The 278,544-nt window shown below is 47.6% G+C and overlaps 2 protein-coding genes and 1 long non-coding RNA gene across 9 annotated transcripts; 2 read left to right on the top strand and 1 right to left on the bottom strand.

Annotated features, from left to right (window-relative positions):
• The first annotated feature begins 12,498 nt into the window (after positions 1–12,498).
• DDX20 (DEAD-box helicase 20) lies at positions 12,499–29,414 on the top strand. 2 transcript variants are annotated; one of them, XM_073234416.1, is made up of 12 exons: positions 12,521–12,664; positions 12,871–13,199; positions 13,637–13,731; positions 15,386–15,554; positions 16,150–16,264; positions 16,393–16,535; positions 16,682–16,820; positions 16,914–16,972; positions 17,869–17,951; positions 18,289–18,394; positions 19,534–19,635; positions 27,933–29,414. In XM_073234416.1, the coding sequence occupies exons 2-12, from the start codon at positions 12,899–12,901 to the stop codon at positions 29,072–29,074; spliced, it is 2,454 nt and encodes an 817-aa protein (XP_073090517.1). In that variant the 5' UTR covers positions 12,521–12,664; positions 12,871–12,898; the 3' UTR covers positions 29,075–29,414. The 2 variants fall into 2 exon arrangements, with proteins under 2 accessions (XP_073090518.1, XP_073090517.1); XM_073234417.1 differs by having other exon boundaries at positions 12,499–13,199.
• Positions 29,415–35,492: 6,078 nt separating this feature from the next.
• On the bottom strand, positions 35,493–235,791 carry KCND3 (potassium voltage-gated channel subfamily D member 3). Of its 2 annotated transcripts, XM_017657907.3 has the most exons (8): positions 235,552–235,791; positions 227,734–228,910; positions 48,446–48,608; positions 42,349–42,450; positions 41,899–41,988; positions 40,253–40,309; positions 38,828–39,075; positions 35,493–38,096 (listed from the first exon to the last, which is right to left on the bottom strand). In XM_017657907.3, exons 2-8 carry the CDS (start codon positions 228,837–228,839, stop codon positions 37,895–37,897), a joined length of 1,968 nt encoding a protein of 655 aa, XP_017513396.2. In that variant the 5' UTR covers positions 228,840–228,910; positions 235,552–235,791; the 3' UTR covers positions 35,493–37,894. The 2 variants fall into 2 exon arrangements, with proteins under 2 accessions (XP_017513396.2, XP_017513401.2); XM_017657912.3 differs by lacking the exon at positions 40,253–40,309 and having other exon boundaries at positions 235,552–235,788.
• Positions 235,792–235,950: 159 nt separating this feature from the next.
• Positions 235,951–266,273, top strand: LOC108395543 (uncharacterized). 5 transcript variants are annotated; one of them, XR_005057848.2, is made up of 5 exons: positions 235,951–236,438; positions 254,797–255,087; positions 261,222–261,346; positions 262,422–262,598; positions 265,698–266,273. It is a non-coding gene; the product is annotated as an uncharacterized lncRNA (long non-coding RNA). The 5 variants fall into 5 exon arrangements; XR_005057851.2 differs by lacking the exon at positions 254,797–255,087 and having other exon boundaries at positions 236,292–236,438; positions 265,885–266,273; XR_005057847.2 differs by lacking the exon at positions 254,797–255,087 and having other exon boundaries at positions 236,292–236,438; positions 265,701–266,273.
• The last annotated feature ends 12,271 nt before the right edge of the window (positions 266,274–278,544 follow it).

Here is a 278,544-nt window from a genome sequence, read left to right as displayed (position 1 = left end):
CTCCCAGCCCACCCCTCACCCGTGGAGCCCAGGAGCTGCTGGGTCCGTTATTTTACATAGAGCAATGGAGGCTCTACCGAATCCCGACAAGGCTGTAGGTCCCCTGAATCAGACAGGGTCCTTGAGCTCAAGAACGTATATGGCGGGAGGGGATGAGACAAACACGTGAAAAAAGTAAAAAATAAAATAAACACGGCAATGTCAGGTAGTTTTTCTTTTTGTAAACATCAAACAGAGTAATGGGAAGGGGCCTGCTTTCAGCAGGGTGGGCAGGAAGTCGGGGAGCAGGCCTTTCCCTTCCCCAATCCTCTGGCGGTGTCAGTTTTCCTAGCGCTTGCTCTAGCTTCTTGCCAAGCTATTTGAAGTTGGGGCAACAAGGGAGGACTCAAAGATGCTCCGATTCTATTCAACACACATTGCCTGAGTACCTGAGGTGTGACAGCCCCAGCCAGGCCCTGAGCGACGGGGTTACGACGGATGGACAGAAGAGCGGCCCGTAGGCAGCGCGGCAGCAAATCCCAAGAGAGCTCGGGACCCACCACGCCGGCATTCGCGCGCGTCCGCTTTGGGGATGCGGTCCCCTCCCCGTGCCTAGGCGCCTCGGAGCCTCAGTTGCAGGGCCTGAGAATAATAAAGGCAATTAGCGACCTGTTGTTTCAGGGTAACTAACGGCGGAAAGTTTGTCGGAGGCAGAATCTGGGGTCTCAGAATCGTGAGGGCGCAGAGAGAGGAGGGCGCGGCTGTCATTCCGATGCTGTTCAGCATAGGGCGCCGCTTGTGTCCACCAATGAAAGGTGGGAGGGAGGGAGCGGGGCGTAGAAATGAACTTCAGACGTGAGGACTTTTCATAGTCCGGTCGTATGGCCTCCACCTAACCCCAGGTCCTCAACTATAGGGGATCCTGCCCACATCCTTCGGCCTAGCTCTGAGTGCCTCATTGGGCCCAAGCTGGGGCAGCGGTTGACGATGCATACATAGGGAAAAGAGAGAAAATGCGCAGGTGCGCCAGACCCCAGTGGGAAGCCTGAGTCTTCGAACCTGCTCGCCAAGCCCAGGTGCTAGCCCTCCCTTCGCAGTCTCTGTTCAAATCCTGCGTGGGTCAGAAAATGCGACCGCCAAGGGATGGGATTGAGAATCTGCTCAGGCGTTTCCAAAAACCCCTGGGGTGCCCGAAATCACATTTCCTTCTGCTGTTCTGACCGGCCATTGAGAGGAGTTGGGACCAAGGTCCGCCCATCATCCCCACACCCAACCCTCTGGCTCTTGCAGTTGTGAAAGGAGAACCCCAAGGAGAAGCCCAAGGGACTTGAGGAGTGTTCAGAGTGGGCACCACCCCCAACATCGGAGCTGCAGTCTCCAACCCAGCTGAACCAGTTACCGGAGTTGAATCATAGGGGACTGGGATAGAAAGGGATCCTGGCCATTAACATACAGTTCATGGAGAAAGACTTACATGGGGAGAAACACCACACAAGTGTTCCCCAGCCCAGAGGGCCTTGTTGTTCCAGGACCCAGCACAGTGGCAGCAGTAGGAGGCATTGGGTAAACGTTTGTAAGTCTGTGGTTGAAATAGTCTTTAAAGTCAAGTTTAAGCCCTGGTATTCCTGGAAGTTTGCGGGGTGTCTATGGTTAAAACTCCAAGAGATGCAGAATGATTTCTTGATAAGAATTTAGGACTGGGTGGATAGGTTATTGACAACACAGTATGACCTTGCCCAAATGATTTCCTTTTACTGGGCTCAGTGTGCCTTGATTACAGTTTAAACCTATGTGAATCTAACACTTTTATACTCCTTACAAAACTCTATTTTGACAATGATCTGTAGTCAGGACTGGAGGCATTTATCTTAGAGATAAAGAACATATTGTTGACAAAACCAGATTGCACTCCGTCCACTTTTAAAGTCAAGCAGATGGCAAGAAAAAGATTGATGCCATAATTCCAGTGTGGTCCTCAAAAGCAAGGTCCCAGACAAGTCAGCGGTGCTATGACTATGTGGTTCTCATAGGACTTTGGAAGATAACTACTGACAAACTCTGAAGTCCTTCCATGATGCTGGGCCACGGCAACTTTGCTCCCTTGCCCCTGAGAAAGCCAGTATTACGCTGGGGAGTGTGGAGCTCTCACTTGTTTCTAAAGGGATCGCTCTGTCATCTGGGGAGAATCGGCAGAGGAGGAAGGAGCAGGAAAGAGGTCTGTCTTCCACTTTTTTTTAAAAGGGTGTAAGTGGTAGAGGATAAAGCCTGTTGCCATGGTAATATAAACATGGGTAAATATTCCTGGGTTGAGGATGGGGGAGGGGGGACATGATTCATTTTTGCTGAAGAGGAATCAAATGTTTCAGCCTCCTTCCTTCTGCCCCCTGAAACTCAGCCTGGAGGGAGCATGAAATTATCTTGAAAATAATAAGCCAAAGGTCTTGAGGTTGGTTGTGAACATATTTTCTCAAAGTCATCCAGAGCTAGAATGGAACCCTCAGAAGGCATCTCAGCATTTGCCCCTGCTGGTGGGGTTAAGTCTATATTGGTTATGCTTCCTGAGGGAGAGGGTGCAGCTCCTGAAAATGGTGTCTAAGGGTGTCAGACTCTTGGGGTTCGCCCAGCCTAGTCAGGGAGGGTGGCCCCCTCTGTCCCACTGCCAGAGCCTGAAGGTCTTGGCACCCAAGACTGAGCATAAAGGAAGAGGCAGAACCAGTTGTGTCCCAATAGAGCTCAGATCCTCCATTAAACAATGGAAACACTGCCATGCTCCTGGCTCCAGATCCTATGGCCCCCACCTGGAGGCTCCCACCCATCAAGTCCCAGCCAACTCTGGAAGACACACCCCTGGGTGAGGCAGTGTCCATCTAATCTCCACGTTCAACAGAAAAGCTGGGGAGCTCATCCTGATATGAGGAAAGCAATATGTGACCACATAGTTTGGAAACTTCATCATAAAATCACCCTCCCAAGGGTGGGGGCCATGTCCCCAGTGCTGCCATGCTTTACCCCTTGTGACTGGCAACAGCCCTTATCCCAACCCCCTCCCCACTGCCCCCCTCAGCTCCTGAGCATCAACAGGAAAGGCTGACCCTAGATAAACATATGCTGCTGGAATGTGTTCAGATACCACTGCGGAATGGTTTCTCTCCAGGCAGAAGACCTTGCCTAGCATGCAGGCCGAGAGGTGCTGAGCAGTGATTATGAGTCTGAGTGTGAACACATTGGGATGAACGGTGGGGGATACACTGGAATGAGGCCTAGCTATTCTTGAGAGAATCTGCACTCCTAGCTTTTGTGACATCTTCCTCTTCCACCTTAGGCAGAGGACTGGGCTCCTCTGCCTCTTACAATCCCAACACCAGAGGAGACAGCAAAGGGACCAGGTGGCCTCTGTGTTGGGAGGCCTCTCAGTTCCAAAAGAAAGACTCACTTTGGGTTTTAATTGAAAACTCTTTTGGCTGGGTGGAGGAATCAAAGACTCTAGTCATAAAAAGCTCCTGGCTTTCAGTGTCTTCAAACACAGTGTCATTCTCCCTACTGTACACAGAGCAACTGAGACCCAAAGAGATTGGTCTGTATGGTGATGGAATAAGGTTTCCCTGTTTCCTCTTTCTACTGTCCTCCTCTGCAGAAAGCAGGAGGGATGTGCCATGAGGTGGATTACTGAGATGACTAGAGCCGTTGAGGAGTAAATCCTAGTAGTTCCCCATCCATGGAATCACCACCACTTTTACATGGGGGGCGAAGTTAGACACCACACTCATAACCTTCATTTCTTTACAAAGTTGCTAGGCTGAAACATCAGGCTGTCAGTTATGCAGTTGCTAAAGCTTTCTGGAAGGGCACACAAGGAGGGTGTTGAAGGAGGGAAAAGCAATAAAAAAAAATTTTTTTTGAGAAAACTCTATGTATGAATGGGCTATCTCACCTGAAAAATTCACAGGGAATTTTAAGTGTGAAGTTAGACTAGTCCAAATAATGAACAGTTAATCTATGGGCTGCTATTGAACCCTATTTGGAATAATTTGCATCTATGGGTCTGGTGTTTATGGTATCTAAGCAATAGTCTCATTGCTAATTGGGAAGCAAATATTTCCATTTTGCAAACATTTGCTGGAAAAGCAAATATTTTTCAACCACAAAGAACACCTGAAGAATGTCAAGGTACAGTAAGGGAAATGTTTATGGAATTTGTGCAGAGTACTGCTGGGAGAAGAAGCTGCACTGAAAAGGAAAGTAACTCACTGCCAGTACTCTCCTGGGGACAGTGTGCAACATCCCACTCCCCGGAGGCCCAGCATTGGCTTCCCTGTTGTAACCTTACCATGGCCTGCAACTTAGAGCACAAGCTCATTTGATTACACACTACCTGGCCATTTCCACTAAGGCTTCTGGTAGCTGTGAGCAAGGATGAGGCATTGGCAGCCTGCTAGGGAGAGACTTGCTAGTAAGAGAGAAATAAGGTTCCTTCCCTGCTTCTTCTCTTGAGGCCATGGGGTAAGCAAAAAAAGAGGTCATGTCTCAAGTTTGGCTTGCTGCATATTTGCTTCCATCAGGCTGGCTCCTAACCCTCTTCTGGCCTTTCTCAGAGGCCAGATATTTGCCCTAGCCCTGATCAGACGTCAGCCTGGAGACCCTGAGGGGAGCCAATGCTGAGAGTGACAGCTGCTTCTAAGAGGGCTTCTGCTTGACCAGAGAGGCAGGAGCCTCTGCCTGGGACTTTGTGGGGGCTGGGGTGGGGGTGGGGTGAGCTGTGTCTCCCAGCAGCTATAGTCTATACCAAGAGAGAGCCTCAAGTTCCCAGAATGGAAGGCAATGAGGTCGAAAACAATGTCATCTCTTAATAAATGAAGATACATATTGAAGAAGAGGAGCTGAACATGAAAAGGAGGTTCCGTTTGTGGTGCCCTCCCTCCCCACTGCCTTTGGACAGGTTTTCTTTGCTGTGATTATTCCCCATGAATCATATCCATAGAAAGTGACTGAGGCAATGGAGAGTGAATAATGAATCCCCCAAATGGTCTTTTGTGTCTCTGCCTGGAGGGTTTGGAAATAACTTGCATTTCAATCTTTCTGACTTAGAATCATAGAATTTTGCAGCTGAAAAGGACCTCATAGATAATCAGGGAATTGTGATCTCATGGAAAGACCAGAAGTCAAGATCTGTGGGTCTGACTGCCAGTCTGTCACCAGAAGTAATGCTAGCTAACATTTATTGAAGGCTTTCCTTGTGTCAGGCACTCATTTGTTCTCCCCAAGCTCTTGGAGGCAGGGGTGCCTTAGGCCTCTATTCTGCAGATGAGGACGGGTGACAGGAGCCAGAACTCCCCTTAGGTCACCCAGAGGCTCTGGCTCTGACTCCAGAACCTATTCCCTCTCAGTCACTCTACTGCCTCACCGCATGGCCCCGGACAAGTAATTTAATCTCTTTGGGACTCAGTTTTCTTCTCTGTGATCACTAAAGCTTTAAAACTCTAACGGTCTGCATATCCTGCCCAAGGATATGATTTTACAAGTCAGGAAAGTGCAGAAATGTTAAGTGATCTGCCCTGTCACCCGGGTTGCTAGTGGCAGAACCAGCATAGGAGCTCAAATCCAATGATCTTTCCTCCCCCACTTAGGCAAGGCCTCCTTCCCCTCCATGTAACTTTGGCAGGTGTTTCTAGAGGAATCCAACTTCTTACCTTAGAGGAGATCTATTCTATGATTTCAGATGACAAACTGGGGATGCTGAGTTTAGGTGTGGCCAAACACAACCCCCAACGATGAGTTTAGGAGGCTGGTGATATTTGGCTAAGTGTCTTCAACCTGTCTATCTGCTCTTTGCTATCTTTTTCAGGTCAAGAGTGGTGATCAAAATCATTCAGTAACCACAGGGAAAGAGCATGGTGACCCTATGTCTGCTGTGGCACATGTGCACTGTTCCCCGGTTGATAGTGCTGACAGTTGTTTGTCCTCATCAAGCAAATGCTACTGCCTTGTGGCAGCTATCTCACCCAGCACCCCTCGTCATGGGTGACAGCAGCTCAAAGTCTGCTCCTCTCTCCTCTCTTCCCTGTCCTCTGTTTCCTATGTCCCAGGATCTGATCATTAATTGGTGTGTGATGGCAGGGTCCAACACTGTGCTCTGATAATCAGTATGCACCTTTTACTAGCATCCCCATGCCAGTGTCCTTCCCTTCCGAAAAAGAGATTGGAAAGGGGTGGAGGTGTCAATACACAAATCACTGGAGTGCATCTGAAGTGAGAACAAGGGCATCCTGGGTGAGGTGAGGCATTAGTCTATTCACAGTGGTGTTCTGTATCCATACACATGAGTGAGTGTGTGTGCGTGCGTGCGTGCGTGCGTGCGTGTGTGTGTGTGTGTGTGTGTGTGACTTAGACACTCTGAAATGAGCTCTCACCCACTGGTGAGTGGAAAATTAGCTTTGGCAGGTGAGGAACTGGGTGACAGGTGAGGAAGCCAGCAGGGTGTTGGTGTTATCCTACAATTGCTATTTGATGGTTTAGCTGACTATATCTCTCCCCCTGCCCCTGAGTTGTAATTAGGTAGAGTAGAAATGACTTGGAAGGGCTTGGGCATGTGGGAGAGTGATATGAGTGTGTCAGAGTGGCCTCGTGACCTTTGGAAGCTAGCCTCTTTCTTTGCAGGCAGGCTGCACTAAGCTGGTTGGGAATTAGCATTTTCCTGATGACTCCCAAAGCAAGCTGTGCAGTTTACATTTCTCTGGTGGGTGGGAAAAGAGATGGCAGTCCAGGGACTAAATCCTGGGAAATTCTGCCATATGGCATAATGTTGGAGGAGATGTGGGCCAGGACTGGCAGGCAGGAGACTTGGGGTCTTGGTCTGGCTCTGCTGCCTGACTTCAGTTGGCCCTCTTATGTCTCTGTGCCTTAGTTTCTCTAACTGCAAAGTGGGGCAAATAATCCCATGGCTACCTGCCTGTTGTGAAGGTAGAGTGTGTATAAAGGCTCTCTGAAATGTCAAGAACACTGTTCCAAATGTGAGGTCTGACTGCCGTGGGAATTTACAGCTCATAGGGGAGGCAATAGTCTGCCTCTGCTTCGGTTTCACAGCCTGTGCTCAGACAGGTACTTAAGCATCTCACATGCATAAATCTCATCTCCTATCTATAGTCAGTAAATAGGGGAAAGGGCAGGCTGCCACTCTGCTACCATCTGATCTTACCAGCTTCAGCTCTGGACCTCCCCTGCCCCAACCCGAGGTGATGATTCCTCTGCTCTCCCTCATCTGCTCCCACCTGTCAGTTTAATTTAACAAGGTTGCTGGAGGAGTTTGACTTAATCAAACCAGTTGCTGTATCCATTCTGTTCAGAGGTCCCTCAGTATCACCACAGAGGCTCAGGTTAGACAGTGACAATTACTTCTTTCCTGGCTATTGCTTCCCTGCCCTTTCTCTCCCTGGAGGGAACGAGGAGGCAGACCAATCTCCTGGTACCCAGGAATAGATGCAGGAGGATCAAAGGAGGGAAACAAACTTGCCTGAGAGAGCTCCACTTTGCCTTAAAAGGCCTTGTTTAAGGCTGAGCAACAGCTTGAGAGAAGGGGGAATAGAAAATGTGAGCAGAGCTGCCATGGAAAGGCTCGAGGCTGTCTGAGGACAGAGCTGTGACATCACCGCTGGACCTCAGAGATAAAAGCAATCTACCTTATTGTCAGGAAACTGGTTGGAGGGCAGGCCAAGGGGGGGAAGGTAGTTGGGTGACCTGCACACTCCAGACCATAAGTATTTCCAGGTTCTCAGTCTGAATTTTAGGGTCTCTGGAGAGGGGAGACAACAAAGAAGAAAAGGTGAGACTCCATCCATCTGAGTTTCTGTGGCTCTGTTCTTGGCATGAAAGCAGCAGTGACAGAAGCAGCTTCCACCTGAACCAGGGGTTCAAAGAAGGCTCTGTGGATGTGGGGTAACTATGGTGTATGTGGGAGGGTGGAAGTAACCATGGCATGTGGGTGTGGGTGCTGTGTATGTGAGTGTCAGTGAACAACAAGGCGGGGTCTCTGGTGCAGAAACCTCAGGGTTTAGGAAGTTTAAAATTCCAGAACAAATCTCTCTTTTTGCCATTTAACTCCTCCATTTCCTTCCTTTTCCAGGACTTGGGTGCTCAGCACCTCCTTCTCTCTTGAGCAGCTCACAGAAGAGAGACAAAGACCTCTTGAAGGGGAGCCCTCAGGGTGATAGATAGTTTCCTTTTGCTCATGTGTGTCACATTCTTCCATCAGGCTGGGCAATGACAGGTGCACCCCTCCCCAGGCCCCTTTCAGAGTCTCCTCCCTGCCATTTGTCTCTCATCCAGATATCCAGCAGACACCACCATACGCAGGGGCTGAATATGATTAGCAGAAACTCTTACTGACAGCTCCAAAGAGAATCCCTCAAATGCATATTCTATTGAGTGCATCTCATTGCTGCTGGCAGCCGCTTTATCAATTAAATTCCACATTCCCAGTCTTTGGAGACGCCACACACCTCCCTACCTAATAAATCACAGGCCCCCAGTTATTGTTAAATGTCCCATCAGTCTCTAATAAACTCCCTGCCAGCAGGGGCAGGTTATTTATTATGCTGCTGGGACAAGAATGAATTAGGCCCCATTCTCACAAGGAGAAGAACAAACATGATGCCTTCCTCTCTAAAGACTGAGGCCATGGCATTAAGTGCGGCAATTAATCAACATGGGCTTTGGGCAGAGGGGTTCTGATTTAGAGAGAGGGAGGTATGTCTGGGTTTTTTCCCCCAAAACTAACTAAGCAAACCCCCATTGCCAGAGGTGGCTGAGCAGAGTGCTGGGGCCAAGGCCTTTGCTGCTTCTGCCTCGGCCTGATTCTTCCTGTCTGAAAAGGTACTGGAGATCTGATCACCCTATCAATCAGGCGGGTACATGTAACAACGGTCGTTCTCCATGCTAGGAGGTACCAACATAGGATTGAGCAGGGTCATGAAATAATAAATTTTGTCCAAAAGACCAGATATTGTTACTTGATACATTTGATGTCACTCAAGTCTAATGATGGTACTAGTCCATGAGCAGATGCACTGAAGAATATAGAAGGAAAGGAGAGAGAGAGAGAACTAGGAAACACATGCTCAGCCACGGTTTGGGGGATTAGCAGCATGCAGATGAGCTCCAGCCCCTGGAAAGCAGGGTACTGACATCTAAGAGACCCAGTTGCCTTAAGGTGTAAGGAATGGTGTGTAAAGTCGACCCTGCAGTTCACCTGCCTCAGATTAGATCCCAAATTTAGGTAATGCTCCATGATCTGCAAGTTAAAATCCAAACTCCTCAGCTTTACCATTAATCAAGCCCCCAGTCTACATTTCCCACTGCAATTTTTCTTCTTTGCTACATAACACTATGCCCTTGGAGAGAGCACAGCACACTCATTTTATGTTCCCTGTGATGGCAGACAAAGTCCTTCATGATGTGGGACCAATATAGCTCTGCAGCCTCATTTCCTGGCAGTTCTGCCATTCTTGCTTCCGTTCACACTGAAGCTTGTACCTTCCCCAAACTACTATGGTTTCTCATACTTCCACGCCTTTGCACAAACTGTTTCCTTTGCCCAGAATATCTTTGTAACTTGTTGGCCTGGTGAGCTCCCCTTCCACCCCCACTGCCTAAGAAAGTCCTTATCCATCCTTCAGGATCTGCTTAGAAAATCAGCGGACAGTGCTTCATGGGACTTGGGCTGTTTCCTGGTACCATTGTCTTGGCAGAAATACTAGGGATTAGGGAAGGAATGATCTGTGCATGGAGTTTTTCTCATAGTCCAACATGTGATTTTGGGTGGGGATGAGAAGGGAATAGAGAAGAAAGCTATTGCTCCCTGAATACCAAACACTGTTTTCCTCAATTTCTCAGAAGTTCGCACTCTCTCCCACAAGACAGCCACACTGAGCAACTAACGCCCTGAAAAATGTCAGTACTGCATATTTTACACCACTTTGAGCTTTTTGCATATTTCCTCCTTAGGCAGTGCCACTTGTTCACGTGTCTCCTTCTCCTTGAGGGCAAAGGCTTTGTTTATTTTGTCCCATTTTTGTATCTCTAGCATTTGGCTGATTCATACTAGGTGCTCAGAAAATTTTTGTTGAGTGACTAGAGAGATGTTTGCAGATTGAATTGCTGGCTAGCAATGTTGCTTATCCTGTTGCTTTGAGAGTCAAATGAGAATAAGAGGCTTGGCTATAAGAACTTTAGTTCTTTCTCTCCACATTCTCCCATGGAACCTCACACTCAGGCTGGGCCACCTCATATCCATGCTTTTATTTATACTGTTTTCCTTTCCTCTGGATGCAGAAACCTTCAGTGTGAAATAATTGCATGGGGTTATATGAACCTCATCATCCATTCTGTTCTACATCCTATTCCCACTTCTTTAGTTCACCAGAATCTCTCTTTCTCCTCTAGCTTCCAGGTACAAAAGGTGAGGAAAGGCTTTCCAGGTAGACAGAACAGCATAAAAAGAGGCTGGGTTCTCATTATTTTCTTTTCCTGGGGTAAGTCAGGAGGCAGACAACAGTCCAACTGGTTTCTGTGTATGTTACTCTTACACCATACCTGGTTATAAAATGGTCTCTTACCTCTGTTTTTATCTTTGCAGCACTAAAAACTATGGTCAACAATATTATTATGATTTTTGACCACTGAGATAAAAATTTTGATTTGTGCTTTTAGCTATAGCAATAAAATTTATTCCTAGCTATGTATTCCTCATAATATTTGTGTCCATAAAACATGGTAAACAACAAATACAAGAACAGAATGCCTATGAAACTATAAATGTCCTTTTCTGGAAAAGTAGTGTGTTTCTTGTGGTTTGAGAGCTTGATTACTGCTGTGGGCATGGAGATCTGGCAGAGATTTTTCAGTGAGGAAGTATCAGCCATTCAGTGTTTATTAGGTCCACCAAAGGCCTGGTGTTGGGCTGCAGAGCTTGGTGTGACAAAATTCCCATCTTTGAAATGCTCATAGTTTATTTAACGCGAGGGACAGACATGTAAACAAGTACATAGAATGTGGTAAGAGCTAGACTGGAATTATTTATAGCCTGAAGTAGAATCCTGACATGGGAAATAAAAAGGATGTCAAAAGGAGCAGGATCTGAAGCTGGACACCAACAACCTAAAGATATCCACTTCAGAAAGATCACTCCAGTGCCTGTAGGGTGGGTGGCTAAGAGAGAAGAAACTCTGGGCAGGAGGACCATTCAGGTTGTTGCAACAGGATAATAAGCGGGCCTAAAATAGGACAGATGTTATGGAGACTGGAGAAGAATAATGAATGGAATATTTGGAGGCAAAATTACCTGCCTTCAGGTAATTGTTAGGAAAAGGAGAGGGATAGCAGAAGGTGGAGTCAAGAATAATTCCCAGGTTTGGGACTTGGGGATTAGGTGGATGAAAGAGGTGGGGTACTAGGAGGGAGCCTGCAACCTTTAGTGCTGGCTCCCAGCAGTCTCCTTTCTTTCACATGGTAGGGCATTTTCTTAGTGTTTTGTGTGTTTCTAGCAAAAGGCATCTTCAGGACCCCTTTTTGATGGGATTATCATACTAAAGCCCCTGCTACATCATTTGGAATCTGTATCATTACTGTTTGTGTGTGTGTGTGTGTGTGTGTGAGTGTGTGTGTGTGTGTGTGTGTGTGTGTGTGCGCGCACGCACGTGCGTGCAGGGGGTTGAGAGAGAATGACTAAAATTTTAAGGACAAAGGAAAAAGTTGGATTTGGTTGCAGAACATCTTTGAATTGTAAGAACAGATTTCAGAAATACTTAAATTTGGAATTATGACTTACTTTGTTACAGAAACTCATTTATTTAATAAATATTGAGCGTTTAAACTATGTGTCAGATTTTTTTTTCTTTCCCCATTAGCAGAGAACAAGACAGAATAGCTTCCTGTCCTCAGACAGTATGGGAGACAGACCATAAACACACATCATTTCAGGTAGTGGTAAGTACCGCGAAGAAAAATACAACAGAACAAGGGAATAGAAAGAAGTGAGAAAGGGGAGCGGACAGGACAGGGGAAGCTGTCTTAGTGTGTTCTGGAAAGACCTCTTTGGAAAGGTGATAATTGAGCAGAGACGTAAGTGACAGAAGATGATAAAGAGTGTCGTCACCCATGAGATGGTGATTTGGGAGGAATAGGAGCATCACATAGAAGACATGTCTGAGATAATCAGGCATCTAAGTGGATATGCTGGGAAGGCAGATGAATGTACAAGTCTAGCGTTCAGTGGAGTCTCAGGTAGATATGAATTTGGGAGTTGTCAGTCTGGTTCCTGGTTCAAATCGATTTATTGGGGCTCACCGTGTGCCAGGCACAGTGCTGACGGATGGGGACACGCAGATGAATAAAGCGGTACAGCAGGTAGGCGTATACCAGATAATCCTGTCTCGGTGTACGCCGGCTCCTCTGCGAGGGCAGAGCGAGCGGCGAGCAAGGGCGGGACCGCTTAGGCCTCAGGAGGTGGAGACCGCAGCGCCCAGGCTTCGAGGCCGGTAGTGTGACGCTGGGACGCATCACAAAGGCAGCGTTGTGAGGGTGGTGACGCGAGGGGCGGAGGGCTGGGCAGGCGGCCCGAAGAGCCGGGAGGCGGGGTGGCACCCCCACCGTGAGCGCGAGGCGCTCTCTGTAGGCGGCAGGCGGCAACACACAGGTAGCCCGTTTTCCTCTCCTCCCTCTTCTCGCCTTCCTTAGGCCACATTTTGTGTGTGTTATCGCTGTTCTGAGTCTTTCCAAGCCCCCTATTTCCGCCCCTTCTCCCGCCAAACCCTGTCCAGGCCAGGCGTGTCAGTGTCTTCGCGGAAGGCTGTCCATAAAGTTTTTCTTCTTCTCGTTTTCGGCGCCCTTCCTTCCCTCAAGTACCGCGAGATCTGGCGGCGTGGCTACCATGGCGCAGGCGTTTGAAGGCCCTGAGGCGGTAGCGACGTTGGAGACAGCTATGCCGGCGGAGCGTGCGGCCGCTCAGCACTCGGTCCCGGCGCCAAACCCCGGGGCCGTGCGGAGCCTGCAGACCGCTCACGACGTCGGCGGCCCGCGAACCCGCACGGGGGACGTGCTGCTGGCGGAACCGGCGGACTTCGAGTCGCTGCTGCTGTCGCGGCCGGTGCTGGAGGGGCTACGGGCGGCCGGCTTCGAGCGGCCCTCGCCCGTGCAGCTCAAGGCCATCCCGCTGGGGCGCTGTGGGCTTGGTGAGGGCGGGGATTCCCGGAGAGGCCGCGGGGTGGGCGGCGGTGGCAAGGAAGGGGTGCTGAGGAGCGGCGCTAGCGGCTCGGCCCGCGGCTTTGACGGGAAGAGCGCCGGGTCGAAGGCTCGGCCTGGCCCAGCGCTGCACGCCCACGGGCCTCAGTGTCCTCTTTTGTACAACAGAGGCTCAGTATTGAATTGAGAGAGAGTTAAGACCTTAACAGACTGACGAACGGTTGTAAGTTTGAGAAGATAGAAGGTAGGGAGATTCAGGGTCGAGGCATGTTTCCGAGTATGGCCTCATGTGATTTGATAGTTAACTAAAAATGGAAGTGCCGACTAGTTGATCTTTGGAGACCCTTTTAGTTCTGTGATTTCATGGTGGTACTCAAGCTTCTTGAGTCAGTAGTATCTGGTGATGTATATATTTTTTTCTTCTCAGATTTAATTGTTCAAGCTAAGTCTGGCACTGGGAAAACCTGTGTATTCTCCACCATTGCTTTGGACTCTCTTGTTCTTGAAAACTTAAGTACCCAGGTGAGTTTAGCTCAGAGGCCCCAGAGGAGGGTGTATATGTGGATTTTACCACAGGTCAAATGAAATACCAGTAGTTCTTTGGAGATAGAAATGAATTTGATGAATGACTGAGTTACACCATATGAAAAGTATAAAAGTAAAGTAGACATTAAGGCCACTGAGTGGTGGTGTAGATGGTGACCGAAGACACATTATTAGTGTTAGAAGTTTGGAAATATTACTACACGTCTTAAATAGAGTGTCATGTCTGTTCATATTGTCATTACCTGAGCATACAGATAGACATTCTTTATTCTTTTACTTGCTGACCAGATTGTGGTGAGATTTAGCATTTGATCTGATTGATGGTAATGTGGAGCTCTGGGTATTGCTGGTAACTTGCAGCTCTATGAATGCATCATATTGATTGCCTGCCTATCTTTTGGGTTCTTTTCTAGTAGGTCTAAGATGGCTTTACCCAAATTAACAGATTTGGGTTTGGAGACCATTTCTTCAACAAAGATTTGTTGAGCCCACATTATGCAAAGATGAATCAGATATGATCCCCATAATCTTACTTTGTGGTTTAGTAGTTAGGACAGACTGTATTTCAAGTTCTCAGTTATGTATATTTGATAATGACTCTTCAACAGTGGTTTTTAACCCAGATACCCATATTAGGTGTCTGTAAAGCTTGAGTCTTACCTTATACCTGCTAAGTCCTCAGTGATGCTGCACATGGGAAATCCTTCTACTTCCAAGTACCTGGGCTCTTCTACTTGAATTGAGGTGTATTTGAGAATTTGGCTTCTATTTGGCAGCAGGTCAAATGGCAAAACCCTGAATAAATTCTATAAATAAAATTTTGCTTTTTAAATTTAATATCTTTCTGCTATCAAATTAATACATAATCATTTTTAAAAATTGGGAAAACTCGGGAAAAAAAGAAAAAGTGCCAGAAAACAAAATCTTTGCTACCCGGAAATTGCTAGTAACAGTTTTAGCATGCTTTCTCCTAATCCTTTTTTAAGCAGTTTTTTCTTCTCAGAGTTGAGAACTTCTAGTTTCACTCTCCTCCTCCAGTAGTTATATTCTAAAGTTCTCACCTTGACTCTCAAGGTCTTTCATGACCTAGACCCTGGATCTAGATCTCTGACCCTAATTTTGTCCAACCACATGGACTGCCTTACTGTTCCCTCTTCCTGAAAGTAATCCCCAGGTGTTACACAGCTAGCTCTACTTGGGGGTGTACACTTAGGTCTCTGCTCAAATGTTACCTCTTTAGGTGCCATTCTTGATTGCTCCATTTAAAATAGAGTCCTTTCCTTTTGTCTCTTCATTCTCCTTTCCCTATTTGATTTTTCTTCACAATGGGTTTCATTACCTGCCATTATTCATGTTTGTTTATTGTGTATCTCATCCTCCAAGAATGAAAGTGCTATGAGAGCAAGGAGTTAGTATCAACTATTGACTACACAGCAACTTGTTGCCTAGCATGTAGTAGGTTCTTATTTAATATTTGGGTAATAGTAATGAATGAATGAATGGAATAATTTCCCTCCTCATCATTTAAAATGATCGTTTAAATGAAAAATAGTCTACCGTGTTATAAATGTGCCAGTCATAGGTTTTTATTCCACTGACTCTAAAGAGTTTTTATTTTATGATTTTTTAGATTCTGATCTTGGCTCCTACAAGAGAAATTGCTGTACAGATACATTCTGTTATCACAGCCATTGGAATAAAAATGGAAGGCCTAGAGTGTCATGTCTTTATTGGAGGGACTCCATTATCACAAGACAAAACTAGACTTAAAAAGTGTCATATTGCTGTTGGATCTCCTGGTAAGATACCAATGTCTGTTCATAACTGGGGCTTTTAAGGACCTAAACACTTTTAATGTAACAATAAGAAAATGGGAATCTTTGAAAACTACGATAGTTATTTTGAGATTAGAAATTAAGAGCTTTAAACCAGTGAGGTATAGACAGGTGACTGGATTACCAACAGAATTTATGAAATCTCCACTCCTAAGAATGTTTAAGAACATGTATGAGGTAGGCCTCTAAGATGAGGGGTGAGATGCCTTTCAGGAATCCCTCCTTAGCCGTGGACTGGGATTATTCTTTGCTTCTCTATTAATCAGTCAGCAATCAGAATTAGAATCTAGCATTCAGTGCTTTACCATCCAAGTCTTTTGATAGGAATAGTGTTTATTTTCCATATTTATTGGTGATAGAATATGAGGGACAAATAATGGATTCAGGCATTAAAATTCAAGATTTCTAATTTGTGGTTTGGGATGTGAATGCATACTAACGAGGGTTGGGTTAGGAAAGTTAGCAGTGTACAATGATTAAGTAGAGTAACAACATTGACTGAGATTTGCATAAGTTCAGTTCATCATAAATATTTCATTATGTTTTTTCTGGAATTTAGGCAGAATTAAACAACTGATAGAACTTGACTACTTGAACCCAGGCAGTATACGTCTCTTTATTCTTGATGAAGCAGATAAGCTTTTAGAAGAAGGCAGCTTCCAGGAGCAAATAAAGTAAGAAAAATAACTAACTTGACTATTAAAATGTGCCTTAAAGCTCAAAGTACCTATCTTTAGCTTTTCCGGTTTGTGATTACTGTCTGAATTTGTTCCATGGTGTGTTTTTTCCTTCTATTCTGCAGTTGGATTTATTCTTCTTTGCCTGCCAGTAAACAGATGTTGGCCGTATCAGCTACTTACCCTGAATTTTTGGCTAATGCTTTGACAAAGTACATGAGAGAGCCCACTTTTGTAAGACTAAATTCCAGTGACCCAAGTCTCATAGGTGTGTATGGAGATGCTGATTTACCTACATTACTGGTTTGTTGGTGATATTCTGGAGCTTTCCCTTGCTCAGTTGGCAGTTGCTTTCATATTTGCTATTAGGGTATAGCAGATATGTTTGTTTTAACAGAAGACTGTTCTTTGTAGGTTTGAAGCAGTATTACAAAGTTGTCAATTCATACCCTTTGGCACATAAGATTTTTGAGGAGAAGGTTCAGCATTTACAGGAACTGTTCAGCAGAATTCCATTTAATCAAGCCTTAGTCTTTTCTAATTTGCACAGCAGGTAATGTACCTTAAGGGCCATCTGGGGAACTTTTGAGGATAGGTGTGGGGCAATATTTGTAAAATTTATAACCCTCCATGTTATTTTTCATAGAGCACAGCATTTGGCTGATGTCCTTTCTTCTAAAGGCTTTCCTGCTGAGTGCATTTCAGGTAAGTTCATCTCTTTAATCTTTTGTTTAGTATCCTGACTTGAAGCCTTTCTAAATCAGAAGGAAGCAATATACTTCATGAGTTGTCTTAAGAGTGAGGTTATAATGAGTCTTAAAAGTAATGGAAATTTCAGGTTTATTTTTCACTGGGATTTGAAATATTAATATCCTTGTGTTTTAAGAAGTAACTTGGTATATAATAAAATAGAAAACAGGAGTTAGATCCATGAAGAATTCAACAATTTTATAAAACAAAGTTTGTCTTTGTCATCTTAAGAAAAAAATATTTTGCTTTTTTACACAATCATTGTAAAAATGATGAGAATTTCTAACTGAACTGACTCTTTTATGGTCTTCTGGTCATTTTTGACACAAAGCTAAATAATTATTGCTGGCCTAATAGGAATGAAAGAGTTAAAGGAATTTTTGATCAGCTGAGATCCTTTTTTGAACTTTGATTCATACCACAGCTTAGTTTTTAACCTATTGTTTAGTCACAGTTATCATGAGATACTAGGGAGGCTATTTTCTAATGGACTAATATTTTGACTGTAGATCACACTTAACCACCCGATTTACAAACAGCTGATTGAAGCACTCTTATCTTGCTAAGACCTGTTATACCTCATCTGTAATTTTGCAGATACAATGTTATATCTGCAGGTATAGCCTAGTTGCCATTTAAAGTTGGTTTTTGAATTTCAAGTTGATTGCCTAAACCATATTTTAAAAGGTTCTGACTCTAGGTCTTAACCTACATTTGCATATAAGGACAATTCACTTAAGTTGGTCTATTTTTAAAGTGTTAAGACTGGGAGTTATGATTCCTGCTTTTTGTGGATTTGATAAATGTGTATTAGCTTGTTTTTGTATGACTTCCGTTTTGGGTCTTTTTAGGCAACATGAATCAGAGTCAGCGTCTTGATGCTATAGCTAAACTGAAGCAGTTTCACTGCAGAGTCCTCATTTCCACAGATTTGGTAAATTTCCTGTTCAGTTTGGGTGACTAATCCATCTTGACATATGTTCTGTTAAGATGTACAGATTTCATCTATTATTTTTTGTGGGTGTATCCGACAAGAGTACCAGAAGATATTTGTCTTTTCAGTGCTGCGGGTTATGCTTTGTTAAAAGTCTTTTATATTTTTATGTTTATTCTTAAAATTAGTCATTAGAAATGAATTTCCTTTTCCTTTGTTCCTAAATATCAGCTTGTTCTTATTCTTAATTTGGCTCTTTTGGTTATACTAGAATAATATAGTGTGCATTGGTACCCATTTACAGTTTAATGCAAACAGTTGCTCTCTCCTTTTCAAGACTTCCCGTGGAATTGATGCAGAGAGGGTGAATCTGGTTGTAAATCTGGACGTACCATTGGATTGGGAGACCTATATGCATCGGATTGGCAGAGCTGGCCGTTTTGGTAAAAAAACTTGCTTCTTTTTCTTTTTATTATTTTTATTATTTTATTTTTATTTTTGCTATCATTAATCTACAATTACATGAAGAACACTATGTTTACCAGGCTCCCCCCTCTCACCAAGTCCCCCCCACACACCCCACTACAGTCACTGTCCATCAGCGTAGCAAAAAACTTGCTTTCTTTTTTTTTTACAGGCAAGCTATATTTTATTGAACTTCACAGATGTTTTTTACAAATTGAAGGTTTTGAGCATTGAGGAAGTCTATTGGCACCATTTTTCCACTTTGCATTTTCTCACTTTGCATCTCTGTATTACACTTTGGTGATTCTTACAATATTTCTTACAATATTTCAAACTTTTAAATTATTATTATATTTGATATGGTGATCTGTGATCAGTGATTACAACTCAGTAAAAGCTCAGATGATGGTTAGTATTTCTTTTAAAAAAATTTTTTTTTTTTATTATTTTGGCATCATTAATCTATGATTACATGAAGAACATGATGTTTACTAGGCTCCCCCCTTCATCAAGTCCCCCCCCCCCCCACATACCCCTTCACAATCACTGTCCATCTGCATTGTAAGATGCTGTAAAATCACTACTTGTCTTCTCTGTGTTGCACAGCCCTCCCCGTGCCCCCCACACACTATACATGCTAATCGTAATGCCCTCTTTCTTTTTCCCCGCCCTTATCCCTCCCTTCCCGCCCATCCTCCCCAGTCCCTTTCCCTTTGGTAAGTATTAGTCCATTCTTGGGTTCTATGATTCTGCTGCTGTTTTGTTCCTTCAGTTTTCCTTTGTTCTTATACTCCACATATGAGTAAAATCATTTGGTACTTGTCTTTCTCCACCTGGCTTATTTCACTGAGCATAATACCCTCTAGCTCCATCCATGTTGTTGCAAATGGTAGGATCTGTTTTTTTCTTATGGCTGTGTAATATTCCATTGTGTATATGTACCACATTGTCTTTATCCATTCATCTACTGATGGACACTTAGGTTGCTTCCATATCTTGGCTATTGTAAATAGTGAAAACTTGCTTTCTTTAAGGGGAACAATCTGTAATGTGACAGGTGGACTTGGAGTGTCATTTATGTGAAAATTTACTACTGAACATTCCCTCTGTGCTTTAGGTACTTTGGGACTGACAGTGACCTACTGTTGTCGGGGAGAAGAAGAAAATATGATGATGAAAATTGCCCAGAAATGTAATGTCAACCTTCTTTCTTTACCAGGTATATCTTGTCTGTTCATTTTGTAGTCAAGGTAATAGTGATATTGATGTGAGACCTAATAAAAATGATAACTAACAGATGTGTTGGGTACTGTTCCAAGTACTGTATGTATGTTAACTCATTTACTTCTCACCATAATCCTATTAGGTTTCTGCTACTTTTTGTAGATAAGGATAGTGAGGCATAAAGAGGTTAAGTAATTTGTGTAAGGGCTTAGACCTAGTAACTACCAGGGAGAGAATTACAAGCTCACTATTGACACATGAAAAGTGAAGAATATTCTACTGTTGTATTAGCTTCATATTTTAGTTTGTAGCTGTGAAATTTGCTTGTATTCATATATATAAGGGAGCATATACTTCATCTGTAATGTCACTGTGAAGGTAATTCTTGCCATATTCTCTTTTGTCACCATGGGAAAGGAATAGTTTCCTTTAATTTTGAAGTATTTTGATTTCGGTGAATCATTTTTCAAGCTGTGTTTTTTCAAGTGCTATCTTGGAAGCAATGCAATTTTGAAACTATTAAAGTTTCTCTTGAAATTAAAAAAAAAATCCTAAAAAGCTCTTGTATGGAAATATGGTTTATTTATTTATTTATTTTTATTTCTTATTTATTTATTTTTTTAAGGTATCATTGATATTCACTCTTTTTTTTTTTTTTTTTGATATTCACTCTTATGGAGGTTTCACATGAAAAATATTATGGTTGCTACGTTCACCCATATTATTAAGTCCCTCCCATACCCCATTGGAGTCACTGTCCATCAGTGTAGTAAGATGTTAGAGTCACTACTTGTCTTCTCTGTGCTATACTGTCTTCCCTGTGACCCCCTCTACACCATGTGTACTAATCATGATATCCTTCAATCCCCTCTCCCACCCCTCCCCTTTGGTAACCACTAATCCTTTCTTGGAGTCTCTGAGTCTGCTGCTGATTCGTTCCTCAGTTTTGCTTTGTTACATTCCATAAATGAGGGAAATTATTTGGTACTTGTCTTTCTCCATCTGACTTACTTCATTAAGCATAATATCCTCTAGCTCCATCCATGTTGTTACAAATGGTAGGATTTGTTTTCTTCTTATGGCTGAATAGTACTCCATTTTGTATATGTACCACCTCTTTATCCATTCATCTACTGATGGACACTTAGGTTGCTACCATATCTTGGCTATTGTAAATAGTGCTGCAATAAACATAGGGGTATATATGTCTTTTTGAATCTGAGAACTTGTTTTCTTTGGGTAAATCCCACCAGCAGTGTAGGAGGGTTCCCCTTTCTCCACATCCTTGCCAGAATTTGTTGTTCCTAGTCTTTTCGATATTGGCCATTCTAACTGGTGTCAGGTGATATCTCATTATGGTTTTAATTTGCATTTCCCTGATAATTAGTGATGTGGAGCATCTTTTCATGTGTCTGTTGGCCATCTGAATTTCTTTGGAGAATTGTTCATATCCTCTGCCCATTTTTTAATAGGGTTGTTTGCTTTTTGAGTGTTGAGGTGTGTGAGTTCTTTATATATTTTGGATGTTAACCCCTTGTTGGATATGTCATTTACAGATATATTCTCCCATGCTGTAGGATGCCTTTTTGTTTTACTGATGGTGTCCTTTGCTGTACAGAAGCCTTTTATCTTGATATAGTCCCATTTGTTCATTTTTGCTTTTGTTTCCCTTGCCCGAGGAGATGTGTTCAGGAAAAAGTTGCTCGTGTTTATTTATATTCAAGAGATTTTTGCCGTGTTTTCTTCTAAGAGTTTTATGGTTTCATGGCTTACATTCAGGTCTTCGATCCATTTTGAGTTTACTTTTGTGTATGGAGTTAAGACAGTAATCCAGTTTCATTCTCTTGGATGTAGCTGTCCAATTTTGCCAACATCAGTTGTTGAAGAGGCTGTCATTCCTCCATTGTATATACATGGCTCCTTTATCATATGTTAATTGACCATATATGCTTGGGTTTATAGCTGGGCTCTCTCTTCTGTTCCATTGATCTATGGGTCTGTTCTTGTGCTAGTACCAAATTGTCTTGATTACTGTGGCTTTGTAGTAGAGCTTGAAGTCGGGAAGCATAATTCCCCCAGCTTTATTCTTTCTTCTCAGGATTACTTTGGCTATTTGGAGTCTTTTGTGGTTCCATATGAATTTTAGAACTATTTGCTCTAGTTCATTGAAGAATGCTGTTGGTATTTTGGTAGGGCTTGCATTGAATCTGTAGATTCCTTTAGGCAGGATGGCCATTTTTACTTAATTTTTCCTATCCATGTGCATGGGATGTATTTCCATTTATTGGTATCTTCTTTATTTCTCTCATGAGTGTTTTGTAGTTTTCACGGTACAGGTCTTTCACTTCCTTGGTTAGGTTTATTCCTAGGTGTTTTATTCTTTTTGATGCAATTGTGAATGTAATTGTTTTCTTAATTTCTCTTCCTGCTAATTCATCATTAGTATATAGGAATGCAACAGATTTCTGTGTATTGATTTTGTATCCTGTGACTTTGCTGAATTCAGTTATTAGTTCTAGTAGTTTTGGGGTCTTCAGGTTTTTTTATGTACAGTATATCATGTCATCTGCAAACAGCAACAGTTTAACTTCTTCCTTGAAAATCTGGATGCCTTTTATTTCTTTGTGTTGTCTGATGGCCAGGACCTCCAGAACTATGTTGAATAAAAGTGGGGAGAGTGGGCATCCTTGTCTTGTTCCTGATCTTAAAGGAAAAGCTTTCAGCTTCTCACTGTATGATGTTGGCTATGGGTTTGTCATATATGGCCTTTATTATGTTGAGGTACTTGCCCTCTATACCTGTTTTGTTGAGAGTGTTTATCATGAATGGATGTTGAATTTTGTCAAATGCTTTTTCAGCATCTATGGAGATCATCATGTGGTTTTTGTCCTTATTTTTATTGATATGGTATATAATGATGATGGATTTTCCAGTGTTGTACCATCCTTGCATCCCTGGAATAAATCCTACTTGATCGTGATAGATGATCTTTTTGATGTAGTTTGGAATTTTATTTGCTGGTGTTTTATTGAGTATTTTTGCGTCTATGTTCATCAGGGTAATTGGTCTGTAATTTTCTTTTTTTGTGGAGTCTGCCTGGTTTTAGTATTAGAGTGATGCTGGCCTCATAGAATGAGTTTGGAAGTATTCCCTCTTCTACTTTTTGGAAAACTTTGAGGAGGATGAGTATTAGGTCTTCACTAAATGTTTGATAAAATTCAGCAGTGAAGCCATCTGGACCAGGCATTTTGTTCTTAGGTAGCTTTTTGATTACCAGTTCAATTTCGTTGCTAGTAATTGGTCTGTTCAGATTTTCTGTTTCTTTCTGGGTCAGCCTTGGAAGGTTCTATTTTTCTAGAAAATATTCCATTTCTTCTAGGTTATCCACTTTGTTAGCGTATAATTTTCATAGAGTTCTCTAATAGCTCTTTGTATTTCTATGGTGTCCATAGTGATTTTTCCTTTCTCATTTCTGGTTCTGTTTATGTGTATAGATTCTCTTTTTTTCTTGATAGGTCTGGCTAGGGGTTTATCTGTTTTGTTTATTTTCTTGAAGAACCAGCTCTTGCTTTCAATGATTCTTTTTGTTGGTTTATTCTTCTTGATTTTATTTATTTCTGCTCTAATCTTTATTATGTCCTTTGTTCTACTGACTTTGGGCCTCATTTGTTCTTCTTTTTCTAGTTTCATTAATTGTGAGTTTAGACTATTCATACGGGATTGTTCTTCTTTCCTGAGGAAAGCCTGTATTGCATTATCCTTCCCTCTTAGCATGTCCTTCATGGCATCCCACAGATTTTGCGGAGCTGAGTTATTATTGTCATTTGTTTCCATTTATTGCTTGATCTCTGTTTTTGTTTGGTCATTGATCCTTTGATTATTTAGGAGCATGTTGTTAAGTAGTGTTGGGGCTTTTTGTTTTCTTTGCATAATTTATTTCTAGTTTCATACCTTTGTGGTCTGAGAAGCTGGTTGGTAAAATGTCGGTCGATTTGTATTTACTGAGGTTCTTTTTGTGGCCTGGTATATGATCTATTCTTGAAAATGTTCCATGGGCACTTGAGAAGAATGTGTATCCTGCTGCTTTTTGGTGGAGAGTTCTGCAGATGTCTGTTAGGTCTGTCTGTTCTAATGTGTTGTTTAATGCTTCTGTTTCCTTATATTCTGTCTGGTTGATCTGTCCTTTGGAGTGAGTGGTGTGTTGAAGTCTCCTAAAATGAGTGCATTGCATTCTATTTCCCCTTTAATTGTTAGTTTCACATATGTAGGTGCTTCTGTGTTGGGTGCATAGATGTTTATAATGGTTATATCCTCTTGTTGGATTGACCCTTTTATCATTATGTAATGTCCTTTGTGTCTTGTTACTTTCTTTGTTTTGATGTCTATTTAGTCTAACAAAAGTACTGTTACTCCTGTTCTTTTGTCCCTATTATTTGCAAGAAATATCTTTTTCCATCACTTCACTTTCAGTCTGTCTATGTCTTTGGGTTTGAAGTGAGTCTTTTGTTGGCAGCATATAGATGGGTCTTGTTTTTTTATCCATTCAGTGGCTCTATGTCTTTTGATTGGTGCATTCAGACTGTTTACATTTAGGGTGATTATCGATAGGTATGTACTTATTGCCATTGCAGGCTTCAGATTCGTGGCTACCAAAGTTTCAAGGGTAAGTTCCTTACTATTTAACAATCTAATTTAACTCACTTAGTATACTATTGCAAACACAATCTAGAGGTTCTTTTTTTTTTCCTCCTTTTTCTTCCTCCTCCATTCTTTATATATTAGGTATCATATTCTGTTTTCTTTGTCTATCCCATGACTGACTTTGGGGTGGTTGATTTGATTTTGCATCTGCTTAGTAATTAATTGGTCTACTTTCTCTACTGTGGTTTTATTCTTCTGGTGATAGCTATTTAGCCTTAGCAGTCCCTCTATAGCAGTCCCTCTGAAGGGCACTGTAGAAACGGTTTGTGGGAGGTAAATTAATCTGGAAATTGTTTAATCCCTCCTTCAGATTTAAATGATAGTCTTGCTGGGTCTAGTATTCTTAATTTGAAGCCCTTCTCCTTCAGTGCAGTCAATATATCATGCCACTCCCGTCTGGCGTGTAAGGTTTCTGTTGAGAAGTCTGATGATAGCCTGATGGGTTTTCCTTTGTATGTGATCTTATTTCTCTCTCTGTCTGTTTTTAATAGTCTTTCCTTATCCTTGATCTTTGCCATTTCAATTATTATATGTCTTGATGTTGTCTTCCTTTGGTCCCTTGTTTTGGGAGATCTGTGCACCTCCATGGCCTGAGAGACTATCTCCTTCCCCAGATTGGGGAAGTTTTCAGCATTTAACTCCTCAAAGACAATTTCTATTCTTTTTCTCTCTCTTCTTCTGGTACCCCATAATGCAAATATTGTTCTGTTTGGATTGGCCACAGTTCTCTCAATATTCTTTCATTCCTAGAGGTCCTTTTTTCTCTCCCTGCCTCAGCTTCTTTGTATTCCTCCTCTCTAATTTCTGTTTCATTTACTTCATCTATTTCATTTACTTCATCTAATCTGCTTTTAAATCCCTCCATTGTATGTTTCATTTCAGGTACTGTATTTTTGAACATCTGTATCTCATTCCTGAATTCCTTCCTGAGTTACTGAATATTTTTCTGTATCTCTGTGAGCATGTTCATGATTTTTATTTTGAAATCTCTTTCAAGAATATTGATGAGTTCAGTTTCACTTGGCCCTCTTTCTGGTGTTTGTGAGATTTTGGTTTGAACCAGGTTCCTTTGACCTTTCATATTTGTAGCTGGCACCCTCTATTGCCCAGAAGCTCTACTCTCTGGAGCTGCTCAGGCCCTGGAGTGATGGTGGGGATTGCAGGAGAGTGGTGTTGGTGCCTTTTGGGAGTAAAGAGGTCCTTTCTGCTTCCCAGCTGCAGTGCCTGGCTCTACTGCCAGGGCCAGTGGGGAAGCCTGTATGCTTCTGCACTTGTAGCTGCCTGTAGGCAGGGCTGCCCTCTGGCTGGCCTGGTGCAATGGCGGGGGCAACTGATTTGCAAGCTGCTGCCGGCTGGGAGGAAGGTGCAGCAGGCTGTGTATCATGGTGGGGGGCCTTGGAGCTGCATAGCCAGCCAGGGGAATGGAGTGCCTGAAGCTCCTAGAAGTTTCCAACCTGCTGGGCAGTGTGCGCCTGGACAGTTTTGTCCACCTGTCCTTTCTCCTGAGCAGCAAGCTCTATGCAATCCTTGCCCTTTTAGCAGCCCTCCTCCTGTTAGGAAGTCTGTCAGACTGCCCGCCTTTCTTTTATCTCAGAGTGGCTGGGTGTGGATCCCTGTTTTCCACAAGCTGCTGGAATCTCAGTCTCTCCAAGTATTCTGTCTTAGCTTTCCAACCCCACTAATCTCCAGAGCACCATGTAATGTAGGTTCGTGCTTCCAGAGCAGATCTCCAGGGGTGGGTGTTCAGCAGTCCTAGGCCTCCACCCCCTCCTCACTCCATTTCTCTTCCTCCCTCCAGTGAGCTGAGGTGGGGGAAGGGCTTGGGTCCCTCCAGATCACGGCTTTGGTACTTTACCCTTTTCCTTGATGTCTGCTGGTTTCCCCAGGTGTAGATGGTGTGCCGCAGCCTTCTTTCCTGTTGCTCTTTCAGGATTTGATGTATTTGTTTTATTTTCATATTTTATGTGGCTCTAGGGGGAGGTTTCTGTCTCACCTCTCACACTGCCATCTTTAGTCTATATCCAGTTTATTTGCTATATATGTTAATCTATGTATTTTAGTGTGTGTTTATATGTATATGAATATTTTTATAGTGCATACATGACCTTTCAGAACATGGGGTGTGTAGTTACTGAATAAATATAACAGTGAATATTATTAATTTAACTCCTTCAGGGATTTTTACAAAGCTAGATAAAAGCACAAGTCTTGGAGTCTTGTGGATTTCAGTAGTTCTGATTTTGTATTACCTCATTTTGTATTCTTTTTATAGGTATCTTTAATTGCTCTAAGCTTATGTCCTGATTGACAAAATACTTGTTTTTAGAGTAGATGGTCTGTAGGTACTCTTACCATTTCTAAGACTATATTGTGTTAATTCTATGTATGAGTCTGTTGGTGATCTGTCAGATGATTATAATGTGGAAAAAAAATTGAAAATAGGTGGAAGAGGATTAAGACTTCTGGTAGGATTCTGTGTCATAGCATTTAGTGATAAAAATGAAATTTGCCTTTGGATACTGGAAAATGGCATATTTGGATCTTTATGTTTGCAGAGCCTTGAAATAATGGGAAAATGGGAAATAACCGGAAAAATTCATGGTGTTAAGATATTGGACTGGGAACTTGTGTGACACAGACTGTTCAGATGAGTTGCCTAGGGCAGGGTAGGAAGGAAATGGGCCTGTACCATACGTCTAGGTAAGCAAGTGGGATCTCCTTAATAGGAATCAAATTTTTAGTCAGAGGGTCTGTTCAGCAGAGAATCACAAGCCCAGCTGCAGAGAGTGGATCCAATGGATGAGTAGAGGGGTGCATATCTGTGGAGTGCCAATGCAACACAGGCGAGATGTTTGTAAAGCAAGGGTCAGTATGCTTTGTCTGCCTGAGGGGAAAACTGACTACGGTTAGAAAAGGTGTGAGTGTGAGGTGGAAGCAAATTGTCAAGACCTGGATAGAATTGGAAATTTGGAGAGTTAGAGGCGGCAACATTTTTAAAACTTACAAGTGCCATTGCTACCACAAATCTTTTCAGCCCTCTAGCTTTTTCCCCTGAAGAAAGTTTTTTTCTTCACTGTTGAGGACAGTGGTTTCTTTCTGTTGGGGTGTATGGTGGCAGATTTACTTGGGTACAGGGTTACAGTTATAATATTTTCAGTTGATAAGCTGTGGAGAGCACAGTCCATTTTCAAATGTCTTGTTTTGCTGTCTCTAATAGTGAGATAAAGGGGAGGGATTGGGGAAAGGGAGAGGAGAGAAGGTGGGAGAATATTTGCAGACTTGGACCTTGTCTCTAGTTCACTCTTTCCCAGTCAGGCTAGAGGAGAGGGGTCGGGTGGGGGGATATTGCTTGTGAGTATGGGATCAGTCTTGAGTATTTTTGGTCAAATTTCTTTGCTGCAAGGATTACTTAGGTCTTTTTTTTCCTTTTTGCTTAGGTTTCTTAAAATGTTTCTTAAGCTTCTCAGTATATTATTAGTATATATTTTGTTTCTTGACCTTATTTGACCATGGAAACTTCATGAAATCACTCAGAAAATGCTGGTCTAGAGCAGCTCAAGAATTCTAATACTTTTTATTCCTTTTATGTAGATCCCATTCCTCCTGGTCTGATGGAAGAATGTTTGGACTGGGATGTGGAAGTTAAAGCTGCTATGCATTCATTTGGCTTAGCAAGTGTACCTACCCAGCCCCAAATTCAAAAAATAGAGAGAACCTTTCAAAATCAGAAAGCTCATGGTAACCACATGGCTTCATCTGGAAATACTTCTGTATCTGCACTATCAGTCAAATCAAAGCATAATACCAAACAGAAGCTTCCTGTGAAAAGTCACTCAGAGTGTGGAGTCACAGAAAAAATACCACCAAAAGAACTGAGCTCTGCCATACAATTGGAAGAGCAAATGAAGAATCCTGTTCAGACTTCGGTTGAAAACTCTACCAACAGTCATCACCAGGTCAAAGAAGCTTTACCTGTGTCACTCCCCAAAATTCCTTGTCTGTCTTCCTTTAAATTCCATCTGCCTTGCACTTTGACTTTTGCGGAATTGGTAGAAGACTATGAACACTATATTAAGGAGGGGTTAGAGAAACCTGTGGAAATTATCAGGCACTACATAGGTGCGGGGGAGCAGACTGTGAACCCTCAAAACGGTTTTGTGAGAAATAGAGTTACTGAAGAGAGTGTGCAGATATTGGCAAGTAGTCAGTCTGGCGACTCTGAGAGTGACAGTGATTCTTATAGCTCAAGGACTTCCTCCCAGAACAAAGGAAATAAGTCATACTTGGAGGGTTCTTCTGACACTCAGCCGAAAGACTCGGTATCGGCTCTTATGGATGGCCATATTTCTCTGGAACAGCCTCTGAATGGAAATGACACCCCTAATCTTGAGTATCAGGAATCAACTGAAATCCAAATAAAGGCAAGGCATGAAGAGGGCGCTAGCCAGAGAGCTAAGCAGAGCCGGAGAAACCTTCCCAGGCGAGCTTCTTATCAATTGCAGTCAGAACCCCAGGAGGATGGTTGGTATGACTGCCATAGGGAAACACACCCAAGTTTTTCTGATACCTATCAGAATTATGAGTACTGGAGAGCTTACTACAGGGCATGGCAGGAAAACTATGCTGCTGCCTCTCAGTCGTATTATTGCAATGCTCAGAGGCATCCAAGTTGGATGGCGGCCTATCACATGAATACCATTTATCTACAAGAAATGATGCGTGGCAACCAGTGATTGTAGGCTGTTTCACAGACCATCCGGAAATACCAGCAAGTGATGCCTTTGTATAATATCCTCCTTGACTTCTAGTGGAATGACATGGAGTGGCATTTTTGAGGACCTTGAATGTTCTTGAGGCTTTCCACTGGGACACATTTTTCAGATTGTTTTGACAACCTGATTTAGGTCAGGTACAGTATCTTTTTTTAAGAGACTACATGAATCAGATTCTTGAAAGAAAATATTGGAGATACAGAGCTAAAGGTCCCAGAATGCCATTTTTGTAAGCCATTCCCCAAAAAAAGGCTATGCCACTGCTTGCTTAAAAAAAATAAAACAGCTGACATTTGAAAAATACTGTTTATTCTGTGGAGTTCTTTACAAAAGGCTTGGATTGTATTTCCATAGACGGTGTTCCTGTAGAAATTTGTAGCCTGGTTTTCCTTTTAGGTTTAGGCAGGAAGGAATAAATATTGCTTTAGACTTTAAAGCATTGGTTCGATGCTATATGCTACCAGTAAAAATACAAAGAGCAAAATGTGTTGACATGTTTATTTTTCATCATTGAATGCCTTTTATTTTTAACATTGTGAAAGTCTTCCATATTTTTTTCTGCGCTTTAAATAGCTAAGGATCAGTACAGGCTGTCTTAATTTTGTCTCAGGAAAAGGAGCAGCTCCTAAACTTTGTTGGTTCTTGGATCATTTTATAAACCTAATCAATCTGCAGATCCATCCTAGAAAATTGCTTTTTCTGTAAACAGGAATTGTATATATAAATTTAAGGGGTTCATAGACCCTCTGAAGTCCATCTATGGAGCCCAGGTTAAGAACTGCCCTACTCTGCTGGTAGGTTAAGGTAAGGTTGTCACTCGTTTTAAATCTTTTGCAGAAGCTGGAACTTCTGTTCAAACTCTTCCCACATTGTATCCTTGTTTTCTAGAAAATTTCCCCCAGTTTTAACCTCTAGTGCTAGGATCCAAGGGGAGTAGTCATTTTTCTGAGAGGGAAAATCTATAAATTATCATTTAGAAAAATAACTGGTAGTTGACAGCAGTGCCTCCATATCCTCAGTTTGTTACAATGGTCAACCATGGTCTGGAAGCAGATAATCTGTCTTCTAACATAGCAGGTCAGTAATAGCCAAACAACTACATCCCATTGCATATGTTATTCACCTCCCTTCATCTCATAATGTAGGCATTTTATCATCTCACATCATCACAAGAAGGGTGAGTACAGTACTTTACCTAATTTATAAATTTGTCATAGGTATGTATAGGAAAAAACAAATTTAGTACCATCTGTGGTTTTAGGCATCCACTGAATGAGGGAGGTTCTTGAAATGTATCCCCCATGGAAAAGGGGGACTACCGTGCACATTCTTTCATCTCTGTGGCAGTCTCTCATGGTTATGTGTTTGGTTCCCAAACCTTTCTGTGAACTGGATTTGTATTGAGAGAACTCCTTATGTATAGTGATGTATACTTTTTAAAAGGAAAGCCCTTTACAAGTATGTGCACATAGTTGTCTAGGCAGTATAAACATTTTCCTCCTGGGCTGTGAACAAACATCCACATCCATTGTTTACTGTCCAAGACTCACAGAACACTATCCTAAACTCCAGTTTAACTTGGATTCCTGTCATTTGAGTCGGGCAATGGGAGACTTTATACATATCAGTACTGTACATGTACTGCCAGGTTAGAATGAATTAACACTGTTAATAACAAATCCATAATTAGGTCCAGTATGTCATTAAGAAGTAGAGACTTCAACACATTTAAATAAGGTCTGTCATTGCTACATAACTGAACTTAACTCTTTTTTTTTCTCTATCCTTTCCCCAACAATACAGCCAAGTTCACAATTGGCCATTGCTAGGGGATTTTATTGAGGATACTGCTGCATTAGGTTACCCATTAATCTTGGAATTAATTGGATTTCCGCCTAGGTTTGTCTTATTTTCTGTTTGCTTTTTTTTAAATATAAAAGCTGGAGATGTACACACACATAACATAAAAATACTAATTTGTGCATTTTCCATTTTTGTTTGCTAGGAAAATTTCACCCATTGTTTTCCCAAATAAGGGATGCAGTTAGAGTGAGGCTATGAAAAGAAACTTCTGTTCTTTGTGTGTGATTATCTTTGTGTGGAAAGGACTTTTAGTTGGAATTGTCAGTCTAAGTGCATTGTCCCCATAATCTGTTAGGAACCACAGATAGTTTTTAGGCACATTCACTTGGAAATGCTTTGTGGTATAGTGGAAAGGGCGCCTGTCTTCTTGTGACTGCGACTACCCACTTTTTTACTTTGTACCAGTCAATCAGGCTCTCAGGGTCCAGTTTTCACAATAAAATAAGGGAGTTGGACTAGATGATTTTAAATGTCCCAGTTGTAAGATTTAATTAATATATGACTAATAAGAGAATACTTCCTAGTTAGAGAAAATCATTTTATGAATTCAGAGAGCCTTTATAAATTCAGATAATTTGGATGAGAGCTAGTGTGAGTTGGTTTAATGTCAATTCTAGAACACTAAATCAATACTTTTAACTGTTCAAGTTAAGCTTTAACTTATATTAGACTGACAGTATTAATGTTGAGAAATCCTTGGGAAACCTGTTGCTTTGGTTAAGTCTGATTTAGAATATGTTATTTTTGAGTAGTTAATATTTTTTAAAGTAGCTTCAGTTTTACAGTAATACCTACTAACCTTTTAAAAACATGTTTTAAATGTAAACTTCAGCCCCTGAATACTAAAAATAATTGAACAGTAATTATAGTACTTGTTGATTAGCTCATGAGACAAGGGAGTAGTTGGAAGTTTTAGAGTATTTTTCCTCCTAAATGTAGATAAACCTATGTTACTCTTGAAAATGGAAATTATATTTTCAAAAGTTGTATCTGACAATGGAACTCCATCACAAGGTTATTTTCTTGTTGTAGCAGAATATGTTGTTTTATGCCTCTGCACAAGCACAGTTACATCCCAGTTAACATCTAGCGCTTTTTAATGAAAAAGCATGTTTTGCTCAATGCATATCTGGTTTCCGGGTACTTGTCCCCAGATTATTTGAGCTATGAATCAGTAGTGACACCTAGTGGTTAAGGATATGAGCATCGTGGTTGAATTGAATTTCATAGCCAACTTCTAGAGCCTTTTGGGCATCATGCATTGTCCTTAATGTTCTATTTTTATTACAGTTTTCATTGATTGGAATCTGGTTGTGGGGAAATTTAAAGGATTTCCATTACTGTTGCCACATTATGGTGAAATATGAAAATGGCTGTTGCTGTCATTACCTATACAAGAATTATTAAGGGTAGAGTGGATTTTTAAGATACCTAATACGATTCCCCCTGTTTTTAATATGAGGACAAATTGAAGCCAAAGAAAAGTGACTGAGGTGAAGTCATACAGGTAAGTAGTAGAACTTAACTTGAGCCTCCATCATCTAGGTCCCAAGCTTTCTGCTATACCCTATCCAGCATTTAATTTTGAGTTTTCTTTTTAGTTTGAGAACTTGGTTTAGATGAAGAAGTAGATACTCAGTGTATCCTCAGCAGAACCAGTACTGATACATAAAGGCAGATTTTCTTTGAGTAATACAGGGCTGGTCCTCAAAATAGAGCTGTCGACAAAGGCAGTCAAATGCCTTCCCTGTTGGTGAAAATATCTGATTAAAGCACACTGGCAGGCACAGACTGTCCTCGATGTCACAGAGGAGTTGCTTCCACTGAGAGAATGTGGTGGGGGAAGATCACATTAAACCTTTAAGCACCCTTCTGAGGTAGTGACTTTTCTCTGGCAAGCTGGAAAGCCTCTCTTCGTTCCAGTAACCTTAATTTGTAGCAGGAGGATAGGTTTTAAAGTAATCATTCATAATTATTTTAGGGTTTGTCGCACATGGTTGTTTAATCCAGATCGGATACATCAGGTACAGCAGTGGCACATGACTCAATACCGTAAATGATATACAATTTAACATTCACTACAGTTTCAAAAGAAGACAACAGGAAACCCAGAGGTTTTTTTTTTCCATAGAAAGTTTTTTCACATGTTTATCTTCCTGCAGTTTTATACAGTATTTCTTCTTTGCCATTGTGATGTTAGTAAGCAAAGCCAATTATTAAACGAAAATAGAACACACTTGATGTTTTTCACAATAACATTAATTGGGGGCGGGTTTGACCTCTAAGGAAAACAGTACATTGGAATGTTTGATTATCAAAAATATCATCCCTCCCACCTCCCAGGTTTGTAAAATAGTCTATTGGTCCAAGGAGGCCCCCAGGACTTGAGTCAGTAGTGCCCTATGCTGGTTAGTGACATCATCCAATGTAGTCAAGTAACCTCTTAAGATGTCATTTCCACACTTAATGAGAAAAACAGAACATTCCTAATAGAAAACAAGACTCCAAAGGAATTCCTTTAAAGCTGTTTCTTTTTCTGATAGCCACTTTCTCTTAATTCTAATGACGCTTTTTATGATGCTGTTTGGGTTCTAAGAGTCACAGGTCCTAACAATCTTCCTTCATCCAGTCATTTTAAAGCTATGCAAATGTGACATTTCATAAAGAAATTGGAAAGGGGAAACAAAAATATTTCAGGTTACTTTTCATCTGGTTACCATGCCACTTAGTTTAGAAGGGAAACTAATAATTGCCTTGGATTAAAAACATTGGGATCTTTCTGTCTTGTAGGTATGTGGTAATTTAAGTGAGGGAGTCTGGACCACTAGAATTGATTAATAACCTCAAAATCTAGGTTTAAGTCAATTTCAACCACTACCTCTGCAAAGTTAAAAGACAAGGAAAGAAATCTAGGTACATGTTTCAATGTACACTTTCCCTGCTTATGTTGTAACAAGTGATACGATCCTGAACTTCAGGAATCATAATGTGGAAATCCATGAGTTGACTTTTTGTTAATCATGGATTGGCATTAACTGTCCACTTTCTGTTCAAATTCTGTTTTTCCTAATTTCACTTTTCTGCTTGCTGGACTTATACTCCTGTGTGATTATAAACTAATGTTTCCACTGTTACTGAGAATATCTGGTCTTTCGAACAGGATTCTGTGCAGTTGGTCCTGGGCTTGACAATAATTACGAAAATTGTCTATGAAGAAGAAATAGTTCAGAGTTTGCTTCTATAGGTCCTAGTTCAGGGTGGTTCTGAATGGAATACTTTTTCCCCTTAACCACCCCGAAATCCAGGTATTAAAGATATAAGCAACATTTAGAGTAATGTAACATCACGTGGAGGAAAATGTCCGGGACGAGATGTCTTAAGTCCTAGATTGTAGTTATAGTTCTGCCACTAACTTGCCATGTGATAAGTCATTCAGCTGCTGCTTGCCTGTTTCGTCTCTGTAAATCAAGGGTTTAGTTACTTGACTTACTATCGTTAAAGGTTGCAGTAAGGATCAAAAGGACTATAGAAGGTATGCTTTGAAATGTCATCCTAACCCTGTCTTTATTAAGAGAGCATTTGCTGAAAAAAACCTGACTTCACTTGTTTACCTAATTTTGACAGAATTGGTAGTCCATAGCTGGTTCTACCCAGGGAGTGATGGTCTGTATTAGTACAGTCAGGTGGTTTCCAAGGGCTGTGTCCAAGTAGTATTGACATCAAGACTATGTCTCTGGTTATAGCATGTATTCTTTGATGGGTCTTTTCTGAACCATCATTGCTCTGAGAGGCAGTGGGTATAGTGGAAAAAGCATTAGAATAATAATGAAGGGACTTGTGTTCTGGTCCCAGCTCTCATTAAATGACTGAATGACCCTGAGCAAGTCATATAATTTCTGGGCTTCCACTTTCTATACTGTAAAATGAATTAGATATTCTTTAATCTCTTCTAGTTCTGATATACTCTTAATACTAAGTTTTCTAAGTTTTAATTCATTTGAATGTAGCCTGTTAGTTTTTTTTTTTAGCCCTCCCTAATGCTGAGTGGGACTGAATGGGATAGGTGGTTTTGGGAATCTTCTGTTTCACTGAAGTGGTTCATGAACTATGAAAGCTCAAGAGTTGTTGCGCTAGAAAGTCACTGCCCTTGGAAAGCCCTGATATCCTGGTTCTTATATCCCTGGCCAATGAATTACACTTATTAAACTGATTCAACACACTTTGGCCCTTTTATTTACATACAAATGCCTTTTAGCAGTGTCATTTGGCTGTATTCTGATGTGTAGATGAGCCATTTCCCTGGACTGAAATCTTCCTTTGGACCAGAGGTAAGTGAAGTCTCTTATCCCTGGCTAGGGCTGTATTATAGGGTGAAGATGAAGGGGATAGTTTAACAGTCTTTTGGGAACTGGCATAATGTGGTATTTGGAAATGAAATTGAAGGAATATAAAACATTCAGTTCATCAGTGTAAAAAAAAATTATTTGGGACATAATTTTTATAATCTGTTCATTAATTTTTGTGGGAGCCACTAGTATTCTCCCTTGGTACACTATCAAAGAGGTCCTGGGTTAGATCAGTCATTATTCTAATCCTGTGAAGCCCTGTTCTTAACACAGGCAGTTTGCATATATATTCAACCCTGTTTCTATTTGCCTCTTTATCCCTTACCCTGCTCAGTTCTTATGTTGTAAACTTTAGGTGCTTAGACATTCCTGTGTTCCATTACCTACTCTTACAAAAGAAAAATTCCTTTTCTAGTCATTTGCCTGCCCTCTAATGGAGTCCAGCCCAGTCTTCTGCTTGCCCTCCAGAGATAAGTCTATGAAATGAATTGATTTAAGTACTTACTCTCTGGAGTGTTGCAGTCTTCCTCTGTAGTTGTAAAGCTTTTCTGCCTACTCATACCATAAGCTCAGAGGGCCAGAACCACCTCCTTCTCATGTTAAAGGGAAATCCTGAGGCCAGACCCAAGAGAAAGGACTCAGACAGTGGTCAATGAGGATAGCGTAAGGAGAATAGCATAAAGGTAAAGGCTCTCTCTCCTCTGCCCTTCTGCTCACCTTTAGATTAGGTGCCACCTCATAGCCCTATGACTTTCCTTTCTACAGAATCAATAGAGCTGGGGTCACAGGGAAGCCCACTGAAGGTGTTTTAGGTTCCTGGCTAGTAAAACTTGACTAGATGGCTTTGGTGGGCAGACAAATTCTTGGGCTACAATTAAACAGCTAACTGCTAAGCAGTAGACTGGATAAGGAGCTCCTGAGTTGCTCTTGTATCTCAGAGCCTAGGCTAGAGAGATTGCAATAGGGAGCTGGGGATTGCGGAGGGCAGGATGGGGCTTATCACTGACCCTGAGGCCCACCTGCTCTGCTATAAGTAGTGAAAATGGATAGGATTCCAGAAATGCTGTTCTCAGCCGGACTAGGGTGCAAACCACTTGAACAGAGATGCTGTCCAGGTTCTCTATAAATAATACTAAGTCCCTCACTTGCACGGAGATGATCAGGTTTCTTCGCCATTTCAGTTATCTTAAGGGATATCAGGCCGGAAGACACTCCAGACCTCAATGCATCTTTCAGACCAGGTAAGAATAATCTAGAATCTCTTACTTGCTTTCACACTCTGGAGCATCCTTGTGAGGCACAGAAGTTTAACCTTCTGCAGCCTCAGGCATGACATAAGTCAGAAGCTTGGTCCCCATACCGCTGCCCTCTCTGCAGGAAGCTGCTCCTGGGGCCCCTTGGCAGAGCTCTGGATGGGCTCTATGCTGGATCCTGCCAGCCCGGGGTTCTTCAGTTCTCTCCTTGCTGGCACACACCACAGTTACTGCATCTCTCAGGTATTGGCAATTTCCTTTTTCAAGATCCCAGGATGATAAATCTGACCACTCCCTTTCTTTCCCAGAAATGGAAACTGCAAACACTAGTGCTTCCAACCACAAGGTAAGCACTTGGTTCTATCAAGTATGCTTCCCGCATCCCCGAGGTCTCACGTTTTTGCTTCATTGTTTCTCTTCTGCATCCACCCAAATGTAATTCTCAGGCACAAGTCTGCAGGTGCTTGGTAGTGGAGGAGGTTTTACTAACATGTTTCAGGATCACTGGGGTCCATGTAGAGACAGATGGCTAGACACAGAAAAAACAGGCAGGGGGTGAAGCAGAGAGGTACAGACACAAAGGAGACAGGGACAGACAGAGGGTAAGTGCTGCTGTGTGACCGCCTGGCAGCTCTGTGCAGGTCAGCTGGGCAGTGGGAGCCCAGGCTCAGTTGACCTCACCCACTTGGGGACATGTTAAGAGAACTCAGCAATAACTGACAGCCTAAAAGCTTGCTATAAAAGAAAAAAAACTTCACAAAATGCATTGTTTTGGTTCAAAGGTACTGGGTCCATGGAGAAAAACATTTCACAAAAATCCATTGGTGTTTTTGTTTTCCACCTTTTCCCATGAATAAATATTATCCATTAAGAGCCTTGAAAAAGGTGCTTAAATACACAGTGTTATATTTTCTTCCTGTTTTTCATGTGACAACTCGTCCTCTGTGCTGCTCTTGGTCTTGTATTTTCCTCACTGGGACCTCCAGAAACAACTGGTATTTGGTCTGAGGCTCCCCTCTCCAGGCCTGTGCTGACTCTTAGCCCTACCCCCACTGCCCCAGACCCTGCCCTGCCCACCCTCCCTTCCTCTGGCCCCAGTGCAATGCAGTGTCACAGGGCTATGTCCATGCGAGCAGCAGTGAGCCCAGGTGCCCCTTGGCTGCCTCTTTCTCCCTCCAGGCACAAGTCTCAGTGCTAGGGATATACAGGGGCAGGCAGAAATAGTGGGGAAAAGGGGAGGGGGTGGTTGCAGGGGCCACCCTCCAACATGCCAGCCCCCTTCACTCCCACTACCCACACTGGCCCTCTGTCCAGTGGTTTTACAAGGCGGAGACCTTGACAACATTGCTGGCTATGGAAGGAATGTTCGTGTTGGGGCCTGGGCTGGCAGGGGCTGGCTGATTCTCCCCCTCTGGGGTTAGCGCTGGGGGATTGGGGATGCTGATGATAGCCGTGGTAATCTGGGATGTTCTGCAGTTTGGTCTCAGTCCGTCGTCTGCTTTCAAGTTAAGGCTGGAGCGACTGGGACAAAAAAAAGAGTGAGTTGATGACGGTTCCTCTTGCTAGTGTTCCGAAGTTTCCGTGAGCCCCTGTATTTCTAGCTCATAGTAACTAGGAGGAGTTGTGGTTTCCCTCTGTTTCTGCTTTTGGTAATCAGCCTGTAATTATCCATTCTAACTATTATTCCTAAACTACTAACAGTTTTGCCAAGCCATGTGTATTGGTCTTTAGAATTCAGGGGACACATTTTTCCCTCCAGTGGATTGTTTACCTATCATTTGTGGCATTTGACTTTTGCTTTCCCTGAATTCTTTGCAACTCACTGAAAGTAGTGGAAAGTGGCCGAAATATAAGCAGAGAAAGGAGGGAAAAGTCAGTCTGTGGTTCAGAATCAGCCTGGAATAAGCTACGTCTAACACAATTGTGAAAATTATTCCCTTGAGAAATCAGTCCATTCTTTTCATTGGAGTAGGTCATTTTTGGATTTGTTTTAGCTATTTTTCTGGTATCTAACCCCACATTGGCCTAAACCTACCATAGTATCCATTAAGACACAGGAAGGGCCTTTGGGTTAACTTGCAAGGAGGAGAAGGAAGGTGGTTGGAAGGGAAGGTGGAGGGACTCATATTCATGCATTAGATAAGAAGGTGCGGGGGCTAGAGAACTCTCGAGGTTCTTGTATGCTGAGGTTGTTTCCTTCTGTGAATGGACCACTCCAGCCTCTGGGAGTGATGGTGTTGGAAGCCACCCACCTGGTAGTGAGGGAGGGCTGCTCACTGCCCTGGATGTGGATCGTGCTGAGCTCTTGCATGCTGCGCAGGCGAGTGGCTGGCAGGTTGGAATTGGGCAGATGTGTGGTTTTCTTACTACGACGGGAGCAGCAGGTGGTGGTGAGGCCCGGGTGGCTGGACAGGGAGGGACTTCTTGTGGATGGGTAGTTCTGCATTGAACTCTCCATGCAGTTCTGCTCAAACATCTGCTCATCTATAAACTCATGGTTCTGTGGGAAGCAGAAGGAGAAGTGGTAGGGAAAGGAGCTAGGCAGTGGGGGATGAGCCCCAATGCTCAGTATGGCTGCCTGTCTCTGTTCTGGGTCTTGAGAGAAAGGCTCCCAGCTGCCTGGAGCACAGATAAGCATCCAGGAGGGGTGATGGCCCACAGGTACCAAATGAAGGAAGAAAGAGATTCCTACTGGCAGCCCTGGCCATCAGATCAAAGAGAGGGAACTGCAGGTGTGCAATCGTGGTGTGGCATCCACTCCATCGAAAGCTTTGAGCTGAAGGGACGCAGAGAACACGGAGAGATTTAGTGGCATCATCAGAGCTAAAAGCAAAGACTTCACTTACTTTGCAGGCTTTGCACAGGACCTCCTGGGGGTGGCAGATAAGGAATTACTGACTACAGGTCATGGGTGTGCTAGGTTGTCTCTTCCCGATGTAACGGGGGGCATCCTTATGAGCCTTGGGTAAGCATTAGACATAAGCTTTAAAAGGCACTGAATTAATCTCAGCATTGGGAAAGCTTTGTTCTTGAAGGCCAATGGAGTCCAACTGTTAGGGTTATGATTCCTTTTAATTATTATTATTTTTTTAACCTGATTATGGGACATAGATCCTTAATATATCTGGAGGCACAGGATTCCCTGAGGCAAGTGTAAGCTAACAGCCTCCTGACTGGAGGCCATCAAGATGGGGTAAAGTTGAATGCGGGATAACTAAAAAAGGGCTGTTTGACCAAGGTGACTAAACATCTATGGCAGTAATGGTCCGGCCAAGGCTGCCAGGGTGAGGTGAAAGTCTGCGGAGAAGTGGCATGAGAACAGAGTTCAGAGAGAGGCCAGCCCTGACAGCCAATGCCAGGGTCCCCATGGAGCTGGGGAGGTGGCACCAACGGATGTGGCGCACGGACACTCACAGGATACAAACATCGGTGCCATGTTCCACCACCCCCTCCAAGCCCCTAGGGAGGTCAGGAGAGGCAATCAGAAAGGCAGTTGGATAGTTCAGCACAGAAAACTGAGCCTGAGCTGGTACTGGGTATGGCAGCAGAGGTAGGATAAGCCCCAAAAGAATCAACAGCACATGCAGAGAACCAGACTAGGGGGTAAAAAGAGGAGGATCCACAGACTCAGAGGAATCAGAGAGAGAAACATCAATTGAATTTGTAAAAAGTTATACCTTGATGGTGGAGGTTCGTACAGATAACAGGGGATCATCCACAAGATAGGACAACCCCTACAAGACAACATGCCAACAGAAGATAGAAACACCATTGATTGTACAGTCCAGCATTCCCAAGCTCAGTTTTGACATTCACACTCAATCCCAGCATTCCCCGCTTTGAGTCCAACATTCCATCCCTTGCTCCCAGCATTCTCCCTCCTTTGCTCCAACACATTCCTGCTCAAACCCAACATTCATTCCTTCCACCCTGACACCTGCCTCTTCTATCCCAACATTCCACCCTTGAGTACAACATTCCTCCCCTGAAATTCAGCATTCCATCTAATAGCAATACCCCACCCCCACAATCCAACATTCTTTCCCTCAAATTCAGCATTCCGCCCCTTTAGTGCCAGCATTCCATTCCTTGATCCCAAAGTCTCATTTTTTCAATGCCAACATTCCAGCACTTCAAACCCAAACATTCTCACCCATATCCTTTCAATTTACACATTCCACCTCGCACATGCAACTTGGAAAGGGCAGTTAGGTCCAGGCCTATCCCTTTGGCAAGCTCTGAGTCTTTAAGACAAATTCTAGGTACACATACGTAGTTCTTGACACTAAGAAATATTTGCTAGCTCCTGGAAACTAGGGCTTCCGGGGTACCTTTCCATTTTGGAAGTCCTCATTGGGTTCTGCTACCATCCACAGTATCCACTTTTGGCTTATATTAAGGGTCATGTAACATCTATTCTCCTGCATCTGGGAGGCTGGGATATGGAATAATATCAGAATTGGAAAGCTCCTTCCTTAGTGTGCTGAGTCCTGACTGTAGGCTCTTTGGGGAGGGAGGGCCGAGAAAGGGTTTTATGTTGTCTCTCTGGTTGTCTATCCTGCCTATCCCCCAGACCCCTGCCCCCACACTATTCCTAACACTTTCTGCCAAGGGTCTAGGGATGGCCCCACTGCCCTTCCTTTTGGTCTGCTGGTGAGGCACAAGCATCATTCCACATTCCAGCTATGGCACCCTAAACTATTTCAATAATAAGCCTTTCAGAATCTGAGCTCCCTGGGAATTGCTGAGTGACTAAGGTGGGGGAGGGGGTGGTACTGATAAAATCCTGGCTAGACAAATATATGCACAGCCTCCTTCATTTACTGTCTCCTGTTCTAAAAGGAATGTAGGGACAAAGGGACCCACAAATTCATCAACTGAAGCCCAGGGATCAGACAAAACCTGCCATTCTTCTCTACTGTCTTAGAGCAATCTAATATAAATTCAGCCCTAGTTTGGAAGAGTGATGCCTATCAGGACTGAGATACTGATAGGCAGAGCCCTTAGCCCTCATAACCAATCAGTGGGTCATGGGGACTGGTGTAGAGGTGTGCGGAAAGTCTGGGGATAATTACCACCTTTAGGCTGCTGCAGGACAGAGCTGGCCTCCCCACCCTGGTGGCTTTGCCCCAGTCCTGGGCCTTCCTCCCGAGGTCTGAGAGCGATCTAATCACTCCTTTTTTGATCCAAAGGGGACAGACATCAGTGCCTGAAGCATGGGCCCAGGTGAGGATGAAAGCACAGTGTTTTCACTGTGAGTTCTGACCCTCCAAAAGGGTTGGGGGGTCAGGGATGAGAAAGGTGGCAGCGGGCTAGGACTCACAGTGGTTTTTTCCAGGCAGTGCAGCAGGTGGTGGTGCTGGCTCTCAATTAGTGAGGAGGTCTTGCCCATGTGCTCCTCTTCTGGGGTGCCCTAGTAAGGAAAAAAGGGAGACTGAGTATAAAGCTAGTGGCTCTTCCTCTTGGTCTTTTCTGTTTCTCCACAGAAGCTAGTAGGGCACCAGAAAAGTCTGGATGAACCAAATTTTAGGGTCACTGTAGAACATGCTAGTGTTTGCACTGGGGGCCCTTTGTCTAAAGCTGGTTGAGGTGTAGCGGTGATAATCCCACAGGAGAGGTATGTGGAGCAGGCAGCACCTAGGGAGAGTCTAGAACTGCATCCTTCTCAGGGTTTACACTAGGGCTTTGGTGTGGGAGTGCTGGACCCCTAGTAAGAGGAAGCCAGCCTAACTCCCTCTCCATCTTCCCCAGCCGGGGGCCTCTGTGCACTTACCATCAGCTCCAGCGCCTCATTGAGGAGTCCATTGCGCTTGCTGTGCAGATAGGCGTTAGAGCTGCCTGTTTTGGCCACGCGGATCCTGGCGAGGCGGGCCTTCTGTGATAGGCAGAGATAATAACAGTGAGGGGTCAGAGACAAAAGGACAGGAAGCCAGGCAAAGCCAGTGGCAGCAGGCTATCCCAGTGAGGCTGGTTCCTGGGTGATGTAAGGAAGGGGAGGAAACTGCTTCTTTCAGGTCTCACGATCTGCCTACAGGTCTCGGGACCCAGCTGAGATGCTGTGTGCCCACTCTGGGCAGCTTGCTCATGGTCAGAGTTCCTAAGGGTTTCCATTCTCTCTCCAGCCTGGGTATAATCCTGGCAGGAGAAATACCACTGTTAAAGTCTTCCGTCCTTCCAAAAGTTTCATGACCTTTATCTGCTCAGCCTTTCTCATCTCTATCCAGACTGCAAACTCTTTAAAGGTTCCTATATTATAGCTCTCCTGATTCTCCCTAGGGTCGAGTGCAGTTCCCTGCTTAGAGCAGGTGCCAAAGGGTCAGTTAATTAAGAGAAAAGCAAGGAGTGTGCATACCCCCTCAGTACTTCTTAACTCCTTCCCCTTTTTATCCTTAGCACTTATTACTAAAGAAGTACTATGCTTTATATATTTATCTTGCTACTGTCTCTCCCCTAGAATATACACTCTCCCTGAGGGCAGGAGTTTTTGTTTTGTTTATTAATGCATCCCAGTGACTAGTAAATTTTAAATTAATACATGGATTTACAATTGCATGTCTGTAGGAATGTATTCATGCATGGATGTGTCAACATGCATATATTTTGTCACACATGCCCATGGGAATAAGTGCGGTACATGTGCATGTGACAAAGTGGCCTGATGTGAGAGAGGGGAGGGCAGAACACATTTCCATATACCATTTTGGCTTTAAGCAGGGCAACTGAAAATATCCCCAGCTGCAGCCTGGGACGCCTTTGGCTGCCCTCCTGCATGAAGGCTGCATGGTGTCTCAAGGCAAGCTCATCTCTCTTGCTTGTGGAGGCAGCAAGAGAGGCTAGACACACCGCACATGCCAGCTGCTCTTCTCCTCCTAATAACCATAATCAGTGTCACCATGACAGCAGCTCAACCACAGAGGGAGGCCTAAGAGGAAAGAGACTTTGGGAAAGAGGGAGAAGGTACAGGTAGAAAGGTTCCTGCTGGTTTAAAAAACTGCAGCTTGAGATTTGGGTTCTTATAGATCTAGACTCAGCCCTAGGCCCTTGCTACTAGAAGCAGAAGAGGTCACATGGGCTCATAGGTCCATTCTGAGGCAGAGGGGTCCTTCCTCCTGCCACATTTCTGGAAAAGTCCACATATAACTTCAGCATGGACTCTGAGAAGAACAAGAATCCTTGGAAAACTGTGGCAATTTCCATTTTTTGTCACCTCTTCCCAACATGGGGATGTGTCTTCTTTAAGTGTCTTGCTGGGCTGGCACGTCTACTAAAAGGAGGTGAGGGTCTTGAATTCAGGATGTCAACAGAAGCACAAAGGATACCCTTTATCTCTTGTTTCCTGGGAAGTCCCGCAGTGGCCAGCATGCCCTTGCAGGGAGAGTTCAACTCTTTCCTGGCTTCTAAATATGGGGAAGAGGCTGGGACTTGAGCCTGGAATATCTGCTCATAAATCTGAGGAAGAACACCCGTCTAGATGGAGAGAATGAAAAGGGGAAGCTGGGAGGGAATGGAAGGGAAGTAAGCCCTGTCCCCCATCATTCCTCTTCTCTCTGAGCAAACAACATTTATTTAAGGTCCAAGACAATTCTCCTTCCTGGGAACCCTGCTTCAGCACCCCCTCCCCCTCAGCTAGATGTCTAGCTTCAAGCAAGTTCCTCATCATCTGAGGCTATGGCCATCACTTCTTTGGGTGAGTACTGGGTGTTGAGAGACACATATGGAAATCCAGTTGCATCAAGCACCTTATAGCCGTATGTAATTTGATTTTACTGCTTGCAGCCAGAACTTTCTTGTATCTGGGGTGTGTCTTCATTACTTTCTAGAGATGAAAGATTCTCCTGTTTTTCTTTGTGCTGCTTCTTTTAATCTTATCTCATCCTGGGCTCTATTAAAACAGCAGATTGTCACATCCAATGCATGGTATCATTTAATCATATCCAACACAGGGTAAAGAGGTTTGCAATCCATTTACAGAATGTGAAATTAGTGAGGATTTTTAGTTTGACTTTGAACTCCTGAGGGCCAGAGTCTGTGGCTTATGCATATTTTTATCTTCACCTCATAGCACAGAGCTTCACACTGAGCAGGTACTCAAGCAAGGCTTGTGATGGCCCAGGAAAGAAGAAGATCCAACACAGTTGGTCGGAAATCCAGGTTAATAAAGCCATTGTAACGGGCTCAGTCCTTGTGTGGCCTGGTCAGCTTCACTCTCTTCCATGGTCATAAGTAAGTGTGAAAGTTAAGGAGAATGTAGAGATAATCTAGGCTATTTTAAAGACAGGAAATGGGGGACTTACAGGGAAATGACTGATCTAGGGCCAAGAAGTGGACTAATGAGACTTCAACTCAGGTCTTTCAACCTTCAAGCCAAACGCTACCTTCGCTAACATCCCTTCCTCCTTCCCTAAATTTCAACTCCTGTCAAGCAAGTCCCTAAACTTGATCAAAGCCCAGGAAGTCGCATTTCCAACAGGTGTAGAAATTGCAGGGCTGGAGGAGGGGTCTGGAAGGAAGATGCTGCCTGCTCACTCACCCTACCCTGCAGGCCAGGCACAGTCTATTCTCAAGAATTCTGTCATCCCCAGAAAGCCTTTCATGATTAAGCACTTCCTGGCTGTCTGGATAACAAGTGCCCTTGGGCCATGAGTATTGGTATCTCTTGCCCTGGAGTGGCAGAAAAAGAAAATAGGAGAAATGGAAAAGTCAAAAGAGGACATGGGCAATTGCAGTCTTAGGCATTTATCCCAGAAAAATTAAACTTATGTTCACACAAAAACCTGTACATGAAGGCCACAGTAGCTTTATTTATAATAGCAAAAACTGGAATCACCCCAGATGACTCTCAACATGTGAATGGTTAAACAACAGCGATACATCCATACCATGGGGTACTGCTCAGCAAGAAAAAGGAATGACCTATTGATGCATGCAACCCATATAGATCTCCAGGAATTACAGGAAATTAAGAAAGCCGGTCTCCAAGAGTTACCTACTGTGTGAGTCCCTTTATATAACATTTTTGAAATGAAAACATTTTATAAACAGAGGACAGATAAATGGTTGCCAGGGGTTAGGGATGGGTAGGAGGTAGGAGGTAGGGTAGAAAGAGTCCCTGTGGTGTTGGAAGAGTTTAGTACCTGACTGAGGTGGTAGATGCACGCCCCTGCATGGGAATAGAGGTGTGTAACATTCACACTCAGACACATACACACAGTTACAAGTAAAACTGGGCAAGTCTGAAAAGGATTGGTGGATTGTATGTGTCAATACTCTGGTTGTGATTATCTTAAAATTACATGTGAATCTATAATCATCTCAATGAAAATTTCCATTAAAAAATAACCTCCATCCAGATGGTCCCCTATCTCTGTTCACTGCTGAGCTTCCTTACTGGATCTCTAGTTCACTTGTCTCTAAGAACCTAGTCACTGAAGCAAATAGTCATGGAGTCATTTTAAAAATAATCCCAAGCAAACCAGTCATGACCAGAAAGGATGACAACTTTTTGAGCCTTTCCTTCACACCTGAGAAATGAGAACTGGAGCTTCCCCTCATGGCTACACAGCTCCTGAGTATGTGGTCTGGGCTGGACCTGTCCTCACCCTCCCTGTCTCCTTCCTGTCCCACCTCTGTGACCCCCACTGAATCCCTGGACCTGCCTTCCTTGCCTCCCTGTAACAGACTCAGTGCGGGAAGAAGACAGTAATCTTGTATTCCTTTTTTTTTTTTTTTTGCCTCTCACAGGAAGTTCAAGGTGAAAGAGACAGAGCTGAGCAACCTTAAGGAGAGACTGTATCCAGGCGAGGTGAAAACACAGTAAATATTTACTCTGATTTCAAAGGGAGAGTGAAGAGTGAGGCAGAGAGAAGTGGGGAGGGAGTCTCATCGTTAGTGGCTGGAGAGAAGTGGGGAGGGAGTCTTATCATTAGTAGCTGGAATATACCAAAAGCTGAGTCCTGGATTTTAATCACACAGGATGAACTTTGTGAAGTCCCTGGAGGAAATGGCCATTGTTATATTTGCAGGGAAACAGTGGATGGGATGCTCAAAAAAGTAGGGGAGGGTGCGGGCACAGAGGGGCAGGTGGCTGCAGGAGATGGCAGGAGCGCAGCTTCCCTGGGGCAGTTGGGGCACAGCCACAGCAGGTGCGGGAGCTGAGGATTCCCCTGAACCTCACCTGCTCAGCTAGAACCCGGGCCAGCCCTAGCCTCTGGGGGTCCCCTGGTCTTTAGTCTCAGGCTCCTTGATTGAGAAAGGAGACTATCCCAGTTTCTCCCTGCCCCTTTCTTTAGGACTGCATAATGTACTTAGATATTGTTCACATTTGCCAGCAGACTTGAACAGGCAAAAGATAAGACTTCTATTTCTGGGATGGCCAGCAGGGGGTGGGGGTGGGGAAACCCTGACCTTGGGTGAAGAGGTAGGAAATGGGAGCTGGGGGTGTGGAGAGGACAGCACTGGGCCAGGGATCAACCTAAGGCAGGCCGGCAGCATTACAGACCCAGGTCAGGACAGTCATGACCGAAGGGCAAGGTGGGGGTGACCACAAGGACACACAAAGGGGATATGCTGCAGCTAGGAGCCAACTCAATTTATTTTATCATATATATTATATTATAAAGCATAATTATATGTGTATTATTATACACTTCAGAGCTAACTTTCATGAACTTTGTGACTTTGTTTCAGTCAGCACATACCGTACAGATCTGTTCTGAACTTCTGGTTTCCTCTGACATGGAGGAGGTGCTGCTACTTGGGGGTTACCCTGCAAGTGGAAGGCTAGCAGCAGGGGTCATGTGGTGAAGAGACACCCCAGATGCAGTACATAGGGCCTGACAGGTAGTAGCTGCTCCGTAAACATGTGTGAGATGAATGAATGAATGAATGAATGGAAGAAAAAAGGGCACAGAATTCAGGCCTCCACAAATGACTCTCTCAGTGGAGTCCCCCCGTCCCTTATTCCTGGAAAGGCTCTAACCATACCCCCAGAGGTTGAGATGCTGCTAAAGGGGTGCCACAGGTTAGACCAGATCAGAAGAGAAATGAAAAACTCCCTCCTCGGTGCTCCCCTTTCCTGATGGCAATCCAGTAAAAGTCAGGATCCTCACTATCCAAGGACCTTCATTAGCCAGATGTCCTAAAACTGCAGGCAAATGATAGCTGGCTGAGTGGGTGAATTGTTTCAGAGAGAAGGCAGAGGGCCAGGCAGGAAAGGGGGCTTCTGTCTGGGTACCATGGCCTTCAGACCTTTGTGTTCATTCCGTGGGTGACTGAGGGCATGCACCTGGCCCTGATATCTAAGCAGTGAACACTGGACATCATGGCAAACTCTTCTCAGGACCAATGGGGGTTCTCCTGATCCTCCCCTGCAGTTCTGCACCTTAAGCCTACTGTGCCCTGAGATGACTAATGCCTGTTATGCTGTTTGTCACTGAACTCCAGGGCCTCAGAATGTTCTCCTTTTAAAGCAGTTTTTCTTTTCAGCCAATTTATTTTTTGTCAGTGTTTGGCATAGATTACTGAAAAGTGATTATGTTCCCCAGTAAGCGCTTGGCTGGAAGAGGGAGGAGTCCAGGGTACTCAGAGGTCTTGGCTGGGGAGCCAGGGCCTAAGGAAATTACATAGAATATCCAGGAGGAAGATGATCAGCTTATGGACAATTGAGTCTATTCCATATATAGCTGGTGGGCAGGAATGCAAGATCCTGGGAGGTAGGAATGGATATGAAGCTGCTTTACCTCCCAAACCCAGAGGCCATCTGTGCAGTACTTTCCCCAGGAACTTCCGGCAAGGCCTCTGTGACAGCTTTGGGGGCAAAGGGCCAGGCCTCTGCCTTGTGCTGCCACTCTCTGACTGGTTCTGAGGCTTACCTTCTGTGCCCTGCGTTTATCAGCTCTCTGATTCTGGTGGTAAATCCGGCTGAAGTTGGATACGATCACAGGGACTGGCAGGGCAATGACCAGGACACCGCTCAGGGAGCAGATGGAGCCAAATATCTTTCCCGCGATTGTCTTGGGTACCATGTCTCCGTATCTGGGAGAGAAAGAGAATAGGAGTAAGGAAGAGGGGTCATTTGGGAAACCAATCAGGCTTCCCTGCCCAATCATTCACCTATTCATTCAACAATTATTCAGAGTGCCTGCTATGTGCCAGGTACTGTGGAACAACCTGTGAGTGAACAAAACAGACAAGATCCTCCTGTTCATGGTGCCAGCATTCTACAAGGGAAGACCAGAAACAAGTAAGTGAATCCATTGTGACTTGTGATTATTTCTATCAAAGAACAGAGATAGGTGCTGGGCCAGGTAGGGGAGTGTTGCTAGGAAAAGCCTCTCTGAGGAGGTGACATTTAAGCTGAGATATAAAGGTAAGGGATCCAGCCATGCAACACACTTGAGTAACAGTGTCCCAGGCAGAGGGATCAGAAAGTGTGGGGGTCCTGAAATAGGAACATGAAAGAGCCTGCAAGGCTGATATCAGTGGGTTGGTGGCTGGGGAGGTGGGGGTGGGCAGGCAGTGGTGGTATACAAAAGGAGGTCAAGGCAGCAGGCAGGGACCAGAGCATCTAGCCAGGATGTGGGGTATGCACTTGACTTCAAGGGCAAGGAGGAGTCATGGAGGAGTTTTAAGCTGAAGGGCAACACTATCTTATTTACAATAATAAAAATAACAAGTAATAAATCCACCTTCCATTCATGTGGAGTTTCATAATTTATAAAGCAGTTTTACACATTTACTTCACATAAGCTCCATGAACCCCAATGGATTTTTATCCTTACCCTTATTGCACAAATGCAAAAGCTGAGGCTCAGGGACCACAAGTGGCTGCCCATGTTTGGGTACAGCTGGGTTTAAAACCCACTCCTCTTGCTTTCATCTCCTTTCTGCTAATCACACTGTCTTAGAGGGGGATCATGAGCTCTGGAATGCAGCACCTTAAGCCATGACACCACTCTGGGACAGTGCCTGCAACTCAGAGCTCAGGGAAGCTCTCAAGTACTTCACACCCTAGCAGCTGCCCCCTGGGACAGGCTTGGCCTGGTTCCTGCTCAGCCCCAGGCAGGCAGGCCAGATCCTCTCTCCTCCAGTCAATAAGGCACTCTCCAGAGTGGTTAAGTGTTTAGCCTCTTCTTTATTGAGGTAAATTAAAGGTCTTACTAAGAAAAGCTGTGATGACTCCTTTGGCCAAAGCCGGAAACACCAACTCCCCCATCTCTGTGCCCTCTGGCATCTGGAACAGAAACAGGCTTAGGATGACCAGGAATTGTTGCTGCTGAAATGGTGAGGTCAAAGCCGCTCTCCTGAGGGCACCCAGGTGTCCCAGGGATCAGCGAGGATGTGGAAGGATGAGATGACTGTTGCAGATACATGAAGTCCTCACCTCCTCACCAGCAAAGGCTTTGTGGAGGATATACCAGTAGTGAATACGTATTTGGTGGGTGAATGATTTCTGCAAGCTTCTATGAAGTAGGCTCTGTTTAAGAACTCCTCTTCCTTCTCTTTTGGTGTCTAGGCCCTTTGTCCTGGCTCAAGCCATCTCAGTCGTGCCACTTAATGCTCAGACATTAAGGCCTGTGGCAGCTCCTTCTGGGAACTCTGACGCTAGATTTGCTTTCTGTGCCATGACCCTCAGGAGTGGCCTCCTTTGAAGTGGTTGAGAACTTGGCTTCTGGAGTTAGATGACCTGGGTTCAAGACCCACCCAATTCCATCATAAAATAACTGTGTGACTTTGGGGGAATATTATTCTGGGCCTCAGTTTCCTTGTCTATAAAATGAAGATAAAAAGAGTGACCAGCTCATTACCCTACTGTGACATATACAGCTCTATGAATAATAAATACTTTCATAAACTATTTTGGAAACCATGGTCTCTGTTACTGGGAAGCTCTAAAAACACCTCTGATTGTCTCAAATTCAAATAATCCCAAATGATGAAGAAAAGGGTGGTGGCCTAGGGTTAATTATGTTAGTTGGGATTTTCAGATGATATGATTGAAGGGTGGGCATTGGGCACATGACCACATATGACAATGAAGCGTGGCAGCAATAGCTAAGGCCAGAGTAAGGAAGGCTTCATTTCAGAGTGAGTGAGGCTGGTGAAAAATGCTAAGAACAACAGAAAGACTGTTTTATCCACTGGAGGAAAGAACAAGGAGGAGAGGTATGCCCACTGCTGGCGCAGATGATCTGCTGGCAACAGGTGATACAGAGAAAGCAGAACGACTCAGCTCCCATGGGCTCTCTGCCTTCTCCCAGAAGAATAGGCTTTATCTTGGTAAAGCTGGGGCAAATGTGGATAAAAAAGATCCTGAGCTTAAAGTAGGGGAAGTCAAGAGCAGGCAAATGTTTAGCCATCATCAGTGGATTCACATCACACGTCCACCCAGATCCTCTCTTCTCCCCAACCAGGAAAAGGGAGGAAGGTGCAGACAGATTTGTAGAACCACTGCCCATGATCATTGAGAAATCATGGTGCAGCAGAGAAACACCACCAGACTAGAGAGGGAAAACTGTTGAATTGATATTTTTAAATAAGGGGAAATAAAGTCTGAGAAGCCACAGACCAACTGGCTTAGCATCTATCAATTCTGCTATCAAATTGCTGGCAGAATTTGAGAGCATATTATTAAGTGGACAGCTTGCAAACAATTGGAAAATAAGTGGTATTCCGAAGCCCACCTCTTGCCAAATTACACTTATTTCTTGTTTTGAGAGGGTTAACTGGCTGATGGATCAGTAGATTGTTACAGACCTGCTGCGTTGTGATTTCAGCAAGCTGCTTTTGTCCCAGTTCTTTATACCCTTGACAAGCTGGAGGAATGTGGTGTGGATAACAGTGCCGTTAGAAGGGGCTGAACAACCATCTCCAGTCTTTTGGCACTTCTCAAAGCCTACCCACAATGGTCCTGGGCCAGCAAAGGAAGTTCATGGTTTTCATGTTAGAAAGGGGTCTCCTTTACTGACAGAGTAAATAAGTAAAAGACAGAATGGATCTAAAACTAGGTCTCCAGTGCTGTGTTCTAGAATTTTTCAACAACTTCATTACTTCCAGAATTATTCAACAACTTTCAATAAAGCCAGAGGGAGGCAGCATGGCCTAATGATTGAGAAGGGAGACTGGAATGTGGTCTGGAGTTGCACCCTTAGCCCCAGGTCACCTACTAGTTTAGTGACCTTGGGAAAGTTATTTAATCCAAACATGTACTGATATAAAATGGGTTTTACATACTTAACTTACAGGGTTGTTGTGATAATTAATGAGATAGTTCAGAAGAAGCACTTAATGCTCTGTTTGGGTAAATGTAAATTATCTATAAAAGCCAGTATGGTGGGCACTTGTGTCTACTAATACCCTATCCCACCGCCCCATTATGACATAAACTCTGTCCTGAGGAGCTGGTTCTCAGAGGAGCTGCCATATTCTTACAAACCTTCCCCTATGCCCTGTTCCCACTAGTCACAGTAAGTTCAGGATAGGGCATCTGACTCAGGCTGGGTCCCTGAGTCCTTTCCTGAATTCATTTTTTAAGAGCTTCATTGAGATATAATTTATATACCATAAAATTAATCCATTTAAATCACACAAGTCAATGGTTTTTAGTGTATTTACTGACTTGGGCAACCATCACCGTAGTCTAATTTTAAAACATTTTATCACCCCTGAAAGAAACCTTGTACCCATTAGCAGCCAGTGACCAACCCACACTCTATCAGTCAGCCCTAAGCAGCTACTAACCTTTCTGTCTCTATAGATTTCCTTATTTTGGACTTTTCATATAAATGGGATCATACAATATGTGGTCTTTTATGTCTTATATCTTTCACTTAGCATAATGTTCTAAGGTTTTCAAGGTTTTCAAGGTTGATCCATGCTATAGCATGTATCAGTACTTCATTCCTTTTTATGGCTGAATAATATGGCATTGCATGGATAGACCACATTTTGTTTATTCATTCATCAGCTGATAGAATTTGGACTATTTCCACTTTTTGGCTATTAAGGATAAATTCTGCTATGAAAATTTGTGTATGACTTTTGTGTGGACGTATGTTTTCATTTCTCTAGGAATCATATGGTAACTACGTTAAACAGTTTGAGGAGCAAACTGTTTTCTAAAGTAGCTGTGCCATTTTACAATCCCACTAGCAATAAATTATGGTTCCACCTACTCCGTATCTTCACCAACACTTGTTACTATTTGTCTTTTGATTTTAGCTATCCTAGTGGGAGTAAAGTGGTATCTCATTGTGGTTTTGCTGTGCATTTCCCCTGCTGGCTAATGATGTCGGGCAACTTTTTCCATTCTCTGGATTTCAAACCTTGAGACCAGATCAATCTCTTTTAAAGAAGCTGAAGCTGCAACAAGTAAAGCTCTGGAGCTGTTGGCAGCCATGCTTTCTGCCATGGGAAAAAGCCAGAGAGTAGTCAGAGAGAAAGCAGGCTGATAAATAGAAAAAGATGAGAGAGGGATAGGAAATCTGACGGAGTCCAGTTCCTGTCCTAATTCTTACTGAGAACCAGCTTTACTTTTGTCTTAGTTTTTTGGTCCTCCTTCTTACTCTCCTACCAACAAATCATTGCGCTTGTTTAAACTTCTTTCATTTGTATCCCATGAGAATGATGATGGTGATAATGATGGTGATAATAAAGCTAGTGTTGATTATTTTTAAGCAAGCTCTTCCAATTTCTAAATGACAGAGCTACTATGAATTGAGGTCTTCAGGAGTCAAAGGATTTTAACAGTTGTAATCATGGGTGCAGCCAACCAGATTAGTTTTAATAAAGATAAATGACAACACCAGCATTTTGATTCTAATAGTAAGTTGTATAGCTGATGGGAAACACCGGCTTAAAAACCATCCATGTTAAAAAATCGCTGGGGGACTTAACTTCAACACAGCCACCAGTGTAATGCAGCTGCTAAACACCTACTGTCACCTTAGGCTGGATTGATGGGCATCCAGTGTCCAGAAAAAGGCAGTGGTGGTCATACTCTGCTTCTTGATGCAGACCACTTCTAGGCTGCTGTGTGGAGTTCTGGGCATGACATACTCTATAGGGCACTGGTTAACGGGATCATGTCCAGAGAAGGGAGATTGGGTTGGTGAAATGTTGGGAAGTTTCATAGGGGAAACAATCAAAGGAACAGGCACAGGGGGCCTGAAGAAGGGATGCAGAATAGAAGGATGGGAGGGAACTGTGTGCTGGAGCTTGGCCTAGGAACTGCACGTGCATCAGTGGGTCTCACAATAATCCTGTCAGGTGGGGTTAACTCTCCTCAGGAATGAGGAACCAAGCTCCAGAGAGGCAGTGACTTGTTCAAGGACCGCAAGGAGAAGAGACAGAATTGTCGGGGTTCAAGCCCAGGTTAGTCTGTTCCCATTGTGCTGCTCTGTTCCTCACATCCTGCTTCTTGGCCTGGGGTGGGCAGGGTGGGGTGCAGCAGGGGGTGTGGAGAGGGTGGGGGTGGGAAGGGCTCTGAGAAGTGCCCAGGAGCTTTCCCCCTCCTCTGTATCTCTGCACCCTGGTGATGGCAGTACAGGGAGGCAGCTCCAAGTGTGGACATTGAGCGTCAGCCTACCTGGGGCAAATCCTGGCTTCTGCCACTTGTTGGCTGGGTGGCTTTGGGCCTGTTACTTAACTTCTTTGTCCTCAGTTTCCTGGGATTGATAAAATAATAGTACCTACTTCACAGGGTTGTTGTGAAGGATTACGTGAGTACCGTGTGTAAAATGCTCAATTCTGGCATATTCATAGGACAGCAGCCAAACCATAGATCTACAAATGATTACAATGGTGCATAGTAAGAACTTTATCAGTTAATTAAATAAATCCTGGGCAGAGACCACCATTGTTTCTAGACTGGACTCTTGCAAAAGCCTCTTAACCAGACTTCCCACTTCCATTTTTGTTCCCCCTTCAATTCACAAAGAACCATATTCTTAAAATGCAAACCCAAGCATGACATTCTCTGTTGAAGCACTTCAATAAATGTTGGTTGACAGCGTGAGTTAATAAATAAAACATACCTTGCAATGTTGTTGCAAAGACTCCATGGCTGTTACACAGTAAACACTCAGTGAACAGCAGCTAATTATGATGCTAATGACGTGATGGGCAGGGCCCTTTGTCCCAAGGCCCCTCCTGGGCCCACCTGGGCAGGAGCCCTGAGGGGCTGGAGCTGTGATTCTCTAAGTCCTAAAGGTATCTGTGGCCTACTTTCTCTGTAGAATTTTGAGGAAAGAAAGGAGAAAAGAAAAAACAGAAAATGTCATGGCCTAGAAAAAAAATTTTAAGCCCTAGCCTTATTTCCTTTTTTTCTTTCTTCTCTCATGCAAATAAGGACTCTCCTCCCCCTTCCATCCTGGATCTGAGGGTGGAGGAGAGTAAGGGACAAGAAAGCCTCTCCTGGAGGTCACATCCCAGGGACAGATGAGCTGTGGTGCTCACCCAGACCTTAGCCTGGGCCGTCGTGGTGACCGCTGTCTGTCTCTGACCAGCTAGCTGTCCCCTAGTACATCTTGGGTAGTCCACGTGATGTCTTCCTGGGCTGTGGCCAGAGCAAAGAAGCTTACCCTCCTAATGTGGAAGGCTAATTAATTTGTATTAGGGTTTAGGGATAATTAAACTTTTTATCTGAACTTAAGCTGCATAAACCACCTGCCTTGTACAATTAATTGCTGCCTTCATTTCCTCCTCCAGGTGCTAGGTGATAGCGCAAGGCAAGCTCCCCTGTCTGATTCCGCCTACTTCTCAGGCAGGGCAAGGCTGCCCATTGGAAGGGAAGTCTCTTCGGTACTGGAGGCAGGCCCTGCCCCTCGGGCCCCGCTGCTGGGAGCTCAGTCAAGGAGATATGTCCTTGATGAGTTTCTGCAAGGATGGTATCTCAGCCGCACTGCCACACACACTCCTGCACACACCTTCTCCACTGGGGTGCCGCTGAACTTGAGGGTGCAGATGAGAGATGGGAGTTGTCCTGGTGGGTGGGGACAGCGTGAGGGGGAGTCCTCAGTGCAGGCTGGGCACCATGTTGAGTTCCAGGGATTCGGACCCCTGTGGCCGCCACCTTGTCCATGGATGAAGGACAATGGAGGTCACCCTGGAGGACACTTAAAACACCAACCTGGCTGATGAGCCCGTCCCTTGACAAACATCTGATCAGACTCTTTTCAAGTCCAAGTCCCTCCCATGTAGCAGCACCACTGTAACTTTTTATTTTGAGCTCTTATATCACATCAGTTACTACAGATGCATGATCTCATTTGCTCCTCCCAGCAACCCTAAGAAACAAATGCAATTATTATCCTCATTTTACAGATGAGGAAACTGAGGCCTAGCATGCTTAAATGATGTGCTTGAGGTTACTTGGTTAGCCAGCTGCAGAACTGGGACATGGACCAGGTCTCTGAGATTCCAAAGTTCCCCCATACAACTTCTCTTACTAGAGCCCAAAGCCACGGTCCCTGAGGAGCTCACATGGCGGGTGGCAGTCCTATTAAGGCAGCAAGGCAGGGGACTTCAGAGGTGACCAGATAGTGCAGCAGCCAAGCTGGAGTCCTACAAATGATGTTAGCTCTGTGCTGCTGGTTCTCAAGGAGGATGACTTAGGAAATGAAATAAAGACTCCATATCACTTCTCCTTTCTACAACATCTTTCCAAGCCCCCTTGCCACAAAACCCAGCAAGCCACATCTCTGGTCGTCCCTGCGGCCAGGCAGTTTCCTGGGTTCACCTGCAAAGTGAGCCCCAGCAGTGAGCCAGGAGCCAGAAGGATGGGTTGGCATTTGGGACTTTGAAGTTCCTCTGAAGACCCTTTTGGGGGTGAACCCAGAGGGGAGAGCTGAGCTCAGAGCAGGGGAATCTAAGAACAAGCACAGTGACTATGCAGTACTAGTTTGTTTTTATTTAGCACCAATTATGTGCCATTCAATCTTCATAACCACCTTATGAAGTATTATTAGCCCATTTTTGAGATGAGGAAACTGGAGCTCAGAGAGTTTAAATGACAGGCTCAGGATCACCAGCTTATCCAAGCCAGTATTCCAACTTGGGCTTGTCTGGCTTCAGAGCACCCTCTTTCTCCCTATGCCCTACTACAGGAAGAGAGAAATGAGCCAAAGGACTTGGCTAATCCACATGAGAAAGAACAGTGTCAAGAAAATGGAGGAACTTTCAAAGTGGTGTGAGCCCAGAAACCCTGTTGGGAAGCTCCCAGGAGCAAAGGGAGGTGTTTCTGGGTTCTTCCAGCACAGAGTCCTGGGCCAAGGGGATGTGTGACCCTTCCACACCACTGCTGTGGTTGGCATGGCTTGCAAGGTCATAGCTGGTCATATCTGCAGACTCTTGGCCACTGGGAGCCTGTGGCCATAATCTCCTTGGTCTTACCTTATCAATGGCAGTTGTGCTGAGAGGCAAAGCTATTCTTCTAAACCAGTGGTTCTTAAAGGTAAGTGTGCCTCAGAATTACCTGGAAGGCTTGTTAAAACATAGGTTGCTGGGCCCAAATCTCAGACTTCTATTCTCTAGGTCTGGAATGAGACCTGAGAATCTACATTCTAAACAAGCTCCTAAGTGACATTGATGTTGGTGATCTGGGGACACATTTTGAGAACCACTGCTTTAAACTGTCTTCTCTCCAGAGGCTTTAGATTTGCAGGCTCACAGAGTGTTAGCTGAGAAGGGATTTTCAGCCACCAGCCTCAGACCCAGTCATTGCACCTATGAGGAAACGGAGACCTCAAGGTCATAACTCAGGTGGCAGAGCCTGCCTGACGGCCCAGAGGAATGCCCTGCCCATCGTCTACTCCACACACATGCAAACCTGCATCCCCACCACTATCTCTCTGGATTGATTGATTCATCAAACACCTGCTAGGTGTTTGATTTGTGTCTGTCCCTTTTCTAAATGCTGGGGATACAAAGCTAAATAGATAGGCAAGTCCTCTGCCCTCAAGGAACTTATAATGTCAGTGAAGGCAGATAAGGAAATGTGGCGATGCTTCAATGTCATAATGCTGTGAGAAGGATTACACATGGCCCTGCGTGAACACAAGGCCGGGGCCTCCACATCAGGCCAGAGCGCAGTCAGAAGACCTCTCAGAGGCAGCAGCACCGGCTGATCTTCTGAGCTGCAAAGCAGAAGGGCTTGTCCGAGGAACTGTGAGCAATTACCAGAGGGGAGAGAAAGATGGGAGATAAGGCTGGAGACGTGGTCACATGAAGGTCTTTCTAGGTTATCCAAGGAATCAACTTTCTCCTGAAATCTCTGGGAGCCAGGGAAAGAGTTTTAAGCAGTGGAGTGATATGATCAAATACTCATCTTTGAAAGATCACCTAAGAGCAGAGTGGAATACGGACCGGATGGCAATGAAGGTAGAGGCAGAGTTAAGAGGTGACTGTACTAGTACCCATGGGAAAGGAAGATGCCTGAGTCAGGACAGTGGCAGCGGGAATGGCAAGGACGGGACAGATGTGTATTATTAAGGAAGCAGAACCTCCTGGGTTTGGTCAGTGACTCAGCATGAGGGTAGAGGGCAAGGAGGACCTAGGGTGGCACCTGGGCTTCGGGCATAGCGCCTACTGTCTGCACATCTCCATAAACTCCTGCCCTCCCCTCCCTCCTGCTGTCCATGCCCCTGCACACCAAACTTGGCTGGGCTCTCAGATGCACTGGGCTCCTCCATGACTTCAAGCCTTCAGTAAGGCCTTTCTCTCTGCTGTGAATGGCCTTCTCTCTCTCTTTGCCAGGCAACAGCTACTCATCTTTCTAGAAGCTGTTCAAATGTCACCTCTCTCAGGCTCTCCCTGACTCCCCCCACAGAGTGTCACTCGTTCCTGTGTCTTCCACCTCCATCAGAGCTTTACGCCTTTATGCTGTGATATACCAGCTGAAACGGCTGTTTTGCCCACTGGGGTAAATGCCCTCTGAGCATAGCGCTATCTGTTTCTGCACCCCTGGGGCCTGGAGTGTTGCATAAGGCATAGTAGGGACTCAATAGGTCAGAGTGCATAAGAGGTGAAACAGCCCCTCTGGTGTGTGTCCCACAGCCTGGAGTGGCCTCCCAGGAGTGGCTCTTTCCAGAATCAGACTGTAAGCTTCAGGAGGGTGGAAGCATGTACCCTCAGTACCTGGAACCATGCCTGACCAATGGTGTGCACCCAGGATATTTGCTGAATGAGTGAACAGATAAGCAGTGAACTGCTGACTCCAGCAGATCCGATCATCAGGGAGCCCGTCTGCTGCAAGCTTCCAAAGCCCAAGTAACATACACTTTTGGATACATTGCTGGGTTCATTTGAAGCAGAGGAAATATATTTTCCTTCCAAGTAAAAGGAACAAACCACAAGGGTAAATCATAGCTGGGAGGATGGAGCAGTAAGCAGAGGGAGGAACACTGCTGCGCTGAGGGCACGTACCAGCAACGGCCCAGTGATCTGCGACCTGTCACTGGGAAACCGAACCTTAGGCCAATAGCAAAGGGAACTCTTTCAGAATCTTCAAGGGAGGCCTGGCCCCACACACAGGCCGAAGTGATCCCAAGATGGTAGTACTACCTGGTTTATGGGAAAACCAGATTTAAATCCTGTCCAGGCTTACCCCAGGACTTCAGGATTCCCGCAGATTAGGATCAAGTAGATACATGTTTGCTTAAAAAAAAAAAAATCATGAGGAGGCAAGCAATCATGAACGAGAGTAGACAGAAAAAAGAACAAACAACAGACTGAGTGCCCCTCCTCCCACTGCAAGAATTTCAGATACTGGAATTGACAAAGAGTTATGTATGAAATGGTTTTTCAAAAGAAAGGATGGAATCACAGAATGATGAGCTAGCAATAGAACACTATCAGAAACCACCAGGTAGATACGAAAGTGAACCAAATGGAGTTTCTAGAAGTAAAAAAGTTAAGTGCAGAAATTAATTATGACTGAACATAATGCCTTAAATCAACTGATTATCCTTAATGGATTCCGCTTCTGCAGTAGACTTCCTTTTCCCAGTCTAATCCTGGAGGAGCTTCATGTTGTCACTTGTTCCAAAAAGTCCTTGGACCTGAGTCTATTCCTATTATGACTAGTAGGAGGGCAGCAAAGCCCAAGAAGCTGCCTGCAAGCAGCCTTGTCACCCAAGAGACCATTGCTGTAGCCACACCACAGGACTGAATGAAGCTCTTCCTGCAGACACACATTCCCTTTGGCTCACATGACTCCCAGGAAGGACACACTGACATGGACGAGTACTTAGAAGATAGGCAGACAGCAAATTAAAGACAGTAAACCATTGCTATAATTAGACAAGACTAGTGCCAGCCTGCCAGCCACCTTTGTATAACAGCCAGGGAAGGGGATGTAATCACACTCATGAATGGTCTCCTGTCAATGGAAAAATATTCAAATGAAAATTGGGGTTTGTTAATTTCTGGTGGCACTCCCTAAATATTTGGTCAGTTGTTCCCTGTGCCCCGAATGGGCTTGCTCTGAGTATGGTCTGCAAGGACATTTATCCTTTGGAAGGACAAATTGAAGGACTGAGGCTCTGGAGACTGTGAAAGCCCCCAGAGACAACCAGCCTTGGGACGAGCCAAGTCAGGTCAGAGAGGACACATGCCCTGACCTGGGACTTCCATGGGCTGGGAGTCACGACGGCATGTCCAAGTCCTACCCCCAGTCCTGACAGGCTCCCCTGGAAGCTGAGTCTTGCTCAGTCTGTTCTCCCCAGTCTCAGCCCCTAAACACTTGTCCCCATTTACCTCTCCTCACTCTTGGGAGTAGAAGTTAACAATAAAGTGTCATAAGGAACAGCATACATGTCTGGTCAAACCACGGGGCTCCCGCAGAGACCCTGTCCTGCAGGCCTGCGCCGTCTGCTTCCCTTTCTCCATATGCTCATCACAACAGCTCTTCTCCCTGGGGCAGCTTCTCAGCTGCCTGCCACCTGGGGCTACCAAGCATTTCTCAGAGAACGATGAGCTGCCTGACTCTGAAGTGGTGCACTAGCCATGGCAAGACTCTGGTTAGTGCGGGAGCCGTGTGCACTGCAGGAGAGTGGGCTGGATCTGGGGAGAAAGTGGGAAGGGCCCAGAAAGTCTGTATACAGAGGTAGGGATGTGGCCAGGGTCAGACACCAGATGGCACTCCCAAAGGGGCTGGAGCATTCAGGTCAAAGTCCATGGAGGTGACAGGGAACTAGGATGCAGAATCTGGAGCGGGTACGTGGTAAACCCAACAGATTCTTGTGGACAGAGTATTTATTGTTGATGCAGCCCTTCTCTGAAGGTCCTGTCTGGCCCTTGCTAGCACACCTTTCTTCTGTGGCTCCAGCTGGGATGGTAGCAGAAGAGGTGGTAAGCAGAAGGAGAAATAGGCAAGAGGCAGGGATTGGAGGGCTGAGAGGAATCTGAGCTGCAGGCCAGGGCAGATTGGGGTACCAGGCAATATAGCTACTGGACCCTACCAATGGCCACCAGGGGACCCCACTCAGTACAGGACTCTGTGCTCCCTGCCTGCAGGGTAAATGCTCCAACTGGACTTATTTGGCGCTCGTCCCCTCTGCCCTGTACTTTCCACTCCCCCTCCCTCCCCTGGGCTGCTCTCCCTCCCCTGTGCCCCCATGGACCAGGAGACAGTGTGTGTGTGTGTGTGTGTGTGTGTGTGTGTATATATATACACACACACACACACACACACACACTGTAGTTTATATATACTTTATAGCTACTATATAAATATAAACTACAGTTACACATATATATAACTAATTATAATCATATAACTACATATAACTTGTTATACATATAACTACAGTTGACCCCTTGAACAACTCAGGGATTAAGGGTGCTATCATTCCCCATTCCACTCAGTGGAAATCCACGTATAACTTTCGACTCCTCCAGAAGCTTAGCTACAAATGGCTTCCTGCAGAATGGAAACCTTACTGATAACAGAAACAGTTGATCAACACACATTTTGTATGATATATGTATTACATGCTATATTCTTACAATCAATTAAACTAGAGAAAAGAAAAATGTTTTTTCAAATTGTTACAAATCTCCAAAAAAATTTCCAATTATTGATTGAAAAAAATCTGGGTTTAAGTGGATGCATGCAGTTCAAACCTGTGTTGTTCAAGGGTCAACAGTAGTAGTTATAATGATATAATTACATGTTAACTCCTTATAAGCCAGGTACAACTGGGAGATTAGTTATTCATTTGCATGAAACAACTTGGGTCACATGCGGGCTACTCACACTGTCAGTAGCTGTAATTTGTGCCTGTTAGGTCTGGGTTCTAAGCCTGTCTCTCTGCCAGCATGCAGCCCTTCTCAGACCCCCTAAGGCACACCTGCTCTGAGGGCTGTTTCACACCTTCCTGTTCTCTCTTCCCTGGCAGGCCCTAAACTCAGTAGAAGGCAGTGTCTTGCAAAGAACACAGGATTTAGATTTTACAACTGCTTCTTTATCTCTAGTTTGGCAGCTTCAGGCCAGAGACTTGGCTCTCAAAGCCTTAGACCCCTAGGCTTTGTAAAATCAGTAAAACCAGGAAGAACACCTCCTTACCGGAGGATTACAATGCACTCACAAACCCAGGTTTACACAATTGTTTGATTAATGTCTTTCTACCCACTAGATGGGAAGCTCTGTGAGAGCAGGCTTGGCACAGTGCTAGGCACATAGAAGGGCCTCATAAATATACCATCACCATCTTGCAGATGGGGGCTCTCACTTCATGTGCCTTTAGCATTTCTGCCATACCGGACATGTGGTGGGCTGTGCAAAGGTACTTTTGGGATGGTGGGCAAAATTCAGTCATCATTTCTAACACAGGTTTCCCTTTGAGCCTATGGCAGGACTAAATAGTTAAGTGGGTCCCCAGCCCACTTAACTATTACCTCTAACTTCAACTCAGGCATTTAAAATCCCGGTCCAGGGCCTGGAGCCAATTCAATGTTTCTGCTGAGCTGTGGAAAACCCAAAAGAATCCTTTCACATCTCACACACCGCCAAGCCCGGACACAGTGCTTCTGGGTTTGATTTGATTCAGCTCCGAACGTGTGCTGACCCTTGATCATTGCCCTGAAGTGTTTCTTTTGCTTTGGAAGGTGGAAATGAACTGTGGGCTGGACTCTGTTTTGCCTAACCCCACTTGAGGCTGGCTGCAGAAGGAAAGGGTCAGGAGGAGAAGGTCAGGTATCTGACACCTGCTGCAAGGGACAGGAGCCTGGCCTCTTCGGCCTCTACATTCAGCCTCTGGGTGTCTGGGTCCCTGTCCCCTTTCCCTCTGTGTCTTACCCTCTGCTTCTCATGCTACATCTGCTTTTCATGCCTAGCACAGTACTTGCCAGCTAATAGGGTTCCTTGCATATTTTAAGAAGAAATGGACATTTATCTGATACCCTTTTAGTCTCTGCCTCTTTTGGATCCTCATGTCGTGGCTATTGCAGCCAGCCTTGCCTGGGCAGAGACCTGCTAGGATCAGTAAAAATAGTTTTGAGGAGATGAGTGGGGGTCCTCAGGGCTTCTGGGTGTATGTGTGTATGTGTGTACATAAAATAGCACTCCTCGTGCACACTGAACCCCAAAGGGACACATCCTTTCCTCTTCACCCCTCCAGAGCAAAACCCTGACATTCACCATTGCCCATGAACTCATGCCAGATCAGAGCTGGAAGAAACCTAAATTACCGTCTGTTCCTTGCATACAGAAGTATTTTTGGTAAAATGGCACATATCTGGAGTTTGCTTTAAATTACTCCAGGAAAAAAGGGGGAATGAGAGAAACAAGACCAAGCCAGGTGGTAGGTACAGAGGATTCATTAACTACACTCTCCACTTTTCCATAGGCTTGAAATTTTCCATAATAAAAAGCTTAAAATAATCAATTAAGCTAAAAGAAGAACCATCTACTCTGCCTAATTTTCAGAGTGTCTGAAGCAATTGCTCATTTTTCATAAATAAAAGCACTGCAAAATTCCTTATTGCTTATTTAACATTTCCTTTGCGTACAGCTCATATTGCCAACTAGATTCTTGCTTCTTGAGGGCAGAGCTGGATCCTTTGCTATTTTATTTCCTCTTATAGTGCTGAAAATAGGGCTGAGCCCTTTGGATCAACACCTCCTTTCAGGTCCCAGGTCCTTGGCATGTCAGTCCTCCTCCACCCTCACCCATCCCAGCTCCTCTCTGGCTTTTGCCAAGGTGACGCTGGATGCTTTGGTCTGGGATCCCTTGTTCCCTCAGTGATTGGAACCTTCCTTCAGCTCTGGCAGCACGCTTTCCTTGTTAATATTTAGTTTAACTAGGTCCGAAGGGAGGAAGGCAGGTGGGTGTGGAGGTTGCTATGGGAACGGCAGGGCCTGTCACCCAGACTCCTCCAAACCCTGACACAGCTGCCCACACATTACACTGTAACGGAGTCTCTGCCCTCTGAACCCTCCTTTTATAACATTTCAACCCTCTGCCCTTCAAGTAACCTTTGGAGGTATGGGCCCCCTGCAGCTGCAGGCTCAGGGAAGGAAGCATACCAAGCCAGGGCTTCTGTGGTAACATGCAGCCTCCTTGGGAAACATGGCCGCTGCCCGTGGGGAAGGCGGTGGGGGTGCTCTGCTCCAAGGCCGGGAGAAGGTGAGCAGTACTAACATGCGGAGGCTTCCTTGGCACCAGGCATGGGGACAAGCACTTTGTGTTTATTTAGTTCTCCCAGAACCTGGGAGACAGAGTCTAGGATTACCCCCACTTTGCAGATTAGGAAGCTAAGACTCAGAGAGGTTAAGTAATAATCCCTGCATCACACAAATAACAGACACAGAGCTGGAGCTGGAGTCTGAGTGCAGGCAGCCTGCCTCCAGAGCTACCCTTTCAGGGGGACAGACGCTGGGCCCAAGACAGAGATCACACAGGGGATCCAGGCTCTGAGGAGGCCCCCCGCCTCCCTGTCTCCCTGCACTCCACCTCCTTGGCCCTTAGGCACTTGTGCAGGGGGCTGACGGGTGGACAGGACTGCTGCAGGGAGGTGGTGTATCAAATAAAGGGCAGAGGGCTTTTGGGTTACAGAGCAAAACCGGGTGGCATGAGGAAAGGGCGATCTAAGCTGACAGACAGGACTTATTTATGCACTTTCTCTTCACCAAAGGGGCCCTTTAGAAATGACTCAATCAACGATTAATCTTGTTGGAACATCAACCGCGACAGGGAAAAAGAAGAGTTAGAAAATCTGCAAGAGCAGAATGTGTGCAAGTCAGCCTCAGTCTACTGGAGACGGGATGCATGGGGACACTGCAGGGAGGAAATCTTCCAGGGCCTGACAAGCCACAACCTGGGTACACACCCAGTGCCAGGCATGGTCCCCTCGTCCCTTACCCCTGCACTGCCTGGCCCCCGCCTGAGATGGGAAGCCTGAGTAAATACCACTTCTCTCCACTCTGGGTTCCTGAAGGGCTTCCCCCTCAGGGAGCAGGGCTGGGACTGGCTCTGGGCGAGAAAGGGGAGAGAGGCCTAGGAGGCTGGGCGGCTGGGCGGTGCTGAGCCTGAGCGCAGGTGCAAGAGCAGACCGGCAGGGGTCTGGGCTGCAGAAGACGGTGGCGAGGGAAGCTGAGAGGAGAGTTGTGTGAGCAACAAGGAGAAACTTGCCTTTTGATTAGTAAGAGCCTGAGGGGATTACAGAATCCAGTGCTCCAGTCTCACCTGTTCTGTTTCAACAGCAGAAAATTATTTTCCTGGACATAGGAACATAGTCTCCCATTTCCTCTGTGGTGTGTGGGGGTATGTGCATATGCACGGACCTCCTCATCTGATCAAGGGCTCTCCAGGAACAAGGGCCTGGGTCTCAGTGACAACAGTATTGATTGGCGGCCTTTGTGTGTCAGGCGCAGGGCTGAGTGCAGAGGGCTCAAAAAATGATCAAGACAAGGTCAGCACCCTCCCCAGGGGTTGCTCACAGGCTTCGGGGAGACACAAGCACTCTTGATGATGTCTTGCTGGGTCTGGCCTGTGGTAGCACCATTCACTGATTGGTATCTGGCCTGGCCAGAATGGTTTCTCACAGCCCCTCCTGGGCTCCAAAGGGAGCACCGGAAATTTCAAGCAGAAGCCGCTTCCTGGTTCAGCATCGCCCAGTGTGGACAGGATATTACTGAGATGGGGGGTGGATGAGCTGCTCGGGTTCTTATCTGCCCTCTGTGGCCCTGATTGTGGAGCAAGAGATAACCACGGGATCCAGTGGGAGGGTTTGTGACTGTCTTGAATAAACTGGGTGAGTGGTGCGTCTCTCGCTGCTCCTTCCAAGTTTTATTTCCTCCTCTTGACTGGGGGCTGGGTTGGGTGCCTGGACCTAGAGACTGAAAGGCTCTTCCACTTCTTATCCTATAGAATGGGCCTTTGTCATGCTGGAGGAGGGCAGCTGCCTCACACTGAGACAGAACACCTTGAAAGGAGAAGCTCCTCATTGCCCTGGGACCAGGAAGGGACAGAGGAAGGAGCTGGGCTCTTGGCTCCAACTGCCGGCTTTGCCGAAAGGCTGCACCCCATGGTCCACACTGGGCACGGGCCAATACACCCTGACCTTCTCTCCAAGCATTCATCTTGGCAGGAGAGATGGCAGGTGTGTCTGAGAATTGTGCCTTCTTTTTTCATTGATGATCCACAGCCAATTAGCTGAGCTCAGGAAGGTGGAAAATGCCTCTCTCTGGCCCTGGAGCTAACAAACAGCAAATCCAGCATTTCTTGTAGACATCTCTGTGAAGGGCGAGGATGGGGTAATGTCCCAGGACACTGGGAGCTGGTTTGTGGCTGTCAGCCCAAGGCTTTAATAATAGAAAAAACAAAGGAACATTCCACTGAGTAGCTTAAAATAAGAGTAACACTTGGCTATATCTTTTCCAGAGTGTGTCTGTTTTTTTTGTGTGGAGGCTCTCCCTGGGGCCTAACAAATTGGGGTGTTTACTGCTAAGGGCTGTGGCCACTGTAAAAGGAGGCGAGTTGATAACTGGGGGCTAAGATAATTGGTCTTAGTGCACACATTCTCTCTGGCCTCCACCTATCACTCCGTCCAGCTGCATGGGCCCCCGGCAGGCTGACTCTCACGAAGCTGGGCTGTGACACCTTTCTGACACCACAGTCAATACTCAATTTAAGCAGATTTTATCTTTATAAAACTTTCCAGTAAAGGGTGAGGGGATCTGGACAGCATTAGTGACGAGGAGGTCCTGGCTCTCCCACCGCCGTGCATGTGATTTCAGCCAGTGCTCTTCCTCCCTCAATTGCTCAGTAGGGTTGGTGACCCCTGGGTTACTTGTACCCAAGAAGAGAAGACGATTCATGCTCACTGAGTGGGGCAACAAGGTGTCAGATCTGGGGCCAGGTGTTTTGTACACATTGTTCTACCAACAGTGTTATGGTAAGGAACAAATGGGATAAGGGATGTTGGAGAATTTGGGTAAAACCAAAGAACACTATACAAATAGGGAAGTGGATGTATTTTTACTCTTTACTGCCCAAACTCAGGCAACCCCAATGGTATCTGGCATATATGTGAGCTGCTCAGCAAATACGCTGAATGAATGGAGCCTGGGCGATCCGGGAGGTGCCCTTCCTTGTCTTAGCTGGTACTGGGCTCCACGAAGGGGACAAGCTAAGTAAGGGATGGAAGACGAAGGGGTGGGAGGGTGAGCCGATCCACAAGGTCCGTGTGTGCTTCTGGGTCCCCGGGCGAATGTCATCATGGAACTCCCAGCCAGATGCACTCTCAGGGCCTGCCCTGTCCATTGGCACCTAGCAGTCTTGGCTGCCCCAGACTAGGGCTTGATTGTTTTTAGAAATCAATCAGCTCCATTAAGGTGTGACTACTGCTCTACTTGAAGATGTTACTGACCGAGAACAGGTGACTGACACTGGCATGTTTCCTTGAGAGTTTGGGGCCTAGAGAGTTTAGACTTGGACATTTCTTTTCCCCTTTCCACTCCCTGCCTGCCTCCTGGGTCCAGCACAGAGTTGTTTCAGGGACTGAGAGGCAGCGCAGCACAGTGCGGAATTTGAGCACAGGCAGGAATGGCTCTGGCTCTGTAACCTGCAGGGCCACATGGAGCCAGGATCTCTGAGTTGTCAGTGTTCTCATCTAAAAATTGGGGTGATGTTAATTCCTGGGTGAGGGGATGCTCCTCCGGGGCTGCACCTGGCAAATGTTTAGGGAGCGGTAGCTGCTGGGCCAGGGAGGGTCTGCCCAGCGGGCCTTCACCGACAGTGATAACAAGAGGATGTCAGGACAGCTTCTCCACGGGCAGTGCTGGAGGAGCTGGTTTTCACCCGCCTGGGGGCAGGTACCCAGTTGGTTTTGCCCCATGCCAAGTGGCTTTGTGTGCCACACCCTGCTCGCGGTATTTGGGAAAATGCAGAAATGATGATGGAGTCCCTGGGCACCCATCACAGAGCAGCCAGAGGGTTGTATTGCTGAGGGCCAGGGTTTAAGGGGCCACAAGGCTGCAATGTGCCTTTCTTCCAGGGCGAGCCAGGGCAGGATCCTGCACAAAGTAGCAATTGGTACAAGTAAGTGAGTGCTTACTGTATGCCAACTGTGTAAGCACTTTCTTCACTTGGACCTTTTACATTTTAGACTGTGCAAGAGCTCAGTGAAGCAGTTCTCTTATCATCCCCATTTCACAGATGGTGAAAATAGGGCTCTTGTGTTTAATAACTACACCGAGGTCACCCAGCTTGCAAGCAGATAGGGTGAGGGTTAGGATTAGGGTTAGGTTAAGCAATAGAATGAGGTCTCCACCCCATTGTACCTCAGACCAGTATCTGAGCCAACAAATCGGCTGCTGGGCAAAGGCTGTCAGGAGGCAAGCCAGATTCCTGCCCTTGCCGGGCACACGCATTCGCCTACACTCCCATCCCTCAGATTTCTCTTGCTTGACCTGGGGACATTTGGAAAGGTGTTCTCCCAGCATCCTCTGCCCCTTACCCCTGCCAGAACAGAGCCTGACCCCTAGAATGGTAGAGCAGGCCGCTGGTTCAGTGGCCTGGGGCAGGAGTGGGAAGGACTGGGCACCGCCATGTGGGGACAGTGGCCTCAGGCATCTGGGAACCAGTGGAAGATCAGGCAGCCACTCTGCTGAAGGCCCACTGGGTGGTGGCACCCTCCTCTTGGGGCAGGTATCGAGAGGGGGTCACTCAGAGGTCACAGCTCACTCTCTGAACCCTAGCGATGACTGGAAGCCAGCAGTTCTGGTGCCAGCCCTGTCATGCTCCAGTCCCTCAAATTAATGCACAATCCAATTTAATTTCCCTTTAGGAAATTATGTATTTTTTAAAAATACATGAAAAGTCAGAAAGGAGCCATGGCAACGAGGAGGCTGAGCATCAGAGCCAAGGCCAAGCCTTTCTGCCTCATCTGGGGCATCTGGTGTTCCAGGTCAGAGCCTCCTGACTGTCTTCACAACAGAGCACATGAGCAAATCGTGATTTTTGTCCAGGATACTGGGGTCAGGGTGGCCGTCTGTAGCCAGGGGTGAGTGGCCTAGGCTCTAGGTGTCCTAGGCTTGCTTAGCCACAGTGATGCTGGAGAGGCTCATGCCTTGCACACCTGTGCCAGGTAAGCAGGCTCTGCTCTTAGGGTCCCCCCAGCCAGGTGCTGGCTCTCTAGCTGGGCCAAAGGGTGCTGGATGGATTCGGCTGACACTGACTGGTTCTTGTTGGGAGCCAGGCAGACTTCACCCACTAGAATCCTTCGGTAGCTGGGATTCCTCTCCCATCTTATAGAAGAGGAAACTGAGGCTCTGTGGCATTTGGTAACTTGCTTATGGTCATGATAATAGTACCCAGGGAGCACTCACTCTTGGTCAGGCACTGTGCTGAATGCCTTATACACATCATCTGTCTCTGTTGAGGGGCCTGAATCCACCTACACCCTGGTAATGTCTGAGCTTTTATAGAATTTGCTGAATGCACCAGTCACTCATCAAATGAAGAGCATTTGTGATGTGCTGGGCCCTGAGGTAGGCCTCCAGTACCGAGATAAGCCAAGGAAGTGGGCCTGCCCTCAGGGAGCCTGCCATCTGAGGCAGAGATGCAGCCGTGTGACAGGAATAGGCGCTGATGCACCTGTGCCACAGGCCAGGCCTTATCCAGACACTGGGCGCAGAGGGGTAGAGCGGGCTGTCACGGAGCTCACCCTGGGAAGGTGCAGGCTCTTCGGACAGTTACGAGGAAGCATGGTGAGCTCCATAATAGGGGTGGGAACAAAGTCACAGGGGCCCGGGGGAGGTGGCCCCAAGTTTTCTGGAGATGCCTGGGAATGCAGTGCAGACTCCACACTGTGATGAGAGAAAACAACATTTATTGAGCCTCCACTCTGAATATCCATATGAAACAGACAGGGGCATGTCTTGAGCCCCAACTGTGTCTGACTTTACCTAGAGTGAGTTCTGCATCCAGTGGGTGCTGCATGAGGGCTTAGTTGAGCGACGAGTAGTTGGGGTGCCTCTGCCACCTTCTTACTTTCTTTCTCTCAAAGTAATCTGGCTTTAATAGATGCTTAAAGCAGAGAACTTATTACTGGAGAAAGCCCTGGTGCTGGGAAAGGTCTGCTTGGGAAGCCTGCAGGTTACTGGCAGAGAACTGATGCTAACACTCAGTCCCCAGTTTCCCCAGATGTCCTGCCGGTGTAGGGCACAGCCAGGTACCAGATGGGGCCGACTTTCCCTCATGCTCCCGTTCTCCAGCCCGCAGCTTGGATGGCTAAGGCCCATGCTCTTCTGTCTTCTCCGCCTGAGCCCCTAGTATGTGTCTGCTCAGCCATATTAGGAAAGCCCAGTGTCCTCATATTTGATTCAAATAGTGGAATACCGGCTGCATCTGTACCCTGATCTGTGTGCTGCCTTAATCCCAAAGAACACAAGGAACAGAGGCTTTGGGGCTGTTTAGCTTCCTCCTGCCTCTGAGAGGGACAATCACTTCTCTCTGGCGCAGCACCAGCTGAGGCCCAGGGGTGTGTCAGAAGCCTTAGGGCCTTGGTGGTAGAAGCTGGACTAGAATCCAGGGGGTGGGGCACCCAGAGTGCCTTCAGGGAACTGAGTCCCGCTCTCTGTGCCATCTCCAGCTCTCTGTGAGCCCAACTGACTTTTAGACTGGCTGCTTTGCCCCTTGGTGAATGTCAATCATCATCATTAGCACGCTAATGCGCTCCCTCTTCTATCCTTTCCCCACCCCTTCCTCCTTTCCTCTTTGATCCATTATTTCCCTTCATGATGCTTCCAGGTCATGGGCTCTACCCCTCAAAGAGGTCAAGACAGAAGGTGGGAAGAATTTCTGGGCTCTCCTGGATATTCCCATGCAGAAAAACCTCCAACCCTGGGGTGCTGCCTGGCCCCCACCTCTACAGCTTGGAGCCTGGGGAGGAGACAAGGGGAACACAGCTGGGATCTGGGCAGCATGAACAGCTGCAACCTTCCTGAGCACTTTCACTGTGACCAGAAGTGACAGTTTTCCATGAATTACTGCCCTTGCTCCTCATCACAGTTTCTGAGGGAGGTGTTATTAACATGCCCATTTTACAGATGAGGAAGCTGAGGCAGACAGTTTAAATAACCTGCTCCAGCCACACAGCTAGGATGGGTGGGGTCAGGATGCGAACCCAGGCTGCCCGGCCCCAGCGCCCACAGTCAGCGCCCCTGCTTCCCTGGGAGGGTGAGCCTCAGCATGCCAGCCCCTCTCCTTGAGGACTCCTGCCAGCGACTTCCAACATGACCGCCTTTCTCTCAGGCTTACGTGTCTTATTCATGAAAGGTGTGGACAAGTCAGGTTGAGAAGGGTCACCCCAGACTTGTCCCTCCCTCAAGTATCTGAAGAAGATAAGGAGATTGGAGTGGAATTAACTCAGACCCTCTTGTTCCTTCCAATAAAGCCCCACATGCATCATTTAGAGGTCCATTCATTTGTTTCACAAACATCTGCAGAACCTAAAGAATGGGTCGGCTGTTCACCCATGATGTAGGACTGAGAACGGGCTGGCATGGCTCCCTGATGGCCGTCATCTGACGGGTCTTCACCAATGTCCAAACTCGCCCACCTTTACACCCCAAACTGGGGAAAGACAAAGAGAACTCTTATATGGGAGCTTTTGTGGTATCTCTGTTGGTTCATGTAATAGTCCCAATTCTGTGTCATAGGTATTATTATTCCTACTTTACAGATGAGGAAACAAAGACTTAAAGAGAAAGGGCAAGTAACTGGCTCCAACTCGCAGAACTATTACCTTGGCACCCCTGAACCTGAGCCTGACAGATCTCACACCTCACTCTCTTCCCGTTTCTCCTCCCTGTGTCCCGTAGGGAAGTGAAAATTACCAGGCATCACCACTGCACGCACTCACAACTGCACATGTGCAAATGGAAGCAACTGACCTGATCGTATACAGCCTGCAGTCACACACACATGCACACACACACACACACACACACAGCACATTTCCCATACTCACACGCATGTGTCTGTGCACAGGTCAAAGTTATTTTCTAACTTTTGAATGTCTGAACACTATGACTAGTTAACAAGCACATGGAAAAATACCCAACCTCTATACTAAACAAATGTGAATTAAGGCAGCAAGAACTGTCATTTTAGCCAATCAAATTAGCAAATATTATAAAAGGAAAGAGAAAACAGACCCGATGAGGATACACTGAAGTGGGTGCTCGCAGGAGCTGCCGATTGGTACAACTCTTTTGGAAAGTGACTGGCGACAGCCTTCAAGAGATTTAAAAGTGTTCAAGAACATTGGCTCAGTTATTTCACTTCCCTGTCATTCAGAAGTAAATGCAGAAAGATGTTCGACACAGCATTGTTTATTATAGCACAAACTATGTGCACCAGGGGTTAGCCAGTTAAATCAAGCAAAGGGAATAACTGAAGGCAAACATAAAAATGTGAACATGTTAATAGTGGTTGGATCTGGGTGATAAGAAATTGTGGTTAATTTCTTTCCCCTGCCCTATCCATTTTCTTCTGGTGTTCTGTATTTTTCAGTGAAAACAAGCATACCTCACAATTCTAGTCAGACTGAACTTTATGAAGAGAGTAGAGAACACGTCATAACACTACACAAGTGACTGAAAGCAGAGTACATGAACACAGGCTTTAGCGTTGCCATCAGGTGAAACCTGTAACAGAAGTGATCTATCACATCCATGATGAGTGAAGGAACCACTGTGCATGTGTGACTGAATATCAGTAGTGAAGGTGCTCATAAAAAGCTGTAATTAGTTTGGCTTTTACACCACAAAAATAGGTTTCAGTTTTTCTCCTTGTAGGTAGTTCTTCTGCATCTGCTAACCTCATAGGGGCAGTGGGTGTGAGCTGTTTCTACAAGTGTGAACACACACACACACACACACACACACACACACACACACACACACACACACACACATATTATTATGAGGCAACTGTCTTGCCAGTCAGTGTCCAGGGCTGGGCTTCAGGAACCTCTCTCCTGGGTTCCGGGCAGTTGAAGCTGCTGCAACCGATGCCGGTGGGACGGGGAGGAGATTTGGTAGCAGGTGACCTCTGGGTGGAGGTGGGAGGAGGACCAGGGCCGGGAGGACCCAGGAGGACCTACCTGTGCCCTGACCTGAGACCCTGGCGCCTCCTCCCCAGAAGAAGACCAGATTCTCATGGGCTTTGGCCAAATGCACACCAAAGTGTGATGTGACTACTGTTAGGTCAGAGGCTAGAAGCAGATGGGAGTCAGGCAGAGAGCTGGAGAGTCCCCAGGGGCTGAAGGGCTGAGGGAAGGCCAGGGAGCCTGGCATTTTACTGGGGAGGATTTTCCTCCTTTCCAAGAGCCTCCTCTGATTTTCTGTGACTGATTTAATAATTGTGCAATCTCCAGGCTTTTTCATATACCTTTGGGGCTGGGCTATGATGCAGGCTAGGGAATTCTAATGTTCTCCAAACTTCCTGGGTGCAGGTGAGAATGTATATGGCCCCCCTAAGTCTGCCTTCCTGCTCCAAACCCTGGGCTGGCAAGGCCAAGGAGCCTCCTCTCTTTCTCCTCCGGGTCAGCAGGCAGGTCCAGGCTAGGCTTTCTGCAGGCAGGGCTGCAAGCCTCAGCTCTGTCTCACTTGGAGAGACCCTGGAGCAGACCCCTGAGGCCCAGGGCCCAGGGAGGCCCACCCCCGCAGCACAGCTCCTGCAAAGGAGATCCAAGGAAAGGAAGAGGCCACGGCCTTATTTTTTCTCTCACCTCTGGGAATCCCAAGTCATGACAAGCAACTTCGGGTTCACATTTGAACCCAGACGGGCCTTTTTGCTTTCAGGAGAGCTCACTCATCTCCGCGGGTGGCCACATACGCATACCAGCTGCTTGCACACCCCCTCTGCCTCTGTGTGCTTAGATTCTCCTGAGATGGTAGCAGTGAAAAGTGCACAGTTGGCCTCACCTCTGAGGAACCAGGAGGAAAAAAAGGTACAGCGCAGCAGGAATTCAGACTAGAGATAGGAAACGAAAAGAAAAACCAAACCCCTAAGCCCAAGCGAGAAAAAAGCTCATTAATGTCTCTGTTCCCCTCCTCGTTAAGTTTGCTCATAAATATTCACAGAATTCTAAAGTAATATCAGGTGAAAGTTAAGTTAATGGGCAACAATTAAGATTAATCAGCAGTCTGACCGGCTCTGCCTCCCGAAGCCTCTAGGGATCTGGAATGCTCCCAGGGGTGCAGAGGGGGCTGCTGCGGGCAAGGGGTAAGGTTTGAGGGGAGGACTCGCCCGTCCCTCAGGAAGGCAGCCCACAGACCCTGCTGGTGCCTCAGGCTGAGACCACCTCCTTGTGGGAGATGCTGAAAGGTCTCCCAGTGCCCATCACTGGCCACCCCATCTGTTTTTTGTTTTGTTTTGTTTTTAATTTCAGCCTTATTGAGGTATAATTGACAAAACTGTAAGGTATTTAAAGTGTATATCATGATGATTTGATCTACATATTGTGAAAGAATTATTAGTTACTTCTTAGCTAATAACTAGTTAATAGTTAATATATTCACCACCTCACATATTTAATCTTTTTTTTTTTTTAGTGAGAACATTTAAGTTCTACTTTCTTAGCAAATTTCAACTATACAATGCAACATTACCTGATAGACTCTAACTTAGGATTGTTCAACTTGATGATTTTTTGACTTTATGGTGTGCAGAATTAATGATTTTCGGTTTTATGATGGTGTCAAAGCCATATGCATTTAGTAGAAATCATATTTTGAATTTTGAATTTTGATCTTTCCCTGGCCTGGGAATATGCTGTATGATCCACTCTTGTGCTGCCGGGTGGCAGTCACAGCCGCAGCTGCCAGCCGGCCATGTGATCACCAGGGTGAACAACGGATAGCCTTACAACGTCCATACCCACATAACCTCCCTGTCTCTCACTTTCAGTACAGTATTCAATTACAGGAGATATACAACACTTCACTATCAAATAAGGCCTTATGTTGGGTGATTTTGCCCAAGTGTAGGCTAATGTAAATGTTCTGAGCATGTGTAATTTAAGCTAGGCTAAGCCATGACATTCAGCAGGTTAGATGTATTGAATACATTTCAACCTGCAATCTTTTCAACCCCATTGTAAATTAAGGAAGATCTGTATAGTCACTATGTTACAAGTTAGAGCCTCAGACCTCATTCATCATGTAACTGGGAGTTTCTACTTTTTTAACAATCTCTCCCTATTTCCCCCACACTCCATCCACTGGAAGACACTTTTCTACTCTTTTGTTTCTGTAAGTTTAACTTTTAAGTTTAGATTCCATATACATGATACCATGCAGCATTTGTCTTTCTCTGTCTGGCTGGCTTATTTTACTTGGCCACCCATCTTATAATGAGGTGACCGTACCAGAGAGGGTGTGATTCATGCAGGGTGGCCATGCCATGCCGTGACATGACTCAGTCCCAGGGCACCTTCCATAACCTACCTTCAGCCTTCAACCCACCTTTAGCCAGCACCAGGAAAGCTCTTACTTTCCACAGGGATCCCTTCTGGGTCCCAGCCCTGATTTCTACCTGCTCCAGAGCTCTGGGATCCTGCACACTACAGCCAGATTAATTTTCTTAAATGCAGGTTTAATTGTGTCACTCTTTCCAAAAAACATTCATTGGCTCCCCACTGACTATGAATTAAGCTCAAACTCCTCATGTTCTGTGGTCCAAATGCTCCTTTATAACCTTAATTACTACTACTTTTTATTCATATCCCAGTGTTCCAGCCAAATGGAACTTGGAGCTTTTACCCCAAACATGCTTTGTACTTTCCTGCCTCCAAGGCTTGTTTATGTAACTCCCACATCCTAGAATTTCCTTCCGTGCAGGTTCTACCTGTCAAAATCCTATCTATTTTTCCCAGGCCTGTTTCAAAAGTCATCTCTTCCATTAAACTAAACTAATCCAGTTTCCCACAATCTGATGTAATCTCCCTCCAGCGTGTTTAGCTTGAACTTGTCCTATGCTACAGCTGCACACATCCTGGCAGTTTAGCTACTACTAATAAAATTATAATAATAGTTATAACAATCTTAGTTGCTACTTATTGAGTGCCTACTACGTGCCAGTTGCCTTGCCTATTTAGGCCCTACAAGATAGATCCTGTTACCCCATTTTACAGTTGAGTACACTGAGGCTCTGAGGGTAAGAAGACCAACTCTAACTGGCTCTAAAGTTTGCTCTTTCTCCTTTTGTTGCACTCTTGCTTTTGGAAGTTCCCTGGGTTGAACTGTGTCCCCCAGAAAGATACACAGAAGTCCTAACCCCTGGAACCTGTGAATGTGACATGATTTGGAATAGTGTCTTTGTGGATATAATCAAGCTCGGATGGGGGCATTCTGCCTCGTGTGGCTCCTGATTCGATGACTGTGTCCTTGAGAAGAGGAAAACTTGGACACAGCCACACAGCAGGAAGATGGCCAGGTGGGGACAGAGATGGAGACGGGAGTAACGCATCTACAGGTCAAGGCCGGCCAGCAACCCCCTGAGGCTAGGAGAGAGGCTGGGGATGGGTTCTTCCTCAGAGCCTCCAAGAAGGCCTGCCAACGCCTTGATTTCTAACTTCTAGGCTTCAGATCTTTGAGAGAATAACTTCCTGTTGTTCTAAGCTGCCCAATCAGTGGTACTTTGTAACAGCAGACCCGGGAAACTAACTCAGTCCCAAGAGTATCATCTGTTTCTACCCTTCACCTTCTCAGACGGACACACTGCCTCATGTGGCAGGTACCCAGCAAAGGCTGATGAGATGGAATGGAGATTTCCATTCCCAGCCTGCAGAGGTCCCAGGGGCAGGAACAGGTTTAGCATTTTATTGATGAGAGGTCAGCTACCTCAGAGCTTGCTGGCAGTGGCCTTGGTCTGGGACAGGAGTCCAGGTTCTGGGTAGCTCGACCATGTGGCGCCTGCTGTGACCTGTCTCCAAGTTGGAGGTCAGCCCCGTCGAGGGCTATGAAAGTTCATGTGGGTTTCTTTAGTGCCCTCAACTCTTGGCCATTTAAAATGTCCTGGGTCCATGGTGGTGCTGGAGAGGACGTGGGAATGCCTGGTTACCTGCCTGCTCAGGACGCCCATGATGGCCAGCTCTGGTTGTGGGTCTCAAAGTTGCTCTGGGATTTGAGTTTTCCAGGAGGCAGTCTGAAGGATGTGGGGTTCAGGACACCTTCTGGAAGCACCCAATGGTGAGTCTCCCTGACCCCTGGCCTCAGGAGGGCCAGCCGGCGCCTGCTCTTCCTGCAGCACCAGTGGCCAGGCCCTTCCCCTGGGCTCCTGCGATCTCTCTGTCAGCAGCAACTGGCTCCTGCTGCTTCAGGGCCGGGGGCCGGGGAGCAGTCGCTGGGCCCTGGAGCATCCTGGGGCCCCACCGTTGTCTGTCTGAAAGGGGAACGGGGAGCACAGCTGGCCTCACAGTGCACGTTACAGAAGTCAGGGAGTGGGGTTCATCTCCTGTGTTGTTTACCTGGACCCCCAGAATTGTGTGTGGTGGGAGTTCTTTTCAGGAATTATAAGCACCACTCTGAAATTTCCCCCTAAGGCTTGGCTGGGTTCTCTATGCCCTTGACAATGAACCATAATGGACTATATATATATTTTTTGTTACATAAGCAATTTTTCTTATTGTGGTGAAATATATATAACACAAAATTGACCATTTTAGCCATTTTTTTTGTGTATGGTGCAATGGCATTAAGCACATTAACAATGTTGTGCAACCATCACCACCATTCATTTCCAGAACTTTTTCATCTTCCTAAACAAACTCTATAGCCATTAAACAACTTCTCATTCCTTCCCTCTTTACCTCAGCCCCTGACAATTATTCTTTCTCTCTCTATGAATTTGAATACTCCAGGTACGTAATGTAAATGGAACCATACAGTATCTGTCCTTTGTGTCCGACTTATGCCACTGAATGCAATGTCCTCAGGGTTCACCCATGTTGAAGCATGTACCAGAACATCTTTCCTTTTTAAGGCTGAATAATAGTCCACTGTATGTATGTACCACATTTTGTTTATCCATTCATCTGTTGATGGGCATTTGCATCACTTCCACCCTTTGGCTATTGTGAAAAATGTTGCTGTGAACATGGGCATATAAACATCTGTTTGAGTCCCTGTTTTCAATTCTTTAGAGTATAGACCAGAGATGAAATTGCTGGGTCCTATGGGAGTCTCTGTTTAATTTGTGGAGGCAGTTTTCTTTTTATAATCAAAAACTGGGATATGAGAAGTGGAGAAGGGAAAAGAACTGACATCTCTTGAACACATGTATTTTGTGCTGAGAGTTTCATGTTATCTTATTTAAACTTCACAGCAAGTCTATGAATGAGAAATCAGTTCCATTTTATGGGTGGGAAAGCCTCTTGTTCAAGGTCACATGGTTTGTTAGTGTGGGGCTGTGGTTTGGACCCAGAGAGATGGTGCTGAGCTGTGGGGTGGGGGGCATCACAGAAGTGGGGGGTCTTACTGACTGGACTCTTCACTTCCTCCCAGTACCACCAGGCGGGCCGCTGCTAGGGACAGGGTGGGGTTCCCTCAGATATGGAGGAGTATTCCTGGGGCTGGCAGGGCTGGGGGGTGATGTTCCATAGTTTGTGAGGCTCAGAGAAATCCCTAATTCAAAGAAGGCAGTGGTGTGTGCACCATGCTTCAGGTCTTTTCTGATCTAAACTTGCCAGTTTCTTTCAGTGCCTTCTTACACGTGACAGTGGCCAAAGCCCCAGGGTCCTGCTTGTTCTCCCTCCAGTGGACCTGCTCTGGCCCCCAGCACAGCATAGTGGCCTATGTCCCATCACAGCCTACAGTCAGGCCTGACGGTTAGAAGGCACCTAGGGCCTGAGCTTATTTACAGTGAGCTATTGTCTCTTTGCTCCTATTTTGAGTGTTGGATTTCTTTTTAATGGTGCTGGTTGTATGCTTTCCAATCTAAAGAACACTTTCCTTGATGGAAAAGCAAAAGAAGAAGAGGAGCTGAATATGCATTTCACTGTGGGCTGCATTATGCCCGGCAGAGCACTCTGTGATTACCAGCTCATGGGGTTCTCATTGCGCCCCTGAGCACTAAGAAGGGCAGTGCACCTGCCCAGCGAGGTGAATGACTTGCACAAGGTCTCTCAGCTAGTCAACAGCCCAGGTCTGAGGTCTGAAACCAGGGCCAGAGGAAAGTCTGACCACAAGCACAGATAATCCCAGTCAGGAAGCAGCTAAAGAGAATATGGCCATGCTGGGGCCTCTCTGACAGGTCTGCATTTGAAAACCAAACCCCCCGAAAAGAAAGGAAAAAGGCTGCTTTAGTTGCAGACAGACAGAGCCAAAGTGCTCAGGGGCAGTGTGCCCCCCAGAGAAGGGCATGGAAGATGCTTGCTTTTTCGGAAAAGTGCAGAGACAAACTAAAAGCATTTTTAGTTGGGTTGATAGCATCACCCCATGCCCTCTCCAAGGCAAAAAAAAAAAAGCCCAACAGAAAACCATAACAAAGCCAAATAAGAAATAATAATTACAGCAAAGAAGAAGACAGAAATCAGCTGCTTAGAAGAAAGTGGAGAAATACTGACCCAGAGGCGGCAGCTGCAGGCAAGGTGGGATGGCACTGCCGGGCAAGATTCCAGCTGGTGTGGGTGCCCAGCCTTGGTCGGCCCCTGGCCAGCTGGGTTACTCTCAGCAAGCCACCCCCTTTCCTGCCCCCTTACATTCCAGATGCCCAAGGTTTGGGACTGAGTGTTTACCACATTTCAGTTGCCCTTCTCCTGCCCTAGCAACTCTGCCTTATCCACGTGCTGCCCGCACTGCTAAATGCCAGCCAGATGCTTTCGCTTGCTTAAGGTACTGACTCTGAAGCTTGCTCATGCTTTGTCAGAAAGGGAGATTAGCAAGGCTTACAGAGGTGTGCAATGTATGCTAGCATCAAACTAAGCCTTTCTCCTTGGTATAACTGGAAAGTTGAAAGGAAATTGGAAAATACAGAATAAAAAAGTAATTCTGTATCCATATACCACCTCAATTACCTCAAGATTCATAGAATCATCTTGAGGACCACCAGGGCTCCTGGGCCCACAGTTTGGGAAGCAGTGGACTATGCTGGGGCTCACTGATATCTCAACACTCTTATGATTTTTCAACCCATAGGTCTGAGGTCCAGGATTCTCCTTATACCAGCCCAACGACCCATGGAGGGTGAAGCTTCCTCTCAGCTCTGCACACCCACCCCTGCCATGTTCGTGTTCTTGGGAAGGCACAGTGAAGTTCCTCCTAATCATAGCGCTTCCCACAAGCCAGACCCACTTGAGGCTTTAAGGTTCCCGATGTCGGGCCACATGATCTCTCTTGTCTGTTGGATTTGTCTTCAATTATGTGAACACTCTTTTTACTCTTTCCGAATATCCAGTACTTTTAAATAAATAAAGTTTATTCATTCTATAATAAAAGTAATGCATGCTCGTTGCAGAAAATTTGATCATCAAGTAGAAGTGGAGAAAGAACTAATTGTCCACTGTTATTATCCAAAGTTACCACCATTAATATTTTGTTTTCTCCCAGGTTTTTTTTTTTTAAATCATAGTAGTTAACATTACCCATGCAAATTTGCCTCCTGTTTTTGAACTCATCATAGGCATCATTCTACATGGTTGCATTTCTATTATTTCTAATTTTTGCCTCTACAGATAACATTATTATTAACAGTATTTCTGAACTAGCACTCTTTCTCTAGGATAGATCTAAGAAGTGACTCTCCTAGGAACCATATCCCGCAGCAACCATTTCAATGGGACTATTTGCTGCACCCTTATAGATTTGGGTACTCACTAAAAATCAAAGTAGAAATTTTTGCTAACTTACAAAGCAAAAGTAGCTAAATGATTATTTAAATTTTCATTTTGGTTACCAGTAAGATTGAAGAATTTCAATCTTTTGGAAAGCTGGCCTTATTTCTTCTTTAGCGAATAGTGTGTCATATCCTTGGCTCACTTTGCCATTGTAACTTAAGGGTTTTATTATTGATTTGTATGAGCTCTTTATATGTTAAAGATTTATCTAATATTTGCTGTAAATACATTTTTCCCAGTTTGACTTTTAAAATCTAGATTCATTAGCGATATTCTATGTAGCCCATCTTCTTCCTCATTGGAATTATGCATGATTTTTTTGTTACAATTTCATTTTTAGAGTTTCTCATACCTTGAGATCTATGTTTTCTTCTAGAGTTTGCAGCCATGGGACCATAACTTCACTTTCTAACTTCAAGGCCTAAGGATATGTCTGCTGTCATGCAGCATGCCCTCCCTCTGGGTGCACGCACCAACCCCCGCCCCACATCCCCTATCAAGGACAGACAGAGACATTCAGGCCTCAGGCCTTCGCTGTGGTTCAGGGTTTTACTCTCTCTATTATTAATGCTTTTGGAGTCAGAAGGTCTCTCACAGGTGGTTTATTATGTTAACAAATTTGTAGTTTCTGAAAGGTTCCTAAAGCTGAAGAACTGGCTCAGGGTTTTCGTAGGATAGTGGCACCTGAGAGCAAAGCCCCTATTCGTGGGAGACAGGGACCTTCTCTAATAGTCATAACACCTAACATTGACTGATCACTTAAAACAAACCAGTCGTTGTTCTGAGTACTTCACATGAATTACCTGGTTTAATCTCTGATGGCCCTGTGAGGCTGGCACTACTATTATTGCCATCTTGCTGATGAGAAAACGAGGGCACAGAGTGGTTGAGTAATCTGCCCAATTGCATAGCAGTTAGGAGACACGCACACATAATGGGTGCTACCGACATGCACGCATGTGCTTGGCAGAGGAATTTCCCTCCCAGAGTGAGAACTGAGGCAGGAAACAAGAGTGAAAGCCTCAGGAGGAGAGGGCAGGTGCTGGCGGTGGGGGAGAGGCTGAGGGAGCATTCGCCATGCCCTGTGACCCTGCTGGTTCCTGGGCCCTCAGTGGGTCAGACTACACGACCTGTCTTACACAGGAATCGGAGCTCTCCCCAGCAGCCCCAGGACACTGACAAGATGGAATTTTGATACCTGCCTACATTGCAAGTTAAGTCTTAGTATTCCTAGCCCAGTGAGGGCAGGAACAAATAAGCACAGCGGCAAGAGCTAAGGGACAGTGAGCACTTGGTACATTCCAAGCTCTGGGCTAACAGTTCTACGTGCATTGTTTTATGTACTGCTTAGAATAATCCTATGAAGCTAGTACTGTTATTATATCCTTTTTATATATGAGGAATCTGAGGCTCAGGGGTTACACAACTGTGACTGATCAAGCCTTCATGACTCCCAGATCTTAATGCTGCCGCTACCTCCCTGTGCTGCCCCCCAACCCCCATAGATGGTGCTGCTACTGTGCGGCTCCCCTCTCCCCATGGCTCTGGAACATTCTGATGATCAGCCAGGGCTGAGCAGAGGAAAAAGAAATGGGGCTCCAAGGGACCCAGCAGAGGACCCTGCTTTTCTTTCTCTAGAGTCTTGGGATAGAGAACAAGTAAGTATAAGGATTTGAAGTTTCCAGGTTGTTCTATTCTATCTCCTTCCCACTAATGAAAATTGGTACCTGCCAAGGACTCCTGGAAAGGTGGTGCTGAGGGGGGCACCTGCCTTCTGCTCAAGGACTCCTGGGAGCAGCTTCTCCAAAGGAGCATTGTGGAGCCTGAGGCTCAGCCCTGGGCTGCAGGCAGGCATCCTGATGGAGCGTGTCTAGGCATGGGAAGCACCTTCCCCGGTGAAGTGGTTCCAGCTGTGTGCACTGGGCTCAGGGCAGTGGGCAGTGCTGGCAGCATGGTCTGACAAAGGCTCTTTCCTTTCTTCACAGAGCTTGGCATTTGTGAACAAAGATGGGACCCAGCTTTTACTTCCATCTACCTGTGGCTGCCTCATAGTCATTGTCTTGCTTTATGGGTTTCTGTCTCCACTTTCAGCTTGTTACTGCTCTTGTTTGAATAGACAAAGAAGAGTGTATTTAGGCTATTCAGCTCTGTCTCCTACTAGTCACAGCGAACCCTCTGCCTGGGCTGGGCCTGCTCTCTCACTGTCTCCCCAAGCCACAAATACCATCTGTGTGCCTCAGGGGCTGTCAGCTGCTGCCCTGACAAGCTCTCTGGTTGGAAGGCTTTGAGGTATTCATTTTCGGCCACCGCAAAAGGCTCAGTCATCCCCAGTTCCTAGGCCCATCCTGATATCACCATTACCTCAGGTGAGCTCTGGGATCAGCAATGTGCCACAAGCCTGTGGAGGGAGCCCGTCACAAACTGCCCAGCTACCCTCTTCTCTGGACACACAGCTTTGCTTTGTGCTGTTGCCACCCAGCTTCGGTCACATCAGCCACTGCTGGAGCCTTTCCCAGAACAAACGAGATACTGGGGCCAAGCCATGACCTCCTCCTGCCCTTGAGTGTTGTGGTACCTCAAGCCCACGGCAGCTTTGCTCGAGCCTCAAGCAAGTTCCCTTTGGCCTTGGAGCCTGGTAGACAGGCTGGTGGGGCCACCTGAAGACAAATCTACATATTTCCTGCCGGCACACGGCTTTCACTTTGGTAGATGAGAAGGTCATGTGAATAAATGGTGTGACTGCCACATTGAGTGCTCATAGAGTCATGGTGGGGTCTGTGGTAAACTGAGGGAGAAGGGGACCAGCTGGGTCTGATGGTGGGTGGATCTGTGGTGGGAGGTGGGGTGGGGGAAGGCCCATGAAAGGGGATGCTTGAGCAGGTCTTGAGGAATGCATAAGAATTCTCTAGGCAGACAAGTTTCTGAGGAGGGTGGTGGGGAGTCATACAGTCGGGCTTTCCGGACAGAACGGAGGGGAGGAATAAAGCAGCAGGTCAGGGAAGCAGGGGACAAGGGAGGGGAAGCAGACCGTGAAGCTAGGGTAGATGAGGGTTGAGCAATACGGAGCATCTGGGTGGTAACAGTGACATGGGTTTCACTACCACTAACAAAGATGGAGACTAGTCTTCAAGAGTGGGAGGAGAGGGCATATCTGACTCCAGGCATGGTGAATTCGAGGCACGTGGCAGGAACAGGGAAGTGCTGATTTCCCTTGGCCGCCTCCTCTCCTCACTCTGAGCACCACTGCTGGGTGACATTATCCGCTCACACCCTGAATAAGTGTTAACTCTTACATCTCAATCCCCAGTCCAGTCCTCTGTCTGGGAGTCAGACCTGTACAGACCAACAACCTCCCGGACGTCTCCCCCTGCATGGTCCCACTCTCCAGGCACCTCAGACTCAGCATGTTGCTAACTGAGTTGATCAGCCTTCCCGCCAATGCTTCCCCCTGTGGGTGTCCATATCAGAGGACGGTACGTCCACCTGCCTGAGTGAGCAAGCTGGACGCCATCCTAGACTCCCCAGCGGAAACATGGTTCACCACCTCCTTCATGCTGCTCCCGCTCCCGAAGGAACTGCTCATTTCTACAGCTGCTCCCTGGTCACCATCACCCCTTCCTTGGACCATTGTTACAACTGGCGGCACTCTCTCTCCTTGGTCCCATCCCACCAGCAGAATGGGTTTCTATGTCTATACTGATAGTCTGCTTCCCCACTAGAACGTAAGCTCCAGGAAGGCAGAAACCGTCTCTCTTCACTGTTATCCCCAATGCCCAGCACAATAGGAGCTCAATAACTATCAGTGGAACATGCAAATGGATGAATCTTAAAACTCAGATATGATCCCCTCACTCCCCTGCTTCAGACTCTTGCATGACTCCTTACAGCCTTCAAGATACAGGCCAGTTTCTAAATGCAGCATATAAGGCTTGCTTGGGTATGGCCCCGGCTCAGCTCCTATGCATCTTGTGCCTCATTACTCTTTGAACCTCTGCAACTTTCCAGCTATGACAATCTCCTTGCAGTTCCTGGGGCATCTCTTAAGCCAGCAATTTGCCAGGTATGGTCTGTGGTGCCTTGGGAGTCTTGAGAGCCTTTCAAAGGGTCAGGGAATACAGACAAAAAGATTCATTCAAAGTGCAAGAATGACCCATAGATTTTAAAGTAAACAGGGTATGAAAAGCACTCTGGAATGGTTCAGAAGTCACAGTGCAACGAGCCCTCTACTTGTGTTTTGGTGTGTTATCAGAGAAGAAGAGCCACCGCTGGTCAAAGCTATAGGAGTACCCTTGCTTGCTTTTCTAATCCCTTATCTGTGTGGCAGGGCTGGGACTACCTGAGGGAAGCAAGCTCCCTGGAGGGCAAAATTTAAGGAGGCCCTCCATCTCAGGGCTGACCCTGCCCTGGCACAGCCCTGCGAGAGGGTGCCTCCTTAAATTTTGTTTCCTAGGTGCCCAGCTTGTCCCACCCTTGCTGTGTGGGTCTGGGTTTTTTCTTCATATACCTCCACTAAAGCCATACATAACAGATTGAATGCAGATGTAGATGGGAGAATCCAGCTGTCTTCTATTAAGCCAGGCTTTAAAGAGATTTGCAAAAACATAAAACAATGCCACTCTTCTCATTAGTTTTATTTTGGAAAATACAGTTGTGTTTCATAAAATTTATGTTAACATGCAGTGGATTTATTATTCTTAAATGAATTAATAAATACATATTTTTTAATACTTAAGTTCCACGGTTTTAACCTCTAATGCCATATATATCCCACATAAATAAAAACTCTTTGGGATCCTCAATAATTTTTCTGAGACTGGAAAAGTTGAGAACTGTTCTGTTAACCCAGAAGATGTGGGAAAACACTGTTTCTTATATCAAAATAAGCATGGTTGGCATGAATTTTATAATTAAATAGTACTTGAAAGAAATTGTGGTGTGTCACTCAGGAAGTGCCTGCGCTGGGCCTCAGAGGTTTGCGATGCCCCCTTTGCTTTGATGTTGGTTGTGCTAACTCCCCCTTTCATCCTCAGAGAAGGAAAGAGATAGAGGTGAAGTTTCTCACTTCAGGCAGGCTCAAAGCTCCTGCCCCAACGCACTCCTGCTTCCTTATTTTTGCTCATCTTGTCCTTGGCCTGCCCACCCATCCTATTTTTCCCTTCAAGGTACAACTCAGTTCTCACCTACCCCAGGAAATCACGGACTGCCTTAGTCCCAAGGTTCCCAAATATGGATCCACAGATCCTTGATGGGCTGGCCCCATGAGAATCACCTGGGGAGCAATTCAAATATGCAGCCCTCCTGAGACCAGCCCACCCCCAGAGACTCTGACTCACAACCCCCAGGGGTATATTTTTGCAACCCTCTCTAGGAGCCAGGGCTGGGAACCGCTGAGTGCCTAAGGGTCACTGCCTGGGAGTTTTCCCTTCAACAAGGGAACACAGGGTGAGAATGTCTCCTTCTTTAGGTTACCAGAGCAGTGAGCACAGGGCTGTGCACAGGGCTTGAGGTGAGGTCACAGAATCCCACCAAGCTGGCTTGTCAACACAGTCAATACACCCATCTCTCCTCCCCTCCCCTTGCCTCCCCCCCCAGATGCCCACACTGTGGTCTCCCTTTGCTCAAGAAGCACCAGCACCAAAGGCAGATGCAGGGAGCCCTACCTTCATTCACACTGGCTCTGCACAGCCCCGCTCATGGTCGGGAAGGCAGTGACAAGGTCTCCTTCATGGCAGGTGTATGAGTCCCGAGCGCTTGTGTGTGCAAAGCACACAGACATAAAGAGGCTTTTAACTCTGTGACTAGTCTGAGATACTGAGTGACCATATGGATTAGATATGACAGTTCTTTTTGTTTGCTTGTTCGTTCTTTTTCTGGAGACTTTCTAAGTTCCAGAAGATCTTCCAGGGAGGGTTTTGCCAGTCAAAGACACTTTAATAAACATTAATGCAGTTGTCCAATCAGCTCTCCTATAAGTTTATATTTCTTCATTCTCTGAATCCCTTTCCTTTTTTCTGAAAATGTCTCCAACCTCAGCCCCCTTCTCTACAGGATAGGGCAGCTAAAACTATTTCTAAGACCAGTACAGAGAAAGGTGACCATGCAGGGGCCCCAGGTTCTGCTTTTTACTTAGATCCACAACTGCTCCGTTTAAAAACTCAAGCTTTGATTCAGCTGGAGTTTCTCTCTTCTCTTCCCCACCCTCGACTCCAGTGCAGTGGCAGAGTGACAAGTGTGGTGCTGGGGATAACTAGGCCGGAGGGAGGTGTAGTTCTAATGGAATAAATACATCTTTGGTAAATCTTCCCCCCAAGATGTCTTTACAACTAAAAACAGCCACTCTGTTCCCCATGGTTGCTGTGAAGGCTGACAGGCTTTTGTATTTCTATGGAAGCCATCCTTCCTCCCTCGTCCAGCTCACCACCACCACACAGACTTCATACTGGGTCCAGCAGGTTATTAAAGTTTTAGAGGCAAGTGGGAGGCAGAGGGGAGAGAGCCAGGAAAGCAGTAGGACCATGCATTGGCAGTGTCCCAAACTGGCCTTGGTCCCTGGTTCTGGTGACAGCCAAGCATCCACAGTCACTCATTTTTATGGAGATTGAGAAGAAACAGAGGCTTTGCTTTTTACCAGTTTTGACAGCTCTCTGCTTTGCACATTAGCAGGCTCACCACTTGACACCATGTCTGATCCATCCACTCCTCTATGGAGGCGTCAAGCAAACTTGCTAGAGATACAAGGGCCCAATTATGGCACCCAGGTTACACTTGGATCCTGACAGATGCTGGAAACCTTTTATACTCTGAGATGATTACAGCAGACCTTTCCTTGCTTGCAAGCAGCCTGGAACCCTTGCACCTGTTTTGTCGGCATCTAATGTATCCTTAATGAGCGGCCTTTCCAGTGTGGTCCACAGGGGCATCAAAGCCTCGATGACAGGCAGCTTGAGGCCCAGAAAAGAAAGGTGTCTTGCCTGAAATTATATTTCAAGCCTGTAACAGGTCCTCAGTTCCTTAGGAACCATGCTCAAAATAAGAATTTCAGACAGGTCAAGGTAAGAGCAGAGAGGCAGCCAGAACTTGCTGGATAAAGAAGAGAACAAAATAAGGGGAATGCTGTCCTATGTTGGCGGTGCTAATTTCTGCCCAACTACTCTGCCTGCTGCTGCCCATACATGATGGCCAGGGAGTATAAAATAAGCTCTTGATACCACGTTTTAAAAAATCATTTTCTTAATCTAGGGGGGCTTCTCTCCAAATATGCAGCTGATAAATGATACATAGGTATGTATTCAGGGAAGATGGTGGTGGTTGAGAACCTTTGAAAGAGAACAAACTAATCTGAATAAAGAAGCTGAAAAAGAAAGAAGAAAGAAAACCCAACAAGAAGCAGCACTGAACAGGGCTTATTTCAGGAGGGAAATGGATTGGAAGGGGAGCTCTTAGTCATCTGAGATGGCCCCCTGGGGTGGGCCTAATTCCATTTATCTACTCTGCCATCACACATGGGACCCCACCAAGGCTTCAACCCGTGGAGGATCATCCAGCTTCCTCCAGCTCTTTCCCTGTGCCTGTGACCACCTTAAAATTGGAAGAGAGGATAAGGCTCAGGAAATGAAAGTAGCCACTGAGGACCACTGGAATTTGGAGAGAGCTTTCCTGTGATGAGTGGGTATATTTAAACACCCAGACTGAAGACACAACTGGTCTTGGGGTTCAAACTCAAATTTAATGCCCCTTCTGTTAAAAAGAGTTTGAAAAGCAAAACACGAGAGTTTAGAACCAAAATGTAAGACTTACTAAACGTAAGGATTTTCTCCCAGGGCTACCTATTCAAGTCAGTTCTTTCTGGCTAAGCCACAATCCTCAACTGCTGCTCTTTCTACTTACTGAGACCACACAAACCCATATTCTGAAGCTGGGAAAGGAATTTAGAGAGCTTCTCATCCAGTCTTTCATCCAAAGAGGAACCCCTCAACAGCAACCTAGACAGGTAGTCATCCAGTCTTTGAAATCTTGCCGTAATGAAGAACAAATTACTTTTCCATGCAATCAAATCACCAGAGGCACCAACTGTAAGTGTGCTCCTCACGCCTGAGCCAAAACCTGCCTGACGCTCGCTTGCATCCCTGGGTCATAGCTCTGCCTTCTGAGGATACACGGAGGGAGTTTATTACATCTTTCATATGACAGCTTTGCAGGTATTTGAGACAACCAGCAGGCCCCTCTGAGTCTTCCTTTGATTTTTCCAGCAGGCCATGGCCCAGGTTCGCCACCAGCCAGGCTACCTGACTGGGGACACACTTCAGTCTGCCAGTATCTTTCTTAAAATGCGGGGCCCTTTTCTGAGTATAGATAAGCTGACTCATCTGCATCCAGAGGCTTCAGACCAGCCTGGAGGGCAGGCAGCAATCTGGATTCTGGCTGCTTGAAGGGTGCTCAGGTCATCTAAGAGTTAAACTGAGAGTTGTTTCTCAGAGAAACTCTAGACCCATCATCTTCTTGGAACAACCTGCAGAGATAGAGGCAGTGTGGGCAGAGACTCTGGGAGGGAATTAGTCAAACCAAAGGAAAGTTTAACTCTGACCTTTGGGCGCTCAGCATTCACACCTTTGTGCTGGCGCCTGCTGGGAGCTCTACTGTTTGGCAGTAGTTGAGTGGAGGTGGGGGATCCATTTTAGTTGTTGTTGATTTTATCAAAAAATACTCAGAAAATCAGTGCCAGTGTCATTTTATGTAAATCTAGATCCAGCTGTCACTGTCTATTGTAGCTTCAGGCTCTGTAAAATTTTTTGAATACATTGTTATTTTTTTCCAAATGCACGTGGTTGCATCTTCAGAAATCTCTGGTGTGTGGAGATCTGGGCATAATGACACCCTGAATGGTGGTGACATTCACACGGGTGGGCACTGGGTGGGTGGTATGGTCGTCTGATATGTGTGACATGTCAGCGTGAATCCCCAAAGGCCAAGTCACTTGTACTCCCTCTGCTGTGACCCAGTCACCATGCTGCCTCCAGGACAGGGCACTATCAGTTCAGGCCACTCGCCTTCTCCCTGTGTTTCTGCTGAAGCCATAACCACCCCTGGGTAGTTTTGCACTGACTCCTCATCTCTCTCACCAACACAGCTTCTCTCATCCCCTGACATGTGATTCCCTCTGGACTCTGATTTTATCCAGAACTCCTCCCCTGTTAGAGCTCCATAAAGTGTCTGGGATGGATTCTTCTGCGCCACCTGCACTCCATGGGTATGGACTCTGTTTATTGTTCTCTACATTTCCCTGTGCCCTCTAGTTTGTCTCTCATGAGAGTGGGCTTTTCCCTCACTGGTCCCCTGGAACCTCCAGGGGCAGTGACCATGTCACCTGAAGGCCCTGTGGATGGGTACTCAGACCAGCACCATTTCCCCAGAGCTGCTGGAGGGGCACATTACAATAGCAGCCATCACTTCATAAGTGTTTACTCTATGCCACCCGTTCAAGCACGCTGTCCCAAAACAACATCCAGGTTGATACCTGGATCTCCATTTTACAGATGACACTGAACCCTGGTCAGACACAGAAGCTGGGTCAATTTGCAAGGCCCATGCATGCTCTCCAGTCCAGCCCCTACCTCTCCATGAGCTCACTGACACCAAACTCCATCTCTGGAGAGAAGCTTGCGTCCCTGACTTGCCCCTAATGTCTTTGTAGCTAAAATGAGTAAGCATTTCAAATAGTGTTTTCTTGTCCTCTCCCCCACTCCCTGTGAACCTGTACAATAGGAAATATACATTTGAGGTAGTTACAGTAACAACATATACTCATTAACAATAGTTGCTTGTCATTCAGTGTGCTTCCATAACTATTAACTTTTTATAAATAAATAATTCATAAATGTTTATATAAATTTCATAAAAATTCATAAATATAAAAAATACTGAATTAAATTATTAATTAATTTATTATTTTATCCCCTCAGTCACCCTGCAAAATTGACCAAAAGATGCCCTTGCCTGTACTTTGAGGATAAGGAAGCACAGATCCAGACAGGCTTAGGGACATGCTTAAGGTTTCAGTCAATTAATGACCTAGACTGTCACTTCCACCTGCTGGCCCTCATTCTGCACTGAAACAACAGCTCCCGTCCAGTCTTTTCTCCAAGGTAAACGTGAGTTCCCCATCACTCCCTCATCTAATGCTGTTCTCTGAGATACTGAGCACTCTTTTGAAACAAGGCTTACTCTAAAAAACATGGTGCAGGGCCTGCCCTGCACCAGCCAGACCTCTGTTTTCTACAGAAATCCACTCACAGAGTAAATAGTTCTTGTGGGCCTGGGCTGTGTTCTACCCAATGGCTTCATTGAGGTAGTTGTCATTATTTGCCCACTTTGCAGATGAGGAAACAGAATTAGAGAGATTAAGTGACTTGATTAGGTTCCTACAGTCAGTATGTGGCAAAGACTGGGCTTGACCCCAGGAAGTTTGGGCTCCGGAGCTGAGCCTCCTTGTGTGGTTAGAGCAGCAGACTCCTGCATGCTGCCTGACCTGGAGTATGAGGAATTGCTGGAGCCCCAGGGCATCTTCTGTTCACAGCCATATTGCCCAGTGCCACGGACTGAGACTCAGGTCAGTTAAAAGCCATAGAAGTCTTCCCCATAAACTGTATTTAATTTGGATGTCCCCCAAGATGCCCTTACAAAACAAGTCATCTTTTAATGCAAAATGCAGGAGTTACATTTATATCCATTGTTTTTTAAATAAACTTTTAACATTTTAGAGTAGCTTTAGATTTACAGAAGAATTGTGAGGTTAGTACAGAGGTCCCATATAGTCCATGCCTAGTTTCCCCTATTATGGACATATATACCCTGATTATATGTTAATATGGCACGTTTTCCCACAATTAATGAACCATTACCGATAACTTACCATTTGTTATATTCAGATTTCCTTAGTTTTTACTTAGGACCCTATTTGGGATATCACATTATGTCATGTCTTCTTGGGCTCCTCTAGACCCTCAAAGTGTCTTAGAATATCTTTGGTTTTGATGACCTTGACTGTTTTGAAGAGTACTGGCCAGGTGCTTTGTAGAATGTCCCTCAGCTGGAATTTGTCAAATGTTTTTCTCACAGTGAGACTGGGGTTACAGGTTTTGGGGATGAAGGACCACAGAGGAGAAGTGCCATTCTCACTGTGTCATATCAAGTAGTCAGACCACTGTGTCAGCACGACAGCGCCGTTGATGTTGACCTTGAGCACCTGGTGGACGCAGAGTTTGTCAGGTTTCTCTGCTGTAAAGTTAAGGCTTTTCTCTGCCCCACCTCCTTTCCATTCTGTACTCTCTGGAAGAAGTCACTAGGCACCACCAGCAGGTAAGGAGCAGGGAGTTATGCCCCACCTCCCCGTGGGCGGGCTAACTACAAAAATTGCTTGCAATTCTTCTGCAAGTCTACAATACCTTTTATTCCATGTAAAACCATCATTTCTGGTGGTGGAGACCTCTTGGGCCCCTGGTATTCTTTCCGTCTGGTATTTAACTTTCCGACGTGGGTAGCATCTTTGCATCTATTAGCATGACTTCTGTGTCACTTATACAAACATTGAACAGACCACCTTTTAAGAGATTCTCTTGACATCTGGGAAGAAAAATGGACATTTGGAGGGGGGTGCATTTCTTAAGTAATATCATTGTCAGATCACATTTCTCTCTTTTATCCACAGTGTGATAAGGAGCAACTTCATTGAAAGTTTTCCTGAAACTAAACTGTATGTTATTGTCTTTCTCTGATAGTCCAGAAAAAATATCTACAAAAATCATTTTAACTTTGCATGATTTATTTAAGTGATTCCCTCCTAGCTACTGGGTATCTATTTCTTTTCTAAGTGGACACAAGTGACTGCTCTAACTTTTTAGAATTTCATCAGTTTGACATCATCATTAACTGTTCTTTAAAGATATAGAACCTCTATTTGTTCATTTTCCTGCTTCAGGCATTACTTAAAAATAACAAAAACCGCCAAAAGTGAACCTTCATTGAAGGGTTTGATAGTCAGAATAGGAAAGCAAGGGCGTTACAAGCTGAGAATAATGACAACAGTAGTGATGGTGAATATCTGAATTAAATACAGCTTATGGTAAAGACTTCTATGGCTTTTAACTGACCTGAGTCTCAATATGTGGCACTGGGCAATCCTGACCTTCTAGAATTTTGCTTTTTGAAGTGAGATGTTTCTATTCTTTGAGCATCGACTCTGTTTCATGTGGTTTCTCAACAATTACCAGCAATGTTTCCACAACTGTATCTGCAAATTTGTTCATTCCTGGGATATCAAGCATCTGGGTCTGGAACACTGACCTCACTGAAGGATGACTGATACTCTATTTCTGACATGTCAGGTCAAACATGGCTCCCATTGGTGACATAGATGGGAGCCGACCAGGAGGCAGGTTGTCCTGTGCCCGCCATTCTCCAGGGGTGTGGCTCTCCATGCAGGCTCATGTGTTTTCCCTTTCCTGCCCTTCCTTGCTACCCTGACCCCCTTTTCTTAGATATTTCTTTTGAACAAAGTTAATATTACATCATCTTCCCCAAGAAGCAGCCCTTTATCTTGTTCATTTTCCCCTTCAGGCATTACTTAAAAATAACAAAAACTGCTAAAAGCGAACCTTCATTGAAGGGTTTGATAGTTAGAATGGAAATCAAGCATATCACAAGCAGAGAATAATGACAACAGTAATGATGGTGCATATGTACTGAGGCAAATGCAGCAGGCTCCAGGCCAAGCACTTAACAGGCATTATCAAACTTATTATTTACAATAACCCTTTGGGAATAGCTATCACCCCCATTTTATAGATAAGGAAACTGAGGCCTGACAAGGTTCTAGAGCTTGTCCAAAGTCACAGAGCCCAGATTCAAGCCAGGTGGGTCTGATTCCTGCATGCTTGCTCTTACCACCAACAATTACAGAAATACCGAAAGTGCCTTTTTGTTATCTGGATTTTTACAAAAATGGTTTATTCTGAGCTTGGCCTCCCACACTGGTTCTTGCTGGGTTGCTGGCCTGCGGTTTGCCTCCCTGCTGCAGAGTCCTCCCATCTCATGACGCGCCTGCCCCCTTGCAAAGGAGAACTCCTCAGAAGGAGCCTCTGCACTTTCTCTGGTTCCTTTACGTTAGATCTGCTTAGCTCCAGACCTCCATTCCCACCTACAATTATACAAAAAATGTCGCATAAATGTCCATTGCTTTGGGGGAGGGGAGAAAGGGTTTACAGTTTTCATCATATTCACAAAGTGATTTACTATCCACCTTCTCATTCAAAAATGTGCAAGCCATTGCTTTTGGTGTCACTCCTGCTCCTTAGATATGGCTTGTGCTGCCATAGAGACAGTTCATTTCTCACCTCCCGATCCGGATCCGCCGGAGCTGTGTTCCCTTTTGACCTCTGTGGCTGTGGAAGGGCGGCACTTGCTGCTCCACTGCATTCTCCAGACTCTCCCTTTGTAAACCCTCAGGCTGAGGGCCGAACAGGCCTGGGCTCCCTTCCCTGGCTATTAGTTGTGCGCAGACATGTGGCTGTCTCCTCCAGGTTCCCATCCCTGTTCTTTGGGTTCACTGAACGAATAATCACACAACTACAATGTGCCAGCCACTGTTCTAGGCAGAGGGGACTGCACTGAACAGGCAGGCAAAGCCCCTGCCCCGGAGAACCAGCAACAAGGAATTCTTTCTGTGTGGCACAGTTCAGCCTAGACTCAGTTCTTGTATTTGCCTGTTAAACAGTGGGTTGAGTAAAAAATTTATCAGCTCTTCTGCTTCTAGCAGAATATTTGCAGTGGTGTAATCAGTCAGAAGCCCCATCACTATTCCTTTCTGTCCAGAGCTGTTGGGGCATCGTGCCCCACCTGGCAGGCTGTTGGTGGCATATTCCCACACACACCCTCTCACCCCGGGCTAAATGGTGTCAGACACACAGGCACCTTCCTGGCACCGAGTGCCTCCCTCTCCCTGTGTAGGCAGAACTTTCCGTGCTGCACATTCCAGGCGTAGTTCCATCCAACAGGCAGGGGAACACATGAGGTTACAAGTTGTTCTCCACTCTGTCTGTTAGGTAGGTAGGTCTCAGAGAACCTTTGCTCCTGACTGGCTCTTTCACTCCTCCTTCCTGGCTTTCTGGTCATTGCTTTCAGAAAAGGTCTTCTTCCCTTAGATTTGATGTGCTCAACTTATACTCCATGTGACTTTGGGCAAGCTAAAATCCCTGCAGTTTCTTCATTTCTATACAATGAGAACACTACTTCTCTCCTGGGGCTGGTGTGAAGAGTAAATGAGACAGCAGCAAGTGGCGGAAGTGCCAGTGGAAAATGAGGCCCCATGAAAGGGCAGAGCCCATGTCAGCCCCTGTGCTGTTCCTGCCCTGTCAGGCCTGTCTTCCTCCAGGGTCTCTGGCCATTTCGTGGCATTTTACCTCCTCTGCTTCCACTTAAAGTCTCATTTTGGTGTCTGGTGGCTTGGGGCTCTTTAGGAGAGAAGGAAGAACCAAGAAGTATGGCCTGAAATGGCCGGGGGCCATGCCCAGTGTGCCCTGGGAGTAACGCTGGGGAGTTGCCAGGGGAAAACTCTGACCAGATATGCCACTTCCAATTCCTGATGCTCAGCCTTTGCCTCTAGGACAGGGCACACCAGGGCTTGGCAACATGGAAACACATCTGAGGGAGAGGAAGGGCAGCTAGGAAGCCAAACACCTGAGAAGCCATATAGTATTAGTCTGGGTCCCAAATGCCAAACAGGAAGGGCCCAGGTATCCTGGACTCAGAACTGCTGCTAAGCTGGGCATTCACAGGGGACACGGCGCTTGGCAGAATGCCTGGTGGAAGTGCTGTGGGTGAGTGAGTCAGGTCTGAGCTCCAAATAGGCCTCAGGTATCCAGACTCCCCACCTGCCCCAAGTGGCCCTTCCTGGCCAGATGACTGCCTTTCCTTTGGTTCAGTTACCCAATTCTAGAGTCCCTCTTAGAAGCAGCCTTGGGGGCAGGAAGGACCCTTTACACATGACAGGGCCCAACAAGGGGAACTTGGGTACCTCCATCCACGAGGAGGTCCAGCAAGGCTCTGCTCAGGTAGAAAATAACACTGAGAGGTGTTCAGGCTGCAGAGGACCCTGCTGAGTTTGGAAGGACTGGAAAAAAGATTTCATCTGAAGCCTGGGTGTCTAGAGAGCAGGGCAGAAAATGATTCCAAGGATGGTCCCCGCTGTAGACAGCAGCCATCAGGGGCTCCAATTAATGCTGTGAATCTCTGCCAAGGTGAGACACACCCACCTCCATCCATAGCACTGTGTCTGTCAGGCAAGGTGCCCTCCCAGTTCACTTGCGTTTATAAGGGCCGAGAATGTACGGCAGACAGGAGGACCAAAGGGCATTGCCAGAGAAGAGGAAAAATGGGGAGAAACTACAAGCCTGGGGATTTAGCTCAAGAGAAGGAAACCCCAACTCCTCCCTCCTCTGCTTTTGATCCTTGGATCCTGGCAGTCCTTGTAATCAGTTATGGGATAGAAAAGAACTGTATCACTTCTTGGAAAACATTATGTTATATTCCTTTCTGGCACCCTTAGCATGTTTACAGGCATGTGTTCTACCCTTTGCTGAGTGAATGAATAAATGATGCTCTTTATTATATTGTCTGGGTTGAGCTCAGCTGGGAACTTCTTTATTGCTTTCATTGTTCTTTATCCTCTGAGCTATAGATTTGTTCCCAGTCCTATGGGAAGCTCAAGCTGAGTTCAGAAAAATGCTAGCTGGGGTCTGGGAAGGGTACTGCAGAGCTCCGGGTTCCCAGAGCAAGGCCACCAGAAGCCCTGTCAGAGGCAGAGCCCTGGGCATGAGACTGACCACTGTGGTTCCAGTAGACTTCAGCCCCATTGGAAGGCCTGCCACGTGGATTTCCTGGCCTGGAAATGTACACATGGAGAGGAGTGTGTTCCCCTGGCTTTTCATCATGAGTGGCAGGAGAAGGTGAGGCCTGCCCAGTCCCTGCACCATGGCCAGATGGTATGGGACCCACAGGGGAGCTAAAAATAAAGCCAGTCTGTTTCTGTTCCCATGGTGGGAGTCTGGGTGGCCACAGGGGATAGAGGAGCTGTAGTCCTTCTTGCCTGGGTGGACATCTTGTTTCATTTTGCTCTCAGGAGCCTGAGGCACCTTCTGTCCTGCATTTCAGGGTTCTCTGATCAAGCCATTGGTGCCAGGCTGGGGAGTAAGGGATAAGGTAGTGACAGGGACAAAATAAGTCCAGGCAAGAAACTAGAACTGTGTTTGCAAAAAGCATAGGCCCCTCCAGTCGGAGCCTGTATTTCCCCCTCCACCATGTCACCATTGCTCCTGTGGCTGCACACTCCAATGTTATTTAGAGTCACTGAAGCCCCAAGTGCTGCCAGATCATGTAGCAGTCATTCTGTGTTGGCATGAAACAGGGCATGGGGATGGAGCTGGGCAGGCGGGCAGGTCTTGTGCTCTCCCGGACTTTGGCTCCCCCTGAGAGTGACAGCAAACACCCCCTCGTCCCTTCTCCACCTTCCAGTTTGCCATATGGCTCCTGAGAAGAGAAGGCAGCCCGCACACACAGAGGCTCAGCAGGCACTTCTCGGGGATGGGAAGAGGCAAGGTCCATAGCAAGAAGCATGCATACAGGGGGAAGTGTTTTTCAGGATGGAAGCAAGGCATTCATTCACTCATCCATCCACTCACTCTCATTCAGCCAACCTTTCTTTTTCAGGCGAGCTTCTTAAAAGCGGCCCACGCGCATTTCATGTCCCTCCTTCACACTGCAACCCCACCATCCACAGTGAAACGCGCCCACCACCGGTGGTCTCCACAGTGCCGCCTGCAGGCACCCCGCCACCTCTGAATGGCCCGCCCTGGGGCAGCATCCACTGCTGGTCAAAACTCTCTCCTTGGGGAAGGTCAGTCCTCCCTTGGCTTCTGGGAAATAATTCTCTCCTGATTTTCCTCCTTTCAGGGTGCCTTTCTGATCATGCCTCGGATTCCTTCACGGGTTCGTCTCCTCCACTGGCACCCCACAGGCTGGTGCTCCCCGTGTTCTCCAGGGGTTTCTCTCCTACTCCGCCTGCTCCTGGTTCCGTGAGGGTGATGCCGAGGCTGGGATCTTCTGCTCAGACTTGCCGTGAGTGCCAGACCTGGCACAGCCAGCTCCTATCCGGTGTCTCCTCTCACCTCGGACACCTCCAGTCCAGCGTCTCCCAGACGGGCCTTCCCACCTCTGCATCTTCCCTCCCGGCATCTCCTCTTGCTCTCAAGGTCAAGGAATGCTTCTGATCCAGTGACCTATGCCAGAGACTGAGTCATCCCTGGCTTGTTAACTGCTTACATCTGCCTTACATATTAACTCTGTGTAATGCTCAAAACCACCCTGAGAGGTGGTGCTATTATTAGACCTTATTCAGAGACCAAGAAAGTCAGATACAGAGAGATTAAATAATTTATCCAAGGTCATGTAGCTAATAAGGGGCAGACTTGGGATGTGAACCCAGAGAGCCTGGCCCTGGAATCCATGCCTTTACCCACTAACACCAGTGACTCTCTGTAACCGAAGCTTGTGGTTCTACTTCCTTAACAATTCAGCAGCACCATCCCCTTGTATCATTGCATCCCAAAGGTCTGCTTGGTCTCAGCCTTGCTCCCTATAATTCCTTCCTCAAGTGGGTCCCCACGTCCTTCCAGATAAAATAAGAGTCCTCGGGTGGGTTAGCAAAGCCCTGTTTTTACTTCTCCAGTACCAGCACACTAGGATTTTGGTGACCATAAAATTTATCATCTTAACTGGGATTGTTTGAGAGGGAACAAGTTAATATTTATAATTAAGCTGGGCCAATAGGTATAAGTGAGGACAGACCCAGGCAAAATAGGAAATATGGTCACCCTAACTATCATCCACTTAGACTGAAATATGTACTGTTCTTTGAACACACTATGTTCTTTAACCTCTGGGCCTCTGAACACACAGTTCTCTCCACCAAAAAATGTCCATTTATTCTCTTTTAGGAGCTCATCCCTGATGTCACTCCCCCCCAGGCTATGTAAGAGACCTTTCTTCTGTGCACTCTGCTGCTGTTGATAAAAGAATGGGAGTCGGTGCTACCTGGGGGTGAGGGGTGGGGGTGGAGGGTACAATAGCAGAATGGTTAAGCATATCGCAAGGGACCTAGACCACTGGCATTGAATTCAGCTTACTGTGTGACCCCAATTAAGTTATTCAGCCTCTCTGTGCCTCCGTGCCCTGGTAAGTCTATTGTCAGGATTATATGGGGTAGTCTACAAGTAATCTGTCTGCTTTTATTTCTATAGTAAATATGCATTAAGCATAGTTCCTATTAATTACTGAGCATTTGCTACAAGCCAGGCGGGGTTGAACACATCACATATATCATCTCATGTACTGTCTGTCACAACAGTTCCGTGAAGTGGGTATTACCATCACCTTAATTTTACAACTGGGGAAACAAGAGTCCTAAAAAAGTTCCTGCCACTTCTGAATTGACATTTTTCCAAAGAAGACATGCAGATGGTCAAAAGCCACATGAAAAGATGCTCCACATTACTCATCATGAGAAAAATGCAGAACAAAACCACAATGACATATCACCTCACACTTCAGAATGATTAATATCAATAAGACAAGAAATAACAAGGGTTGGTGAGGATGTGGAGTGAAAGGAACACTTATGCACTGTTGGTAGAAGTGTAAATTGGTGCAGCCACTGTGGAGGCTTCTCAAAAAAACTAAATATAGAAATACCATATGACCCAGTAATTCCACTTCAGGGAATTTACTCAGAAAACAAAGTCACTAATTTGAAAAGATATATGTATATAGGACATTTGAAAAGATATCCTATGTTATCATAGCATATTTACAATAGCCAAAATATACAAGCAACCTCAATGTCCATTGCTAGGTGAATGGATAAAGATGTGGCACATATATACAATGGAATATTACTCAGCCATAAAAAAGAATGAACTCTTGACATTTGTGACAACGTGGATGGACCAATAGGGTTTTATATAAAGTAAAATAAGTCAGTCAGAGAAAGATAAATACCATATGATCTAACTTAGATGTGGAATCTAAAAGAACAAACAAAATAGAAATAGACTCATAAACAGAGAGAACAGGTTGGTGCTTGCCATAGGGGAGGGGCTGGGGGGATGGGTGAAATAGGTGAAGAGGATAAAGAGGTACAAAATTCCAATTATAAAATAAATTAGTCACAGGGATAAAAGTACAGCATAGGGAATATAGTCAGCAATACTGTGACATCTTTGTATGTTGACAGATGGTCGCCACACTTACTGTGGTGAGCATTTGGTAATGTAGGTAATTATCAAATCACAATGTTGTACACTGAAGCCAGTATAATATTGTATGTCAACTGTATTTCAACTAAAAAAAAAGTTCCCTGCCCCAGGCAAAAAGCAGCTCTGGAAGGTGCGGGCCCACAGCATGAATGGTGCTTGTGCCTCCCCACTAGGGTCTTCCTCACTCAACATGAACCACCCCAGGGCAGAGAGGCCTCTTTGCCCCCATATCCTCAGCCTAGGCCTGTCTGGCAAATGTTTCCCGAATGAAGGCAGGCACTTCCAACCTGGCGACAAGGAGAAGGTATGCTCACACTCTTGCCAATATAACACACAGGCAGCGAGGAGTGCTGTCAGGGAGGCAGGGTCAAAAGGCCCAAGCAGCTGAGGGTGAAAGATGCCTTCCACCAGGTGCCGGAGGGGCAGGCCCAGCTTCTCACGGGGGCTGGGCTTTTGTATCGCAGAGACACAGAGAAGACACCTCTGCAGTCCCTTTCCTCTGGAATTTATGTTTTAAAAATATATGTTCTGGGGAGAGGGAGGAAATAGTGTATGAATGTCTGTGTGTGTGTGTGTGTGTGTGTCTTGCTATAATTTTGGGGTCTTCTATGCCTCTCACCCAAGATAAAAATAGCCCTAGGAAAATAAATCTTCAACCATTTCCATATTCCTCTTTGGAATAGAAGCTGCAGGAAGGGCACCCCAGAAGGCTGTGGGTCATTGATGAGTGTTTACAGTAAATTAACAGCAATAAAGTTTGCGTGTGTGTGTGTGTGTGTGTGTGTGTGTGTGTGTGTGTGTGTGTGGCAAGATCTGTGTGGAGGCTGGTATATCAGTCCCTACTCCTTAGGCTAAAGCAGCAGCAAATTTACAGTAAACATCCCTACCAGGCCTCATACTGTTGAAGAGTAAATATAATCACCCTTAATCATACAGGCCTTTCAGCGCTGGATAAGGGCTGGCCGTCCTGGGCTTAATTGTTCACAGCAGTAAGGGAGGAGGACAGAGGGAACAGAGTCCTCCAGCTTCCCTCTACCAGGGCAGGGTGTCCTGGAGCTGGGGGCAGGATCCCCAGGACGCAGGAAAGAGAAAGGTGGAGGTAAAGTTAGGCACAGAAGTGCTCACAGGATTTGCCCCAGGTGGACTGCACTGCCCCCTGGCATGGCATCCACACAGCCCCCACTGTGCCTTTGAGAACGCGCATGCCCAGCCCTCTGCCCTCCCGGAGCCCGTCCTCAGGCCCTGGGAGGAGAGGCGCCCCCTGCTGGTGTATTGCACTCTTCAACAGCAGGGTGGGTGTCGTGAGCACCTACTGATTTCAGGGACTCAGATGACAGACTGAGCCCACTCCTCAGTGACTCCATCTCCTGGCAGAGGGGACACTGCCAGGGGGAGGGGGCTGTACCCTGCGGGTCCTTGGCAGACAGCGGCTGCCTGAGTCTCAGTGTTGCAGGGGAGCCTGTTTCTGTGCAGTCTGCTCTGTGGCTCTCTGGGGTTCCTGACCCAGGTGTTCTCAGAAGGCTGTAGCTGTGGGAAGGAGTGGTGGTGGGGATTCTATGGCACCATCTATGTCCCAGAAATTCCAGTGCACACATAATAAGAGCTTTGTGTGTAACCTGCCTCTTCCCCATGCTGGATCCCTTCCTGCCCTCCTCTCCCTGGCTGGGGAGCTCTGCCCTGAGGTAACTCACATGTCTATCAGTAGAGCTGCAAAAAATAGGTTTATACATGTTCTAAACAAACCCAGAGGCCTCAGACGCCCCAGATCCCCTTTTCTTGGCATTGCAGAAGCCCATCCAGGCTGCACCCAAACTGCCACATGGGCTTGGGTCCCACTGCGGCCTCTGGGGCTGGCCTGCCCCACATAGGTTCAGGCCCCGCTTAGTTCTGAGAACTTGGAGAATGACCACTCTTATCCATGCCTAAACAGCTGGCTGTAAGACATGAGAATGGAGTCCCTCTTGGTGGGGCTGGTGTGAGGATGGACTGAGGGAAGCACGTGCAAGCACAGGATGACACCAGGGACCTGGGAGTGTGGCCCCCAGGCCTGGCTTTCTGTACAGAATGGCTGCCGAGGCTCTTTGAGATGCTCCTGCCCCTTTCCCATTTCCCAGCTCCAGTCTCCACCCCTCCCTGGCTCCTTCCCTGTCCTCTACCTTCCCTCCTTTCCCCCAGCCTCTCCTCAAGGACAGCAAGCAGACCTGTGCTCTTGCGCATGTCTCTTCCTAGCCAGGGGCAGGCAGCCCTCAGAGCCTGGCAGTGTATTGATTGGGACTGCACACTGTCCAGACAGGGCGAACCTCCCCAAGTGGGCAGTTTCTACTATACCTCCCAAAAGGCCTCAGTGGTTCTTAGCATTTAGTTCTCCCCTGGGCGGGCCCAGCAACCACAGAAGATAGGCTGGGATCTGGCAAGCTGCCCACCACGCCGTGGCACCCAGCCCAGCACCCAGCCTCCAGCAGCTCAGGATCCCCAGCCCAGCCCATTTTCCTGCCCTCACTCCTGAAGTGGGTTCTGCTCCCTGAGAACTCACAGAACCCCACACCTTGGCAAGGAACACCTGTGGCTTCAGGCCTGGTCACCAGCCCCTCTCCTGTGAGTGGTGCCATTGGTAGGGCCAGTCCAGGCCAAGCTCTGGGGTGGGAAGAGTCCAAGGTAACTATTTAGGAGCTCAGCCTCAAGGTCATGTGCTCCACTGCACAGGCCCTGGCTGAGGGGCTGCAATCGGTGCGCTGCATCTGTGTGGACGGAGTGGGGGGTGCCTTTTCTAATTTGCAGGAAAATGCCACATAGCCTGGCCATGCCTGGCTCAAGCTAGAGTCCCCTGTTTGCTGGTTCTCTTCACAGCCTGGTTCCCTTCTTGGACTCATTTCCTCTGGGACTGGACTCCTTCTATGATCTCTCTGTCCATTTGTTCAGGGGTCAGATTTCCTGTCTGGTGCTTCAGCCTCCTTGTTACAGGATTCCCAGTCTGCGTCCCTCCATCTCTTGAATCAGACTGGCCTTGTAGTTGCCATTCGACCTTCCAGCCTAACTCAGCACTTGCCTTTCTGAAAGCAAAGGGGAATCTACCTTCTCTTCTAGGGAACTGCCAGAAAGCCTAAAATTCATCGGCCATCTAGCTATGTCACTTCCTGCTCGGTCTGAGTACCTTTTCCTTTTGTTTTTTTCTCTGTGGAGCTGGAAAATATCTGATTCTCCTCCAACCACCTCCTGCCCAAGAATATCATCTTTCCTGGTCCAGTCCTAACAGGCTCTGAATAGACTTGAGCCCCTGGCAGCCCAGTTGGCCCACTCCCTGCTCCCTGAGTTGGAGAAGCTCAAGGTGCCTGAGTGCTAAGAAGAGCATCTTCATCAGGGACTAAACGACCTGAAAAATAGCAGCCCCCACCCCCAGGAAGCCTGGGGACACATCTCCTGGGCCTCTGCTCCCCCAGGAATCCTTGGAGGCTGCCGCGCTATCTGGGGACCGCTCACAGCCAACCCACAGGCCCAACTTCCCCTGGGAACATAATCTTCTCGAGATAGGAAGGAACACCAAGGTCAGGGCACATGACCACATGTCTCATCACAGTCACTCTGGCCCTGGGCTCCAGCCTGGGCACCCTGAATGGGAGCGTACCGGAGAACAGCCTGGAACTGCATGCTAACAGGCCCTCAGGGTATTCTGATGTGGCTGGTTCAGTCACTCGCCCAAGGGTGCCACTGCACACGTGACTTTCCCATGTCTGTCTTCAACTAATAGGAAGCTCAGGGATTGGGACAATGATCAGTAACATCACTGAGGACAGAAGATGCCTGGCTTCATATTCAAATGCCCCCACGATGCATCTACATAGGGCTCAAGCCCCAGTAGCTAAGACTGACTGGGTATGTTTGTCACATGCAGAGAAACCTGCATGAAGTTAATTCTTTACGACAGTCATCTGTCACTTAGAAGGTTCAGGATGCCTAGTGTATTCTCATTTGCATTATTGTTGCCTCCTGTATTGCCCAACTGTTTATAATATGGTCATCTTGATACTCATCTGCACTGACCTTAAGACCTTCCAGTTTTGACCTGGAAACTCTGAATCATCCTTCAAAACCCAAATTGGGCATAACCATCCCGAGGACATATTTCCTGAGCTGCTATTCTCTCCACTCCACAGAAGTAATTGTTCTTGCCTTTCTATATCTTGAAAAGGCTCTTCTTGTGATGGACATATTCTGTTGACTTATAATGTATTTTGTCTGTCTTCCCTTTAGACTGGGGCAGTGATCATATCTAATCATCTTTGTATCTTTCAGCCTAACATTGCCTTTGGTATACAGTAGGTGCTTTGTAAATCTTGTTGAATAAATATGTGCACTGTGAGTCCCCCCAGCTACACTGCAGGCTCCTTAAGTCTAGGAACCATATATCTTCTATAAGCCAGCTAATAAAGAAGTGTACCCCGACCTCTGTGGAATGAAGGGAATGTTAATGCTCTGGTTCTGCCCCAAACTCCTCTGTACCCAATGAAAATCTCAACCATCTCACCACCGACTCCTGGCAAATTTAGTCACTCACTTCTCTGTGTTCAAATCCTGTAAACATGCCTACATTATGGCATTTATCCTACTGAATTGCCACTATTTGTTTACATATCTGTCTTCCCCACTAGACATGAGCTCCTTGGGGACCAAGTATGTTTCTCATCTTTTGTATTCCCCATCCCAGCACCTGGCAGGGTGTCTGGCTTAATGTGGGCACTCAGGCCTGCACGTGAAGTAAATCACCGCCACAAGGGGGGCTGTGGCTATGGGGCCAAGCATGACTCACAGCTCGATGGAGACCCAGGAATGAGAATGATGTGGCTCTGGATCCTTATAAAACAGCCTTACCAAGAGCCATTGCCTACTTGCTGAGGGCAGAAAAGTGCTGGGGAAGTTTAGAAAAATGGCAAGGTTTGGCTTGGCGATAGTCTTGGTTTGACTCCCAGTCTCCTCTTGCCCCCATCCCTAGGCCCCAAGAGTTCCAGATCCATCAGTCTTCCAGCTGCTACCATCTGGGTGAGTGAGTGAGTGTGGAGGCTGTGGAACATGTGGGTCACAGGCTTGGGTTTCTATCCCAGAGGATTAATGGGGCGTCCCTTTGTCCTCTTTCATCCAAACCATCTCTTCATCACTATTAATCAGATGCCCACTATGTCTAAGTCCCTGTTCCAGGTGCTGAAAGCACTTTTCTGGAAAGACAGCCTGAGCGGTCAGTGGCCATCAGAGCTGGAGGAAGGCTGGCAGGGAGAAGATGGGGTGGAGGCTGGCCCAGCAAAGCAAGTACAGGAACAACACACTACAGATGCCAGGAAGCAGCTCCAGTACCTTCAGGGCAGCCCAAAGCTCCCTGTGCGATCTGCTCCGCAGCATGCCGGGCAGCAGGGAGCCCTTTCTGGTTGCTGGCAAGGATGGAGCCCATCACGCTCAGCACTGGGTGTCGTCTGTGCGAGCTGGCCCAGCCGGCTTTGGCCTGGGGCTGGGTTCTGTCCTCAGCACCTCGCTTTAAGGTAATCATTTTAATAAATACGAATCGTGGGACTCTTGCCTGCGAGGGAAACTGAATCGAATCCATAATCCAGCCAGAGGGGAGTGCAGCTGCAGCGGGTTAATTATGCACACGCCAAGCATATGGCTGCGCACCTCCAGACCAGCAGGCGGAGAGCGCTCTCCGAGATGCAATTAGCTCCTGTGTATGCATAAAAAATGAGCCAGCGCCTCCAAAGGAAAATAAAATTGCTGAAGTCATAACCTCACACCAGTGTAATTACAATCAGGCAGTCGCACCACTTAGGTGTAAGCAACGGGTACGCATCCGCTCTCCCGTCGCGGGTTTGCCTGAGGTGATCCTCTCTTGCCTTTGTCCTGACGGGGGCGCCTGCATCTCTTCCAGGGCATTCTGTCCTTCCCCAGGCCTGGGCACCGCCCTGCCTAGCCCCTGATCTTCAAGGGGGTGCAATGAGTTGAGCTTTATTTTTAGAATGCTAGTAACAGCATGACTGTGCTCAGTTGGCACTTTACACTTATCATCTACAGCTTACTGTTGCAATGCTGTGAGGTAGGTAATGATATTAACCCCACTTTTCAGATGGGGAAATTGAGGCTTCCAGGGTAAGTAAGCTGTGTAAGGCCACCCAGAGAGTCTGACCCGAGTGCTTCTGTGATGCTCGGTGGACTTGGCAAGGCAGGAAGCAGGCTTGGATGCCAGCACCAGCACTTTAGGCAAGTCATTTCATCTTTCCTCTCTGGAAAAGTGTGATAATAAAACTTACCTCAGGGCTGTTCTGATGTGGGGATTAAATAAAGCGTGTATGCGAAAGGGACAGGCAGGGAGCAGACCCTCAATCAAGGTCTGGTGGGCAGAAATGCATAGTGATTAGGAACCGGCTGCTGCTAGAATCAGAACCACAGGGGCTGGATCTAGTCTCCTTCTGCTTCTTCCTATCCGGTCCCCACTTCCTCCGTGCCTTTGCTCAAGTGTTACGTTGGCAGGGGCCTTCCCTGACCACCCTCATTTGCATTCCAGCTTCCACTGCTGGCACTCCATAGCCTCGTTTGGCTTTTTCTTGTCATGCATCTTTTCATACGCTATCCATTAAACTCAGTATATGCCCACCTCCCCCACCCATACTCCCCACTGGAATGTAAGCTCCACGAAGGCAGGGTTGTTTATCGGTTTTGTTCACTATTGTATTCCCAGCACCAAGAACAGTACCTGGTGCCTATTGGGTGCTCAACAAGTATTGGTGAATAAATCAACAGATGATTAACCTCAAAAAACCTCATTTCCTCATCTGTAAAATACCACCTTCTTGGGTTTTTGTGAGGATTACATGAGATCACTTCTAGAGTGTTAGAGTGCTTATCACAGGGCCTGACATTTGGTACTTGCTCCAAACATGATGGCTGTGGGAGATGGTTAGTAGGGCTGATTCCATCTGGGAGCCCCTTGGCTGGGGGTAGGGTTACCAGATAAAATATAGGACACCCAACGACATTTGAGTTTCAGATGAGCAGGAATAATTCTTTAGTAGAAGTATGTCTCATGCAATATCTGAGACTCACTTAAACTGAAAAATTATTCATTGTCCTGTTTTTTATTTGTCAAATCTGGCATCCCCAGCTGAGAGATGTATTTTCAAGGCACTCGGAGAAGACATAGGCATCAGGAAGATGCACTTGGCCACAACCATATCTCCTCCCCTGCTATGGTGAGCGGCACTTAGGGAGAGGCTTTGGTGAGGCAGAGGCAGAGCGAGTGGAAGGAGAAGGGGTAGGAGGGGCATGGAAAGGGCAAGACACTGACCTCTGCCACTGGGCAAGGCTGGGTGGAGTGAGTGTGAAGAATGAGAATGCAGGTATCTCTGAGTGACAGAGACATCCCTGCCCGTAGTCACGGTCGGCCACCAAAACGCCTCCCCCATCTGCACTTGCCTTGGTCCATTAATCTCAGGGTAGGTGTTGCCTCCACTTCAGAGTTGAGGGAAGTAAGGTCTGAAGTCACCCCAAGCATGCCTGTGTTAGTCAAAGCTTAGCTGCTGAGTTGGGGCTCAGACCCTGGCCTCCTGATGCTGGCCTCCCATTTCCACAGGGTGAGACAGGCCATACTACCCAGCCTGTGCCATGAGTGAACTCTCAACACTTGGAGAATGCCAGTAACACTTCTTGGGGGCCCATTATATTCTTGGCACCACGTCGGAGGCAGAGTTGGGTGCTTGTGCCTCTGTGGCATTGCCAGTCCTGCAGCCTTGATCCCACCCCACTGTGCCCAGTGTCTATACTGGCCTGGCAGGCTGCTCTGGGAGGGAGTGTGTGTGACTGTGTGAAGCTGAGGTCCTTAAGCCCATGGGGGAAGTTAGGCTGAAGTCAAACCTGGGCTGAAACCTTAGCACGGGAGATACAGCCTCCCACCAGGCCTGAGAGTGAGACCACTGCCTCCTCCTTGCCCACCACCTTGTTCTGGGGCTCCATGGCCTGGGCTGCTCAGTCCTGCAGTGTCCCAGGATGTCCAGCTGGGCAACCTCCAGGTCTCCCCTGTCCACTCCATTCCCCTATTGCAGCAAGCCCAACTGTCTCCCTCTTGAAAGTTAGAGTTCTTGGTGCATGTTATGCAAGAGCTAACTAATCTTAACCCCTCATTCCTGCATGGGTCAGAGGCATGTTCCAGCAAGAGAGATCCAGGGGTGACTCTAATCAGCAGTCTATAATTACTTTTCACACCTTAGCTACATCTTGACACACTTCTTTGAGCAAACAATGCATCTTATGCAAATGACCGTATGTATACCAGGCAGGCCTGGGAGGTCTGGGGAGGGATCAAACAACAGCAGGGATATGGCTGTAACATTTTTCCCAACTGCTGGATTTGGGGCTTTGGGGTACATATCCACTTCTCCATCTAGGCCTGGGAGGGCTATACATCTCACCTTAGACCTTTCCCGGAACCTCCTTCTGCAACCCCACTGCTGATAGCACACTCCCCTGAAGGTAACTGGGGAGGCTGATGAAGAGTCTCCCTACAGATGTGTGGACAGGGTCTACCAAAACCACGGGGGGTAGCACAGCAGGTCAGGGCAAGTAATGCAGGGCTGTCACCAACCTTTGGCCAGGAGTGTGAGGGGAAAGTGTGGCACCAGCCCCGGGTAAAGAGAATTGTGTGGAAAGGGCCTCTTGAAAGGAGCTCTGGCCTTCAGCTGTGGGACAGAGCCAGTCCCAGGTGACGAACAGGGGGTAGCCAACGGGACACCTCCATTTTTGTGTCCTTCCTCCCTCCTCACCAGAAAGCCAGCTGTGAGCCAGAGAGCAGAGAGGAGAGGATGGCAGCGGACATGATGGGAACCTTCTGGGTCACCCCCTCTGGAAACCCTCCCTGAGGACGACAATAAGAGGAGGAGGCAGAGGGTGTTTCTGGCCTCCACCAGAGATTCTGTGAGGCACTAATGTGGTGCGCCTAGATGTTCTTAGAAGTTTCAGGAAAAAAGACACACAAATTGGTCTCAGAAACCCTGGGTCCTTGAACTGTGTGTGTGACCTTGAAGTCACTTGCCTCTTAGAGTCCATGTTCTTATCTGTAAAGTGTAATACTTACTACACAGGCCACCAGTGAAGATTACATAGGATAACGTGAGTAAAAATGCTCAGCACAGCATGGCATATAGTAGGTGTGTAATGAGTATGCCCTGAACCTAAATGTCAGGGGAAGGTTGCCTGGTGACCTTCGCTTGCAGGCTTCCTGCCTGCTGTCTCTCCCAGGCTGCCTTGCACATGTGGATCTCCAGCTGCTGCCCAGCCTGGGGTCAGCTCCAGGAAGCCTGCTGCCAGCCCCACCTGCCAATTGCCACGGTAACACTGGCCCCATTGGCCCATTCCAGCATCCCTCCCTGTTTGCTTATGAGTATTCCTCCAGGCCCCAAGTGCTTGCAGCACACTGCGGAGCACCACGGAGAGCAGGAAAGGGCTGGGAGCCAGACTAGGGCAGAGGATGGAGGGGAGACCCACCCTGCAGGGTCCTATCCAGCAGCAGAACAGGGCAGGACCAGAGGGAAGCCAGGGCCATTCCTGCCTGGGAGAAACCAGCAGCTGCCTGTCTACTGCTAACTGGTGCACAGGTAGGCACTTCGGGGTCCGAGGACGTCTCATCTTTATTCCTGCACCTTTCAGACACTGTCTTTCAAGGTGGTCACATTCCCTGGAGTGCTTGGTGGCCACTCCCCCCTATTTAACTTTCTCTGCCGACACCCAGTTCCTGGGCCTGCATCTTGTGCCTTCTCTCATCGACTCATTTACAAATTGTAAATGAACATCTGTATAATGGCTTACAGTTTACAAAGCACTTTTCACATCCATTACTGCGTGTAAGTCTCGCAGCAGGCCTGCGCGGTTTCTGTTATTACCGTCATCCCCATTTTACAGATGCTGCGCTGCGCTGGGGCCTCCGCGCCCCCAGGAGGGGGGTCCGTCTGCCTGCTTAGCCCCGAGCTTCCGCTCCGCGTCTCCGCACGCGGCGGGGACCGCAGGGCCATCTGCGCGATCCCGCCGCTCACCGGGTGCACCGGCCGGGTTTGCGGACTCAGGTAGTAAGGGCCAGAGAGAGTTCCCGTGGGCTGACGCTTCGTGGGCTCCCTTGCCGGCAGTACAGCAGGGAGAAGCGCATACCCATCACTTAGAAGGGGTGCTGGCAGCCCTCTGTTGGGAGAACAGTGCGGCAACGCTTGCTGCCTCTGACGACCGCTTTGCCTGGCGCGAAGCTCCGGGAGTTCCAGCAGCCTTCTCTGCTCTGCTCCCGTGGGGCACCCAGACCCTCCCAGGCATGTCCCTTCTCAGGGGAACGGCCGCCCCAGCTGCAGGCGAGCCCCGCAGCCCACACCTGTCTCCTCTGGGAGGCTCGCTCTGGCCACCCTATCTAAGGAGCCCCTCCGTGACTCTCCATCTTTTCACATGATTTTTCGTAGTCGCACATGTTCACCCTAACAATCTACCACGGTTGTCATTTCTTCACTAGTTGTCCCTCCCACAAGAATACACGTTTCATGAGGGAAGGGAACTGAACTAAATATTTGGTGACTGAAGGAATCAAGTATACTGGACCTTTGGGAAGGTTCAATTCATATTTATGAGCACCCACTATGCACTAAGACACTTTTATTTGGGTTATTTACACAAATCTTCTGATTTTTTACAGTAATGCCAGTTTTGGTGCCCTCATTTTGCAGTTAAGGAACTGGATGCTCAGGAGGGTTATGTGACTTGCCCAAGGTCACACATAGGCTGCTGTGTTCCTCCTCACAGTGAAAGGCGCTGTCAAATGTGTGGCTGCCCAACTTAGTGAACTGAGAGGCACGCCTCCTTCATCCTCCCCCAGCCCCACAACACGTGGAAACAGTCGTGCTAACTCCACCAGGAGAATATTCCTTGACTCTTATCTAATAATCCCTTCTCTCTTGCTATTTTTCTAGGAGAAAATGGCACCATCTCTCAGGGACTGCCTTACCTTGACCCTTCAGGGTCTCAGTTTTCTTCTCTGTAAAGTGGGGGTAAGTTCAACCAACCCTCAGCTGAAGTCCCTCCACAGGCCTGCCAAGTACGGTGACTAATGGTCCTGGTTTGCAGGGCTGCATTATGATTCTTGTGGGTTCTTTGCCTTCATAGTCTTCTCTCTCCATTAAAGAAAATTACAAATGATACTTTATAAACTGCATTGGTAAATTTAATCCAAGCTGGATTTATTATTATATATTCATTATTTTTATATTTATTTTTTTCTCCTGATTTGAAAAAATTAAACTTAAAACATTTTCAGGGCCCTCTAAAAGTATTGGGGGCTCTAAACACTGTGTCCGTTGTGCCTGATGGATAGGTTGCTTCTGTTGGTTTTGGCACTGAAAGTCCCACGTCTCAGGAAGCCCCTCAGTCCCAGGCAAACTGGGACAGTTCTGGTCACCCTATTACAAGGCCTCCTTTGATCTGGTGCCCATCATCTCCCTGACCTCAGTGTCTACTGCCTTCCCTTGGCTAGTTCTACCCCAGGTAACTGGCTCCCCTTCTGGGCCTTAATCAAACTGGGTGCACTCTTGCCTCAGGACCTTTGCACTTACTCCTCCTCTGCCAGACATAAGCACTTGACTAACTTCATTCAGATTTTTGCTCAAATGTCACCTTGTCAGTATAGCCTGCTGTGACCACTAGTGCAGTAGCCCTTTAGCTGCTCTACCTTCCTCTGTCCTACTCACGTCCAGTTCTTTCTCCATGCAGCAGTCAGAGTGACCTTTCAAAAGAGCAAATTGATCACATCTGTGTTCTGTTTAAAAATGTTTCTTGGTTCTCACTGCTTATGGGTCTGTACTCCTGAGCATGACCTATGAGGCCCTGATGAGCCAATGCTGCACTTCAGGCTTCTGCTGGGAGACACTGTGGCAGGGAGAGGGCTGAGGTGCTGACCTTTTGGAGGTTCCTCTTCTCCCAAGGCCCTCCCAGTGCATGGCCTGCACTGATGGCCATGTGAGAAGCTCCTTGGGGCACCTGAGCCTCAGCATTACCTCATCTAAGAAGAGAAGAGACTTCACTGTGCCAAGGGAAGGCTTGGGATTGGTGCTAATGAGAAGGAAATGGATGGATGACTCTGTGAGGCCCTGCAAATGTGGGGTGTTACTCTCTCCCTGAGCCCAGCTGAAACTTCTGGGGAGGCCCTGAAGGACACTGGGCCCCACCTGGCTAAGGAAGCAGTGCTGGAATTTTTCTTGGAAATATTTGCCTTCTTTTACCTCTGGGTATTGTGAGGCCCAGTCCTTGAGACAGTGCCTTCCAGAAGTCACAGTATATGGAGTTTACAGGATACAGTTAGGAAGTACTTCTCTGTGCCTATCCTACAATGTGCATGCTATAATTTCACTCCTTAGTACAAATGGAGAGGCAGAAGATCCTCCCAACACAAAGCTCTTTGTTTCCAGGAGAGCTGGGCCCTGGTGAATCAATAAAAAATGAATATTTATCAACTTTTATCATGTGCCAATCACTGTCTTAGTGTTTCACACTCATGAAGTCATTTATTCCACTCCATTGCCCTAGAAGGTGGGTACTGTTTGATGGGATGAGGGTTTGGCCCTCCTATTTGCCTCACCCTACCATGCCAGGGTGGCAGGAGGGGTGGGAAAGCCTTGCCACCCCTGTCTCCCTTTGGGGAGGAAGCCTCCGCATTCCTCAGGAAAGCCCCTAAGGATGGTCAGAGTCAGCCCCGAGGAGACACCTCATTGCTGATTTTTTGCTTTAGCTACAGCTAGACTTCACACGAGTTCCACAGCACTTACCAGAACAGTGTCTGGAATATAATAGGCACTTAAAAAATATTTGGTGCATAAGTGAATTTATTGAGCATCTACTTAGTGCCACTGCTCTAAAAGATGATTTGCACACATTGTCCCATTTAAGCCACACCACACAAAAACCTGAAGTAGCAGCTATTCCATTTAACAGATGAGGAATAGCAGCTCAGAGACAGTAAGTAGCTTAACTGAGGCCATACAATAATAGATGTTGAAGCTGAGATTTGTCCCCAGGTCCATTTGACTTTCTTCTAACAGTTTAGGTGCTTGATTAATACTTGTTAGATGGCTAATGAAAACTGGGCTGTTGAGCTCTGCCTGGGATAAAAACACAACACTGGGAGTTATGTTTTTTAACACCTCATCTCATCAAACAGAAGGTGCTCTGGGAGTGGGAGGGGAATCTGGAGCATGCTATGGCTTCTCGGTCTCCCCACCTCACCACCCTCGCTCGTGATTTAGCTCCATCCGCACTGCTAATGGATGACCCACACTCCCAAGCACTCTCCCAGCCCTACCTCTCCTTTAGCTGCAGCTGTGAAATCATAGTGACAGATCCAGTTTCGTTCCCAGGATGAGCCTGTGATTATGTCTCCCTCAGCGGGGAGGTGACTTCTTTTCTGTCCTTGCCCTGTGACAAATGTGACAAATGAGCTCTCCTTTCTCATTAGGTAGCCCTGAAATACCACCTCCCCCATCAAGCCTTCCTGGGTTGACTAGGTTGTTGGCTGTCAGCTGATGCAGGTCCTTGTGTCCATCTGAACACAAGCTTTGGGCCTAGATCCCAGCCAGTGTCGGTTCCTGTCTTCTTGGATTGTTGATGAGACATCTCTGCGCAGGTTTAGGCCCAGCAAGGAAGTATCCCTGTTGTTACCAAGAGAAGGCCTCTTTGAACAGCCCATCTTACTATCTCGCATTTCCAAAGGGCCTCACAGGATAAACGCACCAGCTTGTAGATGTTGGCTAGTGGGCGATGCCTTTTGGAAAGCCCGGGGGAGAAGGCACAGGGAAGGAGAGGGAAGTACATGGCACAGATGCCTAGATAACAGCTCAGGGACAGGGAAGCTTCCGTTAAACAGAGAAAGGGAGCATTTTCGAGGGGAGGCTCTGCTGAAGGTCTCTGGGTAAATCCAACATAGCCTGATTTTACTGCATGCTGAGTGCCAATGAAGATTGTCCTAACTCCAGGCTCAGAGATTTGGGCGCATGGAGGCACTTTTTGTTTAGATTTTGGGATCCTTCTAGATTCCTTTCCTTTCCCTCCCTCTCAGAAGCTTGGAATAAGGTTTCTGAGATCATTTTAAAAGCCTTCTCATTCTATAGATAAGGAAACTGAGGCCCTAAGACTTGGCACAGGCCCATAGCAGGACCCTCCTCACGGGCGTCACACCTCCCCATGCTCTAGGAGGGAGCTGGTGGCTGGGAGAGGGCTGCTCTGGATGGGGCAGGTGTTTCATTTCCCTGGTTCCTTCCCTGTCCTCTCCTTCCCCACTTCCTGAGGCAGCTTTTCCAGGCTGGCCAAGCAGGGGTGTGGTGAAGGGAGGGCTCTGCAAGGAAGAGGGGCCTACAGGGCTGGGGCAGACACCAGTGACAAGAGCAATTTATTTCCCAGGCACAGATTAGATGGCAACTGAGAAATTCTCCCTCTGCCATCCATCAGCTGGCCGCCTTCGGCAGACTCACTGGGGTCAGGGAATTTGTCTTGACTGCATGGCTCTGCCTCTTTATTTGGGCTCCTGCGGTTAAAGTCATGCCAGCAACTCCCAAACCAGCAGAAGGAATCAAACCCAAAGATCACCTCCAGAGTTAATACCTTATGAACTGCCCCTGCCCTCTTCCACCCTGGGCTACACAGACACCCTGAAGGAGATGATGGGCTCCTTGTAGTCTGCAGGGGGCCAAGGGGCTTCAGTTAAGAAGCAGCCCCCAGAGACTCTGCCCAGGTGTCTGGGATCATTGGAATTTTCCCAGCCTGCTTTGACAAGAGGGTGTTGTCCAAAAGTATTATGAGCTGAAGGGGTTGGCAAGCTTTTTCCATAAAGGGCCAGATAATAAATATTTTAGTCTTGCAGGCCATGAGGCCTCTGTCACAGTCACTCAGTTCTACCACTGTGGTGCAGAGGCAGCCATAGGTAGTACATAAATGGATGAGAGTAGCCATGTTCTGGTAAAACTTTATTTACAAAAAAATAAGTAAAGGGCTAGATGCCACATGCCAGTGCCCCAAACCTTTGGGGATTGGGAGAGCCTCCACCTTCTTAAGATTTATAATTAATGATGATAATAATTTTTGCAGTGCAAAACTGTAAACCTAGCAATAAGGTCATTGGAGTTTACCCTAAATTTTAATATAGTGAGGCTGTAAAGTTTATCACCATGTCTCAGAAACCAAGGGATCTGATCTTTCAAGATCTGGGGCTATTACCTCTTGCAACATCTTTAATCAGTGTTAGAACTGTGCAGGATTTCAGAGAATAGTTTCTGAATTCATATTAGTTGGGTTCAATCCATACTCTACTACTTACTAGCTGTGTAACTTGAACTTGACTTGTCTCTATTTCCTCATCTGTATAATGGGGACAGTAACAGTTCACTCTCACAGGGTCATTACAGGTATTGAGTCATTACAGGTAAAGCACTTGGAAGAGTGCCTGGCTCATTGCCAGTCCTCACATGTAACTGCTGCCAGACTTCATTCCTGCCAGCTGCGCAGAAGGTGAATGTCCCCATCCAGGTACCTTGGCATTGAGCATTTGGGATTTCTCTTTTGTCTTTACCCATTTTGAGTAGAATAGAATTATGGCAAAGAGAAAAAGGAAGAAAAAGGACATGGAAACTACATTTATTGAGTTGCCATGGTGAGCTGGGCAGGGAAAGGTGCTTTACATATTTTATTTCATAAAATTGACCCAATAACCCTGAGAGGCAGGCATTATTATCCTCATTTTATAAACAAAGAAAATTAAGTCTCGGAAGGTTATGACATGTTCTCAGAAAGACACGTTCAAGGTCACCCAGACTGCCTAATTACAAGTTCATTCTTTCATCCAATACCCCCTTTTCAACAATTATGTGTCAGACACTTACTATCCAAGTCTTTGGGAAATGGAGACAGATAAAAACAGCTCATGGTCTAGGTGGAGGAAATGAGAATTTTAATTAATATTAAGGTGGGATTACAAAGGCAGATTTAGGGAAGCAGGAAGTCTTCACAGAGGAGAAGACACTCAAGCTGAGTCTTGAAGGATGAACTGGAGTCTACTGGAAGCACAAGGGAGTAGGGCATTGCAGGGAGAAGTGACATCATATGCAAATGCACAAAGGCATTAAACAACATTGTGCTTTCAACAACAGTCGTTCATTTGCTCTGGAGGACTGCAAGGGTGAAGCTGGGAAGGCAGGTTGCAGGGGGCTCAGGAAGGCCCTGGTGTGTCATGATGACAAGGTAGAACTTGATTCTGCATGCAACACAGAGACATTTAAAGGGTTTAAAGCAGGGCAGCAACAAAATCAAAGTGTGTTCTAGAAATAGAAAATGGAGATTGAAACTGGAAGGTGAATGAGGTGGGAAGCAGGGAGACCATCTTAAAGACAATGAAATAATCTAGGGGAGAAATGATGAGGGGGCTAACAAAATGAGGGGGTAATGGGGACAGGAAAGAGGAGATAGAGTTGAGAGATTGAGGAGGCAGGGTTAGCTGGGGAGGAAAGAGTGGAGTATAGGGTGACTTGGAGCCTTGGCGATGAGATGAAAGGTGCGACCTTGACTGATATGGGGATAGAGGAGGAGAAGTAGGATTTTACAGAATGAGTTCCATTTTGGCCATGCTGAGGATGGAGTGTCGGGCACATTAAATGTGTAGAGTTTGTGGATGTCTGAATGGCTGGATTGGGGAGAAGAGGACACACATTCTTTTCTCTTTCCCATGTGGCACCCACTGATGAAAACTGAGAAATGGTGCATTTGTCAGACCTAAATAACCACCTCTGGGGGAACAGAGGAGTGAGTATACCCCCAAGGTCTCTGTCTGTGGGGCAGCCTCTATCTTTTGCTCTGGGGAAGAATCTTGGAATGAGTACAACCACAGGTAGGAATCCTTTTTTCTTAAGAACATGGCTTGGTATGGATACTTTCATTTATTTTTCACTTCTGCTTTTGTATTTCAGTAAAATGTACTCCAATGGTTATGCTAGGACATGGCTATCTGGCATTTAAGGGCTCCAGAAAGATAAATAAATGGAATAAATGGAGGCCTTCCTTGTAGTCAACTTTGAAGTAGCTTGAAAATATTTGACTAACTACCCCCATTCTCTCAAGACCCAAGTCATCCCTGGCTGCTGTGTTTGCCCCCACCAGGGCAGCTCCTGGGGCCATGGAAGGCATCTCAGGAGGAACTCCTGACTCAGCAAGGTCAAGCAGGTTCCCAAACTGTGCTTTCCAGAATAACTCCACTGCGGTCCTCAGCCCTGAGCTCAGAAAAGGGCACACTGGGAAGAAGGGCAAGGATTTCCCAAAGAGTAATAGAATAGTGTGCATGTCTGCTATGTGTGTGTGTGGTGGGGGGAGGTATGGGGGCACAGAGGGAAGGGAAAGCAAGGCAGAGAAAGACATAGGAGACAAATATGGTCAGAGAGAATGCTCACATACAAGAGAGGCACAGTGTAAAAATATAGACAGATACAGGGTGGTGGAAATAGAAGAAAACAGGATACAGGAAATAGAGATAGGAGATATGGTGTGGTGGGGGAGGTATATCAGGCACAGCCAGAAATTCAACAATTTGTCTGGGTCTTAAAGTGTCCTTGGCCATGGTGCTGAACTCTAAGGCCCTATCAGGTAGAGGCAGGGGAACATGCTCTGACTTCAAGAAGTTATATGCTCCAGGTTCCTTATAGTTACTGAGTTCCTCTGTATGCCAGACACTCCAGTACTCGTCTTCACACATATTACCCCATTTAATCATACAATAGCTCCCTAATGCAATCATTCAAAGAACTGCCAATGTCTTGCCTTCAGCTACTCAAACCAAACTCAAATCAAACAGTAAGAGTGGGTGCTGACTGAGAGTATCTTACTTTGTAAAAAGACCTTTAAGAAAGGGCAAGGAAAGAAGGCAGACAGCTAGTTTCTGATTACATTTAGGCCTAACAGAGAGGGAGCCAGTGTGGATATTGCCAGGGATGTGTCCCAATAAAATGCTGCATGCCTGTGCTAACAGTGGTAGGGTCCTGGGGAATTTTAGGTCTTACTGTAAATTAGTGTCTTTAAAAGATCATGGAAATTATGTATCCAAAAGAGAATCTTTCATAGTAAAGAGTCTAGCAGTTCTAATATTGCTATTAGAGTAAACAGTTTGGACTCTTCATTTTTTTAGTTTCTTTAAAGACACATCTTTTTTCATTTGTAAAAGTTCTTCATTTTGTGGGTGCAAACTATTTTTGAAATAAAATATTTTAAACAATTTTATTTTTATTTTGAAATTTTTAGTAGACTTTATTTTTTAGAGCAGTTTTAGGATGACAGCAAAATTGAGACGACACCATTTTCTTTTTCTGTGTTGTTTCTCCAATTTTGTTTGTTTCTTTAAACACACACGCGTTGTAGCTGGGAAGCTGAGCAGTTCTTTTGGCTCAAAAACATTGTGTGACTCTAATGTATTAAGGCTGACTTTCCGATTTAATTCCTAAATCAGCTCTAATGGCCATTTGCAGAGAGACAGTCCATAACTAGTCAGCAAGGCCAGCACCATTCACTTCCGTATGCAGCCTCCCAAGGAAGCCCTTCGAAGGGCACTGCAATCTTTTAAATATGTATCATGGAAAGATATGCTTATTAAAAAAGAAAAATCTCACTGCTTTAAAGTCCTGGCTCTGCCACTCACTCTCCTGTGTGCCCTTGGATGAGTGTCCTAACTTTTCTGTGCACCTGTTTCTTCACAGAAAGGGGATAGTAATAGTTGCTAATGAATGGATATAAGTGAAATATGTGTAGAACAATGCCCAGCTCATAGAAGGCATGTGGTCAGTGGTCTCTGTCATCTCTTCTACCATGTACCCTCTTGCCCTTCATCCTTCAAGTATCTCCCCAGGTAGAAAACCTAGTGAGGTGAGCCATGTTGGGTAGCTTAGGCGAGAGACTGGAATCAGGTAGGTGCTCAGTGTGTGTCTGTTGGCCTAACTAGAACTGAACATAGGAGCTGGAGGGCTTAGGATTTACTAAAACATTAAGATTTACTAAAAACAGAAAACTCTCCTGGATAGATTTTGAAGACCAATATGTTTTAGATATTACCTGAATGTTCTGGGCATCCCAATCCTAGGTCATAACTGGGTGAGACTGTGAAGTTTCAAGGAAAGCCTGCCTTTGGATCCTTTTGGAGGACCCCTCTCCCTAAGGGAACATTTCTAAGCCCTCCTGGAGGAGGAATGGGGTCAGTGCTCTCAATCAAAAATTTTCTTGCTGTATGATAAAGCAAATCTTACTAATGTGCTAGGTTTAGGGACTTAATTCCTGCTATCCTAGGGTAATATGCACTTCTAAGAGTGAAAAGCTTTAATAACTCAAAGAATAGACTTGCCAGTGAAAGCACTGCAGGCATCTTGATAAAGGTGAATCGAAATTTGAGAATTTTGTAAGGTACTTTGAAGAAACCCCTTCTGAGCATGGTGAAAATCCTAGCATGGTATAAGACACTGTTTCAGGGGTATGAGCACAGGCTAAGGTGTCAGCCAGACCTTAGCTTCAATTCTGGCACCAACATACACAGACTGTGTGATGCTGAGACAGCTGCTCTTTGCTCTGGGCCACAGGGCCTTGCTGTCAAGCAGAATGATCCCAGCATCTGCCTCCGCGCTGTTGCAAGACCTCAATGAAATAAGGCCTATAAAGCACTGAGCAGAGGGCCTGGCACATGAAGCTAAGTGCTTGCTGTTATTATTTTTCGTGGCTGACTGTAACAGCAGCCACCATTTATTGAGCAGCCACTATACTGCTAGATGTTCTACTAAAGCATGTGTGCACATTATTTTATTTAAATTCTGAATTACTCTTTGAGGTATCATTCTCATATTACAATTGAGGAAACTGAGACCAAGGAGATAGAACTGATAGCTGTTCTATCCTAGAGTCATACAAATATTAAGTGAGGATTTGAACCTGGGATGCCTTGACCCCAAAGCCCCAATATAATATAATATATTATTATATATTATAATATATCCTCTTGAAAAGTTCGCTTAGCATTCATAGACTGCAGACCCTTTAAAGTGAGCTCATGAGACACACAAACATACAAGTTTCTAGAACTAACAGACACAGAGTTCCTAGAGTTTCCTGCCCCAGCCTCCAGGACCTCTAGTACCCCTGGGTATAGGCTTCCTCCTCACCTTCACCCCAAATTTGTCACCAACTCTCTCCTTTTGTCACAGCATCACCTACCCCCTTCTATCTCCAGAGTCACTAGAGGATTTTGAGTCAATCAGGTCTATGGCCACGTTGCATATATGAGTGCACATATTCCTCCAGGGATCTTGTAGTGTCTGTTCACAGACTGAAAACAGGGAAATAGAAGCTAAGACTAAAAGTGAACACCAATCACTGAGTGCCTCTGTCAGGATGCAGAGATGGGATCAGAGCTTAAATTTTGCTAAACCAAATCTTGTCTTGGACTGCCCATGGATCCCTCTCATCCATGACCTTAATCTGCACAATGGTCCTTGTCAGTGTTCTGACACTTTGACACTTGTGACATTGGCCTAGATGAACAACGAGTAGGGAACTCAAAGTTCAAGGCTCCAAGCAATGCACAGCCCTACATGCTCAGTCAGGAGGGAAGACAGGAGAGAAACAACACAGGAAGAAGAAAAGCCACTTGCCAGGTCACAGAGCCAGACAATAGTGTGCCAGTGACTTACCTACTACCGCAGTTCCAGCCATTCGCTATTCTCTATTCTAAGCTGGATTCCATGGCCTCCCTTGATAACTGGCTTTCTATCAGGCTCTGCTAATAGCAGGCATTAGAAAGAGACTGGAAAGCAGGAGGAAGAGAGAAGGAGACTTTTATTTTTCTCCTGTTCCTGTCAGTGTAGCTTTAACAGTGCCTCTTGGGTCCAGCTGCTGAGTCTCTGGGGGCAGTCCAGAACCAGTCTCTATGCTCCTGGAGGACCACAGCACCCCGGTGCATCCCTCTCCTCTGAGATATGAGCACTGGCTCCCCTGAGCTCCAGGCTCTAGTAACTCTTCCCTCGTGTCCTTCCAGTCATAGGGATGGGGGTGATCTCCTGCATCTGTCATCTCTGGGTCACCTCAGGGTTCCCTTTTTGCTCTTCCAGCTCTCCAACACTATTTAACTGACCTCCTGTGTTCAATATCCTCTATTTGAAATGCCTAGGATGGCTTGTTTTTTCCAGACTGGACTCTGAGTCTGCAGTACATAGGTCTGGCCCTTGTTTCCAGGGTACAGTCTCTTAATTACTAGTGTCTTACTTAGCTCTCAGGACTTGTGTGGATTTCAAACCCGAGCAGGCAAGGTCACAGAAGTCTCTTTTTTATTTCATATTTCTCCCCAGATGCTAAATTCGCTTCTCACAAATAAATATTCACAATTTCTTAGCAGAGCATGGACATAGACTTCACTGTGAAGATTTTCAACTATGGAAATACTGGTTGAGGGGCAGGGGCCCTGGCCATGGTGGACACTGAGAGCTGCCAGTCTAACTTTGACTCCTCTCATTCTGATACCGGGCACTAGAGTCACTCTGCCACAAAGTCAGGATGAACCCATATTAAGAGAACAGATGGTCACTTTGACACTGAAGAAAATTACTCAGGATAATAAAGGCTTATTGCTTTCATTAGAGGGCTGTCTGGTGTCAGTACCATTTGAAGACATGGGCATCAGGCATTCAAAGGGGGGCACAGCTTGGAGAGCTTTCATCTAGGGTACCTTGTTAAGAGACCTTTGATAGGGAATGGGGAGCACATCCAATATCTGGCATGGTAGCCATGTAAGCCAGTGAGTATGGCTCTCTTGTCAAAGATGGTACTTGGGATTGCACTTAGTGAAGGGGAAAAAAAAACACAAAAAGAGAAAAAGAGGTGTGGACTCCATTCAACCACCTATCCATCCATCCAATCACCCATCCATCATTTTATTTGTCTGTCAAACATCTAAGGAGCTACTGTCCTGGCCAAAGTGAATGTGGAATGGGAGACAGAGATGAGTCAGACATGGAGTCCTGCAGGAATGTAACCTCCAGCAGGGGAGATCAGAGGAGGAAAAAGTAACCTCCCACAAGGGAAACTGTGACTTTGTGATGGAAGCAGCAGTTGAGATGGGGTGGAATATGTGGGGCATATGTGAGGCACATGGAGGAACTGAGTGGTTTGTAGGGAAGCCTTTATGAAGAGAAGTCATGGAGGTCAGATCAGAATGAGAGCTGAGACTCTACTGTAAAAGGCCTTGAGTCCAGCCTTTGTTCTGTAGGTAGTAGGGAGTAACTGAATATTTTCAAGAAGGCCATGGGATAATGGAGATTGTTTTTTAGAAGAGTATTCTAGAAGCACAGTATACAATGGACTGTGGTCAGGACACCAGTTAAGAAGGTATGATAGTCAAGGCCACGAGGGAATAGTGAAGGGGTGAATCATGGAAGAGGCAGAGAAAGCAGACATGGAGATGGAGTTCCTAGCAAGATGGTAACACAGTTGGCAGGACCTGGCAAAAGACAGTGAGAAATCGAGCTTGGGTCATGGAGAGGACAACTGTTTCACTAAGAGAAACATGGAGCATCAAAGGAAGAACAAAGTTAAAGGGGTCAGGCTGTGAGTTCAGCTCTGGGCCCGCTGAGTTTGAGGTGTTGTAGGGCATGAAGGCTGAGATGTGCAGCACATGGTTGGAAAGAAGGACAGCATGGAGCTTGGGGATGGGGAATTAACATTGGACAATCTGCCTTCACCAGGGTCAGCAGATGAAGCTCTGCAGTGGATGTGATTTCCTAAGAAATGAGTATCGAGAAAGAGCAAAAGAGTCCAGAAACGATTCTTCAGTAAAACCTAATTTGATGAAGTAGAGGAAAGGAGGAGCTGACAGTACAATGGCCAGAAGAGCAGGAGGACAAGAGGAGAGAGGAGCTGGGGAGAAGCCCAAGGAGAGAGGGTGAAGCCTTAGGGCATGGAGACGGTGGGGTGTCAAATGTTGCCCCAAAGGCCCAGGAAAGAAGGAACAAGGAAAGACCACTGGATTTGGGGACTGACAAGTGATCAGTGACCAAAAGAATGAGTTCGGTGGGGTGGTGAAGGCAGAACTAGATTAAAAAGAGCCAGAAATAATAATCATAAAGATAATAATAAAAACAAGATCACCTTGTACTTGATGCTTACTAAGTGCCAGGCACCTTCTAAGTACTTTACATGTACCAATACATTTAATGTTCACAACAGCTCTATGAGGTACTATTATTATCCCCATTTTAAGATAAGGAAACCAGGGCACTGAAGATAAGAAAAAAGGAGAAGACTGGCTTTCCAACATGTGTTCAGCAGACCCCTCATGCTGCGAGAATGCCACACAAAAGGGCTCTGAAGTGAAGTAAATTAGGCTTTTACCTCTCTAGGAAGGGAGATTAGTGCACTGGCGACTGAGATGCAAGGCACTGAAGAGACTTGTTTAATTTTGTTAAATCGAATGTTTTCTAAATGTTTTTGACCTGCTACCTTTTTAGCATCACCATTCTATGGAACAATGTTCTGCAAGGCACACTTTGGGAAACGCTGGTGTGACCTTCCGAGAGTCATGCACAGAAACTCGAGGGTGGGGGCTGCTGCTCTTCTTTGTTGAGCGGGGAAGGGGTTTTATGATGGGGAGCAACATTTTAGGGTGAGCTACAGGAAGTGAGGGTGACAGACAATGGGGAACAAGGCAGCTTAGTGCTAGGCAATAATTCAAGAACCCCTTTACATAGCTTTGAGTTGGGATTCTTGGAAAGAGACCCCAAGAGAGCAAGTTACTGCCAGTTTCACTCCAGGCTTTTTAGGCTGGCCTTTCCACTCCCCTGTGCCCACTGGTCATGCCCACTAGTTTCACAGAAACAGAGGCCCTCATGTTTTTAGGAGCAATCTGATTATTCTGAATCGTCTTCCTTATTTACTATTCATTCAACAAATACAGACTGGACTTACTCTGATGCTGTCTCTTCTCAACTCTCAGCCCTCAGTTCTGCAGCCTGGATTTTGTTCTGCCTGTGATCATTTGGCCTTGAAGCTGTCTTGGTTCTCCCCACTGATGATCAGGTTCCCTGCTAGCATCTGGCTTAGGTCTCTTTGGCTCCTAATGCCCCATGAAATGTCAGGTAGGAACATGGATTGACTTGTGGCCATCCACACTGTCTCCTTTGCTCTCTTGCCTTGAACTGTCCCTGCCCTCTGCTGGGAGGTGTGTGCATTAGGAGGGTGAGGTGGGAGGGAAGGACTCAAGACAAGAACAGACCCTCCCTCAAGGAGACACAAATCTAGCTGCGACAGAGGAGGCACATGCTCTCCTTAGGACTGCCTGCCTAGCAGTATATGAACTAGGCATTAAATGGTGTGGCCTTGGGCACAAGACACGCAGGATGTAGCAGGTGGTGGGGAATATCCTGGGTGAAGACTTCTGAAGGAAAGAGTCTTAATCCAGGTTCCCACTTGGGGGCAGGGGATTGTGGGCAGAAGGAAGTCTAGCTTTATGGATAAGACAGTGCCTGTATGGGCCAGATCTGTTCCACAGGGAAAGAAATGTTGCTCACTCCACCCAAAAAGACAGGCTAAGTGTATTTTAATATGCAGCTGCAGCCCCAGCCCAGGGCCCCAATCAGGCCCAGGGCATCTGGCTGGGGAGGGTCTCTTTTAAGCAGAAGCTTATTATAGACTTGTTCTGAGCACTTAACATGCCTTCTCTTTCCCAGCTGCTAAATGCCCATTTCCAAGTTATTGAAATTCACTGGGAAGTATGGTTAATATGTGCATATAGATGAGTCCCCTTGCCACTGACGCAAAGCTGCCTACTTGGCAGCCTCTGGTACTCAAGATTCATGAAATATCTGGCCCAAGCAGGTGAGAATGGAGAATGACTGGACAAGATGAGGATGGGGGGTAGGTTTCATTCCTGGGCTGCTAATAAATCTGATTGCTGCCAGCACTCAATTCTACCCAGGTGGAGCACACACTGGCCAAGTTGTCTGTAGAAAATGTTAAAATCCCATGAGATTTTTCCCATTGTTCCACATACCCAAAAAGCTTCCAAGCAGCCTGACCCAGCCATTAATTGGTCTGCACTCATAGCTGGCCAGCTCATTTCCATACGGGCTAAAGCAAAACATAATTAGGAGGCAAACTCTAAGGTATGTACAGTATCTATGTACCATCCCACCCACTGAAGTCAAACAGCATTGAGCTTTTTGGTTGTCCGCTGTTTTGAATTAATCACCCCACTGCTCCCCCAGTCAGCGAGAATCAATGGGAAGGAGCAACAGGCAGGGAGGCTGTTTTAACAAACATCTGAGAACTTACACATTCAAGTGCGTTGTTATTTCAAAATAGTCACCTTGGGACTGAGCTGCTGCCTGGCTTTAGACACTTGGAAGTTTTGTTGTGCAGGGGGACTTGCCTGTAGAGCTTCCTGCCCATTCTTTAAAGTGCCTGTTTTCTGCCACAGGGCCAGGGCTCCATCTTGGGAGGGCAGGACTGATTTTTAATGACAGAAGAAAGCATTTTGGAGCCAAGTATAGTGAGTCAAATGTGGTCTTACAGTTCTTACTCATAAAAATTTGTTTTCCCACTTCCTTCTCTCTTTTTTTTTTTTTTCCAAGAAAGAAGATGAACTCTGCATTTGTGAGTCCTGCCTGAGCAAGGGGTGAGCTCATCACTGCTGCCCTGAACAGAATGAGCAGGAGAAAAGCAATTCCCCCCAACGATGACACACATATCTTTTCTTTTGAACACCTGGCTCTCAGCCTGGCAGCCACTGTAGCCACTCGGCCACAACCACATCTCACTAGCCCCCAGGGCCTCTCCTCTGTGAGGTGCTGAAGCACTATTCTGCACACCTCACTGGGCCAGCCAGCCAGCTCTTCACCCACCTCCCAGGGCTACTCAGCCTGGGCCAGGGGAGGAGAATTTCCTGTGAATGTCAATGTCCTCAGTGATCAGGAGGATGAAACCATGGCAACGGTCTCCTGAGAATGAGCCGAGTGTCCCTAGGAGATGTTCTGGTTCCAGGGGGGCAACGTGGGCTGCTGTGGCCTGGGGCTGTACACTTTTCCAAAGAAGGGGCTTCGAAGCTGTTCCAAGAGATGGCAATGGCTGCAGCATGGATCCCCAAGAGGACCATGCAAGAGAGATCAAGTGTGGAGTGAGGAGTTCTGATGTATTGTTTAAGAAATAAATCAAATGTTTTGTTTGTAGTCAGAGGGAGTGCTATGCCAGGTGACAGAAGGTGGGCAGTGTTAGGGTGGGTATATGCTTGGTTAGTCTGCTTGTAATTTACCAAGTGAGACACATCCTAGGTCCATTCGCAGCTCTCTAGGATCAGAAGTGAGGTATTTCCAAGACCCTGCTCAATTTCCCTAAATCAATCTTTTTGCCTTTAAAATATCAAGGTGCTACTTCAGGAACTGGCCATTGTTGTGTACAAATCAAAGAGTGAGAGGTCCAGGCATGAAAATTCAGAGGGCCAGAGCCCAAGGGAAGGGGACCTGCACCTCAGGGAGAATTTTCCGCCAAAGCTACAGCCTCGTCGGCATTCCTGCCAGACATACACAGCCTCTGTTGGCACCAGGACGGAGAAGTGAATCCTGGTGTCACCCCTATATGCTCCTCCCCCAGGGGTGCTCTACAACCAGCTCCAACAATTTCCATGTCTTCATTTCCTGGGACACGGAGCCTCCAGATTCAGTGATACTACAAATCCTATTCTCTCCTCTAAGGAAAACCATTAGACCTGGACTTAGCAACGATCAGGAAGGTATTTTTGGCTCTCTGGCAGAAGTGTAATGTACAAAATGTAATAATCTCGGCCTTGAAGTTCCTCACAGACCCATTCAACATGAAATAGTGGCTGATGGATGTTCATGGAGGGAGCAGAAAAACAGGGCCAAGGAGCTTGTCTGCCATTTGCCTTCTCTGCTCTGAATATAGCACCAGAGATGGCGGGAATGATTAGGAACACACAGAACGAGGAAGTTCACTACTCAGCTGACAGGAAACCAGCTCCCAACTGGGTTTCTTACGTCAAGTTGATAGCCCCTGGGTGAAACCCACTAAGCTGACTTTTGTGAGTGACCCCGTTGCCTGGACCCCTACTCCTGATCTGTGCTGTGCCCTTGGGCAAGTCCCTTCACCTCAGGGCCTCAGTGGCCACACTTGTGAAATGATCCTTTTCAGTTATGATAGTCTATAATTCCAAGGGCCATGACACGGAATTAATTCAGGACAAACCCCATGAGTGGGCAGAGGCCCGGAGCAACCAACCTGTGCATAAGCTGAGGGCTTGTGAGGCCCTCCATGCTGCTAGGTGGCTGCTCTGGACTGGGTCCAGCATGTGGCTCATCCACCTCCTAGGCCCTCCTTAGACAAATTTTAATTCCCATAATGCAACCCTTCACTTCCAGGCTGCCCGCTATGGCTTCAGCTGGTAGGGCTCTAGGAGCTGCGAGGGGATTTTTGCTCTAGCCCAAGTGAAACAAAGCCAGGCGGGTTCACTCTGCTCTGAAGCACTCGCTGGACTTATTGTGAGGCCAAAGAAAAGTCGTTTTTGATTAGTTACTATTTTCAGACAAGTTAGAAGTAGGGAAAGAGATTTTCTTCTCCATCTTCTGATGGTACTTTTCCCAAAGCTGATCAGGCAAGCAGGGGTAAGGAAGAAGAGCAGGGAACTTTACAGGAAGGAGAGGGAAGGAGGACCTGGAGCTGTAGCTCCTGTCCAGAAGTGGGGGAGGAGAAAGATGATGAGACCCATTCCCGGGTCCTGACCGCCATTAGCCTGGCTCTGGGGGACCTTTGCCATCTTCCTGGCTCCAGGTAGGATGGCTCCCCATCTACATGGACTGACTGGGATCCTGTCTCAGAGTGCCATCATTCATCCATTCACTTACTCTGGGAAGCACCTATTACATGCCAGGCACTGTGCTGGGCTTACAAGCGTCTTTGTTTGGAGTACCACTGATCTCTAGTGGAGCTGGGGGGAGATTTAGCTATATCTTAATGCCTATGTCCCAAAATGTTGGGAACTCCATCAAACCAGCATCCCCAACACTTCCAATTCTTGTGCTCCTTTGTGCACACACCTGAGAAGCTGGGGTAGCACCTACGGATGGAGAGGCATGGAGAAGACACTTTGAGTTGCCTGTAAGAAAGGAGATAACTCACTTCTGACCTGAGGAAAACTGATGAGGGAGGCCCCAAGGAAGACTGTGCCATGGTTTTGGGGCTGGGAGGGATGTGGAGGGAGTGGGGAATGACAAGGGGACAGACATGGTTCTACCTTGTGTATCAGTGATTCACAGCCATTCTTCAGTTACTCAGAGAGCAGTGCTATAATGGAGGATCTTCTCTATTATTCCCAAGCCCGCCAAGTCCTTGTCTGTTACTCTCAGCCTCACGGCCTGATGTGGAGGAAGAGGGAAAGAGTGCTTGGCCTTCCTCTTGGAGTAAGTCTGTTTTCCCAGAGCACACATCCTTTGGCTGTGGATGAGGGGACTGGCTTACAACTTTAAACTTGCTGTGTATATGCCACTAGCAGAAAACTGAATCTCCAAATCAGGAAGCACAAAGAGGCTAAAGGGCATTAAAAACAGCTAACATTTCCTGGGGTCCTACTGTGTGCCAGGTTTTAAAGCAATGCATATTTAAAGTGTATTTAAAGCAATATATACATTAAATAAATTTAAAGATCTCTCTATATGTGTGTGTAATGTATATGTTGTTATCATTCTCTTTTTTTTAAGGCATGGAAAGGTGAAGGACTTGCCTGAGGTCACACAGCTTGGAGGTGGAGGACAAGCTGTGCCCTGGAGGAAAGCCCCCACATGATCCTCAGTGCCCTCTCACCTCTGGATTATGGGAAAAGGAAGTTTGTACTTATCCCCTCTGGCTTGTTGCCATGGTCAGCTTCAGGACTAGCAGGCAGAGAAGCATATACGTGCACCTCTTGCCATCTCTTTGGTGAATCCCATTTCCCAGTGTGAAATGAGCTTCCCTCCTACCAGCCACAATATGGCCTTATTATGCCTAATAAGACACAGGGCTTCTAGTCAGCACAAGCTCAGAAGCTGAGCAAATGGAGGTGTGGGGACTCTGCTTCCACTCCAGGGTCCAACCTCCTGTCCTGGGCCTGCAGTGCTGAGGCCCAAGGCCACAGGCAAGTCAGGACCCATATGGGGACCCTTCTTCCCATCTCTGGCTTCTCTGCTCCATTACTCCTGGTAGTGCAGGCAAGAGGTGGTAAGACGTGGAGAGAGGCACACCCACGGTCATAGACTAGTGCTTAACCTGCACAGCTGGCTGCCCAAGACAGCAGATGTGAGAGGCCAACAGAAAGGGCAGCCTCATTAGAGGAGCTCATCGCAGGTGCTGAGCACTCCCCCCACATTCCTGCCTCCTAGGACATCAGTTGGAGGACAAGGGGTAAAAAATGCAGAGTTGGCTGCACCCAGACAAGGACACTGTGATGGTTAATTTAGCCATGGGGTGCCCAGATATTTAGTCACACATTATTCTGAGTGTGTCTATAAAGGTGTTTTTGGATGAGATGAATATTTGAATGGGTATACCGAATAAAGTAGATTGCACTCAGTTGAGTCATATACATATAATCTATTGATTCTGTTTCCTGGAGAACCCTAATACAAGCACCATAAATATTCATTGGTGGGGACCTCACTTGGAGCTTGGTGGGTTGGGTTTCTGCACGCAAGGAAGGATTCTTCTGCAACGCATTTACATTCTTGCCTCTCAGCTTCCAGGGATTACTCTAATAATCCCTGAAATGCAACCTTGAGCTGAACATTCAGCATGAAGGCACTTTTCTGGCCAAATATTCTTAGGTATGGCCTTGTTTTCAAAGCTTGAAATTAAAGTCCATGCACTGAGCTCTTCATTCTCTCAGCTTTGTATGTGCCACAGGGGTGAAAGTTTGAGCATGCTTTATCTCTGCCTTGCATAGAAAAGCTTGCTTGGGTGTCCATATGTAAGTGTGGTCTGGGGAAGACAATGGCTGAATTCAAGGGGGCTGTCTTTACCAGTTTTCTGCCTCTGAGAAGGAGGGCTCTCATCCGTCTCATGTGGACATGTAGTCTCGGCAATTCCTCCAGGCCTTTGAGGAAGTTACCACCACTAACTTCTTCACTCATTTATTCCGATGTTGGCTCATCCAGAAGATTTCAGATATTTAAATTCTAAGGGAAGTCCATGTTACTGCAATGCAGACTGGAGTGGGTGAATCCCTGAGCAGGCTGGTGAAGCAGTGTGGTGGTGAATGGTCAGGCCTTGTACTGGAGCTGAACTGTCTGGGTCAGGCCCAGTTCTGACACTTACTATCTAGGAGATCTTGAGCAAGTTACTTACGTTTCTTGTACTTGAGTTTGCTCATCTGAAAAATGGCATGATTATAGTAGTAACCACGCTTAAGGTTGCTGTGAGGGTTAAAGGAACTAATATAGATGTAGGTATGCATATACAGCTTAGTAAAATGGCTGGCCTGTTTTAGCACTACATACCTTGCAGTTATATTTAGTTATATTTATAGGTTGGTAGAATAGTTTGCCCTTATTTGTATCTCCCTCTAAGCCTAGAATTTTCCTGGTATTCAAATTATACATCTGATAATAATATAGGGAGATGCTAAATTTTCTGATGTCCAGCATTGCCCATTGCCAGGATCCCAGGTCAACCTAGACTCACAGGGGGGGATACCTGAGACACGGTCTTGATTATCAAGGACCTGCAAAATGAGTTATGGAAGTTTATCTACTCTCCCTGTATTATAATTGACAACTTGTCCTGTAGGAGGAGCAACGGTGAATGTGGGAGCCCCAGTAGAGCTCAGCCAGCCTGGGCACAGGATCTCCCCAGAACACCCCTGGGCTCTGAGGTGACACCGCCTGGCCTCAGGTTCACCCAAACTGCTGTCTCAGGTGGACGCAGGGTGCCCGCCCCCTCCCGGGCATGATCAGGACAGAGGCTCTCTGAATGGCAACAAAGAAAGTTTTCAAGATTCCCGCTGGGACTTCTTCACTAGTGCATATAAATATGGTGTAGGAGCACAATGTCTCAAGTAATAAGGGAGGAGGAGGAAAAAATAATCCAGGGAGAAATCAACTTATGGTTCATTTAAACCTTATTGAAATTTCTACCGTGGAAACATTTAAATATCATAGTTACTGCCATGTGTCTTCGTTCTGCTTTTCCCGGGTGGATGTTTCGCTGCACATTTGGTTGGGGAGCAGGACAATAAAGCTGCTTGGAAATTGCTCTCCCACTGCTAGGTAATTACAACAGGTTTTTATGCAAATGTAAAGAATGAACCATTATTTTTTTAATAAAGGGTTGGTCCTGGCGCCCTCCGCCCTCAGCCGTGGGCGGCACCGGCCCTTTGCTCCCACAGCCGCTCCTGCATCTCCCTCGGGGCCTCCTCTGTTTCCTGCTTTTCCCTCGGAGGCAGCTGGAAGCAGCTCTGCGGGCTCTGCTGCCGGCTCCTCTGTCTCCCAGCGCGGGAGCCTGGTGGGTCACTGTTTAGAGAAAGGAGTGGCCCCCTCCAGGTCTCTGTCAAGAACATTAAATATTTAGCCTAACTCCATCCAGGCCATCAAACATACTCTCCTGTCTCTGTTTCCCACCAAAATGACACATTTCCCCACCTCCATCTCTTTTTTTCTTTAATCGCAAGCAAGCGATCGGGGATGAGCTCAGCATTTGCCAGCTCTGTCTGAGCCCAGGAGCGGCTCTTCAGCTCTCTTGCATCAGACAGCAGAGAAAGCGCCTTTTGTGCTCTGAGATGCACAGTTTAGCCAGGCGGCCAAGGGAGCATCTGCCGATGTCACCAGGCAGGAGAAACTATGGCAGCCGTACACCCCGTACACCTAGACCTTCTGTGATGCAGTGGTGGTCCCGGGAGGCCCAGGGGGCGGGGTGCAGGGCCCCGCGGGAGCCCACCATTCTGCAGAGTTGTGGCACCAGAGCTCCCTTTTCCTCTCTGACTTCCGTTTCCCTCTTTGTAAAATATGGGAGGTATACTAGATATCTTTGCATCCCTTTGAAATATAATACCCCACGACTTGATATTTCATTAATACCCCTTTTGGTCTCCTATCTGCTCTTTTGCCTTATCCGTGCTCACATGTCCTTCCCTGAATGTAAGCATGCACTGCTGGGGCCAGAGTAATGCACTGTGCTAGCCTCCAAGGGGCAACTGTTGGTGAACTCCCAGATTTATTCCAGGGAAAGTAAGAAAGAGACAACTGTCACTGGTGCCCTGGCATATTGAAGAAATATGAACGGAGCTCTGGCAGCTATGGATGCAGTAAGTGGCTGGCCTCTCCAGGACAATGAGCTGCTGCTTTGGGGGGTGGCTTCTGCACTCAGTTCCGGGACCTTTGCGGAAACCACTCAACCCCTCTGAGCTCTGATTTTGCTCATCGGTTTAATGGGGTAACATTCTCCATGCCCACACTGGGAGCATCCATGAGGAAAGGAAAAAACGTGCTCCACGTAAGTCTAGAAGAACTAACCCTCCATCCGAGGTGAGGCAGGGCCTTCTGCATCCAGTGTGTCTGCTCAGGGTCCCTGGGCTCCTGCAGGTTAGTGCCAGTCAGGAGAGATGCCATCCACTGCCAGGGGCCCGGAACCCCTGGGGAAGAGGCCCAGGTCCAAGGCCAAGAGGGGCCTGAAGTGAAGGTCTGTTGTCCGCTCTGGGTCTGGAGGATGCCGGGAGGGGGAGGGGGTGACGGTGCACGAAGGCACCTCAGGGCGAGAGCCCGGGCTGTGCCCCAGGCCCAAGCTACCCTGGGGCTGGTTCCTGAGGTGTGGCCGGCGAGGGGGTGCGGCTGAAGGAGAGCAGCGGCTGTGTTGGGGGCGGACAAAGGGAGAAGACAAAGATTATTTTAAACCTGTATTAATCACTGCTCCAAACAGGGACTGGGGGTGGGAGCCGCAGCTGTTGCAGGGAGGCTGGTGAGGGTGGTGGGGGAGAGTCCAGCAAAAGGAGGGGCGGGGTGCGACTCTTCAGTCCCCCAGGACCTTGGCCTGGTCCACCTGCAACCTGGGCCTTCCTGAATCTCTGTGGCTTGCTCTAGAGCCCAAGGCAAATCAATGGGAAAAACTAAACTGTAGCCCAGTTTTCCGAGCCACCTGGTCTCCCTGCCTCTAGGTACGCTGCTTGCCAGCCTCCCCTCCTCATTGTTGTCAAGAGTTAGCCTCAAACAGTTTGGGTCATGTCACTTTCTGCAAAAGCTGGTAATGGCTTCCTGTTGCCCAAACAACTGACGTCCCCCTTGGCCTGGCATACAAAGCCCTTGACAAGAAGCCCATGCAGACCTCCAGCCTTTCCATCAAGCCCCAAGACACAGGTCTTACAGTGATGGTCCATTAATCGCTTGCCAGTTCCAGGGTGCTGAGCTAAGTGCTCTCATGCCTTACATCGTGGAATATTCACATCCACCTTGCAGTAACGTTTTACAGATTAAGAAACGGAGGCTTAGAGAGGCTAGATAACTCCACCAAGCTCTGTCTGACACCCAAAGCTTATGTTCTTAACTTCCTGGGGAGTGCCAGGAACATTCACGACTCCCTGCTTTGCTCGGCTCCTACCCTGCCCTGAGAGGTCCTCTGGGCCCTTTTGCCCTGACCATCGTCCTTCTCACTCCTCAGGGCTCGGCTTACATGCCACCTATTTCAAGAAGTCTCCCTGGTTGAAACTCAACTGTGGACTCAACAGCATTTATTTTATATTTACTAGTATTTAGGTAGGTCCTATTATCTCCATTTTATAAATAAAAACCAGAGGCTGAGAGAAATGAAGCAAAGAATCTGAGTTTACGCAGCCACTGAGTGTTTCAGATGCTCACTCTTATTTTGTTTTCACATCCCTGAGATAGCTATTGCCATCTCCATTCTTATATGGGGAAGTAGCTGACACTTGGAGGCATTAAGTACTATATAAGGTGAATGGTCTCACCATCTCTGTGGGATTCAGCAGCAGATCTTTATCAAGTTCCTGCTTTCCCACTACACAGGCTGCTTTTTGTAAGCTCTTCAAGAGCTGGGGCCATGCTTTATTTATCCATGAATGAACTGGGCCCTCACAGCATTTTGGACACAGTAGGAGCTCAGTGAATGTGGAGATGGGTTATTCCTGGCTGGGAGCCCTGCGGCTCTGGGCTGTGCTGGACCTTAACAGCTCCTTCTTTAAAACTTCAACTCAATTCTTTTTAGACTTGGTCTTCTAAAGAAGTATGGGAAGTGCTTTTTTCATTTGTCAAGGTTTTTAGATCTTCACTGGGGATACTGACACCTCCCTATGTGAAAAGTAGGCACATTTAAAGAGGGAAAGAGAGCTCCCTTGCCTATCTCCTTGTTACTGACATTTCTGCATGACTTAGTAAGTTTATGTAGGTTCAGTGCCATTCCTGGCTGGGGCAGGGGACAGTGGAGGGAGAAAAGGCAGAACTGAACTCATCACCAGGAATGTGAGCAGTCCTGGGAAATAGGAGAGAAAACCCTAGAGAGGAGACTCTCACACTGAGATATCTCCAATGAAGCAGGGCACCTCTGGAGGAGCTTATTTCCCATGAGAGGAGCAGCCCCTCAAATCTGGGGACTCTACATGAGACTGAGGAGTCTGGGTGATTTTTCATTCAATCATTGGATTCTCTCTTGCCAACACAAAATTGTATGTTAATGTAACTTTTGAAAAGTGGTAATTATTAAGAACCAGCAAGGATTCATGAAGACCAGCTAATACCAAATTAATCTTTTAAAAATGTTTTTTATTTTGGGAAGGTCCTAGATCAGGGTTTCTCAGCCTTGGCACTGTTGACATTTAGACCTGATAATTCTTCATTGGGTGTGTGGGTCGGGGCAGAGGGCAGCCCTGTGCATTTTAGGATGTTTAGCTGTACCCTGGACTCTACCCATTAGAGACCAATCATACCCCTCCCCACCTCCAACACACACATTCAGTTGTGACAACCAAGAAGGTCTTCAGACATTGCCAAATGTTCCCTAGCAGGAAAAAAATCTTCCCTAGTTGAGAGCTACTGTTCTGGAGTGATAAATCAGGAGGCAACTGCATACCTCGTTCCCTAGTGAGGTATCTGACATATTTGCCCATTATTCTTGAAAAGAAGGGGAGAAATCAGAGTAAGTGTTATAGCAGGAAGTGGCCACTGCATAGCTGAGTTGATGTATACATGAGCATCTGCCTGGAGCATGTCCACAGTGACAGGCCTCTGGGCTCCATAGATTTCTATCAACAACCTGGATAAAGACATTGATGACAGGCCTACTTTATGTACAAATGTCACAAGTCTGGTAGATATGAAACTATGTCAGATAAAAGACTAAAAGAATCTCAGACACTGTCAGGTGAGAAAGCAAACTTTAGAGAGTGGGTGCCACATGCTACTGTTTGCGTAAAAAGCAGGTGAAGTATAAGAACCAGTATTGGTATCGGCTTTTGCTTGCATAAAGAAACTCCAAAAAAAAGAAACTCCAGACAGATACATAAGAGACTAAGAGTGTGGTCACTACCTATGTGAGCAGAGAGAGGGTTGGGCAGATGGGCTGGCATGGGAACTGTTCAGTTTACCCTGCTACATTTTTTTGAATTCTAAAAAAGGAAGTGCATTATCTATTCCAATAACGGAATTAAAAACAGATATTCAACTTACAGCAGGAAGTTAAAATAAATACAATGCAATTGAATAGAAATAACATCCATCTTGCATTAGTTAAAAAATTAACTTGGCATGTATGATGAGAGCAGGCTTGAGAGGTTCATGTGCAGATAGGAGTTTATAGTTGGTCACAAGTCACCAAGTCAACCAATCAACAAAGAGACACACCAACAAATACCAATGAAGATTTTGACTGTTTACAGCATCCAGATGATCCCATTTGTACCATGGGCAGGTCAGACCAAATTCATAGTCAAACCTTTACTTCTACAGGCTGTATTTTTTTTAAATTAAAGTATCATTGATATGCAATCTTATGAAGGTTTCATATGAACAACACTGTGGTTTCAACATTCACCCATAATATCAAGTCCTCACCACCCCCATTGCAGTCACTGTCTAGCAGCATAGTAAGATGCTATAGAGTCATTACTCGTCTTCTCCATGCTGTACTGTGTAGGCTGTATTTTTGCAAAGGCACTGACAAGTGTGTACAAAGGACAGTGACCTAGATGGCAATGGGCCTGGAAATTATGCAAATATGAGGAATAGGTGGTGGAAGTAGGAATACTCAAATTGGAAAAAGACGATTTGGAGGGACATAAAAGCTGTCTTCAAACATTTGAAGGGTTGACCTATGCAAGAGGGAGTAGGTGTCTTTTGTGCAGTTCCAGACTGCAGAACCAGACCCTCTTCAGTTTATTGGGATTCCAATTTCAGTTCAGAACCATGCAAAGGCTGCCCTGTGAGATAGTAATGAAACAGCTAACACTTACTGAACTTACAAAGCTTCAGGCACTGTGATAAGCCCTGTCCTGTATTATCTCCCTGACTTTTCACAACACCTCAACAAAGGTATTTTTTCATTGTCATCTTAACAAAGGGGAAAACTGAGGAGAAGTTAGGTAAACATCCTGAGGTGACACAACAAATAGATGGTGGATCAGTGTGACCCCCAGTGCACATATTCTTAGCCAATAAGCCTATGCTTAAAGTAGTGAGCTGTCCACCATGACCAGCATTCAAAAGGGACGTAAACACTGCCTGGCCACGATGCTGTGAGGAAATTCCTGCAGTGTGCAGGAGAGACCTGTTCATGCCTGACGCACTGAGGTCTTCTGAGGAGATAAGCTCTGTGCATGCGAGCATGCCAGGGAGTGGAGGGAGGCATATGGAAAGAGGCAAGCAGGCTCCTGCTCACCTCCATCTGGGGGCAAAATTGGGAATTTTTGGTGGGAGTCGTGTCAGTTAGAAGTCAAAGAAGTGAGAGGCAGTAAGAAACACTGCTCTAGCACTGGAAAGATGCCCCCTCTGTCTAAGGAGGCTGTGACAGCACTTACAAACCCCAAGTTATTATGCTTTCCATTCACAGAGCCCCTTCAGGGACATGATCTCATTTAAGTAATCAACAACCTCATAAGAAAATATCCCTCTGGCAGGTGGGAGTAAGGAGGGATGGGAAGAACATCTCCAGAGACAGAGGGGAGAATGACAAAAATGCAGCACAATTTGGTGGTGGTCATACTAGAGAATGAAGAAGAGGCTAAGTGGAAAGAGGAGAGAAAAGATACATAACTTCCCAACCTCATCTGAGGGCCCAGACAGACCTGCTCCTCGGCCTTCAAGTAACTAACAATATTTCCAAATAAACAAACCCCCAAAGGAAAGAATCCTTCAACCCCATGATTCCTCTGTCATGGAGCAGGAGGGGTGAACATTTACTGAACATGGATTTAAAACTGGCTGAACCGAAGCAAATAAACCAGAGGCTGGTGCTGTTTTGTGAAGTTACCTGATGTGCTGGCTGTAAGAAAGAAAGGTGGAGGCACTTAGATATGAGGAAGATCCCTTGGGACTGTCCAGGGGTAGAACTCATGTTCAGTGGGAAGGCATGGCCAAGAAGGATTTGTAATTTGGAGAGGGCTTTCCCAGGGAACGCATGTGCACAGAGACTCAGAATATTAGCGTGAAGTCTTAAAGAACAATCTGTGCCTTAGGCTCAACTACAGGGTCAGCCCTGGTGAGAAGGGAAAAGTCCCAAGTACTGGGAAAGGCCACCAGATAAGCCAACACCGTGGGGCTGGGACAGTCACCCTGGGCGGGGGGTGGACCCGAGCTTTGGCAGAGCAAGCTCTAGAGAGAGCAGAGGAGCTGGGATGGCAGGGGCGGGGTGCAGGCTCTGCTCCAACCAGAGCTGACACCATCGATGGAGTCCTGATGGGAAGGTGTGAGGACTTCCTGGGGACACCCGGGGAGCAGCGGTCCGGGCCTGGACCCAATGGCCAGAGGGAAGAGGAGAGGCCTGAGCGGGAGAAGGGCGATAATCACAGGAGAGGAAGGGCAGCCCTGATTCACAGGAGGAGAGGGGAAAAAGGCAGAGGTGGACTGGAGGAGGAGGGCAAAGGTTAGAGAGAGATGAGGCAAATGGACACCCAGAGGGAGCCAGAGGGAAACAGCAAGACAGAGACCTGACACAGGGAGACCTTCGTGGGAGTTAGAGAAAGAAGGGGCAATGGAGAAGCAACAACAGAAAGAGGCAAACACATTTAGAGAAAGGAGAGAAGAAACTAGCAGGCTGAAGGCCCCCGGGGTCTGGCGAGGGGGCAGCTGTGGGGCAGAGGACTGAGGTCCTCAGCTGTCCCACCCCAGCCCATTTCCTGTCATTTCCTGGCAGCAGCTCTGTTGACACAGGGTTCTCTCTGGTTGTGTCTGCAAGGGCAGCAGGAGGTGCTGGGCTCAGCACCCTGCTGCTCTCCCTGGGCCAGGCCACAAATACCCCAGTGTGAACAGAAGTCTGCCTGGAAATGTGGGGGCAGATGCCACAGCCTTGCCAATGGGTCTGCCCCATGGATGGAACCACAGACCCTGACCTGCTGGAGCAGGGAGGGAGGACCTGACAGGACCCTGGGGCCCCTGAGCCTCCCTGCCTGAAAGGCCTTTGCCCGGATAAACAGTCAGCAAGCATTTATGGAGCATAGATCCTGCCAGGTTCTGTGCTGGTGCTCAGAATATCACTGCACACAACAAAGATTCCTGCTTCCGTGGAGCTCACATTCCAGTGCGGGGAGGTTTACTTAAATAAGTAACCATACCATATGCTAGAAGGTGAGGAGTGCCATGGCAGAGAAAACAGCTGAGGGGTGGAAGTGGGACGCCCAGAGAGGCCAGGAGAGGCTCCACCCAAAGGTGACATCCTTGGAAGTGGCTGTGAGGGCATCCGGGCCTGAGCACCTCAGGCGCTGGGAACAGCCAAGGGCAACGTCCTAAGGCGGGAGGGTTCCTGGCATGTGACTGGATAGGACACAGAACTGCTGGCACGGAGGGACCAGGAGATGGAGTTACATGAATTCAGACAGGCTACGGGGACTGGATTATGGAAGGCTCTGGAGGGCACTGTGAAGACATTGCTTTGCCTCTGGATGAAATGGGAAGTCATCAGAGGGTTCTGAGCAGAGGAGAACATGGTCTGACTTGAGTTTCAAAAGGGGTTATGTTGGCTGCTGTGATGGGAGTCGAGAGGGGTCAAGGCTGCCAGTGGGTGACCAGCTGAGAGGCCATTGCAGGAATCCAGAGATGAGGTGGAGCACCAGCAGGGGAGGAGCAGAGACAGCGAGAAGTGATCAGGTTTCAAGGGTGCTCTGAAGCGAGCCTCAGCTAGACTTCCCAACAGATGCAGTGCAGGGTGTCAGATAAACAGAAGAGCCAAAGGCGACTCTAAGGCTTTCAGCTTGAGCACCGGAATGGATGTAGCTTTCCCTCAGCAAAGCATATGGTGTAGCACGTCTGGGCGAGGCAGGGTCGGGGGGAGAAATCAGTTCAGTTTGGACACATCAAATCAGGTATGTCTCTGAGACGCCCTGGTAGAGATGCTTAGAACTCAGATGGACACAGAACTCTGCAGTTTGGGAAGGAGGCCTGCACTGAAATTATTATAAATATGTATGTCTCAGCATACAGAGTATTTACATCCACAAGACTAGGAAGACGGTCAGGGAGTGAGTATAGTTAGAGAAGAGGATGAAGGAGCCAGCTCTGCACTCTCTCACATCCCTGGGTTGGGGAGGAGAGGAAGCAGTAAAGGAGACTAACAGGGAGTGAAGGTGAGGTGGGAGAACCCTGCGATGTGGTGTCCTAGAGGCCTGGAGAGGATAGTGTGCCAAGGATGAGGGCATGCCCAACCATGCTCAAAGCTGCTGAGACGTTGGGGAAGATGGGGGTGACACATGACCATGGCATCTGGCAACAGGGACATCACTGGTGATCTGGACAAGGATTTTCAGAATGATGTGGATGAGTCCCTGAGAGCGCTGGGTTTCAGGGAGTGTGGCCCTGAGAGGCTGGGCACCTCAGTGACTAGGTGCTCGGGTCTGGTGCCAGCCTACCTGAGTTCAAATCCCTGCTCTGCCTTTTACTAGCTGTGTGACTTTAGTCGAGTTATCCAGGCAACCTCTCTTTGCCTCCATTTCCTAATCTGAGGCTACCTACTTCATAGGGCTGTTACAGGATTAAGTCACTTAGTGCTTATAAGGTGTCAGGCACATGGGCAACATAAGAAATGTTACCAAGTTAACAAGAAAAGAAAAAAGAGAAGGGGAGATGAATTAGGACATTCCTTCAAGGAATTTTGCTGCAAAGAAAAGCAAAAAAAAAAAAAAATTGAGAGGTTATGTTAGCGGGGAAATGGGGAGTAAAGGAAAGTATCTTAAGAAGGAAGAGCTAACAGAATATCTGAACACTGTGAATGGGACTGGTCCCTTAGAGAGGAATTCAGAGTTTCAGAAGAGAGATGTGCTGGCATGAAACTCTGCAGGAGGCAGGCATCGAGTGTCCAGTGCAAAGGGACTCACTTCCCTCAGGGCATCTCCCTGGACACCTTCTCCAGGGCCAGTCCTGACTAACCTGCCAAAAACTGCACCCCAATACTCCCTGGCCCCACTCTAGGTTCTATTGTCCCCATCACACTGATCACCATCTAATTTACTTATCTTGTTTTGCATGTCCCCCAACTTAGATGTAAGGGCCTTGAATGCAGAGAATTCTGTCTTGTTGACAGTTGTATCTCCAGAACCTGGAACAGTGCCTGGTACAGAGTAGTGCTCCATAAATACTTTCTGAATAAACAAATGAGTTGGTACTTGTATTTAAAGAGCTCCTTGCCCATCAGGGAAGATAATAGCTCCCTTCTTCATTTATTCTACACATACTTTCTGAGCATCTACTATGTTCTGGGAACTGTACTAGGTTCTGGGGAATTGGAGATGAATCAGACACCTTCCTTGCTTTCATTTATTCCACTCTCGTGTGTGTGTGTGTGTGTGTGTAAGACACAAAAGGCCACTCCAAAGTCTTATAAGAGATGAAAGGGACAGGGAAAAGCTTCCTAGGGAAGGGGCAGCTGAAACTTGAAGAGCAAACCAGAGATGGCACAGTGGGCTGAAGGGGGTGCAGTGTGGTGCTTCAGGTGGAAGAGCACCTCAGGCCAAGGTGTGGCAGTGAGAGTGAGTGTCCACAGCTCGCCCCGGTCCTCACGCCCTCCATAAAGCCTGCCTGGCCGCTCCGGCCCCAGACTCTCTTCTGCTCCAGCCCTAACCATCCCTGCTGTGTTATTTATTGGGTGTTACCCTGACCTGTGAGCCAGCTCTCCAAAGTGTGAGTCTTGAGATCTCAGGCAAGACAGTTTGCCTTCTGAGGGAAAGGGTCATAGTACGATAGCAACAATTCATATGTAGGAAGAACTCAAGAGTCATTTGCTCACAAAATAATTCCTGAGGGCCTACCACATATCAGGCCTTGTTCTGGACCCTCAGGAGGCCGGGCCAGGCCCTCTTCCTGGAAAATTTTAAATTTATTGTACCTGGGAAGATTATACAATACATAAATAAACGAGCATGTAAGTGACAGATAACACAGTACCATGCAGAGAATAACAATGAGTGGTGAGTGGAGCTCCTCTAGAGTGAAACAGGGAGCCCAAAGGTTGGACACAGCAAAGAATGCTCCAAAATTAAAGACTTCCTGGAGGAGGTGAGTTCTGCTCAGAGTTTAGCCTGAATGGTAAACTGTAGATTTGCCAACAGGATTAGATAGCTTGGCTTTTAGCTGACATGAAAAACAAAAAGGAAGGTTCTGTGTCAACAGATTCTTGTGAGTGGCTGCTCTGGGCTGAGCTGGCTGAGGCCAGGGGGATGGTGAAAGAAAAGAGTCCCTGGCCTCTGGGAGCTCACAGTTGTGCCAGGGGGACAGGGAGGCAAATAGATAATGATGACACAGTGTGACCAGGGCTGTAGGAGCTGGACAAGTACGGGGTAGCTCTCAGCAGGAAGCCATGAACTCTGCCTGTGCAGGGGAGGTGGGGTCTGGGGACACTTTGCAGAGGAGGTGACATTTACGTTGGCACTTGAAGGATGACTAGGAGTTTTCCAGAGACTGGGGGAAAGTGTTCTGAGAAGAGAGTCATGTAGGAAGGCACAGAGGCCTGACACAGCCTCCCAAGGAGGTCCTGGCCTTACAGGAAGGGGAGACGGAGGAATAAGGTGTGTGTGTGTGGGGGGGGGGGTTGGGGTGATATTTTTAAAAATCCGTAAATCCTTAGGGAGTCTTCAACAACACAAAATTCTTCCTACAGTAAAGGCAAGCTAGGAACTCAGCAAGTACTCCCACTGCCCCACTCTGAGCCCTGCCTCTGTGAGGCTCTACTCAGGGGTCCCTTTCTTCTCTTGGGAAGACAAGAACTGAGCTGGCGAAGCCAAGCTAGTCCTCAGGCTGCCGGGGGAAGTAACCCACGGCCAAGGGGCCATGGTGAGCAGGGCTAGCCACAGTGTGCTTGGAGGTAGTGCCGGGGCTAGAGTTGGGTGACAGACAGCCATTTCCGGTAATGCCTGGACAGCAGGGTGAATAGCGGTACCACTGACAGGGGGGCTCAGTCAGCTCTGGGGAGGATGGGAGCCAGCAGCTCTGTCTTGGACACGCTGGGTGTGAGAAGCCTGCAGCTGGAGGGCATGAGAGAAGAGCTGGGTCTAAGCTCCATCACCGCTTCTGCAATGAGCCCTCTCACTGGCAGCAGTCTGGCCTCCACTGCTCTCCACAACTCACCAATCACACATCAGCCAGTTACCGTGTCTCCTATGCTTTTAAAGGCATACACCAGGCCACACCATCCACCGCCTCAAACCCTCCAGTGGCTTTTCACTATGGGGAAAGGAAAATCCATTCCGAATTTTTCCCTGGCCTCTGAGTAAGGGGGCCCTGTGGCCCAGGGCAGGCTGCCTCCTCACTGCTGACTTGTTCACTCAGCTCCGGCCTCACGGGCCTGTCTCGTCTCACAGACGTGTCGGTACCAAGTTCGTTCCCATTTCCAGCCTTTGCTGGGCTGTGTTCTCCTTCCCCTTGGAATACGGGCCCCAGACCTTTGCTGCAGGCGAGCACCTTCCTGCAGGGCCCCAGCCCTCAGCCCCTCAGGCCCTTCCTCAGCACACTGCCGAAGCTGTCTCTCTCTCCAATCCTACAGTCTTTCTTCTCCTTTGGAGCACTTCCCTTGACTTGTCTATGCCCTCCACCTACCCACCTGATCACCAGAATACAGAAGCACGAACTCCCCCTGCCCTGCCCATCCTGGCACATAGTCAATCCTGATTGACTCTGTCCCCAGGCGCCAAAGATGGGAGGAATGACCATTACTAGACTGGCCTGCACAGGTGGCAATGTGGGAAGCTCCTCGAGGTTGGCGGAGGCTGCCCAGCAAAGGGCTGGCCCAGGGTCGCCGGCCAGGACCCACCTAGGTCCCAAGTGCGGAGAGAGAGGCTCTCTGGCTCAGACTGAGCCTGCAAGGCAGGGCTCTAGGCCTGTGTTGCTCAACCTTTCTGAGCACTTCTTGCTCCTAAACAGTTACCCAAAGAGAATGTTCCTCAGCAGAGTGACAGGGCAATGTGGCCTGCACAGGCCAGGGGGCGCCTGGGAAACCTCATGTCATGATGTGCTCCAGCTGCCTGCAGGGCAGGAGCCGGAGTCTGAACAGCAGGAGGAGGGAGACAAGACTGGGAGGAGGAGGAGGAGGAGGGAGGATTCTGCTTCAGCTGTGGGACAGGCCTAAGGCCACGCTGCCTGGGGGCTTATCTGCCTTAAATTTGAGGGTCAGGTCAAGGACACACATTTCCCTTTCGTTGGCCTCACAGAGCAAAGTGCACACCACAGGGGGAGGTGGAGGAATGGGTAATAAAAATTAAATTAAAAAAAAAATTGAAGCTGGAAGAACAAATTATTTGAAGACGAAGCAAAAATATCTGTGACATACCGAGCACTGTTTTAATGACAGCCCGTGTGGGAGGACAGTTTAGTCATATTTTTCATTTTCTCTTCCCCGGGGAGCTGCATTCCAGTGATCAGGCCCTGATATCGAATTGGCACGTTCCCTAAATCAGTCACCTTCTGGGATTATTCAGTGGCAGAATGAGTCAGGGGGCTTGTAGTAACCCCTTCTCCACAGGCTCAGGATGTATCTGTTGGCCCCCCTTGGGTGGTGGCCAGGGCCCAGGCGGCTGAATAAGGAGCAGGCTGGGCTTAGTGGGCGGGCAGGAAGCTTAGGAGGAAAAGCTGCCAGCTCCCCCAGGGGGCGCGGGAGGCTCTGCAGGCGCTTCGAGTCTCCTGCGAGCTCCTAGGGGTAAGGATGTGACCAGTCCCCCACCTGGGGACACAGCAAGTGTGGAAAAGCATCTCTTCGAAAAAAGCTTGGTTAAATGCCAGGAGGAAGAGGCTCAGCAAGCAGTCGTACCATCCCCTCAGGCATGGGCACTTCCAGGGCTAAAGATAAACGTAATGAGGATGATTTCCAGTGACTACCAGGATGTGAGTGCTTATTGTGGGCAGACATGCCTCACCTGTCCCTCCATCCTCTCCTCATGACAACCCCGGAAGCAGGGCTACCACCCCCATGATATGGGGAGAAACAGGCTCAGAGAAATGAAGTGACTTCCCAAGAATGTGGCCACGTGGCAGAGCAGAATATGAACCCAGGTCTGTTGGATTGCAGAGTCCATCGCCCTCCCACACAGCATGGTGGCCAATAGCTCACTTCTCTTCTGAGCTGGACAAGGTGGGTATACAAGACAGAGGCTCCAGGTGGGGACCTATTCACCCAGGAGATTTCAACTCTCTTTGGCACCATATTACATTTACTACTACACTATATAGTCTCTGGAAATCAGGCATAGTTCTTCCCTGTATGACAGATGGGGAAACTGAGGCACGGAATGAGGAGGTGGGTGGACCTGGGACTGACAGAAACCGCACAATAGCATCTGGGCCTGACATTGCTGGCTTGAGTCTTACCTCTGTTATCTACTAGCTGTCTAGTAAATAAGATATTGTTTAAAGTTTTGATCTCCATTTCCCTCATCTGTAAAACAGGAATAATGAGATCTACCTTGGAGGCCTGCTGATAGGTTCAAGTGGACTAAATAAAGTGTGTTTAAAATGCTTTGTGAACTCTAAAACATCATGCCAAAGTGGGAGGTAGCATTCTTCTTCTTCATGAGCCTCATCATCAAGTACTGGCTAATGGCATGGGCTCAAAGTGCCTAGGCTCAAATATAGGCTCCATAATTTATTAGCTGTGAAACCTTGCATGAGTTACTTTACCTCTCTGGGCCTCAATTTCAGCATCCATACAGTGGGGATGCTATCAATACCTTCCTCATGGGTCATTATAGGGCTTAAATACATCAACACACATGTTACACATCAACCCTTACTAGTAAGTGTTAGCGACTCCTATAATTACCGTCATCGCCACACTGCTACTATGATCAGATGGGACTGTAAAGTCCCTGAGGGTAAGTAGGTTTGTCGTGTCCATTGTTGCATCCCCAGAACACGTTGGCAGGCCCAGAGCAGGTGCTCTGGGCACGCTGGTTATATGAAGGTCTGTATACCAGCACTGACCATCTTTCAGTATTTACTCTGCCCAATAACTCCAGGAGACTTTCTTAAGTCCTTGCTGGCATTTGGTGCTTGTGGGATTTGCTGGGGTTGCATCTTCTCAGCTGTGACAGACAATTGAAGAGCTCCACTGCACTGAAGCCCCATCCCAGGGCAGGGCCTGGCTGCCCACCCCCTGCTGGTCCTCACAGCCTAGAGAGGTGAAGAGGTCTATCATCTGCTCTCCCTGTTAGTCCCTTCACCCCAGAACTGATCCCAGAAAAATGCTGACCCTGAGTGCCTGCATGGACTTCTCTTTGGGGTGTCCTTTCAGATTGTGCCCCTGGTTTTTTCTGTGGTGGGGGATTTTGTATGTGCCCACATGAATGGCGGGGGCGAGGAGTGTGGGGGCATCTGGGAGCACCGGTGGGAGAGTGGGAGGTTAAGTACATGTATGCCTGCATATGTGGGATCATCCAGGTCTGTGCACACAGAGCTGGGAGGTGTACACTGAGGCAGGCAGAGGGGCCCATGTGTAGGTGTCTGGGGCACAGAAGGGGCTAGATCATCTGCATGTGGGTGGGGGAGGGTGGCTGTAGGTGCAGGACTGTGGGTGTAGGCGTAGAAAAGGAAGGGAGGTGGTAGGAGTGAAAAGGGTATTTAGTCTTGGTACCCAGAACCAGGTCTCAAGACAGAAGAAATGCACCTAGTATTTTATTTCCATAAAAAGTCAGGAGGATAAATAAATACAGGTTAGTTGTAAAGGAGAAAATACTCTTTATTTCCAAATTTGCTTTAGACTGCCAAATACTTTGGAATCTCAAAGGTCTCCTACCTCCAAACACAGCCCTCCTTCCATAAAACCTAATCTCTCTCCCTATTCAGCCTCATCAGCCCACTGGCATCTTTACGAGATCACCTAGCCTGCCTAGGTTTGTATCCCACCCACACACTGTACCTCTGGCACTGGGCACATTATTTATCTTCTCTGGCTTAGAGTCCTCATCTGTAAAATAGTATCCACAACAGCACTCCGTAGGGGTTTGTGGGGATGAAAAAATTAATCCACGTGGAGTACTTGGAGAGGAAGGAGTCTAGTAATTTTAACTCTTGTTATCTTAGTCTTTCTTTACCTTGATTCTACCTCTGTGGTGGGACATTAAATTCCAAAGGCCCAGCCACCTGCTTTGAGAAGCCCTCCTTGGTCCACCAGCCAGGGTTAACTGCCCTTTATCTGCTCTCCCCCTGCTCAGAGCCAGTACCTCCAGTGCTGGGCTCATAGCAAGAGCTTGAAAAGTGTGGCTATTATCATGATCATTGTGTGACCTTGATTGCACTGGATTGCAGCAGGAGGTATGTGTGTGGCCATCTATCCTGAGAGACTGAGCTTCCTGAGGGTCAGGACTGTTGATTTATCACTGGGTCTCTTGGGTCTGGCACCAGGGGATGGTCAGGAAGTGCTTGGTGAACTGAGACCCGCAGGAGAGCAGCCTGTGAGGGTTTTTACTCACTGAGTTTGGGGCTTTGACTGTGAATAAAGTGCAGGTTCTGCCCTCCAGGAACTCAGAGCCCTATGGGAGGGAGGGCGAAAGGGGAGCAGGGAAATAGCAGAGACCATACAGGGGGTCTCTGTGGGGGCAGGACAGCTTCCCTGAGAAAGAAATTCTAAGCTGACACAGCCAGCAGAAGGGGAGGGGGCAGAGATGGGAGTAGGGAAGTTCAGCCTCCCACATGGACGACCCCCACTACCTCCAGCCCTTGGGGCTGTGGGGCCGTGGCCAGCCTGATGTGGTAATGCCGTGGCTCCTGTTTAAGGACCAGCATGTGCCAGGGCTCAGCACCATCTCCGCCATTCTTTCCTCATGATTGATGATACTGGCTGTCACGCTATTGCCAGAAGTGGTGGCACCAACCTGTCTTCTCCTCCTAGCAGCTCTGGCAAGAGCGCTCTCTTATGTCTCTCGCCAAACCTCCCAGAATTAGGGGTTCCACTCTTCTCCCAGAGGACTCCTAACCACTGGTTGTCCCAGAAAGGTCACCACCAAGCCTTTGTTCAATCTCTTCCCTGCTTTTGGTGCAACCCCTACCTTCCCACTGTTCCAGTGAGACTCCCCTGAGCCCTGACTGCCTCCTCTGTGGAATGGGGAAGCTCATCCTGATCCCGGGGGGTTCCTGTGAGGACCAGTTACAGCAGGAGCCTAAAGGTCCAAGGTCCAGTTCACGGGAAGCCTTTGCAAATGTAGACCCTCTCCCCTTCCATCTTTGCCTCCCTCCCTTTTTTCTGAAGAACATTCATTTGAAAGGCCTTTATACTCTGTTTCTTGGCCTGAGACTAGGACTGGGATGGAGGAGAACAGGGTGGCCCTGGTCTTCTTCTCTGGCTCCAGGTGACAGGAGTGATGTGTTTGCAAAGAGGCCTACCCAGGTCCACACCAGCCAAATCCCCTGACACCGATTCCTGCAGCTTCCTGCTCCCCAGCCAGCCACAGTGGATCCACCCCAGCAGGAGACTGAATTCCATTGGCTGTACAGACCTGGGAAGGTTGAGTCAGACCTGGGAAGGTTGTTCTTAATTTCCCCTTAGAATGTGTGTGAACACACATGCATACATGTCAGTGTAAAGTGGTGCAAAGGAAGACGGAGAGAACTGGAAGAGCTGGACACCCAGAGCGAGCCACCGGACCACGTGGAGGGGAGGTTGTGAGTGGGCACTGAGCTGTGGCCATGCCCCTGTGATGGGGAGCTGCTCATGAAGGAACAGCCTGGGACTGCTTCACAGGCTCCTTGGGAATCCCGGGGGACCACCACATCCATGCAATGCCTGGTCAGCATGGCCCAGACCAGGGCACCTTCAGGGCCACTGGCCGAGCTACTGGTCACCTTACCCACGGCTCCCCCGAGTCTCTCCCCAGAGACCCCCACCAAGTTTCCCTGTCCTTGCCTGTCCATTCTCCCATTCTTTGTGTCATCTCTGTCAGGAAAGACAGCCTCTATACACCCCCCTGAATGCCCTGATGCTGCTGCATCTGAGTGGAGGGTGCAGGGACCTCCCCAGTACTTCACCCCACCAGCAAGGCACTGCTGGCAAGTTTGCTTACCTGCCAAGCATTCATTTGCATAGGCTGCCCTCAGTTTCTGCAGGACGCTAACTCAACCTCCTGCAAACTAACTAGCTGCAAACTTGACTTTGGGAAGGGCACCATTTTCCCCACGAAGAGACAAAGATGATTTAGACAGACGTGTGCCACTTAGGAGCAGGCAAGTTACTGAGAGTCCCTGAGTCTATTTCCTCATCTGTAAAATGGGGAAAATAAAACTGTTTATCCTGTACACCACCATGTGCCCAGTGCCTCACAAACAGTGAGTGCTCACAAAACACTGGCTGAATGGATGAACACATGAATATACAAGGATTGTTATTGGGATTAAATAAAATGAGGGAAGTAAAGCATTTATCACAGCGATGGCACATATTATGCATTCAATATAAGGTAGTTGTTACTGTTAGCTATTATCAAGGAGCAAACTCTTATCATTTAGTCAGACTGGTTCCCAGAGCTAATAAAAAAATCAAGTAATTAAGGCTGAATAGTGACTCGTTCCAAAGAATCTAAGCAGTTGCTCCTGGAGTCCAAAGGGTGATATGTTGTATTCCATTCCATTTATCTTAATGCGTTTATAGTAAGCACGGCTTTGTGCCAGAATAGGTGAGCTCTTATGCAGCATATAGAAGAATAAAGTCAAGCTACCCTCCTAAAGATGTTGCCTTCTAGTTTGAAGAGGCACTATCAACACTCACTAGCATTAATGCCTTCTGGCTAGAGCCAAAGACTCAGACTGTATTCTAAAAGCTAGTGCAAAACTTTCATTTATATCTTCAGCAAATATTCATAGCTCACTTGCTGTGTAGCAGCAGGCCCCTAGCTAGGCACTGGGGATACTGAGATAAATACAATGAATTAGGAGAGCTGCTCCTAGACTTGAGAAGATCTTGTACAAAATGAGTCAGGACACTAAATGCTAAAACAGAGCACCAAAGGCAGAACATTACTTCTCTGTGGGGAGGGGATGCTCATTTCCAATACTTCCTGGGAAAGAGGCTAGAAGAATGCCTTCTCTTCTCTGGGAGATGTGCTTATACAGACCCAAGCCAAACCTCTTGACGGGGGCCCCAAAGAGCCCAGCCTGACTTCACCCTTCCTGGACGCAGGAGAATCTGGCTGTCTGGCCAGACTCACCATGTTAACCCTGAAAGCAGCATCTCCCACCACGGTGTAGCCATCCCCCACCAGCCCAGGTTCCCAGGGGGCCCTGTCCCGTGTGAGAATCCTAGAGCATCAGCCCTGAAACGGAACTGAGAGACCATCCAAATGAAGTGGAGCTCCATAGTAGGTTGAAGGCCCAAACCACTCCATTCGGCAATGACAAAGCCAAAGGGTCCCTGTGCTCTGGCTGTGCTCAAGGTGCCAAAGCACTATGTGGTGCTGCGGGCACAGCAACCTCCAGAGCCTTGCTGGCCTCACTTGGGAGCCTGAGATGTCTGAGGGCACCTGCCAGGCACAGCACATGAATGAGGAGTGGTGGACCCCTGCTCCCAGCACCTTGTCAGTGGGCCCAAGTCAGGCAAGGGACACAATCAGCGTAAGGGAGGGCCCAGCCCCAGAGTGGACCCAGGCCTCTGGGTACCTAATGTGGGGCACCTCGCACTGCAAGTCAGAGAATCTAGGAAGCAGAGATCAAAGGGGGCAAGTGACTTCATAAAATGCCTGTTCCCAATAGCAACTGTCTGTGCTTCCACAGGGCCCTGGGGCAACAGACATCAATCGGGTGGGAGAAAAGGTCCTGTGGGACAAAGGCACTGTGGATGGGAGGCAGGAAGTGTGGCTCGGATGGCCCCCAACCTTGTGCACACAGCTCCTGGGCAGGACCCTGGACCTGGCACCACACTCCTTCCTGTTCAGAGGAAGCTGACTGACTCTAGCCCTGACGCTTTGTCATTAGAGCCCTTGGCGAATGTGCTGGTCTACAATCATGGCCCACTAGTGTGAAAGCTCCTGAAGTCAGGGCCATGTGGAATTCAAGGCCAGTGGTTCAGAGCCAGGGGGCCAGGAGAGCCTCTGCATTTAAGTCTGAGCTTAGCCAGCTACTTTCCAGTGTTATGTCCCTGGGCAAGTTTAACCTCTGTGGTCCTCAGTTTTCTCATCTGTAAAATGGGGTAATGCCTTAAGGCTGCAGTGAGGCATAAACTAAATGCACTGGAATTAGGAACCTAAGACAATGCTTGGAATATACTAGTGCTCAGAAAATAGTAGGATGATTATCTTCATTTACTCCCCTGACCATTTTCAACACACTTTAGGCAGTAGCATAGTTCTTAATAAATATTTTTAAAGATATTTACACATACTCAGGCATACACATACATAACAGACATACTTACATATATATATAAATGCTTACATATATAAAAATACAGGCTGCAGGAGCTCAGAAACAGACCCTGAAGGTCAGAAGAAATTCTTCCACCCAATAAGCTTTGGGACAGAACTGGGCTATCCAGAAAGGCAGGTGGGACCATTTCTCTTTGGCAGCAGCCTGTGACCTACATTCGGCCTGCCTCACTGTGCCTGAGAGCCTGTGGACCATCAGGCCAGGGGAGCAGAAGGGAAGTGTCAGTTCTGGCACCTGGCTATTTTCTGTGGTCTTCCTTGGTGCCTATGTATTACCACCCACTATGAGTTAGGGCAGAAAAGTCTGAGCAGGTGGCAGGTGGGAGGGGGAGGGTCATGAAACATGAATGTAGTGGGGGAGGTGTCCCAGCTTACATAAAGCTGAGCCACCTGGAGATGGCACCCATTGGTGCACCCCGGCCAGCTGCAGTTCAGGCCTCTGAAGGCCACTTCTCTTTAAGGCTCAGTGATGCTACAAAGCAAAGACCCCAGGGGAGACCACCGGTTTCTGATATGTCTTTTAACTTGCTTGCTAAGCAGCAGGGTCATCTGCATCAACTGCCATACTTGAGCAACCTTTGAACAATGATAATGAACTTGACACCCTCACCTGGCATCTCTGACATCCCCACAGAATTCCAGGCTGGCTAGATACTCCCCACAGACTGGCTGGGGAGGGGGCACAAGGCCAGGGCTAGGTGGGTCCCCCAACTTTAGTCAGAGTGCCCCAGACCACCAACTACCCTCCCAAAGCCCTGTACCAGTTTATATCTCACCCTTTGTCTGTCCTTTGTTCTCCTTTTCATACCTGTGCTCCCAGGAGCTCAGGAAACTTGGGAGGCCAGAGCCCCAGCATCTCCTGTGGTTCTCTCTCTACAACGCCCAGGGCTGAGTGAGTTCAGTCCAGGCCACTGGCTAGGCCACAGCCTGGGCAGCAGAAGCAAACGCCATGCTATTAACCTGGTGAATTCAGGCCAATAAGCCTTTGGTGGCCCTGTGGCTACCCTGGTGTGTGCATCCCTTTCCTGTGTCTCTGGAGGGCTTTGGCGGAGGGAGGAGGGAGGCTCAGACCCGTCGCCCTGAGTTCCCAGGGACCCAAGTCCCTCCAGTGCTCGCTCCCAAGCCTGGAGCAGTTCCAAAGGGTAATTATCTAGGGTCCTAGGGCAAACACTCAATTGTCTGGCCTCTGCCTCTGCTCTGGGCAACAGTCCAGAGAACCCCATTCTCCTGTTGCCCCTTCTATCGCCTGACCCCATCCACTGTCCTGCGGGTCCAGGAATGGGGTTTGGGGGGGCAGGGGGGAAGAACTGTTTAGGATCAGTTTCCCTCTTTGCTAAAAATCAGCTTAGCTTTGTTATTCTCTTCCTTTTGCTTTCCTTTTTACCTTTCTTTTATTTTTAATCCACTCAATGGGCAAAACATAGCCCATGTAGAGGGTGCTGGATTGAGGAATGTTAGACCTTCCTATGCTGGGCTAGAAGTCAGCCTCATTTGAAGTTGTCCGCTGGGATGTACAGTGCAGGAGCTAAATATAGAAAGGGCTCCCTCTTCCCCTGGCCTCCCTCATCCTCTGTGGGCACAGGTGAGATCAATGCTGTGCTTGGCGCCCCTGCTTAGAGACCCTTATCTGCACCTGCTGCCGATTGGCTCTGAGAGAGCCCTGACATACTGGGGGGGGGGTGCGGTGGGCAGGAAGTCACCATGGCGACCTCACACAGCCAGGCGGAGAAACGACAGGGGCCGGGCTGTGGGGAGGAAGACTCAGGACACAGCACTCGTGCACCCCTGTGGGCTTGTTCCTCTGCCCTGGCCACTCGAGACTGGCAGCTTTGTGTCCAGGCCATCTGTGGGGGCAGCCCTGTGGGCGACGGTGGGGGAGGCAGGCAGTGTTATTCATGCCGGAAGTCCACAGCATTCTCAGGGACCTCTTCCGTGTGCCTCCCCAGAACACTGAGAATGGATGAATCAGTCCCGGCTCATCAGAGCCTTTCATGCTAAACCAGCCCAAGTGACAGATTTAGAAACTGCGTGGTCTTGTTCTTTCAGTGGATTTTGGAGGCACACTACAGAGCAGGCACAGGTCTTCATTATCTCCATCCACACCCTTGATTAAGCATCCGTGACTGCACAGCTCTGGGTGCTGGGTGCTGCGCCCAAAAGAGGCATGAAACAGGACACACAGATGTAGAAACAAGTAACTAGAACACTTGGTAGCAGATAATGAAATCAGTTAAGACCATTTGTACCAGTATCTCAGTTGATTGTCAGAACCCTATAGCGGAATTGCTGTAATTCTAATTTAACATGAGAACAGAGGGATTCAGTGCTTTCACAAGGACCCCCACTAAGTGACAGAAAGCACACAGTCAGGTTTTCCAGCTCCCATGCTGGCTAAGGATGGCCAGTGTCCTAAACTCTGGACTAGAGCCTACAGCATCAGAGACACCTGGGGAGATTCTTCAGTGAAGATTCCTGGGCCTCACTCTGACCTGGAGCTTCTGCGGCAGGAGGAAAAGGCAGAGCTTATCCGTCCCCAGGTGGCATGGCATGACGTCACACACAAGACGGGCAATGCTTCAAGAGCCTCAGAGAGTACACGGTTCTAGTGGTTCTCGGTCCCAGCAGTGTATCAGAACCACATGGCCAGTTGAAAGGAACAGCAATGGCGAGGCCCCACCCAGGCCCTCGAAGTAGAATCCCTCGTGGTGGGGCTGGGCTGTTCCCCACTTCAAAAAGCTCCTTATGTGATTCCAGTGAATAGCCAGGGTGGAATACCACCTTTCTAGGCCCATCCCTTTTACAGCTCTGAGACGGGGAGTGAGTTTCAGCAGTCACATAACAGTAGCTGGGTAGAGAAGCAAGAGAAACCCAAGCACCCTGACTCTCGCTTTCTGGCTTTGTGTTCCTGGGGCTGAGCCCAGAAGTAGCCATGGGAACCCCATCCTCAAGAGGGCAGTGCATGGGCAGGATGCTTATTTTCCTTTCCTAGACTCCTGTTTGAAGAAAGACCTATCAGGTGAGGAAAGTGGGTGGAGACAGGCACACAGAACTCCCTACCCTGAAGTGTATGGGGGTGGGGTGGGTTTGGAGAGCTCACCCTGCAGTGCCTCTGGGCTCAGTGTCTGTGATTATGAGCGTTTGTGCTGCTTCCTTACCTGGGACACAGCACATTGTGCCCATAAACACCCTGCCCAGGGTATAAGATCCACTTAAAGGACCACCTCGTCCAGACACTCTGGGAGGAGAAGTTTCATCCTCTTCAAGATTATGTGACTCAGGGTTAGCATCAGTTATGGCAGTTGGTCATTTACCTGTGGCTTGTGACACCTGGCATATCACAGCATTATGTTTTAAAAAACTGAACAATTGTAACTCCCTCGTGTCTTATCAAACCAAACTCGTGACTTGGTTTTTTAATGTTGCCCTTACCCTGACCTGGTTCTCTGTTGGGACATTGCTTCTCTGCCTGGCCTGGGCTCAGAGGTGGCTCCTCAATCCCAGCTGCTGGAGTTGGGGGGGTCAGCTTGTGCTGAGCCTGGTTCCTTCCTTACTCTAGATCCACCTGTGTAGAGGGCATCCACTCCATAATCCAGTCTGATCAAGGTCTTCCAGATGAACTAGAGGATCTGCTGCCCACTAAGCTGCTAGGCAGTTGTGCTTCCAAAGCCTTCCACACTTCCCTGATACTCTCATACTCTTAGCAGCCCAAAGCTTTTATTGTCCCCCATGGATGACACCTTTCTCCCCTCTGAACTGCTTTCACTGTGCCTGCTGATGGAAACACCCACTCCCCACTTCTAGCTAACATCCCTTCATCCTTCAGTTCTGTTTAGAGTTTGCTCTATGGGATGACATCTCTGACCTCATTCCCTCTCAGCTCTCTACCTCCCCCACACTGGGCTCCTGTCGCCTTGCGTTCAGCCAGCTATCATGGTATTCACTACACTTCACAGGGCACAAGTGCCCAGTAAAGACAGATGAACTGAACTGATCTCCATAAGGGAACAGACTTGTCACTGGGATGTGCTCAAAAAGTCCCAGACGTTGTTCTCAGAGCCAGGAGACCTAGAAGACAATGTTACCCTTAAGGAATGTGCAAAATAACAAAGGGGACATCCAGGGTACTGTGGCTCTCCTTTCTGATTGCTGGACGTGGAAGGAGAAGCACCCTATGTCCTCCAGCAGTAGGGTGGTCCCCAGTGATCCCTGCCTCCATACCCACATCCTGTATGCTGCCCTTGTTAGACTTAATGACTTGCTACCAACTAACAGAATATGGTAGAAAGGATGGGATCTCACTTCCATGATTATAAAAAGGCTGTGGTGCCCATCTTGAGCTCTTTTTCTCTCTCTCTTAGATCAGTTGCCCTGGGGAAGCCAGCTGCCATGTCAAGAGGCAGGCCACATGGTGAGGGACCGAGATAGGCCAACAACCTCGTGAGTCAAGCTTCCAGATGACTGCAGCTCTGGCTATTTTGACTGTCACCACATGAGAGTCCTTGAGCCAGAAGCACTTAACTAAGCCATCCCTGAATTCTTGACCCACAGAAGCTGTGAGATAATAAATGTTTGTTGTTCTAAGCAGCTAAGATTTGGGGTACCTTGTTATGCAGCAATAGAGAACTAATATATGACCTTTGTATTCTTCCTGTATGTGAGTACACTGTGAGCATGGCAGAGTTAAGTGGTACCTAATGGAGCTTAAGACAGGCCAGTGGACTGGGAGGAGAGCTTTGGAGCCCTGCTTTCTGAGGACCCAGCACTCAGACGCAGAGTTTCATGAAGGCAAGCAGGAGCACACGCTCTGTTCACCCTTTAAAGCCCTGCTCTCATCCCTGCTTGCACGCCTGCCTTGCACCTGTTCTAGCACTCACTGGATTTTGCCCCTCCGTAATGTCTCCAGCACACATGGCCTGCAGCATTTCTTTCTACTTGAAATTCATGCATTCATTATTCAACAACTATTTATAGAACATCTACTATGGACCTAGCACTGCCCACAGTGCAGGGATCCTGCAATCCACGATGCAAACATCATTTTCTGCTCCCTGAAAACATCTCCAGGCAGGACACTATCTCTGCACTTTTGCACTCTCCCAGCACCCAGCCAAATTCAACACTAAACAGATATTTGAAGATTGAGGAGGAGAAAATGAAGAAGTACTCACCAGAGGCATTTAGAGGTACATATCTGTGAGGGATGGGACAGAAGACTGGGTGGCTGAGAGTTTTAAGATCCTATTTCCTTCTCCCTTTAGAATAACAGATCAAGATTTGACTGACCCTTATTTAGCACTGATTGTATGTGTGGAAAGCAGCATCTAGGCACTTTACACATTAGTTTAATTACTCCTCACCAAGTATTTGCTTGTGAGGCAAATTTAATTCCAACTTACTAGTGAGCAAATCAAGGCTTGGTGAGGTAAATCACTGGTTCAAGTTGTGCAGTGAACATAAGAGCTAATGCTTGTGGGGTGCTCCGAGTCAATCTGCCTAAATCCCCCTCCAGCCCATACCGAGGCAAGCACACATCAGGTAACTTGCTCACATTTACGCTTGTCAGCTAGTAGGTGCCAGGGCCAGGGCTGGAACCTGGGAGCCAGCTCTGGAACTCCTACGCTTGACCATGCTAAACTCGCAGCAGAATAAACCTCAGAGGGGGTCTGACCCCAAGTCCCCAGCTCTCTCCTGCCCGGAGTCGCCTCCCTTGCCTCTGTGCAGGCTCCCCACTGTCCCCCAGCGCCAGCCTGCTCCCACAGACGGTGACTTTCCAATCTGACGATGAGGTCACTCAAGTATTGTTTTGACTTCAATCAACACTTTTTTGTCTCAAAAATAAAGAAATCCAAGCTCTTCTCCTAGGTTATCATGGGAATGCTACTCGTTGCCCTCCCCAACTTTTTGGAGGTTGTACTCTTGTGTGTGAAGAAAAGGAGGGGAAGGAGGAAAGACAAAGGAATAAGAAAAACCAGGACAACATGGAGTTTCTCACCTCTGAGGCCATGTTTTAGTTCAAAATGATTCCCAAACTCTGGTCCTTTGCTTTAAGAACATTTTTTTTTTAATGGTAAGACTGTGTCAGTAGGAGAATAATGTGACCTGGGAAGTAATAAATAAGTTCCCATAAGCATCAGGTGGGAACTTAAAATTCAGAAGGCAAGCTCCTCAATTCTGAATTAACTTCCTTTCTTCTTGGGCATAAGAAGGTCTATGTTTCCCTCATCTTCTCCCCAGCTCCACTCATGCTCTTTCATGCAAGTCAACATTTCTGCCCCACAAAAGGTGTGATTGCTTCCCATTATGTTGTCATGACAACATCCATTGCCATTTAGGGGGTGGGGAGGTGTCAGTGGAAACAAATGAGTGGCCAATCAGGCTTTCCAGGAAAGTCTCATAATAACACACTGTTCATTGCCAACTGCCGGAGCAACTCAGAGAAAAGGTGAGTGTACGAGGACCCTATTAATGGTGCACAGTGCAGGTTCCCCTCCCTATCCTCTGAGGCACACTGAGTCCATGTTAATGTGTATTTGCTGAGTGATAGATTACTGATCAGTGTGAGAAGAGAGATACAACTAGTGAGCAGTAATGTGCAAAGAGCCCTTCAATGTTGTAACCATTATGTGATGTGTATGGAAGATACACAGGGGCTAATCCTTTTTTCTGCCAAGATACATGGAAGACTATAGAGCCTCAGTGTCACCCCAGTCACCGCTGACAACCCTGCCCAGACACAAAGAGAAATGGAAAGTCCTACTGCCAAGCCCTTCAAAGACATGTGTGAGTGAGGCCCTGGCTCTGACAGCAGATATGCTATATACTCTGAAGGACCTGCCAGTTAGCAGCTGTGTGCCCTCTCTGCTATTAACATCTCTCATCCCCAGTTTTCTCCTTTGTGGGATGGGGATCATAACAGCACATCCCTCACAGGGTTGTTGCGGGTATTAAATGAGATAATGCACAGGCTAAGGCCTGCCTCGTGGTAAGCACTCAGGAGATGGGAGCCATTATTGCTATAAGTAATCACAGATGCTCAATGCTGCCAAGGATGATTCCACTCCAATGTCTTCCTGCTTCTCCACCTTAGGTTCTATGGTCTGGTGAACAAACAGCAGTAATGACTTCTCAGTAGCCTCTGAACCATAGCCACAGCCTTTCATTACAAGAGACTCCCAAACCTTCCTTATCCCTGTAGCTGGGAGAGAGCCATTACCATTCTCTCCTCTGAAGAGAGGAGGTTGCTGCTTGGCATTCCTCTTTAGAAGGGTTGTTGACTTCAGATCACCACCAACTGCAGAGCTCCTTTAGCCCCACCCGGGGCAGGTACAGAGCATGGACTGGGCCTTGCCTTAAAAGTGCATCATCCTGGGTGCTTTTGAAAGTGCTCATGGGAAATTTCTCAAGGCTCAGACCAAGAAGTCTCCTGCTCACACTCCTGTCCCAACGCCCAGTGCCTGACACTGAGCCCCTGGGGCTTTCTGCCCAAGACTTGGGGAGCCAGCCAGCCAGTAGAGTCAGCTGAGGTCCACCACAGCAATTAACCCTAAAAGTTACTGGAGCCTGTCCTGTGGGGTCAGAAATTCAATCACCCACTTTGACAGCAGCTTAGTCTCTGGGGAGATACTCATCTGCAGGGTTGCCCAACAACGTATCTGTTTGAAACCTTGCTGACAAGTAATCTCCTACCATCTCCACTTTCTCCACATACCCAAGCTGGGCACAGATTTTAGCTGACTAGGATACCACCAAAGCCACAGTGTTGGGGCTGTGGAGCAAAGGAGTGAATTCTGGGAGGTGGGCCTGGAAGTCACCTGAGGAGAGCCCATTTGCCCAAAAGAAACAAAGACTAGAAGGACTGGTTATTTTTAAAGTCTGAGCCAGACCTTTATGATACATCAAAAGCAGGAGGTCAAGAGGGAGTGAGAGACTCCAAATGAGCTTATTTGGCCATATAGAAAATATGCAAAATTATGCAGATGTGGAAACGAGCATATAATTTTCAATCAATTGCTCCTCCATCATCTTAAAGAGATCTACAGTTCTGGCTAAGGGGACCACTGAGAGAGAATTCTAGTTCCTTTCCTCTACCCCACCAAAAAACTCAGGGTAGGGAGCAGGGACATGTGCTATGCTGAATGACCTTTTTCTCTTTTTATGGGGTCCTGACTCAGACCAAGATGGGTTCCTGCTTGTCCAGGACTACCATGCTGAACAAAAGTGGAAAAGTCTTCTGCATGGCCACCATTGAGGGAATTTGACTTTTGTCATGCAAATTGGCTTCCTGGTTTGAAAATGTATGATTAAAATGATATGTTTCAATGTGAAGCCAGACAGCAGATTTGGTATTAGAAAGCAGCAGCTGCTGCTGCACATACTCTGGAGTATATGAAAAGTGCCTGCAGGAGTAAGTAAAGAAGCCTTTGTTGGGGCTTGGAGACCCCAGTATTTCCAATCAGCATGGACCATTCAGAGGGGTTATATAAGCACAATCTGGGTGTATTAAAAGCTGAGAGCACCTTCTCCTTCCTTCCTGGGAAGAGCTGCATTCAGTCTCAAATTGGTCAATCAATTATTCATTTATTCAGCAGTATTTACTGAGGACCCACCTGTGTACTAGGTGCTGCGCAAGGTGCCTTGTATACAGCAGTGAGCAAGACAGGCAAGACCTCAAGGGGTTGACAGTTGAGTGGATACTGCAGACCAAGACTCAAATCTGGAGTCAAACTAAACACTGCCACCTAAGAATAATGTTATCTCGGGCAAGTTGCTTAGTTTCTCTGGCCTTAGTTTCCTTATCTATAAAATAAGCATAATTAAGATATATACCACCACTTCTGCTTCCAGCCATGATAGAGTAATGGGGATTGGATTTATCCCCCTGATTTAAACAACTAGAAAATCATACAAAATATATTAGAATTCTATACACTGGATAATAAGCTGTATAGATTTGTGTTCCCTGAGAGAAAGTAATCAAACAAGGGGGCCCCACAACTTCCCTACTGTACTGACTGGATCTAGTTTCCAGGCTGTAGCACAGTGAAGGGTAATCCAGAGGCCAGCTTAGAGCTCAAGGAGACTGAAGCAGCCGGAATGTTCAGGGCAGAATATCAGAGCTCTGGATCTGATTCCTTGATTTGCACATACAAGGAATGAATCTTCATAAGGTTGGGGACAGAACCACTATCAAGCAGCAGGCCAACCAATTTCCAGAGCTTAAATGCTGCTAGAGAGAGTTCATGTTTCCATGAGCCAGAGTGAACAGATCTTACAATAAAATGAACGAAGTATCAGGCAGTGTCCTCAGAAAGGTACTACCTGAGTTGTGGGGCTAAAAGACAGCTCCAGATTCACACTAAGAAAGCTTAAAAACAAACCTTGAATGGGTAAAGCTGATCTCAAATGACTTAACTATATGCCAGAACAAAGTCCAATATTCTGTAAGAAAAACAAATATCAGCAGCCAACACAGTAAAGCTCACAATGTCTGGCATCTAATAATTAAAAAAAAAAAACAAGGCAAGCAAAAAAGCAGAATAAAAACCAGTAACCAGGAGGAAAATTAATCAGTAGAAAATGATTCAGAAATGAAACGTGATAGAATTAGCATTCAGGAATATTAAAACTACTATAACAAATATATGACAAATGCTTAGGAATGTAGAAGAAATTATGAACATGATGAGGCTAGAAATGGAAGATAAAGATATTACCCCAATGATATTTCTAGAAATGAAAAAAATGCAATAAATAAAATGAAAAAATATAATGAGTAAGATTAACAGCTGACCAGAATCAGAAGATAAGATGAGTGAATTTGGATATATAGCAATAGAAAATATCCAAAAATAAAACAGAGAAAGAAAAAAGATAGCAGCAATGACTACATAGAACAATATCAAGTGACATAATGTATGTGTAATTGGAGGTCTCCAAAAAGAAGGGAGAACAGAAAAAAATATTCTGAAGAAATGCTCAACATTTCTCAAAATTTGGTGAAACCTATTATCCCTCCAATCCAAGAGGCTCAATGAATTCCCAACAGAGTAAACACAAAAAGACAAAAAAAACAAAGAAACTACAATATGGCACATCATAATCCAGTTCCTGAAAACCAGTGATAAAGAGAAAACCCTAAAGCAGTCAAAAAAGGATACAAAGGCAAGGTGGCAGACCTCTTGTCGTAAAGTGTGCAAACCAGAGGACAGTGACAGCCTTAATCTCTGAAAGCAAAAATTGTTAACCTAAATTTTATAGCCAGCAAAAATATCTTTCAAAAAATGAAAGCAGAATAAATATTTTCAGATTAAGGGTGAGATAATTTATTGCTAGCAGTGCTGCCTATAAGAAATGTTAAAAGAATATCTCCAAGATAAGATAAAATGACATTAGATGGAAATTTGGATCTGTATAAAGGAACAAAAAACACTGGGAGTAGTAGATATGCAGGTAAACTGAAATATATTTTTATTAATTTTTGAAGTCTCTTTAAAAATGTTGACTGTTTAGAGCAAAAAAGTTTTCACTGTATTGTGAGATTTATAAAATGTAGAAGTAAACTATATGACAACTATATCAAAAAGGACAAGAGTTAGAGTTAGAAAATAGACTATGTAGCTCTATGATTCTTTATACTGTATGTGAAGTGGTGTATTATTTAAAATAAACTTTTATATGTTAAAATCAATACAATATGTTTACATTTACAATAAGATACATTGCAAACCACAGACTAATCACTAAGAGTTAAGCAAAGAGATATGGCCAATGAGCCATTGATGGAGATGAAGTGGAAACATAAAAATACTGAGTTGATACACAGTAAGGCAGAGAAAGAAGGAAACAGGAACAAAGCACAGCTGGGACAGTTAGAAAATAAACAGCAAGATAATAGAGTTAAATGCAATCACATCAATAATTATATTAAATATAAATGATCTAAAAACTCCAACTAAAAGGCACTCTCATATTACATTAAAAAAATCAAGACCAACCTATATGCTGTCTACAAGAAACACACTTTGAATATGAAGACATAGGTAGGCTTAAAAATAAGAGGATGGAAAAAGATATAAAACAAAGCAAACATTGATCAAAACAAAGCCAGAGCAACTATAGATATATATTAAAAAATGTAGACTCTAGAACCAAGTCTTTACCAGGTATAAAAAGGGATATTTATGGAAATAAAAGAGTAAATTCATCAAAGGCTATAACAACCCTTAATCCACATGCACCTATTAAGAGAGTTTCAGAAGATATTATATAAGCAAAAATTGATATAAGTAAAAGAAATAGACAAATCCACAACTATATTTGGAAATGTAAACATTCTTCTCTCAGGAATTGATAAAAAAAAGGAGACTGAAAATCAGTAGGGAGGTAAGATTCAAAGAATCCCATCAACCTTTTTGACTTAACTGACACAATTAGAATACTTCTAACAACAGCACCATACACACTGTCTTCAGGTGCATATAAATAGCCCTGATATGCACCATATTCTTATCAAGACAGACCACATTCTGGGCTACAACACAAGTCTCAGTATATTGTAATGGATTGAAATCATACAGCATCTTTTCTTTGACTGTAATAGAATTAAACTATAAATATTAAAAAAAAGATATCTGGAAAATTCTCAAATATTAGAAGATTAAATGCCGTACTTCTATATAATCCATGGTTCAAAGAAAAAGTCACAATGGAAATTAGAAAATATTTTCAATTGAATACAAATGAACACAACAAACGAAACTTGGTGGTAAATAGTAGCTAAATCATGCTTCGAGAGAAATTTAGCATTAAATGTTTATATAAAAAGCCTCAAATCAATGATCTAAGCTTTGACTGTAAGAAATAGTTGAAATCAAAGTAAGAAGGAAAGAAATAACAAAAAGAAGAAATCAATGAAGTGGAAAACAGAAAAGCAAAGACAGATTCAATGAAAACAAAAGCTCTTTCTTAAAAGGTATGTGTAATAGAAAAACTGCCAGACTGATCAAGAAAAAGAAAAGAGAAAATCACCAATATCAGGCATGAAAGACTAAACTTCAGTTTCTACACACTTCAAAAAGATAAGAGAATATTTTAAACAAACTTCATGCCAATAAATTAAAACATTTATATGAATGGAGAAATTCTCTGAAAGACATCAATTACCAAATTATCAAAATTAATTCAAGAAGAAACAGAAAACTTGAATAGCTTTATATCTATTAAGTAAATTGAATTTGTAGTTGAAAATATTTTCACAAACAAAAGTTCAGGTACAGATGTCTTTACTGGTAAGATCTACCAAACATCTGGAGAAGACATAACATCATTTTTTACAAAATCTTAAGTATAATTCACCATATCAATAGCCTAAAAAAGAAAGTCTATATGATCATCTCAATAGATTATATAAAGAGCTTTTAACAAAACATAATACCCACTCATGATTTAAAAAAAAACTCTCAGGAAATCTCAACTGGAAAAAGGCATCTATAAAAACCTGCAGTTATCACCATATTTAAATGTGAAAGACTAGATGCCCTTAGACTGGTAAGAAGGCAAGGATGCCTGCTTTCACCATTTCTATTAAACAACATTGTGCTAAAAGTTCTAGCTAGTAAGAAGACAAGAAAAGGAAGTAAAAAAGCATGCAGACTGGAAATGAAGAAATAACATTTCTTTTTCATTGATGTATAGTTGATATACAATATTATACTGGTTTCAGGTGTTCATCATAGCGATTCGACAATTTTAGAAGTAACACTGTCTTTATTCATAGACTCCACATTTGTCCCCGGGGAAGCTGTAATCATTGAGCTAATCCATGCAGAATATTTAGAATAGCTCTTGGCACCTAATAAATGCCTAGCAAATGCTACTGTTAATTCAGATGATTACAGGACAGAAATGAGGCCATATAGTGGGGTTGTGGGAAAATGCCGGGTTGCCTCTGAGGCAGCAGATGCTCACATATGTAGGGGGATAGGGAGGGTTACAGTAGGGTGGAAAAAATGAGCCTCATATTTGTATTTCTCTTCACAGAGGCTTTTGGGATGCACAGTATGGTATAACCTTTTAGTGACCTTGGGAAGAGAGGTGGCAGGTGAATTCTCTTCCTCCTACCATTGAAGGAACTGAGGTGGAGTGAGATAGTACAGAACTCCTCCTGAGGTCGCCACCCACACCCTCTGCACTGTCCTCTACACTGTCCTGTTCCACCTGACAAGTCACACTACAGGGTGTTTTCCTGCTGCAGAGGAGGACATTTAAATATTGACAAATGTAGGTGGACACATTTATGAAAGGCTGGTCTGGGACACAAGTGGGTCTTAATGGACTTGTAGGCTGAGAACTCAGAGCTTGGGGCCCCAGGAATTTGTCCCCTTGATTTCATGGAGTTGTTCTACCCTGCATTGGTAGTAGGGTGCCCAAGACGACTAAACTATAAAACACCCCAATGCAATCATGGCACATGAGTGCTCAGTGAAGGTTTATTTAGAGACACCACCCTGATGGGAGCCCAGTGGAGATAAGAGTGGCTTAGGCAAGATGAAATGATCTTGCACAAGTAAACCACTTTGTTAACTGTAAAGTACTGTATAAATGCCAATGTCAATGCTTGCAACTGTCTGAGAGGACAATGAGACCAAAAAAGAAGACCTGAGCACATTGCCATTTGGGTGAGTGTAGAAGAAAGAATACTTGGAACCTTTGAGGAAAATGGGGTTCAAAAGGCATCTCATAAATGAAATGATAAGAATAGGGCGTGGGGAGAGAGAGTTTCTCTGGCATCTTTTGTGGACTTATTGGCCCTGTGCTAAGTGCTGGGCAGGCAGAGATAAAAGATACAGTCCTCACCAGTAACAAGCTTGTGGCCTTGTGAGGGTGATGGACATTTCCCATACATTATGTTAAGTGCTGGAGTGGTGGTAAGTCCACATGCTCACAGGCAGAGAGGAAATCTGGGGAGGGCAAAGGGAAGCTGCCACTGAGCTCAGGAGAGAGTGGTGATCAAAAGAGAAATACAGGTAATCATAAGTGCTATAAATGAGGTAAAATAGAGTAATGGGAGCAAATAGAGGCTGATGGTGGGCACACGGCCAGGGGTACTCAGAGAAGGCCTCCCTGAGAAGGTGACATTTGCCTGAGACCTGAATGGTGAGAGAGGCAGTCCTGTGAAGATCTGGAGGAAGCAGAAGCAACAGCCAGTGCAAAGGTCCTGAGGCAGGCACGAGGACAGGCAGTGCAAGGTCTGAGGGGAAGGCCAGAGGGGCTAAAGTGCCGAGGGCAAAAGGGCCTAGTGTGAGGTGGGTCAGGAGAGGGGGCAGTGGTCTCATCAGAAAAGCTCTGGGAGGTCAGGATAAAGTGTTTGCGTTTTATTCTAATGGCTTCATTTTGTCCCTTACCAAAGTGGCCCTAATCTTGATTTGATGATGTCCCTGAAGTAGACTGGGCAAATTTACACATTAACAAACATAACGTCTCACGATTTAAAGTTTTTCTAACCAAATCCATGCTGGAGTCCCCTCAGCCACAGCTTTACCAAATGATTAACCAAGCCAAAGTTGGCCCCCTCTCCCTTCTGTGACAGCATCTTTGAACCATTAGGACTTGAACTGATTTGAAATAAGAACCACTTTCCTCTGGATTCTAGGCAATGTCTGAACAAATGACGCTGTCCTTAAAAGAGCCAACCTGGATGGAGAGCAATCAGGTTTATTTCAAGGTTCCTGTTTGGGGCTCAGATTGCTGCTGCACTGTCACCTCTCCTCTGCTTGAGAACAGGGAGCAAGGGACAGTTTTGCCCCTTGGCCACTGGATGAATGCCCACCTGATGCCCTGGGGAGCACGAGGTGGGGGCAGAAAGGAGCCCACTCACCAGGCTGGTTAGTAGCTGAAATGGAAACCTCTCCTCCCTGCCGCTGCTCCAGTTGGGACAGGTCACCCAGACCCTGGACTCGCAACCCATGAGGCAGAAACCAGCCCTGTGGGAGGGCAGGTGTGGGCGCTATCTCACGTGAGTCCTGACCCTGGGGAGAGGTCATCTTCCCACAGCCCGACCTCACACATTCCTTCAGCATCTCTGGGAAATAATCACACTCCCCACACTGAAGAAACACAGTCAACAGATTCTGGTTTCCTAGATACGCCAGTGGCTTCTAAAAATAGCCAGGCAATGACAAAGCAAATTGGCATATGGACTGCAAATAATTCCAGCACCAGCTTGCTTGGCAGCACCCCAGCCTCCCCGTGCTGGCTGCTGCCTCCTCTTCCCTCTCCTGTTTCTGAAACAGCCTCTTGTTGCTGAACACCCCAGGCCAAGTGTGAGCTGGAGGGGCAGCTGGAGCCGCACAGTGGGCCCTGCCTAGGGCTGGGGCGATCTGCGGGGCCAGTTTCTGGCCTCTTCCCACGTCCCTCATCTACTCCAGGCCCTCTGCCTCTCCACACTCCACACTGGATGCCCACCCCGTCATGCTGCCCAGCAGCTGTGGTGTGTGCCCCAATGCCCTCCCACATAGCCACACCCTTCCCTTCTGGTGCCCATGTGGGGCTGCCCTGGCATTCCCACCCTGCACTCCCTTCTCGGGGGCTAGGTCACTGCCTGCAATACTTCTCTGACCCAATCACTCTCCTGGCCCTGGCTGGGAGACTTTGTAAAGTATCTTCTTACCCCAGCTCTGCCATTCCCAAACCCTGCACCGTGGTGATGCTGACTCTGTGCCAGGCTCTGTGCTGGCAAACCCAGCAGTGGGGATCCCAGCAGGAACAAGACAGGGTTTATGCCCGGAGGAGCATGGAAAATGAACATGGTTAAGCTCCTACTGTTTGCCACTCTGTTAAGTGGCCTTCTCAAGCTGTCTCATTTATTTCCTGTTCAGCCTCTATAATGACCCCACAACATGGGGATTCTTATCTCTTACCATCTTTTTGTTTCTATTCTTATTCTTAACTTTGTTAACCAATTGAGGAAAGACATTCTGATGGGTTGAGTAACTTGCCCAAGGCTACAGCTGAGAAGTTTCCCACAGCTGAGAAATTTGTTTTCACAGCCCTGTGGCACCAAGGCCCACTTACCGCCACTACACCACAGTGCCTCCTCAGGCAGTTTACTCTCCAGAGGAGCCTGGGCTGGGCAGGGCAGCTAACAGACCTCACCGGCAGATGGCTGAAGAGGCCCTGATGAAAGGACCATTTGCAGAGGCGGAGCAGGACCAAGGGAGCCAATCAGAAGCACACCTTGGCACTGGTAATAGCTAGAGGCTGTCAGTCCCAGGCCATTGGGGCAGCCGGGGGAACACAGAGAGCCAGAGCCAGGGAAGAGGGGCTGCCTGGCAGGGGTGCTAATCATGGAGTGATGCCCTGAACAGTGAGGAAGTGGGGAAGAAATACCCCAGCCTCTGTTTCCCCACCTGCAGGCCTCCTGCTAGTAGATTATCCTGATGCCAGACAGCAAGGGAGCCACGGGGATGCAGTTCCAGGTCCACAGCAGGCCAAGAAGGGCAGAAAATGGGTCTCAGGGACAAACAGAATGATGTGTACGTGAAAGAAGTCATTTTTTGAACAGCTCAGGCCAAAATCACCCTTGATGCTCAGAGCTCATTAAGCCAGAGGCCCGATAAGACACCGTAATTAAGGGCTGTGTAGACTAAAAGGAAATGAATGAAGAGGATATGCAGACGAGCTAGGAAACCTGAGCTCTGGTGTGGGTCTTTTTGGACAACACCCTGAATCTTGCAAATAATTTTAAAAACTACTTCAAAAATCATTTGACTGCAAAAACTACCATTTAATCTGTAGTCTGTGCCTGGATCACATTTTTTGCATCTCTGTACCTCTTGGGACTAACATAGTATCTGTAACTTAGTGGTGCTGATTGATGAATGAATGAAACCTCTTTCTCCATGCCTTGCCTTCTCATCTGGTTCTGAGAATATGACCTCTACCCCGGGGAAGTGAAGCTCTCTTACTCACATACACACCTAGCCAATTACAAAGGAAAGAATCAGAGAATCTTAATAATTGAGTTACCATCAATTGTTCATATACGTCAGGCTGGGACTTCACATGCATGGTCTCATGTAATCCTCCCAACAACATGGCAGGGTAGGCAATGTTATCACTCCCATTTTACAGATAAGGAAACTCAGGCAAAGAGAGCATGCCAGGCCTGCACTTCTTAGCCCTCAGATCCATGCCTCCTCACATTTTCCTCACACGGTGCATTTCCTGGGATCTTGTACTAACAGGCTTCCAGCTGGATGCAGCCAATGGGAGGCACTGGCCAAAGACTGGAGGGTGGGGGGATGTGAGAAGCTAGGGTGCTTCTCTCTTCCTTTTCTGCTCTGTGTGGTGTCTCTGTCCAGACAGGCCACCGTCATCAGACCTGGCGCTGAGTGATATCGATGGGAGTGATGGCTTCCTGCTGATCTCTGCTTACCTCTTCACCCCCAACCTGGCTTCTTGTTCTCCATTGCCTAGTCACTGACTCCCTGCATTAACTTATTTCCCTCATTCCCTGCTTTGAACATGGATAGTGATAAGCAAGGTATAGAATGTTGATCAAAGCCGCATAGGTAGGAGATAACACAATTAGAATTCAAGCCCTGGTTTCTGAATAAAGTGCTCCTAACCACGTTTATGTGTCGCATTTTTATTCAGAAATTATCTTAGTCCTAATTTCGCACTTTACTGAGGCACAGAGAGGGTAAGTGGCTTGCCCAAGGTAACACAGCTAGTTAATGGCAGAGTTAAAGGTTCAGAATGTAAGTCTCCCAACTGTGCCTGGTGATATTTTCCCTCTACAGCACCGTCAACCCCCTGAATTCTCCCAGGCCTCAGATAGAAGGAAATCAGCTTATTTTCAGAGTTAACTTTTCCTTCTTGCATTAGAATTGAAAAAGCATCCTGGCCTCACTTCTCCTAGGGCTGTTAGGAAGATCAACAAGATTAACCAGGGCTCTGAGCTCCAGGGGAGGTAATGCAGATGCCTAAATATAAGGCATTAGGGTGGTGATGATAGCAGGGAGATGCTTGTGGGGAAGCAATGATTTTAAAAAATATTAAAGTTACTGCAACAGCCATGAGAGTTCTCTTCTCAAAGCAGCTGAAAAACTCACTCTGCAGACATTTCTGTCTCCAACTATTTGTTGCCCTGAAGCCCAAGAGTGCTTGCAGGCAGCCCTAATTTGTGCAAGATGAACACAAAGGAGGCGCTGTCATTACGAACCCATAGCTGCAGGCAGCATCTTTAATTCATGAGCAGGGTGGCATGGACGGAAGAAAGGAAGGGAGACATTAAGAGGAACTGCCTGAGTCTCTGACTTAAACTTAAGGTAAAATTGAAATTCCAGACAGTTCCAGCACAGCTATGTAGTTTTTGATTTCTGTTTTGAGGAGAGGTGATAACGGTCATGGTTGGGAGAGAAGGGATTCTTCTACATACCAGCCCACTGGGCTACGAGAACAGTGGAATCTCCACCAGAAGTTACTCCTGTACTTCATTCATTCATTCAACAAATGTTTACTGAGTGTATGTACCACAGTATTAAATATCAGTTCTTTTGAGTTAGAAATCAAAGTTCAAATCCTGGCTCTGCTCCTTACTGGCTTTGTGACTTTGGGAATGATAATTATCCTTTCTGCCTTTAAGTGGAGATAATAACAGTATTTATGGCTGTTAGGAGCATTAAGTTAGTGCTAGTAAGGGCTCAGATCAGTGCCCAGCATATAGGAAGCATGCTGGAACTGTGCTAGATACATCTTGGCTCTGAACGTAGATCTGGCTGTAAGTTCCATTTCTAGCAGTTGGTAGCTGTATGACTTCAGCTCAACAACTACTTGACATCTTTGAGCCACACACAGTACCTCATCTATAGGAGAAGAGTCATCTCTGTTTTACATTGTGAGGATTCAATAAGATAGCATGTAAGGTATCCAGTCAATGTTTAGTGTGTCCTCTGTAAGTGGAACAGAGATGACTGCCCTGACTTCAAGGCTAATGTCAGGGGGTGAACAAAGCATCTGCACTCTAGTCCGATCATCCCCACTGCTTCTGAATGGACATTGCACCTCTAATCAGCTGGCCTGGCTCTATCCTGACTCTGCCCCCGTGCACTGGGTGACCTCTCAACCTCTGTTTCTCCACCAGCAAAATGAAGGGGTTGGGACATATGGCCTCCAAGGTCCCTTACAGCTCCACCATTCTAAGGCATGTTCTCCAGGACCCCCCAGACCTTGGGCCCAGACTCAGTCTCGAGAACTACAGGGCAGAGTGAAGAGAGCAGGCTCACAGGGTAGACATGGGTGCATGGAGGCCGAAACAGTGTCAGACAGGCAGCATGGGCTCCCAGGTGGTTTCCTGCCTGCTTGCTGTGCCCAGGAGTCATTGCCATCTGATTCCACACTACAGGGCTGAGTCTGAGAAGCTGAGCTGTGCCCTCAGATCATCCCATATCCTTTCTCCTTCCTACACCCTGCCTTTCCCAAAATGACTTCCTCTGGTTCTCCAACAAGCTCTCTGGTCACCATCCCAATGAGGCTTCCAGGCTCGAACCTTGTTAGGCAGTTGTCCCTCAGCTGGGAGTCTGGAGATGGGTCCACCCTGGGCAGCAGGCTGGTGGGAGGGAGCAGGGTGAGTGTTGGCTGCGGCGGTGTGTGTGACCTTTTCACTTTCATCTCTTGGATTCTGATCTCCAGCTTTGTAACACCTGGGTCAACACCTTGGAAATGTATTTCTGTAGCTAAGGAGGCAGCACATGCATCTGTGTTGATGAAAAACTGGGGTGCAGGAGTGGGGGGCTGACTACCTCCTTGGAAGCTCTAAGCTCCTCAGCAGAGGTGTGGGGGCTTGTTGCCCAGGCAGGCAAATGACCCCTCCCTGGCCAGCAGGTGGGGGGCTTCGGGAGGGGGTCAGCAGGCAGATGCATAGGGCTCAGGATTTCAAATCACAGAGGAGGTCATGAGCTGTCCCTCAGGCAAGGGACATGCCCATGGGTGTGGGCCACTAGCACAGCCCTAACCTGGCTTCTCTTTGCACTGAGCAGTTGCAGAAGACAGTGCACATCAATGCTGTTGCAGAGGGCTATGCATTGTGCTCCCCTCCCTCTGTCACTCACATCCATCCCACAAACATTCACCAACCACCTGTGTACCTGGCCCTGAGTGTGGGACTGCACCCACAAAGGTGAATAACACGAGCACCCTCCCTCTGAAGAGCTGTCAGCCTGAAAGAGAAGATTATGGACATATAAACAAGTACAATAGTGTGCATGATGTGCTATAATAGAGTGATAAACATGATGCTCAGTTAGCATAGAAGATCCTGAGGATCATTAGGCCCTGCAGAGCACTCAGTTAAGAGGCAGTGCCCTGGGCTAAATCAGGCCTGCACTGACCATCCAAAAGCACTTCTGGTTTGCACTTCCAGCATGAAGTGGTTGTAACCATGTGCATAGGAGACTGAGTCTCAGGGGGAAGCTCAGCTCTGGGGCTGCCCAGTGTCACAGCCATCCCAGCAGAGTGGCCAGAGAGGGACCCCTGTGCCTAGAACATGCTTCCCCAACAAGGACTTTTCCAGCCTGGAAGGTCAGACCAGGGGTGCCCATGGACTGTCTTGTTTTAGGAGGATCAGAGAGGCCGGGTCTGCCACAGGTCTGGGCTATTTCAGGACACAAAGCACTCAAGAAATAACAGCCTGACCTGCCTTCCCTCCAGACCCAGGCTCCCCTGCACCTGAGGGGAAGATATATCGCTTCTGGCTACGACCCTAGGAGGACCTAGCACCCTCCTTCCTGACCACTGTCTCTGCCAGGGGGAGGGGCCAGGCCCCGCATGTAGATGCACTCAGTGAGGGAGTGCTTCTGGGGCAGGGATCCATGGGGCTTGAGACCGAGGCCTTCACTGCTCTTGTCTCCACATCTTGAGACACCCCACATGTCCAGAGACCAGTATGACAGGTTCAGGTGATGCTTTAGATCTTGCATCAAATGTCCCTTGACCTCTGTGGCCAGCTGACTGGTGGTGGCCCAGGCAGGGCAGAAAGGGGCTGGCCAGTCTCACTCCCCACTCCCAGGGCTGCCTGTGTCCCTTGCCACCAGGTGTGCAAGTCCTTTGGTCTCTGCACTGGCACTAAGCAACCCCAGAGTGTGGCCACATCATGCCAATGCTGAGGCCTGTTGAATAGGAGAAGCTGCAAGCAGGTTCTCTAACTGGGCTGTGTTTACAGGTTTCTTTGGTGACTGAGGCCATCTCTCTTTCAGAGGCACACTTGGAGCTAGGGGTCTGAGTCATGTTCCAGAGCTGAGAAGAGACAAGAGGGTCCACCTGCTCCGGACAGGGTGTTGTCAACACGTCCGAGACCAGATCCTACCCCTGGTGGTCCTGTCAAAGGGCCTATCAGTAAAAATTCTAGCCAGGCCACACTTCCCTGCATGGCCTCACCCAGCCTTCCTCTGGCCAGGTTACCTGGAAGCACTGGGTACCCGGTAGTTGTGACTACCATTTTTATAATTACAGTTGACACATATCAGTATTAAGTATGGGGCTCCGTCAGGCAATGCGCTAAGAGCTTTGCATGGGTTAACTCATTTAAGGCTCACAAGCACAGCATGAGAGGTTACTATGACTACACCCACCACACAGACAAGGCACTGAGAGGTGAGGAGGCTTAAGCAAGGCCATCAGCTGGTAAGTGGCTGGGTGTGGACTGAAATCTTAGGAACAGGGACTTAGAGCCCCTTAGCCCCATATTTCTCACTCATATTCCTCATTTAAATTTGGGGGTATCCCAGTGGTTTTCTTACTAGCAATGTTAGTGGTCAGTCTCTGGAGTCAGACACAAGCAGCCCTGGTTCTAACTGTGACCTTGGGAAGGTCACTTAGTCTCTCTAGGCCTCAGTTTCTTAATCTGCAAAATGGGTAAGACCATCTGCCTTAAAGGAAGTACAAATACAAAAATTACTTAACATGGTGCCTTTCACTGGCAAACACCTCCAAAATGTTAGCAATATTATTTACAAATGTGTTTTCTTGGCTTTACTAGGGGAGCCCAATACTTCATTAACTACTAACTATGTGACCTTGGGCAGGGCATTTCACACCTAGTTTCCTTCTGTAAAAGCCTGGGACAGCATAACACATCCCTGAGCAAACCCAGGCTGGACAGGGAAACAGCTTCCGGCTGGCCTGGGTTCAAAAATTCATCACAGAAAAGCCACAAAGTAAGCGTCCACATACATGCACATGTGCAGGTGTGCAGAGTCTGTGAACTTTCCACTCTCTTTAGGCCAATTTGATTCCCCCCTCCACCCCCACCCCCACTCTCCTTATTCCTCCTTCCCACTTAATTGCCTCCACAGCACTTAGCACTGACATACTGATGTTTAATTAACATTTATCCTATAGTGTAAGCTCCAGGCAGGCAGGGGCCTTGCCTGTCTTGTTTCTTGCTGTATCATTAGCTCCTGGGATAGGGCCTGACACCGTAGGTGCTGTACCCATGTTTGACTGAATGGAAATGAATGAGAGGCAGGAAAGCTCCCTGTCCTGCGTCTCCACCAGGGGCTCACATGGCAGGCACAACTGCCTCCTGCCGCTCCCTTCCATCTGCCCATCTCTTTGCTGCTAAGTTGCAGAGAAGCAAGTGACTAGGCTTCATGAGACACCAAAGTTTACAGAAATGGCCATAAAAATGACTAATAAATGGCCTTACTTGGCACTGACAATGTACCTTGCACAGGGCTAAGCACTTTACATGTATTAATTATATGAACTCATTTAATCCTTATCACAGTTAACTGTCTCCAATTTACAGGGCAGACCACTGAGGCACAGAAAGGCGAACAGGAAATCAAGCAGAAGCAGCCTAGTGTCAGAACCTGCACTTGTTCTAGGACCTCCCAAAGGTTCATTGCACTCCCTGCTGGCTTCCTCTCTTCTCCCTCCCAAATATTCCTGTCTTCCCATTGCTCTCAGTTATAAACATTTCCAAAGGCATATTTATGCATGCATTCATCCATTCTTTCAACAGATACGTGTGAGGCCTTCCATGTGCCAGTCACTGTTTTGGGCACTGACTGTCCTAACAGCGAAAAGAGTCCCTTCTCATCTGGGTGCCCTGAGACTCCCAGGGATGTTAGTCTTTTCTCTTTTGGCACAAGTCCAGTGTTTGAAGAGCGCCTGCCCAGGTGGTTTGTCAGGCCCTAGTACTGGACCTGGAGCAGGGTGGCTAATGGGGTCTGTCCTGGATGTGACCTGGAAAAGGGACCAGCCCTATTACGTGGGAGCAAAGGATGGGGCCTGGGCATCCTTCCCCTGTCCTACCCTCTTCCCCAGATCTAGTATCTCCCCTCCTCCCAGCTGATCACAAAAATGCCTTCTTTCCCTAATTATTATATATACTAATTATTTTCATTTACATGCTTAGCTTACCATTTATGCCTAATTATTGTGCAGCTCTGAAACAATTATGCATACCATTAAGACTGTATCAGGATAACTTTGCAGTGAATTTTATTTAACTTTAATATCAAATGGTTTGTCTGTGATTAATCTTCATGGTTTGTTGTTCCTAGCATAAAAGTTCTCTAAACTGAGTCGGAGGATGGTAAGGAGGCCACATTGCTCTGTGACGGTGTAAAAGAGCAATAACATGAGTAGCAGTAGCAATGTAAATGGCTCACTTTATTGAGCACTTATGTACCTGACACCAGACACCATTAAATGGCCTACATACATTATGTTGTTTCAACCTCAAGACCTTCCTATTACTAAAGTTGAGGTCACACAGCTGGAAACTGAAAGTTCTGTGGTTCAAATCCAGATGTGCCTGACCTCTTTACTCCCTTGCAGGTGCCTGCTCCTGGGAAGACACGAGGGGAGTCGCGGGGGACAGGACGTGGGGGGCCATCCAGTCCACTCTCCTCATTCTCCCAAAGAGGAACCTGAGGCTGAGCATGGAAGTGGCTTGCCCAGCCAGGCCAGGCCAGAGCTGCACAAGGCCCCACTTCTGCACATGGCTTTCCCTCTGCCACTCTGGGAGGAAGCTGCCCTGGGAACAGAAGCATCATTTCTGAATTCCTGTTCATCACCTGGGCTGATGCAGGCAAAGTTGCATGCCTGCCTGCCAGACCCTCACTGTGGTCAGGATCCAACGTTTGCTCTGATTCTTCGAAGCTGACCTGCTTTAGGAAGTGTCCCCTCTGGAAGATGTCTGGTCTCTTCCCAGCAGTCCTTTCTTTCCTAAACATGCACCTCCCTTCATTCTTTCATTTATCTTCACTCAAAAGGCAACAAATAGCGGTTAGGAGTGCTTAGCATGGGCCACTTATTGTGCTGAGTGCTCTTTCCTATTAATCCTCACAATATTTCTGTGAGGTAGTAACTATCTCCCCCCTTTCCAGCCAAGGACTCCAAGGCCCAGGGTGGTTAAGTGACATGTCCACATTTTCATGCATACATCTGGGCTCAGGTGTCTTTGATTCCAAAGCCTGTTCTCTTAGGTTAACTCACAGCATTAACTTTCTTAATATCAGTCTGCTGGCTGCCGGACCAGCTTCATGTTTTATTCTCTTTGCCAGGCAGGCAAAGCAAACACCCCAGCATTCTGTGCCCCAAGATGCAAAGTAGCCCCAAAGTTGACTTTCTTCCTATTCCTGAGCTCTGGGCTCCACCAGCAGTTATGGGCACTTAGGGACCAAGTTAGATTTTAATACGTATTTCTGGAAGATACCCACAGGGCCTCAGCTTCTGGGTACCAGGAGCTCCACTGACACCAGGAGGTCTCCTTTTCGTGTCTGTTGTTAGAATTATCAACAGGCAGGGGAGAAGAGGAAGAAAACGGCTTTCCAATCAGAGCTGGGAACATGCAGCTCTGAAACAACCCTCCTTGCCTCGTGGGCCTTCTAACCTCTGCGCTTGAGCCTGCCAGCAGGGCCCTTCCCATTTCCTGCCATCAGTTACCAGAGCTTTCCAGAACCCTCCCAACTCAGGAATCGTGGAGGACCAAGATGGGCAGTCCTGCAGGGGGGACTGCAAGGGAGCCCCTGGCTGCTGGCCCCTCCCCACCGGACCCCTGCTGACTTTGCTTTCACTCAGGGCCTTGCCTCCAGGCCTCAGCACGCCCACCCACAGGGGAGTAGGGCACATCATTTTATCGCCCACTTTGGAAACCTGAATGGGCATGCCTCCCTCTTTTGGTTATAAGCCGCCAAAGTACTGTCCCATGTAGAGGATTTTTAAAATTTTTATTTTTTTATTGAATTATCATCAATATACAGTCTTACATTGGTTTCAAATGTATAACACAGTGGTTCAGCAGTTACTCATATTATTAAATTCTCACCCTACTATCTGTCAACATGCGAAGATGTTACAGAATCATTGACTATATTCTCCATGCTGTACTATCATCCCCGTGACCAACTTATATGAGGAACTGATTATAGGTGAAAGGGTAGGGTCACTACTTCCCAACTGGGCAAAGGGAGAGAACACTGGGGTAGGTTCCAGGATGAAATGTCAACAGCAATGCCTATATTCACTTCTCTCTCTTTCCTTTTCCTTTCTGCATTCCCTCTCTCTCTCCCTTCCATCCATCTGTTCATCCACCCAACAAATATTCGTGGAGCCCTTATTATATGTCAGGCCCTGTGCTAGGCACCAAAGATGTAGATATAAATGATATCCCTTCTGTAGTGGACAAGAGTTCATTGGAAAAGTGAACCAGATGTCATCGTACAGTTCTGAGTGCTATAGCAGGAAGGTGCAGGCAAGACCATAGGAGCCTGGCCCACGGTGGCTTCCAAAGCCCTCTGTAACCCAGTCCCTCTTACCTTCCTGACCTCATCTCTTACCCTTCTCCAGCCACGCTGGCCTTCCTGATGGCCTTCAGACATCCCCGCCCTGCTCCCACTTGCACATCTGCTCCCTCTGTCCAGAATGTTCCTCTCCCCAGACACCTTCCTGGCTCACTCTTCTCTTCCTTTGGATTGCTGCTCACCTCTCAAAGGGGCCTTCCTTGCCTACCACATGGAAAAACTGCCATGCCTCTTTCACTGTCCACCCTCTAATTCAACTTTCCTTCGCCAGCACCAACCACCACCTGAGGGATTACTTTTTTTTGTTTATATATCTCTAAGTTATGAACCCCCATTAAAATATAAGCTCCATAAGGGAAGGAATTTTATTCTACTTTGTTCACTGCTATATCCCCAAATGACTAGAACAGCACATAGGATCTCAACCAATATCTGTCACATAGGATCTCAACCAGTATGTGGTGAATGGCTGGCCCAGAGGGAAAGGGGTCATGATGCACAGGAAAGAGGATGGGCCCTGGGACGAGGCTCACCTACTCAGCGAGGCTCAGCTAGGTGGGCCCTCACCCCCACGCTGCCACTCTTAGAGGCCTCCAAGAGCACCCCTCTCCCTGTGCCTGCTCTCCTTTGCACAGGAAATGGAATAGTCTATGCCCAGTGCTCTGTGTCAATGGATGGCAGCAGTAATGAAGCTCTGCCAGATCTGGGGATGGGCTGCTGAGTCCACTCCTTTATCACTTCAGAAGGCACCACACAATTAGTTTGGGGACAAATTCACCACCTGACCACACTGTGTAAGTTAGGTTGAGTTTTGACCCCTTGCACGATGTGCAGACATGGAGCCGGGAGCCTGGGCAGCCTGGAGTGACGTTGCCATGGGGCACAGTTCTCAGAAGAGGACCTGAGTTTAGCTCACAGGTGACCCTGGGGGTCCTGGCCCCAGGACCTCAGGACAGCCCAGCATAGACCTCCTAGTGCTCCCAATATAGCTCCTCCTGGGGACAATGCTGCTGCAGGGCATGGACATGAGAGCCCTCCCTCCTTCCCGCTCCTGTCTCTGCCTTCCAGTATGCAGGAAAGACCACACAGCCTGGGGACCAGGGGAGGAAATCTGCTCTACAGACACAACTGTTTCAAAGGAGAGATAACAAGCCTGTGATGGCATCAGGGTTAATAGAGCCTCCTGCAAACTTGGAATCTGAACAGCTCCAGCAGCTGTATTAAAATCTAAACAGTCTTTCCTGTGGATTTTTCTGATTAATGCAAATTTGTTTTGCTTTGCAAATTGAAAATCAGTTGCAAGCACCTGGTGTAAGAATTCCAGCAGGGAGTGGAGAACCCTGACGAGAAGCCAGGCATCCTTACCATCAGCCAGCCCCCAGACCTTGCCCACCTCTGGTCCCTTGGCAGTCCTCTGGGGTTGGGTAACACCTCCACACCCATTTCAGCAAAGCTGACTGCACCCAAGGGGTTTCCAGATGCTGCGACTCCCAGGCGTCCTTCTTGCCCAGGGATGGACAGTGATAGGCACAATGGGGACGCCATTCAAGCCTTTCACATGAAGTCCGTCTTGGCATCTCCGGGGGAAATAACATTATAATTATGAGAGTGGCCCTGTTTCATCTTTCAGCAGAGGAGCTGGCAGAGTGCCTTGGAGATGTACCTCTTGGTTGAAATTGTCCCAAATGCATGACTATTTCTCAGCTCTGAGCAAGTGCCTCCTCCCACAAGTGCCAGAGGGCAGAGGGAATCACTACTGAAGCTGGTGATGAGGATGGCGTCCCACAGCTGCCCTTCCCGCAGAGCCTGGCCCATCCTGCGTGTGCCTCGCTACCTGTCAAAGCCGAGCTCCCAGCCTGAGCTTAGTGGGGAACACCCCTTCCCCGCCTCTCCCCTCCTCCACCAGCCACACATTGTTCATTCAGCTCTGAGATAAGTCGGGAGGGAGGGCAGTTATGAACGGGTCCCATTATGCTCGCCCTTCATCTGCTACGCAATTTAAAGGCAGGAGACAGAGAGAATCGCTCTGGAAATCCAAATTAAAATGTATTTCTGCAGCAATCCCGCACCCAATTAAAGTAACCCAGAGCCCATTGTCCTTTGCTAAATTTAGAAAAGGCTCAGGTGTGTCTGATCCTACTCTGCAAAGATATTTTTAATACAGATTTAATCATATTTTGGGTTAGGAGAAGAAGCTAATTAGGTAGGCAGATCTAGAAAGGCTGCCGGAATGCGGGACAAAGCTAGATGATTTGGTGCAATTCATGGGTTTTTTCTCTTTTTCTCTTTTTTTTTTTAACAGTAAGTTGTGTTGGGCCTGGGGTTTGGAGCCACAGCAAATTGGCTTGAAACTGAGGTGACAAAGAACAGGAAAGCTCCCCAGGTTAGTAGACAGCAAACCCAGGGGCTGTATGGGACGCCAGAAGAGGGCTCCATCTACTCTGCCCCCATGGGCAGGAGACCAACACATGGAGGGGCAGAGGGCCTTCACCATGTAACATGGCACTGATGCTGGCCTTCATGCATGGGATGGGGTGCTGCACGAGGAATGCTGGATGGATGCGAACTGAATCAGTGGCTGAGCAAATGAACCAAGAAAACAGCCTGTCTCGGACCTGAGCGAGGGGCTTCTGGCTCCAGCTCACCTGGTGGCCAGGTATCTCCCTGCCTCTCATCCTTGGTTCTGGCTGGGTTGCACCCCTACCAGTCACCCCAACTCCAAAAAAGCACCACTGACTATACCCAAGTGTAACAAAGGAAATAGGAGACTTGGCTCAATTCTGTGCTGAAGCATCATGACTTAAATGACTTAAAAGCTCCTCTGAGCCTCAGTATCTCTCCCAGCAACATGGATATTCTGGTTAGAAGGACGGTAAAGTCACAGTGAGACTCAGCTGTGGCATGCCAGACCTGCCAAGCCACTGCAGGGCACATCTGGGCAGCTCCATCTGCGGATGAGAAAGTTGGTGACACTACACGTTCATTTTGTTTTAAACCAAAGAGTGAGTGTGTTGGGAGAGTGGGCTCTTTATCCAGGGCTGACCCTGGCCCTCATCTTTGTGATGAAGGAAGCTGAGCCCAGCCCACTGTTGCAAAGCTTCTCAAGTCCTGATGAATATACCGCTAAGTTAAAAAGCAAAACACAAAAGACTATCCATAGTATACTACCCTCAAGGAACAAAGAAAGTACCCAGGTATCCTGCTCATTTGTGCAAAGGGAATACAGAAGGGATAAGCCAGATATTTAAGAAATTGGTTACCTACAAGAGGTAGGTGGAGAAGGGCTGGTAAAAAGGAGATGGGAACAGGGAGCCGAGAGGAGGAGGGAGAGACACTTCTCTGAGAATATCTTTTCTTATAGTTCTGATTCTTAGAGCCTTAGTAATGTTTCATGGAGCCCTAACACAACCCAAAATAAAAAGGTCAAACCAAGAAGATGTGGAGGGACTCCCCCCACCAAAAATAACCCATGGAGTTCAGTAGAAGGCACACTCTCCTCTGCAAGGAATAGAGAGCCTATTATTTTCATAGTGTAGCAAAGATTCTAGAGCCTGGGTTCAAATTCCATGCATGCCACTTACGGGCTGTGTGATTTTGAACCTCTGGGCTACTGTTTCATCATCTGTAAAGTGGGGTAAAACAGTAGCTACCTCAGGGAATTATTATGAGCAGTTTGTGAGTTAGTATAAAACAAAGGCTTAGGACAGAACTTGGCACATAGTGTTGTATAAGTGCCTGCTCTTATGACTCTTATGACTATCATTATTTTTGGGCTTGATGGTTAGGGGCAGTTGTGGGGACCCATCTTTTGTCCCATGGGATAAGGGCTCCCTTCTCCCCCTGGGACATCTCTCAAGCCTTGGGAATGGGCCAACCTGACATGGGAGCTTCGAGTGGTAGGCCCTCTGAATACCCCTGCTCAGGGACTGTATTAGTTTCCTATTGCTGCCTTAACAAATTACCACAAAGCTCTTGGTTCAAATAACACAGCTGTATCATCTTCGAGTTCTGGAGGAAAGAGGTCTGAAATGAGTCTCACTGGGCTACACGCCTTGGCTCACAGCCCTTCCTCACGTCCAACGGCAGCAATGGCAGGTCAGGTTCTCCTTATGGGGCATCTCTCTGACCTCTTCTGCCGCCCTCTCCCACTACCACAAGGGCCATTTTTGACCTGCTCCACCCTCTTCACTTGTTCTCAGGGCTTGGCCTCTAGGGTTTGTCTGTTTACCACTGTAACCGCTTCCAGATACACAGTTTGATGGCATTGGGTATAGTCACACAGTCCTAGAACTAGCACCACCCTCCATCCCCAGAACTTCTTCCATCTTGCAAAACTCAAACTCTCTACCCATTTAACAACAGCTCCCCATCATTCTACTTTCCATTTCTAAGAATTTGGTGACTCTAGGTACTGCATATGAATGGAATCATACAGGATTTGTCTTCTTGTGACTGGCTTATGTCACTTCACACAATGTCCTCAAAGCTCAGCCATGTGATTGAATGGTCTTAGTTTTGTAACACTCTGCACTCCTGGTTCCACTCCATCCCAAAGCTGGCCTGGTGGGAGGTCCCCACCAGGAACGGCATTGCCGTCTAGAAGTTTGCAGACAGGTGGCCTGGAGGTTTGAAAAGAATGCAGTGCAATGCAGTGTGATGGTGTGGACTGTGGTTCAGAGGGCTGCTCTGGGGTCCCGGGCACTGGGGTCCAAGTCCAGCCCAGACATTCAGTGGCTGCATGACTTTCATTGATTCGCAAACATTCATGGAGCACCTAAGACACACCAGTCGCTGTATGACACACAGGAGGCACAGTAACTGCTCAGTACAGTGTTGGTCACTTAGAAAGTACTCAGTGAATGCTAGTTCACGAAGGGGGTTGAGGAAAGGGCAGAGTTGACAGGAAATTTTTCCCCAAGGGTTCCTCGTGAACTTCCTGTTAGAAGCCTCAGGGAACTGGGTTGGGAGCTCTGAATCCTGGCAGAAGAGCATACACAAAATTAGAGCAGTCTATCATAGGATACCAGGGGAGGCTCCTCCAGGGATGTGCTTCTAAAGGTATGGGGGCTGGTGAGGCCTCCAGGAAGCAGCACCCAGTCAAGAATGGCATGCATGTGGGAAAGCAGGCATGGAAGCAAGTCATCTTTCAAAGCTAATGGGCTTTCCCCATCCTGGTTTTTAATCTCCTCCTCCAGTATGCATTCCATGATTAAACCCACACAACTCTAGTGCTCATTACTAGACATTTTCTCCACATTGCCCTCTGTAGTCTGTGCTGTATTAGTTTACACTTGTTTATCAGTCATGATTTAAAGACACTTATGTAATTTGGATTAACACATTTATCTGTCTGCACTGCCAAGCACTTTAAAAACTCTCCCCAGCTTTCTCTACCCCAGGTGCTGTGCTACAGACAGGAGGCACTGAACAAATGCATGTTGATGGGAGTAGACCACAGGAGAGAGGCCCCTCGTGCATCCAGGCCTTCATCCCTCCCAGGCTCTGGGAAGGGGGTGTGGGGCAGTCAGGCTTCTCCTTGTATGATTTCGGGTCTCCAGCCCACTGTCTCCTCACCTGTACAGTTGGGAGGTGGGAGGCAGGCGCTGGGAGGCGTGGTCTCTAAGCCAACTCCAACAGGCTCCATTTGTAGTTCCTGTTTTCCAAAGGGACAGAGAAAGGCCCAGAGGGTAGGAGCATAGCTCAGCTGCACAGCTGGGTTGGGGGCTGGATTCCAGGGTTAGGAATCTTCTTTTAAGTCACGGCATACCCTCACTGCTGATCCGGGAGACCCAGGGTGTAGTCGGTCACACAGGCTTGGTCAGACTCCTGGCTTTGCCACATGCTGGTTGCAGGACCTCAGTGAAACACAGAATCCCCTCAAAGCCTGATTTCCTCCCCTGAAGATTGGGGGATGAGCGTTCCTTACAGGCTCTGCATGAAGGTGAGAGAAATGAACCATGGACACACTTAGGAGCCCCTGTCTCACGGCTTGTCTCCATCAAGGCCGGCTGTGCGCCACTGATCAGTAGATGTGCACATTGGTCCTTCGTGGTCACAGAGTCAGTGTTGAGAAGGTCCTTAGAATTCACATGGAGCAGCCTTCAGCTCCACACAGGGGCCCCTCAGAGCTGAGCCCACCTGCGCTGCTGCTGGGACACTTCCAGCAAGACCCGGGATGTACCCATGGAAATGCCACATCCAAGGGGCAAGGAAAGCCTGCTGCCTACGGGAAGAAACAGTGCCAATGGAAGGCAAGCCATCACGGTGCCATGGTGGCACAGCTGCCAGGGCATCTGCCACGAACCTGGGGGCCCTCACAACGGCCTTCACAGGGCTACCCGGACTCTTTACCTCGTTGACCTGGGGCATTTTGGCACTGTCTCCTTTCCAACCTCCTTCCTTCCCTCCCTCTTTTTTTGTTTTAAAAGAAGGCACAGAGGTGGACATTCTAGGAAAGCCCAGGCCCCACCCCTGCAGGACAAGAGGCAGCTGCCCTGGCCACCCAAGGCTAAGGAGCCCCAGCCCTGAAAGTTGCAGTCGGTGCTCACTCATGACACTGGAGGGTGTGGATCACCTGGACCCCTTTCTGTGTGGCTCTGATGCTGATGACGTAGATGATGATTTTTTAGAGCAGATTCACCCTCTTGGTTATATACCTCTGAAGGCCATTGTAAGATGAATCTTCATCCAGAGCCACATGCCCCTGAGTGTGTGGGGAGCAGGCCAGACCAAACGGGCTGCAGAATCTCCTCCCATGGCAGTGAACAGGGGGCAATCTCAGCATCAAAAGGCTGAGCGAGGAGGGGGAGTGGGCTCTGAGGCCTCGGCTGCTCTGGCTGGTCCTGGGAGCTGGCGGAGAGGACTGGCCGGGCGGGCCTGGGTGGGATGAGGTAGGCCGAGGGCTCCTCAGTCCCCCCTCACACCTCTGTCCCCTGCCATCCAGAGAGGAAGGGAGGCCCAGGAAGCTGTGAGAACAGCGTGTTGTTGCCCTCAGAGATGATGGCAACACTCTCCTCAGGCAGACACCACCTTTTGTCCTGGTGAAAGCGTGCCATAATCACAGCTATCTTTCTGAGTGAGCAGTGCTGCCCAATCCTGGGCTACTGCCAGAGTGAGCAGTTGGCTTGGAAGTGACACAAGGGGCACAGGAGGGAGGGCTGTTTTCCTGGTGATACGAGGCCTGCCCAAGTGTGCTAACTCCCGCCCAGCCCCCAAGCCTCCGGGCCACATGTCCATTCCACCCCGGGCCTGGTGAGGAGCAGCTGGGCCAAAGGCATGGCCTCCTCCCGGTGGGGCTAAGCCCAAACATAAGTTTTATGTTCCTTAGAAACAGTGGCCTGCCGAGGGATCAGGGCAGATGCAGAGCAACAGGCCAGGGACACCAGAGCTCAGAGATGCTGACCGCAGTGAGGACCCTGGACCCAGGCATGGGAGGCCTGGAGACACTGGTGAATGCAGTCATCTAACTCACAGGGGGTCAGCACATTAATCCTAGACCACCATCTGCCACACTTGGGTGAGTTCTGGAAATGCCATTATTATTCTTAGAAAGAAAGAAAAAGGGATGTAAATTGGCCAAAAGCACACACACGTGTGTGTGTGTGGTATGGGTGTGAGCGTGTGTGCATGTGGCATGCATATCTGTGCGTGGACATGGCAGGCAGAGATGCCGTTCTGTGCACAGACTGGACTCTGGGTCTGTGTCCTTGCTTGGTCACCTACCAGTTGGGGAACTTGAGCAAGTGCTTCAACCTGCTATGCCTCACTTTCCTCATGCATAAAATGCAGATGCTAATAGTACCTAGTTCATGGCACAGTGGTGATTATTAAATGAGTTAATACATACAGAGCACTTAATGATTGGCATATGATTCACACTTTATAACTGGTAGCTATCCTTCTTATTTTTGTGTATTTATACAGGTCCATGGGCTGATAATTGTCACCTCTTTTTTGCTTCAAACAGAGGCATGAAGGAATCCCTGGAACTCACAAGACTTTAAGTCAAATCTATCCATACATTCGCATGTATGTAATAAAGAGAATGTGTCATGCAAGACTTACACTTTTAAGCAGATCCTTAAATTCACAAGAAGGACTTTCACTGAAATCCCCACACTAGAGTCTGTGCCAGTAGGACCCTGTTATCCCTTCAACTACCTTACAAGGTCCTTCAGATAGTTCACCAGCCAAAACCTTTAAAACTGGTGTAACTTGACCTCCTTTGTGCTCTCTGGCCTCATTGCAGAGAGATTTCTGAGTTGATGGTAGAGCCCATGCCCTTGGCTTTTGGATTATTCGTGCAACCACCTGCTTCCCTTTCTCCCAGGTAATTAATTGAATTGCCTGTTTTGACTTATTTATGTAGAGAGAGATATATATAAATGAAACCAATTTAATATCTTGTCTTTATTTTAATTGCTCAGAGAGAGAAAAACGTATCCTCTTCCCTCTGGGAGATACAAATCTTTAGTATAAAGGGTAGAATGAGCAGAGGACTTTGGTGATACAATTGGAGGTAATAATAATGAAATACTAAGTAACGATTAAAAGGGTAACAATGCTAATTATGATAAAGGTGGTGAAAGCCTCTTACTTGTGAACACTTATGTGTGCCAGGTACTGTACTCAGCTGCTCATAGGGATCCGCTCATCTATTTTTGTCATGGGAGCAGAACTGCCTCCTTGATGCCAACTGATGGACAAACTTTGCTTGCTCAGGTGTGTGGAAGAGGCACCGAGGGTCCAACAGCCCTGGCTGTAGATCCAGAAAAGGTGAGCATGTGCTCCTGGAAGCCTGACCTCATTCCAATCCACAAGGAGAATGGTGCTCCCGCCTGTGGCACAAAACATCCCCAATCCACTTTTCAGGTATTCACACACACACACATGCCTCCTAGGTAATTACCCCAACAAATGTGCTAAAGGAAAATAAACTCCACAAAAACTGTCTTATAGAAATAGCAAAATGCACAGTACAGGGCTGCTCTGTATAATTCATGCAGAAAACATGGAAACATCTTACCCTAATAAGTTGTACTTTCTGTGATTGCTGATTATACACACACACATGCTCACACGCATGCAGAGACCACCTCTAAGTAGCCTGTGTTCTGATAAAACCATGGGGAGAGCTCAAGTCTGGAGAATGGCTGTGCCTTGGGGAAGCTGTCACATAGGGCCAGGAACCTGAGTGCCGGGCTAGTGACCACGTTCCGGCAGCCTGGGCATGTCTTTCAATTCATGCTGTTCAGCTTCATAGTATTTAGCAAGCCCCTGTTACGTGCCAGCACTGGGGAAGAAAAGGGGCCACTGGGAAGAGGAAAGGTCCCGTGGAGGAAGCAGACACCTGAACAGATAAAAACATGACAAGGTGGGTATGACTACAATGCTAAACTCGAGGATCAGTTGGGCTTCCTGGAGGAGGGCTCTGAGGCTTGAAGGATGTATGTGGTGGCCAGGGGAGGAGGGCAGGGATAGAATGCTAGATAGAGGGAAGAGCAGGAGCAAAGGCATGAAGCAGCCCCAAGAAACAGAGGGTGGCAGTTGGTTTGGTATCACCAAGGCAGCAGGGTGGGCAGAGTTGCGGCTGGGGGCTGGGGCAGCCAGGAGGGAAGACCCTGGCCACTCATCTGGCCACTTCTCACTTGGTCACTGCTTTAAGGGCTGTCCACCCATCAGGGCCTGCTTGACTGTCACCTACTCAAGGAGACCCTTGCCACTCTGTATCTCAGCTATATTAGAGTCCTTGCCAAACACCTCAGCCCTCCTTCCCCTTCCACGTGTTGCTTCGAACTCCAACTGGAATGACAGACCTATCCATGCAATTTTGGTTCACTTTCTCTCCCAGGAGACAATGTGGGCTTTCTTGTGCACCCAGTGCCTAGCATAGCTCCTGGTACATAGGAGTCACTGGAATGGATGAATGGCTAATGAATGGTTCTTGCAACTGATGATGGGATGGCTGAATGGAGACAAGACTACAGACCAGGAGACCAGCTGGAAGGCCAATGGAATAACTTTGCCTGAAAGATGATGATAAGGGTCTGAAGTCGAGAGCAGGGAGTGAGTGTGCTGGCCTAGTTAGGGGGCACAGCAGTGGCAGGTGTGCATGGGCCCCCATGTGGGAATTGTCTGGGCCTACCTCCTGGACAGGTGGAGGGCTATCTGCTGAGGTGAGGAACAGGGAGAAGGAGCAAGTTTGGGGGAAAGAGGGGAAGGGAGAGGGGGGTGAATACATCAGGGACTCAGTGTGTTTGAGTTCCCAGAGGCCCAGGACATTCCTTTCCTGGAAACAGACACTGTGACCCCTGTGGCCACCCTGGCATCCCCTCCAGGGGCAGCATCAGCCTGGCCAGACCCTGAGCTTTTCCATCCCCCCAGCCCTGCCTACGGCCACCAGATCTCCTGGGGAACGGTGGGTGCCAGCCTGGCAGACAAACACGGCTGGTCTTACCAGGAGAATGAACAGAACATCTGCTGTATAAATGGAATTCAAGCAGCCTCTCTGGCCAGCCAGACTGCCTGTTCCACACCAGTGATCATCCGTTCAGAACCCTGCTCCCTCATTGCAACAAGTCTGTGCCTGGAGGCAGTAAGATGAGGCCAACAGTGCAGCCATGTGAGGGACACAACAGGGGGCAAGGACAGGGCGTGGCATCCTGACCTCTCCAGCTGACTCCCAGGAACACTCAAGAAGGGTCAGGCTTCTACCGGGGATTCAACTCCCACACAAGAAATCGCCTCTCCCTCCATGCCCTGGGCAGGCCTGAACTCACACTGTGGGCAGAGGCGCCATGATGGAGGGCTGGACAGAGGTCTGGAGCAATCGCCCCCAACACCCAGCCCGCTCACCTGCCACAATAGTCTTTCTAAGGTGCCACATTGATCATGCCACTCTCCAACTCAACAACCTGCAGCGGCAACTCGTTGCCTTTGGGATGAAGTTGAAGTCCAAAGCCCTTTTAGTCTGACTCCAACTTACCTTCTCAACAACGCCACTTCACTCCAGCCAGATGGGTCTCCTCACTGACTTGAGCTCTCATGGACAGAATCATGGACTGCTGGGGATGGAAGAAACTCTGCATTTTCCAGACAAGGATATCCAGGACAGAAGACGGTATGTGATTTGCCTCAGGCCAGGGTCTGAGCATCTAAGGAAGTTTGTTCCTTTATTCACCTGACATGTATTAAATTCCTATTTCCTACCAGATGCTATCCTACTTCATGTATGACTATGGAACCTCCCCTTACTCATTTATTTAACAAATATTTATTAAGCACCTTCTATGTGCCAGGCTGGGAGTCAAATGCAGCAGTAAACAAAGCAGAGAAGCACCTGCACTCATGGAGAGCTGGGGAGCGCCATCAGTAACGCTATACCTCAGATGGCAACGAGGACCACGAAGAAGCCCTCGCAGGAAAGGGCATGGAGAGCCATGGCCAAGAAGGAAGTTTCAGGGAGGCACTCACGAAGAATCTTTCGTAAGTGGGCATTTGAGCAGAAACCTACAAGGAGTGGGGAGTCTCTGGAGGAAGCGGGGGGTCCAGAGAGAAGAAGCTGCATCACAAAGGCCCTGAAGTAGGAGCACTGTTGTGAATCAGAAGACTAACGGGGAGCAGGGAGTAATGCCAATGACTGAGGACTGGGGTACATGCCACCCAGGGTGAGGACTTTGGTTTCTACTCTGAGATGAGTTCTGAGCTGACTTGTGCGAAGGAGGTAAGAGCCAGACAGACACAATGTGGTCTGTGGACACAGTGAGCCACAGTGGCACTGGGACAGGTCAGGGAAGCATCCCCAACTAGCTTCTCACCACAGGATGGGCAGGTGTTTAGGCAAGAGAAGTGTGGGGGTGCGGTGGAAACCCCAGAGAGTGGAAACTGGGGAAAAAGGAAAGGAGAAGAGCATAATAGCTAAAAGGAATACCTGACATTTATTAGGACTCTGTGTATTCCAGGAGCTGTGCTGAGTATCAATTCATTTAATATTCCATTTCCGCATTTTACAGATGAAGAAGCCAGGGCGCAGAGCTACTGGTAATGACAGAGGGGCCCATATACCTGGGCAGCCTGACTCCAGGGCCTGCATTTTGAACCACCACATGAGGTCACAGGGTGGAAGCCGTTCCAGTTGGAAAGGAGAGAGGCAAGGGGAGTGGGGGCAGAGCTAGGCATCTGGAGCAAGCAGAGTTGTGACAGTCTCTCTTCGAATAGTGTCCCAGAGTCAAGGAAGCCCAGGCCAGGCAGGGTCAGATGTGCTGTGTAAGAGGAAGAGGATCACATCTCAGTCCAAGGATGGGGCCCCCAGCCTCCAGACGACCAGGGGCTGCAACTACACCCCACCTAACTAGGTAATTCCTAACCATTCTTCAGATCCTGGCTACTCAAAGTATGGTCCCCAGACCAGCAGAACTGGCATCACCAGGGAGCTTATTAGAAATACAGACCCTCAGCCCGACCCAGGCCTCCTGAATCAGAATCGGCATTTTAGTAGACCCATTAAGACTTGCGAAGAAGCCCTGTTCTCGATCTCAGGCCAAACCTGACTTCTCCAAGGAATCCTTTCTGACGGCCCTCTGCCCCACAAGATCCCAACCCACAATTTTATTCTCCCAAAGCAGCTTCAAGTAGTCCCTCATAGCATTTACCACCCTGTCATTCAATTGTTCTCAAACTTGCTGCACATCATATTCACTGGGGGAGAGTAAGCACGTGGAGGGTCAGCGGCACTGCTCACCAGTAAGATCAGAACCCAGGTATTATCTTCCCCTACCCACACACCCTCCTGTTTACACATGGTCAAGGTTTTGAGCCCTTGTAACTAAATGCCCCACATCTCTCTGAGTAAGTCCCATGAAAGCAGGGCTTATCTGCCTTGCTCAGCACTGACCTCAGCTTCTGGAATAGCGCCTGGCATAAAGAAGGTGCCCAATGAAAATTTCTCAAAGGAAAGCAGGAAGGCAGGAGGAAGGAAGAAAGGGTATTTCACACTGACAAACTTATTTCAGATGGGCAGCAGCTCTTTATCTTTATCAGGAGTAAAGAGAAGAGTAGGGTTTCTGTAGAGCTGCTGACGAGCTTCACCCACAAAGTGTGACATGTCTTCCACTTCTTCTTCCTAACTGCTGGCACCCAGGTAGGAGAGCAGCCAGGCTGGGGGCTGGCTCTGCCCCTCACTAGAGGGACCAGCTAAGACTCAAGAGTCGAGGATGGGAAACGAACGGAGGCCCTGTGCCTCTGTCTAAGAGCCCCCTTCTAAGCGCTTCCTGCCGTAGCCACCCTTGCACATGGTGGGGCTACATAGGTCCTCTGTGCAAGATGATCCAGGAGCACCCTGGTCCAAACCCTTGGCCCAGCTCCCAGGGCCCAGAGGGCCTGGCTCCAGATTGACTAGGTTTTTATCATGGAAATAAATCAGGGCCCAGTTTGAGTATACATTACTTTTTCCTCTCCTGCTAAAGCAAACTTTCCCTCCATCCCTTCTGGAGAGGTTCATTTAATAGCCTGTGAAATGAGACGCCAACAAGAATTAGAACGAATGGCATCGTAATCCCCAGCAGATGACAGGCAGCCAGAGGCAGGCTGGCTCTAGCAGCCCAGAGCCATGGGAAGCCCCCTGAGGGCCCCTCAGCCGTGGCTCCAGGAAGGAGGGCCTCTAGGCACACTGTCTCCCTGCTTACAACTGGAAGGTGGTCTTTGAGTTTCTGACAGCAGAACAGAAACTGCATTTGACGTAGGAAACAGCTTTCCTTTGACACAATTAACAAGGACAAGTGTTCCCCAGGGTGGCACCCAAGAGCCCCATCAGAAGTCATGTGGATGGGGGACTATCCAGAACAGAGCTTTGATCTTCTACCAATAATCATCAGCTCACCTTGAGTTGCATCAGCCTGTTGATTTTCAAGGGCCCCTGTATTATCTGTCAGCTCACCTGCCCTGGGATTCAGAGATGGTAGAGAAAAATGCCTCTGCCCTTTGCCCACCTGGCCATAGAAGGCACAAGCCATGATCATTTACCTTGATACTGGAAATAGTGAATGTTTATTGGATACTTATTGTGAGCTGGGTCCTGCATGAAGAGTATGTGCATTATTCTTTCTAACCTGCTTGTTCATTCAGACACATATGCACTGAGTGTCTACTATGTAGCAGGCACACCAGTGAACAGATACTAATCTCTACACTTGAGGACCTTACATTTGTGTGGGGTCAGGGGAGAAAGAGACAGTGAGTAGTAAGAACATCCAGCAGTGAGTCAGATGGCTCTGCAGACGGGGTCGTGCCCCCAACCTTCGGCACACCGTGGTGTGACTCAGAGCCTGGGGAAGACCCCCCATACTCACTGAGGCACAGCCAGCAGGGAGGCAGGCACCCATGTCTTGGTCTCTGTTTTCAGGGGAACCCAAACTAAGATATAAAATGATAGAAGATAGGGTGCGAAAGAGAGTGGAGCTTCCATGTTCAGTATTTCCATTTTCTCCATGAAGAAACTAGACTTTGGCCCCAGCTCTGTCAAGGTCAAGTTACTAAGTGGCAGAACTGTGACTTGCGGCCTCCTTTCTGGGGTGAAGGTGGATGCTCTTAAGTAGCCTACCCCTCACCCTTCACCTGGGTAAGGGGCTAATACAGAAATCCAGAGAGGGTGGAGCAGGGGGAAGGGAGGACAGGAGGACGGCACTTGGAGCCGGGAAGGGGCAAAGGCTGTGGGGAAGAAGGCAGACCTAGGAAGACTGGGGAGAGGAAATGGGTGGTGAGCACAGGGAGGCGGTAGAAGGGGCAGTGGGGGTTCATTTCCGGCTGGTTGGAGGGAAGGCGTTTTCATGGGAGAAAGGAGTGATGAGAAAGTTTCTCCCCAGAGTGAGCTCTGGGGCAGCAGAGGACCCTGGGGCAATGCCAGCCAAGAAGGATGGGCTGCAAACGGGTCAGGGTGCCCTGGCCTCCATCTGTTTCCTCCCAGCTCTTTCTCCACGCAGAGCTCCATGCCCAGCCTCACCTGACCCACAGGTACATGCCGAGGGAAACACCCGTTGTTTTATTGTCCTCTGCCCTGATGCAGCCTAGACAAAACCCACTGGCTCCTGGAATACTTCATCTTCAGGGGAGCAGGCTGAGGCCCAGAGAGGGGGAGTGACTTGTCTAAAGTCCCACAGTGAGGCAGGAGCAGAGGAAGGGCTAGAACCCAAGTGTCCTGAGGCTACTCTGGGGCTGGTGATGCCCTTTCTCTCAGGAGAGGGGTTATATTTGCACAGTGTGTTGCCTGCTTGTGGGCCACCCGGACAGTGTAATGCCTGGAGGAAGGAGGCCGGTGACAGCAAGGGGCCATCCAGACGCCCTCATGACAGCCAGAGGTGCGAAGTGTTATCACTCTGCCCCATGAAGCAGCAGGGCAGGCACTAGTCGCCCCGTGTTACAGGGGAAGTGACTGAGGCCCAGGAGTGGCCTGGCCAGGATCCAAATCCAGAAACTGTGATCCCAAATTTTACGCTCTTCCCAATTGCTCTGAGCTAAACCCAGCCGGGGTCTTAGAGTGATTACCTTTCATTAGCTGCAGAAAAGCCTCTGCTTTGGCGGGTTTCATAAAGGACTAAACCTTTCAGGAAAACATACGGACAGGGCGCCATCCATCTTCTCGACAAATATTTATTAGACTTATTATTATGTAAATACAAAAGATGAGGGGAAACCACATTAAAAATCCAATCTCGGAGGCTGCCTCTGCAGGCACGGGGTAGATGTTAGGGGAGGTTGGGGGAGGCCTGGTCCCTTAGCCCTTATGGCGCTCCACCAGGAGACCTGGCCAAGGGGAGCTTGGGGACCAGAAGGGAGGGATGCAGGCAGTATGATGATGCCCCTCAGAGCCTGTGATTGCTATGCCACAGCCTGTCCCGTTGTCACTCCATTCCAATTAATGAAAGGCCAGGACACAATTAAAAAGCCAAATGGAGCCCTTAATTGAAGCAGTGGGAGAGCAGTAAGGCCCTGGGAAGGTCCTTCCCAAGGGGCCTGAGACTCCCTCTGTCCCTCTGTCTGTTCCCACAACAGACCCTCTCTGGGGTGAAGCCCAGCCAGGTCTGGCTTAGGCCCAGGTTGGGCTACAACCACCACTCCTCTGCACCCCCCGTCCAGCCCCTTGGCTCTCCCAGGAGCCTCTGTGAAGGCACCTGTGTGGCTGCCCTGTAATGGATCTGCTCACATGTTGTCTGGCAGCTGCCCTCTATTGCTGCGCTGTTTGTGTATCCCCCACAGTGCCTGGCCATACAAGAAACTCAGTAAATATTCCTTCTTGAGCATGTGAATACATTCCCTGGAGGTGAGCATGCCCCAAGGGTAGGGAAGTGAAAGCAAATATGGGCATTTCAGCCATTACCATTGCACAGGGCACGTAGCGGCCGCCCTGTCTCAGCACAAGGCACATGCGTGCTGTAAGCCCTCTGTGGGCTGCTGGTCTGCCTCCCCCACTTGCCAGGGAACAATGGTGACAATGCATGTGGGTCTCACATTTCCCAGCGCCAGCACCATGCCTGACACTGAGTAGGTCCTCAGTAGGTATTTGTGGAATTTCAATTTGAAGGAAAGAGGAGAGAGAGGTGGGGAGGAAGGGAGAGTGGTGGGCTGAGTTCTGAATCACAGCAGCCCCTCCCAGAGTCACACACTGGGCTCCCTGTGGGGAGCAGAGGTGGGATGAGTGAAAGGCAGCACCACAGGGCTTAGCCAGCTGCACACTACATGTGGCAGGGTCACTGCTGGCCTCTGTGCGAGCTAGAACAAGGTGCCCTCCTTCTTGTCTCACTTGCCCTGTCCTGGTGCCTTGTGCAAGGCACACTGGCTCAACCACAGGTGGCAGCCTCGTGTACTTCAGGTGGCACAGGAGGGCTTTCTGGAGGAATTCACGGAAGACAGACTCCTGTTGGATTACTGGGGCCATCTACTGCACACGGTTTGGCCAAAGTTAAGGGTATATCCCACGGGTCCTTCTGCAGTTATCTCCCACTAATGGACCACTGTCAGTTCTAGATGCTGTACTGAGAGTGACATATAGACCCACCCCCTTTAATCTTCACAACAACCCTGTGAAACAGGCACTGTAATTACCCGTTTCAGAGATGAGCTAACTAATGCTCAGAAATGGTTCAAAACATGCAAAAGCCATGGCTGGTAAATGCTAAAGCTGGAATTAGAGGCCAGGTGGAATGAGGAGCTTGGCAGCTGCACCAGCTGAGCCAAGGAGCCTGCACAAAAATGATGCAGGCCTCAGCTAGTCACAGCCTTGTCCCCTCCTCACTCCCCCATGACTCTGAGGTTCCTGGGTCTCGCCTTGGTTGGCTTCTGTGCTCCTGCAGCCCAACAGCTGCTCTGCCAGGAGCACCGTGACCAGTGAAGGCGAAGTAGCACAGCATTTACTAAGGAATTCCATTCTTGTGCTGCCTGACGCCCGCACCGGCAATGGTCCTCCAAGGCCCTGGCTCGTGGCCTCTCTACATGTACAGGTGGTACATGGAACATGAATGTGGGTGTCAGATGGCCTGAGTCCCGGCTGCACTGCTTCACTTCCTGGCCCTGTGATCTTGAACAGCCTCATCTTCTTCATCTGAGAAAAGGGGAGAACATTACCTATCTGATGAGTGTCATGAGGATTAAATGTGCCAATATGCACACAGTACCCAGCCCAGTGCTTGGTCCTTAGAAAATATGCAATATAGGGTAGCTGGTATTTGATGAATTGTCGGCTCAGCTGCCTCACGGAGTCGTGTAAGTGGAGCAGCATGTTGCGGAGGCTACAGTGGGCCTGTGCTCACAGTGCAGGGGGACGCGGAGGAGGAAGGACCAATCAGATCCAACATGCAGGGGTGGTATGAGAGAGAGAACTGAGGACGGTCAGGAAAAGCTCCACAACCCCTGATCTGACTTGGTGTTCACGTGGTGGACAGGTGGGAGGTGTTCCGGGCAGAAACTGAACAGAGCAGAGAGCCACGACTGCGCAGACACCATGGTGCTGAGCACGGGGCTGGGAGTAGAGCCAGTCTCCTCATGGCACTTGTTGAGTAAACAAGGTGGGAGAGATGTTGTGAGCCCTTCTCGCCTTCACTGGAGGAAGGCAGCCAGACACTTCTTGACTGGCCAGGGTCTCCAGCCCAGGACCTGCTGGGGCTCCTCCCATCTCCATGTTCCTGTGGCTAGCACATGGCTGTTTCCTCCTTATCTAACCTTACTGGACTGAGAATGCCACATCCTCCCTCTAATACTCCCCCAGAGACTGGTGGATGATTAAATACTGAGAAGTGAGAGCTTGGAAGGTTATTTTGCTCTTCATGTTTGCAAAGGGCCTGTCCACATCTTGTCAGAGCTGTTCTTTGTCTCCACACTCCACCCTACACAGGAAGCAAGTCACAGGGGCCCCACTGGATAGACAAAGCCAAGAAGCCAGCGGTTAAACTGGCAGATTCACACATTCCATCAACCAATTGATATCAAATACATAAGGTACTAAGGTGTGAGTCAGGGACTCTTTTAGGCCCCACAGATCCAATGACAGGTTGAGGAGAAGTCTTTTCATCCCAGAGCACAATTAGGCTGTGTTGTAGGGAGGTGAGGTGACTCCCCCAGTTTCTGTGTTCTGGATGACTTTTGGTCATTTGTTGATGTATTCTAGTGTGAGTAGTTACTGTGTATCATGAACTGTGCCAGGTGCTGGGGGGACAGCATTGGAAAGAACAAGGTTCCTGCCCTGAGGAGCTCCTGTTTCAGTAGGGGAGAAAAGCAATACATAAATAAAACATTTGCCAGCACTTTAAAGTTTATATCATACTTTCTCAAACATCTCAGTTCTTGCTTAAGTCATGTGATCATTGTATTTTTGTTATTCTCACTTAATAAATGAAGCAATGAAGACTTAAAGTGGTTCAGTGACTTGCCTTAAATCACACAGCTGGCAATCAATGAGTTTAGGACTCAATCTCCAGTTTTCAGACATACAATATCGTAAGTTCTTGAGATGATACTCTGTCAGTACAATGGTATCAGAAGAGCTAAAAAGGGAACAGGCACTCGTTGCGGGGGCATTCCTTCATCTGCCTGGGACTTGCAAGGGCCATGCTGAGGTCTGGAAGAATGACACATATTCTCACCATGGCTGATACACGACCCATTATGGTAGACCAGCTGTCTAGGAATTGTCACAGGAACCTGTGAAGTTCTGGGCTGGGATAATATTTGTTATTTGATTAATTTTTCATTTGTTTGGTTGTGTTCTCTTGTTTTGCTTGGTAACCCTTGTCTTGAGTATGATGATGTTTCTCCAGTGGGGACTGTTTGCATATGTATGTGGGGGACTGGGGGCAGGCAGGAGGACAGGGAGAAGTGAAGGACAGGAGGTAATGGCCTGACCTCCAGGGAACCTTGTTTGGCCACCACTCATTCCTCCCAAAAACATCTAGTGAGTGCCCAGTGTGCCAGGGGCACAAGGATGACCGAGGTGAGCCCTGCTTGCCTGTTTGGGGAGGCTGCCCCCACTCTGCCCACTGGACAAGTGGCTCTGCCTGTGCCCATGCCATGTGTCTAGTCTGTGCCCTTGCCTGCTCAGCCTCCACAGAAAGGTCTATTTCAAGGCACTGGGCTGGTGCTGGGCATGGGGCTCCCCTGCCAGAGATGAGCATTGTTCCCATCTGTAAATGGCTCCAGCTCCTGGAAAAGCAGCCACAGACTAGTGCTTAGTAGCAAATAGATTACTCCTCAGTGAGCCTGTGATTCACCAGGGCAGAGAGCCAGCCTCCCGAGGCACAGGGAGATGCCAGGGAGGCCACAAGGGACTCTGGCCCACACTTAAGGACAGGATTTATTTCTTTCCCTCCCCAGAGCTCATCGGGATTATTCTGCTAGTTCTTACACTTATATTTTTTTCTCCAGGGTTTGAGCAAATATCCATTCTAGCCATTCAAGGCATTTCCCCAGAGAGGCTTAAAAACCCGCACACCAATCAGTGGCTGGGGTCGTTTTGCTTTCCTCACTCAGCAAGCAGACCTCTCTCTCCTGGGAATTGGCCTCCCCACTGCTGATCCAGGGTGACTCTGCACAGCCAGAGAGGGGAAGGGTTGGGAAAGGGAAGAGCAAAGACATGAGGAAGATGCACAAGGAAAGGGCTTCAGGGAGGCAGAGAGGGAAGAGGAGCAAGCAGAGAAAATTAAAAACAAGGTTTGATACTATGGCAATCCATTCCTCAAGGCCTAATGTCATATTCGAATGTGGGCAGAAATCACAAGTGTTTCTGGGTCTTGTTCTGGGTGTCTAGCACGGTGGGTGGTGCACAGGCTTAAAACGTGGCCGTCATTGCAGAAGGACTTAACGAACTGAGCGGAAAGATCCAGTGGGAGCGTATGTTCAAGGTCCAACGTGATATAAATAACAATGCTTTTGTCTGGGAGTAGAAAATGTGGTGACAGCTCTGACTCTGTCACTCACAGCTGGGTGAGCCTGGGCCTGCACTGGACCTCCCTGCACCTCAGTTTCACCTTTTGTAAAGTGGAGAAAATACAACATGTCTCAACAACTTTATGTGGCCATAGGGACCCTCAAAGGAGACACGGTGGGTGAAAATGAACTGTAAAATCTAAAACTCAACAGAAATGCAAGAGACACAGATCCATCGAGGGCTGGACACTGAGGCACTGAGGCCCAGGGCACGGGGCTGGACTGGGGAAGATCAACAACCAGTTTCGGAAGAGAAGGAAAAAAGGAGGCTGGTGAGGGCAGGGAAAAGATACCAGAAGAGAGGCATGGGGGTAGGAATACACATGTTTTACATGTGGGACAATGAAAATTCAGTTCTCTGTTTTTGTTTCTTTGCTTGCTCTTCCCTCCCTCCTGTTCCCACCCCTGGTATTTTTAGGCAATCCCTTCTGTCTACAATAGGCTCCTATCTTTCTACCCTTCTGTTTGATGAACTTTTACTGATATTTCAGGTCTCTCTTAGATGTCATTCCTTTCATGAAGCTCCAATATACCTTAAGTTAGTGTTTTCTAAACATTTTTACTATGACCCAAAATAAGAAATATGTTTTACATCACACATACGCACACGATATATATATATATATAGAATGGAAACAAAAGTTTTAAAGAAGTAACATTTTCCCCTTATTATGGATGTGATCCCATAATATCATTCGGTGATATTTTTCATTCTGCTCTATTTAGTTTTGAAAAAAATACGGATCGTGACCCACTAAGTTAATTTTGTGACCCACTAATGGACTGGTAACCTGCTGTTTGGCGACATGGCCTTCTGCCTACCCTTGTCTTCTCATTCATTCTCTGCACTAGGTCCACATGCAATGCATCCGTCCCCAGCTGCGAACTCTCTGAGGATGCCATTTTATCATGCTCCCCTGGACCCAGCCCCCAGCACTGTGCCTGGGGCCCAGCAGGGGCTTGAAAGAAGCTGAATGGACTAGTGACCGAATGGAGGGGTATACGGCTGGTGCAGAAGTGTGCAAAGTAAGAGTGGGGCAAAACGAGGAGACCTTAAAGAACAGGCAGATAAAGATGAACTTTAAGAGAGCATGTGGGCCAGCAGGGCAGGACTGCAGGCAGAGGAGGAGGAAGGTCTGGCCCCGGGGCACTGGCTGCAGGGGCCAGAGGAAGAATTCTTCCTTCAGGCTGTTTGAAGGGAGAGGTGAGCAGGCTTTATGGCAGACAGCTCTCCGGTGGCAGAGAATAAGTGGCAAGGAGCCCAAGTCTCTGCCCTGGAGGTAGGACACATTGGGAGAGCTGTTCTGCCCAATCAGTATAGCTTAGTAAAGACCCACAGTTACAACAGCCTGCATTTATTGACCAGCTATTCTGTGCAGCCACTATACCAGATCCTTTGCAAACAATTACTATTTACAACCATAGGCCCAAGGCCACACTGTGGTGAGTGGCCCAGACAGGGAGCAAGGGGGATCATTCTGAGTCCATGGTCCACATGCTCTCCCCTGTGCCACAATGCCCATGGCATAGTTCTCACTCCACCTCCCGTCCATCCATTTCTGTGGGTGACACAGTCTGTGGGGTCCCAATTTCTTTAGAATTGGGAACCACTTATAATCAGGAGGGGAGAAGATACATGTATGGCGGGGGTTGGATGGGTGGGGTGAAGATGGCATCTGTGTTGAGCCCTGTAAATGTGGGAACAGACAAAGGATGAGAAGGGCATTCATTCATTCACTCACTCACTCACTCACTCACTCACTCACTCACTCACTCACTCATTCATTCATTTGGTGCCTTCTATTTGCTAGGCACTGACTGAAGCTGCTAGAGATACAGTGGAGAATAAAACAAACTTCCCTGCCCTTGTGGAGTTCACATTCTAGAGAAAGGAGGGAGCCAGACAATAGTCAAATAGATATATAAAATCATGCCAGGAGATAAAGAGTGCTAAGGAGAAAAATAAAGTGGGTTGGAGTTAGACTGTTGCTGAGATGATAGCCTGGGAAGGCCTCAAGGAGGTGGCATCTGAACAGACCCGGGGCAAAGCTCCACAGGAATACCCAAGGTAGTAGGGTGGGAGAACAAAGAAGCAACAGCAGAGACTCAAAGCAGAGCAGTTAAGGCTAGTGCCTGCAGAAAGACAGCAGTGGGGTTAACAGGGAAGAGAGAATGTTTCAGGGCCCAGGAACAGCATGAAAGCCAGGAGGGATGAATGTCCTCAGCAAAATACTGAGGTTACCCACCAAACACTCCTGCCATCAGCCAGGACGCACCCGCCTCCAGGCCACAGCTCAGGCCTGGGGGTCATGGAATCTTCTGAGAGCATGCTTTGGTCCCCAAACAGGACACGGCCCCATCTTCAGCCTCCAGGCATCAGCTACAGGCTCAGGAGTGGCAGGAGGTAGGTGCTTCCCTCGGCCTGGACCAGGCAATGGCTGCCCTCCTGTGGGGCTGGGAGTTCTTCTTTCATGGGTCCCTGCCCCTGCCCCACACCCTTGCAGGACAGAGCTGGCCTGGAAGCCTCTTCCATAAACTCAGATGCCCTTTCTCTTTCCCTCTCCCTCTCCCTCTGCCTCTCACTCTCCCATGGAGAGTTTAAGAAGAGGGAAAGGAAACCCTGTGCCAGGCTGAGGGGAACTGGGGCCCAGGCAGCCCCGATGAGACAATGCTCTCACCCCAGCTCATGCATCACACCTTGCATCAGAGCTGGCAACTGCTGGCATCTGGATAAGGGCTCGGCTGCCATTTCTCTGCCTCCCTTCTCTGCTCACAGCCAAGGTGGCTGGAAAAGGAGGGAACGTCCCTCTTCCCAGAGGGAGATACGGAATGCCAGACAGAGGCTTGCCCAAGGTTATACTTAATGCTAAACATGAAAGAACTGAGAAACTTCCATGCCTGCTTCCTCTTGGCAAGGGGCTCAGTGCCTCACAGCCACCCTCACTGGGCTTGAAAGGCCAGTGAGAGAGAGGGAAGTGGGGTGGTGGGGAGGGCTCTGTGGTTCCCTCCTCTCAGCTCTTCTTGAAGAGATCCTCCCCTCAAGCCATTTCCCAGTACTAAGAGAAAGAAATAAAATCAACAACAATTTATTCAGCACTTACTATATCCCAGGCATTAGCTAAGTGCCTTAGAGGAACAACTCATTAAATCTTCATGAAATGGTACCTAATGAGGTACCATTATCCCCACTGTCTAGAGGAGGGAACTGAGGCTCAGAGAGGCTTATTAACTTACTCAGTGCCTAAAAGCTGGTGTAACTGGATGTTTGTCTTCTTTAGTCTCAGTTTCAGAGCATGTTCTCTATCAACAGCTACCACATTGCCCAGCAAGACACAAGGGCACCATGCAGGGTCTGAGCTGCCCACTCACCACACCCATTAGTGAGGTTGGCAAGGACAAGGAAAGATTTCTGGAGATTGGAAGAGGATCCCTGAAGTGGTGTAAGGGGGCCCTTTTAGGCCAAGCCAAGAATGAGGGCTTTAATGAGACCTCTCAGAGACTTCACATGGGCTCTCTACCTTGGGAGACATGGGAAACTGGTGTCTGGTTCATGCCTGAATAATCTAAAAGGAAAGCAATATGCTCATGGCCAGCTCGGATGGTGGAGGAAAGGGAAGTGGCTTCACAGGACACTCCCGGTTTTCAGGCAAAGGAGTGTTTCCTATGGACTGGAGTTGGCCTGCCCCTGGGTAAGCCCGCCCAGAAGGCAGGGGCCCCAGAGCCATGTGGAGGGCCTGCCTGATGCTCAGGGCTAAGCAAGGAATGGAATGCCCAGCCAGGGAGAGGGCATCACCATCATCCAGGAAGCTGCAAGGTGCTTTCTGGTGACTGGGTAGGGCAGGGGTCTCCAAAATGCACCCCAAGAGAGGGAGTCAGTGTAACATATTTGCTGGGCCCAGATAACTCAAGAGCTTCCACGCCCTGTCCTCCTGTCCTCCTTTTCCACTGTTTCAAACTGGGAGGAGTGAAGGAGAGGCCCCATGAGGGGGTTTTCCTATGCACCCCAAGACCCACTATTTCCCTTTTCACTGCTCTTAGCCCAGGGGGGGTTGACCTCTATGGACTGCACCAACAGGGCTCCATGCCTCCAGTAGGAGGCACTGTGGGCCAGTAAGTGTGAGAGGGGTGTTCCCTCCACTCCCTGGCCCTCCTCCCAGGGGCTGCTGCCCCCTGGCCCAGAGATGGTAGCCCCCTCAGGGGACCCTGTCCATATAACTCATGTCTTTTAGTTGCACTAACTTTTCCTTCCCCTTGTACCTGCAGACTTGGGGTTCTCCCCTCTTCTAAGCCCCGTTTACCCCTTTGAAATAATCCTTTAATGAAACTCTCCTCAACTTTCCAGCCTTTTAGAGCCATTCACTTCTTGTTGGGTTCCTGACTGATACAGAAGGGGAAAAGGAAAAAAGCCAGCCGTGCCCACTATCTCACTTCCACCCATGGCAGGTAGAGCCAGGGGACGGGAGACACCTTAACCTCAAATGGAGTTTAGCGTTGCAATTATTGGACTTGGATGGACATGGTAATTATGGAACTGAGGCTGTTTGTGTTGCCTACAAATGACCTGAAAAGTCATGAGACTGGCCCAGGTTTCATCCAGGGCAGCAGAGGAATTGGCTCCACGACACAAACTCACAGGGACAGCGGGAGGTGAAAGTGCAGTTGCCTCCTCCTCATGCGAGGAGGTACACTTATTCAACGTTCCACCATGCTTGTGAGAGCCAGAGCTGGGGTTCAGCCTGGGTGGTCTGACTCCAGGGCCCATGCTCTGACCATTCTCCTGTACAGCCTCCTGCAGGGTTGACTGTCGTACAAGAGAGAAGCTCTTGAACTTCCAATGTTTGTCCCAAGCAAGACACCCTAGACTTCTCCTTCAGAATTTTAGTTTCTTCCTTGAGAATTCCATCCTCCTCTTCGGGGTTTCTGATCTAAACCTATCATCTGGGGCATTTCCTTTGGTTTATCTAGGGAGGAAACGTATCTTTGGGCCAAAGCACTTAATGCAGAGTGTTTGTGAGAGGGGCCCTCCTCCTCTCTCCCTGCTTAATACCTGCAACTCTGCCTCTGATGTCACCCCGAACAGAAGTGTCTCGCTGTGGTTGTCCTCAGGTTCTGGTCCAGATTTTCCTAAATGATGTAAATGCTGACTTCCACAACTCCAGGCCTTTCTTTGCATATACTCTTCCCTCTACCTAAATCTCTATGTCTTTCATTCTGTGTTGTGATCCTTTGGCATCCTCCTTAAATACCATCAGCTCCAAGAGCCTCCATGGCGTTGCTGGAAGGATACATCACCCCCTCCTCTGTGCTTCTGCAGGACCCTGGTCACACTTCCACTAGTGCTTTCATACTGCATCTCATGGTAATTATGGAACTGAGGCTGTTATGGATCCATTACACACATCTTCCTCCCTAGGCAGTGAGCAGCTTAACAGAAAGTTCATGTGTTTAATGATTTTAGTAACTTCAAGACCCAGTATAAGGCCTGACACATGAGGCTCAATCAAAGTTTTTAGGATAAATTAACGAATGAATCAATGAGAGAATGGATTCCTTTATTGCTTGAATCAAATGGACTAAATTGCTAACATTTATTAAACACCCTCTACACGGCCAGCACTGTGCTAGGTACTGAGGGGGATCCCCTCAAGTATAGAGGTACCACATCTGCCCTCCAGAAACATAATTTGGCCTAGGAGACGAAAGTTTTTAACACACAAGGAGTAGTAGTGGTAGGTAACAGCCACCAGCACTTACTGAGTGCTTGCCATGTGCCAGGCTCAGTTTTGAGTGAATTAATGGGTAGTAACTCAATTTAACCTTCATAACCACCCTCTGAAGAAGGTGGTAGCCTTATCTTTAATTTACAGATGAGGAAACTGTAGCTTAAAGCCTCCCAGCTAGTAGGTGGCATTTCAAGTCCCAGCCAGACTATAGAGCATGTAGAAAGGGCTACAGATGTTGCAGGAATAAAGAGAGGAGGGGGATGCTCACGGGCTAGAGCAGTCAGGGATCGCTTTTGAAGGACAGGTTGAACTTGAGCTGAGTCACAGACCCTCTTCACCCACCCTTTCCTCCTGCCCTGCAGGCATCCAGGACCCTCACCCCAGTGCATCTGGAGCCCCGGGGAGACCTGAGATGACTTTGCGAGGGCCCTGATGTCATCAGTGCTCCTGGGGCTGCAGGCGCCCCAGCTCCCACCAGGCGCCTCCCCAGTTCTGCAGCCCTAGGGGGCAAGAGCCCACGCAGCCACTGATTAATTTCCACTGACAAGAGGTTGCGTCTTTGGCAAGCACGGGATTAAATAGCTCCTTTTGATCATAATTAAGTTTCTCTCAGGCTGATGCTATAAATAGCCATGCCCTATTGATTGGAGGGCCTGGGCGGTGAGCTCAGCATCCTCCGGGAGCCTTTCCAGGCCTGGCCTGGGCTCTTGAGGCCCACTTTTCTCTTCCTGATACACAGCATTCCTAATTTCAAGGGCAGGTGCAACCGAACACCAGGCTTGGGTTCAGCTGGTTTCCCACCCTCCCCCACCTGTACTACAGTGCCGACTGAAGCCAGGGCTGACCCATTGAGTCACCTGGCCTCCCAGGGGAGGACAGGGAAGAGAGGTAAGGACAGCTGTCCTCTCCTCCTGGTCCCCTCAGGACCTGAACTTTCCCCTCTCTCTGTGATGAGGACAATATCCTTGACCCTCCCTCTTGTGCCTGGCACCTCCCTATTGTACCAACAGGGAAACTGAAGCCCAGGCAATGAAGATCTTACTAAAAGTCTCTGGGGAAGAAATGAACTCACAACTAAGGTTGTCTCTTTCTCCTTCTCTTCTTAAAGAAAGTACAACCAATCTTGTTTTGCTGTACTCAACGCTCTGTCTGAGAGAGGATGAGCGGGGGGCCTGTGGCCTCCAAATCCATGGACACAAAAGGTGTGTGGGGGCATCTAGAACAAAACAAATGGATTATGATGCTCCTTCGGCCCATCACATTTTATGTTAGTAACAAAAAGCACCAGGTATAACTCCCTCCTTCTCCCTGACTTGATTTCTACCAGAGTCACTTTCCAGAAAGCAACAAGATTTTTTCTCCAGGACTTCTCCCCAACTCCCTAGAGGCCCCCACACCCACTAAGGACACACATAATGCTGCTGTCTAGCCCCCGGCCTGTGACTGCATGGTGCTCAGTTCTTTTCTGTCCTGCCTACCCTTGGGATGTGACAGGCTGAGAACAAGGTGATGCAACAGAGAGGAAAGGTCTGCCCTGATGTTGCCTGGTTTTGCATGATCCCACATCTGCCACCAACTAGTGGTATGGTCCTAAGAAAGCGGCTTAACTTCCCTATGCCTTAGCTTTTCTCATCTGTGAAATAAGTGAGTGGGATGAAGACTTTTTCAGTTCCAGGTTCATAGTGGTATGATTCTAAGTGAAAAACAGGCATGTGCATAGTACACCAGGCAGGGAGCATGGAAGAGGTGATACCTCTTCATTCTGAAGCAAGATGTTGCTTGGGTCCCCACAGAAAGAGAGTGTCTGCAGAGGGCAAGCCCTTGTGTCAGGCTTCTGCCCTCTACTCTTCATGAAACCACAGTTCTTGGACCAAATCCGTCCCATGTCCTGTTTATATAAACAAATTTAGACATAGCCATGCTCAGTCAGTTACCTGTTGTTCATGGTTCCTCTTGTGCTACAACAGCAGAGGTGAGTCGTTACAACAGAGAATGTATGGAACACAAAGTCAAAAGTGCCCACTCCCTGGCCTTTTCAAAAATAAGTTTGCCATTACCTGCTAGGGGACATCAGTGGGTAGGAAGGATGAGGAAAGGGACTATCCCAGTTGCGGTCAGGTGTGTGTCTGGGGAGATCTTGGGCACAGCACATGGCCTATTCCTCCTGTCCTGCAAAGCAGGGTATAGCATAGGTCACTGGTAATTTTCCAGGGGTCATGGATAAGAACCTTGAGTCCCTGGGGGTTCTGCTAAATGGCCTGTAAGCCTGGAGATAGGCTGTCCCCAAACCACCTGGCATATACACACAGAGAAACATACATATGTGCGTACATGCCTACATGTACTCACACACTCCCCCCCACACACACACATGGCCAGATAGTTTCATCCTGAGTGTGTGACAGGCAGAGGGTCCTAATGCAACTTGCATCAAGTTGTTCAAGCTGGCCAGGCTGTTGCTCCTTCCTGCTGGGGTCCCATGGTTAATCTCCAGGAAGTCTTTCCAACCCCCACAGAGCCCTGAGCTGAGACCAGGCTAAGAGAGATCCAATTGGCAGCATCCAGAAGCTGACCCATTCCTAGGAAGAGTAGGAAAAGTTGGTCCCTTACAGCAGAGCAGACTGGAGGCCCTGTGAGCTTCACTTAGCAATCTGATGTATGAGTAGAGCTGTGAGCTGCCAGGGGCCTGGGGAGCAGAAAGAGGCTGGAGCTGGGGTGCAGGAACAGGAACACTCAGTAGAATCAGCATGGATGACATGAAAGCACAGAGTTGCCTTTTAGCCTCCATTCTATGTTCCCTAAAGCCCCTAAAGCTCTCCAGTACTGGGCTGCTCAGCCTGGGGTTTCTGGGGGTGCTCCTATTGCTCCCCATCCTTCCATACTCTCGGGACCTGGCAAGCCCCATCGTCAGTCCTGTCCTAATAGTCAGCAGAGCACCACAGTCCTCCACCTCAGCCCAGAGCTTCCAGCATCCGCCTGGTGGGATGGGGAAGGCTTTGATGGTCTTGTCTTCAACAGGAAGTCCGATGTGGTTTTTAAGGGTGGTAGAGGTGAACAAAATCCTGATTTGTTCTCACACGGTGGCTGCCTGAGGCCATATGCCACATTCTCTGGCTCTGCCATTATGCATCTTGCTTGTAATTGCTTTAGAATGACACTCATCATGTTCTATTTTATCACCCGATGACAGATCCACACAGGGGAAGGAAACACACTCACACACACACACACACACTCACACACACACACACACACACTCAACGGAGGCAGCCAGACTGCATAATGGTTAAGTAGAGTGATTGTTTCGAAATTCCAGGAGCTGGCCCCTGTCCACTTACCTAAATAGAGACTGTGTTGCATTCACTGCTGTTGCCTGTGTGAATCAAAGGGAGGCAATCAGTGGCGAACTGCCTGCCCAAGCTTCCAGCAGCACTTTCACACGCTCACCCTTTCCTCCAAACTCTCCACAAAGCCCTCAGCCTTCTCTGCTGTGATTACTCAAGGGATGAATTTCTCTCCAGGAGTGAAAGGCAACTACCCGCAGACAGGCAGAGATGGAGTCGTTCCTTCCTATTTAAATGCTCCTTCTGGGGCAGTTCCTCCTGGGTCTGCCTGTTAACTCCCCTTGCTTCAGCTGGCTTGCCCCACCGGCCACTTCCTACCCACTCCAGCCAGGGCCTCTCTCAGTCCCAAAAGCACAGGGGTTCAGAGCTTTCAGAGGTCCTAAGAACTGAGTTGCAGACACTTTAACTTCACTCACTGACTCCTGCTTCTGGGGCCCTCAGGGATGGGAACATCTATACTCTGTCCCTGCCCACTGCTGGGAAGGGTGGTAAGCCCAAAAGATGGGTGGCCATGACGAATGAATGGAAGCATCTTCGTGCCATCACTGTCCTTGCCGGGTGGTTGGTGGCATACAGTGGGTACAAAGTAGTACACCAAGAGGGAGCTCATGCCACAGAGCGCTGAGCTGGAGAAATGGCTGGGTGTGAGAGCTCTGTGGTCAAAGGGCCCCACAGTCCCAGCAACTCCTCCCTCACCCATCTTGGACCAAAGCCCTTCAAGCCCCACTGCTGGGCCCTGTCTCCTCTACCAGAGCTGGCTTCACAGCAGATGGCAAACAAGTCCTCCAGGCCCTACCAGTCTATTGGTATTTAGCACTTGAAATCTGTGCCCAGAGAAAACACCCAGGGCTGGGTAGTCCTTCCTTCCCTCCCCAAGGGCTGGTCAGGCATATAAGGGCTCCTAGTGCATGGCCCTCTGTAGCTGCCTCCCCTCCCCCAGAAAAGTGGTCAGGTCCAAACTGCTGCAGATCCTTAGGGATATCTGCGACCAGAGGTGGGGGTGGGGGTGGGGTAAACGCGATGTTGACCTCCTAGGCTGAGAAAGAGAGAGAGGCTCCACTGGAGCATAAAGAGTTATGTAGGCAGAACTGCCTCAACTCCTGGGGATATGCTTTCTCTCAAACCCCTTCTCATATTAAGATGGGAATGAGCTTACATCCCCAGGGACAGGGGAGAGAACAGAACAGACTGTTTCCAGAGCGCCTTCCCACCAGCACTTAGCTCTCTATTTCTTAACAAGGAGCCTGAGGGGAGCCTGGGGCCTTGGCAGTGGGGGAGGTTAGCAAGTGACTGGGGGAACCCCATCCAAACAACTGCTTTCCACTCTAGGGAAGGTCCCTAGGTCACGCCTTGCCTTGTCTCCCTCCCCACCAGAGCAGTGGGACATTTGGTCAGAGGCTGGAGAGGGGCACAGATAAGGCAGCCTGGACTCTGCTCTTGTCCTGGGGAGGAGGGCAGAGCTCTCTCTGCCCAGGGACCTGGGCTATGGCCTGGCTTTCTTTTCTTCTCTCTGGCTGGCCTGCCAGGGGCTGGCAGCCAGGATTCTGGCTAGCCACAGAGGGCCTGTCCACCTGCACGCATCACATATGCAGTAAGCGTCCTCAGCTGTCCCTCAGAAAGCAAACACTGATGTCAGCAAGGCCATTGTGATCCAAGCCCTGTCAGCTCCATCAGACTGGGCTGGCACGGTGTTTCCTGGTCTTTGTTGAATATGTCCAATTTCCTGACCAACTCCTTTATAAATAATTGTTTCCTTATTCACTCCCGGCAGCTCCAAACGAGGGAAGGATGGAGGCTGGTTGATGGGGATGGATCTTCTTTTGTTTCCTTGGTGTCTGAAAGGCAGGGCTGATCTCTGCTTAGTACAGGGGCACAGGCTGCTCTGTCCCTCTCGGCAGCTGCTGGCAGTCACCAAGAAGCTCCCTCCTCCCCACCGCCCTTTGCACCTACTGTGTATCTTCTCTCCCCTGCCCAACACTAAATACTGAGGCATGGGAACTGGATGAGGGTCCAACATGACGATGATCTAGGAATTGTATATTTTCAGAGAGGCCAGAAGGAGACGTCATAAGATCTCATGGCAGAACGTGAAGAGTATCAACAGGAATATAAAGTGATCCAGGTTCCAGTTCAATTGTGATTGCTCCCAGCTGATCCTGGGGCTGTCATCTAAGACATGGGGACTCAGTCAGAGCCCTTGTCATCCAGAGGAGAGGTGTCCACAGAGCTGAGCCCTTGGGCAGCTACAGCCATAATTCTGTTCTCCCTGCTGCTTCTGCCCTGAGCTCCCCTGGCCCAAGCTGCTGGCATGCCATCTGGTACTCCTGGGTGAGCCAAGAGTTATTTACCAGTAACAGCTCTGTTCATCTGGCCATCCCCACCCCTCCACAAGGGCAGATGAGCCCCTCCAAGATCCAGTGGTGACTAACATTGGACACTCCACACTGGCCTAGGCACTTCATCAACATCATTATTTTTAACCCTAACAGCAATCTTCATTTGCCAGAAGAAGAAACAGATTCACAGGTGGACTTCTGTTTGGTCACACTGTCAGAAAGTGGTAGAGCTGGGGATGGAACCCAGTTCTGTCTGCTTCTAGAGCCCATGCTCTTTTTAACCCACTCTCTCCAGTGAAGGCCTTCTCTGAGAAGCCAGGCCTAGCTACCAGCAGCAAGGAAAATTCTCAGAACTAAACAAGCCTATGGCTTTCTCCCCTTTGGCCTGAGAACAGGAGGAAGCTAATGCTGCCAAGGAGAAAAACCCATTCTCTTCCTTGCCCTCCCCAACCTCCAGCTCTTGCCTGCTGTGAAACTGAGTCTCCATAGCTCACAGTAAGGACCCTAAGATAGGCTGCAAAAATGGCCAATAGTTCTTCCCACTCCTTTGTGTTCACAGTGCTGTGCCGTGCGATATTGCAGCTCCTCTCATCCAAAGGTAGAATCTATTTCCCTATGCCCTGAATCTGGGCCTGTCCATTGTGACTTGTTTTGGCTACTGAGGCATTAGCAAATGTGACAACAGAGGCTTGAAAAGTGGTTGTGCAATAGGGCTTGCCCTCTCTTAGAGCTCTTGGGAACTCTGTGGCTGCCATTTGAAGGATCTGGGCGAGTCTATTGGACAATGAGAGACAAGAGCCTCTCCATTGCTCCAGCTGATTTCCAGCCAGTCACCAGCTATGTGAGGCCATCCTAGACCATCCATCCCCAGTCAAGCCTCAGCTAACCAGAGAGATGGGCTAAGCCAGCCCAGATTGAGAACTGCCCAGCCAACCCACAGAGTCATGAGAAGTAACAAATGTTTATGGCTCAAGCCAGTAGACTTCTGGGATGGTTTGTTATACAATAAAAAGTAACTGATAAGGAGATGCACAAAGGAACCAATAAAGAATATTATGAACATGAGAGTGACAATCTTTTGTAGTGGTTAGGGGGGCTTTGGAGCCAGAAGGCCTAGGTTTGAAACCAAATTGCCTGAGTAAGTAACTTTGACAAGTTACTTAATGTCTCAGGTTTCTCATCTGTATAGGGGGGATAATAATAATGCCTACTTGATAGGGCTGTTGTAAAAATGAAAAATAAATGTAGAACCCTTAAAACATTGCCTGGCCTCCTTTATAAGGGTTTCCTATCATTATTATTGGCATAAGCTGCCCTATCAAGGTCCCAACTGTCCAAGAGTTGTTGCATGGAGGAAGGTGCCTGACTAGCAGACTTTCAGCTTCAGTGAGGGCTGACCTGGGGCAGTGCACGGACCCTTTCATGAGGAATAGAGGTTAGACCTCAGGGGAGACTTCCTGATAGGAAGCACTGCTAAATGCAAAGGAAGTTACAGGGCACCTTCCAGCTGGATGCACCCAGGCAGGCTGCCCACCTCTTCTGCCGCTGCACCAACACGTGCAGGATATCTTCACTTTTGAAAGGCTTCCCATCTAAGCGAGTCCTCAGCATCTCTCTGGTCATCTTATTGCCCTCCTTAAGGCACTGTCTCAAGGTTTGGAGAGAGTCAGTCCTCTATAAAAAGGGAGAGGAAGACCATCCGTATTCCACTCCTGAGTCCCTCCTACCAGTCAGGGCCCCTGGACTGCTTTCTGATTAGAACTCTGCTGCAATTCAGCCAAAGGAGGGAAACAGGCACTTCTCTACCAGTATGGCTGCCTGGGCTCCCAACCAGGGCTGGGCAGGGTTGGTGAGGCAAGATTCTGCTTGGGCCACAATCCTGGTAAAACAAAGTAGAGTTTCCCAACCTATGGGCTGCAGTACACAGGTGGTTCAGAGTGGGTTACAGGCATGCAGAGGTACACATTCCTTAGCCTCCCGGGGCAGCTGGGTTGGGCCGGGACAATAGCCAAGGTAGTATCCTCGCACCTCAAGCAGCCTGGTCAGCCCAGAGAATCAAGGCCAAAGGCCAGGCCAGATGATCACACTGGGAAACACAGAGTCAAAGGAAAAGACCACCAAACTCGGAGTAAGGGAGCAAGCTCAGATTCAGAGCAGCTCCTCCTGGGCTGAACAGGAGTTTATATTGTTGAAATTATAGTTATTATAGTTTCCAGTCTTCAACCCAACTTTCTGAGGTAGACCCAAGTGCAGGATGGATGGCAGAACCTACTACTGCTCTTGGGAAGTAGGGAAAAAGAGGGGCTGTGGTCCTCCCCATGCACCCAGGTGGGCCACCCCCACAGAGAGGAATTCCTGGGTGCTAGGTCCCTGGAGGGAGCTGCCTCCTTTACCTTTCTCCCCATCGCCCAAAGTTCATGATCTTTAACTCTGCCAAGAAGCATAATTACAGGTGTCATGCAGTTCATCTGATTCACTTTCTGTGCTGGTGACCACACTTGAGGCGCTTTCTATCACCCAAGAGCAGGCACACAGAGGCACAACAGGAATGTTTGTTGAATGAATAAAGAAAATGGGCAATAGTGGATTCAAATCAACAACTGCAGGCCAAGGCTTGTGCTCCCCAACCCCACCCTAACATATTTTTGTGTAAACAAGACTACAAATCATAAACTGATGAATCTCTCTGGTTTAGGTTTAATTTTAAACAGACTGGTCTCTGATTTAATTTTAAATAACACAAAGAAGAAAGTTTTTTTGTTTTTTGTTTTGGCAGTTGGAGCAATTTATTCCCTAGCACGCAGATCCCTCCCCTGGTTCCTCACTGGTTGAGTACCACAGGGTTCACATAGAAGAAAGATTTTTAACTTGGTTTTCACAATAAAAATATACATACTTTGTGTATACACAAGCCTCCCCCATTTGAATAATGTTATCATCCCTAAAACATAAGTTTCATTAAATGATACTGCCACACCAATGAGAGATTCTCATATCTATGGGCATTTACAGATGCTTCTTGAAAGATGACAAGACTGTTTTTTCTTTGTATGTTTGAGCTATTTTACAATTTTTAAAGTAAAAGATAAAACATCACTTAGGAGGTCCCTAGAGTAGTAAAATTCATAGAGACAAGATCCCCATCAATTCTCTCTGGAATCTCCAAGTTCAGAGCTACTTTCTGGGAGAAAAGGGTGGGTAGGTGAGAGGCTCATTTAAGCTCCAGAAACCCCAACCCTGACCGAGGCTGGTGCTTCTGGTGTGGACGGCACCTCTCAGAAGGCCGACCTAAGAACACAGGGACTCCAGGTGGCAGAAACAGAACAAGGACCTAGAGGTTCCGCAGTGTCAGCAGCAGCCCAGGGCTACCCTGGGAGCTCTTTCCCCTGCCCTCTGCTCCTGCGGGCCCTCATGGTGCCTGTGCAGAGTCTCTCCTCCAACTCTCACTTTTTGTCTGGGACACTTTCCCTTTCCAGTTCTTGAAGCCAACTTTCTCATCTCTTGTGATGTACATACTCCTAGGAATTCTACCTCTTCCATGGTAACTCCAGGTTGAACAGACCTGATGACCCATTTGGCCTTGCCCTATCTGCACAAGAAATGTTCCAGAGCTACATGCCACACCCCAAATTTGAGCACATCTTCCTCCACTCTATGCCATGAAACACACAAACCTTGTACCTGTCTTGTGGTCCAGTCCTGCTTGGTTTAAAGGTTCATCCTTCAGTTTGTTTAACCTGCACATGAGCAGGTCCTTCTCACTCTGAAGCAACTGGTAGCCAGGACACAATGGGGCAGCAGTGGGCCAGCACCTGACAACTGAGCCCTTTGTGTGCCAGGCACTCTGCTGGGAGCTGGGGTCTGGGACCACAGTGCTGGACTTTGAGAAGCAAGGGCTACTCAAAGCAAGCAGTTGGGGGCTGTTTACCCAGGGTTTCAGGTGGTTGTGATAGGGGTATAGAACCTCCCTGGGAGAAGACTCACTAACTTGGCCCGTTTCCACCAAGCTTCCCTTTCACTGCCCCCACCTGCTGCCCGCTCTCCAAGCCTTGTCCTCTCTGCACATTGGAAAGAAAGCCCGTGAGATGCTCCTAGCCAGCGAGAGCCCACACACTACTCACCCTCTCCCTGGTCTTCTGTGATCATTTAATGGTTGGTTTCATTCAAATAACTCAAGGTAATGTAAGCCATGCTGCCCACACAGATGCTAATAGCAATATATAGATATATATAGATTCCCCTGCATTCCTGTGGGGAACTCATGCAATAAAGTAATGGGAGTGGAGAAGGCAGGGTCATTTACAGACCAGTAGGATAATAGGGGAAGAGAAATCAGGGATGGGGTGGGCACAGCCCCTGGTGGAGGTATCAGTAGGGACAGGAGACAATAGAAGGGGTGGGGACTCCACTCGCCCCAGAGCCCACCCTTCCATGCTGCGCAGGCCCTTGGCTATTCATCCTGAAGGGCGTGGTGAGCAGCTCATCACCCAGGAATTTTCCATGCTGCGAAGGGCCTGGATCTGCCAGGGCTGTGCCCAGGTCACCCCAAATCTGTGCCAGGACAGATGTCCCATGGTCTTCTTGCCACTGAATCCCCTGGTGATTTCCCTGATCATAATTATACTTGCCTTCCATAACTATTTCTCTACGGACACTTCTGGATTCTCAAAGCCCTTGCCCTTCGGGGTATAGGAAGAAGGCTTGGGTTCAACACACAGATAAGGGCTGTGACCACTGAACCTCTCCAACATGGAGTGGACTGTAGCCAAAGGGCAAACCTCCATCCTGAATGTTCAGGCAGATCTGTTGCCATCTGCTGGGGAGGTGGTTGAAAGGGGTCCTGCTTTGAAGCGGGATAGCAATCTAGACTCTACATCCAGGATTTGTGGGGTTTAAATAGCTGTCTGAGGGGCCCAGGGTTAATGTGTTCTGCCTTCCCCTTATCTGGCCCATCCAGAGGTGCTCAGGGAGCTGCGTTCACAATTCCTTGTCTCTACAAACATGGTACAGTTTGGTCAAGGACTGCTGACCTTGATCTGTGTCACACTGGCTCACCCTCAGGTGCTGGAGTCTGGAAGTCTCCAAGTAAGTCCTCCCAAGCCCCTCTGCAGACCTGCATTTCTGTGGCCACTCTAGCTAAGGACTCTTTTAACTTCTGCCTCTTTGGAGGTGAAGAAATGGAAATGAGAAGGTCCCCAGTGTTATAAAAGCCAGCAGCTAGTTCTCTAGGCTATAGATCATCCAGGCTACTGGGCTAGTGATTAGTTTTCCTTTGAAGAGTGAGAGACTTAACAGCTTGTGAAACTGCCTAGGAGATGAGAACTCACTAAATGCAGCTCCTCATCATTCAGAAAAGGATGCCGAGGACCAGAGAGAAGAAGTGACTTATTGAAGGTCACACAGCCTGTGGAAGCTGGTCCCACAACCCATATCTCCTGACTCCTAAGCCAGTGGTCTTTCTATCATCCTCCAGAGCCCTAGCCCAGGAAAGGATTCGGTCAACCCACGTGAGCTAGCTCAAGCACAGAACACCTAAATCAGAGCGTGGACACAGCAGTCTCTGTTCTTCAGATGAGGAGCTGACCCTACATGGAAATATTAAGGAAGTCAAACATGGTGTGTGTGGGTGAGGGGTGGGCTTAACTCTTCATCATCTCTCTCCAAGCCCTGCCCAAACTCTAAGCATGCCAGTTGGCTGTGAGAAGATGTTTTATTAATCAACACAACGCCCTTTTGCTAGGCCAGAGAGAAGCTTCTGCCGGAGAGGGGAGGGGTGGTAGGGGGATGAGAGGAGCTTTAGCTCAGGAGATAGGGACACAAGCCCTCAGGTACAAAAATCTTGGGAGACTTCTAACTGCTTCTGCAGGCAGAAGAGAAACAGGCCAGAGAGGAGAGGAAAATGGAAAAACAAATATAGGGTCACATGTGGTAAACTGCTCCTCTTCATCTCTCTTGCAGAAATGGCATGAAAAAGGAGGGGTCGAATACCACCACATCAGGAGGGCCAGCAGAGAAGGGAGTGGGGATCAGAGCTCATGAAGAGTCACACCTGGTGCTGATTTCCTCAAGGAGGGCAGGAGCAAGGAGGCATCCATGACCCCCTCAAGGGGTGACATTCCCCAGGGGCCTCCTCACCCCATCCCCCACCTGCCCCATCTCCCAGAACTAAAGGCTGCAGATGACGGAGAGGCCCATAGCTAAGGGACATGGGGGACGGGGCAGCCTGTGCTCTGCCACCGGTTTCTGACAGGCTCCCCCATCACAGCTGCTTCCCTCCATTCCAAAAATGTGCGGACTTCCAGGCTCAGCTGAGCTGAGCTGCACTCTTTCTAGTGGGCTGGGAGGGGCCAGTTGAAAGGGTGCATTACGCCCAGAGGCCTGCCATAGGGGTGGGTAGGGATTTGGCCAATGCCGCATCAAAGCCACCTGCGACCAGAACCTGTCCAGAGAAGGAGATGGCAGAGATTTTAAAGTTATTCTATAAGATATTTAAATAGGATATTTACATAGTATGCATCTTTACATCTTTCTCTCTCCCTTAAATTTTTTGGTTTGTTTGTTTTTGCCCAAACTCTACTACTATGCTAAAATTTTCTATCTCCCATTGTTTTTTGTCTTCCCTCCTCCTCACCAGTATGCCACTTGGGCTGCGGGTGAGCTCATGCCCTGGCTGTTCTATGTGCTCATGTCTCTGTTGGCCCAGGAAGCCTTGTGCCCACTTGCCTTGCCTCTCGTGATTCTGACCACTCCTCTTCGCCATCCTGTGTCTACTCTTTACCCTCATGGTCCTTACCAACAGGCCTGAGGGTTTTTGGTCCTGGCATGTTAGGAGATAGGGGATGCTGGGTCTTCACCCTTCTGCCCAAGACTGAGGCTGTGGAAGGAGATTTCTCTCAAATGCCTCTCTGATGGAAATCTGGGTGGTTAGTGATAGATTAAGAGCCAATGCTGGTCAGACACCGAGTGAGTTTGAATCCACGCTTCTCCATTTTTACCAGCAGCAGACCCTGAGCAGGCCCCTATCTCCTCAGCTTTAAAACAAGATACTAGTCATGTCTCTCCTATGAGTAACAGGAGGCATTGGGAAGGTTAAATGAGGAATGCATACAAATAATGTATATTTGCATAGTATCTGGAACATCACAAATGCTCAATAATATTAGCTGATACTATGGTTTTTGTATAGTGGGGAGGGTGGTCCCTCCCGTGTCTGGGTGAGCCTATTTCTACTCATTTAGTCTTCAATGATGGCAAAGAGCTGCTTCTCCACCTTCTTAACAACAACCCTAAAGAGACTCAAACACAGCTATTAAATTGTCATTTCAGTCCTGGGGCCAGCCTCTCTGACTCCTAGCCAACTATGGACAGTACTTTCTCTTGGGAAGAGGTTAGAGTGGCTGTCCCTCTGTCCTCTCATGTGTGACTCCTCATCTCTTCCACGGTCAGGCTGATGGCCTCACTCTCTCTCCCCTACCAGCTTTCTCTCTTTTTTCATAGGCTTTACTTAAACCTTTCATTCTCCTTTTATACGCTCATTTGTTTATTTCCTACAGCTCCTACTAGAATGCCAGCTCCAGAGAATTTGTCTGCTCTGCTCATGCATACATCCTCAGCTCCCAGCGCACTGTCTGCTGCATGTAGACCCACAGTATCGATCGAGCAAATGATCACATTTAAATTCTCCACTATGATCTTTCAAAGATCAGACAAAATATCACCTCCTCCAAGAAGCCTCCTCTGATTCCTCTCTCCTCTACCTTCTCATCACACTTGTCTGCTCTTTACTCATACCTCTTACTTTGCTGAACCCAGAAACAGCTCTGTGCACACAGGGCACCTCAGTTCCTGGACTGAAGCTCTGAAAGAAGCAGTGGACTCTAAAGGAGTCAGAAGACTTTGGTCTGAATCCAGTGACGTTACCAGTGTGGGAGCCCGGGCAAGCTACCTGTATTCTCTGGGGCTCAGCTTCCCATATGGGGAACCCACAGGAGTTAGTCCTCATTCCTTTTCTCTCTTTCTCCCTCATGTCATTCGGGACTGTCTTGCTCACAGGCACAGCTCAATGCATGTTTTCTGAGTTTCTGAACTGTCATTTTGCCCCATTGCTTACCGAGGGCCCAAGGCAGGCACTCTGAGAGGGGCCAGGCAGAGGAGTCTCCTAAGGATGCCAGAAATGCACCTGAAACTTCTCTCCCAGAAGAAGGTTTGTAATGAGTGGGACCAGCAGTGCCCTGCAGCCCAGTGAGGCTGTGCCACTCTGCGTCTGCATCACCCTTGGCCAGACATGGAAGGCTGTTGGTCTGTGACCAGTTAGACCCGATCTCCTCTTCACATGCCAGTGTAAGGATCCTTTTATTATTATTTTTAATCAAAACCCATAAACCAATTCTGCTTTCCTGGGTCAGTGCTGTTTATTTAATTATCATTGTGGAGAATAAAAGAAAACCTTGTTTTTTACTCAGAAAATCAATATGACCTTTTAGCTACAGTAGAAATCCAGTATGAAAGGGAACTTGCACAAGCTGAGAAGAGAGGCTGAACGGAGGCGTCAGCAAAGTGGCTCACAGGTGGCACCAACATTCCTAAAGGAGGCAAGGTGCCAGAGAAGTAGGGCCTGGTGCAATAAGGCCGCCCCCCCGCCCAAGGCCTTCTCCTCCTCCTTCCCTTCATATTTTCTTGGCTGTCTCATCTCTTTCCCCTGCTTCAGCTGATTCAAGCACTGCCTCGCTAGCCCCCTTCTCCCTGCTAAACTCCCGACCCACCTTCCACCCACCTGCTGGCACCTCAAGGACAACCAGGGTTAACTGCAAAGATTTCAGGTCCAAAGCCAAGGTCATTGCCTCTACCTTCCCCTTGACCTCCTACTAAGCTGTTTCTCCTCGGGTGTTAGCCAATTCTGTATCTCTAATCAGCCAGCTTAGAGATACACAGAGTTACTTTGGACTTCCCTTCTCCCAATATCTTTCCACTCTAGTCCTTCCTCTCCTCTTCCGCTGTAACTGTCCTAGGTCAGGCCATCTTTACCTCTTCCATGGATTAGCCTTGGCTGACTCCACTGCATCCAAGGGCTCCCTTCTAACACTCATCCAGAGGACGGCTGTCAAATAAATCTTCCTAATCAATGCATCCCTGAAACATCATTAGTGTTTCTCTAATGCCTGCCAAATAAATTCCTTAGCCTAATATTTTAGGCCCTCTATGTCTCTAGCAAAGCTTTTATTCCTGTGGATCTCTAGCCATTTACCTCATATACTGTACACACTGGCAAACCAGCATATTAAGTTCCCCAAGCACCATGCCCTTTTGCAGTTTACTTGCATTTCCCATTTCCACATATCAAAATCCTACGCACTGTTGTTTATCTAGCTGAAATGTCACCTTTCCTGTGAAACCAATCATTCATTCATCTGCAAATATTTATTAAGCGTTTTATTCTGCGCCAAACGCTTCCTGGTCATTTCTGCACATGCACCATTCTCTCTTGTATGCTCACAAACATATTTAAATCCCCTGCTATCTTGTAAACTTCTTAGGGACAGGACCTATATTTATTTTTATATCCCAGCACTGCTAAAAGGATACCTCACAAATACCAGTTGCTCAATAGTATTTGTTAAATTAAATCAAAATTTACGCTGTCCATGGTTTTGATATTGTTTAGTTTAATCCTCCTAGTTTTTTTTCCCCTGCTTAAGTATGCATAACCAGGAAGAAATAAAAATAAACTAATGATACTTCTTAGCAGCTATGAGCCTGTAATTAAAGTTAACTCTCAGTTATCTGTGCCATTGGAAAAATAGTGTTGGAGAGGTTCCCATACCAGAAGCATAAAAACATTACTTCCATCAGTCTTTGACATGTATTGTGTAACTTTCATGGAGATGACTTGCTTTTTAAATTCTGTTTGGCTGAGCAGGTTGATATTTGTGTTTATAGTCTCTCAATAACTGGCTGGGAGATAGGGATGGCAGGAGAGACAGAGAACTGTGGGTGGGAAGAATCCAGTCTGGAATGGAATGCCTGCTCCATACAACATCCAAGGCAAGCCTGGGTAATCAGAACCCAGGTGCTCTCGGTGGGTCAGCAGGGCCCTGTGGCTTGGCCAGTTGCTCTCAGATGACTGCAAGGGTAGGGACATCCCAGCCCGCTAACAGCCCCCTCTGGTGTTCGGAATTGATTTTTGTTTACAGACAACGATGGAGTGTCACTGGGACTAAGGTTCGGGGATGGAGGAGGGCTGAGCTTCCAGTCTTGTTGGCATCAGGACGGTGCCTTGCAGTGTCACCAGCAACCACTGGATGCAAATCAAAGTAAATGAGATTTGCAATTTTGCATTGATAGCCAGACAATGCAGGGGGAAAACTTCCCCTCTTCCACTTCTGAAGCAAACAAATATCACATGTGATTCAGCAGCTGCATTAGTTGGGGAAAACTGATGCACATTTCATGTGTCAGGGAGCTGAATTCCAGAGAATGGAGCCAGCCTCCCAGAAAATGGTTTCTTTATATAGTTCCATCCATTTATTGTTTGATTGAACTTTCCTGTATATTAAATTCAAGCTGTTCTGCCGCTCATGGGTATTATGCATTGGCTCCGTGGGAAATAATGAAGGTGATGGGATTTTACAGCATTGCATTACAAAGGAGGCATCCCCAGCCTCATCCATCTCTCCATCAACTAGCTTGTGCATGAGGTGGCACTTATATTAAAACGATTTTTCTGATTCAGTTTAATGACACTCATTCCAGTTCTGACACCCAGAATATGATTACGTGAGCTAGATGCAATCTCCTTGCATCCAGGCATGGTCAGCAAAGGCTGAGTTATCTCCCCTCTCCAGCCTTCGCCTTCCCAACCCCCCCTCCCATCATTTGCACTGAGCTGGGTAGAGGGAGGAGGGGGCTGGGGAGAAGAGGCCAATGTTCTGGCAAGAGGAAAGCAGCACTGGCCTCACCTGAGGCCACGATATCTGAGCCTTTTGGCTGAAAATTTTGGGTGCTCAGAGGTATTGTGGTAACTCCTTCCTCCTTGTCACAAACTAGTCCCCATTAGAGGTTGGTTTGAAGTCACTATGTACACTCTTTCCATAAGAGTTGGCTGAGGCGCTAGTCCCACTTCTCAGAAAAGAAAAACAGACTTGGATATCACCAGAGGATGAGCACTTGAGATCTGAATAAGGGTGTCAGCTTCTTGGAAAGGGTTAGTTGTGTTCGGGGCCTCCTGCCTGAGGACAGGGGATGGGGGGCTCACCGCTGAGTCTCTGCCCTCTCCCTGCCTGGAGGAGCTCCCAGCCATGATGGCATGTGGACTGGAGCCCTGTATGCTGGGGACAGGAGCTCCCTCCTGAGTGAGGAAAACAAAAATACTCCAGTAGTTACTGAGGGGCTCTGCCCCCCTGAGGAGAGGGAGGGCCAGCCTGCCTTTTATTTACACTGTTTTCAGGCAGGATAATTGCTGCTCCTCAGGAAGAATCATGTTTGTGTTTACGGGTGTGTTTAAAGAGGGAAACCCAAACAAAACCAGAGAGAGAGACTGATTTTGAGAGGTTCCAGAAAAGAGCTATGAAATGGGCACCAGCCTGAAAATCCCTTTCCCCAAACTTGCAGCTGTGTGAACTGCTGGTTGGGAGGACCCTTCGAATGTGTCAGTTCCTCTATACCGCATTGAAAGGCTCTTGTCTCAGCCACTCTCTCCCTTTTCTGCGGCGCTGAAGCCCTCCAGCTGTTGAAGTGGCTAACACAGCTACACTTTTAGAATGGCCTCTCTGCTTCAGTTTATGTGCTAAGGCTGTCCCCCATGGTGGGGAGGACTGTGCCCAGCCCTTGGCAGGTGCATGTGAAATGCTACCTGGATGAGAGGAGATCTCAGTCCTGGAGCAGATGTTCATGCCTCCTGCCAGCCCCAGCCCTGCTCTCAGATGTCCACACTCCGACCTGGGCTCCAGGGCTTGTTCTCTCCATATGGAGGTCTCGGCTGCCCTGGGCCTTAGGGGCCATCCTTAAGGGCCCTGAAGTCTTTCCTTGTGAAACACCTTCTCCCAGGGGTGGAGAAGGTCCTTAGGCCTGTGTTGTTCAGGCCAGGTCTTGCTGTGGGAGCTGGGGAAGCCTTCAGCTGGCATGGAGGGTGCTTCCTGCTGCCTCTGCCTTCAGACACATGCAGAATCTTTCACTTCTCTCATCTCCACTGTCACCACCCTTGATCCCTGCCACCTTGATCTCTTGCCCACACTGTTGAGGTAGCTTCTCCCCTCCAATGCATTCACTACCCAGCAACCGGATGGATCATTTTAAAACATAAGTCAGATCTACTCAAAACCCTCCAGTGGCTTCCCATTCCAAGCACAGTAAAAGGCAAGGGGCCAAGTCCTTGATCACAAGAGCCCTGCATGCACTGCCTCTGCATGACCTCCTTTACCTGGCCCCTGCTCTTGTGGTTCCACCACTAGGACCTTCTTGCTATTCCAAGAAGAGCACATCAAGGCATCTTCTGCCTGATGGCCTTTGCATTTGCTATTCCCTCTGCCTGGAGTGCTCTTCCCCAAGCTACCCATCTGCCTTCAGGTCTCTGCTCAGGTATCACCTTATCTGAGAGGCCCATCTTGAGCTCCTAATATAAAACAGCAACTCTCCCTTGTTCCACTACCCTCCCACACTCAGAACTCCCTATTTATCACCTCATGCTTTATTTTTCTCTGTAGCATCAATTGCTGCCTGATAGAATGTATTTATTTGTTTATCTATTTACTATCTGGTCTCCTCCACTAGAATGGAAGCTCCACAAGATAAGTGACTGTTTACTTTGCCACTATATTCCCAGTGTCTACTAGCTTCTCAATAAATATTTGTTGAATAAATAATTGAATGGAGGGAAACTTCACATGGAGGGACTTATCTATGGCTCCCTATCTTTCCTCTCTGGCCTCAGAGTCCACAGTGGGAAGCAGCCAAAAACAGAGAAAAACAAGGGTTTAAACTTCCTTTATAAGAAAGCCTCGACCTGCTAAGGCTGACTTCAAGAACTCAAGAATGTCCTGCTTGGCCTCCCTTCTCCAACCTGACCACAAATATACTGTCTGACCCAAAATAGCCAATATTCGAATAGAATTTTCATTGGTTCAATGGCCAGGAGATGGTTAACAAATGAGAGAACTAAAAATGGGTAGGCTGGGGTACAAACAGGGGTTGAACATTTATCGAGGCCCACTACATTAGACCCTGAGCTAGGCCCAAATCATATAATGATCTCTGGGGTAGAGATATGCCTCAGAAGAGCTCACATCCTGGGAGGAAGACACATAAGCAGGTAAAGGTAATAAAATGTGGCAACTGAGAGGACAGAGGTACACAAGGGCTGCAAAGGGAGGCCAGAGAAGAGGTGGGTAGGTTCTGGATGGCCTACCGGGGGAGATGGAGCAGGGCAGAGTTTTAAAGGACAGCAGGAGTTAGCCAGACATGGAGCAGAATGAGGGGTGGTCTTTGGAGTGGCAGGAGGAGTAAAGGCTTCTTTTCTGACCGCCGGTCTATTGCTTTCCTCACCATCTCTTGTTCTGGTTCAACTGAAGAGAATTTTCATTTGATTCATTTTGTTTGTACCTTACATTGGGCTAATGTACAATCCCAGTGCCTATGGATTCTCTGAGCCTACCATGCTGCCTGGTACACAGTAGGCACTCAATAGATGTTGAATTAATGAAAGATTCCTTGTTGGGACGGGGATCTGCACCTTCCCTTAGAAATTTCAGCATCAGAGAACTGTTGGCTAAGAAATGTCAAACCAAGAAAAGACCTTGGGGTCATTCATTCCCAGTAAGTATGCTTTGATCAGGGACCTGCCACCATCTAGGTGGACACAGTTAGCCAGCATCCCAGGCCACGGCACTTGGGAATTGGGAGGAAGATTAGTGGTTCCCAGAGACAATAAATGAAGGTGCAGGCAGAATTTTGGGAATTGAAGAGTTAACAAAACCAGATCTGGGATTAGCCCCATTTCTAAGCACTGGGGGTTCGGAAGAGCTTGATCCAATACCCCATTCTGTGGTGTGCCTGTATTGATCTGCCAGGCTCAGCTCCAAGTCTCTCACAACTTCAGGCAGTCCCCTTCCAGGATTATGTTTTAAAGGGAAATGCAAATCACCTGGAGGCTGCTTCATGCTTGGAAGAAGTAAAAATCAATTGTGTTTTTGTTTAAGTGATTTTTTTGGACACTGTCATAAAGCTCTCTCATCTCAGGGCAGAGGGTGACAGGTAGGCTGCCAGTCTCAATTACATAACCAAGCCAGCCAGGCAGCACTAGGCCATCTTCTCAGGAGCAATGCTGTTCCATGCCCTTTCCAGGCCTAATTTCCCCTCTCTAAAGTACCTAAGAGAGCCTCATCCCCACCAGGCCCAGAGCTGGCCCTTAATGGCCTTTATAGATGCTTGTCACAAGGCTTTCCTCCTGTGTGTTTCCCTCTTCCCCACACCCCACCTGAGCTTTGCCCAGACTGGCTCAGGCAGTCCAGGCCAACTGTGATGCCAAGCAAAGTCCAACAAAATTAAGGAGAATCTACTTTGAAAAAGTCTATGACATATAATACACTCCCAAACTAGATATATTGGTCTTATTCAATATTGGGAGTTCTGTGTTGTCCTTCCCTCTCTTAACTGAGATAATTGAGGATTTATTTTATTTATAGCATCAATTATGAGCTCAGAAATTAACTCTCTAATGGTGCATTTGGGAGCTCAACTGTCAAGGGAGTAAATGGGAAACTAGGCATGGGGGGGTCTTCCCCACCAGCACAGGAGGCATCAAAGGACAGCCATCCGCAAGCCTTGATGGCAGCTGGGCTCTTATTGTTCTGTGTGCTGAAGGTATTTTGAGATATTAAATAAACAGGAATAATTGGCTCTAGGAGATCCCTCCCTGGAGGACACCTGAGTGACTTATTAGTGAGTCCTATGAAAGCAGGCAGGAGGGCAACCAGAGCCAGGAAGAGCACATGCCTTCCCTTGGCATATCCGCCCTTCACCTGTTGGTCAGCTCTGCTCTGCAAAGGAGCTGAAGACAGTCTCTCCAGACTGAAATTTGAACGTGGGGAAGGTTTAGGGTGGGGAGGATCTGGAGACAAGAAGAACTAAGCATCTTCTGGGAGCTATTGGGGGCAGCCGGACAGAACATGGAATGTGACAGAATACGGGTCCTTGATGTTCCATGGCCACTTGAGGATCAAATGCCAGTGAAGAGTAAGAAAGACAGGCTTTCTGCAATGGTTAACAAGCCTAAAGCTAGCTAGTGAATGTGCTGAGGACAGAAACTGACCATAGAAGAGGAAAAGGTTTCCAAGGTCAAGTTGGTAAGATCTCTGATGAGGGCAAGAAGATCCCACAAAGCCGCACAGCATCCAGAGGAGGGACTGGATAGCGAGACAGTGGCCACCCCCGCCCCCCACCAGGCCCCTCCCACCGGGGCGGCAGGGGTCTGGGCAGAGTACAAATCTTGAGTCCCCACTAGAGGGAGGACTGGCAGGTCTGGAAAGGACTGAAAGCAGTATCAAACCAGGCAAATGGAAGAGTTCACATTGATCCATCCATTAAAAAGCATTTTGCCAAGCACCTGCTATGTACAGCCAAGCAATGAGCCTGGTGATGGTTCCAAATGCCAAATCAGGTCAAACTCAAAGTAGCCCCATGCAGCATTAGGCTACACCAGCCCAGGTGGAGAGGAAGAAAAAGCCTGCTTTCTCTTTACTTATCAGAGGTTAAGTCCTTTCTTGCCCATTAGTTTCTCCTCGCAGAGGCTAGCCACTTTGTTGCTTGGGGAGGGGAAGGATGAGGAGCCCACAGGGTCCACAGGCAGTGGACAGGTGCTTCTCCTGTCCTCCCTTGCTCTTTGCCTGCACTCTCTGGCCCAGTGCTTTATGCTCGCTCCTCCCCTAGAAAGTAAATGTGAGGCCAAGATTGTGGAGCCTGCTGGACTAGCCTCTTAATTGACAGGGTGAATACTAAAGGGAATCGGGGTCTCCCCAGGGACAGTAAACACTGGATTTTACTATGAAAGCAGCTATTCATTTCAAAGGCAGTATTGAAACTGACTGGAAGGAAATGTTTTATTTATCACTTCCCTGTGTGCCTAGAATAGGGCCGGCAGCACCCACTGCACTGAGGCCTCCTTGAATTAACGTGACTAGAAGAGACTCTGACAACCTGAGGCCATAATTAAGAAAGAAAAGAAGCTGCGGGTCCTGAGGGTATGGGGACCAGTAGATTGGTGAGTGAATAGAGAAAGGGCCCTGAAGACAGGCAGGCTGGGATTTGAAAATCATCTCTGCCTCTTAACAGCTGTGTAACTGTAGAAATGCACTTAACCCCTATGAGCTTTATCTTCTGCATCTTTATAGATAATATTGAATTTTTCCCACCTTGCATGGTTGTTGTGAAGACTTCAAGAGATTATAGAGTTGACCCTATGAGTTTGAACTATGAGGGCCCACTCATATGCAGATTTTTTTCCCAATAAATATATTGGAAAATGCTTTGGAGATTTGTGACAATTGAGAAAAACATTTTCTTTTCTCTAGCTTATTTACTGTAAGAATACAGTGCATAATACATATAATATACAAAATATATATTAATCACCTGTTTATGTTATCAGTAAGGCTTCTGGTCAGCAGTAGGCTACCACTAGTTAACTTTTTGGAGAGTCAAAAGTCATATGCAGAATTTCAACTGTGTTGGGAGGGTCAGAGCGCCTAACCCTCGCATAGTTCAAGGGTCAACTGCATACGCAAAGTGCTTAGCACACTGCTGATACATAGTAGATACACATATACTGTTACAGTAATAATAAAAAGTAATGGGCAAAAAAAGAAAAGTAATGGGCAGATGGCCACTGAAGTTTCAATTGATCTCCCTGAAAGAATGCCATTTTAACTCTGCCCTGTGTTCTCCCCATGGCAGTCCTGAGCCATCACTTTGGTGCCCTGGGTCCTATCAAGGGGCCCTTGAGGGCACTGCACAGTCAAAGCCACATCAGGAGCATGGCCAGGGAGGTCCTGGCCTGGGTCAGATCTCCTTCAGGAAATAAAGGGAGGGGCAGGGTCAGCTTGGAAGGGGCAAGTGTGACATGATGACGAGCTCCTCAGTCCATTTCATTCTTAAATATCTCACTGTTCCAAGAAGCCCATTTCTGCCACCTGAGCCAAGAGAGAGAAGGTCAAGTGAGCAGACATTCATACCCAGTCTGGGATATGAATACCCAGCTGGGTATCCATACCCAGCTACCTGAAGACCCATGTGTGCATTGGAAAGGGAGGAAGGGGCAGGATGGCTTGCATCAGACAGACACAAGGTAAAGGGAATGCCCCCATCAAATGTGGCCTTCACAAACGGACAATGACACCCATTACTGCTCCCTTCCATGTGGCAGAATGACAAATGTAATCATTTTAAAAGGTCCTGTCACCTGTTCAGTCATTCCCAATAAGTACATGCAGCACTATGTAAAAACCAACACCAGCGCCACAGGCTTTCAGGCAGGAAAAAAGTCGAATCACCAAGACCACCAACGAAACTGTCAAAGACATAAAAAGTTTCATGAATTCTCCATCAGCAATATAACGCTTCCTGGCCTAAGCAAATATAGACCCAGCATATGAATTGTGAAGAGATTTTGCATCAGCCTCAATGACTTCAATAGCTGAAGCAGAAACCCCTAAAAAATACATGTCTCCATAAAGCTGTCTCCATTGGCTCTAATCCTGTTAGGGTGAAGATTGTAATCTCCTTCCTGAACCCCCTTGCTCTGATGGAAAGCTTTGAATCCCAGCACCACAAATACATTTCTGTGACCTTAGCTGCAGAGGGGACCTCAGGGAGATGGAAGAGACAGAGTTAGCTATGACCTCGCTGAATGTCTCTCCCTCCCTCTAATGATATTGCTGCTTCTGTGTCTGACCACATGATCAGTTTGGAACATCTCACAACCATCCAGGTAGGCCAGGTCATTTAATCACAGTCAGGCTGAGAGAGCAAGACTGCTCCTCCTTCAGTGAGAAAAAACAAATCAGTGCCCTGCTTTGCAGACAACCCAACTTCAGAATCACTTAGAGAAAGTCTGCTCAGAGCTACTGAACCCTTGAGCATCTGTGGCAGCAGAAAAGTAAGGCGAAAGAGAAAACACCCTGCAAATCTTCTACAAAGAAGAAATGCAAGGAAAATCCAAAAAGAATGTTCTCGGTGTCTTCTGTTAATGGAAATCTGGTTCCTCCTTATAACGCTCACTGAACTTCTCATAGCCTTCCTCCTTCTCAACTGCTGCCCTGCTTTGCTCCCCATGGAGCCCTTAGAAGCCCAAAGGCATAAAAGAATGTAGTTATGGCCATTCGCCCTTTCCCCTGTCCGCCAACACACACATACACAAAATGCATGGCTGGAAAAAGGAATGGTAGCTTAATTTTCCATGTTTTAGCCCAAAAAGAACTCAATTCAGAGCAAACTGCCATCCGCAAACAAATCACTCATGTACCTTTCTCTTCTGATCAGACAACTGCCCTTTCTTTGCTCCTGTAATTTGGGTAGCAATTCCACCGTTCTCCACCCAAGCCTGAGACCACCCAAACTGGCACCGGCCAGTCCAACCTCCACCTTTCTCCAGTCCACCAGCGAGGACTTACCCCAATGTGGTCATGGTGACAATGGTGTACCAGAAAGAGGCGGGGATGCTCGTGAACTTGCTGGCAGAGGAGCCCTTCTCGGCGTAAAACATCACAGTGGCAAAGATGATGATGGCCATGGTGAGGGAGAAGAGGAGAAAGCCGAGCTCAGAGGCGCAGCTCTTCAGTGTGTAGCCCAGGATCCGTAAGCCCTGTGAGTGACGGGAGAACTTGAAGATCCTGAAGACGCGGAAGACCCGGAGCGTGACGAAGGCACCGGACACGTCCTCATTGTTGGTCATGACCAAGCCGATGTAATAGGGCATGATGGCCACCACATCGATGATGCTCATGACGCTGCGGATGAAGCGGTAGCGGCTGGGCGCCGCGAAGAGCCGGAGCAGGTACTCCACGGTGAAGATCATGACGCAGGCCGTGTCCAGGCAAAAGAAGGCCACGGAGTAGCGCTCTCCACACGGCAGCTCCTTGCTCCCGGGCACCGTGCCGCATGGCACTGTCTCCACCACGTTGGTAATGACGGACACGGCGATGAAGAAGCCAGTCACGTAGTAGAAGACCAAGGCCAGCGTGCTGGTGTGCGGGTTCTCGAAGGCCCGCCACATGGTCTGGCGGAAGCTGAGCGAGGGCATGGACTCTTGATTGTTCTCCGAGTCATTGTCGTCCATGAGGCGCTCAGCGTTCTCCCTCTTACGGTCCTTGTACTCCTCGTAACAGCAGTCTCCGATGATCTCCGGGAGGATGCCGTAGAAAGCCAGCTCATCGTCGTAGGCCGAGATGCACTCGTAGCGCGGGTAGTGCAGCTTTCCTGTGCGGTAGAAGTTGAGGACGCACCGGAAGACTTCTGGGTCCCGGTCAAAGAAGTATTCCTTGGTGTCCTCATTGAAGAAGAACTCCTTCTCCGTGCTGCCCAGCAGCGTGTCGGGATAGCGCTCCAGCGTGGTCCGCCAGGTCTGGAACCTCCGCCCACTCACGTTGAGGACGATCAGTTCATCCTGCCGCCTGTTCTTGTCGGCAGGAGCAAGGGGCATGGGGCAGTTGGCTACCGGCATCCATCCAATGGCCGCAGCCCGAGCAAAGGGCAGCCAGGCGGCCACGCCCGCCGCCATGGTGACTCCAGCTCTCTGGCCAGCCCCTGCTCAAATGCTTTGCCACCAGCTTGGAGTTAATGCAGCGACCCCTGGGAGACAGGAGAGAGCAGAAAGCTGGGTTAGTCCATGACTGAGTCCTGGGTAGGAAATGGGACACAGGGAAGGGCCACTGGTGGGTGAAAGAGCAAAAGTCTTGAAGGCAAATTAATTAAACTGAAGTCACCATCCAGAGAGAAGGGACCCTCTCAATTCTTTTCCCGCCCCTGGCAGGGACAAGTGCCTAGCCCTGGGTGCGGCAGGGTGGGGTCATAAGATGTTGTTGACTGCCTGACAAATTGTCAAGTTCCAAGAAGGCCCGGGAGCATTTGGAGGGAAATCCTCTTCATCAGGAAGATCTGGGAAGACGTGGGTAATAATCAGCTCTGAAAGGTTATGGCATTTTTACGATTTAAATTGGGAGAGGGTAAATGAGTTCTCATTAAATGAATTTAAAAGTGGGATAAACACGCTAATTTTTATTTCACTTTTCACCTACCAGTGTAATCAGGATGGGATGTGGATGAGGGAGATAAGGTAAACACATTCTTTCTTCTCCTCACTGTTGAGGAGAAGCCTGGGGCTGCCCATGGCTGGAAAACACTCTGAGATGGCAGGTGACTACAGCAGGCTCAGGGCTTGGAGGAGAATGGTCCGCAGGTCCCATGGAGGAGGCTGTCACTGGTAGAGTGCTACTCTCCAGGACAAGTGGCAACTGGATTCCACTTGCACCCCTTGGAGCCATGACAGGAAAGTGTGGAAACGCGGAAACGCTGTGAGGCTAGGCACATTCCCTTCCCTACAAAAAGGGAGTCTCGGGTTCTTGGCTCACCTGCCTGCCATGCATTTTCCCTCTCTCACCCAAAGGAAGCTGATCCATACTCACTGCCATCTCCAGATTCCTCACCTCCCGTTTCCATCTGCTCACAATCCACAGCTAACCCGGGGTTATATAACAACACTCTTTCCCAAGCCAGCCTGTCACCTGGCCCCACTGCACCCTTGGAGCGTCCCTCCAGGGCTGGGCCACCTTGCCTCTTCACCCACCACTCACCAACTACACCATACACACATCTCATCACCTGCAGGGGTGGGGAGAACAATGGCAGAGAATTATTTTCGGCTTTTGGGAAGCAGATCTACCTTTCCAAATCTGGCTTTTTAAAGATGATACTGAAATGACTCTGAATCCCTAAATGTACACCATCTGCGGGAAGACATGTGGTGACACAGAAACACACGTAGCAGCAATGGGAAATTGTTTGGGGTTCACACACTCATTTTCATTAATCCTAAACTGATCACACAGAACGAATTCTGACTCAGAATTATTTGGACCCTCCGAAATTCAGCCGATTTGATTCTGTGTTTAAATATATGAGGCAGAGGTGAGTTTCGTAATGGAATTTGATCTTCATCTTTCCTTGTAAACCTCCCAACTCTTGTAGGTTTTTCAGATCTCTACCTCCTCTTACTCCTGAGCCGCCACAGGACTTTCCCACCTGGATGCCTCTGAAATTGGACAGGTTTAACTCGTGTGTACCTCCTTACAGAAAGTTGCTCTTCTTCACCTTTTGCTCATGGTATCCCTAATCCCAGGCCTGTCACTTGGACCATCTTCCTCATTGCTTCACCAAAAGAGCTGCCAAATAATGAGATTCTAGCTCTTCTTGTCTTCATTAAGGTCCCAGTTCCCTCAGGCCTCCTGCCCACTGCCCTGCTTGTCTTTATCCTGCCCCTAACCCTGTTTCTCCTGTTCCCCAGAAATCTATTCTGCTCAGAGTAACCTTCCTAAAGCAAAGTTCTGATCATGCTTTAACCTCACAGCCTACAAAATCAAGTCCAAACTGGCCCAGCATTCCAGCATTTCCATAAGCAAATCCTGGCTTACCATTCCAGCCCAAGGTCTCAAGCACCCTTCCCAGCTTCCGGCAACAAGACCACAGACTGGCGCATGCGCAGACCTCATGAGAGACTGTCTCTGGACACTCTGCTTGTATTGGGAATATGCTTCCCCTTCAGCCCTCCGTCAGAATCCCACGGGTCCCTCACCCTCTCTATGGAGCCCCACAATGAAATTCTCTGGCCCTTTGGGCTCTGGACATTTTGTCCCTCTTCTCGAGCACCCATTGCCCTCTGGCCTGGATTAGAGACCTTTCTGCCTGTCTTATTAGTAACTGTGGCTAACAATGATTGAGAACTTACTCTATGCCAGGCGCTGCACTAACTGTCTCCTGTGGATCATCTCATGGAATCCTCACAGTGACCTATGGAAGACGTCTGTGATTCAGCAGTCTGCCAGCCGGAAAGGGGCGGAAGAGGGATCCCACCTAGATAGTCTGACCTCACACCACATGCCCTGAAGCATTGTGCTACACAACTTCTCAAGATCTTCCTGGAAACAGAAGAACAGCAGCTGATGTTAAATGAGGGCTAACTGTACGCCAGGCACAGAACCACATGCTTACATGGACTATCTCACCCAACCCCACTCTAGGGGGTAGATACCAGTGTTGTCCACATTCTGCAGATGAGGAAGATGAAGCATGAAGAGTTATAACAACTGGCTAAAGGATGTAATAAGTAGGCAGAGAGATTTACACCCAGGCAGTCTCAATGGGCAGTTAAAGGGTACAGCCCTGCTTTCCCCACCCCACACTAAGTTCTTTGAGTGTCAAGGTCATGATGCCTCAATTTTCGCATGACATCTCAGTGCACTGCAGCAGCAGGTGCTCAAACTGGGAATCCTGACTGTATAGATGCCACTTGCCTTCCACTTGCAAATGTATTTCAGGGGTTTTCAAGGGTAAACATTCTCTCTCCATAAAGACAGTAAACTCTGAAGACAGATTTGAATCAAAAGAATCCAATTTAAGTGCCTCTGAGCCAAATTTTCTCAAGGAGCCAATCTCTGCCTCAGTTTCCTCATCTGCATGCTAAGAAGAATATTCACAGGTCCCTCCACTCCTTCATAAGGGAGGTTGGTTCAGATGCTACAGAAGACAACAGGAATGACAATGACATTTCCTGTAAATGTCACCACTGAGAGAACAGAAAAACAGCACAGGCCTGATGAGCTCTTGATTACAGGAACTGAGGAAAGAATAGGGGGATTGTTCATGGCTGTGGGCAATCGACATGCCACTGACAGAAGATTTGGGAACACATCAAATGCATTTTATATCTTACTTCAAGAAATGTACCCTTAAAACTCCCTATGCTTCCTCTAACTTACTAGGAGAGAATTGCAGTGCCTCAGCACACACTTAGCATGGCTTTCTAAGGAGCAAGGGAAGTTCGGGGAGCATGCCCACAATTTAAACATTGGTCACAGATAATTCCGGTTCAGATTTAGTTAACATTTACTGAGCATTGACAATGCTTTGGCCACTATTTTCGGCACTTTTACAGCAACATTTAATTTATCCCCACAAAAATCCTATGACTAGGACATTTCTGCTCACAAGTTTCAGGCAAGGAGCTGAGACTCAGAGAGATTCTTTCAAAGTGACTAAATTCCATGTATATGGGAGTAGATAATTATCAAACAGACCACTGACCAGCTCACTGCCAAATGGCTCTTCTGACCTGCATGTAGCTGGAAACTGATATCCTCCACAGAAGAGAAAGGGATGCAGAGACTCCCCTCCCCCCATCCCTAAGCAGCAAAGAGCCTAGGGTCAAGGAGGCCCTGCACCCCAGTTTTAATTTCCCCTGAACTTCTGAAAACAAGCCATCATCACCATCTGGACCTCAAGACTCTTCATCTGTAAAAATGGGTTATTGGACAAGAAAGTGACAAGGAGCCCTTTAGTTCACATAATTCTCAAGGATATCAAGGCTGTAGCTCAGGTCTCATTGAGACCTCTTCATGACAATCCCCCATGAAAAGCAAGAAGCAGAGCATCTAGATTTGTTGTTGTGGGGATGGAGTTAGCCTTAGCTTCATCTTAGCGAAGGCAATTCTGGGAATTCCTGATCAGGCTGGTGCCCAGAAAAGGGCATACAATTTGCACCTCTCAGAACTCAAGGCAGTCTAAGGATGGGTCACCCACAGAACCTCTGACAATTCTCCCTAGAGGTTCAAGGGGACTAATACCCCTGCTTTCTCCCAGAATGGATCTTAGAGAGTCAAGGCTTCTAGTGATGAAGAATAGAGACTGCTGGGCCAGGAGGCATGCTGGAGGCCCCTGCTTGGGCCAGACATGCAGCTCTGCATCCAGGGAGGACAATGGCCTTCCGTTTCCATTTTCCCAGTACAGTGCCATCCTGACTCTCAAGCTTCAATGCCTGGAACCTGCCCCTGCCAACTGAGCCCCATCGCCTCACCCTTCCCACCCTACTCCAATCCCTTCTTCTCCAAGGGCCGTGGGTGTTTTACAAGATGCTTTCAGTTAAGTAGTGGTACTTATCTGAAATACTTGAGAGCTGGGTAAGGAAAAACAACCCCTCTGCATCTACCTTAAAAGCCTCTGGTCCCAAGGCCAAACATTCACCCTGTGTATTAATCCAGGACAACCTTTCCCAAGAAAGCCCGGGATGAGCCACACTGTCTCCAGAGGGTCAAGCCCTGTTCCCCTGACAAAAGGTACCCCCGCAGAAGGAATAATTATTCCACTGCTACTCTGTGTGTGGGGGGGGGGGGAGGTGGGGAGGGCTTGGAAAGGGAGGGAAAGTGCCCCACTAGATATCATGCCCAAGGCCGCACCAGCCATGGCCTCCACACAATGCTGCAGGTGTGACCCAGCTCAAGTAGGGCTTCTCTATGGCGCTCCCTGGGGCACTGGCCCCCTGACGGGCACCACCGCCTCCTGGAGGTGATCTGGGTATGAGTTTCTGCAACAGGCATAACAGTGCGGCCCCATTTCCAGCCAATGGCACTGCGCATGCCTCAAATGCCAAGGTTTTACTAGGACGTGGACGCCTTACAAATGAAAAATCTGAAGCTATTTTTGTTTTTGGCAGAAGAATTTGACAGTGGGAAAGATGGGGGTGCGGGGAGGCTGGGGATGAGACATTTAAAACAGGTGAGTGCTGAAATGACAAAGGCAAAAATCCTGGAAAAGGGAAACACATTTTCTCCTGCTGTAAAGTCAGCCCTGTTACACAGCTTCTGTTTGGGAGGTAGAGGGTGAAAAGTAGGCAAAGTAATCAGACAGCCTGTCCTGGGGATTGACAGCTAACCTGAGCACAGGCACAGGCAGTAAAATGTCACATCACCAAGGTCTGCCCTTCTGTGACCTCAGCAGAGCACTGCAGAGGGGCAGTCTCTGGAAACGTACTTTCTACAATTTTACATCACATCACTTAGACCACAGTGGGGCCAGTGAGGGGAGTGGGATGTCCTGACATTCCAGAGGGCTTTCGCCTGCGCCCACAGGGTCTGGGGAAGCAGGCATGAAATTGACAGGGTTCCAAGCTTGGGATCTTGGGGTGCAGGCCTAGGACACACAGAGAGATCCTGTTTTCCCACAGTGCCACTCCTAGGCTGGCCAGGGCACTTTCCTGAACTCTTTTTCTCCAACCTCCTTGACACCAAAAGGTAACAAGCTACTAATCTTTCTTCCTCTGGAGGTCCCTTGTGTACTTGCATTTAGTTGCATCCAGGGACAAGGAAAAATGAACACATCAGTTCTTGTCTCCGTGCCAACATGTCCACATGGGTAAATGTACACATGCTTTGCATTGAATTCATGTACACTCAAGTCCCCTTTCTATATACATTAAACATCCAGGTTCCCTTGAAGTGAAAGTAAATGAGGAGTACATTTAATAACCATCAGGTACATTCATGCAAAATACCAACATGCACCATATAGCAACCTGTGCCAGGTCTTACAGACTGCATTGTGCCTAGGATTACAGGAAAGTTCAGACACCATCTCTTAAATACAAGGAAGCCTTCTCTTTGCCGTAAGATTCCAGGTCCGAAACCTCAGCCTGTTGCTGACATATCACGGCTGCCCGGGATAAAAGCAGAACGAACATCTTGGACTTGATTCAAATGTCAACACTAAGTAAGTGCAGGAATTTAGGTGATTCCAGGTAACTTCTCTGCCCAGTCCCTTCCACGCCCCAAACCCAGTGCAAACACCTCACAAAGTGAGTCTTTCGAACCCCCTCTCTGGGGCTGCGTTGACTCCGTGTTACTTAGAGACCTTTCCCAGAGCTCTTAGGGTGGAAGTGGCCTCAGGCAGGGCCAGATGTGTGGGCCTCCAACCCTTGGTAGGGCACCGCCTCTGGTAGGTTTGTCGAGCTGGAGAACTTTGTGAAGCGCCCCAAACTGCTCCGAGCTTCCGCCCTCAGCCATTTCTCTCCTTCTCTCCTCACAAAGAGCGGAGGACCCAGCAAGCCGTCGCCACCTGCCGCCGGATTCCGGGGCGCTGCTTCTGGCACCCCAAGGGAAGGCAGGCCAATGGAAAGAGGGCAGAGGTTCACACCCCCACCCCCAGACCTCATGTCGCCTTGCTTGACGGAGGTGGCTCCACAGCAGGAGGGAACCGACGCCCCCGGGCCGGCTGCCTGCTCCCCCCACGGCGCCGGCCCCACCCCCAATCCTTCCGGCGGCGCCCCAGCGCCCACCCACCCGGGCGCGGGAGTGGGAGGGTGCCGCGTGGGCACCTGGAGCAACAGGCGTGGGAGCAGCGCTCCTCGCACTTCCTGGCTCCAGAAGGCTCGGTTGCGTCCCTCTTACCTTCGGCGAAGCAAGCCCCGGGCCCCGCGCCCTGCACCCCGCGCGCGTGGGGAAGCTGCGGCCGGGAACCGGGGACCGCGGAGGCGCCGAGCGCCCAGCAGCGCGGGGAAGCGCCCAGCAGCGTCCGCTCGCGCGACTCCTCGCCGGCGAAGTCTCGCTCGCTCCCTCCCTCGCTCGGTCCGTTAGTGCATCCGTCGGTCCGTGGGGTCCTCCCTCCCCCGCCGCCGCCGCTGCCGCCGCCACCGCCGCTCCAGCCCCGGCTCGGCAGCGCGTCCCTCCCCGCCTCGCCGCTCCGCTCGCGGGCTCGCGGGCTCCCTCGCTAGCTCCTTGCCCCCGCCGCTGCCGGCGCCGCGCGGAGCGGAGCCCGGCGGGCCACGGGCTGCCTAGCGAGGTCCCTCTCGCGAAGGGGGAGGCGGTGGGGGCGCGGGGCGGGCGGGGCGGAAAGGAGAGTCCAGGGGAGGCGGCGAGGCTGCGCCCTCCGCTCCCTAACGATCCCCGCCGGTCAGGCGGCTCCAGGCCCCGTTCTAGACCGCGGGCCGCCAGGCAGCGGAGGGAGAGATGAGCAGGACCCGGAGGCTTGCCGCGGGAGGGTGCCCAGGGAGAGGGCGTGCGAGGGGGAGTGACTATCCGCGCGAGGGTGTGTGTATGTGTGTGAGAGTGAGTGAGTGTGTGTGTGTGTGTGTGTGTGTGTGTGTGTGTGTGTGTGTGTGTGTGTAGAGGGGCGCGCGCGTGAGCTGGGGGCGGGGAGCGGGGAGACGAGGCACAGACTGGTGCGTCTCCCCGGCGAGTGGAGGACTCCTAGGGTGTGCCTGGAGGTGGCGGAGTGTGCCGACGCTGGTGTGAGCGCGTGTGCCGGCGAGGGTGGGCCCGGGGGTGAGCGTGGCAAGGTGAGCTCGGCTTGGGGGTGGGAGCGGAGTGGGGAATAGGCATGAATGTAAGCTCCGGGGCGTGCTTGCCGGGGACCCGGGAAGACGTGGCAGGGAGCGTCCGTGTGTGCCCCGTAGGGACCGAGCTGGGTGTCTCTTATCGACTGTCCACGCGGCACCAGCACTTGCTTGCGGCCGAGCCATGGCACCCGGTGAGGTGGAGCCCGCCACTGTCGAAGCTTCCCGGCTCGCCGCGGCTCTCAGCTCCTGGTGCTGGGGCTGGAGAGATCCCGGGGAACATACTACCCTCACCCCACGTGAGAACTGCTCTCCTCTCAGAGCGCTAGGGGTACGACCCAAAGGTAGGGATTCGCTCACCTATCCCTCCACGTGTACCCGGGACCCAGATCCTAGAGTCCGGACTTGGGAGAATAACTCTCGACCCGCGTCCGCCAGTCCCTTGGCCCTCCCTCAAAGCCCATGGGTCCCCACTGGCCCGAGCCTTGGCCCAGGGTGGGGGGCGCGCGGGCGGCACCTGCCCACTGGGCCTGGCGGATGGAGCCGTTGAGCATCTCCGGAGCCTGGTGTCGGGATCAGACTCCCAAACTACCCGCTGCGGCGCGCAGAGGGTTCAGTCTCTGCCTAGTGCTGATCACGGCTCCAGCCTCCGCGTGTCTCCGGGCTGGGAGTCCGAAATCCCGGGATCTCCGCTTGGCGGTTGGGAGGAGAGGTGGTTCCGAGGTTCAGCAGGGACGGGAACGTTTGTGCGATCTCAGTTCTGTGGCTGGAGGAGAGTTGTGTGTCTGAGACAGACGAGGAGAAAAGCAAAGTGTGCAGAGAAGGGGAGGATGTACTTGAAAGGTCAGTTCTGGCCCAGTGTCTGGGAAAGAACCTTAGTTTAGAGCAGGGCCTCTGGCTTGTGAGACCCTCCTACTCCTGTTCCAGATTGGGCTGGGGTGGTGGCACGGTGGTGGTCGGAATCACTGTGTGCAGGCCCTTCTTTCATTCACTCCTCCCATTCTCCCCAAAGACCCCCTTCAGTGTGTCAGTCTGATAGGCATACCTTTGGCCCTTCAAGAGGTGGGGTGGGCCTCATTAGCATTTGCCCGGAGTCCCAGAGCGGTGTGAGATTTGCATACTTATTTGCATACAGTAATAATGATTAACAACACTGCCACTCCCTGGCAGACAGGGGAAGAATTCAGGGAAGGCCCTGGCACTGCTCCTACCTCCCTTCCTCCCTTCCCTTTGGAATAGAGCTAATTTTCTCCCAGCTGCTGACCTCAACTCTTCTGACCCTTGGGAGTGCCTCAGTCTCTCCGCGGGCAGGTCCAGGGAGGGACATTTTCCTGGGGTCCTCCACCCCATGTCCAATGTGGGAGAGTTAAAACCTATTATTTTATTTCTGTTAATGTTTTGAACTCCTGTTCATTCCCACCTTTGTTTTGGGGGTTAGCCCAGGGTCTGGGTTTGCCCCAAAGCTTGAAGGCTTCTCAGAACCATTAATGGGGACATCCTTCTTCCTCCCAAGAGGTCATTTAATGGATAACTGTGCTCACCTATGCCTTGTAAGCCTTGTTGAAGACAGGACACGGGTTGAGACACCATCCCTTTACCCCCCCATGGTGGCCCTCATACCCCACACCTGGACCCCATTCCTCCCAAGCTGGCATCTCATCACTTAAGTGAAGTAGCTGTAGATTAATATTCTTTCTGTAAAGAAGACCTAGAGGAAAACATGAAAGACTTAAATTTCTAGTTGGGGCCAATGTGGTTTTTATTTACCAGGCCTTCTCACACCCAGGTGACCTGGAAAATAAGAAAGAGCAAGTGATGGGCAGAAAAGAGGCCCCTTGACTCTAGCAGCTGGAGGAGCCACTGCCCAGGAGATGCTGTTCCTCTCACCTGCCCTCCATCGCATCCCCAGCACAGCCACTTTCCAGACTGCCTGGCCTCACCTACCCCACTCTGCCTCTGGTCTGGCCTGGCCGGGATTTTTCACTTGCTTTTCCCCCATGACACGACCGCTTTTCCTTTAACTCTAAGTGTCTATTTAAAAAGCTAATTTGGGAGCTTGTCTATGTTCCCAATTCAGACATTTTAAATAGGAACTGAAAGTCAGGAGCTGCCAAGGCACTAGATTTCTTCCCCTTGCCACCAGCACAGCTCAGGCATTCGTTCAGTCATTCAACTGGCCCTGGCCGTGTGTGTGTGTGTGTGTGTGTGTGTGTGTGTGTGTGTGTGTGTGTGTGTGTGTGTGTGTGAGAGAGAGAGAGAGAGAGAGAGAGAGAGAGAGAGAGAAACAGAAACAGAGAGAGAGACTGAGAGTGTGCAAGCTCAGAGTGTATTTCAGGCTATCTTTTCTATTTAAAGGTGCTCCTGTGGATGACTGTTCTCTGTGTGTGTGTGTTTGTGTGTGTGTCCTTCCCAAGCTGTGCACACATGAGGATTCTTCTTTAGTCCCGTGGCTCTGGCCGCTATTTGCAGAGCATGTCAGCATGTGGACTGTGAGGGTAAGAGGCAGCACAGCTCCAGGTCAGCAGCCTCTTGGCCTGGAATGCGGGGCTGGTGTGTCTGAGCAGCTACTTCCCAGGGCTGCTCTGCTCAGGCTTGCTCTTTCAAGCTGCCTCTCAGAGAGCCCATTAGGGCTGCTCCCACCCTCACTGTGGCTGTCCTACTTCAGCACCTGGCCCCATGATGGGGCAGGAATTTGGAGGGTGAGCTTGTACCTTGGAGGGCTACAGGTTTTCTACATTTGATGTGTTATGCATCTTGGAGATAGAAAGCACAGACTTTGTGGTCAGATTTCTTGCCTTTGAAGCTGCCTCTGTTATTTACTAGCTGTGTGACCTTGGGGAAGCTACTTTACTTCTCTGTGCTTTGATGTCATCATCTGCCATAAAATGACAATAAATGGTATTATTTACCTTAAAGCATCATTGTGAAGATTAAATGATCACAGACAAAGCACTTAGAACAGGGCCTGGGGCAATAGAAAGCACAATACAATTGTTGGTCATCATTGTTATTCTAGACAGGAGTGGTGCAAACAGAAAGTGTGAAGAAATCAGCTTGGGGAGGAATGTAGAACTGGTGGATTGTACACACCAACGTAGGCAGCCACATACCTCCATGAATATAACAAAAATGCCAAGTCACAGCCTGCAATGGGTCAAGTTAACCATGTTGAGATAGTTGATTGCCTAAGTCCCGGAAAATGGAGACTTCTGATGAGGGAGTAGAAGGACCATAGGGATGGGGATAAGGAAGGGGCAGAATCATGTCAGGAGCCCAAGGGGGCTCTTTTTATGCTGGAGGACTATGTCCCAGGACCCTCCCTACCCATATGGGTCCAGCTTCCCTTATTTACCTAATCACATATAGCAAGGTTTTATAGAAGTTGAGTTTCAATGAAGGACTCGGTAGAGGTGGCCCCTCATTCTCCCTGAGTCTCCCCTTGGGCTGGGGGTCTTCTAAACTCTGATCTTGCCATTGCCTCCTACCTCTTATTCCCACAGCTGAGCATATAAGCATTTATTCATTGGCCATCTGAGTTCATTTTGCCTCAGTCCCTAATCTAATGAAGGATCTAATCAAGGCACAGAGAGGCTGATGGCTTCCCCAAGGTCACAACTAGAGCTCAGGAGGCTGCTAACCAGAAGGAGAGCAATAAAGGGCTGAGAGTAGGATCCTTTCCAAGGCATCCCAAACAACATGACAAGTCGGGGATTGTATCAGGCTTAGCATCAACCATCAGCTGTAGAGCCACCATAGGCTGGACTCCTTGCTGGGTCTCCCATAATCCTGCACCTTAAGTATTGTGACCATTTCATAGAAGGGAAAACTAAAGGTGGTTGATGCCTAAGGACACATGCCTAGCTGCACACCTAGAGCTCAGCTTGGATCCCTCCCTCCTGCTGCTCCCCCAGGTTGCTGGTGATTTGTTCTTCTGAGAATGGAGGGGCTTCTCAGTCAGAGAGAGTCTGCTCCAAGGGGTCTCCTGACCTGGCTTTGTTGGCCTCTCCCATGTTTGGGCTCTGTAGGTTGGCCATGGGGTAGGGGCTCAGTGTATCCAGGCTACGTTGCACCCTCTGAGTTTTCTTCAGGATGGTCTTCCTGGAGACTTCCCAAGCTGGTGGTGCCTTGGCTTTCTCTAGGGCTCCGAGGGGAGGTAGGTGGTAATGTTGTAAATGCTGAGCATCAGTCCAGGTTGTCCAGCTTGGCTAGGCCAGCATGTCCTGTCCAACATTGGTGGCCTGAATTCTGAACTCTCACAACCGTCAGATGCTTCTGGTCCCTTCCTGAGAGAGTGAGGGAACACTCCCTCATTATAGACCTGACCCCATTTGCAAGGCCAATAGTTGCCTGGGTGGTCAGCTCATTAGTCAAAATGATTAGACCACTTACAGAAAATGAGAAGTCACCAAAATCGGTGGGCTCCAGGGGAGCTTCCGGGAGTCAAACCTTCCAGGGGACCTTCGTCAGCATCATACCTGCTCAACCCAGGCAGATCCGTGAGAGGCATAGTCCTGCTGGGGGAGGGCAGGGGGGTTCTGCTCATTAAGTATTTCCTCCCTCAGAAGCAGAGGCTACGTGAAATAAAAGGAAGGAAAGCAAGTCTGAGAAGGGGGCACAGGCACTGGAAGGAAGAGAAATCCACTTATCATTTGTTTAGTTTCTTCCTAGAGACAGTTTGGAGGAAAGTGGGTAGAGGTTGAGCTCATAGGTATAGTGACTGGTTCTCCTCTGGTGGCTCCCTTTGCTGTGCACAAATGTTTCCCAAGCTCTGTCCTTGGTCTTCTCTGCTCCTCCATCTGCTCTTCTCCCTGGAAAGTTGATGGGAGCCCCTATTTTCAAGTTCATCCAGGTGTTGACAATCCCTTCCTGATCCCTAACCATCTACTGGACTCCATCTTTGTATACAGGTACCTTTCTGCTTCATCCTATCAGTCTCTTTCAACCTTCTGAAAATAGATTGCTTCCTTTAAAAAAAAACCCTCTTCTAATCATGTCATCTCCTCCCATACTTCCCTTCTGGCCTTACCTCCTTCATCACACACACCTGTCTTTCCAGTACAGAGACCTCTTCTCTGTTACCTGATCAAATCATATCCTTTCACCTCTTTGTGCCTTTGTACATGCTGTCCACTACCTTACAGATATGCCCTCCACCACTTCCCATCTCCTTCTGTCTTCCTAGCAAACTTCCGTTCAGCCCAAAACCTTCAGTTTCCAGCCCAAAGGTCACTTAAGATGTACTGGTGAAGTCTACCCCCACACGTCAGGAGTAACTAGCCATTCCCCACTTGGGCTTCCACAGTCCTTCCCTATACCTCAAATAGAGTTCTTACTACCTTATCACTTCAGTTGTTTGCATCATGGTCTCCCTCTCTGGCTTTAATCTGTGTAAGGCAAGGATCATGCCTTAGCCTACTCTGAATGTGCTAGTTCAGTGCTTGGCACTTTGCATAGGCTTGATTAACTTGCATTAGGAATTTAGCTTTCATTCACATGGTTCCCTTGATTGTGTGCAACTGAGAATATGTGATAAATTTGTCAATTGGTCAGGCCCTTCAGGTCCTATCTGATTGATCTTAAGCACTGACATGAGGACAGAGAGAAAGGATGAGGGTATTTGACTTTTGGATGATGCTAGATGAAAAGAGCCTCAAAGCCCCCCTCATACAGCCTTTTCATATCTACAAAGTGCATCTCAGTCAATGCTGCCTGCAGAGACCTGGCCAGTGTTCTGCTCTTGAACCAGATTGGTTTTTCAGGCAACTCTTTTCTTTCTTTTCTGGCAGAATATCAACCACATCCCCAGAATATTACCCCCATGGTAACAGTCGGGGTGCTGTTAGTTGGAAATGTACCTGGTTGTCTGTAGCTGTGACTATGCTTGCCGTAACAAACTGTGCAGGGCCTTGGAAAAAAACCCATTAGCCAAAAGCCTGGCTTGGCTCAAGAAGAAGCTAAGACCAAAGCTTGCTGGACTTCAAGTATAAAATTGTATGAAAACTACATCAGGAAACCTAGGACAGTAAAGGCTTAGTGGTGAGAACATGGGCTCAGGATGGACCTAGCTTCAAACCTTCACTCTAATTTACAAGCTGTGTGACCTTGGGCAAGCTGCTTTACTTCTCTGATCCTTAGCTCCTAACCTGTAAAATGAGTTATAAGGGTGGTATCAGCTCATAGGCTCATGAGGATTGAACACCATGCTTATGACAAATCTCATATGCAATCATATATAAGAATCTTGCCTGTTACCGTGATGTCATAAGTGAATTTACATGTATTTGAAACTAGCTCTTTTGATCTTGAGCACAGCTCTCTATAGTACTTGGTGAAGAAGTTTAAACAAGTCACTCAAGTTCTTTCTATGCAGTTATTGTTCATACTGAGACCTTGGGAAATGTGTGAAATCAGAGAAGCTTGTTACCAGGTATTTTTTCTATTGGCTTCTCTCCATTCTGTTGCACCCCATTTCTGTTGCCTTGAGCTTTAAGTGCCTGTTTCTCCCCATTCTCTGTTCTTTAGCAAAAGCTTTAAAAATAATTTAAACTAAAGTATAAGTGACTATCCTGTCCAGAGATAAGAGTATTCACATTTTAGCAGGACACAGCATTAAGCCAAGGCAATGAAATAGAGTTGGTGGGATTTCAGGCATCCATCAGAGTGATGGGCTAAGTTTTAGGGGAGTGGACAGGAGGCTCATCCCAACTGAACAGAGTCACTGTCCAGTCATAAAACTTGCCCCACTAATGCAACTATAAGCAACAAGGTATACAGTTTCTGAATTCTGGAGCAAGGTCTCCAGCCTTTGCAAAAGTATTGTTATAAGGGGATTTGTGCACCAGTTTTTAATACCAACCTCTGCTTAGTACACAGACACAGCTCATGAGGGCCGAGGCCCCTTCCACCTCAGCACATCTATGAGACTCATTCCCAAGTGCATTTTTTCTTCATAGCCTGAGGCTGGGGTTGAGTGTTTCTGCCCGCCTGAGTTTTTGGGAGACCCAGCTGCAAAATTATTAATTGCTTTCATGAGTCAACAAGTAAACAATGACAGTCCAGCTACTGTCCCCATACTACAAGGTCATAAGAGACTTCTGGACATCTCTGCAAAACCTCATTAAGGAAAGATCCTCGTCATCCCTAAAAATTCTATATTATGGAAAATTTCAAACATATGCAAAAGAACAGAGAATTGTGTAATATACCCTCCATGAATCCATCACTTTATTTTGATAATTACCAACTCAAGGCCACTTATGTTTTATCTATGCCCCTGTCACCACCCCCAATAATTTTGAAGCAAATCCCAGATGTCCTATAATTTCATCTGTAAATATTTCAGTAATTGTACCCTCTTTATGGCTAATAGAATCCATCTCTCTAGGGGAGAAGTCCTTCCTATCTCCCCTCGTGATGCTAAGAACATTTGGCCAGTACTGAATCTGTGCCCCAGGGGTAGTCCATGATTTGGTGAGCTCAAGGGCTTATGAATTCTATCCATAGTCTGTCCTGCTCCTTGGGGAAAAAGTGGTATCATAAAATGCCAGCAGTGGTGCTTCCATGTGCAAGCTTTTTGGTGTCAGCAGAGTTGCTGCCCAATAACTGAAATGAAACCCAAACTGAGAGGCAAGGCTCATAGTCAAGAATCCTAACTGGACTCAGCATTTTCCCCATGCATTATTTCATTTAGCCTCCACCAATTCCTTTTTTACTCCCATCTTACAGGTAAGAAAACTAAGGCTTAAGCTCACACAGCTAGTAGGTACCTGTGGCAGACACCAACTAGCTGCTAATCAAACTCAGTTCCTCTTTTTCATGGGCAGAGCCAGATTATATTTCCCAGGATCCCCTGCTCTTAGGTTTGGCCATGTGACTAAGTTCTGGCCAAAGTAATATAAGCCAGTTCCATAAAAAACATCCAGGGCAATTCTACATGCTCTCGCAAGGACCTACAGGGCAGAGCCACAAGCAGAAAAGAGCCTGGATCTCCGGATGACTGTGTGGAGTAGAGACCCCCCCCCCCCAACCTTCATTGAACTGCAAAATAAGTGAAAAAAATAAACTTTTATTATGTTGAACCTCTGAAATTTGGTATTTTCAAGCAGTAAGCCTAAACTGACCAATACAGTAGCAGAGATAGGATTTAAAGCCTAAGTCTGATTATGCCAGTGTTTAAAGTCTAACTCAACATCACACTGCCTCCTGGCACAAGAAATAAGAATCACTTTCAAGACTCTCTCACATGTTTGTCATTTGATAGAACTGTCTGCAAGGAGCTCACATCTAACCACTAACCATGTAGGGCTATTATAATTAAAATTAATTAAAAATTTAAAATCTTTTTTTTATTGCCCTGTTCATGTTTCAAGTACTCAATAGTCACATGTGGCTAATGGCTATCACATTGGACAGTACAGGCAGAGAATATTTCTGTCATCAAAAGAAAGTTCCATTGGACAGCATTGTCTTAGATAGACCTGGCATTTGCAACATACCGCTCCCCAGATCCCCACAGAAAAGCTGGGGTTGAAACTCATGAGAGCTCAGAGGGCAGTCTAGGTAGAAGTCAGGTTGCCTCAGGCATAATAGACATCTCCCTTCTCAGACCTTGGGTCTTTGCACCTGCCTTCCCCAGTTAACTCCTCAGCTACACCCCTGTGCTCACTGGTAAGATGCTTTAACATGACTTCCTCAAGCGGAATGAACCCTGCCTTTCTCATTGGTCTGCGTCTCCTGAGAGCAGGGCCAGTGTCTCAATATCACCTCAGCACCTGTGTAAGTGCCCAGCATCAGACACCAAGATACTGGCAGAGGACCCAGGGCTGTGCTTCCTGGCCAAGGCTAAGGATAAGTGGGGCATTTTCTAGAAATGGAAGCCAAACCAGTACTTCAGGCCATTTTCCACACAGAAGACAGAACTGTTTTTACAAGACATAAATCCAACCATGTTGCCCCTTGGTTGAAATGGTTATTTCATTCTATAATCATTCAGTGGTTATTTATCCTTCTGTAAATCTCCATTGCCCTCCCAATTAAGTAGACATAACTTACATGTCTGATGTGGTTATCAGATCCTTACTTCTGCTTCCCCACTTTCTACTCCTGGGCCCTTGAACCTGTGTTCCTACCATACTGGAATATTGCAGTTCTCTGAAGTCTCAGATTTTCTTTCTCTGAGGGTTTGTTCAGGCTGTTCCTCTTGCAGGAACTCTGTCCTTCTTCCCTACCTCTGCTTAGCTATGCCTACATGTCAGCCTAAGCTTAGAAATACTTCTCCCTGGAGACTTTACCTACCTGCCCCTCAGCCTGCGACAGCCTCCCACCACCTTCTTTGGCCCCCACCCCAACCAGCTGTAGAACTTCCTATACTTCCAAGTCTTCCATAGGAACAGGAAGGAAATACTTTTGGTTTGCTTTAAAAATCAAAAGCAGAGACTCTCTTATGGAAGTTTTTCTCAAGAGACTGATGCTTTTGAATCTCTCTAAATTATGAGTCTTGCTCCCTCCTTCCCCTCAACACACACACACACACACACGCACGCACACACACACACACACACACACACACACACACACACACACACACACACACACACACACACACACACACACATGTTTTCCATTAATTTGATTTCTCTGCAGAAGTACTGGGGAGGCAAGTGGATGGAGCCCTGTAAATCTTTCACGAGCTATGATGCCCAGAGACCTCTACTCCTTGACCCCAACCAACCACTCAGAACAAATGCCACTAAATCCATGGGACATACCCTCCCTGACTGCATGGTCCTGTATCTGGAACGGGGGCCTGATATACAGACTAGGGTGTGGCAGTTACAATCCAGGCTGGTGCCAAGATGCACCATGGGTCCTTCCTTCATTGGATTATTTTTATGGGAATCAGAGCAGATAGAGGCAGTGGACTCCTGAGACAACATCATGATACATCACCAGGATGGCTCTACTATGGTTCATAAGTAGTAAATCAAATCTATTGAACAATACATTTACTGCAAATTTAAGAAGTTGTTCTTCCATTTTTTAAGTGTATGTGTTAAATCATGCCCAGAGTCATAAAGAAAGGAGACAGCCAGGCTCAGTGTGGAAAAAAACCCAACTACATGCTTAATGAAGTTAGTAAATAACTTGTCTTTTGCTGATGAGAGAGTGACTACCCTCTCTGATGACTCCATGGGACACTCTTTCTACCCAGATGGACTGGAATCCCCAGAGTGCTAAGCTTGCCACATCTTAACTAATATCTGAGTCAATTTTGCAAAAAACGTTCAGTGTTAGCAGGCTTGCTATTTGCTACGATAAGGGAAGTGGACAAAAGAGGAAACACACAATCGCCTTCTTAGTGAATTATAGGGCTGTCTGCAGTGGCGGCATAGTGATGAGAGGTCGGGGAGGGGGTTATAGACTGTTTATCCCTAAGTTTCTTTTTACTTCCAATTTCATCCAACTTAAATGCTCTTTTGAGTTAAAGTCTCAATTCGAGATATAATTTTGACCAGAGTATACTTTGTTTTATCTGCATCCCCAGCCCACCTAAATATTGAAAGGGATGCCCTAGCCCACAGCCTGGCATTCAATAAACATTTTAATTGAACTGATAAGTCTTAATCCACCAATATTGGTTCAACAAACACTTATCAAGTCATTCACTCATTTAACACATTCGTGTTGAACATTCACTATTTGCTGTTGGGTATATGGTAGTAGACAAGATAGATACAAGCCCTGCCTTTTTGGAACCCACTTTTAGAGCAATGTGTACTCGGTACTGATGTTTATTTAGGCTTACTAAACCTCATCTGGGCTCAGTGAGCCTGAGGGGTGAAGAGAAGCAGATTTTTAAATTCGGGACCATCTCATGAGGTAGATCTAGTTTCCTTTCCATTTCTCAGATGAACAGTTGGAGGCAAGCATCACATAGCTGCATAGTGATAAGGCTACTGTGTGTGAGAGGGGTATGCTCAGACATGCAGGGCTAGGGGAGCACAGGGAGGAGGCCCTTGGTCCAGCCTGAGGGCTCAGGGAAGGAGCTTTGCAGATGACATCTGAGCTGAGTCTGGAAAGAGGACAAGGAATCAGCCAAATGACAATGATTGAGGGGATTAAGCAAACAACAGCTTGCAAAGACACCAGCATCTGAATGAGCTCGGTGTGTGTCTGGAGTGTGGGGACAGAGGCAGGGCACAGCAGGGAGGAGGCTGGAAGCCCAGCGGAGCCAGACCCTATGTGCTGACCATAGGGAGCCACCAGAAGACCTTGGGTAGACACATGATGCAGTCAGTCCTGTGTTAGCAAAGTCCACTCTAGCCCAGCCATGTGGGGAATGGATTTGAGGAGAAGCAGATGGGAAGCAGGGGGACCAATTAGCAGGCTATTGCGGTATTTCAGGAGAGAGAGGATGAGGGCTTCAGCTAGAGCAGTAGTAATGGATAGAGGAGAGGGGGCATGAAAGAAATAGGTTGGAGGTAAAATTTGACTCTGTGCTGGATGTGGAGCAGCACAAGAGAGTCTCAGGTGAGGCTGTGCTGCCTGGCCAGATGGCCCTGCCAGTCCAGGGCAGGAGAATGCAAGGCAGAAGTGGCTGGGGGTGTAGGTACAGCCCTTCTGGGAGGCAGGGGTGGTCAGAGGTTTTCCTCAGAACCCTTTGCAGACAGAGCTGTGTATGCTGGGCTGGAGGCAGTTGTCAGCTGGGGACATTCAAGAGCTACAGGCAATTCAGATGTTCAGAAACAGACTGGAGTTTCCTTAAAAGAAGCTCAACAACACCTTTGGCTGGAGGGGAATGAATTTCAAAATAAGGCTGTGCAAATCCCTGCAAGGCAGGTCACAGTAGCTAGAGGCATATAGAACCACTGATCTCTTGAGAGGTAAGAGGAGAGATTAACTCTTAGGTCTCATCCCCTGCCATTCTTCCCTCTACCCACTTATCATCCCTTACCCTGCATGCATGCATGCACACACATACACATGCACACACATGCATGCACACATGTGGGTGAACACACACACTCATGCATGCGCTTTAGTATCCCTAAACTTCTCACCTCCCCCAGACACACCAGGCCCTTTCACACTCCCTCTTTGCACCTGCTGTTCTCTCTGCCTTCACTGGGCATATATAGTCCTCCTGCCAGCCTGATCTGGATGCCAGTTCTCTCCAATGCAGCCCCACTGCCCCAAGCATTCTCACCATGTCTCCTGCCATCAAATAGCACCCCATGATGGGTTTCTCTGAGGTCTTTCTTTACCACCAAGTTAAACTCCTGAGTCTTATTCATCTTAGCTTTCCATGGCCAGTCCTCAAAAATTGCTTGTGGAAAGAATGAGCACATCCCAGAAGGTGGGCCAGACACGCTTTCCCAAGCCCTGCTCCCAAGCCTTTCACTGAGGAGGATTGCCTGTGCCCTCCAGAAGCACGCATGCTGTACGGGAAATAAAGTCCCACCCCTCCCCGCCACGGGGTGAGGGTCATAAAGGCAGTGCCTACATTCACCCTCAGTTCGATGTGAACAAATCTATTATTTCTCTGAAATTACCTTTATTTTCAACCCCATTTTACAGATGAGGGTTCCAACTTCAGGGGAGGCAACAGCTCTTTTGGGTTGAATATCACAGACCTGTTTAATACCTTTGGGGCAAAGTGAGTAGGTGAATGAAGACCATCTGGGATTCTGTCTTTACTGAGATTTCCAGGCTGACCACAGCTGGTGGGCCCAGATGAAGACCCCAGAGAGCAAGGCCTTTGGCCATTAGCCAGTGGCCTGAGCAAGCCCTCTGCTCCTCTGACTGGCTTCTAGAGTAGGAGGGGACTGACCGCAATCATCCAGCTTGTCAGCCTCCTAGGAATCTTCTCTTCGTGCCTCAGGCCAGGCACCTCAACCTGCAAGGGTGTTGCTCAAAGCAGGGAAACAGATGAGGGCCAGGAGGGCCTGGAATCATCATCATCCCCATGATGGCATTAGTAACAGTACGAACACAGTGACATGCTAAGGCTTTGTATGCATTCTGGTTTTTCGGTCCTTACAGCAAGGAAAAAAATCAAGGCACAGAGAAGTTCAGCAATTTGCTGAAGATCGTTAGCATAGCTGGATTTGAAACCAAACAGTCTGACTCCAGAGCTCCTACTCTTAAATGTTACTCTGCAGAGAGGTGCAGAAGCAGGCCAGTACCCTGTCCATCCACTGTCGAAAACAGGAGGCCAGCAGAAGGCCAGCACCTCTGCACTGCTTTATCCCCCCACCCCTTCCAGGCCTCTCCAGCAACTGGCAGGAATGGATGTCTGCTCTTTGAGGAGTCCCAGAAAGTGCAGCTGAATGCAGGCAGGGATGGGGGGATCCTGAATAGACGAGCTGGGGTACTATCCTCCGTCCTGGTCCCTGGTTTCACAGCGATGGCCCTTAGATTGCTGCCTCTTTTACATGCCTGCTGTCTGAAGCCTAATCTCCATTCTGGTGGTTTTGGTTGCTATGGTAATTGAATTCACTTAAATTGTCTCCACACTAGCCTGTCTACCTGTTTCTGTCCATAGCCTGGAAGGGCAGGAGCCCAGAGCTGAGGGCAGGGAAGAGGAGGGCTTGGTGGCCTGGGAGACCTGAGTGTTATTCCTGATTCTGAGGTCTTCCTCAGAGGCAAACAGAGGAGTGAATCATGAAGAATGTTCCTTCCGAGTTTCTCTCCATCTTCTTCTTTGCTGCCTTTTTCTTTTCCTCATAGAGATTCTGGATTTAGGCAGGCTATAAAGGCAGGACTGGCAATACTGGTGGGTGGGGGAGGGCACTCTGAGAGCATCTTCCGTTCCTCATATTGCATTACTAATACAACAAACACTTACTGAAAGCCAAGTGTGTTCTAGGCCCTGCTGCTTGTTTCTGGATACAGGAGTCCCTCTGGGGCAGCTCAGGATCCAAGGCCACAGGAACTGTCCCCCTGACAGCACACTACCAGTCCGGGGTTTCAGGAGGATGGCCAGCCAGGATCAGGACTGGGAAAGTCTCCTTTTCTCCTTTCCTTGCTGGAGGGAATGTCATCAGACTGAGCTGAAAGTAGAATGGACCATCCCTCGGTGGGACCTGAGGGCAAATCATGCTCATTTTCTCCATTCCAATGCAGGAGAAATTTTGACATATAAGAATAATGGCAAAGGTGGAAGCCAAGGTCTAAGAGCTGCCCAACGAGTGTGTGGAATGACAAACCCTCTTCCTGACCACCACTAGTTTGCTTGGGGCAAAGAAGGTTAGAGTAGATTATGGGTAATTGTATATTTGCAGGTCTCAGTCTTTTAAGTAGTAGCTGGATGGAGAAAGCACAAGGAATATTTACATAGCTTCACCTCTGTGCCAGGACTCAGGCTCTGGACTGCGAAGACAGTGATGACTGAGGCACAGCAGAGACTTTCAAGGAGTTCACAACCTGGGAGGGCTGCCAGCTGAGCATACAAAGGATGTGTCCTAGAAGGAGGGCTAGAGCAATGCACTCTGGGCCACCAGAGCTGGTGAAGAGCAAAGGGGTGTCTGGGAAAAGTGCACCCAAGGCAGGTGTGTTAAGTTGTATTTTTAAGGAGTTCTCAGGGCAGGAGGTCATTCTGTGCAAAGACAAGAGCGTGAGCAAATGCATAGGGGTGTAAAAACGAGCAGCACATGTAGCAGCAGGAGTGCAGGCTGAGCAGAGAGCAGCAGGAACCCAAGCAGGAAAGGCCAGGTGGGGTTCTATTCCACAGGCCATGGGACCATTGTGGTAAAATCTCTGTTTGAGCAAGACGACTGTGGCAGCAGTGAGAGGGGAGGGTGGCAGTGGGACATCAGGAGGCCTGGACAAGGGCTGCTGAGTTAGCAATGAAGACAGACCCAGCCATGAAGAGGCAGCTGCAGACTCTGGGGGCCCTGGTCATGACTGGTTGTGGGAGTGGCTGTGTGGGAGGGAGGAGCGAGTGTCGGAGGAAATGGAGAAGACAGAGAGGCCTCTGTGCACAGAGTCAGGGTGGGAAACCGACTGAAATAAGGAAACTGTGGCATGAGTTTAGGGGAGCTCTGCTTGGGATACTTGAGCAAGGCATCTGATATGGTCAAGGTCCAAGGCTGCACAGGTAAAAAGGAAGTATATTTCTAGCATTTCGGAGAGAGAGCTGCTCATTTGATAGAAGTGTGTGCGTGGGAATCATCAGCATAGAGGTTACAGCTGAAGTGAGAAAAGACAGTATTTTCCAGAGAGAAGGCACAGTGAGTGGAGGTGAACACAGCTTCTTGGGTAGCAGCCAGAGGCAGGCAGTCAGTATACTTCTGGATGGTGGGGGGCAACATGGAGTCCACGGTTGGTAGAACAAGGCCAGTACAAGGCGGTGTGGGCTTCAGAGAAGATGCTGCTCAGAGAAAGTTGTGCAAATGGGCTAGAGCAGCTTGGGTGTGCATCAGGTCTTGTTAAAACACTGATTGCTGGGCCTCACCTCCAGAGTTTCTAAAACTCTAATTTAGAGTTTCTTCTAATTTCTAACAAGATCTGAAATGCAAATTGATGCTGCCAGTCTGGGGACCACATTTTGAGAACCACTGTATCCATGGTCTAGATTGAGAAACCTGCACTTGAGAAGCTCAAAAGCAAATTCATTGACTTTATTGTGGACCAAGTAGGACATGAAAGGAGAAAGCCAGGCTTTGGTTAAACAGCAGAGGAGAGGAAAAGGTAGAGAATGAAAGACAGCTCCTTGGAAATAGAATGGATGCTACTGAGGACACCAGGATGGGGACAGAGAGGAGGGAAACAAAAGGGTTGGCAAGAGAATGGCTGAAAGAAGAGACGGGAGGTGAACTCAACAGTCCAAGCAGGTTTATTGCTGAACCTGAGAGGGACCCCTCTGTCCTGGCCAGCAGAACAAAGGGGAGGGTCGCTAGCAGGTCAAGAGGCTTTTTATGGCCAGGGCTTTGGCGGGCTCTTTGAGGGGAGGGGTCAGGGGAAAGGTGGGCTTTTGGCTTGCTGACGTGTCCTCTGGAGGATACTTGTAGCCAAGGTAAGATGACATCTAGGTCACTCGGTGATGGTAGGTGGGCTTCTTTGAAAGGTGGTACTCAGGTCTGGATTCTATCATTAACTGTGAATGTTTTTGGCCTGGGATATGATGAAGCCAGAGGAGGGGGCCTAGGGGCCACAGCCATGGCTATGAGTATGGGTCACATGAAGAGGGTGATAATGAGTTAGGCAAAGAGGAGTATGGGGATTAAATCTGCAGAGTTCTGTTTGGAGTCCTGGCCAAAAGTCTAGACTCCCCCTTCTCAGAAGCCTCATCCCTCTCCCTTATCCATCTCTTGGAACCTTCTAGAGTCATTGCTAGCTTCTGAGCCTCAGGCCTTCTCAAGCAGAACAGAGGCAGCTGCCGTATACCAGGGGTCAACCTCTCAGAAGGAGGTTACTCTCAGAGCAAGATGGCCTGGTGCTTTTTTCATTTTCCTTCCAAGATCTCAGACCAGAGACCCTGACCCGTATGAGGAGGCTCCTGACCTCAATGCTAGACATCCTTCTGGGGCTGACCCACCCTGCCAGAGCTTGAGGCACAGAACTTGAGTCTTATTTCTTATCAGTGGAACGAGTCCATAAAGAAAATTCAATTCATCGGTGTCCAGGAGAACATTACCAAGATAGACGAGACACCATGGACAGTATTTAATTATGAGCAGGCAGAGCAAATAGGAGGGACGCAATAAAAATGCTAATCAGGGAGGTAAAAAACCAGACTTTATTCCCTTCTAGAACAGACTAAATCTCATCCTACTTGCTCCACTCCCAGACCCCAAATAAGTCCTGCAGGCCCGGTTCTGACTGTGACTTTTTGACAGGTGACTAGCCTCAGCCCCTGGCATCTTCCTACTTCCATCCTTCCAGCATCCCAGTTCCTAGAAAATCTGGCCCAGGGGGAGGGAGGCTGGCTTTTCTTGCAAGCACACAGCTTCTATTTCATCCAGGGAGAGCTGGCAGGGTACTTGGAAAGTGAATGAAATTATTATTCAGGGCTCAATTCCATGTCCTGGGGAGCACGTCAGGAAAGGACCATCTCCCCTTTCAGTAGCACATGCAGAATCTGCACGAGGAAGGAGCACAGCTGGACAAATGCCCTGAGACCAGCCTGAATTCAATGCGTGGGGCTGAGTCTCTGACTGGCAAGTCAGTCCAACTCAGAGCCACTTAGGAAGAGACTCGAGACACTCAGCCAGGCCCAAAGCCTCATGTTGCCAATTCCATTCAACTTGGCTGAGCTCAACTTTGGAGTGTGGTTCAGGATTTTGCAGGTCATTCCTGTCTCACTGCCAAGTTGGCCAACTCCTCATTCACCCTGATCCTGTGGGTCACTTGTCCATCCTTGCTAGCTTGTTCAACTTCCACACTGCTGCTAAAGACAGATTTATTTCTCTTGTTTCCTTTGGTCTCTGGGATGCCTGGACTCCTGGTCTCATGCTGGTTTTAGATAAAACTTGCTTTCTTTGCATCCGGGAGGATCTTGACTCAGCCCAGGCCCTTTCCCTAGGCTGGCCTCTTGTGTTTACTGGGCTCACCAGTCACCCTGGCTGGTGTCCATGCAAGTTACTGCTCTCTTCATTAGTCTCTCTCCTGCCTCCTTAAACCTTATTCAGCCATGAGCTTTTCCCAACATCCTCAGGGCAGGAAGTAGCCTAAGGATTGTCTGGTATCATCCTGGTTATCCTGGATCGTCTCCCCTACACGGAGACGACATACACTACACGGAGACAACATAGGCCCTTAACTCCTGGCTACTGTCTCTTCCTTGGAAAATATGTTAGGTAAGAAGTTTATATGCCAGCTCTCTTACCTGCTGTGGGATCTTGGACAAGTTATTTAATATCTTTGTGCCTCAGTTTCCTCATCTGACACATGGAGATAACAACATTACCTACCTCAGATTTTTTATAAGAACTTAATGCAAGTGTATACCAAGAGCTTCGAAGAGTGCCTGCCACATAATAGGCACTCAGAAAGTGTTAGCTAGCTTCATTACCATTATTGCTGTGATATTTATTACTAAGGCTAATTATTATTTTATTTGCCTATATGTCCAGGTACTTGGTAGAGGGTCTGACATGAATAAACACTTAATAATCATTGAATCAATGAGTGATTGGACTTTTAAGCCAAGTCTTCCAATGATATTGCCCTTCCCAGGAAAATTTAAATTTAAAGAACAAGTCTGCACATTGATGACAATGATTAACACATCAATGGCTACTTGTGTGGTTCCAAGTGTCTCAGGGGAAGGGATTTAGAGTCAATGGTTGTTTTCATTTCAAGTCAGTTACTCAAAATACAGCTAACTTTGGTTTGGAAGCTCATTGTTATCTTCCCTCAGGTGTAATCTCCTTCCAAACTCTAAAGCAATAAAAACTTGGAAACCAGCAAGAGGATAAAGGAAACCCTTCCAGCAACAGAAGCAATATTTCCTGGGTCTGCCCTGTCCTCCAGTCACCACAGCCCGCATATGTGTGGAAGCTGTAAAGCCCACGTGGGCTTGTTCACTATGAGACAAGGGGAGAGGGCTGCAGGCCAGCTGAACACAGAGCCTGGCATGTGGGTCTCCTGGACTTGGCACCCAGACCCTCCTGGGAGAGTCTTGCCCCTTCTACACCTCACCAGAGTTCTGGTAAGGGAGAGTGGAAATCTTTTGAATAAGTGTTTCTGGAAGGTTGTGCTGTGAATCTGCTATGGGCCTCCAGGATGGGATTTGGGCTGGGAAACAGCTGTCCATTTCAAATTCAGAGGCACGGGGTGAACACAGGACTGGGAGCAGCAAAAGTGCCCCATGGTACCATGTCCTGCAGCAGACATCTACTGTCACAGATGTCATCACGTGTGTTTCTCACAACAGATGACTGAGGGGATTGGGACCTTAATTCCTTTTTCTTTCCTTTGGTGTTCCTTTAAAATACAACTAACCCTTGAACAATACAGGTGTTAGGACTGTCAATTCCCCTGGCCCCATACAGTCGAAAATGCACATGTAACTTTTGAGACCCCCCAAACTTAATTACTAATAGCTTACTGCTGACCTGAAGCCTTACTGATAACATAAAAGTCAATGAACATGTATTTTGTATGTTTTATATTCTATACTGTAATTCTTCCATTAAGTAAGCTAGAGAAATTTTTTTTGAATTGTGGCAAATATTCTAAATGTTTTACAATATATGTACTAAAAACAAACGTGTACATAAGTGGACCCACACAGTTCAAACCTGTGTTGTTCAAACCAAGGGTTGACTGGATATTATTTATTTTCATGTAATTCTAAATCTAAGAGGTTCCAAAATCTCTGCAGTGGAAAGCCTGTCTTCCTCATATGTAACCACCCACATTGCTTCCTCAGTGCAACCAGAGGTCACCTGTTCCCTGAGAAAGCTTCCAGAGATACTTTATATATACAAGCAAATACCTGTAGTCTACCCCTCCTTTATACACTTTAAAGCTTGCTTTACACACTCTTATGTGCCTTGAATTTTTTTCATAATAATTTATTTTGGAGGTTACTCAATATCAATATGTGTACATTTACATCATTCTTATTGTGGATACATAGTATCATATAAATTGTTCTATTTTAACACGTCCAATTTAATTCTTTCCAACCCTTAACTTTGACAAATAATACTGTAATAAAGGACCTGTGGGCAATTATATCTGAAGGAAGCATGCAAGCGTATTTGAAGATAAATTCTGGAAGAGGAATTGTTGGTCAAAGGCTATCCATTTGTAAATTTGATAGTTATTGACAAATTGCCTTCTATATAGGTAGCCCATTTTTTTTAGAGATGACAAAATTGGAGTTTAAAGAGGGTAAGTGACTTGACTAAAGTCATATAAAGCAACTGGGAGGGAACCAAGGTTTTTGTTCTCAGTCCAAGACTCTCTGGGCCCATGGGCCCAAAGAAATCAGGGACATAAAAGAAACATCAGCTAGATTCCTGAACTGTAATAAAATCCACAGTTTCACATACTAAACATTAAATACTGTTGATTCAACTTTGAGAAGTCACAGAACCTGCCCTCAGGGAACCTACAGCCTAGGAGAGAGAGAGACAAGTAAAAAGCACTTTTGATTCAGCATATGGGATAAGGGAAATATATAAGGAGACCCAGTGAGAACATGGGAAGAGCCCCTGATTTAGATTTGGTTTCCTGAAACAGGAGGCATTTAAGTTAACATTAGATTATCTAACATTGTCCTCTGTAACCTGAATTATAACTACCCTCTTCTTCAACCCTCACAGTTTCCCATCCCAAACCTTTTATCAAAGTTATTGCTAAGTAGCAAAATGGATTGCTTTGTGAAAGCATGGTCTAGTTGGAATAACAATAAAGGCTAATGCACACTGAGTTCCCGCTGTGTGTCAGGCTGCTTTCTGGCTCAGCCATGAACCAGCCATGTGACCCGGAGCAGGTAACATCTCCCATGTGTGCGTTAGTGCTCAAATCTTTTAAGTAAAACAGTTAATCCGATGACCCCATCAGTCTCACATGCTATGGCTCTGTCTCTAAAATCGTTGAGGCCTCTGCTGGTGGATGATGGACAAGTGTGCCGGAACAATGGATTCGGGAAAAGGAGCAGAAGGACTGGAGAGTCCTCAAGCTGGCAAATCAGCCTTGGGAAATTTGATTTTGAGAGGAGATGTCACACATATCAGATAAATAATAATACTGACATCTTTCTGTTAAATTTTTCCAAGGTCATTTCATATGCTACTTCATGAGGCTGGGCTGGTAGGCTACGCAGCTCAGGCCCCACAGCAGGGCAGTGGTACAGCTTGGGCTGGGACCCAGTCTTCTTTCCTGAAACCTGACTAATTCTATTCTCTGATTCCATATGGGAAGGAAAATTCTGGTAGGGAGCAATCCAGAGTCCCCAAGGCCCCCAGAAGCCTGAACTTAAATAAACTTTGAGGTGCTGCCTCTCCTCCTTCACTACCATCAGAGGGCACACTAACTCTCTCTGGGTGCTGGAACCAGAACTGTATTTCCGCAGGATTAGTCTAACAAGTGCTTTGGGTGACTTGGTACCCATCTGTCTGGCTGCTCGTCCTTCGACTCAGCTGTGGCAGACTTCTGCCCAGTTCTAGCACCAGCCTTCATGCTCTTGATAACCTGCCCACCCCGACTCCTCTGAGCCCAGGCCCTGCCCTGCCTTTCTCCATGGGTCCTTCGTCTCTGGGAGTCCAGCTTGAGGCCAAGATCCCAGGACATCCCCAGGACATAACCTGTTTCTAGGTCCCCTCTTCTGGGCTTTGTTCAATGACTTTGTTTGCTCAACCTCCCTAACGCTGACCACCTGTTAGGAAGACTGTTTAGCTCTGAGATCTTTTTCAAATAATTTTGTGCCTGCTGGGCTGCCCACCTCCCATAGCCTACAGCTAGATTTACCCCTAAGCTGCTCACTCACAATGCTATGCCCCACATCCAGGCCCAGTCTGGGTGATCTAGTGATGTGGATGTGATGTGTGCAATCTTTGAATTCTGTTTTGACAGCCTCCCACCCCACCCCCCAATCAGAGCTGGAAGCTGATGAAGTGGGTAACCTGGGGGTGACTTGCTATCTGACCCTTTCTGGAGGTCTTTGGCCCATCTGTGAAAGTGCCCCCTAGGTTCCCTTTCCTTGCAAGTTGAATGAGAACACAGCTATTTGGCCCCTTGAGGGAAGGCTCTGTCTGAAAACAGACGTGATTACTATTTCCATCACCTTTATAATCCTTTAATCACACACTTGCAGCAGGGAGTCTGGGCAGGGTGAGTCCATTTATATAAACAGCAGGAAAAATGAGGTTCTGTGCTATATGCCAACCATGCTTAGCAGAAATGTAAGAATCTCTGGCTTTTCATGAGCAGAAAAATGAATAATCCAGGTGTTTATCCTGAAACAGCTCACTTTCAAACTGCTGGGGCCTGTGCTCACATTGTGAAGGCTTGGAGAGGGACATATCAGCCCTAGAGGGCCCAAGGGGATGCAGGCCTGAGCCCTCTGCTCTCTCAGTGGGTTGGACAGTATGGAAAGACAGGCTCTCTGGGCAGCTGACTGCCCCTGAACAAGGCATCTCGCATACTTGTGGCCCTTGGGTCCTAGAAGTATTAATCTTGAAGTCTGTCCCTATCATGAATGAGATAAGAGGTCTCATGGGGGTTCAAAAAACATTGTTCAGAATGGGTCCCTAGCAGATAGGGTTGTGTGCGTGTGTGTGTGTGTGTGTGTGTGTGTGTGTGAGAGAGAGAGAGAGGGTGGGGGGAACGTCCCACCAGGGCTTCCAACCACTGGTCCAGATGGCAGAGGCAAAGAGAGGCCTTGGTGATGGTACAGTGATCCTCTACTCAGAGAAGAGCCAAGACTTGGCTGAACAGTCAGGATACAGCTCTGCGCCATGTATCTCTCATCCTCCTCTGGGACCAATGAGATGGCAGAGACATCTGAAGGTGAGCAGAAATATGCAATGCCTCTTAAAACTTAGGCTCAAAACTGTCATATTGTCACATGGCCAAAGATGAAGTAAAGGATTGAGGAAATCTACTCTACTCTTTTATGGGAATAAATGCAAAGTCATAAAGCACAGGGCATGAATAGAGAGGGGTGACAAATTTGGGTTAATCATACAAGCCTGCATAACCCAACCAGATGGCAGAATTACACTCTGTCCCTTGATGCTCTTGCAGAGGTGTCTCTCCCCACCCCTAATATGCTCAAGCCAGGTTTAGAGCCTTCTGCCTGGGAGACAAGAGATGGATGAGATGATGGGGGACACATTGAAGAAGACTCAGTTGGCCCAAAGTAAATTGGCTGCCTGATTCCCTCTCCATCTTCTCCTGGGTAGAAAGTGAGCACATAAAGAATAGAAAGACAAAATTTGCACTGAGACAAATAATTACTTCAATCTTGTTAGTAGTTAGGTCCTAATGAGTTGTAATTTCCCTGGGAAAATAAAGCGACCATAGGAACATACAGCAAGGAATGGAAAATGGACAACACTACAATTTCAGGTCACGTGCCCCAGGTGACCACTACAGTGTGAACAGGAAAGATGAACAATGCTGTGCCCAACTTCAAATGGAGACCAGCAGGTAGTGCTAAGATCTTGCAAATGATCTGAACAGGGATTTCACAGAATCTTGGTAAAAGAGCTTGGCTTTGGAAGACCCCGGACTCTTCAAGCTAATGGGTCCACAACACAGACTGTTAAGTTTCCATCAGCACAGAATGGCTGTGAATTTAGCTATGGTGACAGCAGCTCTCACAGTTTTCCAAAAATCTGTGCATGAAACTTCTCCTTCCCAGCCATGCAGCCCTCCCCACCCCTCAAATTAAATCAACCCTATTGTTTTCTTCCCTGACATAAAGTGTATTATTTCACAATGTCTCAGCTACAAGAGGTTACCAAAAGAAAGCTAAATTGGGGTTTTTTTTCAGCTTCTTGACTTTTCCCTGTTACCCTAGCTCATTTTCAGTGACATTTGAACACTTTGGTAAGGAATTAACTCTACCATTTTAGGCACAAAGAAAAGAAGCTTTAAATTAATTTTCAGCAAGGGATACTATTGGTCCAGGCAACTTCCCTCCCACTGTATTAACATCAATGTCTTGTCTCATTAAATACCTATAAACAGTGTAACACTCTAACAAGCCACAAATTGGCTTATTGACACCTCTCTCGGCTGTGCTCTGCTTCCCAAATCCCCTGCTTTAGAGACATAGGGAGGTTATACAAAATGGAGGCTCTATTGAAACATCAGAAGGAGGGGACATTGTCAGCATCTGGGTTCCCTGGCTGCTCATTTTTAATGGGCCTGACTTTCAGCTAATCATACATTGTATTAATTTGGTTTCTCTGTCCTCCAGGGTACATTTGGGGCACATGTGTCTGTGGCTTCTCTACTGCCATTCCCAATCCTCTTCACTTTCTCAAGGAAAGCCCCATTGGCTGTTACACTGGGCAGTCCTCACCATAATTTTTCTGGTATTCAATTCAAACATTATTTTTCACATTCATGTTGCTATGAACTTACATAGGAAATCTCTTTATAGTTCTCCCAGGGACAGAGCAGTGGTAGAGTGATGAGTGATATCAATAATAGGAAAGATTCTAAAAACCAGTGCAGGGTGCTGACCTGGGAGATAGCATTCCTGCCCCCAGACTTGTCCCTCATTTAGCACAGCTGGGGAAGTTGGTCCATACTTTTCCAGCTCTTCTCAGAGGCATGGAACTCCTGGAGACTGGGAATTGGGTTTAGTGTGGGTGTGTGTCCACACATCAGTCATTGGATATACAGGAGGTTGCAGGTATGGAGACTGGGGAAAAAGCTGGTAGAGAACAAAGATTGACCCACTCAAGGTAACTCTGGTCATGGATGCTTTTGCAGTCTTCCTTTGCCGCTCCTTCCTTGGTGCTTGAGGGCTCTGGGGATCCCTCCCTTCAATCTACCCTCACTCGGAGGTCATCTCCTCTAGCCTTTGGGCTCTAAATATCTAACAGCTCCTACATTGTTGTGGTTTTTTTCCCTCCAATTTTATGGAGAAATAATTGACATACATCACTGTCTAAGCTTAAGGCATATAGCATGATAATTTGATTTACATATATTGTGAACTGATTACTGCCAGGAGGTTCAAACTAACATTTGTCATCTCATATGGATACAATAAAAAGAAAATTAAAAAAAGAGAAAAATGTATTTTCTGTGATGAAAACTCTTAGGGTTCACTCTCTTAACTTTTCATCCTTCATTGCTTTTATCTCTTTCCAGACGCCTCCCCTGAACTGCCGCTTCTCATCGCCACGGGATGTCTAGTGGGAATCTCGAACTTCACTTGCCCCGAACTCCTGATTTCTCCCTCTAAACCTGCTCCACCTACAGTCTTTCCCATGTCAGTAAGTGGCAACTTCATTTTACCAGATACTCAGGACAAAAACCTCTTTCCTTCATACCCCACATCCAATCCATCATCAAACCTTACTGGCTCTGTCTTCCAAGTATATCCGGAATCTACCACTTCTCAGCGCCTTATCCCATCTCCTCTTGTCTGAGCCATCAATCTTGCCCATGGCCTTGCTGGGCCCAGCCTTACAGTCTATTCTCAACAGCCATCAGTGATCCTTTTAAAATGTGTGTCAGATCACGTCACTCCCTGCCAAAATCCTCCTTAGAGAAAAGCCCAAGTCCTCACAATGGCCTCCAAAGCCATACAAAACCTGGCCCCACAACCTCTCTGGCTTCATCTCCCCACTTGCTCACTTTGTTCTGGACGTTTTGGCCTTCTTGCTCTCCCTCAAGTCTGCTAGTCACTCTCCTACCTCAAGGCTTTTGCAAATGCTGCTCTCTATGCAAGGAATGCTTTTCCTCAGATCATGAGAAGATTCACCCCCTCCACTCTTGTATGTCTGTTCACTAAGGCCTTCCCTGACCACCCACTATGTAACATTGTACCTCTATCTCCAGAGCTGAATTCCTTATATTTTCTTTAGCATATTTGTCACCATCGTATTTTACTTACACATTTGTCTGTCTTCTCCATTAGCATAGAAGTTCCGTTATAGCAGGTTTTTTTTGGAAGGGGTCTGCTTGATCATTGCTATTTCCCAGCATATAACACGAACGAAATAGCCATGAATGAATGAATGAGTGAGTGCTTTTATCCCTCTAAATCTCTGCTGGAACCTCAGGTAAACATAGAGGCATGATGGGAGGAAAGTCCAAGAAAGGGGTCCTTTCCCCTGCTCCTCACAGCTGTTCCCTCAGTCCAGAATATTCTTCTTTCCTTCACCTAACTCCAACTCATCCTTGAGGGGTCAACTTAATATTACTTCTTCAGCCAAAGGGACTAAATTAGGCTCCTGCTAAATGCTTCTGTAGTTTCAGTATTTCTTTTCATAGCACTTTGCATGCTCAGAATCTTGTAATAAATTATTCATAGCTATTGTTTAATGTCTGTTTTTTTCCCACTAGACTGAGTATGGCCAGGCAGGGACTGTATCCATCTTCCCCTACAGCTGGGTCCTGGCGTGAAGCACATGGCTTGGCACATGTCACATGCTCAGTGGCAGTAGACACTTGAGAGATCATGGGATTTAAAATGTGCAGTGGAAGGTTGAGACATGGAGAAGCCTGCCCACCATGTCACAGGTAGGCTCCCACATATAGTGTTGAATATTTATTTATTTATTTATTTATTTTTCAATTTCTAATGTTGAATATTTAAATGAGAGATGGAAACCTTTCCAGGGAGGAGATGAGGCCAGGCCCACCTGAGTTGTGTGAGGCAGCCAGGTAGGTCTGTGTTTGACCCCTTAGCCCTTCTGATTGGGACACTCATTGTCACATTATGAGTTCAGTTTGCAAATCCAGCTTCCAGAGACCTTCCCTTGCTCAGAGTCAGGATCTGCTACTTGTGGGTAAGGAACGCCCTGCTCAAGATCTTGATCTTGGCTTTCACATGTCAGGCAGCCATCAGGGGTTTTACCCAAGAGGGAAAAAAAAGCATTTTTCTCACTCAATTGAAAGTACATACAATTTTAGAGCTGGAGGAGACCATTTAATCCTGCACCCTCATTTCACAGAAGAGAAAACTGAGGCTTAAAAGATTTGAATGACTGGCCTGAGGTCACACACATATTAAAGACAGAACAGAGCTAAAAATCCAGAAATCTCATATCAACATGTGCTCTTCTCACTTGCAACAATTATGATTTTTTTCTTCTCCCCTGAAATAAAACTCCTTTTGAAAGAAGCTTAGCAATAACATGAAGAAATAAAAGTTTCTTAAAAAGTAAACTATTACACTTTAACAAGTACTTTAAAAAAGTACTGGTGAGCTAAATATAATGTGTTACCTTTATTAACGCTTAACTGTGGATTTGAATTTAACCTGATTTCTTTCCCTGAGGCTTGAGTAGAAGCCTTCTTTCAGCTCACCCTGACTTCTTAGTTGTCAGCTTCCCAGCCCCAGACCAGGTCCAAGACTGCCATGTTCACTCAACTTTCTGACTCAAGGCGCTTCTCGTGTGAGGGCGGATCATTCCTCTCCTGGGCTGATGAAGTGCACGCATGAACTCTGTTTTCTGGTCTCCTTCCTTCTTCTCCCGCCCCTCCCCCTCCTCCCTTCCCCCTTCTGTCCTCTCCCTGATGCTGTTATTCTGCTGAAAACCTGATTCTCTTTTCTCCGGTTTCCACTTGCTTCATTTACACTTCATTGTGGATAAATTTGGTTTTGCTTGAAGTTTTCTGGTAATTTGAATATAATCAGTAAGATTTCTCGAAGACATTCTTATAGCTGTAATGCAAACTTGGTTTTTTGACTAATAATTATTACTATAAATGACTAATAGTTATTACTATCAGGGTACAGAGGCCAGGGAAGTGGGAAAGATCCTGTTCACCTGCCAGGCAATTAGAATCAGTCAGGACACGTAGGCCTGGTGAGTTGCTGAGCAGGTGTGTATGGTGATACCTCTCACCACTGCACTGCCAGGCCCTGGTCCAAGCCACCACCATCTCTGACCTGAATTTCTGCGTTAGCCTCCTCACAGGTCTCCCTGCTCCTACCCTTGCTTCAATCCTCCACAGTCTGTTCTCAATGCACCAGCCACCATGATTTATCCAAAACGGAAATGTGGTCCTGTCACCCCTCAGCCCCAAGCCCTGTAATGGTTCTCCGCTCCTCAGAGAGAAAGCTGAGTGTAAGCACTCACCCCAACCTGGAGGACTCCCTTCTCCTTTGGTTAATTCTCTGATTTCCTTTCCTATTGCTCATCACTCATTCCTGACCCTCTGTGCACCTCGCACACCAGCCCCCTTGCTATCCCTCCAACACACTGATAGCCCTGCTCTAAAGCCTTTCTACTGGCCGTTCCACTAGGTAGGTACCCTTACTTCTGCCACGCCTTTGTTCCCATCATGCACTCTCAATGCAGACCGACTACATGGACTAATATGTCCACCTGCCCATACCCTGCACTCCCAATCTCCTTAACCTGTTCTACTTTATCTTTTTACTCACAACACATACCACCTTCCAGCATTCTATACAATGTACTACACACGTTTATTGTTCATTGTCTGTCTTCCCAGCAAGGATGTTAGTTCTCTGAAGGGAGGAATCTATTTCATTCCCGTTTGTTCCCAAGCACCCAGAACAGGTGCTGGTGCAGAGCAGGTGCCCAAGAAATACCTGCTGAATTGAATTGCTTAGTTGCTGAGGAACTACTGATAGTTAGCAGCCAACACTTTGTGAGCATTTCCTCCTTGCCAGGCATTGATCTCAGCTTTGTAACTGTAACTCATTTGATAGACAGTTAGTGCTAAGCTGTGACTGTTTTGAGTCCCTCTAAGCTATGAAATGCTACTTGTGGGTTTTGCAAGTGATTCTCAGGCAGGTGAAACTTGTAGTCTTGGGTAAGGTGGGACTGAGAGGGGCTAAAAGGAGAAGGGGAGGGTACTTGCAGTTGCCAAATGATTCAATACACCAGTTTTTTTATAGTTCAAATTACAGAAATAGCCTTCAAGATATTCTATTCTACTAGCTGGGTTAGGACAGGAGGAATAAGCAAATGGAGTAAGAAAGAATTACAGGTGGTTTGAGTGCAAAAGAGGTCCCGAAACGCAGCATGCATACTACAGGCAAATAGAAACACAAAGGTCAAGAGGATTGGAAAGATACTGCTGATTTTCTGGTGTGATGCTCAAAGTTAAAAGCACACTGAAATTTGACTTTTAAAAGTTCATATGGGATCTGAGCTCCCTGAGCCACTCAAACCAGTGGGTCCCCGCTAGCCGTGAGGCATGGTAGCTCAGATTTCTCAGGCTCTGGCTCTGCCCGCCCCCTGGAGACCCAAGCGCCCTGTGGAGCCCTGCTCTTGCTGGAGACTCTCGGAGCTGTTGGTGTCTGTCTTGAGTGGAGTGGGGTGGGGAGAGCTGTCACACATTCACAGTTACTTTGGTCATTTGGGCGCTGCTGTGCCCACAGACCTGCGCTGTCTGAAAGGTGTTGTGGGCACTTGACCCCCACCTGATCTAAACTGAGGTGTGCTCGTGTGCAAAATACACACTGGACTTCAAGCACGCAGTGCCAAAAATATGAAGTATCTTAGTAAAATCTTTCTCATGTTGATTCAGGCTGAAATGACTGTTTTAGAGCTATGGCATTAAATGAACTACAATGAAATCATAAATTAATTATAAAGCAATTTTACTTATTTTGTTGTTGTTTTTTGTTGTTTTTTAAAGCAGCTGCTAGAAAAGTTAAAACTACATCTGTGGTTCCACTGTGGCTGATACTGTATTTCTGCTGTACGTCCCTGCCTTGGAAGCTCCTGGGTCCCAGGGGACCAGGGCACCCTTTTGCCACCACCCCCATCTCCATGCTGAATGTCGCTGTCACCTCCGCTGAACAGGATCTCTGCTCCTCCTGTAGGTTCTGTGCCATCTACCAGACAGAACCATCAACCTCTGCAGCTCCTGCAGCCCTAAAGCAGGCGCTTCCACCCAGCGTGAGTCCTCGAGATCTTCAAGCAGCCAGCGCCCCGGGGCAGGGTGGAGGAGCGGAGCGTCTCCTTCCCCTTTGTGCTTCTATTGAGAGGCCCAGAGCAGAGAAAGCTGTTAGTGCTCCAGCATCTCAGAGTGCACAGAGGCCTTTTCTTTTTTTATTTACTGCCGTCTCTGCGGGAAAACAATGGAGGTTGGCCAGGATCAGACTTTTGCTTTGTTTTGTTTCCTATATATTATATATTTGCTTTTTAAAAAAACCCTTTCAAATAAATTTTACTGAGGTATGATTTATATGCAATAAAAATAAAATGTATCTGTTTGAAGCAGATAGTCTGATGAGTCTTGACAAATGACAAACTTGTGTGGCATCATCCTAATCGTGATTTAGAACTTCTTCACCAGTCTGCCTGACTGCCTGAGTCCTGGCCCAGCAGAAGTCCCTGTGACATGAAGGGTTTTTGTCTTGTTTGTTTTTAATTTTGTTTGGAGAACTATAAAGTGACTCAGACACATCTGTCAATGTAAGGTGGCTTCAAGGAAGAGGTATTGTTATTGTTTTCCTTAGCAGAGTTCACAGAAAGGAAAGGCAATCGATAGTTAGTAGAACTGGGAGAGCAGTGACATGGCAGGGCCCTGTGTGATTTGGCCCCACAGGTCTCTTCAGTTCTACCTCACACTGTTTTATCCTCCCTTGCTGCAGTCTTGCCCCACTGGATCTTATTTTAGTTTTTCAACCACACCAAGATCTTTGCTTCCTCAGGGCTTTTGCACAAACCACTGCCATAAGTTGGAGAGGTCTTTGCCCTCTGTCTGCATAGCTGGTTCTTTTTCATCCTCAGCTAAAATGGCACCATCTCATAAAGGACTTCTCAGACAATGCAATCTACAAGTAGATCCCTCTTGTTACTCCTTTTCTTTATAATGTTTATCCCCGTTTATTGTATATTAATTTATTTGTATGTGTGTTTAGTATTTATCTCCCACAAGACTATGGCCTTTGTGAAAGTAGAAAATGTTCTGTACCATATTGTATTATTTGTTTACAATGACTTGTTCTTTCCTGCACTTGCCATGACTCACCTGTGCATGCAGTATTATTCCTCACCTCACTGACTGTCACCTTGGCCTTGTCACCTACTCTGGCTAATGGCATATCAGTGTAAGTAAAGCACAGAACGTCTGATCAGAGGGTTTAAACATGCCAGCATGGTTTGGCTTGATTCCTCAGGGTTACCTTTTCCTGCCATGAGAAGAACTTCCCTACATAGCTGCTGTTTCCTCTTCCTGGGACCAGCAGTGAGGACCCTGGAAGCAGACTGCACCCAATCCTGAACGCTGAAGAGGAGCTCTCCCAGCCAGGCTGCAGCTCTGTGAGCAAGAAAAATAAATGTTTGCTGCTGACAGCCGCTGGTATTTGGGGGTATTTCTTACTCAGCATTCTGGCAGCAAGGGTGTCCTATCACATGGCTGATCACACAGCGGCACTTGGCACCTGTGTTGAGTGAATGAAGGGAAAATTTTCCTTTGCAAAGCCAAAAGGTGGAGTATCTTGGTGACTTTGGAAGCTCATACTCAAGAAGAAAGGAAGGGGTGGGCTAAGGCATAGGAAGAAAGAAGAGCCCAAAGATTCTTCAGGGCAAATTTTGGAAAAAGAGCCTTGTGGCCTAGGGAAGAACTTTGAATTTGGTCCCTAAAGCCAACACTAGTGTTTAAAGTGTCCTAATCAAAGTTCTAAAACAGAAGATATTTTCGGAACGTAGAATATTGACTGGGGGTGAGCCAGGAATTAAGATTGAGGCATATAATCTTTGAAAGTACAGAACCATAGCACAGAAGTGGAGATCTAATCCAGCAGAGAAGAGCAGCTTGCCCATAGTCATCTCTCTGGGGACAGGATGGAGACAATTTTCCACATCTTGTTTTTCCCTATGCCCTTTCCACTACTCCATGTTGAGACTGATCAAGTTTGATGGGGGAAAAGAGGATGGGGCATATTTGGGATGACATGTCAGTTCTCATGAAGATCACGTTTGAGGGATAGCTCCTTGCTGCCCTTCCAAAAATGTCTTCATGGGAGAGGGCTATGGGGCATGAACTGAAGACTAGAGCAAGGGGTCCCCTGTGGTTTGAATCTAAAATCACCTCTTTGAAACACGGCAGGTTACTGAGGGCTCTCCAAAGACTCAGTCACATTGACTTGAACCCAAGTATGGCCAGATTTTTAGGAGTGCAAGTCTTCTGCCCTACAATCCCATTCTGAACCCTGACCCCCACCCCAGAACAGCATACAGGCTGGGTTCAGGGCATTTCATTAATGCAGCCCAGAGACATCCATGCCTGTCCAGAGGTTGATTGTCCCCTGTGTAGGCAGCGTGGCCCCAGGCAGAGGTGCTGGGAGACGTGTGCCTCCTCTGTAAGAGGTGGCTGCCCCATCAGCTGCTGCTGCTCTCCTTAGCACCTTGCCAGCCTGTCTGGCTCCACACTGGGTAGGTTTGTTCACCGACAATCTTGTCAGATGTTCCCAAGAAAGGCTGTGGCTGAGGGAAATGGAACACATCAATATTTTGTCACTTTCCTAGGCTTTGCTGAGTCTGGAATCCCAGGGGGCCTGGCAGTGACTTAGAGTTAAACTCGTCCCATTTGCATTCTCTGCCTTCTCCACAACCCCAACACATTCCTCGGTCAGGGACCTGAAGAGAGAACATGCAAGGTTCCCACAAAAACATCAACAGGTTTTTACCCAAATTTTAGGCATCTCCGAGAGAGAGAGTTCTGTTAGCAAGAAGACTCCATCTAGCCTGAGAAACTAAGACAAAACAGGTCATGCTGACACAGGAGCCCCCCATGGTCATCGCTTGGGACCCCATCTAATAACTGCAAATGGGGGAGAATGGAATAGGTCAAAGTCTAGAATCAGATCTGCCCACTGAGGGAGGGAAGACCTTGAAGGAACAAAATCAGAGACTTGATGTCCTATCGAATAGGTTGAATGTCAGTATCTCTTTAAATGTAGAGTCAGCTTAGGGGAACAGGGTCTTCCACTTCTCATCTCCCTGCCTGTCTGCACATTTCATCCTGAAGAGAGTTCCAGGCTGGAAGCAGAACACCCCAGAAGACAGAGCTAAGGTTTCACAGACCAGGCTGGGTGGGCCGCTGGCTTCTGCCTGGAGAACCTAAAGCAACGTCCAGGGATCAGCAAACTGCCCTGCCCTTTGCCTGGGCCCTTTGCAGTGCATGGAAGGAAAGTCCTACATGCCTCAGAGTCTGTTGATGGTGCTAGAGACTGGGGACAGCTTGGGCTATGAGGGGGCAGGCCCTTTCCTGTGGTAATAGTGGGGATTAGGGAAGGAGACACAGAGGGATTAGACTGGGAAGAAGTAGCCTAAGTTCCTAGGAACTCTGCCCACTAAAAGGTCAATTGCCTGGGTGGTCATGTGGACATTGCCACACTTTGCTAAGGAGGTGATGAGCAGCCCCCAAACCCGGGCAGAGGATGAGCAGCCTCTTTCTCTCTTTCATAACTGCTCATCTTCCCACTACAGGCAAGGGGGGGCTGCTCCTTAGAGGGTAGTCTCACTGCATCCTGGCTGCAGGTCAGATTCCTGGTGTGGCTTCAGCTTCTGGCACTCAAGAAACTGAAAGAGAGCATGCTGGAGGTGGAAAAACACCACAGCTTAATATATTTTGAAGGACAGTGAAAAAAGACCTTGGCCCCAAATCAGATTGTTCCTGATCTAAAATTAAAAGCGACTTAAACCTTACCATTTGAGAAGAAAGGCAGATAATGGTTATGAGGGTGGAGAACGATTGCTTTTCTTTTCACCTCCTGGCTGTGAGCAGACCTTCCCAAGATTTCTCTGGACAGGATTTATTTACTGTCTTAAAAAAAAAACTTTGCACTTTGCATGAAGATTTGCAAATGCCAGGCACACGGCATGCCGGGTGCCCAGCCAAACCTCTTGTGGTTAGCCTTGAAATGAGATCATTTCACAGTAAGAAGGAGGTCAGGTTGCAAAGGGGGGAATTCATTTGGCTGCATCAATATGTAGGCTGCAGCAAAACCACAGAACAAAATTCTGTGCCTTGCCATATGTGACCAGCCAGCCCTGGATACAAACCCAAATTCCTTAAGTATCTATACCCTTCTCTTATAAGTTCTGCCCATTGGCCTCTTCCACCTTAACAGCCTCTTCTTAGAACAATAGGTTAGATTGGAATTCCATTTTGCAAGGTAGGTGGATCATAAGACACTTTCAAAAATATCTAACACACTCTTCTGAATTTATAATGTACTATATACATATATATTATCCTCTATTTGCCTAGCCAATGTGAAAAATGAGGGGTTTTCCTTTGCCAACCAAACTATCAGAGGAGAAGCCTTGTCCACCCCCTGCTTCCTAATTTGATTCAATCAGAAGTTATTGAGCACCTACTATGTGCCTAGAGCAGAGCCAAGTACCCCAGGAGCAGCAAAAGCACATGTGGCCAGTCTTCTGACTTTTGAACACCTTTGAATCCTTGTTGGAGAGAAAAGAGATATGGCATGATTAGAGAGCAATGCAAAATAGAAAATGAGTGGGGAATCCAGGTGATCCAGTGCCCTGGTGGAATGTGGGGAAGCCGAGATGGACAAAGGGCTCTGTAGGCCAGAGTTGTTGAGGACACTCAATGAGGTAGTAGGACCTAGGGTGAAATTTACCTTTCTTTTCCATTTACACTGATTTCTACTTTGTATCTGTCAAAATTCTACCGAGCATCATGCCCATGGAATAACACTTAATTCAAATTTGGGGTTTCCCAAAGTGTACTGGAAGGCTCTGCTGAGGCTGATGAAATTGCCTGGGCCCTCGGTGCCCCATAAAGCACAGTTAGTGAGGGCTGCCCATGCAGGCCAGAGAACTAAGGATAGCACCACGCAGAGTAAAGAGGCTGTGTTAGGCAGCTGACAGCCCAGGGATTACATGTCAGCTGTTCTTCAGCTTGGAGCCATATTTAAGTTCTCCCTTTTTCAATTGTGAAACAGGGATAATAAGAGCACCTATTTCCTCAGGCTGTTGTGAGGATTAAATAAAGTGGGTATTTTATGTGTATGAGTAAAATGAGTATCTGACATATAGTAGATGCTCAGTAGCTACTCACTATTGTTATTCCTCTTTCATTTGGAATTCTAAACTGTTATTCCATTAAGGAACGGTGTCCTAGGGTCTAAATAGGGTATCAAGAGCATATAGACTGTACTCACCTGTTGATGGACAACCCAGACCACTTGACTTTCCTATTCATGTGAATCCTGACTGGGGGATCAGTTTTTGGCTCTTTCTTTAGAGAGAATAGAGGTATTTGACCCCCTCCAGTCATTTACCCCTATTCGTCAATTCTGGCTTGTAATGAAAAGGGCATTGAAATAAATCACAATTTATTTCCACCAAATGCCCTTCCCTTTGGTTTGTTTGTTTGTTTGGAAGCAAAAAAGAAAAGACAAGGTTGGAGCACATTTCAGATCCATAAAAGACAAATTAATTATCCCCAAGCAGAAGCTGACCTTTAGCTGGCCCCAGCTCCAGCGCCTGAGCCACAGCTGCACCTGCTTTGAAGATGACAATATCCACTTGCTAAATACTAATAATTAGTCAACCAAAACAGGATAAAGAATGCAGAGCAAAGTGAACCTGCAATTACTGTGCTCATGTGCATCCCCTGCGCCCTTGGAGGGCCAATTACCTCAGCACATTACCATAATTGGACTGACATGTTAACAGCATCCTCCATTCTTTGAGAGTGTCACTGTCCCCCTTTCCTGGCCCTCACAGCCCTACGCCTGTGGACCGTGTGCACTGTGCCTTATGGCTAGGGCTGGTTGAAGATGTCAAAGCTCGCACCATCAGAGGAGGCACGGGGTTTACCAGATGGCCAGTGTGCATGCCAAACATATGCAGAATGAATGAAGGTCATTGTTACCACTGTCCAGCCTTCCTCTATCAGCTCCACCCCTATGCCTTATGGAAAGAATACAGAATACCCAAGTGACTCAATTGGCTAATACTAAAATGCTCTATTTCTCCCTCTGGAATTCCAGCCCTTCTGGGGGGCCATTTGTGCCACTTACACTCTACTCAGCAATGGCCTAAGCCTAGGGAGACTGAGGTGGGTAGCCTGAATAGGGGGAGCCGGGCTGCTGAAGGAGGGGAGCTCCCAAACTCACAATAATAAGCAGGAACAACTATCCAAGGAGCTGTGCCCCTGAAAATGAGAAGTGGCTGGCCTCTGGCTCCTAACCGACAGCAGGAGAGCTTGACAGGGGTGTGGGGCTCAGCCTGCACTGTCCAGAGGGAGCTTAGAGCTGGTGGTAGGCACTCCTCCCTCCAGCAGCCTTCACCCTGGCCCCTGCTGCCACAACACCATTTTATGAGGCGATCAGCTTCTTATCGATCAAAAGAAAGCTGCTGAGCACTGGCACCAGCTTTGTGTTGGCAAGGAAGCAGGTCTCCCCTGCTGACCTTTCCAAAACAAAAATCAGTAAAAAAATGTTTTTTTGCCTTCTTCCCCCTCTTTTCCATCTGATTTCTTTTCCCATTGATCAGCAAGAGCCTTTTTCTTACAAGTCACTACAATCTTCCAAGGGAAGAGGATGGGTTTCTGGCGGTGCTCCCACACCCTGGGAAGCCCAGCCACTGAGATGTGTCTGGGCCTTCTCCTGCCCCAGCCGCAGCTGGAAGAGCCACAGCAAGAAAATGCCTGGGGTGGTAGCACAGGCGCAGGGAGGGAGCCGAGTTGGCTGACATGCCAGGACTGGGAACTGGTGTGGTGGGAAGGGGACCTGCAACTCCCATCATGCCCACGGCCCTCTGTGTTTGGTGTGAATAGTGCCCTGGAGTTGGCCATGAGGAGGCCCTGATTATTGTAACACAAACACACCCATAGGGACCCTGTGACTCTACCTTCTCCTGGAGCTGGTCTGGCCCTTACTGGTCCCAGGCTCTCTGTAGTTCATGCATGAAATGGTCCACAGGGATAATTCTCATAAGCACCACAGGCTACCCTTCCAACCCCATCATAAACACACACAAAAATGTACTTCCCAGTTACCTCTGTCATTATAGTACTACTCCTGGTGTACAGTGGGGCTCCAGAATTAAGGTACTTTTGCATGTTAGTGGATGTGCCAAAGTGGATGTTACCATGTTTTGTCAGGGATGGTACAATGTTGCGATAGTATGTCACTCTGCTCCATACTGGGTGATACTCCACTACTGCATGAATGAGTCAGTGTTCCATCTCCTGACTCTTCGATCCAGTAAAAAGAAAAGGGGAGATTTATTCTTGACTCATCAGATGTCCTGTCCTCACTATTTGCGTTAGTCACTCATACACAGAGACTTAGACAGAAAGCTACACACATATACTCACAACAAGACAAATACAGCTACCAAGACAGAGAGCCGTGCAGAACCCATAGGCACACGCACATTCGCAGGAACAGTCAGCCCCTCCCCACCCACAGCTGCACCCATGGCATAGACAGACTCATGCCATACCAGAAAACACACATGTATGTCACATAAACACAGATTCATAGGTAAATCAACATACTTGAACAGGTAGCTATGAGTGACCCATCCATATGTACAATGTTCTTGGTCTGTCAATGTGAGCTGGGATGTGCCAGAATTAAGTCTATTCCATAATTTTATGATCATGGCTTTTGGGATGAGTTCTGTGGTAGGCATTCCTTTCTGGGTGGCCCACCCATTATTGCTTGAAATATGCAGGGCCAGGTGAATGCTTTTGTAGGGTGATTTCAGGACTTTGCCTGATGCCCTGAAGGGGCCCTGCTCCTATCGGCCCATCACATTCCTGTGAAGAGGTCAAGAGTTTCAGCATCACCCTGCACATGGCTGCACATAGCTGCAAGTTCCAGGGCTGACAGAGTCCAGGCAGCCTTTGCTTTGCCCAGAATGAGTGTTCTGGGCTTCTCAGAAAGGAGTTAAGTCCAGGCGCTCTGATTCTGCTCCCAGATAAGGAAGGTAGAATTCAGATTCTGGCTGTAGAAGGTAATTCTTTACAGCCAAAAGGACGATGTACATGGAAATGAGGCATTGATGTTGGAGGGGAAGAGACAGCCCATGCGTCTGCAGGTGGGAACTGACGTCATTGAGCCTAATTGTTTTCTCTCAAGCTTGTCCCTAAGTCAGCCTTGGCAGGAGCAGACCTAGCTCTTAAGGTGGGTCCCTAAGAGCTACAGGAAGGTTGAAGAATGTGACAGACCCAGGATGAAGATGGGGCCAGTGTGGCCTTGGCCGTGGGTTAGGGAAGGAGAAAAGGAGAGGGCTGGGGGAGAGAGGAAGGTCTGCAGCTATTATTTTAAAATCCCTGCACGCATTTTTGCTTATATATCAATTGTTTAGTCTGAAATGAAGTGAAGCCAGGCTCCAGAATGGTGGCAAAACCACTGAGCAGTGGGGCAGGGGAGGAATGCTGAGGGGAGAGACAGGGAGAAGGCTTCTAGAGGGCGGGCAGATCCAAGGCTCAGGAATCCTTCCCCAGGACAGAGAACGCGTGCTGTCTCCCCATCTCCCTGACGGCGCCACTGTACTCAAAGGCTGCTTTAGGGAGACAAATGATCCCCATTAATTCCATCAGGTAATGAGCCAGTTGGGGCCATCATTAATTACACTAATTAAAACACACTGGCCTTTGAGGTTAGCACATTCTTCCAAGCCACTCCTAACATTTCATTTCACTCTGCCTCTGCCTCGGGGTGACTGCGTGACTAAAACAGACCCCTGAGATCCTGCGGAAGGAAACCACAGGCCCATCTGGCAAGCCTGAAGCTTTCGTCTATCTTATAGACGCATTGGTTCATTCAATGAACAGCCAAGGAGCACCTACTGCACCAGGTTCTGGGGACACAGAAATAAGACCCGGATGGCCGATCAAATCAAAGAGACAGACAGGACAGCTAACACGAAGTACTAACTAGGCCCTTGTGGTGACATGGACTTTACAATTTATAAGGCATTTTCACAAGCCTCATTGCCATCTTCAAACCCTGCAAGGAAGGTGCTTTCATCGTCCCCATTTTGCAAATAAGAAAACTGAGGTTGAGAGCCATTGCGTGGCTGGCTGCCCCCGGGGAGCAGGGCTGGGACTTACACCCACATCTTTGACTCCAGGAAAGCAGAAGAGGCTGCCAGTAGCTGATTTTGGCTGGTGGTTTCAGGGAAGGCTTCTCCAGGAGGATTATATAAATGGAGATTCAGTAGTTGAGCAGGTTGAATTGACAGAAAAGTGAAGAGGGCATTTCAGGCACGAGCAAGGCCCAGGATTGGGGTGCACAGACAGGGCCATGCGTGGCCTCACCTGCCAGGCTGTGTCTCAGGGTATACAGAAAAATGATTTTTGTGAGGCAGTATGGAGGTAAATTTAAAATATCTTAAAATTCCAAAAGACAAAAGAAGTGATACTGAGATATTTCTTTGAGGCCAAATGGGAAATCAGTATGGGCTTAGAAAAGGCCAGATGAACATTTATCCTCTGCATCTTTCATGCTGTCAAGCCTGCAAACAACAGAGGAGGATTTCAGTGTTCAGACAGACCTCTTTTTCTATACTCCACTTTACCATTCTGCATGCTGTTTTTCCATAAGCTAAATATGCCATCTCCTGCCTGAACACTTGGTCTCAGGACCACCCCCTCTTCCCCCACCGCTGAGCGACCTGTTCTCTTCATCTCCCAGGCTTCACACACAGCACCCTGTGTGGGGCTGTGGCCCAGCTCCACCCATGTCTGTCTGTTCCTACCTCCTTGGCTGTCTGCCAGTGTGGCTCTTGTAGCCCCTTGTTAATGAAAAGACCACCTTGCTTTGCTCAGCTGAGAAGGGAGTGGTATGTATTGTGTGTGTGTGTGTGTGTGTGTGTTTTGCAAGGTGACATTCACTTCTTCAAGAAGCAGCCCTTGTCTATGATAGTTCCCCCAACTTTCTGTCTCTATCCTTATAGCACCCTTAGAACCTCTTTGCTTCTTGGGAGAGCTGGGCACTTGGACTGTCTGCCCTCTGTACCTTCACCCACAGTTGTGTCTTAGTCTGAGAGGAGAGTACATAGTGGGCCTAAGGTATATTTATTGAATAAATCAGGATCTCAGACACCAGGGCAATCTAACAGGACAGGCTGTGTGTCAAAAGGCACGTAGACTGGGTCCTAGTTACATCCACTTCTAGGGTATTCATATTTAATGGTTTAGAGCCCTCTGGAATCACTTCTTCCCACCCTCAGCCACCACTGCTGCCATATGCATATCCACTTTATTACAATTCATGATGTGCTTGCCTATTAATAATAAGGCCGAATTAATTCAGTCACTCCACCCTGCAACGCCAGCAGGGATGCATAACCTATTGGCCACCTCAGCAGCAGCTCTGAGCACAAAGGGGTTAGAAGAGACCTAGCCCCTCATCCAGCCTCTCTACCAGAGGGCTTTGAAATCAGCTTCTCTTCTGAGCACCCAACCCCAGAGGCTGATAGGTCCCACACCTGGCTGGTGCTTGGCACTGTCCCCAACCCCTGCACGCACAGCATCTCTGTGTCCTATCTGCCTCCTCCAAAGGACTGGAAGCTTTGTGAGGACCAGGTTGTACTTACTGGTCTTTGTAACTGTCCAGCCCTTCCTTCCCCACCCTTCCTCTACGCGTCCCCAACCCTATTCCTCTGGCTCAGGCTTAGGATGGGCTTGCACACATGCATGTGCAAAATGTGGCTGAGGGCCACTGAGGTGAGGGGGTGCGTAAGAAATCACCTTCCCATCACAGTCCAGTGTGGAGCAGTGTGGGGTGGTGGGGAGTAGCAGCTATGAAGGCAGCTAGATCTCCATTACAGGCCCAGAGCCTCCATTTTTGAGCTGTGTTGCTTTAGACACGTTCCTTAACATTTCCATGCCTCAGTGTCCTCACTGAAAAAATGACAATAGCAGCACCGACATTGTATGTAGCTGTGTTGATTAAGTAAAGTAAATTCTCCCCCAAATTTTTTTGTTAAATATATATATAGAGAGAAGTCTCATGTCCTAAGCATTCAGTTGAATGAATTTTGATAAATTGAACACAGCTCTACAACCAGCATCCAGAACAGGAGACAATATTGGTTTCCCAAAGACCTTGCTTGGGTTCTCTGTGAGGAAACTTCCGTGGTGAGGTGAATAAAGTGCTTAGCACACACCAGAGACATTTAGTGATCACTGTCACCATTATCTCTCCCTCATTCCTAAACTCCCTGATTCTAACACCATAACTCCAAAATTCCCATCAAACGAAACCACCAGCCCCCATCAGCAAGAGCCTTCAGAAACAGCCATTGATGTTACGTTGACCCACCCTTCATCAAAGTCGGTGCCTTTGTATTGCAAGCTGCAGACAGGTAGAACACCACCCAGGCTCTGCCCAGGGGCTAGGCATTCTGGGGATTTCTCAGTGCTCTGGGGAACTGATTCACAGACTTCTAGGATTAGAAGAAGCCTGGAGGTCATCATGTCTGAGCTCCTCCTGAGGCATGAATGACACCCTGGCTTGGCAACAAGGGCCTCAAGCTTCAGCCTGATCTATGTATAGTCCTGGGGTACACCCTGAATCACTAAATGTTAGAGCTTGGAAAGCATCTTAGGGATCATGCAGTATCCCAGTCCCTCATTTTAAATAGGAAAGACCTGAGACTCAGAATGAGCAGAGACTTGCCCCATATCACACAGCCAGGCAGTGAGAGAGAAAGAATACAAGCCAGGTCTCTGGACTGTATAGTTATTCTTCATTAAAGTCGGTGCTTTCGGATTGAGTGCTGCAGACAGGTGGAACAAGACCCTACCTTGGAAGGGGATCACATTAGCAAGGTAAGCAGGTCTGCAGCTTGATGCTCCAAGACTGTGTTTGGCCCCATTTCCCTAGAGTGGAGGGATTTGCAGTAGAAGCAGACTTAGCAGCGAGCTGGGGTGGGAGCCAGGGTGGGTATTTATCACTTTCCAGCAGCACACACAATGAAAGGGGGGCCCCTCACCAGTCACCCACTAATTACCCAGAGCCTAGAGATGAATGGGCTATGATCTGAAAAGTCTTCCATGAATCCCAGCAGCAAGCTGACATGGTGACAGTGGGAACAGCCTTTGTGGGGGACCAGACAACCCTGGGGCAGATGCTTATTGCTCCAACTGGCTTATCCACTGGGCTTGGAAGAGAGGGGACAGCTCCATGACTCCATTTAGCAGAATAGCAAATGCCTGCAGGGGGTTGGATGAGGGGTTCTCCAGCTTCTTTGAATTGCAGGATAGTAAACCAGAAAGGAACTTCTTAGGCTTGAAATTATCCCCAACAAAGTCCAGTCATTCTTTTGGATTGAGACTTTTTGGTTTAAAAACCCTATGTAAAGGGGGGACCCATGAGGAAGAGAGTCCCAGTATACTGGTGTGCTCCAAGGTGACACAAAGGTGCCTCTGCTGCAGGGAAGGACATCCCATGTGTGAGCACTCCCTGCAGAGAGAGGGAACCCCATCACCGAAGATGCTCACACACAGACTCCATGATTGCTCCACAAAGGTTTGT

Source organism: Manis javanica, chromosome 4 (assembly GCF_040802235.1).
Source record: "Manis javanica isolate MJ-LG chromosome 4, MJ_LKY, whole genome shotgun sequence".
Taxonomy (NCBI): Eukaryota; Metazoa; Chordata; class Mammalia; order Pholidota; family Manidae; genus Manis; species Manis javanica.
This window is presented reverse-complemented; position numbering and strand designations above follow the sequence as displayed.

What these genes read in the sequence shown, in the direction of transcription:
- DDX20 (XM_073234417.1), top strand. Translation starts at nt 12,899, where the DNA reads ATGGCGCAGGCGTTTGAAGGCCCTGAGGCGGTAGCGACGTTGGAGACA. An exon ending in TTGAAAACTTAAGTACCCAG is followed by an intron (nt 13,732 to 15,385) that starts GTGAGTTTAGCT and finishes ATGATTTTTTAG; the next exon opens with ATTCTGATCTTGGCTCCTAC. An exon ending in TATTGCTGTTGGATCTCCTG is followed by an intron (nt 15,555 to 16,149) that starts GTAAGATACCAA and finishes TCTGGAATTTAG; the next exon opens with GCAGAATTAAACAACTGATA.
- KCND3 (XM_017657907.3), bottom strand. Translation starts at nt 228,839, where the DNA reads ATGGCGGCGGGCGTGGCCGCCTGGCTGCCCTTTGCTCGGGCTGCGGCC. An exon ending in GTCACCATGACCACATTGGG is followed by an intron (nt 48,609 to 227,733) that starts GTAAGTCCTCGC and finishes TTTCTCTCCCAG; the next exon opens with ATACGGAGACATGGTACCCA. An exon ending in ATGAGGCGCTGGAGCTGATG is followed by an intron (nt 41,989 to 42,348) that starts GTAAGTGCACAG and finishes TTTCCTTACTAG; the next exon opens with GGCACCCCAGAAGAGGAGCA.